The following is a 236,263-nucleotide window of genomic DNA, read 5'->3' as shown; positions in this document are numbered from 1 at the left end:
CTGCCTTTAAATCCCTCTAGTGAATTTTTCATTTCAGTTACTGTACTGTACAGCTCCAGAATTTCTATTTGGTTTCTTTTTAGATTTTCTCTCTCTTTATTGGTCTTTGCATTTTGTTCACACATAATTTTCTTGACATTCTTTACATCTTCTATTAGTTCTCTGAGATCTCTAAGACAATTTTTTAAAAGATTTGTCTTGCATATCACTATTGGATCCTTTTCAGGGACAGTTTCTGTTGATTTCTTTTTTTGCTTTGAATGGTCTCTATTTTTTTGTTTCTTTGTATGACTTGCAATTTTTTTCTTTTTTGGAACACTGATCAATGGAATCTAATAATGTTGTAACAATGTAAAGTACATCCTCCCCATGGTTTTTACTTCCCCAAGGTTTTGCTAATTTTTTTAATTGTTATTGTTTACTGTTTTTTTTGCTGTTGTTTTATGTTATCTCTGTGATGAGGATCAGCCTGACATATAAACTTAAGATCTTCTTAGGTCTTTTCAGCCTTTCTTAGCCTTTCCCTGGACTTGCTAAATCACTTTCTAATTTTCCCCATGTTTACCGCTGTTTTTATTGTCCTAGGCATTAATGTTTGGATCCTAAAAGAGGAAAAAACAAAAAAGGATGCGAGTATGTGGGTAAAATTCTAACATTTCCAGAGTATCTCGCCTGGCTTTAGTGCATTTGCATATCCTAAGGGGTGGAGAGAAGTTCATCTCCATGTCAGTGGGTAATTACCTGGGCAACCCAGGGTGTGTCTGAACCTGAGAGGTTAAGGAGAGGGGTGGGGCTTGCTTACTTGCTTCTTCCAGAGCAGGGGAGAGAGAGAGATGGCGCTGAACTGCAGTTTGTAAACAATAAACGGGTTTGAAACTTTATTTCTTCCTTTGGCTGATTTCGGTTTTCAGAGGTGTTTTGCCCTGGGATTCCTCTCCCCGGACTTATAAAGTAAAAAAGGGCATCCGTGGATGGCACTTTATTTGGGAAAAATGGATTTCAACAGTGAGTGGAAGTGCAAGAACAATGGCTGCTCACCTCTTTGTCTGAACCTCTCTGATCATAAGCAGCAATCAGAGATCAGAACAAAGATATTTGGAGGACAGGTTCCTGGCTCCTGCAAGGTGTGTGTAAGCTGCTCCAGGAACATGTTCACAGCTGCTTGCCACATGGCTGGTCATGGGGGATGGTTAGCTGCCACTGTGCTAAGAGCTGAAATTAATGGCAACTTACTATCCAAGTCTTTCTCTGGAATTTGAAAGCTTTCAACAGTGGGGAGAATTCAAAAGTAGTTAGATCAGGCAGAATCCTGGTGCTTCATACTTCATCATCTTCCTAGAATCAGGGTTCTGATGTTCAAGGTTGACTGCCATTTGAGTCAACAGGAGTTCTCATCCTTTATCCTATGACCTGACAAGCCTGTTTAACTAAGTGAGGTTTTGTCTGTGTGCAGAGTGAAGGCCAGTCTTTGTATCTTGGCTTTAAATTTTTATCATTAGCCCATAACTGTCTCCTGAACTCCTTACTCCTCTATTCAACTGCCTCCTTACTATCTCCTCTTGGATATCTAAAATACATCTCAATCTTAACATGTCAATATCTGTGTCCCTGAAATTTTCCCAAAATTTACTCCTCCCATGTCATCACTATATCATTGCCAACTTCATAGTTGTTCAGGTCAAAATCTTTGGTGTTGTCCTTGACTCATCTTTCTTTTACATCCCACATCCATGGGTCAGGAAATTCTGTTGGCTGGACCTTCCAAGCATGTCAGAGTATGATTACTTCTTACCCCTACCTCTATCATCTCCTGCCTGAGACACTGAAGTTTTCTCCTCCCTGGTATTCCTGCACTTTATCCCCATGCAGCCACCAGAATGGTCTTGAAAAAAATGAAAGATCATGTCCCTTCTCTGCTCAAATCTTCCAAAGGTTTCCCATTTAATTCATAGGAAAAGCCAAAACACTTACAAGGCCCTGCAAGGCCTGACATGACTTGCTCCTTCATTACTGCTGCAACCTCATCTTCTATTATGTTCCCCTTGGCTTATTCTGATCTAATCACTCTGATCTTCATGCTATTACTTAAAAATAAATTCTCAGTATGAGCACAGAGTTGTTTTTTTTAATTGAAGTTCAGTTGATATACAATATCATATTGGTTTTAGGTGTACAATGTAATGATTCCACAGTTATCTACATTATTAATTGCCCACGGAAATAGGTGTAGTTACTATCTTTCAACACAGAAAGATATTACAAAAATATTAACTATATTTTCTATGCTGTACTTTCATCCCCATGACTAATTTCTACTATATTGAGATTTTGTGTCTGTGTATCCTCTTCACCTATTTCACCCTAACCCTTCCCCCATGGTAACCACCAGTCTCTTCTCAGTGGCTATGAGTCTATTTCTGTCTTATTTATTTGTTTTATTTCATTTTGGAAATTCCACATTCCAGTGAAATCATATGGTATTTGTCTTTCTCTGTCTGATTTAGGTCAGTTAGTGTGGTACCATCTGAGTCCATCCATATTGTTGCAAATGGCAAGACTTCTTTCTTTTTTAATGGCTGAATAATATTCCATCATGTGTGTGTGTGTGTGTGTGTGTGTGTGTGTGTGTGTGTGTGTACACATATATACCACATCATCTATATCCATTCATCTATTGATGGACACATGGGTTGCTTCTATATCTTGGATATTGTGAATAATGCTGGAATAAATATAGAAGAGCATATATCCTTTTGAATTAGTGATTTTGTTTTCTTTAGGTAAATTCCCAGAGTAGAATTGTAGGATTATATGGTATTTCTATTTTTAGTTTTTTGAAGAACCTCCATACTGCTTTCCATAGTGCTGCACCAATTTACATTCCCACCAATAGTGTAGGAGGGTTCCCTTTTCTCTACAACCTTCCCAACACTTGTTATTCCTTGTGTTTTGGATAGTAGCCATTCTAACTGGTGTCAGGTGATACCTTATTGTGGTTTGATTTGCATTTACCTAATGGTTAGTGGTTGAACATCTTTTCATGTGCCTGTTGGCCATTTGTATGTCTTCTCTGGAAAAATGCTTATTAAGGTACTATGCTGCCCATTTTTTAATTGGGTTATTTGTGGGGTTTTTGGTGTTGAGTTGTATGAGTTTATATATTTTGGATTTTAGCCCCTTATTGGATATATCATTGCAAATATATTCTCCCATACAATAGGTTGCCTTTTTGTTTTGCTGATGGTTTCCTTTGCTGTGCAGAAGTTTTTAGCTTGATGTAGTCCCATTTGCTTATTTTGCTTTTATTTTCTTGCCTGCGGAAATGTATCCAGAAAAAATTACTCGTGTTTATATTCAAGAGGTACCTGCCTATGTTTTCTTCTAAGAGTTTTATGGTTTTATACCTTACATTTAGGTCTTTAACCCATTTCAAGGTTATTTTTTTGTATGGTGTAAGGCAGTGATCCAGTTTCGTTGTCTTCATGCATGCAGCTGTCCAGTTTTTACATTACCATTTATTGAAGAGAGTCTTTTCCCTTTGTGTGCTCTTGCCTCCTTTGTCATACAGGCATAGGTTTACTTCTGGGCTCTCTATTCTGTTCTGTTGGTCAGTTCTTTGACCAGTGGGTTATTTAGAAGTATGTGTTTAATTAAAAAATATTTGCTTTATTTCCAAAGAGCTGTTACTAATTCCTAGTTTAATTATTAATGGCCAGATAACATACTGTGTATGATTGTAAACTTGAGATTTGTTTTATAAATCAGCATAAAAGTGAATATTCTGTACACTTAAAAAGCGTACATTTTGCTTTTTATGAAGAGGTGCAATAGGTCAAGTTAGTTAATGATGTGTATAAGTCTTCTATACACTTACTGATGTTTTGTCTAGTTGTTCTATTAATTGCTGAGAGATGAATGTTAAGATCACCCACTATTATGATTGCTTTTTCTAATTCTTTCAATTTTTGTTTCATATATATTGAATCTCTGCTATAAATTGCATATAAATTTAGAATTATTATATCTTCTTGAAGACCTAACTTTTTATAATTATAAAATATCCATATTTTCTACAACCAGCATATTTAAACAGGCACAACTTTCTATAACAAAACTGTAGTGGATCTATGCAATTTCTCATACATAACAAACATGTAGAGCAAGCATAGACTTTGAATTAGAGATGATATTTTGTAAGAGATAACAAAGAATTTTTCAGGGTTAAAAATCAGGATAGCACAGGGGAATTTCTTATAAAAACACCTCTCAGGACTCAATTTCATGATGATATTATGTAAGGTAATCAGGAAAGGACATTTGTACCAGATAATGTTAATGTTATTAGTGTTTTTGAGGTAAATATAACCTAGTTTACACTTGCTTTTATGACAAGATGTAACGACATGCTCAATGCTTTGTTTTCTCAAAGACTCTGTCAAAGTTTTCTCTATTCTCTCAATGGCTGGACACTTCCTTAACATGATAAGAGTTATCTACCTCAGTTCCCCAAACTAGCAGCATACTTGATGGGAAAATTGTGAAGATATGCCATTAGAGGAAAAATATGACATGGAAGCCCACTGTCTTCACTATTATTAAATATTTTTACTGGAAATACTAGCCAATGCAATGGGATATGATAAATTAAAGGTATAAAATTTGAATGGGATTAGGTAAAACACTCACCATTTCAATGATATGATTATAATCCTAGAAAACCTAAAAGAATCAATTCCAAACAATAAGGCTACTTAGTAAGGCAGTAGAGTAAAATATTAACATGCAGAAAATGATACTTTCATGTATATAAACTACTATCAGGTAGTGTAACTCCATTCAGATTTGACAGATCCAGGTTGCTGCTGAAAGACAGATGATAGGCTGGATTGAATTGTGCTGCTATTGCTTACATTTCTCAAACTGGCCAGTTCACCACTTCACAGTACCCCTCATAGACAGTGTTATAGTCAATCCCTATCCTCTCTCCACCTCCTAACTTTGTCTTGGCTCCTTAGAAGTTAAGAGGTAGCAAAACAGATCCTTTCCTTAAATATATAGGAGAAAGAGAGATAGAGTACCTATCAGATAGGATAATTTGGGCTATAAGAAATAGAATCTCTGTCTCAGACATACCTAACAATAATGATAACTAACATTTTTGAGCACTTACAATATTACTAACACTATTTAACTCATTTAATCTTTACTCTATCTCTATCAGGAAACAATAAGTAAACATATATCCCTACAAGAAGTTCAAAAAGAGGGTGGGCTCCAGGTTTGGAATGGTATTTCTATCACTTTGTTCAGCTGTCATCAGCATCAGTTATATTCCCTGTGGTTGGCAAGATGGCTGTCAATGGCAGTACGGGCTAGATGTTTCTATGTCTAGAGGAGAATATGTTAGAAACTTTGTCCTAAGCAAGAAATGGAAGTCCTTTTCCTTATTTCATTGAGCCAACTTGTATCATTGCTCATCTCTTGAACAATAACCATTCCTAGAGGAATTCTGTATAGTGATTGGTTTAGATTGAATCAGTATCATTTTCTAATAGTGGGAATAGGGTTGCTATTTGAATAAAATATAATTTATGCTACAAAGGAGTAAGGGGCATAAATAGCAGGTATATACACACCAACATTACTTACTGTAAAATATTTTTAAAACCATATCAAAATATATTCCAAAACTTCAGGAGATTTAAGTCCAGTAATGGAAGCATAAATTCTGAGGTTTCAAGCAAATGGTCAGAATGTCTATTTTATGCTTTCTTATTTGCAAAGTAAATATGTTTCTCTTTTTCATATGATAGATGAACTTGTTGATCCAGAGTTTATTTTCATGAATATTATATGAAATGCACATATACACAACTTCATAAGCTTTTATTAATTGATTTAGTCTGTTAAGTATCAAACTTAGTGTAAGGCATTGCAATCTTTTTATTTTCAATATTCAAGTAAAAATTTACTGACCTTCTGAGTAAGAATGCTAACATTTAGTACTTCTAATTTATCATAGGATTTACTTCCCAAAAATGTTAATCACAGCTGGATCGAAAGAGTATTTGGGAAATGTGGCAATGTTGTTTATGTAAGTATACCACATTATAAATCTACTGGATATGCCAGGGGATTTGCTTTTGTGGAATTTGAAACAGAAGAACAAGCAGTAAAGGCTATTGAGGTAGGTCCAGAACTTAAAAAGTAAAGGAAAATTAGTGTTTTTAAAGAATAACAAAACTTGTTTTGCTTATTTTATTTGTTTCTTAACAACCTACCAGAAAGCCTCGTATATTTCCTAAGACAGTGAAAATAAGCCCATTCCTGCCCTTAGAGTAGCAGGTGAGTTATTTGATATTTAAGTAGATAAAGCTGTAAAATTAGCAAACCAATTATAGCATTGTTACAGAAGAAAAGGGAAAGAAGAAGAAAGGCCAAATGAAAAAGGAAGACAATATCCAGATCAAAGAGTTAAATGTGGACACAAGCAAGGAGAGCATCTGTAAACAGAAAAGATACAGTACTGCTTCTGAGGGCTCCAAAGTAGAGATAACTGAACCCCAAAAGCCACCCTCCAAGAAAAAGGAAAAATGGGAAAGAGCTGAAGCATCCAACTTACCTTTAGTCAGACCAAGCAGGAAAAGAAGTAGCTCCGAAGATGCCCAATACCTAACTACCAGATCAAAAGTAAAGCAAATGGTTCAAAGACATTAGAAAAGAAGCTTCAGAAGTCTACAAAGAAAACAAAGGTATTTAATAAATTTCAGGTTAGAATTAAATAAATAAGGTTCTTATTTCTTATGTCTTTATTTTTTGATTTTTAACTTTTAAGATTTAGAAGTCTCTAATGAAGAGGAAAGGGATACTGGAGATATAAAAGATGGATCTCTCTTAAAAGCAAAAAGGAAACATAAGAAAACACATAAAGAGAGGCATAAAATGGGAGAAGAGGTTATAACATCAGAGTACAATTAAAGCAAGTCGATGGTACATATTTATATTGTTGGCAATCGATACACTCCAAGGGCATTTCAATCTTGATCTCGTTCTTCAGAAATTTAAGAAGTCAATAGTCAATGTCAGATCAATGATTACTCAATCAATGCCCATTTTATTTCATTTCCTCTGTTTAAGAAACCACTGAAATAGTCCTGTACTTCAAGTGCCTCAAAATCTGATTAGTTTCGATTAATTCTTCATAAAAGAACTATTCTGGGGATTCGTAATTTAACAAAAGGCTGCTTTGATAAAGTGAGATGCATTGCTTTTAGAGGAAAGCTTGGACTTCAAGCTTGACACTAAAAACGTAAGTGACGACGATAACGGTGGTAATAATGGCAATGAATGATCAAGATGAAAATAACTAACGTTTACTGAGCACTTACAAAGTGCCAGACACTATTCTAAGTGCTTTAATCCTCAGAACAAATCTATGAGGTAAATACCATTATTATCCATATTACTGCTACATTCCATGAGAACCATTACAGTTCTTTTTTATCCCTGCATTCTCCGGAGCACAGGAGGCATTATTAAGTGTTTGGTGAATAAAAGAAAATTGTGTTGCCAAATTTCGCAGCCGAATGGGGCAAAATGGACCTCAGTGCGAGTAGGGCTCAAATGGCCCGTGGTTTTGTGTCCTCAGAGGTCAGTTGAGGCGCCAGCTATGAAGCGCTACACATGAAGCGCTACCGGTGGTTTAAATTTTCTCGGCAGGCGCTGCTGGACTGGACGTATGTTGGAGACTAACGGGACACAGAAAACAAAAAAGCCGGGCTTTGAGTCGCCTAACCCCTTGGGAACACGACTCCGAGCGTTTAGAAGGCGGCGGTCCGGCGGCCCAGGTCGTCTCTGTCTGGGATCTGCCCCTGGGGGGCGCTGGGCCGCATTTCGCCAGCGGCTCGCGCGACTCGACACTCTAGCCCCGCGAGGAGGACACGCCGGAAGTCTCCACTGCTCCTGGGGGTGTCTCTTGCTCTTAGCGGAGCGCGCTGGTCACCCAGTTGCAGCCGCTGCTCACGGCTGAAAGGGCAGTTCACCCTGGCTCCGGCATGGTACTGTCGTTCCTAGCAGGTTAGATTTCCCCCGGGAGAAAGAATCCAGGTATCTCCTACTCTCACAAGCGTTTCTTCCCGCAGTCCGGCGGCCGCGCGGGGTGGGCTGCTGTAAGGGGAGTCCCCTTGGGGGTCACCTCCTGGCGGCTCGCGCCTTCGCCGTGTCGCGCGACCTTCCTCCATGGCGTGCTTGGCGCCAGGGGACCCTTGGTGGGCTCCGCGCCTTGAGATGAGCCAGACTGTCCCCTTCATCCCGGAGTGTGAGAACGTGGGTAGACGACGATGGCCTTGCCCTGCAGTCTCGCTGAGCTTTGTCAAGAAAACATTTGTGAAGAGTTGGGGGCACTTTGTTCATGTTCCTAAGTTGAAACACTCCGAGGAGGATCGTACCCAAATGATTGTAAAAAATAACTCTATGGCTCAGCGGTCATTGTAATTTTTGTCCCCATTACACTTGACCTTCATACAAAGGCTGACTATGAAAGTGATTTTCAGTGTGGGCGACGGCGCGTGTGCGCGTGTGTGTGTGTGGTGTGCTGTGTGTAATTTTGGAAATCCACCAAGATTTTTATATTTTGATACTTGCTTCCCCTCGTACCTTCCTTGACTCTTCCCCTTCTCACCTGAAGGGTAGTTCTATTTCTTAGGTGTTTATGACTCTACTTCACCTTTGGAAAGAATTAACTCTTTACTTCCACTTTGCAGACTTGAAACAGATCTGATTGTATTATTCCTCTGCTTAAAATCTTACTTTCCCATTGGATCAGGATAATATAAATGCCTTAGCCTGGCTTTAAGACCCTTCAGTGTCTTGCTTCTGAGTTTTACAGACTTTTCATGGAAAGCACACCTACGTATACACATGCTTCTGTTAGGCCAACCTGCAGTAATTTCATTACTTTGGATATGACAAATTTTATAATGGTTTACCGACATTTTCAAATTTATTTTTCCATTTTTTTCAGAATGTATTGAACTCCTAATATTGCCAGGTATTGTTTTAGAAGCTGGGAATATAATGAAAAAAAAGGAAAAAGATACGCATTCTACAGGTCTTTAAAAAAAATAACATTGAAATATAGTTAACACAACTAACTAACCCATTTAAAATGTGCATTGATATGTACTACATTCACAAAGTTGTACAGCCATGAGCACAATCAGTTTTAGAACACTTTCCTCACCCCAAAAAGAAGCCCTGTAACCATTAGCAGTCTTTGATGACTTCCCTCCTATCCCACCTTATTCCTTGCCTGTTGGTCAACTCATATAAATGAAACCACACAATATGTGGTCTTTTTTGATTTGTTGTCTTTCAGTTAACATTCATGTTCATCCATGTTGTGACATGTATCAGTACTTCATTCTTTTTTATTGCTGGACAGTATTTCGTTGTATGGATATACTACTGTTTATCCATTGTTGGTGGCCATTTGGATTGTTTTGGCTATTATGAATAATGCTGTATACGTTTCATATAGAAGTTTTTGTGTGAACAGTGTGTTTTCATTTCTCTTGGCTATATACCTAAGAGTAGAATTGCTGGGTCATGTGGTAACTCTACATCGAACATTTTGAAGAAATGCCAAAATGTTTTCCAAAGCAACTGCATCATACTGTATTCCCATCAGCAGTATATGAAGGTTCTGATTTCTTCACATCTTCACCAACACTGTCATTATCTGTTTCTTTTTTAAATTTTTTTATTCTAGCTATACTACTGGGTGTGAAGTGTGTCTCATTGTGGTTTTGATTTGAATTTCCCTGAAGGCTAAGGATGCTGAACATCTTTTCATGTGCTTTCGGCCATTTGTATGTCTTTGGAAAAACATCTATTCATATACTTCACCCATTTTTAGATAAGGTTCTTTTCATCACTGAGTTGTGAGAATTCTTTAAACATGCGAGATACAATTCTCTTATCAGATATGTGACTTTTCTTACAGATTAAGAAAATTCTTTTATGCAGCTCCCTTAAATGAAAGCACCTGAGGTTAATTTTTACTCTTTTTAGAGACCGTGTTAAAAATCTGTAGGCTAATTCAGAGAGTGAATTGCACAGCAACTTAGATGTGTGAAGTACTAGGGCCAGGAAAAAATGCTGTGAAGAACCTGTGAGCAGCAGCATTTTAAGATACGAAAAAGGAGGGAGGGGGAAATAGTTTATATAATTTATCCATTCTCTACTGAATTTTGTCTTTTCTCTGTTGGTTTGTAGTTCTTTGTGTAGAGATCCTTAAGCCTCTGACTGTTACGGTATGTGACTGATATTTTCAGTCTGTTTTTGTTAAGTTTGTTTTATATATCCTTTACTATCTATACTAATGTACTCCATTTTGGTGTAATCAGGATTTTAAATGTTTTCCTTTAAAAGGCTTTTGGGTGGGGTTTTGGATACTTAAGTTAAATGTTCTTAAATTGCAGAAGTTAGAGAAACTAATATACTATCCCTGGTTAGTGTGACATCTGGTCCCTGGTATTACTTTTAACCTTGTAGTTATTGTTTTAGACACCAGTACATCCCTATCTCTCTGCTTTGAAAAATATGCTATAATTTGCTTCAGCTTTCTTGGTTCATTTAATTTTCTATTTTCAACAGACTCCTTTAAGTTACTCCCTTATTCTTGTAGTCATGTTTAAAGGAATATTTTACTGCATTAGATTTGTGAGAGCTGTATTTGATAGTTGATTACCAAATAGATACTTATCTCATGCTAGCAGAAGTTTCTTTGAAGAATTTATGTGTGCAGAGCTTGAATGTGTCAAATCTGTTTTGTTTGGGGAATGCTGGAGATAATAGTTTTATAAAATCCTATTAACATTATTTTGGTATTTGTTCTTCTCATTTCATTGTTTTAAAGATAGTGGTAATTAAAATATTTTTAGGGTCTTTGAACATTTTGAGAAATTGAGGAAAGCTGTATACCATAGCTCCCTAGAAAAAGTTGCATGTTACGAACATTAGCATACAGATAAATCTGAATTCTTTTGGGTGTATACCCAGAAATGGAATCGCTGGATCATAGGGTAATCCTCTGTTAAATTTTTTGAGGAACTGCCCATATGCTTCAGTGTTTTTTTCATTCACATAAAATATGAGGTTTAAAACAACTGTAATTTAGGCACTTATCACATTTACTTTTCTAAAAATAGAAGTTCAAAGAGCCATCTCCTAAATGAAGGAATATAGTTTTTGTCTTGGACTTAGAGGTCTTCGAGTTTTAAAATTATTTGAATTCAGATTAAATAAAAGGCTTACTTGGGAGGTTACTTTCCCAAATACTAAACTTCTTTATGGTCCAAGCTCTTGGGTTTTTTTTTTTCTCTTAGTTCTGTGTTAGTCTTTTAGGGGCAAATTACCCATTATGGCAGACCCTAAAATGGAGATGGCTTTGCCTACAGTTCCTTTAAAAGTCTGGATTCCTCTGTTACCATTTTGCTGTGTGGTGGATGCTTTGACAAATACTTTGGTATGCTTTTGTTAATCTTAAAAATAAAACTGTTAGTTGTTTTTCCAGAAAAGTGGATTTATGAGGGACTAGCAGAGAATTGCAGTTTGGGACAAGAAGCTATGGCAAAACCATAGGCATGTCTGGAGAACCAAGGAGAGGAGTGCTGCTTTACAGAGGAAAGGGCAGAGTTGGGAGGGAATTGGAAGAAACTGGGTGTCCCATATATGATAGCCTCTCATTGGCTGGGCTATTGCTGCAGATTGTGGAGGGTGAGGGAAGGAGGCAGATAAATATTTTCTCTTGCTGGATAGTTAAGTAGCTAAAACTGTATGACTTGGAAAGAGTGTCTTCATTCTGGTGGGTCTGCAACTGACAAGGATTGGTGGGTGTTGAGAGCTCCTCCTGCTGGCCTCCTGATTCCACTTTAGTGAGGTTTCCTTCTCAATTTTCACATTGTGAATACTGCTGCTTCTAACAGGCAGATTTACCTCCCCCAGTGCAAAGATATCATGTCATTAATTAGCAAGGGATGGGAAATGACTAACATTATTCTTTATTACTGTACCATTTTTTCAGCCATTTCCCTGATATTGGAACTGTAAGCTGTGAATACTGGGATCCCTCTCAATAACTGTGGCTTCCCAAAGATCGATGGGGAAATGTAGAAAAACAGGACAACAGTATGCTCAGCCAAATCTTAGAAAAACTAAGATGTCATGCTGCCTGCCAGACCTTCCCTCCTCTGCACCCCCTCCAGTTGCAACATCTTTCATAAACTCATTTTTTAGTATTCCCTCATCGCTATTAACAGCTTGTACCACATAGTAAACAGCAAGCATATTATCAGGAGAGACAGGAGGGACAAGTGTGTTAATATGTCTTTTGCTCTCAGTTTGCATCCGTTTGTCATCTGGGCTCTCACCTGGTCATCTGTCTTCCTGGGGGCTCTTGGTACCTTATGGCACCTGGCATCTGCGGATGCACTGGGAAAGGTCCCCAGATGGAGTTAGATGCTCCAACCCCTTAGAACTTTAATATAACTTAGATTTATATGTGTCTTGCCCAGCACCCAGCAAATACCAAGATTACATAGATGCCGAGTACCCAGCTTGGCCTGTTTATGCCACAGCTTTTTGAGGCAGACAAAACACAGTCACATAAAAATGCTTTTATAGGACTTCTTTTGAGGTTACTAGAATTTCAAAAGTGAATATTGCTTCCTGGTTTTTAGTAGTAGGTTGTTACCTTTCATCAGACCTGTCTAGGCTGGGGATGAAGTGATTTACTTCTCTTGTACATTGATAGCCGTTGGAAACACTTCTAAGTCAATATTTAAATATTTCAACATGCTTGTGTCAGATGAGGACCTGTCTAATTTTATTTGGGCCTTGGGCCTTTGGGTTATAATGGCAGAACTATTGAATTTCCTTGGAATACTTTTGCCTTCTAACTTTTATGATTTTTCTTCCTTTCTGTAAATATAGAGCATTGTGTACTTTCATGTATTTATTCTGTATGTTTCTTTTAAGAATTATCATATAGTAAAATGGACTATTGCTGTTGCTTTATAGGTCTATGAATTTTAGCACATGCATAGATTTGTGTAAATACCATTATAATCGGGATACACACCTGATCTCAAAAACTTGTTATCTCTTCTTGGTCCCACCTTTCCCTCACTCAAGTAACCAAAACCAAAAAGTAAAATGTCAGTTTTGTGCTTTTTATTTTGGGAAGCAGTAAGGTTGCATCCCTGCCTTTTCTCTGTACTAATGTTTTTTTATTGAGGTATAATTGACGTAGAACATTACATTAGTTTCAACTATACAACATAATAAATTTGATGTTTTCATAAATGCAAATTATCACCGTAGTAAGTCTAGTTAACTTGTCACCATACATCATTACAGAATTTTTTCTTGAGAGCTTTTAAGATTTACTCCCCTAAACTTTCAAATACACAATACGGTATTATTAACTATAATCCCTGTGCCATATATTACATCCCCAGAACTTATTTTAAAACTGCATGTTTGTACGTTTTGATTCCCTTCACTCATTTTGCCCACCTCCATCCACTCCCTCTGGCAGCCACCAGTGTGTTATCTGTATTCTGTTTGGTGTTTTATTATTTTTTTTGAGATTCCACATATAAGTGAGATAATATGGTATTTGTTTTTCTCTTAATTTATCACATATACATGGGCTTTCTTTCTTGTTTTCTATTCTTCACGTCCTTGGTTAAATTTATTCCTAGGATTTTTATTCTTTTTGATGCAATTGTATCTGATTTATATCACTTAGCATAATGCCCTCAAGGTCCATCCATGTTGTTACAAATGGCAAAATTTCATTTTTTATTGTGGAATCACATTCCATTGTATATACATATAACACATTTTCTTTAATCATTCATCTGTTGATGGACACCTAGGTTGTTTCCATATCTTGGCTACTGTAAATAATGCTGCCTTGAACATGGGGGGGTGCATGTAACTTTTTGAGTCAGTGTTTTTGTTTTGTTTGGGTAAATATCCAGGAATGAATTGCTGGATCATGTAGTAGTTCTATTTTTAATTTTTTGAGGAACCATCAGATTGTTTTCCATAGTGGCTGCACCAGTTTACATTCCCAGCAGCACAAGGGCACCCTTTTCTGCACATCCTTGTCAAAGTTGTTATTTCTTGTCTTTTGATAATAGCCATTCTAACAAATGTGAGGTGATAGCTCTTTGTGGTTTTGATTTGCATTTCCCTAATGATCAGTGATGTTGAGCATCTTTTCATGTACTTCTTAGCCATCTCTATGTTGTCTTTGAATTTTTTCTCTTTTTTCTTGGTGTGTAAATAAAAGTTTGTCAATTTTCTTTATCTTTCTAAGGATCAGTTCTTGGTTTCATAGATGTTTTCTGTTGTCTCTTTTTGTCTCTGACTTATTTCTGTTCTGGTCTTTGTTATTTTCTTTCTTCTACTAACTTAGTTCTTTGTTCTTGTTTTTCTAGTGCCTTGAGGTATAAAGTTAGGTTCGTTATTTCACCATTTTCTTGTTTCTGTACATTTATATGTAAGAACTTCCCTCTTAGAGCTGCCTTTGCTATATCCCATCAGTTTGGGTATTTTCCATTTTCATTCATATTTTTTGATTTCACCATTGTCCCATCGGTTGTTCAGTAGCCTGTTGTTTAGTCTCCACATATTTGTGAATTTTCTAGTTTTCTTCTTATAATTGATTTCTGGTCTCTTAACATTGTGATTGGAAAAGGTGCTTGAGATGAAATCAATCTAAAATTTGTTAAGGCTTGCTTTGTGGCCTAACATGATCTATCCTGGAAAATGTTTAATGTGCACTTGAGAAGAGTGTGTATTCTTTTACTTTTGGATGGAATATTCTTTATATATCTGTTAAGCCTATCTGGTCTAACATGTCATTTAAAGTCAGTGTTTCCTTCATTATTTTTCTGTCTGGGTGATCTATCCATTGATGTAACTGGGCTATTCAATTCCTTACTGTTATTGTGTTCCTGTCTTTTTCTCATTTTAGGTTTGTTAATATTTGCTTTCTGTACTTAGGTGTTCCTCTTTTGGGTGCATAAATATTTACAAATGTGTCTTTTTGGATCTCAAGCCTAATTCTCGTCAGTCTCCAATCTTCTGAAGCATAACGAACAAGTTCTTACCTTTATAAATACACAATGCATATGAGGCACGAATTCTATTTAAGGGTTGTAATTAGGAAGGAAGAAGAAAAGCTATAGATGTAGCATACGAAGGAAACTTGGGAGGATTGATTATTTCTTTGACATATCTTCTTGTATAGTACCTTAAGTATGTATAGGTTTTAAACTACTAACTAATTTGCACACATGTATTAACATAATAGGAATACGGTGACATAAACAAAGCAAATCTATAATTACCATCCATCTCCAGTGAAGCCAAGAAAACCATTTAGGCACCCTAGGCATTTGTGAAAATTTATCTATGATATGATGGATATTGTCCAACTGTACTTGAACCATCAGACAAATTAAAGCAGCCCATTTCTGGGATCTGTTCACATCCCATATGTTCTTTTAACCATAGATAGTCTATAGTCATGAGATTTTGGGGTGCTACAACTTGCACCCCTCCCAACTCCTGGTTGAGTTCCAACAGTACAGATCCGGTCAAATTCGTTGTCTCACTGTATGCACATGCCAGCCTAGACATCTCCCTCCTCATTCTTATGGCAAGTCCAGGAGATGGTGGGCTGGATGCAGCCACAACCGCAGCATCGTCCGAATCCCTGTGGAGGCTTTTTGATGATCATCCCCGGCACAAGTCCTCCAGAGAGTGCTGATGCCGGAAGCTCCTCCTCATATCGTATCTTAGTTCATTTTCTGGGTATCCAAGCTAGGCCTTGATCTCCTGCATAGAAACAAACAGACCCTTTGCCCACACTTTGACATGCCCTCTATACCACTGTGCAGAACTCATTGGAGGTCAGCACACAGTAACTGCTTTTTTTTTTTTTTTTTTTCTAATAAAACCAGTTTTATTTTTTTATTTTTATTTTTTTTTAAATAAGTTCTTACATGGTGAACAGTGCAAGGGCAGTCATCACAGAAACTTTCGGTTTTGATCACGCATCATGAACTATAAATAACCAGGTCAATTATGATTATTCGTTTGATTTTTTTTTTTTTTTTTTTTGAGAGGGCATCTCTCATATTTATTGATCAAATGGTTGTTAACAACAATAAAATTCAGTATAGGGGGGTCAATGCTCAATGTACAATCATTAATCCATCTCAAGCCTAATTCTCGTCAGTCTCCAATCTTCTGAAGCATAACGAACAAGTTCTTACATGGTGAACGAATTCTTACAGAGTGAATAAATTCTTACATGGTGAACAGTACAAGGGCATTCATCACAGAAACTTTCGGTTTTGATCATGCAATATGACCTATAAACCATCAGGTCAAATATGAATATTCATTTGATTTTTGTACTTGATTTATATGTTGATTCCACATTTCTCCTATTATTATTATTATTTTTATTTTTAATAAAATGCTGAAGTGGTAGGTAGATGCAAGATAAAGGTAGAAAACATAGTTTAGTGCTCTAAGAAGGCAAATGTAGATGATCAGATGATCAGGTGTGTGCCTATGGACTAAGTATTAATCCAGGCTAGACAAGGGCAGCAAGACATCCACGGATGCAGAAGATTTCTCTCAAAGCAGGGGGGGTGAGGTTCTGAGCCTCACCTCTGTTGATCCCCAAATTCTCACCTGATGGCCCCCCTGTGACTGTGCCTGTCTTAGGTTGTTCCTCCCTTGAGGAATCTTACCCGTCTCTGGCTAACCAGTCATCTTCCGGGGCCATACAGGGAAATGTAAAGTTGGTAAGTGAGAGAGAAGCCATATTGTTTGCAAAGGTTAGCTTTTTACTTCTTTGCAGATTTATGCCCTGTGGCTTCTATGCCCAGCACTTGTCTCGAGGTATCTTTATCACCTGGAGGAATTATGATACTCGGTAAATTCGATATGAGGCACGAATTCTATTTAAGGTTTGTAATTAGGAAGGAAGAAGAAAAGCTATAGATGTAGCATATGAAGGAAACTTGGGAGGATTGATTATTTCTTTGACATATCTTCTTGTATAGTACCTTAAGTATGTATAGGTTTTAAACTACTAACTAATTTGCACACACATATTAACATAATAGGAATACGGTGACATAAACAAAGCAAATCTATAATTACCAGCCATCTCCAGTGAAGCCAAGAAAACCATTTAGGCACCCTAGGCATTTGTGAAAATTTATCTATGATATGATGGATATTTTCCAACTGTACTTGAACCATCAGACAAATTAAAGCAGCCCATTTCTGGGATCTGTTCACATCCCGTATGTTCTTTTAACCATAGATAGTCTATAGTCATGAGATTTTGGGGTGCTACAACTTGCACCCCTCCCAACTCCTGGTTGAGTTCCAACAGTACAGATCCAGTCAAATTCGTTGTCTCACTGTATGCACATGCCAGCCTAGACATCTCCCTCCTCCTTCTTATGGCAAGTCCAGGAGACGGTGGGCTGGATGCAGCCACAACCGCAGCATCGTCCGGATCCCTGTGGAGGCTTTTTGATGATCATCCCCCGGCACGAGTCCTCCAGAGAGTGCTGATGCCGGAAGCTCCTCCTCATATCGTATCTTAGTTCATTTTCTGGGTATCCAAGCTAGGCCTTGATCTTCTGCGTAGAAACAAACAGACCCTTTGCCCACACTTTGACATGCCCTCTATACCACTGTGCAGAACTCATTGGAGGTCAGCACACAGTAACTGCTTTTTTTTTTTTTTTTTTAATTAAGAGAAAGGAATATTATCAGAAAAGAGTACCTCCATAGCTGATCATCTGACACCCTTTAAGTGATCAACATTAAGGATATTTAAAGCATGCGTTGATCTTTGATTTACCAATAGTTTTATCCTGTTAAGGAGTAATCCCCCTTTTCTTTCTTTCTTTCTTTTTTTTTTTTAATTTTTAATCTACACTTACCTGAAGAATACTATGTTTACTATGCTCTCCCCTATATCAGGTCCCCCCTAACAACCACATTACGGTTACTGTCCATCAGCTTAGCAAAATGTTGTAGAGTCACTACTTGTCCTCTCTGTGTTGTGCAGCCCACCCTCCCTTTGCTCCCTCCCCTTCTTTGTCTTTTATTACAGTCTTTGTTTTGAATTCTATTTTGCCTGATGTAAGTATAGCTACCCTCTGCTTCATCTAGTCTGCTGTTGAACCCCTCTGTTGTATTTTTCAGTGCAGTTATTATATATTTACTTCTGTGACTTCTGTTTAGGGCTTTCTTATATTTTCTATCTCTGTTGAAGTTCTTACAATGCTCATCCATTCTTCTGAGTTTGGTGTGCATCTTTATGACCATTACTTTGAACTCTTTATCAGACAAATTATTTATTCTAATTCATTAAGGTTTTTCTTCCTAAAGTTTTGTCTTACTCTTTTGTTTGGAACATACTCTTTTGTTCTTTCATTTTGCTTCACTCTCTGTGTTGATTTCTATGCAATAGATGAAATAGCCTCTTCTCCCCATCTTGAAGGTTAGCCTTGTGCAGGATATGATCCTTATTCAACCCTGCCTTAGGTCTTGGTTGTTTTTCAAACCTCTGTGATTGTCCTGGCTGCTTATTTTTAATACCGTAGCGGAGGGTGTAGTGAAACCAGGGTCCCAGGGGAAGGATCTCAGCACTTAAATTCAGGCTGATTGGAAGCTAGATCTTCACCCAACAGCGTTTAAAGAATGCAAATATGTACAATCCTGTGGGACCCTGAGTCATGCGATCTGGAGATGTCACCTGGACAGTAGACCCAAGAATTGGGGTTCCAGTCAAGTGTACCAGCTCCTTTCTTTGAGACATTGGTGTGCTGTAGCGAGGCAGAGTGCAAAAATGGCATCCCACAGCCTGAGCTCTCTAAGAGAGCCTTTGTAGCCTCTAGATGTGTGTCAAACCTGATGCCTGCTCCAAGGCCAAAGCACCCAGGCAAGTAGGCTTCTTTCCCAGAGAGGCTGGGGATATGTTTCAGTCCACTGTCAGTTCTGTGTAGTGTCCTGGGGGCGGTAGCCTGCCAAGAAGTAGCTCTCCAATTGTTACATTCCCATGGGACCCCAGAAACACAAGGCCTCCCCACCCCCGCAGGCCCCAGCCACCAGAGCCAGGCAATCAAGGGGTAGCAGCAGCTCAAACACCAGGGCATCCGTGGTTTTTATCCAAGTAGATTGTCTAGAAAGAACAAATCAACACAATCCCTTTTCATTTTCTTTGGGAAACTCCCAGTCTTGACTCCGAATAAAGACATTGTGCGAGTGATGTCTTCCAAAGGGTGGCAGTGTTGTGCTATAATAGGACATAAAAATCAGCTGCTGCTTGTTAGCTGGAAAATAATTGTAAATTTCTACTTTAGAAAAACAGGACAATTAATTAAGAATTAACATTTAACTCTCAAATCGGTTTTCTTGGATCTAGTCCAAAATCTGTCTTACAGTTTTAGTATCCCTAGCAAAGCAATCTGTGGATAAAAGACTGTTCTTGAGTTTCTTGTTTCCCAAGGGAGCTCATTACTTCTTGGGGGTAGTTTTGTTTGTTAATACTTTCATATTTGTTTTCAAATGGTTTTAAATGTTTGCACAGTTATGAGTTAACTATTTCCTTAAGTTTAACATTTGTGGCAAGAATAACTCCAGTTTCATGGATGAATCTATGAGTCATAAAGTCTTGTAAGTGAGACTTAAGATGTTGTATAGTGAAGCTTTCTCTATCATGTAGGAGCACCATCTACAACACCCCTCACAAGTGGTGACATGGATTAATCAGAAGATTTTGATTTTGATTGTCAGCATCCTGAATTTCAGCTTTAATGGAGGTTTTTGGTGAGAAATGATGAACTGGTGCTTGTAAGACATTCACACTTAGATGAGTCATAGGTTTTCAAACCAACTCACCCAAAAAGGCATTCCCTTTGTCCCTACTCTTTCAGCAACTCAACATTGGGCACTATATATTCCCAGGGGACTGGGACCACCATTTATCCAGATGCTCATGCAAGATAACTGGGATCATCTTTAAGACCTCTTAACATTCTCGTGGTTCTACCTTTCAGGTAGTATTTCTCAAATGTGGTGACTTCATTTTTGCATCTGTTATCCTGGTTCAAATTACCATTGTCTTTCATGTCGATTCTGCTTCCTAATTGGTTTGCCCAAAAATAGTAATACTTCCCTTTTATATTTCACACAAAAGCCATTGAAGAATATATAAAATCTGATCACATCGATCTCCTGCCTGAAGAACTGTGTTATTTACCATTATACTCAGAGTAAATCTGAAATGCTTAACTTGACCCACAACATTCCTCCCTCCCAACCGCATCCTGTGATCTGGCCTCTTGGCTTACTGCTGTGGCCTCCTGTCATGCCACATTTCCCTTGTTCATTGTGTTTCACCCTTTCTGATGTCTTCTTTGTTCCTTGATTGAAGGAGATGAGGAGAGTAGATGCAGGGAGACCTATTTTTAAACCAATGTGCCTTTTAGGTAAAGAAAAGATGCTTCATAATATATGAAATTTTGTAGCTCATAGGGTCATTTTCACAGCAATCAGGAACTCATGGCTTTGCCACTTTTCAATTTCCCAGATTAAATCTAGGGATAAATGCACATCTGACTGCAGATTCTGTGTGGGGAAAAAAACATTCCAACTGAGAAAAAGAAATTTAAATTTAGGATCAGTTAGTCATTACCTATTATATTCCAAGTGTAGATAATCCTTAATATGTGGAAGCTTTCTCTTAGTATGCTTAAAATGGCTTTGTTTTTGTAATTTCATTTTTCTAACAAATTTATTAGGTATTAGATTTGTTTTTATGTATGTTAGCCTTGCAAAGGAGCCAATTGTACTGCACAACGATCTAGGGCTTAGTTCCTGTTAGTAGCATCCCAAATATGATAGCTTTGCAACCTGTTCTTGACTTTCTAGTTTCCCGAGGGAGTTCATTCCTCTTTGGGATAGTTTTGTCTGTTAAGAAGGACTTCTCTATCGTGTGCCAGTTTTTTTTGGCTTCATTTCCCCACACTGGTCCTAGTTTTCCTTGGAGTCATAGAGAAGAAGCCTAACTTCCCTTCCCCCATTAGCCCTTGAGCTATTAAAGTAGCTGTGGTGGCACCCATATTTATCCTTGATAAACATCCTTAGCTTCCTCAACTGTTTCTACTTCTATTCACTATTCTGGGTATTTCTTCTGATTATCCTGTAGTTCAATGTTTGGAAGTGTAATTTTGGGGCCACCTACATTAGGATCACTTAAGATACTTGTTAAAAATGTGATTCCTGTGGGACTAAGTAGATTGACTTGTCTAATCTTGCTTCCTGTTGAAAGCCCACTAAAACTGCAAAAAGGACCCAATGGACAAGAAGATTGAGAAAGGAGACAGTAACCATATAATTTGGAAAACTGAAAGCCCAAGAATGAGTGGAAATTAATGTAGAACCCAAGACTCATGAATTCTAAGTTGGCAGAGGGCAAAACTGAAACCAATCATATTTACCCTGTAAATCCTCAAAAAGCTCAAGCTGGCATTGCCAGGTTATCTGGAAATTTGAATACAAGGGAAATACAATAAGGAATATTTGGTGAATATTGTTGAGAAGTAACTTCTGATGGACACTGTTCACTTTATGACAAATTCTGAATGTTCAAAGCAGATGATCTCTTGATCAAGTAGCGTTTCCATATGAGAAGGCATTCCTAGTATTTCTTGGGAAATTTTTGTTTATTGAAATCCCAGATCCTGAGGAAAGTTATTAAAATGTTAGGAAAACAGAAAAAGGAATGAAAAATTTCTTGAGAATTAAAGCTCAACAGTAAATATTATTAGAAACCACTGATTCTGAGAGCTCCATTAACATAAGGTGGAAAGCAAGAAGAACAGGATATGTTGACACACTGAGTAGAAACTAGAGGTGCACATTTCTGGGATCTTAGAAGGAGCTTCTAGGAGAAAAACTTTATGATCTAATCAATCTTACTCATATTTGTTGCCATCTAATAAAAATGTTTTCATGGTCTATCTGCTGCTAACAGTGAACTATTCTTATGAATAAGTATTAAGTTCATATGCATAGTATATGTATAAATTCTATGAGTGGTGTTGAGGAAATAAGTTTGGGAGCAAAATAAATCTGTAAATTGGCAGTTACAATGTTGTTCTGTGTAACACTGTAACTTTGCTATGAAATCTCAATGTTCTGTATGTAAATACTACTGAATAATGTTTGCTGTGTTTTTGAGTTCAGAATATGCACAGTATTTTTAGTTTTTATTTTTACTTTATAGACTTTAAATAAATACAGAAGAATTCCAAAGTGGAAGTATGAATGTCTTTATGGAATACTCCCAACATGAAGTGAGAATTTAATATAAAATATGAATTAGTAAAAGCAATATTAATTTCAAAGGCAAAATCAAAATCAGAATAAGCAGGCAAGATGTAGTTATCATTTTAAAAAGTGAAAGAGCTTATATATAGCATCATATACCCTAACATTCAACTGGAAGATGCTTATTGATGCACAGTGAATTTGGCCACAATCAATAGAAAGATTAATGAAATTGTTTTACATCTAGACTATTTGTCATGAAAGACTACTGAACAGGACAAGTAATCATGATATGTTTTAAATTTTCACTTAAAGAATGACTATATGTAAATATAGTATTTCAATTTTTACAAGGATTTTTACTTGGCATTTAGATTGTTTCTTTTTTAAGGTTTTAAATTTTTTCCCCTAGGTTTATTAAGATATAATTGACATGTAGCATTGTGTAAATTTAAGATAATGTAATGTGATGATATACAACCTGTATATTTAAGATATATAAAGTTTAAGATATGCAACATATATAATTTGAAATGAATACTACAGTAGGGTCAGTTAATACCTCTGTCACCACACATAGTTACCAATAGTGTGTGGGTATATAGTGAGAACATTTATATTCTACTCTCTTAGCAACTTTCAAGTATAGAATACAGTATTGTTAACTGTAGTCACCATGCTGTATATTAGATCCTCAGAATTTATTCATCTTATAAGTGGAATTTTATACCCTTTGACAAACATTTCCCCATTTCTCCTACTCCCTAAACTGTAGCAAACACTATTCTATTGTTCCTATGAGTTTGGCCCTTTTAGGTTCCACATCATACATTAAATGTTTTTCCTGGTCTCATGTCATAATGCTCTCAAGGTCCATCAGTGTTGTCCCAAACATCAAGATTTCCATCTTGTTTTTATGACTGATTAATATTCCATTTTTATAGGTATGTGCATGTATACATAATACATATATATATATATATACACATACATACATACATTTTCTTAATACATCTTTCATCAGTTGACACATATGTTATTTCCATGTGTTGGCTATGTGAATAATGCTGTAGTGAAGATCGGAGTGTGTATAGCTCTTTGACAGTGATTTAATTTCCTTTGGCTATATACCCAAAGTGGGAATGTTAGATCATATGGTAGTTCTATTCTAATTTTTTGAGGAATCTCCATATTGTTTTCCAAAGTTCTATGCTAATTTACATTCCCAGCAACAGTGCACAAGAGTTCACTTTTCTCCACATCCTCACCAGCACTTATCTCTTGTAGTTTGTTTTGTTTTGTTTTTTTTGAGGACAGACACTAACAGATGTGAGGTTATATCTCACTGTGGTTTTGATTTCCATTTCCCTGATGATTAGTGATGGTGAGTATCTTTTCATGTACCTGTTGGCCATTTGTATGTCTTCTTTGGAAAAATGTCTATTCAGTACTCTGCCTGTTTTTAAATCAGATTTTTTTTTTGAGGTATATGACTTTTTTATGTATTTCAGGTATTAAATCTTATGATTTGCAAATAATTCTTTCTGTAGATTGCCTTTTCTTTTTTAGTTACTTTTTTTTTTTGCTGTTGCAGAACCTTTTTAATTTGATGTAGTACTGTTAGTTGATTTTTTCCTTTTGTGGCTTGTGTTTTTGGTGTTGTATCAAAAGTGATGGCCAAGAGTAATGTCAAGGAGCTTTTTCTCCTCTGTTTACTTCTAGGAGTTTTATAGTTTAAGGGCTTAAATTTAAGACTTTAATCCATTTCTAGGTTAATTTTTGTGAGTGATAGAAGATGCAGCTCTGATTACATTCTTTTGCATGTGAATATACAGTTTCCCAACATTTATTGAAGAAACTATTTTTTCCTCATTGAGTATTCTTGACTTCCCTGTCAAGTGTCAGTTGACTGTATATGTGTTGGTGTATTTCTGGGCTCTCTATTCTGTTCCATTGGTCTGTGTATCTGTTTTTATGCCAGTTTGATACTGTTCTGATTACTATATCTTTGTAATATAGTTAGAAACTAAGAAGTTGCTCTTCTTCCTCAGGATTGATTTGGCTATCTGGATCTTTTTTGGTTACATACAGATTTTAGAATTGTTATTTCTATTTTGGTAAAAAAATGCCATTGGAATTTTCATAAGGAGTTCACTGAATTTATAGATTGCTTTGGGTAGTATTGCTATTTTAACAATATTATGTCTTCAGTTCATGAACATGAGCTATATTTACATTTATTTGCATCTCCTTAAATTTCTTTTGTTACTGTCTTATAGTTTTTACAGTAGAGATCTTTCACTTCCTTGGGTAAATGTATTCCTAAGTCTTTTGTTGTTTTTTGGTGCTGTTATAAAGGGGGTTGCTTTCATTGTTTTTCAGGTATTTCATTGTGAGTGTATAGAAATGCAATTGATTTCTGTATGTTGATATTGTATTCTGTAAGTTTACTGAATTTATTGATTAGCTTTAAAAGTCTTTTGATGTGGTTGGTCTTTAGGGTTTCCTATAAAATATGTTACCTGCAAAAACAGACAATTTTCTTCTTCCTTTCCAATTTGGATATCTTTTATTCTTTTTTTTTTTTTTATCTACTTGCTCTGGCTAGGACTTCCAGTACAATTTGAATAGGAATGATGAGAGTGAACATCCTTTCTTGTTCTTGATCTTAGAGGAAAAACTTTCCTCCTTTCACTACTGAGTATGATAGCTACTGTCTGGTCATATGTGGCCTTTGTTATATTGGTGTGTGTTACTTACATACCTTATTGGGAGTTTTTATCATGAAAGAACATGGAATTTTTGTTATGGTTTTTGCATATCTATAGAGATGATCATGATTTTAAACTTATTCTGTTAAACCACACTTACTGATTTGCAGATGTCACGCTGTCCTTGCATCTCAGGAGTAAATCTCAGCTTGGTTGTGGTGTGTGACCTTTTAATGTGCTATTGAATTGGGTTTGCTAGTAATTTGTTGAGAAATTTTGCATCCTCATTCATCAGGTATATTGGCCTGTAGTTTTCTTTTCTTGAAGTGTCTTTATCTAACATTGTTATCAAGATAATGCTGGCCTTGTAAAATGAGTTCTGAGTGTTACCCCCTCTTCCATTGTTTTAAAGAGTGTAAGAAAGATTGGTGTTTTTCAAATGTTTTGTATAATTCACTAATGAAACTAGCTGGTCCTGGTTTTTATTTTATTTTTGTTTGGAATATTTTTAATTACTGATTCAGTCTTACTGGTTATTGGTCTGTTCATATTTTTCTATTCCTGATTTATTTTTGGTAGGTTGTATATTTTTAGGAATTTTTCCATTTCATCTGGGTTATCCAATTTGGTGACATATAATTGTTTATAGTAATCTCTTCTGACCTTTTGTTTTTGTATTTGGATGATATCAGATAATGCTTCCTCTTTAATTTCTGATTTTGAGTATTCCATTTTAGTCTTGCTAAAGGATTGTGAATTTTGTTTATTTTATTTTATTTAAAAATCCAGCTTTTAGCTTTTTTGGTCTAAATTTCATTTATTTCTATTCTCATTCTTTTTATTTCTTTCCTTCTGCTAACTTTGAGCTTAGCTTGATCTTTTTCTAGTTCCTTGAGGTGTAAGGTTATGTTGTTTATTTGAGATCTTTTTTCTTGAGGTAGGTGTTTATTGCTATAAACTTCCTTCTTGAAACTGCATTTGGTATAACCCCTGAATTTTAGTATGTTGTGTTTACTTTTTCATTTGTTTTTGAGATACTGATTTCCATTTTGTTTTCTTTTTTAACCTGTTTGTTGGTCAGGAATGTGTTGTTTAATTTCCACACATTTGTGAATTTTCCAGTTTTTCCTACTGTTGCTGCTTTCTAGTTCCATGCCATTTGGTCAGAAAAGATACTTCTTAAATCTGCTAAGACTTGTTTTGTGACTGATCAAATGATCTATCTTGCAGTATGTTTTCTGTGTGCTTGAGAAGAATGTGTCTTCTGCTTTTGGATAGAGTGCTCTACACGAGCCTGTTAGGTTTGTTTGGTCAAATATATTGTTCAAGACCAAGGCTTGCTTATTGATTTTCTGCCTGATGGGTCTATGCATTATTGAAAGTGGGGTATTGAAGTCCCCTACTCTTATTTTATTCTTGTCTGTTCTCTCTTCTTAATTAACTTAACATAGGTAGGTAGGTGCTCCATTGTTGGGTGCATATATGTTTTTATGACTGATATATCCTCTTGATGAGCCTGACTCTTTTATCATTAAATAATAACCTTTGACTCTTGTTTTGGCTTTTTAAAAAAAATGTTGAAATTGGCAATTTTTGAAGTATAGATAAATAATCATATTAGTTTCAAGTATGGAACACAATGGTTCATCAGTTACCCACGCCACGTTATTAAATCCCCACCCCAACTAGTGCAGTTACTATCTGTCAACATAGAAAGATGTTATAGAATCATTGGCTATATCTTCCATGCTTTACTATCATCCCTGTTATGGTACAGAATCATTGTTACAGAATCATTGGCTATATCCTCCATGCTTTACTACCACCCCAACCTTTATTATGATTGAAAAATTTTGTGTCCCTTTGTGCCCCTTCCTCTTTTCCTCCTCACCTACCCATCCTAACCTCTCCCCCATGATAATCAGTCACTTCTCAGTGTCTGTGATTCTACTGATACTTTGTTTTGTTTCATTTTGTTTTTACATTCCACACATAAGTGAAATAATATGGTATTTGTCTTTCTCTGCCTGGCTTATTTCATTTGACATAATACCTCTAGGTCAACCCATGTTGTTGTAAATGGCAGGATTTCTTTCTTTTTAATGGCTGAATAATATTCCATTGTGTATACACTCCACGTCTTCTTTATCCGTTCACCTATTGATGGACACTTTGGTTGCTTCCATATCTTGGCTTTTGTAAATAATGTGGTGATAAATAGGTGCATGTATCTTTTCAAATCAGGGACTTTATTTTCTTTAGGTAAATTCTTAGAAGTGGAATTACTGGGTCATAGGGTATTTATATTTTTAGTTTTTTGAGGAACCTCCATAACTTTTTTCTGCAGTGGCTGCACCAGTTTACATTTCCACCAGTAGTGTAGGAGGGTTTCCTTTTCTCCACATCATTGCCAGCACTTGTTACACTGTCTTTTGGATGGTGGCCATTTTAACTGGTGTGAGGTGATATCTCCTTGTGGTTTTGACTTGCTTTCCCTGATGATTAGCAATGTGGAACATTTTTTTCATGTGCCTGTTGGCCATCTCTCTTTCTTCTTTGGAAATTGTTCAGTTCCTCCACTCATATTTTAATTATTTATTATGTTACTTGGTTTTTTTGTTTGTGTTAAGTTTTGTGACTTCTTTATATATTTTGGATGTCAACCCCTTTTCAGATAAATCATTTATGAATATATTTCATACTGTAGGCTGCCTTTTTGTTCTGTTGATGGTGTCCTTTGCTGTACAGAAGCTTTTTAGTTTGATGTAGTCTCACTTGTTTATTTTTTATTTTGTTTCCCTTGCCCAAGGAGTGTGTCTAGGAAAAAATTGCTCATGCTTATATTCAAGAGATTTTTGCCTATATTGTCTTTGAAGAGTTTTATGGTTTCATGTCTTACATTTAGGTTTTTAATGCATTTTGAGTTTACTTTTGTGTGGGTTAGACAGTAATCCTCTTGCATGTAGTTGCCCAGTTTTTCCACCACCAGTTACTGAAGAGGCTGTCTTTTTCCCATTGTATATTCATATCTCCTTTATCATATATTAATTGACTGTGTATGTGTGAGTTTTATCTGGGCTCCATTGATCTATGGATCTGTTCTTGTGCCAGGATCATACTGTTTTGAGTATTGCAGCTTTGTAGTATAGCTTGAAGTCAGGGAGCCTAATGCCCTCAGCTTTGTTCTTCCTTCTAAGGATTGCTTTGGCTGTTTGGGGTCTTTTGTGGTTCCATAAAGTTTTAGAATTCTTTGCTCTAGTTTATTGAAATTCCATTGGTATTTTGTTAGGGATTGCATTTAATCTGTAAGTTGTTTTGGGCATAATGGTGATTTTGACAATATTAATTTTTCCTATCCATGAGCATGGGATAGATTTTTTCCATTTATTTGTGTCTTAAATTTAATTTCCTTCATCAGTGTTTCACAGTTTTCATAGTACAAGTCTTTCCCCTTCTTGATTAGGTTTATTCCTAGGTATTTTATTATTTTTGATGCAATTGTAAATGGAATTGTTTTCCTGATTTCTGCTAGCTTGTTAGTATATAGGAGTGCAATAGATTTCTATATATTGGTTTTGTATCCTGCAACTTTACTGAATCCAGTTATTAGCTCTAAAGGTGTTTTGGTGGAGTCTTTAGGGTTTTCTATTTATACTATCATGTCATCTGCAAACAGTGACAGTTTAACTTCTTCCTTACCAATTTGGGTGCCTTTTATTTTTTTTTATCTTGTCTGATTGCCATGACTATGACTTCCAGTACTATGCTGAATAAAAGTGGTCAGAGTGTATATCCTTGTTGTGTTCCTGATCTTAGAGAAAAAGCTTTCAGTTTTTTGCCATTGAGTATGGTGTTAGCTGTGGGTTGGTTGTGTTTGGCTTTTATTATGTTGAGGTATGTTCCCTCTATGTCCATTTTGTTGAATTTTTATCATGAATGGATGTTGAATTTTTAAGTGTTTTTTAAGCTTCTATTGAGATGATCATATGTTTTTTATCCTCCTTTTTGTTAATGTATGTGATATTGATGGATTTATGAATATTGTACCATCCTCACATCCCTATATTAAATCCCACTTGGTCATGGTGCATGATCTTTTTTATGTATTTTTAAATTTGATTTGCTAATATTTTGTTGAGGATTTTTATGTCTGTGTTCATCAGGGATATTGGTTTATGATTTTCTTTTTTTTAGTGTCTTTCTGTTTTTGGTATTATAATGATGCTGACCTCATAGAATGAGTGTGGGAGTATTTCTTCCATTTTTACTATTTGGAATACTTTAAGAAATATGGGTATTAGCTCTTTAAATGTTAGGTGGAATTCAGCTGTGAAGCTATCTTGTTCTGGAATTTTGTTTGTTGGGAGTTTTTTGATTACTAAGTCAGTGATGTTAATGGTAAATTTGTCTGGTTAGATTTTCTGTTTCTTCCTGGGTCAGTCTTGGAAGATCTTACTTTTCTAGGAATTTTTCCATTTCTTCTAGGTTGTCCAATTTTACTGACATACAATTTTTCATAGACTTCTCTAATAATTCTTTGTATTTCTGTGGTGTCAGTTGTAACTATTCCTTTTTTATTTCTGGATTTGTTTATTTGTGTCTTCTTTTTTCCTGAAAAGTCTGGCTAGAGATTTGTCTATTTTTTTTTTTATCTTCCTAAAGAACCAGCTCTTCATTCATTGAATTTTTTCTATTGTTTTATTCTTCTCTATTTTATTTATTTCTGCTCTTATTATATCCTCCTCTACTAACTTTGGGTTTAATTTGTTCTTCTTTTACTAGTTTCTTTAGTTGTGAGTTTAGACTATTTATTTGGGATTGTTTCTTGAGGTAGGTCTTTACTGCTGTGTAACTTCCCTCTTAGAATCACTTTTGTGGTATCCCCATATTTTGAATGTTGTATTTTTGTTTTCATTTGTCTCCATGTATTGCTTGATTTTTTCTTTAATTTGGTCATTGATCCATTATTAAGAAGCATGTTGTTTGTGGGGTTTTTTTGTATTCTTCGTGTAGTTTATTTCTAAGTTCATACCATTGTGATCTGAAAAGATGCTTGATGCAGTTTGAGTCTTTTTGAATTTATTGAGGCTTTTTTGTGTCATAATGTTATTTATTCTGGAGGACATTCCATGCGTATTGAGAAAAATGTGCATCCTGCTTCTTTTGTGTGGAATGTTCTGTAGGTATCTGTTAAGTTCATCTGATCTATTGAGTTGTTCAGTGCCTCTGTTTCCTTATTTATTTTCTGTCTGGTTGATCTGTCCATTGATGTAAGTGGGATTTAGACTCCTCTAATATAAATGAGTTGCAGGCTATTTCTCCCTTTAATTCTGTTCATATTTGTTTTACATATTTAGGTGCTCCTATGTTGGGTGCAAATATATTTATAAAGGTAATATTCTCTTACTGGACTGACTCCTTTATCATTATGTAATGTTCTTTGTCTCTTGTCACTTTCTTTGTTTTGAAGTCTGTTTTGTCTGATACTAGTACTGTAACTCCTGCATTTCTCTGCCTGTATTTTGCCAGAAATATCTTTTTCCATCCCTTCACTTTCAGTTTATGTGTTCTTTAGGTCTGAAATGAGTCTCTTGTAGGCAGCATATAGATAGGTCTTGCTTCTTTATCCATTCTGCCACTCTGTGTCTTTTTATTGGTGCATTCAGTCCATTTACATTTAAGGTAATTATTCATAGATATGTACTTATGGCCATTTTATTAGTTTGTTTTCTGGGTTTTCTCAGATTCTTCTCATTATTTGATGGTTTTCTTTAATATTGTGATTGGACTTCTCTTTTTAAATTTTTTGTAGGCTTTAGGCTTGTGGTTACCATAAGGATCATGGATAGTTTCATAAATATGTAATAGTCTATATTAAGTTGATGGTCTCTCTATTTTGAACACAGTCCAAAAGTATTTCTTTTTTCTTCTTCCTTTGCCACACTTTATGTATTAGATGTTATTATGTGCATTTTTTTGTATATCCTTTGACTGATTTTGTGTATAGTTGATTTTACTATTTCCATTTTTTTTTTTACTTCAGACTTGCTTAACAGTTGGTCTACTCTACTACCTTACTGTGGGTTAATTTTCCCTGATAAAAATATTTAGGCTTAAGAATATTTCCATCTACTGATGTCCCTTTAATGTATCCTGTAAGGCTGGTTTAGTGCTGGTGAATTTCTTTTACGTTTGTTTATCTTGGAAACTTTTAGCCTCTTCTTCAGTTTTGAATGATAACCTTGTTGGGTATAGGATTCTTGGTTGAAGGTTCTTTTGTTTCAATACATTAAATATTTCATGCCACTCTCTTCTGGCCTGTAGAGTCTGCTGAGAAGTCTGCTGATAGCCTGATGGGGTTTAGCCTCTGTAGCTGTTTTCAATACCATCTCCTTTCCTTAATCTCTGTTACTTTAATTATTATATGTCTTGGTGGTGTCTTCCTGGGGTTCCTTTTGTTAGGGACTTTCTGTACTTGCAGGACCTGGGTGTCTTATTTCCTTCGCCAGATAGGGGAAGTTTGCAGTAATTATTTATTCAAAGAGATTTTGTACTTCTTTGTCTCTCCTCCTTCTGTTACCCCTATTATGTGAATATTGTTTCATTGGAGTTGTCACATGGCTATCTTAGCCTCCTCTGGTTTCTAGAGATTCTTTTTTCTCTGTGTTCCTCAGCTTTGTTGTTTTCCTGTTCTCTAATTTCCATCTCATTATCTCCTTTGCTTGCAGCAATCTATTCATCCCTATCCATTGTATATTTCATTTCAGTTGCTGTATTCTTCAGCTTTGGGTGGCTCTTTTTCAACTCTTCTTTTTGTTGAAGTCCTCCCTGAGATCATCAGTACTTCTTCGCAGATCAGTGAGCATATTTATGACCAATACTTTGAAAAATTTATCAAGGAGATTGGTGATATCCATTTTATTTAGTTGTCTTTCTCATGCCTTATCCTGCAGTTGTGTTTGGAACATACCCCTCTGCCTTTTCATTTAGTCAGGGTTTGTGTGTTTTTTCCTTTGTATTATGTAGATCATGTATGCCTCCTGGTCTGGTAAATAATGGCTTTGTGAAGTGGGCATCCTTTGGTGCCCAGAAGCTCAAGACTTTTTACTCTCCAGTGCCTGGTTCTCCTTTGCAGTGGAGTCCCATTTGCTGTTGGTGGGTTATGGGCAATGTCACCTGTCTGCCAGTAGTGTCTGAGTTCTGTCAGCAGAGGCCCTTTGTGAGCTGAGCAGTGGTGCTTGTGCTGAAATTATTATCGGTAGGGGCTGCCTTTCTGCCTATCTACTCATGGTTTCTGATCTCAGTTGGCCATGGTGGTCTGTTCTCCTTTGCTGGCCCTTTGTGAGCAGAGCAGCTACACTTCTACTTGGATTGTTGTGGCCAGGGTGGGTACACAGGGAAGCATGGCACTGGTCTGGGCTGCCAGCAAGGAGGAATGAGCACCTTGAGCTGGCTTCCTCAGGCACCTCCCACGTTGGGCTGAGAAAGCTGCAAAAGCCTCCCTTTTCCTGGCAAGCAGTAAAGTCTCCCTCTACCTGCAAGACAGTGAATTCTGACTGTTGCTGAGCTGAGTGTGCCAGGTGGTTGGGTGGGTTGGTGGTCTGGCTGCAGGGAAGTGCTTTCAGGCTGAGCCACCAGTAAGGGGAATGGAATATTTGGGCTGGTGCCTGTGAGTGCCTGACCAATTGAGCTGAGGAAGGGCTGGGGAATTGTTGCCTACCTGCCCTTTCTCCTGCAGAGAGACCTCCATCCAACCCCCACACCTCTGGCACCCTTCCTGTTGCTGGTAAATCTTTCATACTGCCTCCTCTGTGTTGGGTCTCTGCAGGACTGATAGAGCATCCCTGTCCTCAGCAAGAGTCCCAGCCTCCCAGATTGCTCTAACTCTCCATGATGTCCAGCCCTGTTAATCACTGAAGCCCAGTGCAATGTGGACTGTGTTCCCAGAGAAGATCTCAAGGGCTAGGTATACAGAGTTCCTGAGCACTTATCCACTCTGCACTCCATTCCTCTCCCTCCTGCTTGTGGGCTGGGATCGATTGTGACTCTGACACTTTACCCTTCTCTGTGTTGTCTTCTCTTCTTCACCACATGTAGGTGGTCTGTTCTCAATCTTCAGGTTGTTTTCAGGGTTATTTGCTTTCGCTGTAGTTGCTTCCTTAGTGTGTGTGTGAGGAAGCTTCTGCCTTGCCTTCCTACGCCTCCATCTTTTTCACTACAAGTCCTTATTTCAGCTTATTTCAGTTAAAATCTGTCTTATCTGAAATAAAAATAGTCACTCATTGTCTCTTGGTTTCCATTTGCATGGGCTATCCTTTCTTTTACTTCATTTTGAGCCTTTGTGTCTGCATAAAAAGTTTGTCTTTTGTATGCATTACACAGTTAGGTCTTGTTTTTTATTTGTGCACCCCCACTCTATGCCTTGTAACTGGAGAACTTAATCCACTTATATTTGAAGTTATTCTTGATAGGTAAGCCTTATTTATGCCATCTTACTGTTTTCTGACTGTTTCCTCTATCATATTTAGTTCTGATGTCCTTTGCAAATTGATGATTTCATGTAGCTTTGATTCCTTTCTCTCCTGGAGGTTTTTGCTTCTTGGGTTACCATTAAGCTTACATAAAATAGTATATAACAGTCTGTTTTACAGTGTAACAATTTAACTTAAAAAAACAATTTAACCTTCTACTTTATAGGCTCTTTCTTCTAAGCAGATGTTCTTCTCTTGTTGATTTTTTTCTGTTATATATTTCGTTTAATTTGTTGTATTCTTCAGCTCTGGAGTTTCTGTTTGGTTACTTTTTATGATTTCTATCTCTCTGTTAAACCTCTCTCTCTTTTTTTCTTCTTTTCTTTTGGTCTGTTTACTAATTTCACTGAATTGTTTTTCTGTGTTTCCTTGTAGCTCACTGAACCTTTTTGGGTTCCTTTTTTGTTATGTTTCTTTGATTTTTCTTGTTCTTTGACCTCTTGGGTTGCTGTCTTTGCATTTGAGGAAGGAGTCACTTCCAATCTTCACAGACTGGTTTGGTAGAGAAATACCCTCTATCAGGCTCGTTAGAGATTCTGAGGCTTTCTCATGTGTCTTTGGGCATGTTGCTTCACACTCCTTCTCCCTCTTTTATCAGAATTCTTAAGCTTGTGTGCCTTCTCTTGATCCTGCAAAGTTAGACCAGGTGCACACAGCCTCCCTCTTGGTTTCCCTATTTAGTGCTCAGTGTTCAAGTTTGTGGTTTCTCATGGACTGGCATTTTAGGCATGCTCACTAGCTATCTGCAAATGCAAAAGCTTGCTCTTGTGGCCATGGGGAGCACACAGGGACCTGTACACGGGTGTGTGGTGGTGTGGGTGAGGTTTATGGAGCACTGGGTATGCCCATGGGCTAGTTATGGGGATCTGCAGGCCAGGTGTCCCAGGGGCTCATAGGCAGGCCTGTTGGTGGAATCCATAAAGCAGTTAGGAGGATTTACATACCTTCCATATGTTCTCTTCTGAGTCCTGGCCATCTGTGCCTTGGCTATGGCTATCTTTCTCTTGGCCACTGACTGTCCCCAGTTGTGCAGTTCACAATTCAGTACTCTCAATGGAGCCAGAGAAATAGCCTTCTTTGGCAGTGTTGTCTTGAACAGCTGGGGAAGCCAAGCACCCCGCATAGGCTCTCACTTACCCCTGCAGGAGAAATCACTGACCAAAAAGGACTTTCTTGGCACAGAGCTGTGGCCTGTTGTGGGAGGGGTGATGCATTAGTCAAACATTTCCTCTTACTCTGTTCAGTGAATACAGTCGTGGAATTTTTTGTTTCAGTGGTGTGCTGGAACTTCTCTGCTGGACTCCTGGACTTCCACAAAGACTGTCTTGTCTGTGGGTGGTTACTATAATTGGTGTTCTTTAGGGTATATAACTCTGGGGGTTTCCCCATCTGGGGCAGGTTCCCTATGAATTCGATAAGACATTAAGGCAAGGCAAGAAGTTGGGAATTAATGGACTTATTCTCACAGCTCAGCCTCTCCTCTCCTCACATCCGGTTGGGACCCCCTCTCACATGGCTCCCCAGCTCTCCCTCTCCATCTGCACTACTTGCTCCCCCAGTGCCCCACATCCTGCACCAGGAGGAACCCTGTGGGTGGGTCCCTGGTGACTGGCAGATGCTTAAGCATTTACAGAGGGGAGGAGAGAATGGGTGTTTCCTTTTCACCCCTACCCTGGACCAGCAATCCTGTGACTGATCAGCAGCTCTGTCACAGGTAAACATTCCGTAAGTGTGCAAGTAGAATTCAGTGGGTGCTATTAAGGTCTGGTGGGAATCCTGGACAGAAAGTTCCATTTTCCCCACGGGATAACAGTTGAAAACTCAGAAAACCCCCAATCTGCCATTTTGATGGTATCACTCTCCTAAAATCTTTTATTATCCCATGTGTAGTTCAGATAGAAATCATTTTATGTGGTTATGCAATATATAATCTTATCATAGTATATTGGTTCACAGTAAGAATGCATGGATTTATTACTAGATTTTTTCTTTTAATAGAAAATCTTTGATACTTTTATTACATTATTGCAGATAAATCACTATTTTTAATAGTCACTCATTATTACTTAAAAATGCATAAATGAAATAATATGAAAGGTACAGAATAACTTGAGATTTGGAAAATTCTAGGTATTTGTTCCTAAATCCCAAAAATAATGTCTGTTCACTATTTGGAAATAATATTGGAAATATCATAATTACCATAGTGGGAGAAGAATAAGTGATTGTATGCATACTGAATCTGAGAGCAGAGTCACCTCACTCCCCAGCTTTACCCCCATTTCTCCTCTAGGTTCACAGAATGCTGCTGGCAAAGTAGGGAGTTGAAATATTATTCTCAGAGATTTCTGAGTGGCCCTAGAGAAGAGATCTGACATGGGTTTCCTTGAGCTAAGTCACTAAGCCCCACACACAGTTCAGTTATAATCTTTTTAATCCATTACTCTAAATCGTAAGGAAACCCAAGGACAATCACTCTGGATTGGAGATACATGAATCAAGACATAGCAATGTTTAAGGCAATAATTAGCAAGATGCTTCCTGTCACTGTTCTTTTTAACCTGACGGTAGGCTACTCCATTGAGCTTAACTCACTGGTTTTAATCTGTTCCCAGGTTCATATGCTATAGAAATTTCTGCTTTCCCTTTGTGCTCTGCTGCCTGGTTCAACTGAGGATACTCGTTTCACTTCTGAAATGTATTCTGCTTTGACCTACTCCTAAGGCCTGGTGGGTCACCTGGTGAGCATAGAAACAAAAGGTGTACAGTAGTATGCTCTGTTACCTATATTTCTGCTGTAAGGATACTAGACTGTATTAGCCTGCTAGAAGCCCTGACTGTGGTCAACCTATGTGTTTTCTGTGATTTGTATCTTTGCTCACTTTTCCAGAGAGAAATCTGTTAACTTTCTAGAGAGTTGAAATTGGAGAGCGACACAGAGGGTGTTCAGTTTATCTTCCCCTATCTTTCTTTACTTTTGCCTTTATTTATAAGGGCATCATGCCCTTGTACCACTATATTGTTCAGAGATATGTATGTTACATATTAGAGGTAAGACTAATGAGAAAAGTAAGAGAATGATTAACACAGGAGTGACAATAATGGTTACCTCAAGGGGAGAGAAGGTAATGGGATTAAGGGGTTTCTAGGGTTCTGGTAAGTGTGTTTAAAACAGATGCAGTGAATACACGGTAGTTCATTCTATTAGTTTCTTTTCATGTGCACATATATATTTTAAATGTTCTTATGTATTTGATGCATATGAAATAAATAGGTTTTCTTTTTTTTCTTGAGATATTTGACATATAGCATTATATTACTATCAAGTATACAACATAATGATATTTACATATGTTTGTGACATTTATATATGTATATATATCATAATATATAATATACATATTATGACCAGCACAGTGAGTCTACTTAACATCTGTCACCACACAAAGTTATGAAATTTTTTTTCTCGTGGTGAGGACTTGTAAGATCTACTCTGTTAGCAACTCAAATATACAATACAGTATTATTAACTATAGTCACCATGCTATATATTATGTCCCCATGACTTATTTATTTTACAACTGGAAGTTAGTATCTTTTGGCCCCCTTTATGTATTTTGCCCATCCCACATACCCTGCCTCAGGCAACCACCTGTCTGTTCTGGATATCATATTGGTTTTGTTATAATTTTTTTAGATTTCATATGTAAATGAGATCATATGGTATTTGTCTTTCTTTGCCTGACTTATTTTACTTAGCATAATGCTCTCATGGTCCATCCAAGACTTCATAAATGGCAAGATTTCCTTTTTTATTACTGAATTATATTCCATTGTATGTATATATACCATATTTTCTTTATCTAGGCATCCGTTGAGGGACACATAGGTTGTTTCTATATCTTGAGTATTGTAAATAATGCTGCAGTGAACGTGGGGCTTCTTATATCTTTTCAAGTTCATGGTTTTTTTTCTTTGAATAAATACCAAAAAGTGGAGTTACTGGCTCATACATTACATTTGATCCTTGAACACAGCAGAGGTGATGGGCTCTGAAACTCTGTGCAGTCAAAAATATGGCAATTACTTTTGACTCCCCAAAAACTTAACTGCTAATAGCCTGCTGTTGACCCTTGAAAATCTAGGTTTGAGCTTCACAGGAATTTTTTTGTGGATTTTTTTTTCAATAAATACATTGGAACATTTTTTTGAGATTTGCAACAATTTGTTTACATTTCTCACAACTGTGAGTGGCTCCATGAATAGTCTGGAAGTGTTTGTGTGCATAAGTTTTGATAAATTTTAACTTTATAATAGATTTGTGTATATTTTATGGTAGTAAATGATAAAATAGAGTAGTATATACACATATTTTATGCATTCATGACAAACCTTTTTCTTAATTTTTTTGATATTTCTAGGCTATGTAGTTTGTCTGTTTTTTCAAATTGATGAAAGTCTCCAAAACATTTTCCAACATACTTACCAAAACAACCTGTGTTATGGACCTATGCAGTTCAAATCTGTGTTGTTCAAGGGTCAGTTGTAGTTCTATTTTTAGGTACCATACCAAACCATACTACATATTGTTTTCCTTAGTGGCTATACCAATTTACATTCCCATCAACAGTGCACAAGAGTTCCCTTTTCTCCACATCCTAGCCAACAGTTGTTATTTCTTCTCTCTTTTATAATAGTCACTCTAAGAGGTGTAAGGTAATATGTTATTGTGGTTTTGACTTGCATTTCTCTGGTGATTAGTGATGTTGAGCATCTTTTCATGTACCTGATAACTGTCTGTATGTCATCTTTGGGAAAAAGTCTCTTTAGATTTCCTACCCATTTTTATTAGATTGTTCAGGTTTTTTTTGCTATTGAGTTGCATGTGTTCATCTACTTTGGTTATTAACCCATTATCAGATATATGATTTGCATATATTCTTTCCCATTTGGTAGGTTGCCTTTTCATTTTGTTGATGGTTTCTTTTGCTCTGCAGAAGCTTTTTGGTTTGATGTGGTCCCACTTGTTTATTTTTGCTTTTAGTGTCAAATTTGCTTTTGGTGTTAAATCCAGGAAACCATCTTCAAGACTAATGTCAAGTAGCTTATCACCTGTGTTTTCCTCAAATAGTTTTATGGTTTCAGGTCTTATATCCAAATCTTTAATCCATTTTTTAGTTACTTTTTGTGAGTGGTGTAAGATGTGGTCCAGTTTCATTCTGTGTATGTGGCTGTGCAGTTTTCCAAGTACCATTTATTGAGGAGATTATCCTTCCCCATTGTATATTTTTGGCTCCTTTGTCATCTTTTAATTGACCATACATGGGTGGGTTTATTTCTTGCCTGTCTGTTCTGTTCCACTGATTTATATGTATGTCAGTTTTTACTCCAATACCATACTATTTTCATTACTGTAGCTTTTTAGTATGGTTTGAAATCAAGGTGTGTAATGCCTTCAGCTTTGTTCTTTCTCAAGATTGTTTTGGCTATTTTGGATCTTTTAAGTTTTAGAATTGTTTTTTGATACAAGATTTAGGATATATGTTTTAGGATTGTTCTCTTTCTGTGAAAATTGCCTTTGGGATTTTAATAGAGATTGCACTGAATTAAGTAGATTGCTTTGGGCATTATGGGTACTTTAACAATATTGATTCTTCCAAACCATGAGCACAGAATATCTTTCCACTTTTTTGTGTCTTCAGTTTCTTTCATCAGTGTCTTATAGTTTTCAGTGTACAGATCTTTCACCTCCTTGGTTAAATTTATTCTTAAATATTTTGGGACTTTTTTGATGCAATTGTAAATGGGATTGCTTTCTTAATTTCTCTTTCTGATAGTTTATTATTAGTATATAGAAAAGCAGCAAAGTTTTGTGTAGTGACTTTGTATCCTGCAGCTTCACTGAATTTTTTATTAGTTCTAACAGTTTTTTGGTGGAGTTTTTAGGGTTTTCTATATGTAATATGTGAATTGCAAGTAGTGACAGTTTGCTTCCTTCTTACTGATTTGGATGCCTTTTATTTATTTTTTTAGTCTAATTGCCATGGCTAGGACATCCAACACTATGTTGAAGGGAAGTGGTGATTGTGTATCCTTGTCTTGATCCTGATATTAGGGGCAAAGTTTTAGCTTTACAGTGTTAAATATGATGTTAGCTTGTCATGTATGGTCTTTATTATGTTGAGGTAAGTTCACTCCATGACCAGTTTGTTTAGAGTTTTTATCAAGAATGGATGTTGAATTTGTTAAAATCTTTTTCTGCATCTAATAAGATTCTAATCCTGTATATAATAAGGTCATATGATTTTTATCTTTCATTTGTTAATATGGTATTCACATTGATTATTTTGTGGATGTTGAACTATCCTTGCATCCTTGGAATGAATCCCATTTAATTATGGTGTATGATCCCTTTAATGTATTGTTGAATTTGGTTTGCTAATATTTTGTTAAGGTATTTGGATCAGTATTCATCAAGAATTTTGGCTTGTAATTATCTTTTCTTGTGGCATCCTGTCTGGCTTGGGTATTCAGGAAATATTGGCCTTGTAAAATGAGTTTAGAAGTGTGTCCTCTTGTTCTGTATTTAGAAAGAATTTGTTAAGGATTCATATTAATTCTTAGATGTTTTATAGAATTGATCAGTGAAATCATCTGATCCAGGATTTTGTTTGTTGGGAGTGTTTTGATTACTGATTTAATCTCCTTACTAAGTAATTAGTCTATTCAGTTTTCTTTTTTTTCTTGATTCAGTCTTGGTGGGTTGTATGTTTCTAGTAATTTACCCATTTCTTCTAGATTATTTCTTTTCTGATCTTTGTTATTTCCTCTCTTTGACTAACTTTGGGCTTCATTTTCTTTTTCTAGTTCCTTGAGGTGTATCGTTAGGTTGAGATTTTTCTTGTTTCTTTATGTAGGCAATTATTCCTTCTTAAAACTGATATTGCTTCATCCCATGAGTTTTGGTAAGTTGTATTTCCTTATTGATTTGTTGCAAGGTATTTTTTTGAATTTTCTTGATTTGTTTTTTTGACCCAGTTGTTCAATCTCTACATATATGTGAGTTTTCTAGTTTTCTTCTTGTAGTTGACTTTTAGTTTCGTGCTATTGTGGTTGGAGAATGTGCTTGATATGATTTCATTATTCTTAAATTTATGAAGACTTGGTTGTGGCCTAACATCTGATGTATCCTGGTGAATGTTCCATGTGTGCTAGAGAAGAATGTGTATTTTGTTTCTTTCAGATAGAATGATAGAATATTCTGTATGTGTCTGTTAAGTCCATCTGGTTAATGTGTCATTTAAAGCCAGTGTTTCTATATTGCTTTTCTGTCTGGATGATCTATTCTCTGGAGAAAATGGGGTATTCAAGTCCTGTATTATTATTGCATTGTTGTCTATTTCTCCTTTAAGACTGTAAATATTTGGTTCATATATTTAGTTGCTCTTATGTTGAGTCCATAAATGTTTTCAAATGATATATGCTCTTTTTAGATTGACTCGCTTTTCATTCTGTAATACCCTTCTTTGCCTTTTATTACAGTATTTGTTCTAATGCCTGTTTTGTCTGATGCATGTAGAGCTGTTCAGAATTCTTTTGGTTTCCATTGCAAAGAATATCTTTTCATCCTTTCATTTTCAGTCTGTGTGTCCTTACATTGGCTTGTTGATTTGTCATCCATATTAACTGTATTGCCAGGTATTACTGACGTGTTCTGAAGAACACCTAATGAAGTGGATCTGTTTCTTCCCTATGTATAGTTCCCATGTTTTTGTGTATATAAGGAGATTCTCTCCTGTGCAGTTACACCAGGATGTATCATAGTGATTCCTTATCTTTTTCTGATCCTGTAATATCTCATTTTAATTTGTATCAGATTATGTTAAAAGCTAAATCCTAAGATTTCTGCTATCACTGCAGTGGGGTTGTAAAAAGTGTGGTATGGGATATTACATGCTCTCTAATGTGTATTGCAGATTTCTTTTGTTTTTTTTTCCTCTTTAGTTTAAGGTGCCAAAATCAAGGAGGAAAAAAAACCCAAACTAACAAATATAGTATTGTTTTCAAAGGTGACTTTGCTGGGGGCAGTAATGTCAGAGGGCTCCCATGTGACTTAGTATGTTAACCACAGTGAAATGAAACCCTGACAGCCATCTGGCTGTTGTTTTAGTGTTACTTGAATATTCCCCAGTGGAAAATCTAGTCTTTCAGCCCAGTTGTGAAACAGTGCATGGATATTAGCAGTTTGCAATGGTGCAAATAGCTTAGCTTAGCAACTGAAGGTTTTACTTTAGATCTGATATCCAGTATTTTCTTTCTTGTTCCTATTTTTTTTAACTTTGTAATTTGAAGCAGCAATAATCGCTAGATTTGGAAGAATTAAATAAGATGATTTATATTAAGGACTTAGCACAATGCCTGGTTGCTAAAGAAACACTCAGACTATTCTATGCACATCCTTTACTCTAGCCAGATATCTGGGAATCATCTGTAAATCTTTTTACTCCTTTCCTACCAAAGAGCTATCCATTTCATCTCCTCAGGCCTAGAATGGGAGTGAGACATGACCCACATTTCATAACAATTTGGCTTTTAGTAGACAGTTGCTAAATCAATCCTTCAGGATACTAACTTCTCTTCTACTTTCTTTAGTAGTAATCACCATTAATTTTCTAGAACTCTGAAAGGATTGTAGTAATTTTCACTTCTGGTTTCAGCAGAATTAGTTGTCTTAACATTAATCAAATAAGTTGACAGTATTAAAATAACTTTATTGTTATTTTTACTCGTGTATATTTTAATTTTAGACTTAATATTTTCACATGTGTGAGTTTTATATATATGCAGGATATTGTAGTGCTAAGTGTGCACTTGGCACAGCACACTCATGGGTTCAAATATAGGCTCTGCAGTTTCACAACCTCAAGCAAGTACATAATTTTTCTAGGATTGCTTTACCACATTTTGAAAGTGAATTAATAAGATTTAGTTACATACAGTGTTGTTACAGTTATTAAAGGAGATAAATTTATATGAAAATGCAAAAGGCTAAGAACAGCCAAGACAATCTGTAATAATAAAGTGGTACTTGTTTGATCCAATGTCAAGATTTTTAGTGAAACTAGATAAAGACAATGTTGTATTAGTGCAAGGATACACAATTTTCTCTGTTCAATAGATCAATGGAACAGAAAAAGGAATACAAAAACAAGTACATTGCATGTATAGTAGATACTTGATTTATGGGGAAAATGGCATGCTGAAGAGTAGAATGTGATATTTCACTACATGGTGCTAGAGCAGTGTGCATGTTCATATGGAGCGACATGAATCAAGACCCCTCTCTCACACCACCCTCAGAATAAAGTCCCAGTGGATTATGAATCTGCCTGTGAAAGGCAGAATGATAAATATTTACATGACAATTAGGAAAATATCTATGTGACCTTACAGTATGAAAAGTTTTCTTAAATAGGATACAAAACTCTTCATCAGAAGTCACCTTTAAGAGAGTAAAAGGCAAATCATAGAGTGGTAGAAGATATTTACAGCACTCTGACAAAGAACTCACAGATGGGATATAGGTAGAACTACAGATCAGTGAGGAAAAGACAGCCCAATTGAAAAATTAGTGAGAGACTTGAACAGGCACTTCACCAAATGGCTATGCAATGTGCAGTAAAAATAAAAAAATGCTCAAGACCATAGGTCATTAGAGGAATGCAAATTAAAACCACAGCAATATACAGCTACCTACAAACCTGCCAGTACACTAGAAGGGACTAATAATAGAGTTTGTGGGAATATGAAGAAAAGAAATTCTCATATATTGTGGAATATATATTGGCACTATCACTTTGGTTAACTGGTTGACAGTGTAGAAGTGGAATATATGCATAATCTATGCCTGCAATTACACTCCCCACAGAAATAGTATGTGTGTATACCACCAAGTGGTATGTATATGCCAGTTTGTACTAGCAATATATGGTCTAGCTCCATTTGGGGGCAGAATGTGCATCAACATTATTAAAGGTAAATAAATTACCATGTTTTCCTACTTTGGAATGCTGCACCCTAATGAAAACAAAGCTCATACAACAAAATGGATGTACTGGACAAACATTATGTTGAGCAAAAACCCACGCATCAAAGAATATATACTATATGATCGATCCCAGTGTTTAGAAGTCATGCTGGCTATTCTTGGAGAAGGTGTTAGTGATTGGGGGGTGCTGGCAGGGACCACTGGGTTACTGCCAGTGCACTATTTCTAGCTCTCCATGGCGGTTACCTGGATGCCTGCTTCAGCCTAGTTTATTGAACTGAACATTTGTGCTTTGTGTGCTTTTCTTTGTGTTAAACTTCAGGAGAAAAATAAGAATGACCCAACTTTCTAATACTCAATAAATAGTATGAGGTTTTCCTTCTTACCTCTCCATCCAATTTGTGAGCATTTTGTGTATGTTCTTTGATTAATATAATTCTGGGTTTGATATTATAGATGTAAACTCTTTAAAGATTAGGTAGGGACAATTTTAGCCAGTACACATACAAAAAATAACTTTGCTTTTGAAAATTCAGATACTCCAACGTTTTGTGTGGCCCACAAACAGTATATGTACTTTTTAATATGACAGAACTGTAATGACACTCACATGACACATTTGTTGTTTCTCAAAATTTTTCATTGAAGAAAAGTCTCAGTTGTCAATAGTTGAAGGTATTACTTTTTTGGGTATTTTCTTCTGTTGATTCAAACTTTATTTTTAACCCAAGAAGTTTATGGTTTTATACAAGTTAGATATATCTCTTGTTAAATAAAAAATTTTTAAATAGATTTTCTAATTGCAAGTGAGATATTTTGAACTTTATATTTTCTATCTAATTGTTGAATACTTACAAGAACTCTGATTTTTATGATTACCGCTTCCATCACACTTGATTAAATTCATTGATTCTATGATAATAATTTTCAGTAATTTCTCTATTAGTCTTCTGATACAGTCATCATTTATATCAAATGGCATTAATCATGGCGGTTTTTAAAAAGTCATCCCCTCTTTCTAAAACATATTGCACACCACTATTCTTAGTACACTTTAATGGTGATTAAAGTCATCCTTATTTAGTCCATTCACCCTCATTTAGTGACATTCATAAATAAGTAATCCTTATTTAGTGACATTCTTTTCTATATTATGCATTAACCCCCAAATACCTTGGAAGCCTTCATAGAAAAACTAGGGGACTCCCCCATGACTGTATAACTAAGAGAAGACAAATAGGGACTCTATGGCACCTTACTACACTTATGGACAGTGACTGCAATGGGGTATGGGGGGCAGGGACTTGATAATAAGGGTGAATGTAATAACCACATTGTTTTTCTTGTGAAACCTTCATAAAAGTGTATATCAATCATACATTAATAAAAAAAAAAGAAAGGAGGAAAAAATAAGGGGCTCAAACCAAGTTTCAAACAGGTTCAAGGCATAAACAAGAAAGGATCATTGAACATTCTAGTATTAGTACATAACCTAATCTTTTCAGCTTTTGAATCAAAGTGCTAATAAGCATTTATGAGATTTTAATATAAATAGATGAAGTTTATATAATTCAAAATATGTAATATATATAAAAGATGAAATTTTTTTCCCTACTTGTATTTCTTAATAAAAGAGCTTTCATACTTCATTCTTTAAAAATAGTGGTAAAGAAGTGTTTTAATATTTTATGAACAGGATTCTTCAAAGTAATGTGTTCCTCTAAGTCTAGGTAAACTTTTTTGTTTCAAAAAAGTAGTTAAGATAGGCTATATTGGCATAAAATCATTATTGCTGTTGACAAAATGGTGTGTTACTGCATATTATCATTTCTGTGAGGCAAGGGACCTTTTTGAGCCTTGAATGGCTTGAGAGTATTTACTTCTTTACTGAACACCTAGCACAGAAGTGTGTGCTGGGTGCAGAGACTAGCGTTGCTATGGCTTCATTTTCATAACTCAGTACATTTGTAAACTGTAAAAGAACATTTGCTATTCAATTTTTTTCTTAATGGAACTATTGTGATAAAATGCAGCAAAGTCAGTGTGATCTTGAGTATTTAACTATAAATTTAAATTTTTTTCCCTCATGTGTGGGGTCTTCCCACATATTTAGAAAGCTCATCAAGGGAGAGAAAGGTGGCTGCATCAGAGGTGAGACAGAGGCCTCCTTCTAAAACCACATATAATACAGAAATGTAATTAATACAACTAATCCTGAAAGAGCAACAGGAAAGAAGACTATGTCAGACTACATACACCTGGAGAAAAGAACAGACCTCACAGAACAGGGTGACATACCAAAACTGTGATCTGGCAGGACCCAAGGCTTCCCCCACCCCAGCTCACTGACGGGAGGAAGAGAAGTGGAGCAGGGAGGGAGGGGAGGCCTAGGACTGCTGAACACCCAGCCCTGGAGATCTACTCTAGAAGCATGAACCTACATTACATGGTGCTCTGGAGATTAGTGGGGTTGCAAAGCTAAGACAGGCGGAATACCTGGAGAGATGGAGATTCCAGCCACTTGTGGAAAATGGATTCACATGTGGCTTCTCTGAGACAAAAGAAAGGTGGGCAGTCTGAGAGACTTCCTAACAGCGAGAGGGCTGCTATAGGGGCAAGGATTTCACAGAGCTTCCTGCTCAGGAGAAAGGACAGGTAGACAAAATTGTCCGGGTGCACTCTGCCCAGCCGGTTGGGAACTTCCACGATCTTCAGGTGCTCCAGCCCCCTGGCTGGCTACACAGCTCCAAGGACCCCTTCCGTAATACGCAGCCTGCTGTGCCTTCCTCCTGGCCAGCCCACAGCTGGCTCACAAACCAGCAAGCCCCCCCCTGGCATCAGGCCAGCTAGAAGGAAGCCCCACCTACAGCAGCTACAAACACAAAGCATAGAGGCTTACACCTGTGTGCTTGGCCCACTGGTTCTGGCAGAGGAGACAGGCATAGCACCTGGGAGTAGAAAACAGTTCTTTCCTCCCCTGAGGCAACAGCCCTGCTCCCTTGTGACCCCCGACATGACTTCAGGGGTTGAGCAGCTCCAGAGAGTAGAGCTTTTGGGCACTAGAGGGCACCACATACAAATAGGAAACGTAAAAGGAACCTGGTTCAACCCAAAATTCCACAACACCATAAAAAGGGCCAAATGAAACTGAACTCATCAATCTTCCTGAAAGAGATTTAAAAATAAAAATCAAACATGGTCATGGAGGTACAGAGAAATATCCAAGAACGGAGGAAAGAATTCCAGATGGAGATTCAAACATTATAGGATAGAGTATCAGAAATAAAACTTACAATGGAGGAATTTAAAAGCAGATTAGATACTGTGGTGGGAGATAGTAGATGGAATAGAAATTAGAGAAGAGGAATAAAAAGAAGCTGAGGCACAGAGAGAAAAAAAGGATCTCTAAGAATGAAAGAATATTGAGAGAAGTTTGTGACCAATCCAAACAGAACAATATTTGCATTATAGGGGTACCAGAAGACAGAGAGAAAAAGGGATAGAAAGTGTCTTTGAGGAGGTAATTGCTGGAAACTTCCTTAATCTGGAGAAGGAGATAGTCTCTCAGGCCATAGAGGTGCACAGATCTCCCAACACAAGGGACCCAAGGAAGACAACACCAAGACATATAATAATTAAAATTACAAAATAAGAACAGACTACTAAAAGCAGCCAGAGAGAGAAAAAAGATCACATACAAAGGAAAATACATCAGGCTATCATCAGACTTCTCAACAGAAACGTTACAGGCCAGAAGGGAGTGGCATGATATATTTAATGCAATGAAACAGAAGGGCCTTGACCATGAATACATTATATGTCAAGATTATCATTTCAGTTTGAAGGAGGGATTAAACAATTTCAAGATAAGCAAAAGCTGAGAAAATTTACCTTCCACAAACCACCTCTACAGTGTATTTTGGAGAGACTGCTATAGATGGAAGTGTTCCTAAGGTTAAATAGCTATCACCAGAGGAAATAAAACCACAGTAAAGAAAGTAGAACAATTAATTACTGAGCATATGCAAAATCAAATCAACTACCCCCAAAGTCAGTCAAGGGAAAGAAAAAGAGTACAGAATATGATAACTAATATATAAAGAATGTAGGAGGAAGAAAAAGGAGGAGGAAAATGAAAAAGGAATTTTAGATTGTGTTTGTAATAGCCTACAAAGTGAATTAAGTTAGACTCTTAGACAGTAAGGAAGTTACCCTTGGACCTTTGGTAACTACGAATCTAAAGTCTGCAATGGCAATAAGCACATATCTACCGATAATCACCCTAAATGTAAATGGTCTGAATGCACCGATCAAAAGACATAGACTCACTGAACGGATAAAAAAACAAGACCCATCTATATGCTGCATACAAGAGACTCACTTCAAACCCAAAGACATATACAGACTAAAAGTGAAGTGATGAAAAAAGATATTTCATGCAACTAATAGGGAGAAAAAAGCAGGAGTTACAGTACTTGTATCAGCCAAAATAGACTTCAAAACAAAGAAAGTAACAAGTGACAAAGAAGGACATTACATAATGATAAAAGCATCAGTCCAAGAAGAGGATATAACTATTATAAATATCTATGCACCTAACACAGGAGCACGAACATACGTGAAACAAATACTAACGGAATTGAAAGGGGGAACAGAATGCAGTGCATTTATTTTAGGAGACTTCAACACACCACTCACCCCAAACGACAGATCAGCCACAGAACATAAGTAAGGAGACAGAGGCACTGAACAACACATTAGAACAGATGGACCTAATGGACATCTACAGAACACTCCACTCAAAAGCAGCAGGATACCACATTCTTCTCAAGTGCACATGGAACATTTTCAAGAATAGATCATATACTAGGCCACATAAAAAGCCCCAGTAAATTCAAAAAGACTGAAATTGTACCAACCAGCTTCTCAGACCACAAAGGTATGAAACTAGAAATAAATTATGCAAAGACAACAAAAAATCCCATAAACACATGGAGGCTTCAAAACATACTCCTAAATAATCAGTGGATCAATGACCAAATAAAAACAGATCAAGCAATATATGGAGACAAATGCCAACAATAATTCAACACTGCAAAATCTGTGGGACACAGTGAAGGCTGTGCTAAGAGCGAAGTGTATTGCAATACAGGCCCAACTCAGGAAAGAATAATCCCATATGAACAGTCTAAACTTACAATTAATGAAACTAGAAAAAGAGAACAAATGAGGCCCAAAGTCAGTAGAAGGAGGGACATAATAAAGATTAGAGTAGAAATAAATAAAATCGAGAAGAGTAAAACAATAGAAAGAATCAATGAAAGCAGGAGCTGGTTCTTCGAGAAAATAAACAAAATAGATAAACCCCTCAGCAGACTTTTAAAAAAAAATAGTCTACACACATGAACAATCAGAAATGAGAAAGGAAAAATCACTATGAACACCACACAAATATAAAGAATTATGATAGAGTGCTATGAAAAATTATATGCTAACAAAGTGGATTACCTGGGAGAAATGGACTTTTTAGAAAATTACAACCTTTCAAGGCTGAGCCAGGAAGAAACAAAAAATCTGAACAGACCAATTATCAGTAGCAATGAAATTGAATTGGTAATCAAAAAACTACCTAATAACGAAACTCCTGGACCAGCTGGCTTCACCGCTGAATTTTATCAAACATTTAGTGAAGATTTAATATGCATCCTCCTTAAAGTTTTCCAAAAAATAGAAGAGGAGGAAATACTTCCAAACCATGCGAAGATACCACAAAAAAAGAAAATTACAGATCAATATCCCTGATGAACATAGATGCAAAAATACTCAACAAAATATTAGCAAACTGAATTCAAAAATACACCAAAAAGATAATCCATCATGATCAAGTAGGATTTATTCCAGGGATGTAAGGATGGTACAATATTAGAAAATCCATCAACATCATCCACTGTATCAATAAAAAGATGGACAAAAACCACTTGATCATCTCCACAGATGCTGAAAAAGCATTCAACAAAATTCAACATCCATTCATGATAAAAACTCTCAACAAAATGGATATAGAGGGCAAGTACCTCAACATAATAAAGGCCATATATGATAAACCCACAGCCAACATCATACTTAACAATGAGAAGCTGAAAGCTTTTCCTTTAAGATCAGGAACAAAACAAGGATGCCCACTCTCCCAACTTTTATTCAACATAGTTCTGGAAGTCCTAGCCACAACAATCAGACAATACAAATTGGTAAATAAGTAGTTAAATTATCACTATTTGCAGATGACATGATATTGTATAAAAAACTCTAAAGAATCCACTCCCAAACTTCTAGATCTAATATCTGAATTCAGCAAAGTTGCAGGATACAAAATTAATATACAGAACTCTGTTGCATTCCTATACACTAACGATGACCTAGTAGAAAAAGGAATCCGGAAAACAATTCCATTCACAACTGCATCAATAAGAATAAAATTCTTAGGAATAAATCTAACCAAGGAAGTGAACGACATATACTCTGAAAACTACAAGACACTCATGAGAGAAATTAAAGAAGATACCAATAAATGGAAATACATCCTGTGCTCATGGATAGGAAGAACTAATATTGTCAAAATGGCCATCCTGCCTAAAGCAACCTACAGATTCAATGCAATCCCTATCAAAATACTGACAGCATTCTTCAACGAAGTATAGCAAATAGTTCTAAAATTCATATAGAACCACAAAAGACCCTGAATAGCCAAAGCAATCCTGAAAAGGAAGAATAAAGCTGGGGGTATGTGTTCCCCAACTTCAAGCTCTACTACAAAGCTACAATAATCAACACAATTTTGAACTGGCAGAAGTACAGACCAATGGAACAGACTAGAGAGTCCAGGCAGAAAGCTCATCAAGACTTCTCTGCCAATATTTTGTGATGTTACCAGAATTATATTTGAAAATCAGACCTGAATTTGGATGTGGATCTAAATAATTTTTCCATAAGATAAATCAGGCTACTTTCAGAGACTTGCTTTTGTTGGTTTTTTATTATGGAAAATTTCATTCATACATAAAGTTACATAGAACAGGCATCTGTATTTATGACCCAAATTTAGGAATTACCAAGAACTTTAATTTGCACTGATATTGGAATATTATTACTGATTTGAGGTTTTATGGTCATTATTGTGATCCATACTTTTTTCTCCAGTTTACAGAAAAATTTAGAGCCTAATTTGTACAAGATCCATCGAAATCATAAAGCATCCTGGGCCTCCTGGCAGTCTTGATTTTGTTTAAAAGTTAAGTCACCCTGCCCTTAAAGTACTTACAAAGTGATATTAAATATAAAAATTTTAAAGTGTACTTCTTTACTTAACATAGACCTATCAGATGAAGAATCAAAAGGAGAGACCGAAAATGTACTTAAAAGAGTCCCAAGCCCTTGCACTTGTATGTTTGGAAAGTTTGGTTGAGTTGAATCATGCCCCAAGAATTCCTGTCTCCTACCTGTTTTTTCTTTCTCTTTTGGAAACATTTCCCAAATGCTTCTAGCCTTAACTTCTAAGATAGCTCTCATTGTGCAATGATAGTGTTTCTGATATGCAAATTAGGTATTGGGATGTTAATAGCATTCTAAATGTGTGTGGTATTACTTGTAAGACATCAGAAAAACTTAGGACATAATGGAATCAATTAACACATTTTCTAATGATTGTTTCACATTTCTTTTTTGTGGCTGTGTGATAAGCAGTGCTATCTGTGGTAAAGAGTTTTGAGAGTTCGAAGTCTACTGTAAATTGTATTGAGACAAGGACCATGGGCTTAGACAGAGTAGGGTGAGGGCCTCTGGAAAAAACGAAAAGCAAGATAATCCATTGTCACATTTGCTTTGGCCTACTGAGGGGGGCCCAGCTTATTTTTCTAAATTGACCCAAGTGCTGCTTTTCTTCTTCCAGCCCTAAACAAATGATTTGTTGCAACTTAGGCAATGTAACAAGGAAGCCCAAAACAACATAGTAAAAACAGGAAGGATTCCATCTTAAAACCCAGTTAGTTAAAGTTTCTTGCACTATAACTCAGCCTACCTTGGGAGCAAAGAAGGCAGTCTTGAGAGTGCTCCCAGACCAAGACTCCAGTATCCCAAGGAGAAATCAGAGCAGTAAATTCCTAATTTAAATTAATTCTAAATATTCAGGGACCACTTAACAAGTCCACACCCCTCAGTTTTTTTTCACATTCCCAGATATCCTCAACTGCCTATAAAACCCCCTAGACAACGCACCACTACAGGCTCTCTTGTCCCCTCCTGGCATGAGCCAGGAGCTCTATCTGTCCTCTCACTGTATCTCTCAGTAAGTCTCCGTGGCTCTCCTACCTTGGGTGTTTGCTAAGTTCATTCTTTGACTCCACTAACAAGAACCCTCGCATCAATATTAGGAGCAAATATAAAGCACACTGATGCTAATTAGTACTTAGACAAAAAGTCTTCATTTTTTTTTTAACAAATAATAAGTTGGCTCTGCAAATCCCACAGTTCCCTTTTAAAAGATATAATTAACTCTGTAATTAATAAAGTGAATAAGAACTTTTAATTAAATCATAACTACCTTGTTATCCTGGAAAAATGTAAGATTTTCTCTTCTCAGGGACATAGGTATTAGCACTCCTTGTTATTGTGCTTTCTGTAAATTCACCACATGAGGGTTGCATACATATTTTTTCTGCAGTTGATCCTAACATATCAGAGTGCAGGACTGACCTTTAAGGGTGTATTCTTTTATGAGTGTCTCAATAAATGTCTTTACTTCCCACTCCTACAATTTGATGAAGGCAGTCAAGATATAATTACAGCTTTCTTAACCTACCCTATTCTGTGTTTTCCCCAGCCTTAGATGTCTCTCTTCAGTGCTAAAATAAAGCTTTGGGGAATTTGAAACTTTCTGGTTGACAATTGTAAAAATGTTAATGCTGATGAGACAGGGACCATGGGCTTAGACAGAATAGGGTGAGGGCCTCTGAAAAAAGCAAGGCAGGATATTTATAGGCAGAGCAATGTAACTATATGCAAGGAAACCCTACCAAAATTCTGTTAAACATTAAGCTCTACAGTCATTCTTCAGTGAGATCAGTTAATATTCCCCAGATAAAGAAGAGTAGCACATGTTTTTATTATGCTAATTATTTGTAATCATGTGTAAGATTCACTTTAGCATGCTAGAAGGCCCAGGCCTATGTGCTGTCTTTCCTCCTTCAGATCTGAGGAGGTGATTTGGCAAACTGGGCAACTAATTTAGCGTGCAGATCCAGCTGTAAACAACATAGTAAAAGGCAGGAAGGATTCCACCTTAAAGATAAGAGTACATTTTAACACCCAGGAAGTTTAACAAGTAAGATTCTTAACTTACTCTTTAGCAAACAAACAGTACCTCAGCCCACCTTGGGAGTTGGGCAAACGGCCTTTTGATGTGCTCCCAGACCAAGACACCTGTATCCCAAAGAGAAATTAAGGCAGGAAATTCCTTAAGTTAATTTTTAATATTTAGGGACCACTTAACAAGTCCACACCCCTAAGCTTTTTTTCATGTTCCCAAATATCCTCAACTGCCTATAAAACCCCTAGACAGCGCACCACTACTGGCTCTCTTGTCCTCTCCTGGCATGAGCCAGGAGGTCTGTCTGTCCTCTCACTGTATCTCTCAATAAAAGTCTCCCTGGCTCTCTTACCTTGACTGTTTGCTACGTTAATTCTTCGACTCCGCAAACAAGAACCCCGGCATCACTGATATAAGGTGGTGGTACTTAGGGCTTGTCAATTTCAAATGTGCAGAGGCTTTTCAGAATGGATATGGATATATCAGCCCCTCATGTAGAGGGATTGTGTATGTGGTAGAAGTGTGTGCTTGGTGTGCCCTCCAAGCAATATCTAATTGTGAAGATTAGTTATTTAATCAGTAACAACCGATAATGGGCTTTTAAAGCACATTGTAGCTTCATTAGTGTCCTTGGAAATAAATACCCAAGATCATGAGCAAGTATGGCAAGCTATTGATTCACACCTTACAGTCACTGATAGAGTTTATACAAATAATTAGCATAATAGAGTTGTTCTGCTCCAGTTGTCATCATTTTTGGCTCATGGCTGCTTATTGCATCAACTCTTTAAGCCTTCATCATGATTATAAAGCAGATTTTACATTGCCTTTTATCTGTGATTTTCAACGGTTCTGTGTAAATATTAGTCAGTGGAAGTATTCACTATCTTTACAGTGTATTTCAGCAAGGAAACCACAGCATGGAGAGATTTGTCATGTATTCCAGTCAGCTGAGTCTATGCCTCTGTGTCTGTGAATTGTCGGTTTTCATGTTTGAGATATTTGAAAACAATATTTTGTATAAGAGCAAGTTAGTTGTTTTGCTGTCACTGATATTAATCTAACCTGTCTGATTGGTCTATGGGCTAAACATTTGTTTTTCACATTGTATGTCCATAACTATTGTTTTGACCCTGTAAAAGTCAGTTTTCCTAAAGATTATTCTCAAATGTTCCTGGATTTTTCCTCTTTTATTAATCTAATTAATAAGTGATCTTGAGGATTTTTCTGCTGAGTTCAAGTTACACAGGCATTTGCTGTTTTGGTAGCATGTCTAAGAAAACAAGAGATATCACTGGTCCTACTGTAATTCAAAAACCCAAAGCGCTAAACAAAAGAGCATGTATTTATTTTAACATTCCTAGTCTCTATGGGTTGGTGATTTTAGAAGCTCACATGAGTCTTGGTGCATATTGCTCTGTCTGCTTCAAATTGCATTTTCATTTCATAGCCCTCACCTAGAGCAGCATATTTATATGTTAATATTTATAGAAGATTAACATTTAAAGAGAAATGTGCCACTTGAATGAAGGTCTTTTTAAGGGAAGAAAGCTAAGGTGGAGTAGTGAATGTGTTGGCAGCCTGTCAACCAGGAAGTCCAGACAGTCTTACCATTCATTTCAGTTAGCAGAAGCTGGCCATTGTTATTTATGAGGTTTGGAAAATGTACAATTTTAATCATAGAAGTTTTCTTAGAATCTAATATGCTTGATTATAATTATGAATATTTTAAGCATATAGAAGAATTGAGAGAATAGCATAACAAATATGTGTGCCTATCGTCTCCTTCCATCAAATCCTGATGTTTCCGATGCTTGCAGTGCTTTTCTTTTTTAAGAAATAAATCAAAATGGATATAGTTAAAGTACCTATATAATCCTCCCCAAATTAATTTTTTTCTCTTCTTCCCTTCCTCTTCAGAGGTAACTACAGTCTTGATCTATATTGCATATGAATATATCAACACACAAGGTAACTTTGTTTTCCATGTTTTCAATAATAACCTAGACAGCACTATACCATAATACACAACATTCTGCAACTTGTTTTTCATTAGCTTGGCATTTAGGTTTTTAAGTACAGGCATGTTGATATTTATAGTTTGGTCATTCATTTTTAGCTGTTATATAATGTTCCATTGTATGTATCTATGTCATTCATGTATTTCCTGTTGGTAGATATTTAGGTTTTGGTTGCTTGGCTTTTACAAACAATGCAGCAGTGAGTACTCTTGGAGGGATCACCTTGGGTACCTGTGAGAAAGTTGCTCTAGGCCCTAAAGGATGTATATGCTGAAGTGCAATTGCTGAATTGAACCGTATATGCATTTCAGCTTTACTAAATATTGTCAAATTATTCTCTAAAGTATTTCCATTAATTTATACTCCTGCCAGTGATGTATAAGAGTTCTGTTTCATATTCTGATCACTCTTATTTTAATCAGGACTTACATTCTTGGCATATGATTGGTATGTAATGGCTTTTCATATTGCTCTGATTTTCATTTTCCTGATTATTAATGAGCTTAGCACCATTCATTCAATGTATGAATTAAATACTGCTAGATGTCAAGCAGAGAGTCCCATGTGCTCACATTCTGGTAAAGGGAGATGAAAAGTGGGTAGACAAAAAAAGTACGTGATATCTTAGATGGTAATAAGTGCCATGGAGAGTGAGAGAAGAGAGCAAGTACCATGTAGATAATTGGAGGATGAACATTCCAGGCAGAGGGAATAACAAATTAGAAGACCCTCATGTGAGACATGTTCCCCGTGACATGAACTACAAGGAAGCTAGGGCAGCTGGAATAGAGTCTGTAAGGGAGTAGGAGATGAGATGAGAGAATTGATCAGGTGCCTTATAAAGACTGTCTTTCTCTTTGAGGGTGATTACCATCTGAAATGTGAGGGTTCGAAAAGAGGCATTTAGAGTAGGCAGTTACTTAGATTTAAACAGGAGAAAAGGGCCAGCTAATCACCAAGAAAGAGTCAGCCCTGGCCAACCAATCCCTAAGCCTTCTTGAGTTCCCAGTTTTATAGTCAAGGACACCTAGATTGTCAAGGGGCCTGGGAACACAGGGGCTTCCCTGATGGCAGGGCATGTCCAAGGTCTGAAAACCTTGTCCGAAAGTAACCCCACGTCATTAAAATAACATCTCAATCTACTTAGCATTGTGATTTTGGCCCTCCGGTGGTCTTCACTAGGTACTTATGGCTAAGGTGCCTGCACACTGAGAATAAGGTTGATAGCTCTAGATCATGTAACTATCTAGAGCTATCTAGAGCTATCAATAAACCTGTCAATCAGATGACATAAGACACAGGGCAGGACTTCCTGCCATCTTAAGGAAAAGTAAAAGCCACCTTAACCCAAACAGAGGGCTACTTCTGGTTTCCAGATAGCCCTGCTTCCTGTCTTTAGAGTGTACTTTTCGCTTTGACCCAGTAAATTCCTTGCTGATTTTTCTTACTGTCTGGTCTCTCGACTGAATTCTTTCCATTGAGAAGACAAGAATTAGGGAAACAATGCCTTCAATTGGTAACACAGTGATGTGATTTTATTTAGGCTTTGAAAGGACCACTCTAATTACTCTGGTCAGAGTTCACTGTAAGTAAAAAGAGGCTAAAGGAGGAAGCAAGGAGACTAGTTATATTTAAGCTGTTATAATCCAAGGAAGAGATGATGGTGATTTAGTCCGGGGTGGAGATGAAGGTGAGAAGTGTTCACAGTCTGGATATCTTTTGAAAGTAAAGTCACCAAGATAGCTGATTTATTAAATGTGGGATGTGAGAGAAAAAGTACAGAGTTTTTGGCCTGGAAACTGGAAGACTAGAGTTACCATTCATTGAAAGGGATCTAAGGAAGAAGCAGTTTGGAGAAGAGAGAAAATAGGAGTTTGATTTTGAACAAGCAAGCTCTAGATGCCTCCTCAGCACTCAGGTTAAGGTGTTGATTCAGCAGGTAGATAAGAGTCTAGAATACAAAGATGTCTGAGCTAGAGGTGTGGGTGTCAGCATAGAAGACTGGCTAAAAGGCATTGAAACTAGATGAAGGCCTGAGTGAAGAGAGAGAAAAGAAGTTCAGGAAGAACCTTGAGCCAATCAAATGTTTTGAGTTTGGGAGGATGAGGCTTATAATAAGAAAGACTGAAGAGGAGTACTCAGTAAGGAGGAGGAGAACCAAGAGCAAACAGTACTCTGTAGAGACTGTTTCAAAGAAGGAATGGTTGTTGATCTCAAATATGGTCTGCTAGGTCCAGTAAGGTAAGTGCTGAGACTTGACCTTTGTTTTTAATAATATGGAGGTCATTAAAGGCTTTCACAGGAGCTGTTTCCTAGAGTAGTGAAGAGACAAAGGCTAGTAGGTTTGTGTGCCTTCAAGAGAATAGGGAGACAGGATCTGGCGTTAGCAAGAACAGACATTTCTTTTGAAGATTTCTCTCCGAAGAGGGTTGGGGGGGTGGGTAGGTAGAGAACTCAACCATTGCTGGAAAAAGATATGGGATTAAAGAGTTTTTCAAAGATAAGGACAATGGCAGTGTTTTTGATGCTGACATGAATAATGTAGTAAATGGGGGGAATTAAAGATCTATAAAAGAGAGAACTGCTGGAATGAGATTGAGTAGATGAAAGGAGACAGGGCTCAGCATCCGATGGAGGGTTTGGTTTTAGTAGGAGCACAGACTGTTATCCATAGTTGGAAAGGGAAAGCAAGAGTATTTTGGCACAAATGTAGGTAAGCTGATAGATTCTGATTGATTTTATTTTCTCAGTGAATTAGGAAGCAAGGTCTTCTGCTGAGTTTGCAGGGTGGGGGATAGATAGAAGTGGGAAGAGAGGAAAAGGTATGACCTAATCATCCAGAAACTATAAAAATAGTTTATAGTTACAAGGCCACATCATGGTCCATTTGGAGTCAGTGGTTGTAGGTGTGTAGTGAGGTCAGTCAGCAGAGCTATGTGGTTCTTTTTTCTCTAGTCAAGTTCACCGTGCAGTTTATGTACAAAGTAGTATTCATCTAGGATTAAGGTTTTCCTGATAATACTACAGGAATAATGCTATAGGAAGAGGAAGCAGTATATTTTGAGGGTGTGTTCAAAGCGGGGGATAATGATGGACAGTGGGCATCAAGTTGTGTGAAGGACAGTGAAAAGGTGGTAGAATCAATGGATTGTAAAGCTGTGGTTTAAAAATTTGGAGTAAAGATATTTGAGGAGGTGAGTTGAAAAGAAAGGGGATGGCTGGAGAATAGGATGCTAGAAATTGTGATTTGTGGAGCTGGCCAAGTTATTGGTAATGACAAATTTAGGGGCTGACTGTGGGAATGAGTGTGGTGTGGCCAAGTGAAAAACCAGATTCTAAAAGGAGAGGAGGATGTCATGCATCATCTACGCAGCTATTTAAATCATCATGAATTTTGTTTCGAAGAATTAATCCATTTTCCTAGGTTGCCCAATTTGTTGGCATATAATTGTGCATCATAGTCTCTTATGGTTCTATGTATTTCTGTGGTATCAGTTGTAACATCTTTTTCATTTGATTTTATTTGAGCCTTCTGTTTTTCTTGGTAAATTATGCTAAAGGTTTGTTGATTTCATTTATCTTTTAAAGAATCAGCTCTTAGTTTCATTGATCTTTTTCATTGTCTTTTTAGTCCCTATTTCATTAATTTCTGCTCTGATCTTTGTTCTTTTCTTCCTTCTACTAACTGTAGGTGTCATTTGTCTTTGGTATGAATGTCAGCTTCAGTTTTTCTTTGTTTCTTGATATAGGTATTTATCACAATGAATTTCCCTCTTAGAACTGTTTTGCTGCATCCTATAAGCTTTGGTATGTTGTTTTTCCATTTTCATTTGTCTCAAGGTGTTTTTTTTTTTGATTTATTAAATCATCCTTCATTTTGATGAGAACAGTGTTGGAGAGAATATCATGGCCACAAGCTGAAACCTTTAGGGAATGAGGTTGGGGGTGTCATGTTAATGACTGCAACAAGGAGAATTAGGGATGGTTGGGTCTGATAATGTGAGATTGAAAGTTGGAATTTAGGGAAGCAGGTAAAACAGTAGTTTGGAAGTGGCAATAAGAGATAAGAACACCTACTCCATCTCCAGGCCTAATGGGAAAAGGAGTGTGAGAATGAAGACAGCCATGTCTGAAGAGGGCTGTAGGGATTGCCAGGTTTCAGTTGGTGATGGCTTTCAGCCCTGGCTGCACATTAAAATCACCTGGGAGGATTTGTAAGCATACCATTTCCTGGTTCCCGGCCCCCAGAGATTCTGACTCAGATAGTCTGGCTGGAACTCAGGCTTAGGTAATTTTTTTTTTTTAACTCCTAGGTGATTGTATATGCAGCCAGGGTTGTGTCCCAAGCAGGAATGTTCTGATGGAAGGTTGAGTAATTGGGGATTATGTGTTGCTGAGGGCGTAGGGAAAGGGTTTGGGAGTTTGAGAGAGGTGGGGTGTCTTTAAAAGCTTATTGGTATATATGGCCCTTTGAATTTCTATGAGTTGCCTATTCATACTCATGAGTCTTTTCTTCTTTTTTTTTAATCTTCATGAATAATTTTTTTATTATGATATTATTAATATTATGGTATTATCAATCACATGAGCAACATTGGGGTTATGATTCCCCCCATTATCAAGTCCCCACCACATACCCGGTTACAGTCACTGTCCATCAGCGTAGAAGATGCTGTAGAGTCACTACTTGTCTTCTCTGTGCTATACTTCCTTCACCGTGCCCCCCTTACATTATGTGTGCTAACCATAATACCCCTTAATTCCTTGATCCCTCCCTTCCCCCCTACCCTCCCCAGTCCCTTTCTCTTTGGTAACTGTTAGTCCATTCTTGGGCTCTGTGAGTTTGCTGCTGTTTTGTTCCTTCAGTTTTTTTCTTTGTTCTTATACTCCACAGATGAGTAAAATCATTTGGTACTTGTCTTTCTCTTCCTGGCTTATTCACTGAGCATACTACCCTCTAGCTCCATCCATGTTGTTGCAAATGGTAGGATTTGTTTTCTTCTTATGGCTGAATAATATTCCATTGTGTATATGTACCAAATCTTCTTTATCCATTCATCTACTGATGGACATTTAGGTTGTTTCCATTTCTTGGCTATTGTAAATAGTGCTGCGATAAACATAGGGGTGCATATGAATTTTGAGTCTGGGATCCTGCGTTCTCAGGGTAAATTCCTAGGAGTGGAATTCCTGGATCAAATGGTATTTCTATATATTTTTTTTTTTTTTTGAGGAACCACCACACTGCTTTCCACAATGGTGGAACTAATTTACATTCCCATCAGCAGTGTAGGAGGGTTCTCCTTTCTCCACATCCTTGCCAACATTTGTTGTTGTTTGATGTTGGCCATCCTAACTGGTGTGAAGTGGTATCTCACTGTGGTTTTAATTTGTGTTTCTCTGATGATTAGGAATGTGGAGCACCTTTTCATGTGCCTGTTGGCCATCTGAATTTCCTCTTTGGAGAAGTGTCTGTTCAGATCCTCTGCTCATTTTTTAATCAAATATTTGCTTTTTGTTTGTTGAGGCACATGAGCTCTTCATAGATTTTGGATGTCAACCCCTTATTAGTTATGTCATTTATGAATATATTCTCCCATACTGTAGGATGCCTTTTTGTTCTACTGATGGTGGCCTTTGCTGTACAGAAGCTTTTCAGCTTGATATAGTCCCACTTGTTCATTTTTGCTTTTGTTTCCCTTGCCTGTGGAGATACGTTCATGAAGAAGTTGTTCATGTTTATATTCAAGAGAGTTTGCCTATGTTTTCTTCTAAGAGTTTTATGGTTTCATGACTTACATTCAGGTCTTTGATCCATTTTGGGTTTACTTTTGTGTGTGGAGTTAGATAGTAATCCAGTTTCATTCTCTTACATGTAGCTGTCCGGTTTTGCCAACACCAGCTGTTGAAGAGACTATCATTTCCCCATTGTGTATCCGTGACTCCTTTATCATATATTAATTGCCCATATATGCTTGGGTTTATATCTGGACTCTATTCTGTTCCACTGGTCTATGGGTTTGCTCTTGTGCCAGTACCAAATTGTCTTGATTACTGTGGTTTTGTAGTAGAGCTTGAAGTTGAGAAGCATAATCCCCCTGCTTTATTCTTCCTTCTCAGGATTGCTTGGCTTTTTGGGGTCTTTTGTGGTTCCATATGAATTTTAGAACTATTTGCTCCAGTTTGTTGAAGAATGCTGCTGGTATTTTGATAAGGGATTGCATTGAATCTGCAGATCGCTTTAGGCAGGATAGCCATTTTGACATTATTAATTCTTCCTACCCAAGAGCATGGGATGAATTTACATTATTAGTGTCCTCTCTACTTTCTCTTAAGAGTATCTTGTAGTTTTCAGGGTATAAGTCTTTCACTTCCTTGGTTAGGTTTATTCCTAGGTATTTTATTCTTTTTGATGCAATTGTGAATGGAATTGTTTTCCTGATTCCTCTTTCTGCCATTTAATTATTAGTGTATAGGAATGCAACAGATTTCTGTGTATTAATTTTGTATCCTGCAACTTTGCTGACTTCAGATATTCGTTCTAGTAGTTTTGGAGTGGATTCTTTAGGGTTTTTTATGTGCAATATCATGTCACCTGCAAACAGTGAAAGTTTGACTTCTTCATTACCAGTCTGGGTGCCTTTTATTTCTCTGTGATGTCTGATTGCCGTGGCTCGGACCTCCAGTACTATGTTGAGTAAAAGTGGTGAGAGTGGGCATCCTTGTCTTGTTCACTATCTTAAGTGAAAAACTTTCAGCTTTTCACTGTTAAGTATGATGTTGGCTGTGGTTTTGTTATATATGGCCTTTATTATGTTGAGGTACTTGCCCTCTATACCCATTTTGTTGAGAGTTTTTATCATGAATGGGTGTTGAATTTTGTCAAATGCTTTTTCAGCATCTATGGAGATGATCATGTGGTTTTGTCCATCTTTTTATTGATATAGTGGATGATGTTGATGGATTTTTGAATGTTGTACCATCCTTGCATCCCTGGAATGAATCCCACTTGATCATGATGTATGATCCTCTTGATGTATTTTTGAATTCAGTTTGCTAATATTTTGTTGAGTATTTTTGTGTCTATATTCACCAGGGATACTGGTCTGTAGTTTCTTTTTTTGTAGTGTCTTTGCCTGGTTTTGATATTAGAGTGGTGCTGGCTTCATAGAATGAGTTTGGAAGTATTCCCTCCTCTTCTATTTTTGGAAAACATTAAGGAGGATGGGTATTAGGTCTTCTCTAAATGTCTGATAAAATTCAGCAGTGAAGCCATCTGGGGTTTTTGTTCTTGGGTTGGTTTGATTACTGATTCAATTTCATTGCTGGTAATTGGTCTGTTCAGATTTTCTGTTTCTTCCTTTGTCAGTCCTGGAAGGTTGTATTTTTCTAGAAAGTTGTCCATTTCTTCTAGGTTATCTATTTATCATATAATTTTTCATAGTATTCTCTAATAATTCTTTGTTTTTCAGTGGTGTCTATAGTGATTTTTCCTTTCTCATTTCTGATTCTGTTTATGTGTTTAGATTCTTTTTTTTTCTTGGTAAGTTTGGTTAGGGATTTAATCTATTTTGTTTATTTTCTCAAAGAACCATCTCTTGGTTTAATTAATTTTTTATATTGTTTTATTCTTCTCAACTGTATTTCTTCTCTGATCTTTAATAATAAATTATGTCCCTCCTTCTTGAGTCTTTTCTTCCTATTGGGAGATGCTTGGTATTTGTCTTGGTTTGAGCTTTTTGTTGAAGTATAACTTGAATACTGAAAAGTACACACCTGAATACATCATGCAACGAGCAACAGAACAAATAAGGAAACAACATTATGAGCATCCTGAAGTCACTCTTGTTCCCCCTTCTATTCAGTAATCCCTGTACTATGGAAGACTAGATTTTTAAAAAGGATTTTACGTTGCCTACTTTGAACCAGATAGATTTCATATCAAAGTGTACTGGCCTTAGATTAGAGGGTAAAGCAACATAGTCTCAGCCATGATATGTTTCTGTTTTCCTCTTAAGGTACAGAGACATGTAGAAGAGGGCTTGAAAATCCAAGGTAATGTTTTGTCATCTGAAAACTGGCTTCTGGTGGTACATGGAAGTTGGAGATATATAAGAGACCAGCCACTATCTTTTCTGCCTGCTTGTTCACCAGCTCTTCCTTGCCTGACTGGAAATGAGCTGTTTTGGCAAGTGGAGACATGCCCTAAGTCACAGGGCCTCACCCATTTGTTCAGGACAGTTTGGGTCTTGCAACCTGCCTGATTGTGATGGTGCGTCTAAGGTTAGGGCTTACAAAACAGCTCTAAGTCAGGTTTGAGTCAGAGAACAGTTCTGAAGCATGATCAACCATGGTTTTTCTTAACAATAAATATATATTGAATAAGTGTGAATTGCCAGATTGTGCTTTTGTCATTGGTAGCTGTTAATTTCCAGCATTTTGACTACTGCTATAAAATAAATAAATAAATTCTGGATTTTTGATCTATAGAATGAGAAACATAATGAACTTAATTGTTTCATTTTTTGACAGAAAGCTAGGAAGCAAATCTAGTTAGGACATTACAATGAAGACTTGTTATTACTATTAGGAGCAGGAAATACCATTTAAAAAATTTTAGCTGTACCTTTAGCACCTTTTGAAGAATAAAGCTAATTGAAAATGACTCCTAAATATTAAAGAAGACCATTGGAAAAAACAGTAAGGGCAAAAATACTGCTTGCTTTTTAAAAAATAGTTATATTCTACCACATTCTCTAAAATTCTTTGAAGTTTAGATGAGTATAATATCAGAGTATTGTCATAAATAAATACAGCAGTAACTTACTGTTAAGTTTCTTGAATGAAATATTTTCATTCTTATGTCAGCTTCCCTGCCTGTTGTAATAGTGAAGTTGCTCCAGTGCTCTGTGGTGTATGACAGTGAGTAAAGACAGCTTAGGGTGTTGCAGGGTCATATAACAAATCTTCCTGGGCTGTATTGTCCCAGGTTTGGTTTCTAAACTTTTAATTCATTGCCACCTTATAAAAAAGTAAAGTAATTTGAGTAAAAAGATCAGGGGCTGGTGGGAGGGGGATGAATAGGCAAAGCCTAGAGGACTTTAAGTGAATGGAACTATTCTATATGATACTATAATGGTGATACATGTTATACATTTGTCAAAATCTGTAGAATGTTTAATACCAAGAGTGAACCCTAATATAAACTGTGGACTTTGGATGGTAATGATGTATCATTGTAAGTTTATTGATTGTAGTAAATGTCCCACTGTGGTGCAGGATGTTGACAGTAGGGGTGACTATGCACTGGGTGGGGACATATATTGAGGAGAAAGTATGTAGTCCTTACTTTCTGCTCAATTTTCCTGTGAACCTAAAACTGCTCTAAAATTAAAAGGAACAAAATTAAACAAATAAGTAATTTGCAGGTTTTTTGATGGCGTGTTGCAGCATTTAACAATAACTTCCTAATGTAAAATTATTCCCTCATCCATATGATTTTCATTTGATAGCATATGCCTGTTTGTTAATATTTGCCGTCAGTGATTACAAAAAATAACTAGCTCTTATCCTATCAAATACTAGCATCTTGGTATCTTACAGCCTTTATAGATTCTGGGGACTAGTGCTCAGGTTTGATTTCTAAACTTTTAATTCAGTCACCAGAACTCATTCCATGTCTGCTCTGTAAATACTCTATTCCTAAATCCAGCTTTGATGTCCTTAAAATGTTGACTTAGTATAGTTTTCTTTTACATATTACTGTTTATAACATGTAATCACTTATAAAAAAACTGTATCTCTCCTCTTACTGTGTAAATTACCTAGATAAATTTATTTCTGAATTCTCAAACCTAGCTTATTAATATTTATATAAGTGTTAATTGAAGCCCAAAAGTGAACATCTGGATTATTATAAGGGATTTCCCTTTACTTTTAGGTTGACTATAATTATTTTATATACTTTTAAGTGTTCATCTGGTAAATTAGTGTGGGATGTTAATAATTATAATCAGTTCTTTTTGGAAAAAAGAAGCCTAGATGCTGTTTCTAGGAATTTAATTATATTGAATGCCTGAGCATTGCTATAGTCAATAAGTATCATGTATCATGGATAATATTCTTGTGTAAAAAGGATTAACTACATAATGTATTTCAGTACTTTATCTTTTTAAAATTAGTTTTCTGAGATCATTTATAATTGTCATTTACTTGATGAACTTTTTTAAGGTGTTCTAAAGTGTTTATTAATCTCTTGGTTACCAGTTCCACAACTCATAAGTTATTCATCATGAATGACACTTTCTACTTCCTAGGAACTGGTTCCTCTACCTTTCCCAAACCTTCCTTCCCAACACCAAAGATTGGTTAGCCTTCTAAAATTTTCTTTCTTTTCCTCATGGTATAATATTTTCATTTTATATATTTCACTTATTGGAGTTATCAAAAATATGTCATCTGTTGGCTGTTTTTACTAAAATTGATTAAGCTGAAAATGCTATAAAGAGTCAGATTTTTCCACATGCTGTTCTAAGGTATCATTTGGCCTCAAAATTACAAAGCCTGCTTTTCTATTCTCCACTCCCATGGGAAGATGAAATGCTAAGCCTCTGTTTAAAATTTAAGGAGTGTAAACTTCTGGTCACTTTTTTCTCCTCTTCTCCCTTATTACATTACATCATAGCATTTTGACTTGAAAGAGACTTTAGAGGGTAATTTAGATCAACTTTTTCATTTTACAGATGAGGAAAGAAAGACACAAATGTTAAGTGACTTGCCTATTTAAGATCTTGCAGCTGGTATCAAACTCTGATCCTCACCCTTACCATCCTTTTTCTGTTTCTTCATGCTTCTCAGAGTTGGCACTAATGTTGCCCAGCCACTCTATTTTGAGCCAGTCCAGTCTGCAGCAGTGTTGGTGTGTCCCTGGCAGTCTTGTTCACACCTCTTTCTGAAGATCACAAAAGCATAGACTTGGCATCACAGTGGTTACCCTATTTCCCCCATCTGTACTGTTTCCCCTATTAAATAGTGTTGCTTTTTCCATGCAACCAGTGGAGAAATCCCTATGGAGAGCTGCCAGGTGCACTGTGGTAGGCAGAATAATGCCCCCTGGATTCCAAAAATGTTCATATTCTAATCCTTGTAAGCTCTGAATATGTTGGGTTCTATGGCAAAGGGGAATTAAGGTTGCTAGTCAGCTGACCTTAAAATATCGAGATTATATTCTGGATTAACTTGGTGATACCAAGGTCCCTAAATGTGGAAGAGGGAATTGGAAGGAAAAACCGGAAAAATTAGCAGTGTGAGGACTGGGCCTGCTGTTGCTAGCTTTGAAGTTGGAGGATGAGGCCATAAATGAGGGAAAGTAGCTGACCTTTGCAAACTGAAAAAGGCAAAGAAACGAATTCTCCCATAGAGCCCCTAGAAAAAAATGCATCCTACTGACACCTTGAACTTAGCTCAGTAAGATCTATGTTAGACACGATTAACAGAACTGTAAGATAGTAAATTTGTGTTGTTTTAAGCCACTGAGTTTGTGACAATTTGTTACAGTAGCCATAGAAAACTAACACAAGTACTTATACTGCTCCCCTCAAAAAGTCACCCCCTTTGACTCTGCCTCTTCCCTCATCATGTGACTATTTCATTGGCTACCTTATCCTGGCTCCCTGTTTCTTATCTAAATCCTGGGGTAAAACAACCCACTGTAAGACTGTCCAATCTCAAACAGCTATGACTGTCCCAAGGACACCCCTCCTCAGTATTTGCTCATTGGCTTTACAGAACACAACCAGCTGGTGTTAAGAGGCTACATAAAATTGAAACTGCTCTGTTGGCTGCTGCATTCCAGGAATACAGGGTCAGATACTGATCCACTACTCCCAACTGCCCTGTCCTAGCCCTTAAGAACTTATTTTTGTCACCTCATGAATGTTTATCAGGGAAACTACCTGTATGGCTACAAATGCATCTGCTCAGGGCTTTGCTATGTATGAACGGAGATGCCTATCTTGTTTCTTACTTGATGCAGAAGGAAAATGCTAGGCCATTGCCTGGTTACCTATTTTACTGAGCTGACTTGCTCAGCAGGCTGAAGTGCATGTTTTCTAGTCCAACTTGCTGAGCTGTGGCCAGCACATCTGTTAGTTCCTGCAAAGCTCTTCACTTGATGCAACACCAAGTTTTTTCTCATTGCTCAGTGGCTGGCGGTTGTAGAATTAACTGTGTTGCATGTTGGGAGCTCAGTTTTACAGAAGCCTCACTGGGTTGGTGTGATATGAATTAGTTTGGACAACTGACTCCCCCAGCTTTTTCAAATTGATGTAATTCTTGATATGGCTGGGAAGCTTGAATTCACTCAAAGTTTCTATGTCAGGAGATAGTTCAGTATGTACATATCTAATTCAGGAGATTCTATGTCAGGGCTACTAGAAAGGCTGAATCCATTATCCTGACTTGCTGCATTTGTTCACTTCCTGGCGGGGAAATTTTTATTGACTAGAGGGTTGACCCACTGTGAAGTGAGTTCCTTACTGAGTCTTCCTTCCTGCACTATACAGTAATTTCTCAGGTAGAGGGAAGAGTTTTTGTAGACCTCAAGGACATTAGTCAGTGTCATGGACCAAATAATTCTTACAGATAATGTGTCATTGAGTCTTCTTTTTCTTTTATCCATTATAATCTCTGCCTTTTAATCATAGTGTTTAGACAACTTACATTTAATTATTAATATGATTAAATTTAAATCTGCCATCTTGCTCTTTGTTTTTTATGTGTCTCATCTGTATTTGTTCACCTTTTTCCATGTTTTCTGCTTTCTTTTGGATTAATAGAGTATCATTTTGTGATTCCATTTTGTCTCCATTAGTGGCTCATTAGCTATATCTTTTGTCTTATCTTCTAGCAGTTACTCTAGGGTTTGTAATATATATCTGATTTTATCAATTTACCTTTAAGTAATATACTATTACCTTTAAATAATACTCCATTTCACACAAAAACCATACAATATACTTCTGTCTATGCCCCCCTTGTGCTATTTTTTTCACATATTTTACTTTTACATGATATAAGCCCATACTTTACTAAGTGTTCTTTAAATAGCTAAGTTACCTTTTTTGAGCTTCGTTAAGGTCTAATTGACAAACAAAAGTAGTATATATTTAAAGTGTATGTGATGATTCAATGTACATATACATGGTGAAAGATTTCTGTAACCTATCCATTTACTTCACATAGTTACCTTTGTGTATGTTTGTCACAACCCTTCAGATCTTCTCTCTTAGCAAATTTCAGTTACACAATATAGAATATAGTCACCATACTATACATTATGCTATATATGTTATAGTCATCAAGTGGTACATGCATCTCTAGAATTTATTCATCTTGTAACTCAAAGTTTGTATTCTTTGACCAACTTTTCCCCATTTCCATGCCCCAACCCCTGACATCTACTATTCTACTCTGTTTGAGTTTGAGTTTCCTTTTCTTTTATTTTTTTTTAAGATTCCATATATAAGTGAGATTTTTATAGTACTTGAATTTCTCTGTCTGGCTTATTTTACTTAGCCCTCTGGGTTTATCCATATTGTTGAAAATGGCAGAATTTCCTTGTTTTTTATGGCTCAGTAACATACTATTGTATATATACATGTATGAACATCTCTTTAAACACAGTTTTACTTACATAAAGAATGTTAAACACATCCATTCACTGAGAGCATGGACTGGGGGAATTACAGACTGGGAGCATGCCACAGGTGGGGTATATGTGAATGAGGCATGTGGAGTGGAGCATTGCGGGTGCCCGTGGGCCAATTGGAATCTTAGGCAAGTCACCTCAGCATCTCAGGTGTGGGCTTCCTGATAACGCTCCTCAAACTGGTTAGTAAAATCTATGAGCCTTTATTCCCAGCCTGGTTGCTGCTTTTGCAGCCCCTCTCTGCCCCTCAGTTGTTCAGCTCACCCTAGTGTTCTGGGTGGAGTGAGAAAGAAGTGGGTCTCTTTGGCAGCACAATTGGAGAAACAGGGCACTCACTCACATGCTCTTGTTTTCCCAGGTGGGAGAAATTGCTTGTGAGAGGGTACTATGGCACTGCGCTTTGTCACTTTGGGAGAGGGGTGATGTGGGTACAGTAAAACTTACCCTCTCTACTGCATCTAATCTTAGATTTTTTTGCTGTAAAGGCGTGCTGGAACTTCCCTGCAGCACTCCCAGACTTCCACAAAAATACTCTGCATGGGTGGTTGTCATAATTCATGTTCTTTACAGGGAACATGGTAGAAAACTCCTATTCTGCCATCTTGCTGACATCACTTCAGTTAACACTTAAAGAGATCAAAAATGAGAAAAATATGACTAACACTTAGCCACATATTTGCCATTGTAGACCTCCCTATTATGTTTTGTCATTCCAAATTTCCATTTGATATTTCTTCTGGAAGAACTTTTACATTTTTGGAGAGGTAAATCAGACAAAGAAAGACACATAGTGTATGATATCACCTATTTGTGGAATCTGAAAAAGCCAAACTCATAAAAACAGAGTAAAATGGTGGTTATCATGAAATGGAGTGGGGTGGGGAATAGGACAGATGTTGTTTAAGGGTACAAACTTGTAATAAATAGTAAATAAGACCTATAGATCTTATACATAGTACAGTGAATATAGACAACAATGTTGTATTATAATCACCAAACTTGCTGAGAGACTAGAACTTAATTATTGAAACCAATAAAAGGAAATGATAATTATGTAACATGATAGAGATGCTAATTATAACAGTGGCAATCATATTACAATTTATGAATATGTCAAATTAGTATAAAGTACACCTTAAATGCACACATTACATGTCATATATTTCAATTAAAAAACATTTCTCTAGTTCAAATCTGCATTCAGTGAATTCTCTCATCTTGTATAGAAAAGTATTTATGTTGTCTTCATTCTTGAAGACTATTTGTGCTGAGTATAGAATTCTAGGTTGAAGAATTTTTTGTTTTGGCACAATATTCTGCTCACTGGGAAGTATTTTCTGACACATAGACTGAATTCCTGTCTTGTGAAGACGCTTATCTCTTATCACTAAACCCAGCAAGATTCTCCACTATCACACAGACACCAGATTGCTGTCAATCTTTCTGCTTTTCCTATAGGGGTCTGAATATATTTTCATGGAAAAATGGAGAATTCCTGCTTTGCCAGGATGGCTTGTAAGAGCCTGAAGGGAAAGGCTTGGTGCCTCCCACTTATGATTCTTTTCATGCTTTAGCCAATTGGTGTTGTACTGGCTATTTCATGCATGTGATAGCAGGAGCTCAAGCAGCCATCTTGGACCTCGAAATGGAAGGCACGTGTTGAGAGTAGCACATCATAAAGAGGGAAAGAGCCCAAAACTATGAACTATTATACAATGGACTGACTACATCCAGCCTTCTTTATTGTGATCATGCAATCAATTTCTATCTTGTGTAAGCCTTTGGTTTTGTCTGTCTGTTTTTGTTCTTGTTGTATGTAGCTATATGCAGCTACACCTAATCCTGACTAATGAAATCAGGGTTGTAGAAGAGGCCTAGGTTTTTATCCTGGATGGTTGAACAAGTGGTGATACACTTGCTAAAGAATAAACAGGTTTGGGGCTTCCTGGAGGTAGATAGTCCTATAAAACAATTATACACTAACTTGCTAAGTCTCTCCAATTAATTTTAAGTCATGGAAAGATTCAAACTGTATTTGAATATTTTTTCTCTTGTTTTCTTGGGCATAAACATTGACTTCATACTTTTATTACTTTAGGAATCTGATGACTTAATATTACATCATAGTGGAGTTCTGAAATATCAAGTCTCTTACTGCCTCATTTTCCTCTTAATGGAGGTTACAGGTCTTTGAATTATAAAGATATTTTTAGGTTTTGGGATCCTCAAAAGATATATCTGGTATCCTCAAAAGAAATAAAGCATGGAGGAATGTGTGATATGTTGGAACTATTAATTAAATGCTATTTTCTCTTTGGAATATGTCTACCTTCAATCACTAACTGTTAAAGAACTTTTGTCATGTGTTTTGAACTTTTATGACAAAATTGTAGTTGATCTCACCTATGGAAAATTAATTTCAATTTACATTTTTGGCCTTATTTAATATAAAAATTTCAAGTGACAGTAATTTTAGAGTGTAGATTTTACTTTGCTTTTTTATTCTTCAAGCTAGTCAAAGACTTTTAGAATGCAGGCATATTTTTAATCTATTTTTCCTCTGATCTTTCTCCCTCAGTGCAAATAGGATGGATTTGTAGTGGTAGTATTAAGCTTGAAGCCATCAAGGAAGCATTTAATCTTTAGGCAAGCTTGTTTTCCCTATCTTGTCTGGTAATGAGGAAAGCTGAGGGTCTGTTTTTATTCCTTTTAAAAAATATGTCTTTTCTAGGTGCTGTGAAACAAGTTGGAATTTGAATGACCTGGGGAAATCTTTTCTTGCAGTGAGTATATGTGGGAAAACTGTAGGGCAGATTTCGATGTAGAGCTGATGTAATGCATCCGAGGGAAGCAGTGGTTGGAACTCAGGTAGCTTTGAGCATGCAAGTTCATAGCAGAGGATACTTGTCAGAAACAAGCACAGATAAAAGAAGAAAAGAAATGGAAACAGTAAGACCATTGATAACAAAATACAGGAGGGAGTATAACTTAAGGCCTCTATGGAAATCCTTAGTAACTAAAGGCTTTAAAAGAGGAGACTGCTTCATTTTTCTTTTGATGTAACAGTTAATAATAAGGCTGAGGTGGAAACTCACCTATATCAATGTTGTCTTTATATTTACACAATGTTTTTTTATACTTACAGCATAGGGCAATCTTGTATACACAAGGCCTTTTTTGCCAAAACTGCATTTCCTTGAAACAAAGGCAGGCATACTTGGAACTGAGCTGATAGCTTTGTGGCTGTAAAGATAATTATAGCACTTTTCTGATAGTGAATTCATGAATAATCAATGAACCAGCAAAGGACAAAAAGTGACATATGGCAGCCTGGTGTAGATTAAGTGTGATTGTCACATTCCCCTCCCCATCTTTTTCCTTTCTCTAATTTAATTGAAAGAAACAAAAGTCAGCCTACATAGCTGGAACACAGTACCTCTGGAAAAATCTACTTAGGCATAGCGTTAATCGGGGACTTTATTCATTACATGTCTCCTCTGTGGTTTGGTTGTTTTAATAGTCCATCTCAAGTTGTTTGTGTTAATTGAGATTTTATTCAAAATGAAAATTTCACTTGAACTCTTGAAATACAGTGAAAATGATGAAGTCATTTTTTTTAAAATTACTACTGCACCAATATTTCCAAATAAGGAACACTTAATCAGTTATGCTGATTTTGCCAGAATGTTTTTCTGAAAATAAACCACAAATGTGTTGTGGCTGACTGTTCTCATGCGTTCACCTAGTGAGTGCATAAACCAAAATAGAAAAGAAGGCGTTCTTGATTTTTCCCTTTGTATCAATCAACCAAGACTTCATTGAAGATACTGATTTTGTTATATTTAACAAAAATAACCAGGTTTAATGGAAACTCCTTGGTAATACTGAGCTTGTTAGAATAGTGTTCTAAGGAACTATTAATGGGGAGGTATTTGCTCACAACCCAAATAATAGCTCTACCGCTTTAAAACATCAACTCTTTGGCAGCTACTGAAGGATGAGTTTGTAGTCCAGTGAGTCAGTTTGCTCTTTGCATTTGCTTGGCTTTGTGTCAGGGATCTCATTCTGAACCGTGTAGCATTGGAGAGTCTCTAAACAGCCTGATTCTTCAATTCTCTCAGTTCTGCTCTAGCCTTTCCAAACCATTTGAAATTGCCAGAGGAATTAGCAGTAAGTTTTGATTAAGTACATATGATATAAAAAAATTACTGTTTGTTTTGAATGTCTCTTCTAACTCCCCAACTCCCCAAAAGAGGTTCTGGAAACTTGCTCTTAGAATTGCAGATTCCCTTATGAATATGAAATATTCATTGATTTCTTTGTAAATAATGTGGATCTTATCTTGTAGAAGTTGTGAGACCCCAGAAATCAAGGTCTAATTTGGGTTAGGTCTGTAATATTGGGCACCAAGTGATGGTGAGTGAACTAAAAGTCAAGTGTGTGCATTAGGATGGCCATGATGCAATCCTTTCTTTCTTTCAGAAAAATTTACCATGATTTTTGTGATGGAATTGGTCACCACTGGGAGTTGCCATAGTGGAGAGATTGTAAGAGGCACACTTTTTATGTTTCTTGGTGGTGTGGGGAATCCTTGGGTTGCTTTTCTGATGGCTTCCACAGGAGGATAAACATGAAGGGCTGTAGCCTAAAGAAGTTTTTTTCAGAGCTCTTTCTCCCCCTGGTCCCTTTCCCATTTCAGATTCTGACCGGTATTACAGGCTACACTAAAGCTTTTGGATTAGTTCAAGAGTATGGCTGTTAAGCACTATAAAGAGTGCCACTTTCTGAGCTGGCAGTCAAGTATTGTGGAAAACAGAGTGGTGGTTCCTTCAAAAATTACAAATAAAATTACTGTATGATCCAGCAATTTCACTACTGGGTAAATACCCAAAAGAAATGAAGGCAGGGACTGGAACAGATATTTGTACGTCCACGTTCATAACAACATTATAAACAGCAGCCAACAGATGGAAGCAACTCAAGTGCCCAAATAATGGATGAATAAACAAAATTTCTTCCCATGGCAGCTGTGCCATTTTACATTCCCACTAGCAATGTGCAGTTCTAATTTCTCCACAACCTCATCAACTTTTTTCTTTCTTTCTTTTTAAATAACCATTTTAACAGGTGTGAAGTGGTATCTCATGGTTTTAACTTGCATTATTACTGTAGTGATTAGTGATGTTTAACATCTTTTTATGTCTTCTTGACCATTTCTACATCCTTTGGAAAAATGTCCTTAGCCCATTTTTGAATTTTGTTGTTGAATATTAGGAGTTCTTTATATGTCCTGGATATTAATTCCTTATCAAGTATGTGATTTTTCAATATCTCCAATTCTGTGGGTTACTTTTTTACTGTGTTGTTACTGGCCTTTTATGCATGAAAAATTTTAATTATAATGTCCAGTTTGTGTTTTGTTTGCTGTGGTTTTGGTGTCATATCCAGGAAATTGCCAAATCCAATGTCAATGGAGCTTTCCCCCTGTGTTGTCTTTGAAGAGTTTTATACTTTTAGCTCTTACATTTTTAGGTCTTTGATCCATTTTGAGTTAATTTTTGTGTATAGTATAAGGTAAAGGTTCAACTATTCTTTTGCATGGAGTTGTTTAGTTTTCCCAGCACCATTTGTTGAAATCACCTTTTCCTTGTGACTTGATAATTTCTTATCTCTTGTTATTTTTCAGTGCTTTTGAGAAGATTTTTTGAAATAGTTTATACATAGTAAGTTGTTTTCAGTAAGAAAGTTCATGTGTAAGACCTAGCTCACTATTTTTGGTAATAGGAAACTTCATTAATGTTTTAAGTAAACTTGGATGAGAGCATTAAGTGATGCCCTAAATCCTACAAAACATGTAGAGGGGTATGGCCCTTATCCTTAGCTTTTAAATGCTGCTTGCTTGCAATTTTGCAGTTTTCGTGGGAAGAAGGTACAGCTCATCAGCATATACATGTGTATGTGTTTATTTTTTTCTGAAAAGCCAAATAATTCAGTAGTCTAAATCTCATCTTAGGTTATAAGTATTATTAAGAATTAGGTTACTAGTGAGAGAAACAAATACATAATTTTCTGCCAAGAGTACAAGAATCATGAGAATATCCCCTTCTCTTTTTAGTGGTTGTAAGTTTTTCCCCTAATAGTACATCAGTAAGGATTAGGTCCCCAATTTAAAATGTTGCCTATTTAATCATGTTTAATTAATTAGGTGGATGGAGGGGCAACCTCCTTAATTAAAAAATTTATTAATAAAGTATATATTAATCATGTGTCTTCAAATGATATGCTGCTAATATTTCATTTTTTTATTTTAGAAATGTCATCTTTGACTATTATTTACTACTTTGTTCATAAGTAGGCAAGGACAGGTTCCCAAAAGTAAGAGCTAGAAACAGTCAGTATTGATGGTAGTAATTTTTAGAAATCTGTTGAGGGGATCTTACTATTAAAGGAATCAACAGAGCAGTACCTTACTTATTTTATTCCGATGGTACAAGTGGGCCACTTATTAACATCTGGCTTGTTCAAATTCATTATAGGATTCCTTAGTAAGACTTTTCATGTAAATCTCTTGAACTGTATATGTACCATTAACACCCTTTCCCTCTCAAAGTATAATCTGACTTTTTCTGTGTGGCATTATCCTACTATAATTCAGAGTAGTGAATGGTTATGAGGTATTGAACAGGTAATTTGTTACATCTAAGAATTAAAATTTATAATTAACTTACTTCTACAATACAAACTAGGGTGAATTTACACTTAATTTTATAACAGTTTTTGGCTTGTTTCCTTGAGTAGGGGAGAAGATGGTGTTAGAGTAAATGCACTTATTTATTCTATAGTCTGGCAGGGTAGTTGAACATGTACATGTCATGTGTGTGGTGTGTTGTGGAAGAAAAAACGTGAAGGGATATTGTTGTAATGAGTGTATATAAGAAAAGCAAAGTGTAGTATCTGCTGAAAAATAAACTTGGCTAGTGACCTTTAACCTTTAAAATACTTTGAACCAAACAATTCTATCAGTTTACCAACAACTTTGAAAACACCTAATACTAATGCCATGATTCAGCTCTGCTGAGCACATTGGAAGGAGAGTACATTGGAAGGAGTGGTCTTGGGAGGTCTGCCTTTAAAAGGCCTGATTTAAGCCGTGATACTGAGTTGTGCATATTTTACTCTCTCTGTGACTAACTCAATAAAGCCTATTCATCAGGGAAATCTTGCCGTGACTCGGATCCATTCATCACAAATCACACTCTCCCACTTTAAGATTATGTCAGGCCGAAATTATGGACAAAGCATGTTGTTATGTTCATTCCTTTATAATGCAAGGAGTGGCTTATTACCAGATTGTCTACAGTTGTATCACCAGCAGTTTCACATTTAGGGTAATTTCTCCAACTGTTCCTCATAGCTCTTGAACTTTAATAAAGCCCTTTCACTTTTGGAACAAGAGAAAAAAATCCTTGTTATGTATTAAATGTTTACCATCTGCCAAACATACTGTATTGAACCCAAGACAAATAACACAACTTGCCAGTTGTGGGTAAACTTCAGAGTCTTGTTAGGAAGATAAAATACATGAAGCAGAAGAAAAGTTTACTCAGAGCTGAATTTTAAGAATAGTTTTTATTTTTATCAAAGACCATCTTAGTCATCAAAGTATAATCTATAAAATAGAAATGTTAGAGCTTTTAGGTGGGGGAGAATGAAGACATATTTAAACATATTTATTTAAGAAGCCTTTTTTTTTTTGAGAGGGCATCTCTCATATTTATTGATCAATGGTTGTTAACAACAATAAAATTCTGTATAGGGGACTCAATGCACAGTCATTAATCAACCCCAAGCTTATATCTCAACAGTCTCCAATCTTCTGAAGCATAACAAACAAGTTCTTACATGTTGAACAAATTCTTACATAGTGAATAAGTTCTTACATGGTGAACAGTGCAAGGGCAGTCATATCACAGAAACTTTCGGTTTTGATCACGCATCATGAACTATAAACAATCAAGTCAGATATGATTATTCGTTTGATTTTTATACTTGATTTATATGTGAATCCCACATTTCTCCCTTATTATTATTATTATTATTTTTTTAAATAAAATGCTGAAGTGGTAGGTAGATGCAAGATAAAGGTAGAAAACATAATTTAGTGCTGTAAGAGGGCAAATGTAGATGATCAGGTCTGTGCCTATAGACTAGGGAAACAAAACATCCACGGATGCAGAAGATTTCTCTCAAAACAGGGGGGGTGAGGTTCTAAGCCTCCCCTCTGTTGGTCCCCAATTTCTCTCCTGATGTTCCCCCTGCGACTATGCCTGTCTTAGGTTGTTCCTCCCTTGAGGAATCTTACCCGTCTCTGGCTAACCAGTCATCTTCCGGGTCCATACAGGGAAATGTAAAGTTGGTAAGTGAGAGAGAAGCCATATTCTTTGAAAAGGTTAGCTTTTTACTTCTTTGCAGATTTATGCCCTGTGGCTTCTATGCCCAGCATTTGTCTTGAGGTATCTTTACCGCTTGGAAGAATTACGATACTTGGTAATTTTCGATATGAGGCACTAATTCTACTAAAGGGTTGTAATTAGGAAGGAAGAAGAAAAGCTATAGAAGTAGCAGATGGAAGAAAAATGGGATGATTGATTATTTCTTTGACATATCTTCTTGTAGAGTAACATAAGCATGTATAGGTTTTAAACTACTAATTAAATTGCATACACACATTAACATAATAGGAATACAGCTACATAACAAAAGCAGACCTACAATTACCAGCCATATCCAGTGAAACCAAGAAAACCAGTTAGGTACCCTAGGCATTTGTGAAAAATTATCAATGATATGATGGATGTTGTCTAACTGAATTTGAATAGTTAAGAAGCCATTTTTTAACCCCCTTTTTTTTATTTCAGAAACTCTGATTGTTACTGGGATTACAAAGACCTGATTATGCCCTCAAGACCCTGAGAAATATAAAGGGTAAGAGCAACTCACAACTGTCTTGCCCTTTAAAGATAACAAATTGCTTTTATGGTATTTTCTCTATCATTCTTCATAACAATACTGTTTGGGCTTACAGCTCAAAGGCCAAGAGAGATTTAAAGAGGAATAGTGTTGGTATTTAGCCCTCTTCTGTATTTCTGCAGTGTCTTTGTGAAATGCTGACTGAGTGAGGAGTTAGATAAGCTGTAATGAGCTGTAGCACAAGGGACTGTATGGGACCTTTAGAACACATCCTGTATACCAGTACACTTCAAGTCACTTTGCTACAATTAAATGGTGAAGAAAAACCATTTAGTATTTCGATAATATTGAAGGAATGTGATATTTACATTTCTTTATTATTGTGACAGATATTTGTTAACTACATAATATGCATCAGATACTGTACTCATTGGCTTGTTCTTGGTTCTGTTATCACTTTTAGTAACTTAAGCATACTTAATGCAGAAGATGTGGAAATCCAAGTAAGTATGAATATACCAAAAAATTAATTTACTCTGCTTCTCAGCACCCAGAAGTAGTCATTGTGAACATTTTGATCTATTTCCTCATTTCTTTTTATCCTTAAAAAATGAGTCCAATTTTATTTAGACCATACAGCATATACATGATTGAATTCTACTGTACTTTTGTGTAAATACTTCCCCTCACAATAAATATAGTTAATATTTCTTGGGCCCTTACTATATGTTTGGCACAGAACTAATGTATTGTTATTTTATGTTTAAATTTTTTTAAGACTACATTGAAAAGAATCTATGTATTGCATGTATGTTATGGATTTCTGTGAACTGATCATGCAGTGCAGTAATAATGTGAGAACCAATACTGTTGAAGAGTGGTGGAATATGCTACTTCAAAATATGTCATTTTGGCGGAAGGATTATTTTGAACTAAAGGCACTTGCAAGACAGGTGCTAGAAGGGCATTCTGACTTCTCCTTTTCTTCCTGAAAGAAAGAGATAAAAGGCCCATATCGGAATGCCCTCCTTATGCTGAGAGGCAGCATTCATTCACCGGAGACAGGAGCTGAGACTGAGTATTCTGTACAAACAAACCTTGGAAAACAGGTCCTATTTTCCTTTGTCTCACCATGCAATTTAGCTACTTTTTCCACAACTGCCTCTCCTTGGTCACCTAATATATCAGCACTTAGTTTTTGCCGGTTCTTTGGATCTTTATTTTCTTGTGGAAACTTCCATGTATGTGTAAAATTTAAATTTGTGTGCTTTTCTAATGTTAATCTGCCTTAGGTCAATTTAATTCTGGGCCCAGCTGAAGACCCAAAGAGGGCAGAGGTTAAGTTTTACCTCCTCTACACTATTGTCTACCAAGTGTTCCTTCCACTTCTGTCTTATTATCTCCCCATCAGAAATACTGCTATCCTCAATTATGTTTATCATTTCCTTGCATTTTAATTTTATTATTTTATCTTATTTTTAAATTTAAAGTTTTAAATTACTTACTTTTTTTTAAAGAATAAGTGACATGTACTATTTTATTAGTTTCAGGTGTACAACATACTGATTTGAGTCATATACCTTTCAAAGTGGTGACCACAAATAGTTACCATCTGTCACTCCACAAAGTTAACAGTATTATTGACTATTTTCCCTATGTTGTACATTACATACCATGTTTTATTTATTTTAAAACCAGAACATTATTCCTCTTAATACCCTTTGCTTACTTTATCCAACATCTAATTCTTGTCACCTCTGGCAACCATCAGTTTGTTCTCTGTACCTATGAGTATGTTTATGTTTTGTTTGTTTTATAGGTTCCATATATAAGTGAAATTATATGGTATTTGTCTGACTTATTGCACTTTGCATAATACCCTCTTGGTCCACCCATGTTGTCATGATTGGCAAGATTTTATTCTTTTTTTATGGCTGAATAATAATCTATTGTATCTGTGTACCACATCATCTTTATCATTCATCCATTGGTGGACATTTAGGTTGCTTCCATATCTTAGCTATTGTAAATTATGCTGCAGCACATACAAGGATGCCTTTGTCTTTTCAAATTATTTTCATTTTCTTTGGATAAATACTGTGAAGTAGAATTAGAATTACTGGATTATACAGTAGTTTTATTTTTAATATTTTGCAGAATCTCCATGCTGTTTTTTTATAGTGGCTGCACAGTTCACGTTCCCAGCAGTGTAGGAGGGCTCCTTGTCCTCCACATCCTCTCCAGTGCTTATTTTTTGTCCCTTTGATAGTAGCTGCCTGACAAGTGTGAGGTGGTATATTGTGCTTTTGATTTGCATTTCCCTGATGATTAGTGATGCTGAGCATCTTTTGATGTTGGCCATCTGTATGTCTTTGGAACAATATCTGTTCAGGTCCACAGCCATTTTTTAATAGGATTGTTAGTTTTTAAAAAATTGAGTTGTGTGGGTTTTTTGTATATTTTGGAACTTAATCTCTTATTGACTATGTCAGATTACTAGGCCTGGGTGCAGAAGAATGGCTCAGCAGTTTGGAAGACAGAATAATGATCAGTCAAGCTGAACAGAAGAAATAAAAATGAATAAAAAGTAGATAACTTAATAAAGGTTAAGACACTGTCAGTCATCTAACCATTTGCATTATAGGAGTCCCAGAGGAGGAGAGAGAGAGAAAGGAGTAGAAAACTTATTTGAAGAAATAATAGCTGAAAACATCTGTAACCTAAAGAAGGAAACAGACATCCAGATCCAGGGAGCAGAGAGAGCTCCAAAGAAGGTAAACTGAAGGGGGTCCACACTAAGCCACATCGTAATTACAGTGTCAATTACAATGAAGACAGACTGTTAGAAGCAGTGAGAGGAAAGAAATGAGTTACCTACAAGTGAAGCCCCATAAGGCTATCAGCTCATTTTTTCATCAGAAACTCTACAAACCAGAAGGGAGGCACATGATAAAGTCAAAGTGCAGACAAGAAAAACCGCCAACCAAAAATACTCTACCCAGAAAGGTTATCATTCAGAATGGAAGGGGAGATAAAAAGCTCCACAGATAAACATTAAATAGTTTACCACCACCAAACTGCCCTTAAAAGAAATGCTAAAAGATCTTCTTTAAGAGGAAAAGAAAAGACCCTAACTAGAAGGAAGAATAATATAAAAAAGAAAATTTTACTGGTTAAAGCAAACATAGAAAGAGGTAGTAGATCAATCACTTTAAAGCTAGTGGGAAGGTCAAAAAGATAAAAGTAGTAAACTCAGTTTCATCTAAAAATTTTTAAGGGACTCACTAAATAAAAGATTGTAAAATAAAAGATTGTAAAAAGATAAAAGTAGTAAACTCAGTTTCATCTAAAAATTTTTAAGGGACTCACTAAATAAAAGATTGTAAAAGAAAAAAAATAAAAGATTGTATATACATAAAACATGGAGGACGGGGAGTAAAAAACGTAGTGGTGTTGGAATGCATTTGAACTTAGTGACCATCATCTTACTGTAGATTGCTGTATATGTAGGCTGTCATTCATATAAGAACCCCATGGTAACTACAAGCCAAAAACCTAGAATGAATACACAAAAACAAAGAGAAGAAAATCCAAACTTAGCACTAAAGAAAGTTATATTGCATGAGGGAAGAACAAGAGAGGAAAAAACGATGAGAGAACAACAAAAACAGTCAGGAAACATTTAGCAAAATGGCAATAACTACATACCTATCAGTAATTACATTCAATGTAAATGAACTAAATGCTCAATCTAAAGACATAGGGCAACTGAATGGATAAAAAATCAAGACACCATCTATTTGCTGCCTACAAGAGACTCATTTTAGACGTAAAGACACCACAGACCAAAAATGAAGGGATAGGAAAAGGTACTTCATTCAAAAAGAATAATAAAAGGTGGGGTAATAACACTTAAATGAGACAAAATAGGCTTTAGAATAAACACTATAATAAGAGATGAAAAAGGATATGTATATTGAGGCACAATCCAACAAGAAGATATAACAATTGTAATATCTGTGCACCCAAAAGAGGAACATTAAATATAAAAAGCAAGTATTAACAGACATAAAGGGAGAGATTGATAGTAATACAGTAATGCTAGATACTTTTCCACGCCACTTACATCAATGGATAGGTCATCCAGACAGAAAATAAATAAGGAAACAGTGGATTTGAATAACACATTAGACGAAATGAAATTAACAGATACACACACATTACATCCAAAACTTTAAAATGCACATTCTTTTCAAGTGCACATAAAACGGTCTCTGGAATAGATCACATGGTAGTCCACAAAGCAAGTCTCAATAAATTTAAGAAGACTGAAATCACATCTAGCATCTTATCTGGCTACAATGGTCTAAAACTAGAAATCAGTTACAAGAAATAGGAGGGAAAATGCATAAACACATGGAGGCTAAACAGCATGCTACTAAACAACCAATAGGTCATTAAAAAAATCAAAGAAGATATCAAAAAAATACTTGGAGAATAATGAAAATACAGGTGCAAAGTTTAAAATCTTTCGGATGCAGGAAACGCAATAGTAAGAGGGAAATTTATCTCACTGCAGGCCTCCTTCAAAGCAAGAAATACTCAAACACTCTAACTTGACACCTACAGGAACTAAGAACACAACAACACAAAAACCTAAAGTTAGTAGAAGGAAGGAAAAACAAAGACTGCAAGTAAATAAAATAGAGACTAAGAAAACAATACAAAAGATCACTGAAACTAAGAGCTGGTTCTTTGTAAATATAAAAATTGATAAACCTTTAGCTAGTCTCACCAAGAAAAAATACAGAGAGGACTGAAATAGGTAAAATCAGAAATGAAAGAGAAGTTACAACCAACACCAGAAATACAAATGATTATAAGAGAGTGTTATGAAAACCTTTATGCCAACAAATTAGACAACCCAGAAGAAATTGGTAAGTTTCTAGAAAAATACAGTCTTCCAAGACTGAACCAGGGATGAATAGAAAATTAGAACAACCAGTTACTAGAAATTATACTGATTCAATAGTCAAAAAAACTCCCAACAAACAAAATTCCAGGATCAGATGGCTTCAAGGTTAATTATTTCAAACATTTACAGAAGAGTTGATACCTCTTCTACTCAAACTATTCCAAAAAGTTATATTGTAAGGAAAGCTTCCACATTCATTCTATGGGACCCGGATCACTGGTATCAAAACCAGAGAAGGACACTATAAAAAGGAAAATTAGAGACTGATATCTTTGATGAATATAGATGCAAAAACCCTGAACAAAATACTAGGAAACAAAATTCAAAAATACATTAAAAAGATAATTCACCACAATCAAGTAGGATTTATTCCAGGGATGCAAGGTGGTTTGGTGTCTGCAAATGAACGTGATACATCACATTAACAAAGGGAAGGATAAAAACCATATGATCTTTTCAGCAGATGCTGCAAAAGCATTTGACAAAGATTAGTATCCATATATGATAAAAACTCTTAAGAAATTGGGTACAGAGGGCACATATTTCAACATAAAAAACCCATATATGGCAAACCCAGATCTAACATCAATGGCAAAAAGCTGAAAGTTACTCTTCTATGATCAGCAACATAATAAGGATGCCAACTGTCACCACTTTCATATAATACAGTCCTAGAAGACCTAGCCAGAACAGCCAGACAGGAAAAAGAAATAAAAGGCATCTAAATTGATAAGGAAGAACTCACTATTTGCAGATGGGATGGTGATACATATAGAAGACCTTAAAGGCTCCACAAAAAACTATTAGAATTAATATATTAATTCAGTAAAGTCACAGGATACAACATCAATGTACAGAAAGAAATCTTTTTCTATATGCAACAAACTAGCAGAGAACAAAATTAAGAAAACAATCCCATTTATAATTGTGTCAAAAAGAATACAATACCTAGGAATAAATCTATCCAAGGAGGTGAAAGACCTGCACTCTGAAAATTATAAGACATTGATGAAAGAAATTGAAGATGACACAAATAAATGGAAAGCTCTTCCATGTCATGGAAAGGAGGAATTAATATTAAAATGGCCATACTGCCCAGAGCAATCTACAGATTCAGTGTAATCTCTGTCAAACACCAATGACATTTTTCATTGAACTAGAGGAAGGAAACAATCCTAAAATTTATGTGGAACCCAAAAGATCCTGAATAGCCAGAGCAATATTGAGAAAGAAGAACAAAGTTGGGGTTATTATGATTTCTGTTTTCCAACTGTACTACAAAGCTACAGCAGTAAAAAATGTATGGTACTAGAACAAGAACAGATACATAGACCAATAGAACAGAATAGCCCAGATGTAAATCTATGCCTGTATCTTCAATTAATCTGATGGAGTCAAGGATATATATAAAATGGGGAAAAGAGAGTCTCTTCAATAAATGATGTTGGGAAAAACTGGACAGGTACATGCAAACAGTGGACTGGACTATTGTCTTTCACTATGCACAAAACTAAACTAAAAATGTATTAAAGGCCTAAATATAAGACCTGAAACCATAAAACTCTTAGAAGAAAGCAGGTAGTAAACTCTTGAACATCAACGTTGGATTTTTTTTCTGGGTATGTCTCCTTAGGCAGTGGAAATAATAGCAAAAATAAACAATTAGTATTACACCAAAATAAAACTTTCTGTACAGCAAAGGAAGCCATCCACAAAGCGAAAGGCTTTATGGAATAATGTATAATGATACATCTGATACAGATAATATTCAAAATATGTAAAGAACTCATGTAACTGAACACCAAAGAACCAAATAATCTTGTTAAAAAAATGGGCAGAGGACCTAAATAGACATTATTCCAAAGAAGAAATACAGATGGCCAACAGGCACATGAAAAGATGCTCCACACTGCTAATCATCAGGGGAATACAAATCAAAACCACAATGAGATATCCCCTCACACCTGTTAGAATGGTCACAATCCAAAAGACAAGAAATAGCAAATGATGGTGAGGATGTGGAGGAAAGGGAAACCTCCTACACTGTTGGTGGGAATGCAAATTGATGCAGCTACTGTGGAAAGCAGTATGGAAGTTTCTCAAAACCTAAAAGAAATACCATATGACCTAGCAATTTCACTTCTGGGAATCTACCTGAAGAAAAAGAAGTCCTTAATTCAACAAAATGTGAACCCCTATGTCTTTTGTTGGATTATTTACAATAGCCAAGATATGGAAGCAACCAACGTGCCCAACAATAGATGAATGGATAAAGAAGTGATATATACATACAATGAAATACTAGTCAGCCATAAAAAAAGAAAGAAGTATTGCCATTTGCAACAACATAGATGGACCTAGATAGTATTATTCTAAGTGAAGAAGGTCTGTCTAAGAAGAATATCATTTGGTTTCACTTATTTGTGGAATCTGAAAACAACATAAAACATAAATAGATTCATAAACATGGAGAAAGGAAAGTTGTTTACCATGGGGTGAGAGGACAAATAGGTGAAGGGGATAAGAAGTACAAACTTCAAACTGTAAAATAATGTAGCCACAGGGGTGGCAGTATAGTCTATGAAATATAGCTCATAATATTGTAACATCCTTGTAAAGTGACAGATCATAACTACACTTATGGCGAGCATTTAGTAATGTATATAATTGATGAATCACTGAGTTGTTTATCTGAAACCAGTATAATAATATATATGAACTATATTCCAATAAAAACAATGAGATACTTGATGAGAAATCATTAAAGAAGAGACTTACTACCTGTGTTTTCTTCTAAAAGTTTTGATGGTTTCAGGTCTTATGTTTGTCGCGCGCCCCGTCCTCACCGGCAAGAACAGCACGCAACAACAGCAGGATTCTTCTGCAGAAAGCTTTATTCTTCAGCTCTTTGTGAAACAAATGCGTTGGGCAGGACCCAGAGGGGAAGGAGAGGCTTGCTTATATAGTTCTCATGCTCTGACCTGGTTGGTGCGGCTCCATACGCTTCATTAGCATAACAGTTTGGTGGGTCTCATTGGTCCTTATGCTAAGGCGCAATTAGCATGTGGTTTAGTGGCGTGGGATGTTTTGTCACTAGGAAGTTCGGGGCTTTCCGGCTGCCCTGCATTGGGCGCTATTTTCTGAGCGCGGCTGCCAACATCTCCCCCTTTTTTGTCTAATAGAAGCTCAAGGCGGAACTTGCCAGCAGAGGCGGAGACAGAGGCCTGACCTCCATCACACTTCCTGATGCCCCCTTTTTGGAGAGGGGTTCTGGGCATCTACCCCTATGCAGTCAGGCATGCCTCTCTGAGGGGTCCAAGACCTCTTGCAGTGCTTTGCCTCGCATCCTCTGGCTGGCGTTGGGACCGCTTGGTGCAAAGGGTTTGGACCTTTTTTCTCAACCCTCTTGCACCATGAGCTTCTTAGAGAAAGCTGTGATTAAGCAATGAGGTACCCGGGCCTGGTGCAGTGCCACATGGGCTCAGGGTGCAAGAGCTACCTCAAGCTAAAGCCGAGCTTCCTTCTTAAGCATGTTGAGCCACACTTGGGGAGAGGCGCCAACGTCTATCGCCATTAGGGCTTGAGCAAGGATCACCTTGTCCTGCTTATGTTGGTTGCGGAGTCTGCATAACAACCAGAGTAGGAGCATGAGACCTCCAAGCATGAACACGCCCATCCCAGCCATGCCCGCCCACTCCTTGACGTGGGAGAGAGCTCTGAGGAACCAGGAAGAGAGTCCTTCTGCTATGGAGATATCTAGACGGGTGGAGTTGATGTGGATTATTTCTCGCCGCAGTTCTTCTAGTGCCCCATCGAAGTCTTGGGACCAGTTTCCTGAAAGATACTGGGACAGGTCTCGTGACAGATTAGTGAAAGCATTTAATACTTCTGTTAGTGATCTTGGCTTGTTTGTGGCTCTGTAATATGGCTGCGGCTAGGCCCGCGTTGGTGAGTGGTCCTCCTATTTCTCTACAGGCTTTCAACCAAGCGTGTATCCCTTTCTGTTTCCAGGGTGTTATCGCCTGTCTGCATTCCTTGGTACATTGTTCAAACACTAATTGCTCCACTAGGGGCATCGCTTGTTCCTGATCTCCAAATATTCTGCCTGCGGCCTCCATCATACGAGCGACAAAGTCAGAAAATGGCTCGCTCGGCCCTTGAATAATTTTTGTCAAATTGCCTGACACTTCTCCTTTGTTGGTGAGGGCCTTCCATGCCTTGGCGGCGCACGTGTTTATTTGTGCGTATACCTGTAAGGGGAAGGCGGTCTGGTTGGCTGCCCACTGTCCTTGGCCCGTCAGCATATCATATGACCACGCAGGCTGTCCCTCGGCTGCGTTTGCGCGTGCCTGGGCCATACTGATATCATGCCACAGTGCCTTCCATTCTATGTACTGCCCCATACTAGAAAGGCATGCCTTAGTTACATACTGCCAGTCTGCGGGTGTCATTGCTGTCTCTGTTAGTCTTTCAATCTGTGCTATGGTGTAGTTAGCTGACTCCATAAGCCCGAACGGACTCCGCTAACTCCTTAACTTGTTTATGGCTCAGGGGCTGGTGAGAGCGTACGCCATTATCCTCAAATACAGGAAACATTTGTCTAATTGCCTGAAGAGTATCTGGGTGGCAAAAAGAGAGTGCGCCGCTCACGTAAGGTGGCGGGGCAAAGGGCGTCGGGGGACACCCTGCTCTCATTTTTTCCTTGGTCCGCTTTTCAACTTTGCTGGTTCCCTTACTTCTGCACTCTGCGGTTCTATTTTCTTCCCCTTCCTCTGCAGACGTTAATTCCTCCTCAGATTCCCTACTGGAGAGTTGGAGGTCCCTCAACTCTTTCCAGGGGTATTTACTATTTTCTCCAAGGCGATCGTCACTCGCTTCTCGGGGCTCTTTCGCTTTTGCCCTAGGCGGGCTTTCTCCCTCACTCTGGGGTTTCTTTACTTTCATTTTTGTGGCCTTTTTTCGGCCGCGAGCTCGCTCTGTCTCCCGTTCCGTTTCTGACATGCTCCTAAAAAGCGCGTCTCTCGGAACTTACCCCTCCGGGTTTTCTTCTGTCCTGCAGTTCTGAATCCTCTCCAGATGTCTGAAGGGTCCTCCCTGTGCCGGTGATGTTCTGGTTCCCGGGTTTCGGCACCACTTGTCGCGCGCCCCGTCCTCGCTGGCAAGAACAGCACGCAACAACAGCAGGATTCTTCTGCAGAAAGCTTTATTCTTCAGCTCTTTGTGAAACAAATGCGTTGGGCAGGACCCAGAGGGGAAGGAGAGGCTTGCTTATATAGTTCTCATGCTCTGACCTGGTTGGTGCGGCTCCATATGCTTCATTAGCATAACAGTTTGGTGGGTCTCATTGGTCCTTATGCTAAGGCGCAATTAGCATGTGGTTTAGTGGCGTGGGATGTTTTGTCACTAGGAAGTTCGGGGCTTTCCGGCTGCCCTGCATTGGGCGCTATTTTCTGAGCACGGCTGCCAACATATGTTTAAATTTTTAACTAATTTTTGGTTAATTTGTATATGGTGTAAGATGGTGGTCCAGTTTTATTCTTTTCCACATAGCTATCTAGTTTTCCCAACACCATTTATTGAAGAGACTGTCTTTTCCCATTGTATATTCTTGCATTATTTGTCATAGATTAATTGACCATATAAATATGGTTTATTTCCTGGCTCCCTTTTCTGTTCCATTGATATGTGTGTCTGTCTTTCTGCCATGCCATATTGTTTTGATTTCTACAGCTTTGTAGTTTAGTTTGAAATCAGGGAGTGTGATATCTCCCACTCTGTTCTTCTTTCCAGATTGTTGTGGCTATTCAGGGTCTTTTGTGGTACCATAGAAATTTTAGGATTTTGTGTCACAGTTCTGTGAAAAATGCCATTGATATTTTGTTAGGAATTGCTTTGAATCTATAGATTGGGATAATATGGATATTTTAACAACATTAATTATTCTAATCCATGAGCTACAGTATCATTCCATTTGTGTCATCTTCAATTTTTTCCATTGATATCTTACAGTTTTCAGAATACAGCCCTTTTCCCCTTGGATAAATTTATTCTGAGGTATTTTTTTTAATGAAATTGTAAGTAGGATTGTTTTTTTAATTTCTCTTTTTGGTCATTTATTAGTGTATAGAAGTGCAATAGATTTCTGTATGTTGATTTCTGTATGTTGATCTGCAACTATACTGAATTCATGTATTAGTTCTAGGTGTTTGTTGGTGGAGCCTTTAGGGTTTTCTCTGTATTATTATCATATCTTCTGCAACTAGTGACAGTTTAATTCTTTATTACCAATTTGGATGCCTTTTACTTTTTTTGTGTGTATGATTTCTGGAGCTGGAACTGCCAGTACTGTGTTGAGTAAACATGGAAGAGTGGGCATCCTTGTCTTGTTCTTGATGTTAGAAGAAACGTTTTCAGCTTTACACCTTTGAATATGATGTTAGATATTGGTTTGTCATACATGGCCTTCATTATTTAGAGGTACATACCCTCTATACCCACTTTGTTTAAAGTTTTTTTTATCATAAATAGGTGTTAAATTTTCCCTACTGTTGCTTCTACATCTACTAAGATATCTTATGGCTTTTATCCTTCATTTTTTAATGAAGTATATCACATTGATTATTGCAGATACTGTCCCATCCTTGCATCCCTAGAATGATCCCACTTGGTCGTGATGACTGATCCCTTTTGATTTTGAATCTGGTTTGCTAATATTTGTTGAGGATTTTTGAATCTGTGTTCATCAGGGGTATTGGTCTGTAGCTTTTTTTTTTTTTTTTTTACTGTCTTCGGTTTTGGTTTTAAGAGTAATGCTGGCCTTGTAGAATCAGTTTGGAAGTATTCCCCCCTCTTACATTTCTTGGAATACTTAAAGGAGGATGGATATTAGCTCATCTTTGAATGTTTGGTAGAATTCACCTGTGAAGTTATCTGGTCCTGAACTTTTGTTTGTTGAGAGTATTGTGATTACCAGTGCACGTTTGTTACTAGTATATGGTCTGTTTGTATTTTCTGTTTCTTCGTAGGTCAGTTTTGGAAGATTGTATGTTTCTAGGAATTTCTCTATTTTTTTTCTAGATTTTCCAATTTATTAGCATATTTTTCACTTAATTCTCTTATAATTCCTTGAATTTCTCTTATGTTGGTTGTAGTTTCTCCTTTTTCATTCAGATTTTGTTTGTGTCCCCTCTTTTTTTTTTCCTTAATGAGTCTGGTTGAGGGTGTGTCTGTTTTATCTTCTTGAAAAACCAGCTCTTGGTTTCATTGTTTCTTGTTTTTCCTATTTTCTTATTCTGTATTTTATTTATTTCTGCTATGATTTTTATTGTGTCTCTCCTACTAAATTTGGGCTTGTTTTCTATTTCCTTTAGTTGTAGGGTTAGAGTGTTTGAGATTGTTCTTGTTTCTTGAGGTAGGCCTGTATTGCTGTAAACTTCCTTCTTAGAACTGCTTTTGTGGCACCCCACATATTTTGAACTGTTGTACTGCTGCTTTCATTCATCTCCATCTGTTGATTTCCTCTTTGATCTATTCCTTGATCTGTTGATTATTTAGAAGCATGTTCTTTAGCTTCCACATGTTTGTGTTTTTTCCAGTTTTTTTCTTATAATTGATTTCTAGTTTCATAGCATTGTGGTATGAGAAGATGCTTGATAAAACTTCAGTCTTCTTAAATTTTTTGAGTCTTGTGTCCTGTTTGTGATCTGTTTTGGAGAATGTTCTGTGTGTACTTGAGAAAAATGTGTATATTGTTCCTTTTGGATAGAATGTTTTGTATATATCTGTCAAGTTCATCTGGTGTAATGCATCACTCAGTGTCTGTTTTCTTATTTGTTTTCTGTGTGGATGATCTATTCATTGATAGAAATGGGTGTTAAAGTCTCCTACTATTATTGTGTTGCTGCCATTTCTCCCTTTAGGTCTGTTAATATTTAGTCTATATACTTAGTTGTTCCTATCTTTGGTACATAGATGTTTACAATGGTTATGTCTTCTTGTGCTGATGCTTATGTAATGTCCTTCTGTCTCTTGTTACTTTCTTTGTGTTGAATTCTATTTTGTCTGATATAAGTATTACAAGTTTAGGGTTTTTCCATCCCTATTTGCATGGTATACCTTTTTCTGTCCCTTCAGTTTCAATCTGTGTTATCTTTAGGTCTGACATGAATCTCTCACTGGCAGCAAATAGATGGGTCTTGTTTTTTTATTCATTCAGTCACCCTGTGTCTTTTCATTGGAACAGTCCACTTACTTTTAAAGTAATAATTGACATGTATGTACTTATTGCTACTTTCTTAAATGTTTCCTGGTTGTTTTTATTCTTCTCTGATCCTTTCTTCCATTCTTGCTCTCTTTTCTGTTTTAAGACTTCTTTAGTGTTATGGTAGGTTTCCATTCTCTTACTTTTTTGTATATCTGTAGTAAGTTTGTAGCTTGTGGTTATTATGGGGTTCTTATATGATATCCTATGAACATAATAATCTATAGCAAGCAATAGTCACTTAAGTTTGAGTGCATTGTAACAGCACCACATTATTACTCTTCCTATCCACTTTTATGTCTATAATACCTTCTTTTGACCTTTCTATTTAGTGATTAACTTAGCTAAGTTTTAGAGTTTTAGATGTAATTTCTTTTGCTGCTTTTGTCTTTTGACCTTCATACTAGCTTTTAATTAATAGATCTGGTACCTCTGCTGTATGTTTGCTTTAGCAGTAGAAACTTTTTCCCTTCTTAAATTTCTTGTTTCTATTTAGGGTCTTTTCTTTTCCTCTTTAAGAAGTCCCTTTAGTATTTGTAAGGATAATTTAGTAGTGATGAACTCTTTTAAAGTAGGTTTATTTGTGAAGCTCTATCTCTCCTTCAATTCTGAATGATAACTTTGCGGGGTAGAGTATTCTTAGTAGAGGTTTATCCCATTCAGCACTTTGAATATATCACACTACTCCCTTCTGGCCTGTAGAGTTTCTGCAGAAAGATCAGCTGATAGCCTTATGCAGTTTACCGTATACATAATTCATTGCTTTTCCTCTTGTTGCTTCTAAGATTCTCTTTGTCTTTGCTCTTTGACATTTTAATTGTGATGTGTTACGGTGTGGATCTCCTTGGGTTCATCTTGTTTGGTCTCTTTGTTCTTCCTGGACCTGTCAGAGTATTTCCCTCCCCAGGTTAGGATAATTTTCATATTATTACTTCAGATAAGTTTTCTGCTTTCTCTCTCTCTCTCTCTCTCTCTCTCTCTCTCTCTCTCTCTCTCTCTCTCTCTCTCTCTCTCCTCCTTTTAAGATTTCTATAATGCTTTTTTTCTATTTCTTTTAGTTGTAGGGTTAGAGTGTTTGATGCTGTCCCAGAGCCCTCTTACCCCATCCTTATTTCTCTTAATTCTTTCGTCCTTCTTCTGTTCAGCTGATGTGCTTTCCATTACTCTATCTTCCAAGTCACTCATCTGTTCTTATGCATCTTACAGTCTGCTCTTCATTCCCTCCAGTTTATTTTTTATTTCATTTATTGAATTCTTCATCTCTGGTTCTTTTTGAGACTTTCTATCTCTTCATTGAGGTCCACATTGCAGTTCTGCTATTGTTTTCTCAAGTCCAGTGTGTATCTTTATAAGCATGAGTTTAAATACTTAGTAATCAGGTGGTTGGTTCACTGTGTTTCATTTCATTTATTTATTTTTTCTTGTTCTGTCACTTGGAGTATATTCCTGTGTCTCATCATTTTGTATGATTTCTGTACTTTGTTCCATGAATTAGTTGAGAGGTCTTGCTTTCCTAGTCTTTAAGGATTGGCCTTGTGTAGGAGAGTCCCCTGTGTAGACTGTGTATTCCTTGGTAGTTTTGGCAATCTGGAGGCTAAGTAAGTTTGAGCCCTGCTTTTCATGGTGCTGTGGCTCCCAGGGTGTATTTCCAGGGGTGTGGCTTTGGGGGTTATTAGAGGAGCTCCTGGTTGGACACCTGTTGGTTCTGCACTGGCAGCGAGAGGGTTGTGGCCCAGCAGCAGGTTGGATGCACTCTCAAGGTGACTCCTGGGTGGGTGCCAGCTGAGTTCCCTGTTCCTCCTCACCTGTGTGCTGGTACATGCTGTGGGCCAATGGGAACCACTCCGGGGAGTTCCTGCGTCCGGAGCCCTCAGTCCAGCCGGTGGTTGGGTCAGGCACCATGCACACACAAGTTCTCTTGCAGCTCCTGCACCCTCTGGGCTGCTCTGGACAGTTCCTTCATCTGTGCCCACCAGTCCTGCCTATGGTTAGGGTCAGACGTTGTGTGCATGCATATTCCCTGTGGTCCCTGCATGCTCTCGTCTGCTCTGGAGAAATCCCATGTGGCATCCACTGTCCAATTGACAGCTGGGATCAGACACTCTGTGCGTACTTATTGCTCCACTGGCCATGCGCCTTCTAGCCTCTCCAGAGAATTCCCACATTGTCACCTGCCAGGTCCCTCTGGTATGCAGGGGTCAGACCCCATGTGCCTTCTTCCCCCATGGCACTCTGGGGAGCTGTCCCTGTGGCACCAGACCGTAAAACCTGCCTCTTCCCTGTGATCCAGGGAACTTTCTGGTTCTGATGGGGGCTTGGTTGGTGGATAACAGCAGGCAGCAAGATGGGACCTCTGGGTCACCTACAGGCATATCTAGGTATGAGTGGCATCAGGAGGCTTCCTAGACCAAGTATGAGATTGCTGTGTACACTCAGATTCTGCTGTCAGCTGCAGTAAGATGTGCAGAAGGAGCCCAAACAATGGCACCTGCCAGCTCTTACGATTCTGGGTTTCCTCCAGAGGTTTCTTTCCCAAGCAGCGGATGTTAAGTTCTGAAACCTTATGGTCTAGGTGCAGTTTTAACCACAAGGTTTTTTTCTGTGCTTCAGGGCAGGGGTTCCATGCCTGCCTCTCTCAGTGATATCCCTGCCTCTCCCTTCTGCTGGTCTCTGTGCTGGGGATGGGTTCCTGTGGTTAACCTCTCTCTGTCTCTTCTGTAGTTTTTGTTTTTTTTCAATGTGACCTTTCTGTCCCACGTAAGGTGTTCACTTTAGGTCTCTCTACTTCATCAGGGTAAAATGTTCTGTGTTTAGGTGTAGATTTGGTGTGTAAGTGGTAAAAGTGGATTCAGTCTCTCTCTACTCTGCCATTTTCCCAGAATCCTCTGGGATTGTTTTTTCTATTTCTGTGAAGAATGCCATTGGGATTTTGGAAGGATTGTGTTCAGTCTATAGATGGCTTTGGGTAGTATGGATGTTTAACAGTGTTAATTATTCTGAATCATGAACCCAGGATGCCTATTTGTTTCTTTCATCTTTGATTTCTTTCAACAAAGTCTTGTAGTTGTTATACAGATCTATTACTTTCTTTGTTGATTTTATTTCTAGGTATTTTTTAATGTGTGAAATGATATTGAGAACAGGATAGTTTTATTTCTTTTTCAAATGTTTCATTATTAGTGCATAGAAGTGCATCTGGTTCTGTATGTTGATTTTATACCCTGTAACTTTACTGCATTTGTTGATTAGTTCCAGAAGTTTTTGAGTTCAGTGTTTAGGATTTCCTGTGCAAAAAAAATATTATCTGCAAATAAAAATAATAATTCTTATTTCTTTTTTATTTGATTACCTTTTATTTCTTTTTCTTGCTTAATTGCTCTGGGTAGGTCTCCTCGTACTGTGTAGAATAGATGGTTATAGTGGGCATCCTAGTCTTGTTTCTGATCCTAAAGGAAAAGCATTCAAGTTTTCACTGTTGAGTATGATGTTAGCTTTGGGTTTGTTGTATAAGGATTTTATTATGTTAGGGTGTGTGCCTCCAGTACCCAGTGTTGAGAGTTTTTATTATGAGAGGATGTTGCAAATTGTTAAATGCCTTTCAGCATCAATTAAGATGATAGTGTGATTTTTATCTTTCATGTGTTTATGTGATGAATTATACTTAACTGATTTGCATGTGGTGAACCATTCTTGCATACCAGATTTAAGTCCCACTTGGTCATTGTTAATAATTTTAAACTAAATTCATTTTGCTAATATCATGTTGAGGATTTTGTATCCTTTTTATCATGGATATGGGTTTATAGTTTTATTTTTTTGTAGAGTCCTTATCTGGCTTTGAAACCAGGGTAATGCTTGGCTTTGTAAAATGATTTTGACATGTTGACTTATATTATTTGGAAGAATTTGAGAAGGATTGGCATTAATTTTTCTTTCAAGATTTGGTAGAATTTGCTAGTGAAACTATTGGTCCTAGGATATTCTATGTTGAGAGGTTTTTGATTATTGATTCTGTATCTTACTCATGCATCTTCAAATTTTTTGTTTCTTTCTGGTTCATTCTTAATAGGTTGTGTTTTTGTAGGAAATCTGATATTTTTCAATATTTGAAAATATGATTGTAGCAGGTTTTATGATCATATGTATTTCTGTAGTATCAGTTGTAATGTGATATCTTTCATTTCTAATTTTGTGTAAGTCTTCTCTCCTTTTTTCTTAGTTTAGCTAAAAGTTTGTTAATTTTGTGTATCTTTTCAATATAGACACCAGCTCTCTTCATTTCACTGAGACTTCCTATTGTTTTTCTGATCTCAATTTTATTTATTTCTGCTCTGCTGTTTGTTATTTCCTTCCATAAGCTTACATTGGGCTTAGTTTGTTCTTTTTCCTTGAGGTGTAAAGTTAGGTTGTTTATTTGAGATCTTTTTTTATTAATTAGGTATTTATTGATGTAAAACCTTCTGCTTACAATTCCCTTTGCTGCATCCCATAAATATAACGTGTTGTGTTTCCTTTTTGTTTTATGTTTATTTTGTTTTTCTTTGACCCATTGGTTGTGCAGGAGTATGTTGTTTAATTTTCACATAGTTGTGAATTTTCCAGGTTTCCTCCTTTTATTGACCTCTGCTTTCATGCATTGTGGTTGTATCAGAATGATTTAAATCTTTTTAAATTTGACATGACTTGTTTTATAGACCTAACATAATATCTGTCTTTGAGAATGTTCTGTGCACCTGTGAGAAGAAGGTGTATTCTACTGCTATTGGGTGGAATGTTTTGTATGTCTGTTAGGTCCTTTTGGTCTACGTTATAGTTCGAGTTCCATGTTTCCATATTAATTTACTGTCAGATCCTGTCTGTGTAAGGTGAGAAAATAAAGTTCCCTACTATTATTGTATTATTTGCTTCTTTCAAATCTGTTAATATGTCTCATATATTACATGCTGCAATTGTAAGTACAATTGTTATGTCATCTTGATTAAATGAAATCTTTATCATTATATTATGATCTTTGTTTCTTTTGACAGATTTGACTTAGTCTATTTTGCATAACAGAAATATAGCTATCTCTGTTCCCTTTTTGTTTCTATTTGTGTGAAATATCTTTTTCAATCCCTTCTTATTGAGCCTATGCATGTCCCTAAAGTTTAAGTGGCTTTCTTATAGGCAGCATATAGTTGGGTCTTACTTTTTTTGTTCTGTTTTGTTTCTAATACACAGTGTCACTCTGTTCCTTTGATTGGAGAATTTAATCCATTTACATTTAAAGTAATTATTAGTATGCAGTTACTTACTAATGCCATCTTATTAATATTTTCCCGGGTCTTTTGTAGTTTTTTTGTTCCTTTCTCCCTCTCTTGGTGTCTTCGTTTGTGAATTGATAATTTTCCATAGTGGTATGCTTTGGCTCCCTTTTTCTAATCTTTTGTGTATCTGTGTACGCTTTTGTTTTGTGATTTCCATGAGCCTTTCATAATACATTTTATAACTGACTTTTTATAATAAACTTATTGCAACTGAACTTCAGTCACATACAAAAACTCTACCCTTTAACTCCCTCTTTTATGTTTTTGTTGGCATGGTTTATTTTACATCTTTCATATTGTGTATCCATTAACAAATTATTGTAGCTATAGTTATTTTTAATACTTCTGTCCTTTAACCATTATACTATAGGTGATTACCACACCCACTATATTACAGTATTGGAGTTTTCTGAATTTATATTCTAAACTTTATCAGTAAATTGCATATTCATATGTTTTCATGTTACTACTTAGTGTCCTTACTTTTTAGCTTGAATTCTTCAACATTATTGAGCAGGTGAGTCTAGTGATAAATGCGCTCAGCCTTTTTTTCTTTTTTGGGAAGGGTAGTGGGGGATTCTGAGAACAACTTTATTACTCCTTCATTTCTAAAAGACAGCCTTTCTGGATTAAGTATTCTTGGCCGGCAGTTATTTTCTTTCATCACTTTGAGTATATCATCCTGCGCTGTCCTAGCCTGTAAGGTTGTACTTAGAAATCCATTAATAGCTCATTGGTGAGGGTGTAGGGGGAGGGTTCCCTTGTAATTAACAAGCTTCTTTTCTCTTGCTCTCTTCTTTTTCTTGCTTATTTATTTATCTCTTAATTTGAAAATATTTTTATAATGTGCTGGGAGAAGATATCTTTGGACTGAATTGTTTAGAGGTCTATGAGCTTCAGGAATTTACATGTCCAAATCTCTTCCCATTTTGAAAGTTCTCAGCCATTATATCATTTTAAAAAGCCTTCTGCCTTTTCTCCTCTTCTTCCTGTTTCCCATAATGTATCTTTTGTTTCTTTTAATGATATCCTGTAAGTTCCATAGACTTTTTCATTCCTTTTCATTCTTTTTTCTTCTATTCCTCTGGCCAATTTTAAATTAGCTGTCTTTGAATTCACTGATTCTTCTGTTTGATTGAGTCTGCTGTTTAAGCTCTATATTGAATTCTTTGGTTCAGCCATTGTATTCTTCAGTTCCAAAATTTGTTTGGTTCATTTAATGATTTCTATCTCTTCTTTACTGTACTTCTCATTTTGTTCTTTTTATTTCCTGTTTCCATTATTTTCCTGATTTTGTTAAACTGTTTATCTGTGTTATCTTTATAACAATTTTTAAAATTCTTTCTCAGGCAATTTTTATATCTTCATTTTTGGGAGGTTAGTTACTGGAAGTGTGTTGTGATTCTTTTGTGTTGTCAGTTTCCTTTTTTTCTTTGTGATTACTGTTGCCTTGTGTAAGTGTCTGTATATTGGAAGAATCAGTCACTTCTTCCAGACTTTATATATGAAGTTCAGTTAGGAAAAGCCTTTTGTTGTTGGGGTGCACTCTTGTATGCTGTGAACTTGGGTCTAGTGGTGCAGGCGTGCCAAGGGCAGGTGTGTGTCGCAGCTCCAGGCTGGGGGTCATGTGTTTTCTTGTCAGCTCAAATAGCAGGGTCTAGTACCCTGACAACTGTGTGATCCTTGCTGAGAGCTGGAGGGCATTTCAAGTGACTGCAAGGGCTGGTGAGGTCCTCAGCGGTGCCTCTAGGTGCAGTGGCTCAATACCAGGGCAGGCAGTAGTTATGGCAGGAGCTGGCAGTGTGCATACATTTGGCTGCAGGGCTGCTACAGGTGCCTGTGTGGGCAGGGTCAGCTGCAGATATATGCACAGTGGCAAAGTCAGAGATTCAGCAGTGGGCTGTGGGGCCAACTCTCGGGGGCTGTTGGTGTTTACTTGGAATTTGCAGGGGCTAGCCCCAGGGGTGTGTGTGGTTTTGAGAGGCAGCAGGTATAGAGGTGTGCATGGTGGTGCAAGCCAGTGACAGCAGGGGTTGAGACCTGCTCTGGGTGCAGAGTAGCTGTGGGGATCTGGGCTGTCACCATACACTTGTGTGGGTTCAGGGGCATGCTGAGGCATTGGAGGCCTGTGTTAGGAGTCAGGGCCCAGGGCTATGCAGGTTCAGGCCAGTGACAGGATTCAGCCTTATCTGGTCCCATAAGCAGCCATGAAGGCCTTGACTGTCAGCATGCACATAAGTGGCAGCAAGGGCTAGCCACAGGTGCATACACTGGGGGACAGCAGAGGGACCTAGACTGGTGGTGGTTAGTGCACAGCCATAGCAGTCAGCAGCCAGACCTGACTGCTGAGTGGACCCCAGGCTTCAGCAGGAAGGAGGGGAGGGAGTAGGGAGACACTCAAGCAGCTGCTATCTGGGAATATGAAAACCTGTGGCTGAAAATCTCAGCAGTGAATCTGCAGGGAGACCAAATTGGGTTTGTTGGCTCTTGGTTTCCCCAGAGGTAAAAGGTGCTGGTGTCCTCAGTGATGAAAGCTGGTGGGGGCTGTGCTGTCTACAAAGCCTGTAGGTGTCCTCAGGTGGAGACTGCCAGGGTCCTCTGCCAGAGCAAGCCACTGGGAACCGGGCCGTTCTTGCTGCATGGCTGATACTGATAGTCCATGCCCCTCGCCCTTGTTCTTAGCACTCTCAGTGCATGTCAGCTTTGCTGGTCTCTGGTTGGTGTGAAATCAGAGCAGGTCCTCTGTGCAGTGCCCTGAAAGAGTAAGGAAGCTAATTGCTCACCCCACTCCTTTTCTTGGTGAGGAGAACTCTATCCCGAGGGAGAGTCCCCTCCTGGCACTGAGGAGTGTTGGCCGGCGGGTGGGATGGTGCCGGCAAAATGAAACTTTCTACCCTTTTTGTTCAGGTATTCTTAGCCTCTTCCATCCACTTGTTGCTGAAGCTTTCCAGGTGGCCTCCTGTGACCTCCCAGAGCTGTTTTCATTCATGGATTAGCTGTCCATTGGACTTGGATGGAAGATGGAGACTGAGGTCTCTCACTCTGCCACTTTGGTGACATCTCTCTTTATTATGTGATTTTTACAACAAATTAAAAAAAACCTTTGTACAGAGAATTACCTAGCATTTAATATTTGGGATCCAGACTCATCTTGCTCAATATTGTGTTTCTAAGGTTTTTCCTCACTTGTTAGTTTTCACAGCTGTACTGTGTGTCCTTGTGTGAATACAATGGTTATTTTTTTTGTCCATTCCACCATGTATGGACATTTTCATTTTGGGACTATAATAAATAACATGACTATGAACATTCTTGTGTGTGCTCCACGATGAGTTTATGTTTTTCTGTTATATGTATATCGTGCAGTGGGAATGGAGGGTTATTGGGTATGAACACATACACTTTAGTAGATAGCGACCAGTTTCCCATGGTGTTTTTACTAATGTACACTCCACCAGCAGTAGATGGAAGTTCTAGTTGCTGTGAGAAGATGCATGTAGAGCTCTTACATGTTTTGTGAATATATGGTAGTTACTTTTGTTTCCATGAAATGACTCCCAGGTTTATTTAGGCCCCTGGATTTGGTTCCATGCACCACAGTTGGTGATGAAGGAAGGGGAGAAGCTGGCGCAGGGTAGAGGAGGGTGGGGGAAGGAGGTCACTGGGGGATGTGTGCAAGTAAGAGATGTAGTTTAAGGTACAAAGGGGATGTCTGGCCTCGGAATAGAGCTTGGAGATTCATCTGAGTAGACCCAAACTCAAGCCTTTGAGGAAGATCTCAGGGGAAGAATGGGGTGGGGGCAGAAGAGGCTATGTCACAACAAATCCAACAGACTGGGTGACTTCAACAACAGAAATTGATTTCTTCAGAATTCTGGGGGTTAGATGGTGTTGTCATGTCTGGCTTCTGAGGCCTCTCTCCTTTGCTGGCAGACGGCCACCTTCCCTTTTTGTGGTCTTTCCTTCACCCTGCATGTCTGTCCAAATTTCCTCTTATAAGTGGATAATGGCCTACCTGAAGACCTCATTTTTAACTTAACTACCTCTTAAAAGACCTTATCTTCAAAGTTATATTCTGAAGTACTGGATATATAGGGCTTCAACATATGAATTCTGTGGCAGGGGTGGGAGGACACAGTTCAGGCCATAGCGTAGAATGAGGGAGAATGTAGAACAGACAGAGGAGTACAGATTGCGATAAGGAACTTAGAGGGCTGGCCAGAGAGGTAAAAGGAGAGCAGGTGGAAAGTTAAATCTGTGAAAGTAAAACAAGGGTTTCAGGGAGGGTACAGCCAACCACAAACCTCCCAGGTTCCAAATCTAACCACTGATAGCAAATTTTGTTTTATTTTTCTAAATAGTTTTTTTTTCTAAAAATGGAGGCTTTTAAAAGAAATGCTGAAGTAAAAGTTTAATAGAGGTTGCTTACCTATGTTCACGTGCAAAATGGTTATGTATCAGAGTCCATTATATGAAGTTTTTGATGTCAGAAAAAATGAGTATCTTCTTGCTGTGTTTTCAAATCTGCAAGAGACTGGCCTTGAAATGTTTTTTGTTCAAACATGAGACGATTTAGAAGTCATAGTCAATTGTTTAAAGCTTTTTACTAAGATTCTATAATTTCTAAATTATAATTGCATGGTACTTTTGAATGCTTTAAATATTTGTAAGGAGGTAACTGTACTTCATGCTTCTGTCCTTGCCCCATCTAGGAAAATCTTTAAAAAAAAGCAAGCCAGACTGTGTCATCCCCTGATGGAAACCTTCAGCAAATTCTCTTAGTATGCAGTAGAATCCAAACTCTCTGTGTGATACCCTGAAAAGATCTGCGTGATGAAGACACTGGCCACCACCCACCCCCACCCTCACTCACCACACTGGCCTGCTTTCTGCTTCTTGAACATTCCAAGGTGGTGGCTTCCTCAGGGCCTTAGACTGCTTTCCTTGCCTTTCCCCTGGTTTTCAAATTATCCCTTCAGTCCCAGCTCAGGTCTTGGGAGGAAGCCCTTCCCTTCCCCAACAGTTAAAATTGCTTTGTCCCTTTCATATTTTAGCATGTAGGAGGGTAGGTAGGTAGTTTTCTAAGCAGCTGCCAAACTGCTTTCTCACAGTGGATGTGCTGTTTTGCTTCCCCAGTGGCAGTGGTTACTCCACATTCAATATTTGGTGTTGTCAGCGTTGTAGATTTTAGTGCTTCTAGAAGTAGGTGCATAATGGTGTCTTGTTTTAATTTTCAGCCCCCTAGTGATAGATGATATTGGTTATCTTTTCATATGCTTATATGCCATCTGTATATCTTCATTGGTGAGATGTTTGTTCAGTTTTTCCCCCATTTTTAATTAGGTTGTTTATTGTTGAGTTTTATGAGTTCCTTTTATATTTTGGATAACAGTCTTTTATCAGATGTGTCTTTGCAAATATTTTCTCCCAATCTGGGTTTGTCTTCTCATTCTCTTAACATTCCATTTTTTCCAAAGTATTTATCACTAAGATAATCTTATTTTTTATTATTTGTTTCCTCCCACTGTGGTGTAAGGTCACAAACAACCTGTTTTGTTTTCTGCTGTATTTCCAGGGCATCATAGCATTTGGATGCAGTTAAGAAATATTTGTTGATTGAATGAATGGATAATAACTGTTGGCATTTTTAGTTAATTTTATTGAAAATGGCATTAAGCTGGTTTAAATTCTTCCATCTCCCTATTTGAAGCTCAATTTCAAAATTTTGCCATTTTAATTTTAAAATTAGGGGTAATATTTAACCACTTGCATGAGATAAATTACCACTGTGGTTCATATGAATGGTTTAAGATCATAATTGCTGATCTATACTTGCTTTGTTCTCTCAAGAGCTGTACAGATTTATTCTCCAGGAAGTAGTCACAGAGCTGGATAGTGTGAACAGAACGACTTTGTCAGGCCACAAAGCCTTATGTTTAAAGTGCTGCCTGCTAGACACTGGATGTCTTGAGTGTTCAGATATTTATCCACAGATACATGTACACACAGACACACAAAGACATGCTGAATCTTGCCAACGTAAAAAGAAGTTTCAAATTCGGTTCTTGATGGTGTTTATTTGTTAAAGATGGGAAAACGACATTTTGGTCTCCTAGGATGGTTGTGTTTAATTTTTTTCTTATATTTCTAGTGGTTTTGGGGTTGTATATTTTAATGTTATATTCTTTGCTACTAATGTTCATAACTATTATTTTTTTGTCTGTGTCTCAATGGAATACTTTTTGCCTCGAATTCTACTCTGAATATTTCTACTCTTTTTGTTTGAATATGTCAAGTATTTTTAAGCCTTTGATTACTTTTTACATTGTTGATCTTACACGTAACATATATTTTAAAGAGGGTTTTTAAAAATACTTTCAGAAAAGATTCTAAAAGGTGTTTGGTTTTCTATTGTTGCATAACAAACCATCTCAAAAGTTTGTGGCTTCAAGCTAATATCATTTTAACTCTCATGGTTGAACAAGTGGATGGTTTTTCTGCTCTGTGGATATACAGTCACCTGGTGGCTCACCTAGACTAGAATATCCATGCAGGTGCATTCCCATGGCTAATGCCTTTGGAGGGATAGCTGGGCTCAACTGGGATTTGGGGACAGTGGGGCATGTCTGTTTGTCTCTCTGTCTAGTCGCAGGCCTCTTCCTCACCAAGTAGCCTTCTCCTGATCTCTTTAGGTGGTCCCTCCAGCAGAGTAACTGTATTGCTTATATGGCAGCTTAGGACTCCCAAGAGTGATAAAGTGGAAGCTGCCAACCCTCCTTGAAGTTGAGGCACAGAACTGTCATGGAATTCGTTCAGGCTCATTCTGTTCATTGATGTGAGTCATGGAGCCAGCCCAGTTTCATGCAAGAGGGTGTAAATGCCACGAGGTGTGATTCACCAACGGCTGCCTTTGGAGCCTACCTGCTATACTGAGAGAGTCAAGCCCTTCACATTTATCATTTTAATTGATATGGTACTATACATATAGCTAGGCATCTTTGCTTTTATTTCCTTTCATGAATTTGCATCATGTTTTTAATTCTTTTAATTTCTCTATCAAAATTAAGACTAAAGTAGTATTTTTACCTCAGGATGAATGAAGCCTTTGGCATGATTATACTTGTATTTAGTTATTATCTGGAATTTTATGCCATATTATAAATTTAAATATTGCATACATTCTTTTTTAAAAGTACTAGGTGTTTTCATTCATTTTTAACTACATAAACAATAACTATTTATACCTGACTAATTTACTTGGCCTCAGGATATGCTGTCAGTCTTAATATACCACTGCTTCTAGAGAATTGGGTTTATATTTTGATAAAATGTAGTAATATATCCTCAACTAATGTTTCAGGAACGTTTTATAGATTATATATGTGTCCAAATCATTGCTTTTTCCACATTATTTTATTTCTTGGAGTGAAATTCACACTGCAGTTAGTAGAAATTTCTCCCAGACTCTAACAAATTATTAGTGTTGAAAACAGGATCTACTTTATGTCTTTTCTTATTTGCGTTTTTATAGGTGTTTCACTGGGGTTTGTTTTAAATGTCTTAAATGAAAGTTGTAAGTTCATGGCAGGAGCTGGTAGCTTAACTAGACATTGTCTTTTGTTATCTTACATTTTATTAATCTTAAAAAAAAATACAAAGCCTTTTTATTGGCAGCAGGACCTTCTATCCAGGTGGTCGTGGTCGCCCTGAGATACTTTAGATGGAAAGAATGTTGGATAGGCTTTTGGATAGGCTTTTATTAGTGTGCTTAACTCAGCTAACCAAGTGGGAAAGTCACTTGTGCCAGAGGCCAGGGTGCTTTCCTGGTGACTAGCCTGTTATGGATGAAAGGTCACGCAAAGCTTTTCCTTCAGAAGATACAGTTATTGTAAGACTGCAGAGCCAGAAATGGGTTAAAATGCTGGCAATAATGTTTTATGCTTAATTTTTGAAATGCTGAGCTTACTCTTTGAAATTTGTGGGGAGGGCTTACTCAAAGATACATATTTTCTGGCAGTCCTGGAGGTTGGAAGCTCAAGGTCAAAATGTTGGCAAGTGTAGATTCTTCTGAGGCCTCTTGCCTCTTCACATGGCTTTGTGTGTGTGCATCCTCAACGTCTCTACGCCCTCTTACAAGGGCACTGGTCCTACTGGAGTAGAGCTCTACCCTAATGGCCTCATTTTAATATAATCACTTTCCCCCCCCATTTTTTTAGATATAATTAACAAATAAAACTGTAAGATATTTAAAGTGTACACTATGATGATTTGATGTGTGTACACACTGTGAAAGGATTCTCCCCATCTAGTTAACTAACAAACCCATAAATCCATCATCTCACATATTTATTTATTTATTTTTTGGTGAAAACATCTTTAAAATTTTTTCTCAATATTTTATAAATGCTTGAATGTTTCTATCTTTTTGTCTTCTGGTGTTAACCTTTTAGTCTCCCTTATCTCCTGTATAGTGCATTTCATTATTTTACAGTTTGGTTTCTTTTATTTGGCTGCTCATACTTTTTCTTAAATTCTCATTATTTTCTCTGTTTTTTGCTCTTTTGGGTTTTATTTGTTCCTTATCATTCTTTCACTCAGATTATAATTCTGTTGCCTTAATTTGTCCATCTATTTCTTACACATTGTTCTCCATCCCCACCCCCCAGGGTGTGATCTTTTTATAGGCTCGAAGGCTGTGTAACCCTCCGGCTGGGAAGAGCAGTGGGCACTGTGTCCTTCAGTGATGCCTCCTCCTCTAAGGAGATTTTATATTTCTTTGTTTTGTCTTGACCCCTAAAATGATAACTTGGGGATACACTGATTAAAACTACTTCCCAGAGGAGTGGTGGTTTGCTTCTGAAGATGGCACATGTGAACTTCCGGGGGGCTTTTGGACAGCATGCACCACCCATATGAGAAGCCCACTGTTCAGAAACCCACTGTCTGTATCACGGATTTTGTCACCCCCTGGAAAGACCACAACCTCCAGGGTCCCACAGTTGCAGATAGCTCTGCTGTGGAATAGCTGTGTGGACATGAGCAAGTTTCAGAACCAAGTTTTTTGAGGCTTTCTTCAAGCCTCAAGTTTCTTGAGGCTAGTTTGAAAAAGCAAAAAATCCAGACCTACTTTTCATAGTCATTACAAGAAATAGTGGTGGTGCCTATAAAATACCTGCATTGCGTCTGTCCCGTGGTAGTCACTCAGATGTGGGGCAAGGGAGGCAAGCCATGTGCCTCCAGAGGAGATGAAGGAGGTGGGCAGATTTGCCTGGAGCGGGTCTGCTCTAGTAGAGCCCAGAGTCAGAGAGGAGCCATGGGGTGTGAGTGTGGTTGAGCTCACGGAGAGGCCTGGCTCCTGCTTCAGCTGCCTGGAATGCGCTGCTGCTTGTGTATTAAGATGAACCATGGAACCATGGCTGTCACAATTTGGGGGTGGTAATGTAGAGAAAGAATTGCTTTAATAAATAGACCCAGCTTATAAGACATAGCCCGATTTCAGAAATGATACAGGGTGGGAAACGTGCCTCTGAAAAATGAAGGCTTTTTATCTGTAATTTGGTTCATCCTTCGCAGCTGCGTTTTGGGATAATTGTTGCTCTGAGGGTCTCCTGAGGTGACCTCTTAATAAACTTGGATTTTATCACAGAGACTGGCAAATCTCTACTTGAGGCTTCCCCAGTCTGACGTGGCTCCCAGGGTGGTCTGCCTCTTGTCCAGTGCCAGGACCCTGGGAAGAAGTGATTGCTCCATTTATTGCCATAGACTCTGAATCTCTCAAGGTATGGTGGGGGTGGGTGGTGTGTGTAGCATGGAGGGAGGAGTAGCTGTTTCTGTTCTCTAACTTCCTAGGAGCCCCAAAAGGATCAGCTGATCAGCCTTTGAAAATTAGGTCCTATGCTGACTCTCTCTGCTTTGTTCCTGTAGACCATGGGCTCCTAATCTTGGCTGAATATTAGGATCATCTAGGGGGTTAAAAAAACACCAGTGCCTGGTTCCTACTCCATAGATTCTACTTTAATCAGGTTGAGTTATAGTGTGGACATCTGGAGTTTTTTTTGTTTTTGTTTTTGTTTTAAGCTCTTCAGGTGACTCTGATGTGCAGCTGAGATTGAGATTGTACCACCAGACTGCTTCCACCTTTCCCTGGCCCAAACCCTTTGGCAGCTTATTTTCATCCCCCGAGTGATATGCCCTCCAGACCTCTTTCATCTGGTTGGGGGCCTTCAACCCCGTGCCAGCTTGAGCTGGTTTGCTTGTGTCTGACAGATTGCTCTTGGGCACTAGAAAGGGATTGAGTACTTTGAAAAATGTTTGTAATTCATGAGCCATTGGGGGCCTGTATGATACTGGCACAAAGGTATTAGGACTGCTTTGAGGAGAGACCTTATCTGTACTTTGTCCCACCTTTCTGCAGGTAACAAGCACCTTTATTTTCAAAATGGGTTGCAGCCCTTTCTTCTTGGTTAACTGTAAAGCAAAACAGCAAAAAAAAAAAACTTCCCTTAATTTGCAAAGTACTACACTACTAATAGAAGTTTCTTGCAGATTTTCACATCAAATTTTTAAAATTCCAAATTCTTATCAAATGCATACTTCTAAAATGTAGCGTTCCTGGAGATAGCCTAAAATTTGCCTATCTCTAGTTCTCTACAGCGCCTATTTTGAGTGTGTGTGTGTGTGTGTGTGTGTGTGTGTGTGTGTGTGTGTGTGAAGTTGGGGGAGCTACTGAACATTCTCTTCAACAGACAGCTGATGGGGCAGGTAAACTGAAGCTGGTTAAAAAGGGGCAGGGGCTGCATCCCTTGCTTACCCCCTCTTGCCAAGCCCCTCAGCCCACTTTGACACATGGAGGACCTCCCTGTGGACCACCTTATCTCTGCATTGAATCAAGGTAGCCCATCAGACTTCCTACTGAGTCCTCACTGGTTTGGCTGCTTCTAAAACTGTTTATGGTCTTTCTTGGACTGTGATTGTCACTTTCATTCTGGGATGTTATGAAAAAATAGTCATCTGAAAGTTGTGAACTTTAAGAAAAGTTCTAGGGATACTATTTGCAGTACCAGCACTTCAGAGAATCCTTTTCTGATGATGCACTGGAGCGAGCTTTCTCAGGCTTCCTGTATTATTAGATGTGGTATACCTCCTCAGTTGCTGATGTGTATTACTGCATAGATACTCTGGTTCTTGAAGCTGCTCAGGTTTCCCTTTACACTGAATAGATGGGAAACTCAGTGTCAAATCTGTGGCCACCTCCAGAAAATGCCTATGTGTGAGGGTGTGTGATTTTGTACACTAACTTTATCCCAGCTGTATTTCTTTCCTTAAAATTATTTACCACTTATCTTCATTTCTTCATCTATTTATTTTCTTATCTTCTAAAGTTCTCTTCTCTTTTTAAAATGAGCTGGTATACAAATTAGCACATAAATAAGAGCTATCTTAAATATTTAAGAAGCCATCCTTTTGATCCACTCTTATTATGTGGATCTCAGCTCTTGGCTTTGCTGTCTGTTGGGGAAGCCTCCTGGCAGGTCTTGCTGCATCCTCTCCACCCGTCTGCAGTTCCCCACCTGCAGAGTAGAGCCTGGCAGCTCAGGTATAGATGGCCTTTCTTAGCAGTATCTCCATCCATTTGCAGACTGATTTCCTGGGGCTCTCCTCCTGGTGCTTCCTGTCTTCCCACAGCTCTCATTTCTGCTTCTCTGCCTTTGCTGTCATTTCCGTTGATCTGAATCCTTTCTCCTGTTCCTCCTTCGTGTTTCTCTGCTCAGAGTAATTTCCGCTGTGAAACCTCTGCTGATCTCCTCCAGGCAGGGCGGACCACTTCCTGGGTGTTGCTTCCTCTCCTGGCGCACGTGTCTGGGTGCACTAACCAGGCTGCTGCTTGCCCCCAGGTGCCTTTGTGCAGATTAAAAAAGCAACTACCCCTTCTTCAAGACACTGAATAAACTTCCAACTGTTGGAAAACTATCTTCATAAATACAATTTCAGGATGTTTACCCTGTGAGTATCGCCCTGCCCAGGTGCACAGTTGTACATCTGTCTGTGTTGCAATTACTGTGAACTGTCTCTGTTCTCCTCAGAACTGTTTGATGAGAGCAGACCGTCGACAACCATTTGGTAAATGAAAGAATGAAAGGTACAAATAAGTGTCACACTCTTGTCAGGAAAAACATTAGTGAAGGTATACCTGACCAGGCCTTGTGCACTGAACGTTATGAATACATTTTAGTGCAGAGACACATTCCTGTCTTTCTGAAATCAGTGGGTATTTTTAAGTCAGTGTATCATGATGGCTAAATGTACAGACTCTAGAGCTAGACTGCCTGGGTCTGACTCCCAGTTCTACCATTTACACACTTATCTGTATGACTTCACACATGTCATTTAATCTCTATGTGCCTCAGTTTACTCTGTAAAGTGGGGTTGATAACAATAGTTTCTACTTCATGTAATTATTAGAGAATTAAGTGAATTATTATATGTAATATATAATAGTGTCAGGCACATTATGTGTGCCTGATAGAGATGTAATAGCTATTACCAATATTACTATAGGCTGGGTATACATTTAATACACTATTGTTTCCTTTCAACTTTGAAGAGCTGTTTTTTAGTCCTTGTACAGCTTTATGATAGCATATTGTCTCAGTGGGTGCCTGACTGGGCCCAGGATTATGTGTGCTGCAGTGTGTCCCCACCTGCTGCTGTGTGTCCCCAACCCCCATACCAGTTTTCTGGTCGCTGCAACAAGAGGTTCATAGCACACAGACAGGAAACCAGCAGGCTTTGTTTTTTCTTCTTAATATGGTAAAAGAAAAAGTGGGGAAAAACCATGGCCCTTTGCAGACTAGCTTGTTTTAGAGGTTAAACTTAACCCCTTGCTTATGTTCTAAAGCTTGGGTTGGTAATAAATCTTGGCTGTATAAAACTGGGAAACAAAGAATTGATTTGAAAAATAATTTTAATGTAAAATCTTTGTCTAATTTCAGGGCAACTTTCCTTTGATGATTTTCAAGAAAGCTGTGCTATGAGGTGGCAAAAGGTAATGAATGAACCGGGACCAGCCCCCTGTTAAACCCGCCGGGTTTATGCTCAAGTTGGAATGTAGAGGAATTTGCTTACTAAACAGTTGGAGGTTTCTCCTGGTCTTCAGTGCTCACTGCGGCTGTAAATTCACCTGCGAGAGGGGTGGCTGTGCATTGTTACCCCCTCTGACCCCTCCTGTGGTCTGGCTTCTGAGACTCCAGCCGTGTGGGAAGCTCTGCAAAACTCATGCTCACTGCCCCACCCTGATGAGCTTGCCTGCAAATTTAGTAAGATCTGACTAATGCATTCTTTGGAGATGCTCTGACCATTTTCATTATGAGACTGCATAGCTTTTCCCAGATCACATTACTGTAATTGACTTTGCACTCCCCTTTGAAGTGTTCTTACATGCTGCCCAGCACTAGCCAAAACTCTCACAGCAGCTGCAGTACATCTGTTTGGGGCTTTAGCCATCTTTTCTTAGTTGAACAAAAGAATATATAAAAATATAAGGATTATCTAAAACTTCACTCTAATTCGCTGAAATGATCAAAACCCTTTATGTACATAAACCTGGAGTCACTGTAATTTCAGTAGATCTGGTCAACTTCAGCCCTGGCCAAGAGTGTTTAATTATCAGTGCATGAGAAACTTTCTCCAGCAGGCCTTTAGGGATTCATTTACATTCAGGTTTCAGAAATGGTAGGCAGACAGTTGTTACTACCCTTCGTATTCTAGATGGTGGAGAAGCAGACAGTGGAAATCTATTTACCTTGACTCATAGTCCAGCCACTGGAGGAACTAGCATCATCTTTATTCTTCTGCACAGCAGTGCCTTGGACCCCTTTAGGTCATATCAAAGACTTGGTTTTCTGAAAAAGCACATAAAATCTAGCAAATGGGGACATACACACTTATGGTCATCTCTCCTTTATCTAAACTGGAATTTCTCTCTCTGCCCAAAATCTCATTTCTGTTTGGAGAAATGCAAAGATGGAAGAATTTACCTAATTCTCACCTAGGATGAGGTTGCCCCTGATGTAGTTTGGGTGGTCAGAGCAAACTGGGACCCACAGGAAGAATCTGACTCATGTATTTTGTTGGGTTTTGTTTTTGTTTTTGAGTTGTTAACATTTAAAGTTTGGGCAATTTAACAAAATAAAAGACCTCTGGAAAACTTAAAAGATCTGACCAGACTTGCTGGGGCCACAGTTAGCTGGGGCCCCACTGGAGCTGCCCTTGGCCATGTTTTCCTCTTTTCAGTGTCTGCTCTCAGTTATGTGACCCGTCTGGCCCTGTGGGCATTTGAATTGGTACCCTGATCTACGCCACTGTCCTAATCTATGTTACGGCCAAGTATCTTTCAGGGCTCCAGAAAGACCCAGGCTGGGTATGAGCAGTAGTGAAACAGACACCAGGAAGCTGGATAATTGGTGCCGTCAAGGCCCACCTGCTGCTCTTAGCCTCATGCAGGCCTTTGGGGACAGGAGTAAGGCCAGGGTGGGTACGGTGCTCTGGATTTGCAGAGCTGGCTCTTCTCCATCTGTTCATTCAGCTTGAAAGTCATGACCACACTTGCCTTGTCCAGGGGGTGGGACATTTTCTTTATAAGAAAGAAAGCAGCCAGTGACCACTCCAGCCCATTCGTAGGCTCGTAAGACCAGCTACTGCCACAAAAGGAAAATCTTCCTGTTTACCAGCCGGCATGGGACAAAGTGGTTGTGCTTCCTGGCCATGCGGGACTTGGCAGGCAGGCCGGGTTCTGTCCGAAGGGACAGCAGGGCTGAAAGCCTGCTCTGTACTCCGCCATCGCCCCCACAGCCTGGGGCCTGGATGCAGGCCACCCTTGGGAGGCCCTTTTTCTTTGGCTCCAGAACCAGCACTGGCATTCTGAAAGGAAGAAAATGGGGAAGGTGGCCTTGCCTCCTGGCATGCTTCGTCCTTAGCTTTCCTCTCCCCATGGGGCCCAGTCCAGGCAGGCAGAGGCCCTTGGCACAAACCTGAATCTAACAGTAAATATGCATCTTTTGTTTTTAAGTCTCCAGGAAGCAGGATGCCAATGCCTCTGAGCAGACTGATCCTTTTCAGCGGTGTGATGGCTGGCGGGTCCTGGGCCCTCATATATTACCTTATACAGAGTAAGTTTCCAGCCAACCCCCACATCTCCACCCCCTCCTCATACTCTTGTCCCTGTTCCTCTGTCAGAGGAGATAGTTCAGATGCTTTTAGCAGGTTAGAGAAAGGAGGAGAGGGCTGTTTTTAGAAGCCAGTACATCATTCCACTGGTCATAGCTTCCTCATCCTGTAATCCCAGTTTTTCCTGGAGCCACAAGTGCAAATAAAAGGACCAGGATTTGTTTGCATAAGAAGCCTTGTAAAAAGCAAGATGGGCTTATGTGTCAAGATTTCTGAGACCATATAAAAGAGGGGAGATACCAGATGGTTCACAGGTGGGGGAAACTGGCCGTTTCTCAAGTGTGGTCAGCCTGTTTGCCTGCCATTCTGTGCTGTTGATTTAGTGGAGGAAGGGACCTTGAGCAAGAGATTGGTGAGAGTAGAAAAGAAAAGCAGAGTCCAGAATGGCAGAGTCCTGACAGATGCTGCTTCTAGCCCCACTGCACCTAAATTTGAATTTGTAAAGATAAGTCACAGTTACTGTGAGCAGCCAGGATATTTAAGGTCAAGGTCACTTCAGTGCTACTAGTTGTGAAGTAGCAGCAGTTTTTTGTAGACTGACTTTCTTTGAAGATCCTTTCTGCTGCCCAGTGTGGCTCCTCACCCTGACTCCGCAGCATTCTCACTCCCTTCCAGGATGCTAGTGTCACCAACAGACAGGAAAAAAGAGCCCACTGTCCTTGCCACCCATTCTTCCCCACCTTCACAGTCAGCCCAGAGGGCCCTGTGTCTAGAGGTGACCTTGGATGAGCATTACCAGGGATAATACAGAATATCAGAAATAAATCAGAATAATTCAGATAATTGGAGTAGCTCAAGCTTCTCTCCTCTCCTCGCTGCTGAAGGGACAGGGGCAGGGCACAGTGGGGATGACCACGCTTCCCCAGTGGAGGTGGGGGCCTTCCGATAGCCCAGCCGGGCTCTGCAGCTAACCACCCTGGGCTGAATCCAGGCTCCGGCTCCTGACTGGCTGCATGGCATTGTGGGGGGAGTTTCTCACTTTCCTGGGCCTCAGTTATCTATCTTATATGATGAAGGATAATAGTGCCTGTCCATGAGGTTTTTTTTAAAATTAAACAACTCTCATAACCTGTGGTAATGAGACCTGTGATACAGGAAATACTGCGAACGGTGTCTTGCTATGGAAGTCTGGCCCCAGCCCTGTGGTGGCCGGCTCCTGTTCCTCCTGCAGTGGCCCCTGCAGCCCCCCTGGGGGGTGTCCTTGGCCTTTCTAGGCACAAGCTGCCTTTCCCTTCCATTGCTGTGGCCAGGCCTGTAGGAGGGAAGCTCTTCCTTGTTGCCAAACGAAAACCCTGGAAAGCCCAGCTGTTCTCTTTCCTTAGGCCAGCTTTTCATATCTTACTCCTTCAAGGAGGTGGTTCTCGGTGATCCTGGTAGCCTTTGGGCCAAGAAGGGCTCCTGAGACTGAGAGCCTTTTATAGCTTTATCTCCGTGAAATGTTGGCTTAAATCTGTAAACTGGACCGGTTAGCATTTTCATGTCCTTTTTCTTGGCCTGAGGGTTTTATTATTATTGTTGTTGTGGTCTGTTTTATGCTGGTTTACCAGGACCCTCATCTGAGTAGGAGGAGCAGTGTGTGTAAGTCAGGAGACTAGGTTCCGGCCCCAGCTCTGCCTCGGACCTGCCGAGTCACTGAGCAAGTCGTGGGATTGTAAGACTTTAGAACTGAAAGGGAAGTTACAGAAGATCTGATCAGACCACGTAAATGAAGAAATGAGGCAGGGAATGAGAGATGCAAAAAATGAGGCCCATCAAGGCCAGGCTCCGCGCCGAGGGCGTCTGCCGCACCCCCACAGCTGCTGGCTTTCCACACTCTGGTTCTGGAGTCTCTGAAGTGGACAGGTTAGAGTAAATGGTCCCTAATTAGTCTTCCAGTCTTAAATTGCACTTCTGCTTCTGTTTCCATGTATATGAATTGTATCACTTAGCTTTCTAGAGAGAGTTTACCTGACCAAGTTCAATAAAGAAAAGTGAATGTAACCACCGTCTTTTCCTCTTAGAAACTTTCTCCAGGGCTTCCTACTACCAGCTGGGATTGGAGCAGCTACATAGCCACCCCGAGGCACTGGAGGCTCTGGGCTGTCCTCTCAGCGTTCACTTTCTCCAGCTCACTGACAAGCACAACTTCGTTGACATTGCTGATGCTCAGGTAACATGCTCCCCCTGCCAGCTGCAGGGTGGGTGCCCACTGAAGTCAAGGAGGGGGCTGCTGAAATTGGAGAGAGCTTTGGAGTGAGGATTGGGATGGAAGAATACCACTAGCTTTTACTGATCATCTTCTGGAAAGCATTATTGATTAAGTTATTTTCATATATATTTCTTAGTGTGGCAGGGAATGCAGTGTTTGGACCCAGGGTACCATCCTGAATTGACGGTGTAGAGAAAAGACCAGTGGTAGTTTGCCAGCACTCCAGCTTTGAACTTGAAATAACATCTACAGCCAGTCAACACTCACACAAATGTGAACAACTTTTTAAGCTTTAGTTTTAAAGCTTATTTCCATTGCTTCCATGGAGTGCAGCCCATTTCTCAGCAATGTCTTATGTTACACTGCCCCAAATATAAATTGCATTTGTCCTTCTGTTTAGCAAATACAACTGAGCACACACTGAGTTAGGAGCATGAGTCTAAGCTGTGTGGGAAGTACAGAGGCAGAAGGTTTTTGGGGGTTCATAGTTAAAAACTCCAGAAGCAGACATGGTGAGGCACATGCTGTGGTAGAGGCCCTGGGGGGCTGGTTGGCAGCCAGCTGCCGAGGGAGGGGCAGCCAGGCAGGTGGGCTGGGGCGGCTGGCGGCTGAGGCCTCTCCTCTGAAGGGTGCCCGCTTGGTCCTGCAGCCTGCAGATGCCCTGGCGTGTCTTGAGTATAAGAATGAGGTGAGCTGACCTAGTTTATTTTTGGTTATTATTGTTTTTATTTTTAACTGAAATAGTTTGGGATTTTTTTCTAACTACAAAACAGTGAATGCTCTAGTAGTCTGATTAAAGTATTTGATCTGCTCTTGAAAGAAAGTCAATTCATGCAGCTTGGTCCCACCTGGGTCCTGGGTCCAGGAGCCGCCTTGAGGAGAGCAGTGCGGCCATGCAGGTGTGCAGCAGTGTGAGCTGTGGCCTGGAGAAGTGAGAAGTGGGTACAGAGGCTGTTGTGGCAGCCAGGAGACAGATACTGTGGCCAGGTGATAGGACTTGCTACCAGTTTGAGCAGGAGCATGGTGGGTCAGAGGTGAAGCTCCAAGGTCTCGGGTGAGTGGATGATGGCAGTGCCATTAAGTGAGAGAGAGAATCCAGGAGGAGCACAGGGAAGGGGTGGACATGTGTGGAGGGCCCACTCTGTCAGACGGCCCCACATGCACTGTCACCAAATACCTCACAGCCCATTGTGTGGCTCCACATGCCTCCCCATCTCTGGTCACTTGGCTGGCTCCCCGCAAGCTTGAGAACTGGGAAAGGCCAGGATCGTGTGTGGCTGTCCCCCGTGTCTGCCGGCTTAGAGCACAGGGCCTGTGGTGACACACGGGAATCCTGCAGGCACCTTTACGGAAGGCGGTCTGGCGCAGCAGCAGTTCCAGGATGTGGTGCCCCGTGAGTGGTTGACTCCGTGGTGGTTTTGGTGGGGCGTCTCCCTTGGTCAGGTCAGCTGTCACTTTCGCCCGTCTTCTCCCATCCATGCCTGCTGGCGCTGGAGGGCAGCTTGGGGCCCAGAGTTGCCCCAGGATGCTGCTGGCTGTGCTTCTGGGGCCAGCCGCTGATGCTGCTAGATGCCGTGACTCCAGTGACAGGAGTTCAGGTCTGCTGCTCCAGAGCCATCAGTTGCCCCAGTCCTTGCTCTTCAGTTTATGGGGTGCTTAACCTTCTGTTAGGCTTCCTCACTTCCCCCTTTGCGGTCAGGAGGAATGCCTGCATGCACACATGTCCTCTCTTGGTAGTTCCATTATTTTGTCCAGAGGTGAGGTATTCGTGTGTTGTTCATGATATAGTTGTCTTACTGAAAATTTTTTCCCCATGTATGTGTGAAGTACTAACCACCAACACTGGTTTACCAGGCATTCCTGCTTTCCTCTTTGGTAAGGCCTAGCTGGTGAAACCAGCCCATAAAGTGGCTCACCCACCCATGGAGGCCCAGCTGCCCAGAATTCAGACACTGGCCCCTGAATGTGTGCTATTCTCCAGAATCCTACTTACTTCTGCCTTTTCTCTGCCCTCTTTTTCTGTTTCTTTTGACATGCAGAGATGCTCAATGTGTGCTTTGTTGCTTAATTTTATAATCCCCTGAGAAGAGCTGTAGCTTGATTCCAAAAGTGGAACCCTGAAGAATCATTTTAGTGTGACCAGGTGACTGCTTATCCACTCAGGGTATGGAGCCACCACCCCAAAGCTTGTGTCATTTTAAAGTGTGTTTCAATAAATGCAAGACAGAATTTTGGAAAACAGATGTGTGTGTATATATATGAAAACCGTTCTTTCTCTTGGTAGCAGTTTGGAGTGGGTGACATAGGCCATCTCTTAGCCCATGAAAGTACTTTTGGCCATCCCCCCGGGAGGTGCCTGATGATGGGCTTCCTTGTTACCACATTGCATCCCGTTCACAAGGCTCAAACTGTTTTAGTTTTTACTGAGAAACCAAAAATATTGCATTCGTTATTTTTCTAAGGAGGAGGATTAACAGACATCCACCAGCTTGCTTTGAGGTCCTCATGCTTGGGGCGTGGCAGCTTCTGGGCAGCCCCCACTGTGGCGTGAGCCTGGCCCATGGTGCCCGGTGACTAAGAACTGACCAAAAGCTCCTGGTTGTCCTTCTCAAACCAGCCCTCACATCATTTCTTAAAGCCTATTCTTTAAGGTCCAGGTCAAAGTGTGTACTGGTTTGCTGGCAACAGCTTCCCCTTTTAAACAGTAGACCTTATTTCTTCCCTTTTACTTTTCTATTTTATTATGAAAAGTTTCAAACACATAGAAAGATAAAAAAATTTATGCTGTCACTTGAACTCTACAATTGATACTTGGCTTGGATGGCTTCACTCCACACCTATTCGTCTAGCCACATCTGTTTGTCCATGAACACATCTTGCTGTTTTCAGACATCTCTATAATTTAAGCACATAAGCAGTGTACACTAACCAGAGTGTAATGTTTATTTATGGTTCTTTTTGTTTTTTTGAGGTAATTTTTGTATTCTGCGAAAGGTACAAATTTAAGTGTCCTATCTGATTAATTTTAACAAATGCTCACACCTGTGTAGCTCAGGCCCTGCTCTAGCTGCAGCTTGTTCCCATCGCAGTCCCCTCCTGCTCTGCCCGGCCGGTCCCCCTCACATCCCCCAGCCCTACCAGACGCCATCACTTTTTTGGTATTTTTTCCTAGCAGAGGTCAGCCTGTTGTAGACCATGGAATTATGCATTATATACTCTTGCGTAGGGCTCTTTTGCTTAGCATGTTTTTTATACTCACCCATGTTGTTGTATATTTCTTTTAACAGTGGATTTTGAATAATCATTTTAAGTACTCAGTGCACTGTGGTCTCCTTGCTAAATAGGAGGACTGCCATTGACCTCACCTGACCACCCAAAGAGGGCAGGACATTTGGAGGGAGCCAGATGGGAAATCAGGTGAATTCTCCAGCTAGGCTCCAATTAGAAGCCAACCAGATGCTGTGGGCAGTCACCGTGTTTCATAGGGTTAGCTACAGAAAGCACTGTTTCGTCATCTCTTGAGGAGACACTACATCCAATTATCTCTCTCATTTTATACCCCCAGTTGAAGATTCCTGTCTCTGGCTCCAAATCAGAGGGCCATCTCTATGTCAGCTCATACAGAAGTGGTCCCTTTAAGAGGTATATGGAAGGTGGGTGGGAATGGGGGGAACAGGAGGAGAACTTTCTGATGGAAACAATCCTGAGTCCTGTTTTCAGCTCTGATTACATGATTGTGGTATGAGAACCCGTTTGTCAAAGCTTGAACAGTTTCGTAGCAGCAAGTCCGCATCTTGGCTCTTAGTCTCAGTCCAGACCTTTCAATCCAACATGTTCTGAGTTGTCCTGTCCTTATGCTACTGAAGATTGAAGAACTTCACAGTTGTAGTGGTCAGGGTCTCCCTGACCTAGATAATTTGATGCTGTGTTACAGCTTATAACACTGCTGCCTCAGTCATTACAAATGAATAAAGGCGTGGGTTCCTGTTCCAGAATTATTCATCACATTCTTTTAATGGGGTAGCTCTCCACCTCATTAATTGGCTTTCTTGTCTGGGTGCCAATACTTACATTCACTCACTTTCCCCATGGGCAGCCTCTCTCAGACATGTTTGCTGTTTGGCCAGGAGGTGCTTTAATTCCCCAGGACCAAAGGAGCAGGCACCCTTAGGCTGCCACCTGGCTCCCCCTGGACTTCCTGGCCCCTGAGAGTTAGAGGAGGGGCTGGCCAGTTCCATCCAGGATCTGAGGGTGGTGTGAAGACAAAATGGGGAACAAGCTGCTCCTTCTTGTTCCTGATGCCCCTTCCATTCACCTGCCAGTCATTCATATTTAACTTGCCTTGACAGTGATGCTGGTTAAAGTATGAGGCCAGAGTAAAATGTTAAAACTATATTAACATAGCTCAAACATAATAAATTAGTGTTTAAAAAATTTGAGATGCCATTCCCAAAGCTTGTTTTTTCCCCTTTTTGACCAGGTCTTTTCACTCATTGTTCCTTTGATTAAAGAGACTGTACTTTTGGTTTCTATCAGGTGGTATCTTCAGGAGGTCTTCCTAGAGCTCAGGGACGGTCAGCAGATTCCTGTGTTCAAGCTGAGTGGGGAGAATGGTGATGAAGTAAAAAAGGAGTAGAGGTGATGGAGTAGACCCAGCTTTCTCTAAGCATGGCCTTCCCTCATCACCACGGACCCTCCAGGGCTGCAGCCAGTTTTCCAGCCCCCAGGGGGGGTGTATGTGCTGGCGTATGGTCATTTTGGTATAATCCCAATTTGACCACAACTATTGTGAGTTTTTTAAGATTAAAAAGAAATGAAACTTTTACTATAAGAATTTATTTGAAAGTTCTCTGAAAGCAAAGCACAAGATAGAAGGAATCAATATTAATAAAGTGTTTGTTGATTTTTTGCTGGTTCTCATCTCTCTTTTCTGCTCTCCACAACCTCCCCATAATTCCTGTTAGCTCTGCGAGGGTTTCAGCTGTTAACCTGAGAATGCCAAGAAGGGGCTGCGCTTTGGTTTGGTCACTGTACCCTGAGGTTGTGTAGCTACGGACGCTGTCACTTGGCCGTATTTTTTTTGCTCCACTTTTGTTTTATTTCTTACTTCTGTTTTAGACACAGCTGTCTGCCTGATTGAAGATTTGCAAAATAACTACTTTAATCCAAACATTTTGAAAGCTTAAGAATATCTCTGTGTATAGATAAGCACATGTAAAACTAACACCAGAAAGCTGGGCTAAAGCTAACAGGTCCTTCCCCCCTCTGCTTTCCAAACAACTAAACCACATGTTAGCGCCTCATACATTTAGGTGTTACTAGTCTTAGAAAGGCTTCTCTCTGAGCACCAGAGCCCACAGGAGCCAGAAATCTGGTGCCTCAGCTTTGAAGAGCCCATTCACTCTCTTAGTGTTATCAGGGTTAAATGCAGTGATGACTGCCTACAGTGCAGGACACTCATGAGCTCTTTTCCTAGCTTCTTGACGTTGCTTAAAGAGAAGCCTCTCAGAAAATAATAAGCTTTAAACTTGCTGGAGGAGTATGAGACCTTCAGTTACTGGAAGTTCGTTCTGTTCTAGAGTTTGATTCTTTAAAAATGTACGTCCTTTGAATAGATTACACAGCAAAGAGTCTCTCCCCGAGGGCACTTTTGCCAGTGTTTATTGGTCAGTATTATGGTCGGTACAGGCCTCGAACATGACTGCTCCGGCGCTGTGCACGGTCTGCGCTGGCCTGTGCTCTGCCAGCTACGACTCTCTTTTTGCCTGCGTGTCAGCTGATGCAGTGCTTCCTATCTGATGTTCTCCAACAGCTTTTACTTCCTTTCAGTGTCTCCTTTTTCTGTTGTTCAGGCCAAATCAGAAAACCAGGGCCTTATGTGAGCTCTCTGTTCTGATGTAAAAGCAAGTGCCAATTTTTGTTGGTATAGAATTTGTATTAATTCAGAGGCTTTTCTGAAGAACTAGTATTATGTAGTGAAAAGATCCTTGATTTCTGTTTGAAAGTCACCATTGGGGCATTTCTTCAGGTTAAGTTTGCTTCCATCTATGTACTTGTTAATGCCTCCTTGGGTAATTGTGAACAGGCCAGAACCTGGTCCTTACAGCAGACATTGGTTTTCCTTTTCCTGAAGCATAGTAGTGATGTGTATTTGCAGCCTCCCACTTCCTGTGTATCCAGGAACCAGTGAGACTTGGCACTGACTCCCGTTAACTGCCTGGAAGACATCTGGGATAATGCACACCGTCATCTGAGGAAAAGGCATCTTGTGATGTGACCCTGAGCCGAGTCTGAACAAGTACCCCCAGCACACCCCGTAATAGCAAAGACAGCCCAGGCACTAGAGAAAGGACTTAATAGAATTGTTAAGAATTATAAAGACTGCAGAAGAGAGATCACAGCCAACAAATCAGATACCACAGCCAACCAGTGGTAGTAGGACTCCCAGGTGCTGTTAGCTATAGCGGCAGTGTGGTCTCCACGCACCCCAGGTGGCTTGCCTGCCGGTGTGCTGAGTGGGCTGGGGTGGTGAGAGTTGCAGTGTTACAATACTGTGCCAAGGGTTTGAAGCAGCAGTGCTAACATGACGTAGAAGAGGTACACCAGTCAGGAGGAATCCAAGAGGCTGTAAGGTGGGAGTGGTGACCCAATGGGCCTTGAAATCTGAGATTTCTAGGGTGAGCCTTGCAAGTAGAGAGAACAACATAAAAAAAGGCCTTGGCTGGAGGAAATGTGAGCTATGCCTCAGAAATAAGATCTTCAATTGGCCAATGTAGAGGTTAGCTGAAGATGAGTACGAGAAAGCCCTAGAAAGGTAGGTTGGCCATAATGGGAATGGCAGCATTCGGATTTTGCATGCAGCTTGTGGTCATCATAGATTTTGGAGTAAATTTTACTGTTAATGAAGGTTTAAGAGACTGTTGTATGTGTACTGACAAGCCCTGTATGACTTCAAAATAAACCACAAATTTTACTGTCATTTAGTCCATTTTTCCCCTCTTCCCTCCAACTGTCCTCCATTCACCAATCCAGAGATTTGATAATACCTGAGAAGTCAAGGTTTTATTACTCCCAGTTTTGGTCAAGTTGCATAGAGCAAAGATGAAGTGGAAATAAATTACATATCATGAGACAGCCAGAACTTGACAAATTGTGGCCTGTGTTGTCTGGCACAGAGGGAAGGTCAGGGAGGAGCTCTGGAGGGCCTTCTGAGGCAGCCTCAGGCCTCTTGAACATTGCATGTTTTCAGTTTGTCAGTATGCAAAATATAAATACATACCAGTTGTCTTACAGGTGAGGCAATGTTTATGCTGCTCTTTGAGATGCTTGGGCAAAAGGTGCTGTGTACACAGGAGGCCTTTTGCTTGCGGGGGTCAGGGAGGTGGGAGGGGGTAGGAAAACTTTCCACCTATAAGACTCTCACCTCCTTAGGAACCTGCTCATAGTCCAGGCTTGGCCGTCAGCTGACTGCAGAGTTGCTTAATTCAAAGTACTGTCAGGAATGTGTACAGGAAAACTGGCACTTTATGAGCTGGCATAGAAAAGTGGGAGATGAAAATATTAACATGCCTCTCAGACACAGGTGTGTATCACAGATTACATGTGAAATATTAAGCACCTTTTATTATACTAAATAGTAAAGCTTCAAGGCAGAAATTTTCTCCCACCACAAATTATAATACTTCTAAAATTCAGCTACCATGTTATTGTCACCTTGCAGTCTTAATATAAGAAAGTAATTTTTTACTTCCAAATTTTTATTGAGAAACTATAGACCAAGCCTCTCATAAACATTGTTACAAAAATACTAGATATTAGCAAACCGAATCCCATGATATGGTAAGTAGTGTATTATTTTTCACAAAGTCTTTTGGTGCCTCTCCCTTGCAGTGCCCTTCTCTGTGGGAAGATTATACCTCCCTGCCTTGTTGAACTTGGGTGTGACCATGATTTGTTTTGGCCAGTGAACTGTGAGCGGAAGTGACATGCAAAACTTAGAGGGGAGGTTTCAGTGTCAGCCTTTGGCTCACCATGTCCTCTCTTCTCTATTCCCTGAGATCAGTAATGTCCCAAATGGCAGCAGCTCCAGGGACTAGGGTCGTGGAGGGAAGATGATGTATAGCAGAGCTACAGCTCACCCATAGTGGGACAGGTAGCATGAGCGAGAAAGAAACCCTTATGCCTGTAAGGTTAGGGGCCACTTTTACTTCAGCGTAACCTAGCCTCCCTGTTCACAGTGACTGAGAGAGCTTTATTCTAGGAATGCAGGGTGATTCAGTATTAGGAAATCCACTAAACAGTTTATCATATTAATGGAGCTGAGGAGGAAAATTACATGATTTTTAAGGTACAGAAAAGTATTTGACATAAATTCACTAAATATTCACATTAAAAGCAGTCAATTAAATGAGAATTAGGTATTTCTGCTTGTAAGAAATCAGCATCTCTGTTGGAATATGAGGGATTTTTCCACTGAAGTCAGAAGCAAATGCACAATATGCACTATTATTTAATACTGAATTGTGTCCAACACAATTAGGCAAAAATAAAAAAGCAAGAGGCCTAAACATTAGAAGGGAAGAGTGAAGCAATTCTACAGAGATACGATTACTAATCTGGAAAACTGCGAAGTATTTGGTAGAGGCTATAAGGTTAATATGTAGAAGCAATACTCTTCACATAGACAAATAACCAGTTAGAAGAAATAATGGTGAGCAGACCCTGTCTGTAGCAGCCAAACCCAAACCCCAACGACTCGGGAGAAACTCCGGCATACCGAAGTGCCAAAACACGAGTGGAGGATATAGAGGTAGAATGGACAGATGGACGGCCTGTTCTCGGTGGTGAGATTCCTCAGCATAAAGGTGTCAGGTCTCCCTGAATTCAATTTAATCAATAAACATACTAGGGATTTTTAAAAGTTAAACCCTCTATAAATTCATTTGGAAGAATAAACGAGCAAAGGAAGAGGAAGGAGGCAGGGCCAGTCTGAACCAGACATAAAGTGAGGAAGTATGGGCACATCAAGAGCTGACATGGTGGTACAGGTGTTACAGAAAACAAAAGCATAGCCAAGTGCATTAGGAACTCTGGTTATGCTAAAGGCAGCATCTAAACTGGGGGAGGAGGGGAAGACACTGGGAAATTGATATTGGAACAGCCTAATAGCTACATGCAAAAAGATAAAATTGGGCCCATTACTCACCAAAGTCCAACTGCGTCAAATACCTAAATGTAAAATGAAACCATCTAAAGTACTAGCAGAAAAATATAATCTGGGAGTGGAGAAACTTTCCTAACCATGATTCATTATCTACAAATAGGGGAAATTGATAATTTTGACTAAAAAAAATCCTGCATGTCTAAAAATACTGAAAGCAAAGCAAAAAGCAAATATTAAACTGGAAAAAATATTTACAATTTAGATCACAGAACTTAACATCCCTAAAGTGTAAGAGCAAAAGTTGAGCAGACAGTAGTAAGTCAATAGAAAAATGGGCAAAACATATGAATCAGTTCACAGAAAAGACATACTCGTAAACATAGTTTTTTAAGTGCTCAACCTCACTCTTAAAAAGAATGTAAAATTAAAGCTACAGGAAGATACCACTTTTCCAACAAACGGGCAATAATCCCTGAATATGAGAACCTGTTTTCTTGATAGGCTATGGGGAATTAGGCACTCTTAAGTTGCTGGTGGGGACATGAAATGATGTAATTCCTGTGAATTTCACAATATCTGGAGAAATGCCAAGTACAGTTTGCCATTTGACCCCCAGATCATCCTATATCTGAGACTATTCCAAAGATACAGAGGCAAAAATACAAAATGTCATTTATGTAAGATTATTTAATGCAATACTATTGGTAAGAGCAAAAAACTGGAACAACCCAAATATAACCTAAATATCCATCAACAGAAAACTGGTTAAATAAACTTTGATACTTCTACACAACTGAGGTGTCTCCTTGTGGAAAGGATTATATGTATATATTCTATTTTCAAAAAGAAACAGTGGAAGCATGACTAAAATCAGTAAAAGTAGTTGCCTTAAGCCAACAGATAATGAGGGGATATAGGTAGGGAACAGAGATGGAAAGCTGTACCTCCCTGAAGGTACTTTGTTTTATAGTTGACTTTGGAAACATGCTGTTTTGTTTTTACAAAAGGAGACAGCTTTAAGCATTTAAAAATATACCATTAATAATAAATTCCAACTACATGTCAAAAAAGTCTACACTTGCTTACTCAATAACCCCTTATCAAGCGGGGTAAGCAGATTTCATTACTTATATAGATATAACAGGTTTATTTCTTCCCAATTTTAGCTGGATGATTTAAGGGTAAGAAAGATACGTCATAATCAGGAAGGATAATGTTAAAAGAAAACATCTAAAGGCCACTTGCATCTCAAAGGGAAAGACACAGTGTTGTTTTCTGCATCTATTAAACACGGGATAAAGGAAGACAGCTAAGTCCATTGCAAAATTAAAACCGTGAGTTAAAACTCGTAATCTCAGATCCCCAAGAAGGAACTTGGAAGCAGAGCATAGTGAATTTGAGAGTTATTTGCTGAAATCTTAATATTAAACATGATTGTATTCTGTATTGGGTGTATCTGGAAAACACAATTCACTGTCCATGGGGAAAACGAGCAGAAGCTGAAGCTGTGAGAACACATTAGTGTTCTGTATTTGTATGATGTTCCGGGGCAGTCCACGGGCCTTGATCTGAGGCCCATTTGGAGAGCCGTCATTATTTATGACCTCCCCTATGGTTGGCTTCAGACTGCACTAAAGGTAGAAGTCTTGTGGGATGTTTGTTAGAATATTGTGGGGTTTTTTTTTTAACCAGTAAAAAAGCATTCAAAAAGGCTTGAATAAATCATTTATTTCTTTCACTGCTGTTAGTGGTTGTCATAAAGGTTATCTCTTAACCTACACGATTATCATCTACACCATTTACCACATGAACCTAGGTGTCTTCCCTAAAGATAGTACGTAGATTCCACTATTTAATATTAAGGAGCACAAAGAAGGAAAGTACCAGATTATTTGGTCACTGTCATCCAATTGGGGAAAAATAATGTGACCTTTTACATATGTTTAGTGCATTATTTTTGTGCTAATTTATATCCTAGTTTGTGTGGTCCCCATTGACTCAGTTTTTATGTAGCCCAGTAGCCTCTTTGCCACTGTAATACTACACCAGCAAGCCATGTCTCAAGTCTCCCATCTTGCAAATATAGATGTTGGCTATGAGAGCATGGTGGCATCAAGAGATCAGCCCAAGGTAACCACAAACCACTGTGAAACCTGCGTTACCATGTGCTTCATCAGCGTCACCTTCCAGACACCAGAAGTGACGCTTTATGGGGAAGCTGCCCTTGTTGAGTGCAAGGGTCAGTGAATGAAGAAATGAGTTCCTAGTCCTAGTCCTGATGCTGAGTTTTGAATCTGATGGGCTCCAGATTTGCCCAAGATCACTACTGACAATTTAGCAGAAAGAATTACAGTACTCAGTCTCTGCAGAATTTCAGCCAATAGGTCTTTTTGTGTAACTTAAAAAATACAGAGACTTTAAAGACTTTGATTTTACTTTTGTCTTAAGATACCTGTCATTAAAACTTCTAGCAGTTTGATGACTCCCTTATGGACATCGCCACTGCGTAGTGTAGCAGCTGGGTAAGTGATGACGGGATGTGTCTCTTTGCCTGAACGCAGTAGGAGTGTTATGAAGGCTCACTTGTGTTAACATTGCTTCCATTTTACAAACTCATTGCAAATGTAGCCACTTTCTGGGACCAGATTGTCAGAAAACACTGTTTAATGCAATGTAAGGGACAAAATGGAGAAGACGCACTTCTGCCTATTTTCCCACGAAGTACAGCTGAAAACCCTGGACATACATAAACAAAGTCAGTAAGATGAAGAGAAGGCAGATTGGGTAAGGGCCAAAGACCCAAGTAATAACACAGCAGTGAGGTCCCTGTATTTTCTCTGGCCTCATGTATCCCAGACTGGTGTTGGCGACACCTGCAGCCTGGAAACACCCGTGGGAGCAGATGACACAGCCATGAGAAGCCTGCTTTCCAGCCCAAGGATCACAAAGGGGAGGCCTGGAAAGGCAAAGGTCTTTCACATGGCAATTGCCCCACATTAGCCAAACACCAGAGAAAACACATGGCCTGAACCCCACCCTATCAGCAAAGGCTGAATGGAGAGCCTAGACTTCCTCCCTTGCTTGGCTGCAGTGAGGCCTCGCCCAGTGCCCTGCTGGGGAGGTGGCAGAGAAGACTGCGGGGGGCCGGGACCTTCATCCACAGAAGATATTCCCCCCACCTATGGTGTCATTAGAAGCCATGTGGGGAGCCTACACTTCCACTCCCATCCAGGATAAGCTCCCCAGCCAACTGGTATCAATGCAGAGCCCACATTCCCCAGTGGGAAGCTATAGTGGGTACCCCTCCCCAGCCTGGGTGCCAAAGGGAGCCGAGTGGTGTGCCTGGCCCTTTACCCCACACCTGGCAGTAGGGATATGGTACTGTTCATACCCCCACTTCGCCCACCAACATGGTTATATAAGATAATGTAAGGAAACCAATGATCAGTGTACAATAGAAGTCACACCTTCATATTAAGAACCAGGAAGTTTTCTCTTGAATGAGAAAAGATAACAGATACCAACACAGAGATTACACACGAACTAGAATTATCTGACCAGGATTTTAGAGCAGCCATCATAAAAAGTTTTTTAAACTTTCAATTATGAAGATGCTTAAATGAAAATATAGTCTCAGCAAAGAACTAGAAGGCAGAAAAATCAAATAGAAATTTTAGAACTAAAAGCTATTAAAAAAGCAATAAAAATCTCCCTGGATGGCCTGAACAGCAGAATGGAGAGGACAAAGGAGAGTCAGGACCTTGAAGATGAAATAGAAGGAAGCGACCCAGTCTGAACAGAGAGAAAACAGACCGAAAACAGTGCCTGTGAGTCTGTAACAAAAAGTTCTAACATTCCTGTCCTCAGAGCCCCTGAAGGAGACACTGAGCGGGTGGGGCTGAAGGAAAGGAAAAGCGTCCGTCTTTGGCAGAAGGTGCAAACCTGGGTGTTCAAGAAGCTGAGTGAAGCTCAAAGAGCATAAACCCAAAGGCGGCTCCAAGACAAAATTCTAAAAACTAAAGACAGAAAAGCTTGAGAGCAGCCAGTCAGAGACAATGCCCTACGCTCACAGGGAAGGTGAATCAGACGATAACCTCCTCAGAAACCTAGAGACCAGAGAAGCGGCACGGAATTTTTCAAGTGCTAAAAAAACCGTCACTCCATTCTGTCTGGTGAAATCCTTTGGGAGCGAAGGGGAAATAGAGACATCCTCAGAAAACGGAGAACTAAAAGAATTTTGTTTCTAGTCAAGATTTGTTGTTTGACTAGACCTACCCTAAAAGAATGACGAAAGGAAGTTCTTGAAACAAAGGAAATGTTTTTTAAAAAAAGGGAGTCTTGAAACATCAGGAGGGAAAACGCAGGAAAGAACAACAGTAAGAGTAAATATAATAGACTTTCCTCCTGAGTTCTGAGAATTATTGTCATACTCTACTCTGCATACTCTGAATGTCATACATACTCTGAATATAATGTCATACTTTACTCAAACTGGTAAAATGTTGACATCAACTGGTCCCTGGGCTGTTCTGCATCTTAACTGTGGTGGTGACAGGGACTACAGGGGATGAAATAATGGCACAGAATGTCGTACTAACACCACCTCACAGCACTAACATCAGGTTCTGGGCTTGGTGTTGTACTGCAGGTCCCGAACATGCATCTGTACTACCTTTCCAACTCCCTGTATGTCTATAATCATTTCAAAATAGAAAGGTTTTACATGTGTGGGACAAGGACACTGGGTTTGCTGCTCTAAAATGGGGGATGGGCAGGAATCAGGGGATAATCACACCCTCTTGAATAATTTCCAGCTCTCTGGGGATTAAACATACTTCTTCCCAAGTACGTTTAATATCTTGATTTATTTGAGGTAAAAATCTTGATTCTAGGTACGTTTCTCTCATTTGGGAGAAAGTTTTCATTTTAATAATAGAGAAAAACTAGAGACAAATTTACATGAATACCCATCAAGTGTATTGAACCTAAGAGAACATTTTTTGGTAAAATGTTGTTCTGCTGTTGATAACATATCTAGTAAAAAGTTAATTTTAGAAAATAAAACCTTCACTTATTTTAATAAGTGTAAGGAGGGGTGTGATCTAAGTTGTCAGGTCACTGCCATGTAAGACTAGCTGCCTCCCAAGGGAGTGTGTCGGACACTCTGCTTTCAAAAGTCTCTGCTGCTCCAGTATGTTTAGATGACAGTAGCCTAGGATTGGCAAATATTTTCTGTAAAGGAGCTGCTTCCTAAAAACTTCTTAAATAGTTGTTACTAAAGGTAGTAACCACTTTAGGCTGTAGAGGATCCTTTTAGTATGAAAGCCACCAAAGGCAAAAGTAAGATGTGCCAATGAAACTGCATTTGCCAAACAGGCAACAAAGGCCTTGTACAGTGTTCCTCTGCACTAGCTGAAGCTTGGGTTTCCTATCCTCCAGGTATTAAAACAGAAAAAATCCACCCAGAACGAAGATAGACCAAAATAGTTTCTAAAAGCTCCAGTGTTACGGACAGGAACTAAAATGTGGCCAAAACTAGACGGCCCGGAGGTGAAAGCCCTTGCTGAGCAGCCAGGGAAGCAGTCATCCTGCCTTGTCCTGCCGGCACCATGAGGTCTTGGGCGCATCACACACTCCCTCTGAGTTTCCCTGACCTCTTCTCTACTTTGAGAGCATCAGAGGACCGTTTGTATGGTTCCTTCCCAAATTTGTTACAATGAATTTCAGTTCAGCAGACTTATTCCCACTGTTACCAACAAAATTTTAAGACTTCAAATGAATAGTTTTAAGAGAAAGGTAGATTCAACTTAATTTAAATTATTTATAACATAGGCCTGATTAAGCACAATGAGCTAAAAATGACCACTAGGAGATGTGGAATATCAAAAAACAAAACTGAAAAACAAGTAATACCCAAAAACAATAGCATCAAGTAACATACAAGTAACAGAATGTTAGGGATAAAGTTACCGAAGGGTATGAAGGTCTGTCTACATCAAAAAATATAAAACAATATGAGAAAAATTAAAATGAAACAAATAAAGGGAAACATATACCATGTTAATGGACTGGAAGACTCATTGTTAAAATGTCAAACTGGTCTACAGATGTGGTGAGTCTCAATCAAAATCCCACAGCCGTTTTTAGGGGGCAATTTTGGTAGAAATTGATAAGGCGACTCTAAAATGTATTTGGAAGCGCAAAGGACCTAGAGTAAATATCACCTTGGAATAGAAGGGATCATAAGTACTATTTACTTGAGAGCAAGACTTGACAGAAGGCTATACAAATAGATTAATGGAACTGTCTGTCTGTCTATCCTGAGGTAGATCCACAGATACATGGTCCGATGATTTTAGACCAAGGACCAAAATAATTCAATGCAGAAAAGTGCTGGATTCAACTGAGTATTACTCAATTCAATAAATGGTGCTGGAGTAACTGCGTATTAACAGATGGATCCCTACCTAACACCAAATAATAAAGTAAAGACTGAATTAATTCAAAGTGGATCACAGACCTAAACATTAAAGCTGTAACTATAAAGCTATAAAAAAAAATAACAAAAGAAGATAACATCTTCATGACTTTGGAGTAGGTAAGGACTTCTTAAAGAGGAAACGTGTTAACCATGAAACAAAAGTTCATAAATTTGGCTTCATCAAAATTAAAACTTCCTTCTCATCAGAAAACAATGTTGAGAGAACAGAGAAGCCACAGGATAGGAAAAAATATTTGTAACCTGTAATCTGACAAAGGACTTGAATCCAGAATATATAAAGGACTATCATTACCCACACTATCCAATTAAAAAGGAAAAAAAGTACAAAAGAATAGCTCAACAGGCACATGAAATAGGGCTCCTCATCAGTCACAAGGGAAATGTGAATTAAATTGCAGTAAGATGCCACCACATTCCCATGAGCATGGCCAAGATGGAAGACGGCCAACACTAAATCTTGGCAAGAATGAAGCCACTGGCATTCTCAGATATTGCTGGCTTGAATGGAAAATGGTACAGTCACTTTGGAAAACTGTTGGGTAGTTTCTTTTAAAGTTAAATATGCATCTACCCTATGACCTAGCAATTCTACTCTTATCTAAGAGAAATGAAAATGTGGCCACTAAAAATTCCTTGATAAAAAGTATCGTTAAGAGCTTGATTCACAATAGCCAAAACCTACAACAGTCCAGGGGTCCATGAACAGACATGGATACATGTTATTCCCCAGCAATAGAACAGACTATTGTTACAAGCACCAACACAGATGAGTTCTCCAAAACATCGCGCTGAAGAAAACCAGACACCAGATAGCACATGCCGTATGATTCCACCCACAGGAACCCTAAAGTAAGGAAGACTCCACAGTGGAATAGGAGCAGGGGGTAAAGGCGTGTGCGTGCTGGTAGAGCCTGACATAGACTAGCATGGATTTAGATCTGTATATTTCATTATTCGTAAATTATATCCCCCTCCCACAACAAACAGTAGTTGGAGATTAAGGCTCTGGAGGTTAAGATTAAGATTTTCAGTCTAGCTCTTTTAATCCTGTAACAAATTGAAGGTATTAAGTGGTAAATGATCTTCAACAATTTTGATTATTTTATTTTTAATTTTATCAGATCAGTCTAATTCAAATTTCTACAAATGTGAGCTTACAATGTGTTTGGGATTAGTTTATTGATACTTGACTAATCACCTTTCCCCTATACAGAATGATCTGTGTTGGTGTCTATGGACTGATATTGCTGAGGCCTCCGTAGCCCGGACCGCATACCACCCCATTACATCACTCGGCCTGCGATTTACCTACTGTCCAGTATTCTCTAAGGGGCTTTATAACCTTTTCTCTAGTACATTTTCTTCCAAACAGAGGTCAGCTGAAAAAGTTTAAAAGATACAATAGTATCTGACCTTCATCTTTTAACTACTAGAGAAAGGCAGGCACTTTTCATGTGAAAACAGCATTAAAATATGATTTCCCAATTGACTAAAACTACATACACATTTTGTGTATTTCATAAACTACTTCTCATCAAGCTAAAATATGTTGAATTTTATTGTAATTAAAACTGGATTTATAAATTGTATGAATAAGCTCAATACTACCGTTTGTCCTTTGTAAGCTTCTTAAAAGAAAAATTTAACAGTTTTAGATAAACATAAAGCTACTTGCATGTCATTAAGGGAAACATTTTACTTGGTCCAATATTGTGAGGACTCTGCATGGTCCATTTATATCACATAAGCCAAAAAGTGTCAAATACCTTTACAAGCATTAGTGCTTCTGGTCCACAACTGTAGGCACAGAAGCAGCGTGGAGTACGCAGCCCACTGCAAACGGCAAGGCCGCCAGCTGGAGAAGACACAGCTTTTACAGACCAACCCAGCAAATACATTCAGTGCACGCACAGTGCATGTAGTATATAGAATGGTTTGGAAAAAGCCTAGATGTTGCTCAAATGATTCTGATTTTAAACTGGACAAATCCATCACATGTAAAAATGTGCCATTCAACAGTGTTTTTTTTCCCTCACTTCCCTCCTATTTTTGTCACAGAGATAGTTATAAAAACCTGCCTATAACTGTGTGTTACCTCTTTCAAGACTTACCTGAGGTTCAACATTATGGCCACGGGATTTCACTGAAAGCTCTGCCAGTACAGCAGAATATCCTCTTCCTCTTTTTCTAAAGCTTGTTTAGAAATGCTTCTAAGAAACTATGAATAAAGTAATTTAGTGAGAAAACAGTACGACCTGCCTGATCAACGTCACGTGCTGGTGGGTGGTACCCAGGGCCTCCAGCAATCGCACACCAGGGCTGGGTGTGAACACAGTCCGCGGATGCAGGCACCTAGACGGGACACTAACACTGAGAGCAGGTGGCGGCTACGTGCTGTCATTGTCACGATTGGACGTCTGAGAACTCGGGTAGGAAGAGAGCATTGCGTGGCAGCCTGAGCACACCACAAAGGGGCAAGTCTGTGTTGTTCACAGTAGAGAGCCCACGCACGGGCATGGCATGTGTCCACTCCACCCCGGTGACAGACCACTTGTGTTCATGACTGTCTAACACCGTGAGCCTAACAATGATAAATAAGGATGCTGGGACTTTTTTTTGTGAGAAGGATATTTAGTCGCTTTAAGTTAAACAGCATATACTTTCACATTTACATTTTTTAACATAGGAATTAACTGTTCACTGTGGGGACTACATATAATTGAAGTGTTCAATCTTGATCAAATTCAATTCTATTAAGTGTATTTTTATAAGTGTTTTTGGGACAAAGGTACCTACCTAATGACAAAGTGTCCAAACACCAAATTTTTATGAAAAAAGTTTCATAAATATTTTGGCATCTTATAACTTTTCCTGATACAGCTTGACGACTAATCAGAAATTCAACAAAAATGGCAGCATAAATTAAGCTTTGTATCTCTTCCTCCGCTCTGGAGGATTTTATTAACACAACAACATAATGGCGTCTTCACTGACCAAAGTGACCACGCGTTGGTCAGATCACACTGACGCTTGCAAGTAGCCAACATTAAGTGGCAGGCATGTGAGGAGGGGCAAGGGTGTAGCCTATGAAAGCATAAACAAGTAGATGTGATGAGGGATGGGCTGAGAAGTCGACACTGGTTTACTACGTACGACAGGATTACTCGACTTTGACCTTGAAACCAGAGTAAGTTCATAGGTGAAAAATCACCTACTCTTACTAGTGATGTTGAAAAGAAGAAAAATAGCCAGGGCTTTTGTTTGACAGGTTACATGCATTAGGCAAAAACAGACAACAGAAGCCAAATCAAGTCTGTCATAAAATATAAAAATAAGACATTATTCAACTACAGTGGATGTTATTCTAGGTCTCAAAAAATCTGGAAGGTATCTATTTAAATTAAAATCTTATTCCCTTCAAAATATCCAAAGTGAAAAAGTATCAATTTTAGTATAAAGATAGCAACATACATACATGCAGATATAGGTGCACAAATGAATAATGCAAAATACATTTATAAATATGTTAATTTTGGCACTTTTACTTGGATTTTTAAAGAAAGTGAATACAGATATCTTTGCAACAAATTCTCATTCTGGAGAGAAAGAAGATAGAACTAAAAAGTTCAAACATCTCCCTTCTTATAAACAACACTGAGACAGATACATCCCCTGTTAAACCTCCTGGCTGGCAACCATACGTCTGGGCTGGATTTCTCTAACCCAATGCATTTGACAGTTACTATAGATCTTACCAGTGATACCTGGTCATCCACTTTCAGTACACATACCATTTGGCCAGAAGTCAATAAATAATATTGTTTTCAATGTAGAAATCTTAAAGTTCTAAATGGAAATACTGCTCAGTAGATAAATTCTCCTGGAATTTCTTGTAGCAAAGGTTCTTCAAATTTAAATCGTTTGGAAATGGCCTTTTGCTCCATTTTCTCTTTTTCAGATTGTCTGCATTGTCCTAAAGTATATGAAGTAACTACAATTAACTCCTCTGTTACACCTGATTCCTTGGTTTCTAGTTTCTGAGAATCCGAGTTAATTTCAGGCGCAGAATCACCTTCTTGGAGGGCATTTCCTTCTTCTAAGGCCCCTTTCCCCTTGAAAGGATCCTGAATACTGCTCTGTGACAGCCATGGATGTTTCAGACATTCTTCCGCAGTGGCCCGATCTCTGTATAAAGATACACATTCTAAACTTAGGATAGTTTAAAACTTCAATTATAAATTAGAGCGAAGGTTATGTTTACTGTATTATATTTTGGGACATATGAAGAGTTGGCAAAAATCTTAGTGTGGTTCCTCAATAAAACCAGAAGTCTTAGCATTTGTTGTGCATGTGGCAATCCATGATACTGAAAAAAAAAAAATTTAAGTAGACTACCTCTGAAAAGCCTTTTTGAGAGGCCAAGAATAGATAGAAAATATCTGTTATGCTGAGGTGAAGTTCAGTTTTTCTAGAAATATTTTCATTTTTGCCACTTTTGCTTTCAACAGATATATAATAAGCCAAAGGTTTTTAGCTAATTTTACGTCTACATTTTCATGTCTTCATTTTGGTGTTTCAGTAGTTAAAACTGCTTTTGCTCAGAACAGATCACTCAAAAATTGACAAAAATCAATAGTAACTAATACTTACGCAGGTTTCTTAACTAGAAGTGTCTTGATGAAGTCAATAGCTGACTCAGACACACCATCAAATTCTTCCTCAGAATAGCTCAAGTTCATCTGAGAGATGTTTAGGAATGTTTCTTGCTTGCTATCACCTAAGAAAGGTGATATGCCTGCAAGCATGACATATGTTAACACTCCAATGCTCCTAAATCAAAATGAAAATGTGAGGAAAATTAGAATCATATCTAGTTCTTGAAACTAATTTGATCAATTTTTCATAAATAGTAGTTACCACATATCTGTTGCCATGCTGATAGGATCATAACTCAGAATTTCAGGAGCTAGTATCAGAAAGCAAAGAAACAGTTTTGTGAAAAAACTTCCAAATTCACTCTTAGAGAAAAATACTTTAGGTACTCATCAGAAACTGTAAGACATTAGTCAAGGTTTGAGCTAAATGAAGTAAGTTAACTTTGTAAATCAACATGAATTACTATAAAGTCGAGCCAGATGTTTATAATTAACATTTCCTTTTCACACTTCCACCCTCCACTGTTGGGTCCTAATATTTTTTAAATATCTGAATGTATAAATACTGCAAAATAAAATGACACCTCTTGACACCTTCCTCTTTCTCAGCACCATCCATGACTCTTCTCCCCGCCACCCTCTTCCCAATCCATGGTACTCTCCCCTCTGTCCCACCCCTCTGACCTATTCTGTGTTAAAACGAGTGAGCTGTTCAAATGTCCACCCACGAACAAAAAGTCAGTCATCACAAACTTCCAATTATAAATCAGTCATGGGGATTAAAAGTACAACATGGGGAATAATAATGTAATGTCTTTATATAGTGACAGATGGTAACTACACTGAAATCATGGTGAGCATTTCATAATGCACATAATTGTTGAAGCACTATATTGTATACCTGAAACCAATTTAATATTGTATTAACTATATATTTTTAAAAAGTCAACAAGGTTAAAAAAAATGGCATCTTCAGATAATACTGCATCACATACACACGGCTGCAGTTATTGAGTTGAGAAAAACAGTATGCTTTGATAATATTTAAACTGCTGTCACACAAAAAGCAACAGAAAGACACTGTCAATGTATAAGGGCTTAGGAGAAACTTATAGAAATGCTTCTTGAAAAGAAAAAGCCTATTCATTGATACAATCTAGTCAATCAAAAGATGATTTTCTTCAAAAGTATACAACAGGAAGGCTAGGCTATGAAAAGACAGACAGTAAGTGCTGAATCCATTCAAAAACAGATCAAAGACATTAAACTGTGGTAATTACAATTAAAAAAGAATGATCAAATAAAAAAAAAAACACCCCAAGTTATATATCCATTACTGTTGGGGGACAACTCTGCCCCACCCCAGAGCATGAGGAAGAAGAGGTGGGAGGGCATGTTAGGTGTGCTCCTTCCCTCAACTTTGATTTCTGGAACTGCTGAGTTGAGAAACAGAGATTATGAATATTATTTATAAGTTTTAAAAGAAACTACTAGGCAATTTAAGATGAAATGCATAGCATCCAAATTATTGGAGGGGAAAAAAATTAAAAAGACCAAAGAGCAAAAGATAGTGTGAGGAGGGAGGTAGGAAAGAAAAACAGTTACTTTTTTTAGTGTGTATGATGTGCCGAGTACCGATGTAAGGGCGGATACAGCAATCCAACGAGGTCATATGACTACAGATCTATTTCACAGACAGAGGAATGTGCAGTAGAAAGAGATTTCTGGGCCAGAGGGAAAAAAGCTATTGGGAGAAAATTTTAAATTTACCAAAGAACAGAAAGCATGAAAAAAAACCCAACCTTATTCAGGATAACAACTACTATCAGTACCTCAGCTCATAGCCCTTCATTCTGTATCTCTTCTAGTTTGCCATGCTGTCCATTCAAAACTGGTTAAAATATTTGGGCTGCTGCCTTCCCCAGACAAGTACTGTTAAGCCACATTCCAAAAACTTATTTAGTTTTTGGAACTTAGCAGTTATGACGCTTATCAGTCAGCACACAGAAAACTAATTATTCTAGTCCACAAAAACACAAACATTTTGAAGGTTATTTTTCTGCCTGTGACATATTTTATTACCTAATTAATTAAAGATCTATTTCAAATTGCAGGACTTTCAAAAATTATTTTAAAACTTCAAGTATTTTTTATATTCAAATAATGTAGTCTGAACAGTAATTTATTATTTTTGGAGTTATCACTGCCAGGCAGCTGGTTTCTTCAGCCCTATCTGTCCTCCTAGCTGTGTCCTCTGGGCTCCTCTCTCCCTTGTGGGTACATTCCCACCACCCTCACTGTGGCCAGAACACCGCGGGCCCACTCGGAGGCTCGGAGGGAGGCTGCCTGTCTGCCCTTCACCCCGTCACCCGCAGGCAAATCTTCCCCTCGGGCCCAGGCTTTTCCACTTCTGGTCATGTCACTGCCATCGACTGACACAGAAGCCACTCTCCACACTCACAGCCACGACCCGTGCAGCCTGGCATGCGGGCTCCTTGCCCTAAAGAGCTGCCCTTCCAGAGTTATGTCAGAGCCTGCTCATTACAAAGTGCTATTTCATCTCTGAAATTTTACATGTGAAGTATTTACCACTTAAAATGCTTAAATATTGTAATCTCTGTCACAGCCTTTAAATTATTTTACTGTCTTGCTCTACTACAGATATTAGCTTTGTAAACCATGTGACATTTAAACCACTTATACTTCTATGCCCCATTTCTTTCTCTAGTCTATTGAAAAAGTCATAGTTTGCTGCTTTTTCTACTAAACCCAGAAGCTATGGTGTATCTCTTGCTAGTACCGTCAAGGTCTAAGCTCCTTTTGCTTTCTGCTAGGTGCCCTCACCTTCGCGTCCACGCAGTGGAACGGCCTGTGTCTCTCTCACACCCAGGGAATCCCAGGCTTGCAATCATTTTAACAATGCCTATTACCAACCTGAAGTTCTTTAAAGGCCCTTACTTCTTAAATATCCTCTCACCCACAGACGACCTGATATCCTACACTGTGTTAAGAAAATCCTCTCCTATTCCTTTTAGGAGCAATCCTTTCAAATTCTCCTAGCTTTCCAGCAAAGGGATTACCAACTTGGTATATCACTCTGTATTCATTTTTAAATTTAGTACAAAGGATGGACTCTCCAATGGTAGAATTTCCACATAGCATATGGCTGGTGTCACTATTAATCACACCACAGGCGAGCTCCCTAATGAAGTGATGCCTGCCGCCGAACGCAAAACACACCCCACGCTTATGAATACTTACCCACATATTCAGGAGTGCCCATGATTTCTCGAAGCTCCTCACTGTTCTTCAATATTCTTGAAAGGCCAAAATCAACTATCTTAATGTCACCTAGTGGAGATTCACTTGTCAGCAGAATATTCTGAGGCTAAAAAACACAGACACATTCCCAGTCAATAAAACTGTGAGTATGAAGAGCATGTAGCCCATAAAACACAGATTTCACCTGTGACACTGAGGCTGTAAGGCAGCAGGCCTTGTATAATCTCTTATACTGGCTCCTCCTCAGGACATAAATATGCATCTATATCTTAAAAACAAAGCCAAACCTCTTATAAAAAATATCCCCCATGACTCTGAATCCTTTTCTAGCCAACACTCTCCCCTCCCTGCTGTTCCCTCCAGCTTCTTGAAAGCATGGTCTCGCACACGTCTCGGTCCAGCTGCACCTGGACTTTGCCCCCTCTACTCAATCTACTCTAAGTTTGCAAAATCTTTAATAATCAAAGACCTACCAAATCCAGTGGATGTCTTTCAGGCACTGTTTTTCATTCCCTGGTTGCTGTGTAATCTGGCATCCTTACATTCCTCTTGGATCTATCCTCCCTCTACAGACCCCTCACCATTTTCTCAGGGTGTTTTTCTTTTGCTCTCCTTTTAGATTTTGGTGTGGCCCAAGATCTCTTGCTGGCTGGCCCTCTTCTCCCAACACTCTGCCTTCTATCTCTGATCAGTATCATCTACTGTCAAAGCTTCAGCTGCCCCTTATATGCTGATGACTTACATCCTAAGCCCTCTGTAGACTCAGAAGATATGATTAAAATCAGATCTTATCTGGCTGAAAGGTACCACACCTTCAACTCCCCACTACAGAGCAAGGCCTTCAATTCATAAATACCTACCCCACCAAACCCATTCCTCTCTCTGTGCTCCCAGTCTCAGTGCCCAAGACAAATACCAGTGATTCATTCTCAAGTACTCTTGTCTCCTTCATTTTCAACCTTTTTTACATCTAGTGAAGTCAGCAGTCATGCCAAATCTATTTCCTAAATCTCAGTATCCCCAGTGCTTAAAGTTTAGGCTTTCATTATTTCTTAACCAGACCACTACTCCATTATCTCTAGTTTTCCCCACCTCCAGCCCACCCTCCACTGTACAATCATCTTCCCATAATATAAGTCTGACCATGACACTGTGACTGTATGGTTCACCAACAGCCACGCTCTCAAATAGGGGTGGGGTGGATGCAAATGGTGACAGACAATAGCTGCCCAAAGCCACAGAATCTATCACATTCCTGGAGTCATTTTTACCTAATTTAAAATTCCCTAAGGTTTTCACATTAAAAAGTCAAGCAGACACGTTATAGATTAGAATATAAAATTGATTAGAACTTAAAATAAAATACAAGATTTGAAAGAAAAGCTTATGTTGCTCAAAGAGGATCTGCATGTACTGTCTTATGCCATTAAGAATATTTCCAAAGATAAATTGAGAAGCATTGGTACCAATAAAGTATAAATACCTCACTACAGCAGCCAGAGCCTCTGCCTCCTTTTCAAGATTAATTTGTCACCATTCTTCAGACAATCTGTGTTGAATCTAACAGGCTGTAATCCCCAAATAAGACACACGCACACATGCATACATATTGCCTTTGCTCAGGAAGACCTCTCCCCTTCTCTGCCTGACAAATTTATTTTCATTATTCACCATGAATGACGGGTTTCACAAAGCACTAGTTATTCCCTCCATAAAGCTTTCTCTAACCCCGCTTTCCACCTTCCAGGGAAGGTTTGATGCCTGTCCCTCTCTTATAAATGGCAAACATCCTGTTGTTTTGTTAAGTGTATTTTTCTGTTTCCTCCATCACACTGTGGTTCTCAGAGGTTTATAATGAGTAAGGAAGGTTCACATTTCCCTTCCTTCCGCTCATCTTCACCCACTCCATCCACCTTGTCCTCTCACTGCCCTACAGCAGGTCACTCAAATCCCATGACCCTTTTCCGTGCTTTTCCTTGGACTCTATCTTAGCAGCGCTTGACCTTACTGCCACTCCTTCCTTGTTTGCAAACTCTTTTCCTCTTGGCTTCCAGAAGAAAACAGTGCTGGTTTTCCTCCTGACCCTCTGGCTGCTGCCACGGCCTGTGAGTCGGTCTTCCTTCACCTGGCCCCTGCCGTGCTGCGTTTACGGCGCCCCATCCTGAGGCTCTGCCCTCTGCTCGCTCTGTGCTGTGCTCTCACCTTGTTCCGTCTGTCTGCACCCAAGGCTGAATTATCACTCAGTCCTTATGAGTCACCTTTTTATCTCTGGCTCAGTCCTCTTCTCAGGGCTCCAGACCTCTTCGACCAACTGCCACCTACCTCTCCCCCTTGATGTCTCAAAAGCACCGGACATTGAGCACACTCAAGCCAGGCTCACACTGCCCCTGCCAGATCAGATTCTCCCTATGCCAGTGACAGGCGTCTCAGGGAATGCCACTCTTGTCCAGCAGGATGACAGGACACGAAGGAGCACGTCCTTCCTCTCTCCCCTCTTCCTCCTCAGTTAGCTAGCATGTTACCATAGCCCACTGATTTTAAATCCTGAATTTAAGCATTTCTAGCCTTTGGCCCACTTCTCTCCAACTAGAGAACACTCATTCAAGCTGCCATCAATTTCTGTTCAGCTGCAGCAGTCTCTAGATCATTTGCCAGGATCTGTTCTGCACACACGAAAGCCAGAGGGTCTTTTGTGCTATATAAACCTGGTCTGTTATCCCCCTGCCCAAACCCTTCAGTAGCTTCTCAATGCCCTTACAATAACCTTCAAACTACTTAACATGGTATACAGAACCCTGCCTGTGAGCTCCTGCCTCACGCCCCAGACCTGTCATGCGCCTGGGCCCCCTGGCTTGGGGAGACTGGGTCTCCCTGGCCGTGGTTCAGTCTCCCTTACTTGCCACGCTCTCTCACAATGGTTCCTCTGTCTGTGGTATTCTCTCCACCTAGCACACCTCCCTTCTTTCTTCTTTGCCTACTTTGCCAACTTGTGAAAAGAACTAGGATGGCAGTGAAGCAGATTTTAACAAAGTTCAACAATGTGAAGAGCTGCAATATGAAAATGGAAATTGAGCCTCAGACGCTCCCTCTTCTGAAAAAGGGCCTTACAGTCAACCCAACCATCCATCATACCCTTTTTGTTATGAAAATGTTTATAGATTTACAAAAGTCTGGATTCAGAAACAGTAAGGGAGGGTCTACAGTTCCATGAAAACTGCAGCCACAGCCCTGGTCACTGTGACACCACCAGGCGTGTGCCCGGCACACAACAGGGACCTGCTTTCCTGTGAGTGAAGGGAGGAAACATGAATGACTACGCTAAAAATTGCCAAAGATGCCTCCTCTGTGTCAGGAATGGTGGTGCTAGACAGGAGGAACGACGAGGTGTAAGGAAGAAGAGTTCACAATCAGAACACAGAAGGACCTACCAGGCGCAGTCACCGAGGCACTCCAGTGCGTGGGCGGTGGCAGACACAGTGCTCCGGTAATGAATAAATAAAAGGGAGTAACTCTGCCCTGGGGAATTACAGAGGAGGGAAGTGGGCAGACGCTGAAGGGAAAAAGAGGATTTCATCATTTATTCATTTATTCAACCAGTTTTTACTGACTGCCTACTGGGAAAATAACAGAAAACAAGGCGTGTGTCTCCTGTTCTTCTGGAGCCTTACATTCTAATGGGGACAAATACACAGAAATAATATAACCGCAGCTAGTTGTAGGCTCTCCGGAGAACGACGAGTAGGGTCCTGAGAAGGCGGGGCCTGCCGGGAAGTCCGTGCACCCCGGGAGGCCGTCTTCGGGGCCACGGTCTCTGAGAGGCTGTGTAGAGAGAGAGGGAGGAGAGAGGGCTGCCAAGGAGCCAGTCGGGGCAGAGTACCTTGGGCGGGGCAGGCAGGGAGCATTCCAGGCAGGGGAAGGGCGTATAAAAGCCCGAGGCAGAGACAGCACAAAGGTGAGAGGGACAGGTGTGGGGTAGCGATGAGACTAGGGAGCAAATGGGGTGGAGGGGGAGGAATTACAGGGCTCTGTGGGCCCTTGAGGAACCGGAAGAAGGCAAACCAGGGGGAGGGAAGGAAGACGTTCCAGGGAAACCAACAGGGGAGCCGATGTGTAGTGGGATGTGTGCAAGGTCTTATCAAATACAAGAATGTGGCTCGAAATATGCTTCTGGGAATGTGCCTTCATCCTGTTTTTAAAAGTCTCAAAAGGGAGAGAGAGCCAGAATGGGAGAGAGATGATGAAGCATGGAATAAAAAATAGAGAAGTTTTACACATTACATAGCAAAATCCACAGCCCACTGTGGGAGAGTGCAATGCCCGTGTCACTCACAGACAGACACAGGTCAGCAAGATGGGGCAGGTGCTTAAATTTTGACTCTCAGACCCAGAATCTGAGGTGCCTGCAAGACCACTTGGGTAAAGATGTCCAAAATCAGTTGGAAATTCAGTCTGGAGAGAAGAGGAGGCTGAAGATACAGCTTTGGAAGTCAACAGCACACAGGCGGGACTAAAACCATGGAAGCAAAGAGAGGAAGAGAATACCGCCAGAAGGGCAGCGGCCAAGGTGAAGGCTGGCGGACAGCTGCCTGACCAGTGGCGACAGGGCTGTGAAGGAGACGGCAGGTAGTGCTCTGGCTCTGAGGCTAGGAGTCCAGCTTCAGTCCTGTAGTAAGAGTCAGCAGGAGAGGGTTGTCAAATGGGACAAGAGGACAAATGAGGACCCAGAAGAGACCGCTACATAGAGCAAATAAATTACAAAAGACCTTTGAGAAAGTAGTTTTTAGTAAAATGGTGGGAGAAAAAGCTTGATTACAGTAGGTTGAAAAATAAGTTGAAAGGCTAAGAAGGGATATTTATATTACAGCTTACTTTGGCTTAAGTATCTTTTGATGCTCCCTAAACCAGTGCTATGCTACAGAAAGTTAATGTGAGTCACATAATGTAGTTTAAAATTTTCTAGCCACATTACCAAAAGTAAAATGCAGCAGGTGAAGTTAATTTTAGCATATTAACTCAACAAATCTAAAATATTATCCCTTCAAAATGTAAAATCATTGAGATATTTTACTTTTTTTCATACTATGCCTTTGAAATCTGGAGTGGATTTCACTCTCTACATCTCAGTTCAGATGAGCCAGATTTCAAGTGCTCCATAGCCACACGTGGCTAGTGGTACTGGATTGAACCGTGCAGCTATCAACTCTTCAGGGAAAAAAAACATCCAAAGGATATCCCCAGAAAGGATCAGGGAACTCTTAGCATCTCTTGCATAATGTTCTAACTTACTCCCACTATGCAATTATGCAATGATAGTTCACTTTGAAAACATAGTCATAAAAATAACTAAGACTTTCCTGTCTATAGAGAAAATAACCTACTGTGACTCAGCGTAATCTGTAATTTTGTACAAAAACCTGTTTTTTTAATCATAGAAAGTTTTGGCCACAGTAAAAACTTAAAGCTGAACAAAAAACAAACACAATAATTGCTGTCACTACAGAAGTTTGGACTACAGAGACATACTAACTTGTTACAAACACCCAAACCTGATAAAGCACACCCTTCCCCTCCCCACCTTCTACCCTCCCCCACCCCCACCACCTCCATCTCTCTCTCTCAAACACACACACAGGAATGAAAATGCTCAACTGATCATTGTTAAAATCAATTTCTCTTTTCAATGATAATATTTATAGGTTTTGGGACTACGTATAAACTTCATTATACAGCATCCACAGCTTAGCTAGACCTCCTTTATAGGGAATCCAGTTCATGCTAAAGAAACTGTGGCTCACAATACCTAATTCCACTGAAGATGCATGTAGCCCAGGTGGTAAGAGGAAGAACAACAAGGTCAGTGGAGAGGCAATGACAGTGAGATACAAAGGAAACATACAAACGGCCCTCTAATAGACAAGGGCAGGAGGGAGGTCTTTCTAAAACCTCATTTCTCTGCTTCAGGGGGACTCCTTTTACTTATCATGGTATCTTCATCTTTATACATAGTCCACTTAACATTTACCAAATTATATCATTGGCTAAGATCATTGAGAAGTTGAGGCTAAACTGCTTCGTCAGGCTTGAGGTATCACGTACAAGGCTTTAGGAACATTTTGTCAGGCAATAAAAATTCAAGTAAATTGACTATTTATTAAAACCCAGGTCAGAGTATAGAAATAGGCTGATAATCCTATCTAAATTTGGGGGACTGTTTAAGAATGTTACATGTTACCCTATTTCAAGTAATACATTGATGCTTAAACTGTCAGAGATAATTTAAGTCTCAAATGAGAGAGTTCCAGCTTCTGGCTCCTCGTCTGCCCCCCCACTTCCCATACATGTTTAGGGTGGGCAAGTCAACAGCTGGAAACCCAGCACAGACCTCCTGAAGTCCTGGTCATAAACCCGGGTTTCTCTGTGCGCTTCTGGCCAAGTCCTTCCCGACTGAAGCAAACGCAGGCTCCATGTCAGTGACGGGGCTTTAAGCTTTGACCTGACTTTGGTAGAGCTGTTTCTCATGATTTATATATGAATGAATGGACTTGCCCTTAACCATAATTCATTTTGTCTTTTCTATTTTTGTAGACTTACAAACATTCCAAAACCTGCACCTGCTACCCTTCAAAGAGTTTTCCATGTTTAACATAAGATACTTGTCTAAGAATCTTCAGTGAATCAGTTGTTTGGCAAACTGACTGTCCTGAAGCCCAGGAGTGTATTTTCTACTGTGTGAATTTATCTTTTATAGGGGCAACTATAATGCTTTTCTACCTCCTAAATATTTTCTGTCTCTGAGTCAAGAACTTCCCATTTTAGCCATAATGGGGGATAAACAGTGTACTAACTCAAAGTTACCATATACATTGGGATTATCAATTTTCAAAAAATTAAAATATAAGGAAATGTATTTGGCTTTATAGCTTAGTTTTTCAATATGTTACAGAGCCTGAGAGTCAACACTATAAGCATGAACTGTCACATGGCAGATGGCTGTGCAGCACAGCAGACTCTCTGCCCAGACGCAACAGAGCTCACAGAAGTCACCTGGAGATGACCTTTTGTTAGAAATCATTCCCGTCTGCACCGCTGCCACTCCAACCCCATCCCTGACCTTCCCCCTGGCTCAGTTCTCTTAGGAGACATGTCCAACGGCACAGTGGAGAGAGGAAGGGCAGAAGAGAGGCTGAGAACCCTGTAGGCCACCTTGTCTGCTCGTTCCTCTGGGCATAGGAAACATGCAAAGTCCGGTTCCCAACATCAAAGGGCCATCATCAAAGCCTCTAATAAATCTGCAAAGAATTCTATATTAAGTGTACTGGGGAGAAAGGAATATGACTTATACTAAGTGTATTGGGGAAAAAGGAATGTAATTTCCTTGTGTAAATACACAGTGGAACCTGGCATTCAAGAACTTAATATTCACCTCTGACTGCTTTGAAGTAACATCAAAGAGCCATGACACACAGTGCGGGCAACCTGTCTGACTCACTGCCTAATCAGGTCCTCGATAATGGTCCTAGCTTGAGCTGTCGTAAGTTAAAAGCTCATTTCCTATAGACACACATGTGTCTGTATTGGGGTTTTGTTCTTGAAAGTCATTTTTACATCATAAAATTAGGAAACATCATAAAAAATAAATATTATTTTACAAAGTTAAGTGTGTGAAAGCAAACATGAAAAAAGACATAGCACAAACATCACTTTGGGGAGTTCTTCTGCATGGCTCGCTGGTACTGACTGAGGCTTCATGAAGTATGAGCCTGAACTGCAGAGACCACCTCTTCCTGAGAAATGCTCCTGAGGGAAGCCCTGGTAGACACTTCTTATGGAGAGGATCTTTGAATTTCTAAGGCACATGACAGACTAAAGGGGAAGGCCCAGTGCCCTCACCATGATGAGAGGGCTTTCCCTCGGGGCTCTCTAAGGCCACGTCAGCATGAACATTCTGGGGCTGCGTATGCGTGCACACTTACCTTCAAAGTGTCCCTATAGCTACCACAGTCTACTGTGTTGTAACCATCCATTTTAGCCACTGTACTAAAAAATTATCATTTGAGAAAAAAAAGTGTTTACAAAATGAATTTAACTTTCTAGCTTTCAGAAAACAACATGAAAGTTTCCAAGTTGTTTCCTTTCCCCTATATTTTTCTGTAGGAAACTAGTATTTGAAGGAATATCTTCAACTTATTTCAATGGTATTTTATCAAGGTTACTTTAGAAGTCAGCCTCCAGATTACACACTGTGTACTGCTCTTCCTTGAGCATTTCTTCATGCAATAAAAATTACTGTTATTTATTCAGTTCGTTTTTATCAGGTGTCACAGAGGGTACGCCGAAGCAGTAGTTCTCAAAATGGACCTGCAGTATCAGCATTCCCTGAGTCTTCTCTGAATCAGAAATTCTGGAGTTGGGGCCTGGCTATTTGTTTTAACATCATGTCAAAGTGGTAGAACTGCTGCCTTAAGCACCTACTTTCTGCTAGAGGGCCTCCTACAGCAGAGCTCAAGACTGGTGGGCAGTGACGAGCGAGAGGAGGCTGCCGAAGTCCAGGAGGGGAGCACTCTTCTCGGTTCTAGGGTTTCAGCACACTCAGGTCCCCTTATTCCCCAGCCTGGTCTCCCTTGGCTGATAAGTCATGTGTTCTATGTTTGAGGACCGTTTCATCTCCCCAGTCTCACCTGGACTTGATAAGGAAGCAGTCATCAGAAAATCAAAGGGATCTTAAACTTTCTACCCACAGATGCCTGAAGAAACACGCTAATACCCATAGTGGGCATTTACTGCGCATCTCCTGAGCACCCAATCTCCTTCAGAAATAGAACTAGTCTGAGAATCCCAGCCTTCCCCAATCTCAGTCCACATATGAGTTGGGATGGGAGGAGGCCTAAAGCATGTGACACTGGTGACACTGGCCTGGTGAGTCAAAGCCCCTACTTCCCTCCCCTAGCGCACTTATTAATTCCAGATTGGCTTTCGCTGGTGTGATGAGTGACTCTCAGGACTTCTAAAAGAGCTAGTAAACAGTGACAGGCTCATTGCTGCTGAGTGTGTGGACAGTGAGGCTAAAACGGCAGCAAATAACATACTAGCACCTTACTGCCATTTTGAGAAGGCAGAGCTGAGGGCTGAAGAGAAACCAACCACTGGCAATATGTGAATGAATGAAGAGTGCCATAACTGGAGTTAGAATTATCCCTGGACTTCTTGCCAATAAAATTATCTGTACCCTACTTTTAAGCTGGCCTTTTGATCACTTGAAAGCATCCTTTGTGTATTTTTCCTCCCTCCTTCCCTTCCTTCTTTAACAATTTTAAATTAGAAATTTACCTGTCTCTTATCTCTATTCTCTTTTATTTACTACTGATTAATTTTCCACAACAGTGCTATTCAGATCTTACTGCCCCCAAATCATCTGCCTCTTCATGACATTTGAAACCCTTGGAATCTGGCCTTTTCTCAACTTCACTGTCTTCTATTTCATCTCTCAATTCCAGTGACACTATTCCATTTATTTTTGCCCATACATATTATAAGTGTTCCTAACTCTTTTGAATTAACTTTCTCCTATTTTTCTCTACCTATCTGAATCCTAAACTTTTTTAAAGTTGTAGCTTAAGCCCTGTCTCCACCAGGGAGTCTTTACCTTCCCCAGCAATATCCTCTAAGCTCCAGTGTTTGGGAAATATATTACTATTTATCTTTCTATGTATACACATGTGCATAATCTCCTTGGTAAAACTACCTAGCCAGAGGAGAAAAGTAAAGACCCAACCCTTATACCCTTGTTGCCTAATAAAATAAATCTGATAAATGTTTGAATACATCACTGTTAAATATTCTACATGTGGCATGTCATTTCAGAGGAATCTCAAAATTCTAAAGTAATTCTGATCTTACCTTCAAATCAAGATGAACTACATCATGAGCATGTAAAAAGCGAACACCTTCTAAAATCTGCCTCATGAGTCTTTGAACATCATCTTCTTTAAAGGCTTCTTCTCTGTCTGCAACACACTGATTAAAGATTTCACCTCCTGCGGCACTAGAGAAGGCAGAGCACAACCGAATTATAAAGGAAAAGGACTCATTAAAAACCCCTGAAGACCCTTTCCCCAGGCCTATAGCCAAGTTTTGTTTTTAATGTATGTAAATGCATACAAAAATAACAGTTGTGTGGATTTTTAAAAAACTATAAATGGTAACTTAGGATATATTCTATGGATATTGTTCTACAACTTTTACTTAAACAAGTTTAAAGAGTCTTTCTGTGATGATTCTGTGTTTATTTACCTCATAATTTTTAACTCTTGTATCCCTGAAGAGATGAACCATAGTGTACTTAACCATTCCCCTTTGAAAGACACTGAGATTTTTTCTAGCTATTTACTGTGATGACAGTGCTCCAATGAGAAGGCACAGGAAGGTTCCTGTTTGCTCATGTGACAGCAGCTCTCAAGGGCAGATACCTGGAATTAAACTGTTGGAATGGGGGTATGTGCATTTAAAACTGTGTTAGATATAACCTATGCCCACCAAAAGAGCAGTACTGATTTAAACTTTCTTCTACCCTCTGGCCAAAGCATCTCAGTTTGTCTCTTTTTTTTCCCTCCGAAAAATTTTGCCAATGAGAAAAATCAACATTATAAAATTTCTATTTCCCTCCAGCATAAATTTCGTATTTAAACAATTCATTCTTAATATAAATGACAGCTCATATATCTCAGTTTCTTCACATATTAAAAAAAGGCTGGATTGCTTTTATAAAGTTACTATAAAATTAACATGAAACATATAACCCCAAATAGCCATGCTGCTGTCATGTAAAAGCTACTTATTAATTTCCTCATCACAATTTTAATTCTTTCATTTCTTCCTTTTGATTTTCACTTTATCCTTCCTTCTTTTTTGTTAAGGCAACCTGTTTTCCAAATTCTGTCCATATAAGGGAACACAATTTTTCACCCAAATTAGATAAGAACATATCCTAAGTTTAGCTGAAAAACTGCAGGTGATGAAAGTTAAAGAAAATAATTTGCCAATGATATTTTCATTTTGGTTAAACATATACAACTGAATTTTTATTTTATTTTGATTATAATATGAAAAAACTATATTGTGAAAGCATCAAAACAATTTTTATATAATTAACTATAAAATAGCCTTCACACATTTAAGTTGAATATATAACTGTAAGAAACAGTTACAACAAAAATAAACAGTAAATCAATTATAACCTGACAATATTATATACTATTAATATGGATTTGATGACCTGAAGCAAACTTCAGCACGAGCTGAGTCAGCTCAGCCCCAAGCAGCTGGAGATGCACTACACTGCAACACTGCAACGCCCGTCCAGAGCCCTCTGCACACACAGGCCACAGTCTGCCAGTCACACTCAGAACTGTCTATGTTCCTCAAGTGACACACAAAGAACTGCATTTTGGTTGAAAAAGTTTCTCAGTCACAGCTTATGTCTCTGGGTCTCTCAGCTCATTACTACCATTCACAAAAAAATTCAACGAAGGTCAGTTTACATAAATACAAACATTTATCTCTAAAATTTAAGAGCAATTCATTATTAGTCCTTTCTACTATAATGCTACCCATTCTTGCTTTAGCAAAAAAGGTTTCCTCTGTTTTCTCAACAGTTTAAATAGGTCACATAAGCACCTAACGTGAAGTACAAAGCTACAGTTTCTGAACATTTTCAAGGATGTACTTCAAATACAGACTATTAAAAAAAGCTGCAAACACCGGCCTTGAGTGATCAGTAAGACTTACACATCCTCTTGGTAGAGTGTGCAATCGTATTTTACCCTGCCTAAACGTACGTTTGACCCATTAATGGTAATACTAACCAATGGAACTAAGTGAAATTTACTAAAGAACAACGTGCAATGTTAAAAGCATCTGTTAAGTATGGTAACAGATAAAATAAGAATATTAACAACTACTTCACACAAAGTACCTTCCTTCACACAGAAGCTAGAGAAACACCAAGAGTTTTGCTCTGCCTTCTTTTAACTACTGCAACATTTCCACAGTTATATTATAGGATACTTATTCTACTGGGGCTTATTTTACACTACCTTAAAATCACCCAGAAATGAAGCTAATCTATATAACTTTTTACCAAAAATGTTTACAAAAAAGTTAATTCAAGAACTTTTCACAAGAAATTTGACACAAAAACTATTTTTACAAACATATTAAGAACATTTAATTTCAACTTTCTAGTGGCTCTTAAAAAGTCATTGGATGAGTACCTCTTGATCAGCATTATGCAGAGCCACATAAATAATAATCACAGGCTAAGAGTAACTGAGCTCCCCCGGCTGCCTGAACTTGGCTAGATCATAGCCCCCAACGTCAGGTGCCAAATGCCCTATTTCTATCTAAGTAGCATTTCCATTTCTACCCTGCTTGGAGGACCAATTTCAATCTTTACTCCATCACTATTCAGATTCAACAAACATTAACCAAGTATTTTAGGCCCTGTGATATGTGCTAGGGATAGAAAGATAAACTATAAATAAGTATAATCTGAGATTTCAAGTCCTAGTGGGGGAAAGAAAAATTAAAGATATTTTTAAGAATATATATGCATTGATATATATGGGTATGAAATTATATATCAAGTGATTTGACAACTTAGCAAGTGAGCAAATAATTGGAAAGGAGAAAAAAAAGTCTCAGAAAGATGACATTTATTTTGAATCTGAAGAACAGGAATCCATTAAATGAAATGGTAAGAGCATATCCCAGCAGAGTGAACACATGTATAAGGACATGTTAGTATGAAAAATACATGGTTCGGTCACAAGAGGGTGTAGCTACTTCCCCTGTCGGCCACTGACATGGCATGAAACATGCCCTCCTAGCCACAGACAATTAGAAAATGAGCAAAGTATATGAGCCAACTATTTTTAGATACTCGAACAGGCAGTTAGGGCCACGGTCCTTGAGAGGAGGGACACAAACAAGTTGAGTTTACTATCTTTTTGTCTTTCTACTTGGAGGTAATTTATGGACTACGGTCCAGAATAGGGGAGGAACCCAAGCAGAATACGGCAGCCTTGCTAAGCTGGGGAGACAGACCAGGAGTTTGGCAAGGTTAAGGCAGCTGGATTTCATAGGCAGAGTTCCAGAGAGTGGGGAGCTACAGAGATCCCCAGACATCTGCTTAGCTGTACCTTGGAGTCTTAGATAAAAATACTATATGTACATACATAGGGTGAAGCTCTGTAAGGTTGGGCAAAGAACTGCAGGGAAATTACAAACTGAACAATTTCCAGCATTCCCAGAGGACAGAATGACATATCTGAATTTTGTCCAGTTGGAGTAGAAAATCCACAACAATCATTTGGGGCAAACAGTAGACCCCACCTCCACCCCAAAAGGGTAATACCTTAGTAATAAGGCTAAAGTTACCCCTGAGTCACCCCAGTAGAACTGATCCACAATTAATTTAACTACCTGCCAAAACAAATGTCACTCTTTTTTAACAGATGATCATAAAATCCACTCAACACTGTGATACTCTACATGTATGCATCCTTACAAAAATTACTCGACATCTGAAAATGCCACAAGTTACGAACCACAACTAACAGGAAAAGAATAAAAACAGACCCAGAAAGACGGAGATGATGGAACTGGCACATGATGTATTATAAATATGCTCAAGGATTTAAAGTAAAACATGAACACAACAAGGAGAGAGATGAAGGGTATAAAAGAACTAAGTAGAACTTCTAGAAATGAAAAATAAAGTATCTAAAATGAAAACTTCACTGGGTGGGCTTTAGAGCACATTAGACACTGAAGAAGAATCAGTGAATTTTAAGATACAGTAATAGAGACCATCCGATCTGAAGCACAGAGAGAAGGGAGAAAAGACTGAATAAATCAACAGGCCTCCAGGGACCAGAGCAATAATATCAAGCAGTTTAACACACTGTAATCAAAGGAAGGAGAGGAGAGATGAGGAAACAAATGTTTTTTTCAAGTAATGGCTGACAAATTCCCAAATCTAATAAAAACTATAACCCCCAAAATCTAAGCAGCTCAATGAACTCTAAACAGGACTAACACAAAGACAACCAAGGCACATTATGCTCAAACTGCTGAAAGAGAAAAATTATAAAGACACATTTATAGGGAAGCCAGGAATTAACACAGAGGTCTTGTCATAAACAGTGCAAGACAAACGACAATACAATGCTGAAAAAACTTCATGCCTACAATGCAGGTTAAGGTTGAAGAATGACTAGCTGGAGATAAGGTGAAATAGAAGTCAGACAGTCAAGCATGGGATGAGGTCAAAACAATGTGAAAAATCCTGAGTAAGGCACAGAAGGGCTAGCATATAATGTAAAATGTCTGCTCCCAAAGTGCTCCTTCTCCACTAGAGCAAAGCAGCACAACACAGGGCTGACAGCTTTGGAATCACACACCCCTGGACTGCACCTTGGCTCTGCTACTTGCACTGTGACCTTAGGTTGTTTTGACTTTAGGCTGATTGCATCTCTGAGATTTCTTTTCTCATGCATATCTTGTTCTAAATTTATAAACAGATGACTTCAGTAAAGTTGCAGGATATACAATCAACATACCAAAATAAGTGTGTTTCCATACACCAACAATGAACTATCAGAAAAAGAAATTAAGAAAATAATCTCATTTTCAATAGTATCAAAAACAATAAAACACTTACGAATAAATTTAACCAAGAAAGTAAAAGATCTGTACACTGACAACTATAAAGACACTGATGAAAGAAATTGAAGAAGACATAAATAAATGGAAAGATATTCTGTGCTCATGGATTGGAAGAATTAATGTTGTTACAATGTCCAAAGTGATCTACAGATTCAATGCAATTCCTTTCAAAATTCCAATGTTATTTTTCACAAAGAAAAAGCAATCCTTAAGTTTGTATAGAACTATAAAAGACCCTGAAAAGTCAAAGCAATCTTGAGAAAGAACTAATCTAGGGGCATTACACTTCCTAATTTTGTAATATACAAAGCTATATAACCAAAACAGTATATGGTATTGACATTGAAAAAAGACATAGATCAATGAAGCAAAATAGGCTGGAAATAAAACCACATATATATCATCAATTAACTTACTGCAAAAAGAATTAAAATATACAATGGGGATTGGATTTTCTCTTCAATATGTTGTCTGAAAAACTGAATAGCCACAGGCCAAAGAATGAAACTGGATCCCCTACCATACGTCACACACAAAAGTCAACTCAAAATAGATTAAACACTTGAATGTAAGACCTGAAACCATTAAACTCCTAGAAGAAAACACAGACAGTCCCCTCCTTGGTATCAGTCCTGGTAATTTTTTTGGATTTGATAACAAATGTAAAAATAAGCAAGTGGGATTATATCAAATTGAAAAGCTTCTATGCAACAAAGGAAATCATTAACAAAATGAAAAGGGGGAAAATATTTGCAAATCATATTCAAAACAGATAAAGAACTTACGTAACTCAATAGCAAAAAAGAAAAAATATTACAACAATCCAATTAAAAAATGGGCAGAGGAACTGAATTTTTCCAAAGAAGACATACAGATGGCCAAAAGGGACATGAAAAGGTGCTCAACATCACTAATCATAAGGGAAATGCAAACTAAAACACAATGAAATATCATCTTACATCTGCTAGGGTGGCTACCAGCAAAAAGACAATAGACAATTGTTGACAAGGATGTGGAGAAAAGGGAACCCTCATGTACTACTGATGGGAATGTAAATTGGTACAGCCACCATGGAAAACAGAAGACAGTTTCTCAAAAAATTAAAAATAGAAATGCCGTGTGATCCAGCAATCCTACTTCTGTGTGTGTGTGTCAGAGGTATATGTACCGCCATGTTCACTGAAGCTTTATTCGTAATAGCCAAGATAAAGAAACAACCTAAGTGTCTGTCAGTAGATGAACGGACAAAAAAGATGTGGCACATATATAATGGAATATTAATAAGCCACAAGAAAGAATGTTCTGCTGTTTTCAACAACATGGTGGACCTTGAAGGCATTATGCTAACTGAATTAAGTCAGATAGAGAAAGATAAATTCTGTATGCTATCACTTATACATGGACTCTAAAAACACCAAACTCATACAGACCCGCATGGTGGTTACCAGTGGCTGACAGGAGTGTGGGGTGGAAATGGGGAGATGTTGGGCAGAGTACAAACTTCTAGTTATAAGATGAGTAAGTTCTCAGGATCTAATATAATCACAGCATATGGATTGACTGTAGTTAGTAATACTATATTATCAACTTGAAAGTTGCTAAGAGAGTAAATCTTAAATGTTCTCATCACAAAAAGAAATGGTAATTATGTGACCTGATATAGGGTAGTTAAAGCTATGGTAATCATTTTGCAGTCTATAAGTGTATCAAATCAGCATGTTGTATACCTTAAATTTACAAAATGTTTTATGTCAATTATATCTCAATAAAGTTAGAAAAAATTTTAATAAAATTTATAAATAATGCATATAAAGCATATAAATAATGTACATAATGCTCCCTGAAACACTTAGCACAGTGCCTGGAACATAGTAATACTTAGCACAGTGCCTGGAACATAGTAAATTCTTAACATTATGACTACCTCATCTATGTTACCACTGCACCTTACAAGAATTTCCAGTAAAACACCAAAATTGCTGCAATCATTTATATCTCCTCCACTATACTTCTAGCACTTGAAAGTTAGGAGCTCTGCTCTTTTCGCTTTTATATTACCAGCACCTATTAGCATCTAGTGTATGTGGCAGGTGCTTAATTGTATGAGTAACTAATCCAGTGATCATAAACCTGCCTGTTTTCAACATAACAATTTACTGATGTGGCCAAGAACTTTGGTACCTCAATGTCCAAAGTATATTTCTAAGACTTCTCCTTCAAACAAAAAGTAGAACACAAAAGTTTTTGGCCAAGTCATACTGACTTGTGATCACTGAAACAACAGAAACCTCCAAATGTTTCTAATCAAGAGAATAGGATCACCACACTTAGTTTTAGTTTTAGTTACCTAACAACAGCCTGAGAGATGCCCTAGAATGAAAGCCAAGGTCATCAGCTAAGAGGCTATTGTGAGAGTCCATGGGATAGACAATGAGAACCCAACACAGACAGGAAACAGCAAGCAGGAAGGAAAAAGGACCAACAGGGGAGACCCTCAAGTGGAAGACTTGGTAATTCATTACACAGGAGCGTTAAAGGAGATAAAGAAATGAAGGATAGATTCAGTTTCCAGCTTAGGCAATGAACTAAATGGGGATACGACTGGAAATGGGGAACAAAAGGAAAACAGGCATTAGAAAGGCAATGCAGGCATCCACACATACTGATCCTGAATTGATAACGATGTGCAGAGAAATGCAGTAGGCAGCTGGAGCCTAGGAGAAGATCTGAGGTTGGGGACAAAGACTGGGAAACAATCAGCAGGTAAACAACAGAGGAGGCCACAAAAACAGACTGTTACCACCCAGGGTATATGTGCAGAACGTAAGTGTGTGACAAGAGTAACATGAACTCTGGAGAGTGCTGATATTTATATATAAGAAAGGTAGAGTATCTGAGAGAAATTTAAAAAAAATAGGGCCATAAAAATCAAGGAAGAACATAATTTCAAAAAAGGTGTAATATCACGTGTTTAAAGACAGTAGGACCCAGAATGAATACTAACATGAGGAGATTGATTTTGGCAAACAGGCTGATGATCTCATGAAAGTTTTAGAAGAGCAGATGGCATTAGATTGAAAAGTAATTGGCGTACTGGCACATGAACAGATGAACACATCAATGAAGTAGAACAAAACTGATTCAGAGGTGGGGAAAGCTGTAAATTTAGACTATTCCTTTAAGGCCTATAGGAGGAAAGGGAAGAGAAAGGCAGGACAATAGTTTAAAAAGAGTCAAAGCTGAAAAGGAATTTTAGGATAGAAAAGACTGAAATACTGTAAGACAGAGGGAAAAGAACTATCGTAGGAACCGGGACTGAAGCTCTACAAGAGGTTAGAGAACTGACAGGAAAACAAATGTAGGCCCTAGAAAAGGGGGAAACAAAGTTGAAGAGCAGAAGCCAGCCTGTAAGCCTTCGAGTTCAGCAGTGGACTCCCTTCCTTCCGACAGACGGGAAGTGGGTGAGAAAGTAAAGATGGAGGGGTGCTGGCGGATGATGGCCTTTATTTTCTCCAGAAAGGGGAGAAAACACTAGGGATCTGGTAAGAGGTGGAAAACAGGTGACAGAGTAAGTGTACTAAATGTTTCAGTTGGTTCCTGGTGGCAGTGTTAAAAGAAGAAGATGAGAGAGCAGGTGAAGATGTACCAACCAACCCAGAGTACAGCTGAAGATGAATTCTCACACGAGTAACACCCAGCTCAGAGGCTACGCTCACAGGTCAGGGGGCAGGGGGATGTGTGAAACAGGTGAAAGCCATGAAGAGCTACAGATTTCAAACTATAAAATAAATTAGTCATAGGGATGGAAGTACAGCACAGAGAACATAAGCAATAATTTGTAATATCTTGGTATGGTATCAGGGGTGATAGCTACACTTACTGTGGTGAGCATTTAGTAATGTATGTACTTATCGAATTACATGTTGTACACCGGAAACCAACATAACATTGTGTATCAACTATATTCCAATTAAAATAAAAAGGCGATGCATGTCCTCCCATGAAGGAGCAGCAGGCTGGGCACACAGCATGCGCCCAGGGTTTCAAACCGGCAAAACAAGTTGCAGAGGAAGAAGGAAATGTGAGGTGATGGTAAGAGATAGGTTGAAATAACTACTAAATATGAGAAGGTAATGAAAAGAAGGAAAAGAGTCAGGAGTTGGCAGAAAGACTGGAAGAACCGAGAGGAGTTAAGGATTAAAGGCTGAAGGGCAGATTTCGTGAGAATGGGGGGATGAGGTCTTGGTCAGAATATTTCAGAGGGTCTTTTCTAGATGAATTTCCAATTCTGCCCTCATTCTCTCCAAAACAAACTGGAAACCCAAAACCTAGGTAAGCAAGGGGCTTATTTATGAGATTCCTAAAACAACCTTTTTTTTTTCCAATTAAAAAACAACTTTACTGAGATGATAATTCACATATACTACATTCCTTAACCATTCTATCATTTTTGGCTAATTCTACTATTATAATTAAAAATATATTGTGGAAAAGAGTTTTATGCTTCTTACTGTCCACATTTCACTGTTTCTTTAGAAGGCATTCCTGCAAATGAAATTACGGAATCAGTATATGAATCCAGTGCTCTTGAATAAGACACTTACTATTTTAGCCATCCAGACCTTTCCCTCTATAAACTTTTAAATAAAAACAAGACACACATTATTTTGTAATATGTTTTTTCTTTTTAACAATATTTTAAAGTATCCTTCTACGGCAATATATTTATGTCTAGCTTATCTTTTTAAAAGACTGCATAGTAATCCATTTTATGGACATTATCACTTCTTTAAACAACCCTTTACATATTAAACATTTATATTGTTTTTTTGTTATATAAGTAATGTTACACTGGACATTTCTGTAATATATCTTTGCGCAACTACCTGATTATTTCCTTGTGAAAAAAATACATAAGTAAAAGTGCTGGGTTAAAGAGTATATATATTTTTCCAGCCTTTAATCCATGCTCCAGACCTGCCTCCAACACACTGCCCCCCAATCAACAGTCTCACCTGTACTGTAGATCAAGCATATGGTTCAACCCATGAATTTCACTTTTCTTAATAAAATTTGCCAATCTTAAAAGGAGAAACTGACAACTTACATTTTAATATATAATTATAAGAATCAATATTTTTCATGTATGTATAGGCCATTTACATATGTTTGTGTGGAATTTCTCTTCATAGGCTCTGCCCATTTTTTTTTAAACTGGGAAGTTCATATTTTTGAGTATATGTGTAAGATCCAGTTATAAAGAAGTTCCTAATCATTTTGGGTGAATACATAGAACTATTTTTCCTTGAGTTTGTCTTTTCATTTTTTGTTTATTGATGTATTAAAAGTTTTAATGTGTTCAAATCTATCAATCTTTTTCTTTGATAGGAGAGGCAGAGAGGAAAACAGGATTTCTTAAGAAGAAAACACTGCCCATCTTTTTCTGAAGCTGTTTGCTATGCTGTCCCTACTTAATTAATTACTCCAATTGAAAACTGCATGAATCAAACAATTGTTTCTGAAAGAAAGGAGATTATTAACTCATACTATATGAACATGTAAGGGATTATACAATGCCTTTTATTTTAATATTACCTTGGTATTACTTACCAAGTTCTTAAGAATGTCTCTAATAAGAATAAGAGTGCTTTACCCTATTATCAGAAGAATTTCATCAAAAAATGAAAATGAAAAACCTACAGTACCCTTGCACATTTGGAAAATATCAAATTAATAAGAGGAACACATTAAAACGTTCTGAAAAATGTTCAGACTTCCAGAGAACCAGGCTCTGCCGCATTAGCACTCATGAGTGGCATCCTGTAAAGAAAGTGTGGATTATCAGAGAAACTCAGTCTAAGGAAGACAATACTCACTATTCCAAAACTAAGATCATTTCTGATGGAGTCTCATAGACTTCATGTAAATTAATGACCCAGGGACTGTCCTGTGCTAGTTCAAGTACAGCAATCTCATGGATTATTTCCATCCGACAATCTTGGCCTTTTCTTCTTTTTCTCATGAACTTTGCTGCAAATTCTTTCCCAGAATCTTTCTTTATACATTTTCTCACCACTGCGAATTTCCCCCTAGAATTAAACAAAAACATTCACTGTTAAAGTTTAACAACTTCCAGAGATGACAAACTCTTAATTCTCATCAGTAGATATGCAAAACTTAGGTCGTATTCAATCACAGAAATAGCAATATTACTTAGGAATTTAATAGGATATGTCTACAACCAAGTAAAATGTAATTTGTAAACCTGCAAAATTCATTCTTCTTAATAGATAATAACCAAATACTAAAGTCAGTATTTTTTAATTATGTATACAAGTAACTTAATTTTTTGCACATTTATAAAAACGACTGAAATTTTTAAAAAAGGCATTTGACCTTTTAAAAGAAACTGGCTATCAGAATTCAGAAAGCCTAAAATGATGTCACTGTCACTAACTTACTCTAAAAAAACACTATTGTTTCCCAAAATTATAAAAGTTAGGGATCTCATTTATAGGCTATTAACTACAAATTATAAAAGTTAGGGATCTCATTTATATGCTATTAACTACAATGTCAACTGGGAATGTCTAGTTTTCCTATAAAGATAGCTATAACAAGCCTTGTTTTGATACACTACACTACCATTTGTTATTAAACTATAAGTAGTCACAAAGGGGAATCGGTATAGCATATTAAGGGCATGAGCTCTGGAATTAGACAGACAAGGGCTTGAATCCCACAAATGGCTCTGTCACTCACTTGATACATAACTTTGGGTGATTTATTTAACTTTCTGAAGTCTCATTTTCCTTAACTGTAGAAGAGGACACAAAGGGAATCTACTTCACAGGGTTTAGTGTGAATTAAATTATATAATACCTATCAGTTGCTTAGCATGTATTTGCCACACTCCTGGTGTTCAATAAAATAATATTAATCACACAAATCATTAAGTTGTGACTGTCATCACCCATAAATACCCAACCCCTAAGTTGAAAGGCAACTTAGTTTTTTGACCTAATGCCCAATATCAGTGTCTTCTTTCAGACTGTGAAGTAGTTTCTTCTACCCTGAACACCTTATTACTTTAATAAAGTTTTCATTACAAGCCTAAACCTAACTTCAAGTGAAGGGCTATAGTTGGGGTCTTTTGCCAAGCAGTACAGAAAGACCCACTCTCTCTTCCTCATGAAGTTCTTCAGGTATGGAAACAGCTAACACGATCTGTTAACGGCCACTACCTTCTTCAATTTTCGATCATTCCTCACCCCCGTAAGGCTTTTAGGCCTCCTCACTGTTACGGCTCATCAGAACTATTGGTCAAATGTGCCAACCAAATCTGAGGCAACTACTCCAAGTATAATCTGCTCCAAGGGTTACATGGTTACTATTTTGTTTATCTTGGCACAATACAACCTTATATTGCCTTTTAAAAAACTTGACAGGTTTTTCATATTTCACATTGCACTGGTAAATAAACTACCTGGATCTTTCCCTCTTGAATTTTTTCAAGCCAGTGTCCTTACATAATATTTTTAAAATATTTTTTAAAAAATTAAATGCAAGTCTTTAATTTGCTCTATTAAATTCCAATGTTTTGATCCAGCATTGCAGACTACTGATGTAATTTTGAGTACTAATCCTTCCTTCCTAGCTACTGTTGACCACAAGTACAATTTTCATGCCCTCTATATTTATTACCATCAGTATTAAAAATGTTAAATGACAAATCCCTAATCATAGCCCAACAGCTGTTCAATTAGGTAACATCCATCTAACAGCACCCTTATTCAAAGTCCTTTTTGTTCACAGAAATGTGAAAAGACTTCTGCAGACACTGGGGACATTAAACCATAAACATATTCATCACAGACTAATACCTCCTTTTATTTTACCCCACAAAATCACTAGGCTAACGTCAGCAAATTTTAAGAGGTTCTTAATGACCTTTGGATTCTTTTGAGAAATAAAAATTATAATATTTTTAATCTATATGTTAGAAGTTTCAAAAGAGAAATAGAGAAAGTTTAATTGGTAAAAAACTAAACAACATCCAACATATAATTGACAGCATGTCACCTGTAAATTAGAAATGACTCAGTTGAATTGCTCTCAAAGTACTCCCACATCAAAGACGCAAATGTTTATTGTTACCACACCTCAAATTCCAGGCCATAAAGTACCTTGCACTAAGTAATATACTACTTATCTGGCCTGAATGTATATTTCTGAAGACTAGATAGAAGGACAAGTGAGAAATGGATTCATACACATCACTAACCTACAAATTCTGGAAACCCTTGTTAGGGAAGAGCCATCACTACATTCAGAGACCAGAGGGAAGAACCTGCAGTTAATGCAACAGCTGCAGGCATGATCCATTTTTCTGGGTCACCAGGAAGTTTCCCATGGCTCTCCTCTCACACCACTGACCGCCCTTGAGGTCTCCTTTGTTTTTATGGAAGCATTCCCCACAGTTTTAGGCTTACTTTTTCCTTGCACATATCATGCTGCATACTGGGAATCGGCAAACATCTGCAATGTGCCAGAAAGTATTTTCAACTTTGCTGGCCAGATGGTCTCTGTCACTACTAAAGTCGGACGCTGTAGTGTGAAAGCAGCTATAGACAACAGATAAATGAATGGGTTTCAGAAAGCCTTTATGGACACTGGAGGTTGAATTTCATGTAATTTCCAGATCATTAAATAGTACTCTTTTGATTTTTTCAACCATTTAAAAACATAAAAATCATTCTATATAGCTTATGAGCCTTACAAAAATAGGTGGCCAGCAGCTGTTTGTCAAGCCCTACACTACCGCATGCTGAAGCCAATTCTGCCATCATTCTGATTCTGCATATCTCTGAAGCTGAGAGAAAGATAGCGGATCATAATGGCTTGAGGAAACATGTACCGCTTGCCTGTCAAATGACTGGTGCAACAGAAGGGGAACCCTTAGAGTCCTCAAGGAGTAGGAAGGACATCGAGATTTCTGGGAACTGTTCTTTCTGTAAAGCCACACAGTACACAGAAAGGTGAGATTCAGCATTCAAAGTGTGGAGTACTAGTGAACACTGAATTACACTGTCACAGTGTCTCTAAATTTCACACCCCAAAGGGCTCTAATATGCATGATTTCCTACAGCTTCATGGTAAAACTGATTAGCATCTCAACCCTTAACTTGAGATTACTGAGGCCTTTACAAAGCATAAAATAAATGTTTCTCTGACTTTTGGGGCCACAGTTATATATAGACAGGAGGCCAATGAGATTCAAAAGTCCTAAGATGTTTGCGGCATCTTAATTCTTTGTTGACTTACCAAAATTCTTCCTAAACCATATAGTTGTTACAATTTTCTAGGCTCTTCATTCACTTCACAAACAGGTACAGCTCACTACTATACATTAGACTCAGAACTCAAGTTTTCATTATACATTTTTTTGGGGGAACATCAATAATTAATATATTTCAGAACTACTTAATGATAACATATTCCGGCCTGGTAGGGAGGGAATGATACTTAAACAATTATAACAAGAGGAAGTGACACTTGAGTTAGACCCACTAGTCTAAGCTTCTTAAGAATAGGGGTGGGTTTCAGAGAAGACAAGTAGTGACTCTATAGCATCTTACTATGCTGATGGACAGTGACTGTAATGGGGTATGTGGTGGAGACGTGGTAATAGGGCAGAATGTAGTAACCACAATGTTGCTCATGTGAAACCTTCATAAGATTGTATATCAATGACAGCTTAATAAAAAACTTACAAAAAAGAATAGGGGTGGGTTTTATTTATCTTTGCATTACCAGTGCCTACCTGGAAGGCAGGGTGAGCATCTTTAGGTAGGTGTGACATGCTAAGGAGTTTGGGCTCTCTCAGGGTAAAAATGGGCACCTATTAGAATTTTTTAAATAAGACAGTTATTTAAAAAAGAAATTTCTGATAGTGTGGTAAAGAGCATACCATCAAGTATTAACTAGACACTAAGGAAGCCAATAAAATAATTCAAGGTATGTGTGTGAACTAAAGTAGCAGAAGTGGAGGCTGGGAAGAGAGAATGCATTTAAAAGATTTTCAAGGTCAAGATTCATTAGCACTCTCTGACCAGCTGAGCTGCAGGGAGGGAAGAAGAGGAAGGTGGAAGGGAGGATGACTTGTAGATTTTTAACATGAGTACTGGGTAAATGTGGTACCATCAACTGAGAGAAGGATGACTCAACAGCTTTGGCAGGGGAATGCGGAGTGGGTAATGTGTTAGGTTTGGTAGGACAAGTTTGAGATTCCTTTCTCTGTAAAAAGAATTTCATTTTACTGGATTCCAAATGTAAGTTCTAGTGTTGTGTTACAGACAAAGGTGGAAAGACAATAGCTTATCAGGTTCAGACAAAGATAAAAAAGTGTAGCTGCTCCTGTGAGTGGTATAGAGAGAAAGCAAAATGAAAGTGATCTCCAAGGTTCTAGGTCTAGTGCCATGCTAGATTACAATAAAGTGCTTTGTTCATACCTGTACTATGTTATTTAAATTGGTCTGACATATTATAATTTGCTGCACTATGACTGTCTCCCTACCTAGGCTATGAGGTCCAAGGACTTACCATTCATCTTTGTATCTCCATGATATCCTGCACATGTCAGGTACATAAACAGGGCGTCAGTACCCTGAATATATGTATTATTTTTGTTATTTTGTAAAATAAAAATTCTATGGCAACTTAACCTCATAGAGGTTAGTATTTCAGCCACATTGGACTACCTGCCATTCTCTCTTTGACTGACTTTCTCTGCCACTGTACTTATTTACTGCCAATGGTGGAGTATCTTTCATAGCTGCTACTGAAATTCCATCCATTCTTTAAGGCTCAGCACAAATGTTATTTTCCCCATAAGGTTTTCCCATGTGCCATGTTATCTTGCCACTAAAGGGAATAGTGACTGATTTCTTACATTTAGGAGTAATTTCCAGAGTGTAGCAAAGTGCTTTATGTGTTTAATATGTAAGTACAATATTTGCTTACTAGCATTGGGGTACTTTATTTACATAGCATGTATGTAAAGAAGTTTCACTCAAGCAAGACCTAGAGTAGATTCTGTCTTCCTTGCCTCTGAAAGCAAAACAAAAACAAAATATCTGTTGACTCTAAGTATAAAAAACCAATGAGGCCATCAGATGAGTTATCAGCATGAGTGACAAGTACAGGCAAGGTTTTAAGTATCAGACTCAGTTTAAAATTCTGGCTAGGAACTACAATCTTGGGCAATTTACTCAACCTTTCTGAGCGTTAGATTCTTCATCTGTCAAATGAGGTTGATGGCATTTACCTTGCAGGGCAGGTAGTAAAGACTAAACAAAATTACATTTCAAAAGTGTGTAGCATTTGCTAAATGATCAGTCATCAGTAGCTACTGGTTACTGTTTGAGGCATAATTTAAGATCTATGATAATAACAATAATTTGTAAAAAATAATCATAGAATGGAAGATCTGTGGAGATGGTGTAATCTGAACCCTCTACCTGATGCATAAATTCCTTCAATAAATCCAGTTCCTTCTTCCTTACTTGAATAGGTAAACCAAAGACAATAAGCTACTAAGTAGTTTCTAATACACTTGGTACAATAATCAGATTTTATACAATCTTGTAACTTATACTTTTGTAAGGAGGCTGAAATTCATTAAATTCTTAAGTTTTATTTTAAATTAAGATTTTAATTTTAACATTATAAGGTCCAATTTTTCAAAATTAAAACAGTTGACTTAATGAGGTATCTGCCTTAGAGCAGAGCCACTTCCTAAGCAACACCTGCTGCTGAAACACAAACATAGGCAAATTTTTTTATTCATCCAAATATCAGATTACCCAAAATTGTTTGTAAACATCATTCAGACTAATAGCCAGCTACCAAGAAATATTAAATAATATTTGTCCTAAAATATGGCAATTTCTACATGGGTATTATTTTAAAAGGGTCTCTATTTCTTAAGAAACTATTCCTTACAATTTATGACAAATGTTTAAGTAGTTAAAAGGTACAAAACCTGAAGCCATTATTTATGGCTATGAATCTAAGCAAAGAACACACAGTTCCTGAAGATGCCCACCCTTCCATCCCCTTCAGCTTACACACTCTTATTCTCTAATAAAAACCCTTCCTTGTTCCTGTTCCTTCTAACTGCTCTGAGGAGAATGAGACAGGACATCCCTATCTACCATAAGGCCCAGCTGGGGGAGCAACTGTATGGCACTGAAGCTTGGTAGAGTTTGTTACAATCTGCAATTTATTAACATGCCCTCACATAAAAACTATGGGAATTTGCTTTAGCTATAAGACAGATTACAAATAATTCTTTGAGAAAAAAATCGGTGGCATAATGGAAGTGATTTCAAAGGTGACGTTCCAGCTCAGTCTTCTCCCACAAGACTGTCTCTGTCTTGTTTTTCTCATCCGAGAAATGAGCTCATCCAAACATACTGGGACAGGAATTCAGGGAGACAACACAGGTGACACACAGGTAAAACTGTACAGCCCTACACATTTAGCAAGTACCTGTTCCATACAGAATTCATACTGACATCTTTTTTCCCCACAGGAAAATTCAACTATGAGTATGTGATAAAAAAAAAAGTCCTCTTGCCTTTACAAATCTTCTCTTCTTAATATAAAATGTACAAGTACATCAAAAATATTAAAGCTGAGGCCTAGATAATGAAAACACAAGTAAGGCACATGATCTGATGTGAAATTAGCATAATTTTAAATTCCTAGAAACATCTGTTTCTACCCTATCAATAAACTCCAGGGAAATTAACATTATGAAAAAATTCTCAGGACTCAACATCTTATCTCCTGAGCCTCACAGTCATTAACATGGTTTACACTGGCACATACCCTGACTCAAAGAAAGGTAGCAGGCCTTAGGGATAACAAGTCACTCTTCAAGCAATAAAAGAAAATTTTACATGATGTATTTATCCACATTTGGGTTGCATGGACTCTGCTGGGGTCGTAAAGAATGGAACATTTCTTAAAATAACATCAATCACACCCTGTCATCACCGTGGAACCAAAACTGACCATTTAAAAAATTCTCTTCAAACAACTGTTTCACTGAAAGCTTTATATTTCTGTAAGATAAAATAATGGTGACTCCTGAAAAAACTGAATTTCTGTGTTTGAACAGTTAGCTCTTCACACCTCTTCAACATTTGCAACTTGGTCAAAGGCAACAGAATAAAATGAATAGGTCATGTTTTTCCCATTATATTATTAAAATATAACATGGGTAATTATATAAGTTCTGTATCAGCATGAGGTCAATTACCTCCATTAGAAATGCAAAAAGAGTTAACAGCTGGAAAAAGACAATTTTTCTATCTTACTACAGTAAAGATTATGTATAAACATATTCAATTATGGCAAAACCATAACATACAGACAAAATTTATGAACCTCAAACAAAGACTGCTAACAACACAAAAAAGTGAGACATCTAAACAGTTCTTGTGTCTTTTGCAATGAGATTTCATCATTTTTGCCAGAGAGAAGTGTGTTTTGAGGTTGTGCAGGTTTTGGTATTTTTGCTTTTTGGTTACATTTACTGTGACACAATGAATCACATTTATTGAGTGCTCTCCCTAAGTTAAGCACAGCCTTAATTCTATGGATGTGTTTTGATTCTCTCAGCAATTCTAGAGGCAATCAAAGGTTAGGTAAATTACCCAAATACACATGCCCAATAAGCAGAGAGCCAAGGTTCGGTCACAGACTGTCTCCAAAGCCCCTGTGCCTAACCACTGCATTAAACTCTGCCATGAAAAAGGGAACCACAAAAAAACAAATACATTAATTTCATCTTTCAGTTTTAAGCTCTTGTATCAAGTACCTACCTAATTGCAAGGTTTCAGTGCTTCAGGAATCATTACTTTTGTAAAGAAATTTACATAAGAAAAGATATGTAAATGTCATAACCTTAAAACAGAAACCTTATAGGCAAGTGAATTTTATAAAACAGGTTAAAAACAAAAGCTGAAAGGAACATTCCTGAAGGAATCAGCATCACGACACCTGGTGGGTGGTACAAGTCATTTTTTTCAGATTAAATCACTTGTTATAAAGTCTACAAGACAGTGCTTGCCACCGGAAGGCATTTCGGTGTTATAATACCAGTTTTCCTCTTGTGGAATGAAGCCAGACAACTCAAATAATAGAAAGTCTCAGCTTCCATTCTTCAAGAAATCAGGGTTACTTCAGAATGTCTGGAATTTCAACGAATTCGAATACCCAGCTGAGTCAGTAGCTCTCTCCATCTTTTGTCATACTTCACAGCGTGTGTAAATCCACGTAATTAGGGCCTATCACAGTGAAGTAAACCCTGCTCCTGAAAGATGTTTTTCCTTTTGTAAACATTTGAAATAAGAAATTTTTAACATGGGTCCCCTTCAAAAAAGAGCTATTTCTAAAAGTTACCTTATTATCTGTAAAGCAGTGCATTTTAAACGTTTTTTGTAACCAATGTTACAAGACCCTCCTTTTCCAAGAGCCTGTCATAATGGTGAGGGCCTTTCCTAATTACAACATGGTGCAATTTTGCAACCATGACAAATGTTTGCAACGCTGACACTTACTGAAGTCTAGGTGCCAGGCCCAGTGGCATGAGCTTTACAGGCACTGACTCTTCCCGACACCCTTATGAGGGAGACAATGTCTTTCCACTGATTTAATGGGTGAGACGCGTGAGGCTGGGGAGCCTAAGGCGTCCACCCAAAGGCACGCATAGCACACATGGCCAGGACAGGAACTCAGATCTGACCCAAAGCCAGCGCTTCTCACGACTTCTCCAATCTGTTCTCAAGGTAAAGGGGAGTCAGTCCGTCCCCAAACCCCCATCACTACCTCACCTTTCTTCAACATTCAAAAACGTAAAGTGTCCAAACAGCCTTAGCCTCTTACTATTTAAAATAAAACAACAAAAAACCAAGTAGTAAGGCACCCTATCTCTACAAGAGTTGGCGAGAGGAGAAGACAAGGGCCGGCCCAGAGCGGGTAGAAAGGGAAAGAGGGCCAAGGGCACAGAGCTCGGAAATGAAACCAACTGAACCGAAGGTACCAGGACTTAACACACTTCAGTGCTAAAATAGCACAAAACCAAGAACCCGAAATGAAATCAGCAGAAGGCTGACAGTTCACACCGCGCGGGTGCAGAGAAAGCTGTCACGCTGATGTTATCTTTTATTACCGCCACAGGAGACCGAAGAATCCACAGTTTAAGGTAAAAACAAGCTGACTCTTAACCTCGGGTTTTCCTGCAGACTCGCTGTCGCGGGCTCCCACGAGCAGGGCGGCTCGCACGCCCCTGCCCCTACGGGACCGCGAGAACCGCGGGCCGCTGCAACGGAGGGGGTCTCGCTTTGGGTAACTGCCCTCGGGGGCTTCGCCCCACACGCTCGCGGAGCACCGCGCCGACTCCGGCGCGGATCAGCTGCCGCCCGCCCCCAACTTTGTGCCAAGTCACAGCGCGCGCTATCGGCCCCGCGCCGCCGCCAGCGCGCCCGCCCGCCTCACCTGCCCAGCTCCCGGCCCGGGCTCAGGCTGTAGCCGTCCTGGAAGGGCTCGGGGCGCACGGCGGCGCGGATCTCCGTCAGCAGCCCGCGGGCCGGGGGCGGGAGCGGCGGCCGGCGCGGCGCGCTCAGACCCCGGCCTGAGCCTGAGGCCGCGGCCGAGGAGGAGCCGCCGCCTCCTGGCTTCTCCGGGGGCACCATGGTGCTCGGGCGCGCCTCCTTTCCGGTCCCCCGGCTCGCTCCGAGCTGCAGGCGGGTAACGGTCCCGCCTCCTGGAGCTCCGTGCGGGAGCTCTAAACCTCCAGCCTCTGGCTCTTCCCCTCGCCGCGCTCAGACTGCGGCATCCGGTCGCGCAACTGCGGACCCGCCCCGCGGCCCGCCCCCGGTCCCGGCCCCGCCTCTTCGCTGAACGCCCGCGGGGCCCCGACAGCCGGTGCCCCGTGCGCACCCTCTGCAGTCGAAGGAAGGAAGGTGCAGCCTAGGGGCCCGCCCAGGCGTCCTGGAGGCCAGGAGGCTCCCTCCACACTTCCCGCCTAGGCCAGCTGTGTCATCAGCTGTGCACCTGTTGAGCATCTGAGTTCCAAAATCTGAGCTTCTGTTAGTGAAAGGCATACGAAAAGTCAGAGGTTTATGATCCACTTTCCCTTGGGCCGGTGGGGAGGCATGGTGATATTCTGGTGCCCGCTCCGTACAGCACGTGGGAGGTGCCTCCAGCAGTTGGTTCCTTTTTGCACCGGGGGGGCAGCTCTGGAGGCAGGAGTTAGGTAAATATTATTAAGCTCTCACACCAGCCCTATGAAATTCTTCCTGTCTCCATTCTTCCTATATTTAACTTTCAAGGTGCTCTCATCTAGTATTTTTTTAATTATTGATTTATGATTGACTACAATATTATATTAGCTTCAAGTGTACAAATAATAATCCCATATTTTATACATTATGAAATGATCACCATGATAAGCCTAGTTACCATCTGTCACTAACAAAATTATTATAATATTATTGACCATATTCCCTATGCTGTACATCACCTCCTCATGACTTATTTCATTTATAACTGGAAGTTTTTACCTCTTAATCCCCTTCACCTACTTCACCTGTCCCCCCAGATCCCTCCTTGCAGGCGGTTGGTTCTCTGTATCAGTAAGTTTGCTTCTGATTTTTGCTTCTTCATTTGTTCTTTAGAGTCCACATATAAGAAAAATGGCTTTGTTTCAAAGAAACTAAGAAACCAATGGTGTAAGGACGTTAGGGATGACTTCATGATCACAGCATTTACTAAGTCATGAAGGAATGAGATTTAATGAGACAAATGAGAATACAAGAAAATGCCCATCAGTTTCCATTTTTTTGTATTTGTCCTTCTCTGTCTTACTTATTTCACTTAGCAGCATAATACCCTCTTGGCCCATCTATTTTGTCACAGATGGCAATATATATATGATTCACCTGTCCATGAACACTTAGGTTGTGTCCATATCGTGGCTATTGTAAATAATGCTGCAGTAAACGTGGGGGTGCATGTATCTTTTCAAGTTAGTGTTTTCATTTCCTTTGAGTAAACACCCAGAAGCAAATTGTTGGATCCACAGTAACTGTACCGCTTTATATTCCCACTGACAGTGCACAGGGTTCCTTTTTCTTTACTCTTTGTCAACACTTGTTATTTCTTGTCTTTTTTAATAGTATGAGGTGATATCTTGTTGTAGTTTTGATTTGCATTTCCCTGATGATTAGTGATGTTGAGCATCTTTTCATGTGTCTGTTGGTCATCTGTATGTCTATTCAGGTCCTCCACTCATTTTTAAATAGGGTTATTTGTTTTTTGATATTGAGTTGTACAAGTTATACACATTTTATGCACATTCTTTATATATTTTGGGTATCAACTCCTTATCAGATATAGCATTTGAAAGCATCTTTTCTCACTCAGTACGCTGCCTTTTCATTTTGCTGAGGGTTTCTTTTTCTGTGCAAAAACTTTTTAGTTTGATGTACTTCCATTTGTTTATTTTTGCTTTTGTTGCCCTGCCTGAGGAGACATATCCAAAAAAAATATTAAGATGGATGTCAAATTGCTTACTACCTATGTTTTCTTCAAGCAGTTTTATGGCTTCAGGTCTTTTTGAGTTACATAATGGTTTTTAGTCCTTAATCCATTTTTAATTTATTTTTTGTATATGGTATAAGTGGTCCAGTTTCATTCTTTTGCATGTAGTTGACCAGTTTTCCCAGCACCTTTTATTAAAGAGACTGTCTTTCCCCATTGTATGTTTTTGCTCCCTTTGTGATAAATTCACTGAGAATATAAGCATAGGTTTTATTTCTGGGCTGTCTATTATGATGCATTCTTCTGTGTTTGTTTTTGTGCCAGTACCACACTGTTTTGATTACTTTAGCTTTGTAGGATTGTTTAAAATCTGGGCACTTGATACCTCCTGCTTTGCTCTTCTTTCTTGAGATTACCTTCAGTATTCAGGGTTTGTTGTGGCTTCATACAAAGACTAGGGTTCTTTGTTCTACTTCTATTAAAAATGCCATTGGTATTTTGAAAAGGATTCCATAATCTGAAGATTGCTTTGGATAGTATGAAAATTTTAATAACATTAAATCTTCCAATCATGAGCACAGAATGTCTTTCTGTTTATTTGTGTTGTCTTCAATTTCTTTAATCAAATCTTACAGTTTTCAGAGTACAGGTCATTCACCTCTTTGGTTATCTTTATTCCTAAGTATTTTATTTCATTTGGTGCAATTGTAAGTGGGGTTGTTTTCTTAATTTCTCTTTAAGATAGTTTGTTATTGGTGTATAGAAATGCAACAGATTTCTGTATATTGATTTTGTATCCTTCAACTTTACTAAATTTATTTCCAATAAATTCATTTATTCTATTAGTTTTTTTTGCGGAGGCTTTAAGGTTTTCTGTATATAGTATCTTGTCATCTTCAAATAGTGGCAGTTTTACTTCTTCCTTACCAATTTGAAATATTTAATTTATTTTTCTTACTTAGTTGCTGTGACTAGGACTTCCAATAATATGTTGAATAAAAGTGGTGAGAATGGGCATCCTTGTCTTGTTCCTGGCCTTAGAGAAAAAGCTTTCAGCTTCTTACCATTAAGTATGATGTCAGCTATGGGTTTGCCATACATGTCCTTATTAGGTTGAGGTACATTCCCTTTATACCCAATTTCTTGAGAGTTTTTATTAAAATGGATTTTGAAATTTGTTAAATGCTTTTACTGCCTCCATTGAGGTGATCATATGATTTTTCTTCTTCATTTTGTTAACATGGCATATCACACTGATTGTGGATGCTAAAACATCCTCAAGTATCCCTAGATGAATCTCACTTGATCATGGTATGATCCTTTTAATATGTTGTTAAGTTTGGTTTGGTTATATTTTGTTGAGGATTTTTGCATGTATGTTCATTGGAGATACGGCATATAATTTTCTTTTTTTGTAGTGTCTTTGTCTGGTTTTGGTATCAGGGTAATGCTGGCTTCATAAAATGAATTTAGAAATGTTCCTTCCACTAATTTTTGGAACAGTTTTTAAATGTATGGTAGAATTTACTTGTGAAGCCATTTGTACCTGGACTTTTGTTTGTTGGGAAGGTTTTGGGTTTTGATTATATTTCACTACTAGTAATAAGTCTATTCAGATTTTCTACTTCTTCATGATTCTGTCTTGGAAAGTCATATGTTTCTAGGGATTTATCCATTTCTTCTAGATCGTTTAATTTGTTGGCATTTCATTGTTCATAGCATTCTCTTTTGATCCTTTATATTTCTGTGGTATTGATGTAATTTCTCCTCTTTCATTTCTGATTCTGTTTATTTGGGGTCTCTCTTTTTCTTGATGAGTCTAGTAAAAGGTTTATCAATTTTGTTTATCTTTTCAAAGAACCAGCTCTGAGTTTCATTGATCTTTTCTATTTGTTTTAGTCTCTGTCATTTATTTCCATCCTGACCGTTATTATTACCTTCCTTCTGCTAACTTTGGGCTTTGTTTTTCTTCTCTTTCTAATTCCTTTGAATGTAATGTTAGATCATTTCTTTGACACTTTTTTTTTTTCTTGAGATAGGCCCATATTGCTGTGAACTTCCCTTTTAGAACTGCTTTTTGCTTTCCATAGGTTTTGGAATGTTGTGTTTTCATTTCAATTTTCCTCAAGAAATTTTTGATTTCCTCTGGTTTCTTTGTTGACCCATTGGTTGCCTGGTAGCATGTTATTTAGTTTCCACGTTTGTGTGTTTTCCAATTTTCCTATTGTAAATGATTTCTAGTTTCATACTGTTATAATGTGAAAAAATGCTTGGTATGTTTTTGATCTTCTTAATTTTATTAAGAATTGTTTTGTGACTTTATATGTGATCTATCCTGGAGAATGATCCATGTGCACTTGAAAATAATGTGTATTCTGCTGTTTTTTGTTGGAATGTATATATCTATTAAGTCCATCTGGTCTAATGTGTCATTTAAGGCCAATGTGCCCCTACTGATTTTCTGTCTAGATGACATATTCATTGATGTAAGTGGGCTATTAAAGTCCCCTACTATTATTATATTACTATTTCTCCAGTTGCAGGATGGGGTGGGCAAAGCACACCTGAGATGCTGGCAAGCTGGAGGGAGGGCACCAAACCAGTGCTTTGTCAGCTCCACCACCAGCAAGTTAGGGTGAGACTGCAAAAATGGTTCCAGCCAGAACTTCTGTCCCTAGATAAAGTTCTTGCAGTTTCCTGCCTCTTTGGCAGCTGCTTTAAAATTAGTAAGTGTATCTCCCTTACTTGTGGTCTCGGCCCTTTTCAGTCTATTGCTTTTTTTTTTATAGGATCTAAGAGTGAGTGGGTTTGCATGTGAGCACTTTAAAAGTGGGATCTCCATTCCCTATAGTTCTATGATTCTATTGGTTTTTTCCCCACTGATTTTCAAAACCAGACATTTAGGGGGGTCATCTTTCTAATACGGGCCCCCAGGGTCAGAATGCCTGGTATGGGGAACAATCCCTTCATTCCTTGAGGGAGCTTTCCATGTTTTTGGAATCCCTCTAGCTTGTGGCATCTCCACATCTGGGGTGGGGTCCCAAACAAATTATTATTCCTTTATAGCCATAAATTTTTTGTTTTCATTGGAAGAGGTGATTTAGGGTCTTTTTACACTGTCATTTTGAATCCCCTCCTCTCATCCAGTCTTATGGCTTTAATTATATTCATATGCTCATAACTACAGAATTTATATCTCTAGCTTCCAACTTTTCTCTGAATTTCAGACTCATATATTTAAGTGTACCTGGAATCTTCAGTTAGTTGTCAAATTAGCATCTCAAATTTAACATATACAAAAGTAAGTTCCTGATTACCCTTCATAAATGCAGTCATGCCCATCTTCCCCATCTCAGTAAACAGTAGCTCCATTCCTCCAGTTTCAGGCCAAAGAATGGGTTCAGCATTGACTCCCCTTTCTTCTCATACCATTCATCCAATTTTAAGTACATCCTCTAAGCTTTACTCATAAAATATATCCAGAATATGATCACTTCTCTCCATTTTCAATTACCAAGTTAGCTTAAGTCACTATTATCTCTTTTCTGGATTATTATAATAGCTTACTAACTGAACTATTTCCATTATTTTTCCTCCTCAATCCCACATAGTTTATTTTCAAAGCAATCAAAATGGTCTTTTAAAAATCTAAATCATTTCATGTCATGGTTCTGCCCAAAGTATTCTGATAGAATTTTTTTTTTGGAAATGAGGGACTAGTTTTTTGGGGATCAATACTCTGACTGAGGAAATGTGGAAAATATTTAAAAACAAACAAACCTTTGCTTGAAATATCAAAGAGCTTAAAATGCAGCAAGGGCTTGGATGACTAACATGCTGGAAAGAAGGGATGCACAGAATGGTACCACTTTCTCCATGAGGCAATTGCTGATTCTGTTAAAGTAGGCAGTTAGATAAGACATGAGCAGGAACAAAAAGAGGAGGGCAGACCACCCAGTCTCCACCCTGAGACCTCCCTGCTTCCCTTAGACCAACCCCTTTTGTGGTTCAGCACAAACTGATGAGCAAAAGGTATGAGTCCCTGGGACTTTCCCAGTTTTGGAATAATGCACTTAAGGAAAACCTTGTTACTAATGACCCTGAGACCATTATATCATTTATGTCACAGTTTGGGCCCCAACAATGGTTTTCACATAGGTGCTCATGAGAAAATGAAGACATAAGCTTGTGCAAAGGAGCTGAAGGGGAGCAAGCAAGGCAGATCCAAAGGATGATGTAAGAATGAGAAAATGGTTGGAAGGAAACCAAATAAACCCCTATAAAAAGACATCCTGTATAACCCACCCTCAGGGACAGCCTGCTCTTCTGTCTTTGGACCATGCTTTTCTTTTGCTTTCTTAAATAAAAAGTCCCTTGCAGCTCTAACTTTCTATCAGGTCTCTTGGCTGGATATTTTCCTTGGAGAAGACAAGAACTGAGGAATTCCATAGTCTAACAGCCTGGTGACAATGCTAAAGCAGTGACTGAAAGGAGAGAAAATAAGCAGAGCTTCCACCCTGTCATGCGGCTGGAGAGACAAAAAATTGGAGTGAAAGATCTATTAAGGAGGAGCAGCTGGTAAGCACTCCAGAATTAAAGTTAAAACCCTGATAGTCTATATCCTAAGAGCACTGATAAAAGGGAATTAGATCAGTCCTCACAAGGACTTCAATGCTTCAAAGTGCAAAAATAAATCCCTTCTGGAGGAAAACATCATCCAGAGCCACACATTATCTGGACAATATTTCACACACATTGTCTGGCACTTAGTTTTAAAAGAGGTACATGAAAAGAACTGTTTTAAAAACTAAAGAAAAAGACAGAAATAGCCAAGCAGGAGGTCCTGAAATTGGATTTTAAAGACAGATGGTTAAATAATTCTGTTTAATATCTTCAAGAAATTAAATGAGGAGATAGAGAATTTCAGGACAGAACTAGGAACTTCAAAGGAGAATGAAGTGGAATTTTTGAAATTGGAAAAGAAAACCCCACAAACTAAGACTATGATAGAAGAGATGGGTTTAATAGATGGAATACAACATAATAATTAGTTATCCTGATAGTTGAATTTAAAATGTCAAAAATCATGCAAAATATAACACAGAAGATAAAAGGACAAAATGTTCAGAAAAGAGAATAAAATACATATGGTATGTGGTAAAATGTTCTAATGCACATGTAATGGATGTACCATAGGGAGAGAAGGAAGAAAGCAATATTTGAAAAGATAATGGCTAGGAATTTTTCAAAACTAGTGAAAGACAACAACTCACAGAATCAAGAAGCATTATGAATATCAAGCACAACTTCAAGCAAAGAAAACTTTAACAAGGCAAATCTTAAACTACTGAAAATTAAAGACAAAGAGAAAAATCTTTAAGAATGGGCAGAGAGAGGATTAAAGATGGCAGCATGAGAGGTGAGACAGAGGCTTCCTCCTAAACTGCATATAATATGAAAGTATAATTAATACAACTAATGCTGAAAGAGCAACAGGAAAGAGGGCTGTACCAGACTGCATACACCTGGAGAAAAGAGCAAACCTCATGGAACAGGATAACGTACCAAAGCTGTGGCTCGGTGGGACCCAAGCCTTTCCCCCACCCCAGCTCACCAGTGGAGGAAGAGAAATGATGCCGGGAGGGAGTTGAGGACCTAGGACTGCTGAACATCTAGCTCTGGAGATCTGCTCTCAGAGCACAAACCCACATTGCATGGTGCTCTGGTGATTAGGGTGATTGGAAAGCCCAGACAGACAGACTACCTGGAGAGACTGAGATTCCAGCTGCTTGTGGAAAACAGGGATCCATATACAGCTGCTCTTGGACAAAAGAAAGGCAAGTACTCTGAGAAGCTTCCTAACAGCACGAGGGCTGCTAAAAGGAGCAAGGATTGCACAGAGCTTACTTCTCAGGAGAAAGGACAGGTAGACAAAATTTTCCAGGTGCACTCTGCCCAGCAGGTTGGGAATATTCACAGTCTTCAGATGCTCCAGCCCCCTGTCTGGCTACACAGCTCCAAGGACCCCCTCCATGATATGCATCCTGCTGTACCTTCCTTCTGACCAGCCTGCACCAGGATTGCAAATTGGCAAACACTGCCCTGGCATCAGGCCAATCAGAGGGAAGCCCCACCTATGGCAGCTACAAACACAAAGCATAGAGGCTTATATCTGTGTGCTCAGCCCACTGGTTCAGGCAGTGGAGACAGGCATAGCAACCAAGAAACAGGAAACAGCTCTTTCCTCCCCCCAGGCACTAACACTACTCCCCTGCAAACCCCAACATTGCTCCAGGGTCTGAGCAGCTCCAGAGAGTAGAACTTCTGGCCACATACAAATATGAAACATCAAAGGTACTTGGTTCAAAGCAAAACCATATACACCGGAGAGTGAGTCAAATGAAACCAATCTCATGAATCTGCCTGAAAGATATTTCAAAATAAAAATCATAAACATGATCATGGAGGTACAGAAAAATATTTAAGAACTCAGGAGTGAATTCCAGTTGGAGATTTAGTCATTATGGAACACAGTATCAGAAATGAAACATACAATGGAAGGTTTTAAGAGGAGAATAGATACAGTGGAGGAGATGATAAATGAAATAGGAACTAGAGAAGAGAAACACAAAGAAGCTGAGGCATACAGAGAAAAAAGGATCTTTTAAGAATGAAAGAATATTGAGAGAACTGTGTGACAAATCCAAACAGAACAATATTCATGCTATAGGGGTTCCAGAAGAAGAAGAGAAAGAAAAAGGTATAGAAAGTGTCTTTGAGGAGTTAATTGCTGAAAACTTCCCCAGTCTGGGGAAGGAGATAGTCTCTCAGGCCATGGAGGTACACAGATCTCCCAACACAAGGGACCCAAGGAGGACAACACCAAGACATAATATAATTAAAATGGCAAAGATCAAGGATAAGGACAGAGTATTAAAAGCAGCCAGAGAGACAAATAATATCACATACAGAGGAAAGCCCATCAGACTTCTCAGAAGAAACCTTACAGGCCAGAAGGAAGAGGCATGATCTATTTAATGCAATGAAGCAGAAGGGCCTCAAACCAAGAATACCAAGGGAAGATTATCATTTAAATTTGAAGGAGGGATTAAACAATTTCCAAATAAGCAAAAACTGAGAGAATTTACCTCCCCAAAACTGCCTCTACAGTGTATTTTGGAGGGACTGCTATAGATGGAAGTGTTTCTAAGGTTTAATAGCTGTCACCAGAGATAATAAAACCACAGTAAAGAAAGCAGGACAGTTAATTACTTAGCAAATGCATAATTAAATCAACTGTCCACAAAGTCAACCATGGGATAGACAAAGAGTACAGAATATGATACTAATATATAAAGAATGGAGAAGGAAGAAAAAGGAGGAGAAAAAAAAAGGAACCTTCACATTGTGTTGTAATAGCATGCTAACAGTTAGATTAGACTGTTAGAAAGTAAGGAAGTTAGCCTTGAACCCTTGGTAACTACAAATCTAAAGCCTGCAGTAGTTATAAGTACATACCTATTGATAAACACCCTAAATATAAGTGGTCTGAATGCACCAATCAAAAGACATAGAGTCACTGAATGGATAAAAAACAAGATCCATCTATATGCTGCCTACAAGAGACTCACTTTAAACCCAAAGACATACACAGACTAAAAGTGAAGGGATGGAAAAGATATTTCATGCAACTAATAGGGAGAAAAAAGCAGGAGTTGCATTACTTGTATCAGCCAAAATAGTCTTCAAAACAAAGAAAGTCACAAGAGACAAAGAAGGACATTTCATGATGATAAAGGGGTCAATCCAATAAGAAGATATAACCATTAAAAATATCTATTCACCCAACACAGGAGCACCTACATATGCGAAACAAAAACTAACAGAATTAAAAGGGGAAATAGAATACAATGCATTCATTCTAGGAGACTTCAGCACTCCACTCACTCCAAAGGACAGATCAACCAGAAAGAAAATAAGTAAGGAGACAGAAGAACTGAGCAACACATTAGAACAGATGGACCTCACAGACATCTACAGAACTCTAAACCCAAAAGAGGCAGAGTACACATTCTTCTCAAGTGCACAAGAAACATTTTCAAGAATAGATCATAGACTAGGTCACAAAAGGAGTCTCAGTAAATTAAGAAAGATTGAAATTGTACCTGCCAGTTTCTCATACCACAAAGGTACGAAACTAAAAGAAATCATGCAAAGAAAATGAAAAATCCCACAAACACATAGAAGCTTCACAGCAGGCTCCTAAATAACCAATGGATCAATGACCAAATAAAAACAGAGATCAAGCAATATATGGAGACAAATGACAGCAAGAATTCAATGCCGCAAAATCTCTGGGACACAGTGAAGGCCATGCTAAGGGGAAAGTATATTGTAATACAGGCCCACCTCAGGAAAGAACAACAATCCCATATGAACAGTCTAAACTCACAATTAGCGAAACCAGAAAAAGAAGAAAAAATGAGGCCCAAAGTCAGTAGAAGGAGGGACATAATAAAGATTAGAGTGGAAATAAATAAAATCAAGAAGAATAAAACAATAGAAAGAATCAATGAAAGCAGGAGCTGGTTCTTCAAGAAAATAAACAAAATAGATAAAAACCTAACTAGCCTTTCCAAGAAAAATAGAGAGTCTACACACATAAACAGAATAAGAAATGAGAAAGGAGAAATCACTACAGACACCACAGAAATACAAACAATTATTAGAGAATACTATGAAAAATTATATGCTAACAAAATCTGTAACCTAGAAGAAATAGACAACTTTCTAGGAAAAAAAATCCTTCCAAGGCTGAACCAGAAAGAAACAGAAAATCTGAGCACACCAATAACCAGCAATGAAATTGAATTGGTAATCAAAAACTACCTAAGAACAAATACCCTGAACCAGATGGCTTCACCACTGAATTTTATCAAACACTTAGTGAAGACCTAATAACCATGATCCTTAAAGTTTTACAAAAAGAAGAAGAGGGAATACTTCCAAACTCATTCTATGAGGCCAGAATCACTCCAATACCAAAACCAGGCAAAAACACCACAAAAAAAGAAAATTACAGACCAGTATCCCTGATGAACATAGATGAAAAAATACTCAACAAAATATTAGCAAACCAAATTCAAAAATATGTCAAAAATATCATCCACCATGATCAAGTAGGATTTATTCCAGGGATGCAAGGATGGTACAATATTAGAAAATTCATCAACATCATCCATTACATCAACAAAAAGAATGACAAAAACCACATGAAAAAGCATTTGACAAAATTCAACATCCATTCACGATAAAAACTCTCAACAAAATGGGTAATAGAGGGCAAGTACCTCAACATAATAAAGGCCATATATGATAAACCCACAGCCAACATTATACTTAACAGTGAGAAGCTGAAAGCTTTTCCTTTAATATCAGGAACAAGACAAGGATGCCCACTTGCTCCACTTTTATTCAACATAGTTCTTGAGGTCCTCACCACAGCAATTATACACCACAAAGAAATAAAGGGAATCCAGATTGGTAAGGAAGAAATTAAACTGTCACTGTTTGCAGATGACATAATGTTGTACATAAAAAAACCCTAAAGACTCCACTCCAAAACTACTAGGTCTAATATCTGAATTCAGCAAAGTTGCAGGATACAAAATTAATACACAGAAGTCTGTTGCATTCCTAAACACTAATGATGAACTAGCAGAAAGAGAAATAAGGAAAACAATGCCATTCACAATTGCACCAAAAAGAATACCTAGGAATGAACCTAACCAAGGAAGTGAAAGACCTATACTCTGAAAACTACAAGACACTCATGAGAGAAATTAAAGACGATACCAATAAATGGAAACACATCCCATGCTCATGGATAGGAAGAACTAATATTGTCAAAATGGCCATCCTGCCTAAAGCAATCTGCAGATTCAATGCAATCCCTATCAAAATACCAACAGCATTCTTCAATGAATTAGAACAAATCATTCTAAAATTCATATGGAATCACAAAAGACCCTGAATAGCCAAAGCAATCCTGAGAAGGAAAAATAAAGCTGGGGGCATTACGTTCCCCAACTACAAGCTCTACTACAAAGCCATGGTAATCAAGAAAATTTGTTACTGGCAAAAGAACAGAACAATAGACCAATAGAACAAACTAGAGAGCCCAGATATAAACCCAACCATATATGGTCAATTAATATATGATAAAGGAGCTATGGACATACAATGGGGAAATGACAGCCTCTTCAATACCTGGTGTTGGCAAAACTGGACAGCTACATACAAGAGAATGAAATTGGATTATTGTTTAAGCCCATACACAAAAGTTAACTGAAAATGGATCAAAGACCTGAATGTAAGTCATGAAACCATAAAACTCTTAGAAGACAACATAGGCAAAAATGTCCTGAATATAAACATGAGCATCTTCTTCCTGAATGCATCACCTCAAGCAAGGGAAACAAAAGCAAAAATGAACACATGGGACTACATCAAACAAAAAAGCTTCTGTACAGCAAAGGACACCATCAACAGAACAAAAAGGCATCCTACAGTATAGGAGAATATATTTGTAAATGACATATCTGACAAGAGATTAACATTGAAAATATATAAAGAACTCACACACCTCAACACCCAAAAAGCAAATAGCCCAATTAAAAAATGGGCGGAGGATATGAAGAGACAATTCTCCAAAGAAGAAATTCAAATGACCAAGAGGCACATGAAAAGATGCTGCACATCACCAATTATCAGAGAAATACAAATTAAAACCACACTGAGATATCACTTCACACCAGTGAGGATGGCCAGCATCGAAAATACTAAGAACAACAAATGCTGGTGAGGATGAGGAGAAAATGGAACCCTCATACACTGCTGGTGGGAATGTAAGCTAATTCAACCATTGTGGAGAGCATTATGGAGGTTCCTCAAAAAACTAAAAATAGAAATACCATTTGACCCAGGAATCCCACTCCTGGAATTTACCCAAAGAATACAAGTTCTCAGATTCAAAAAGACATATGCACCCCTGTTTATCATAGCACTGTTTACAATAGCCAAGATAATGGAAGCAACTTAAGTGTCCATCAGTAGATGAATGGATAAAGAAGAGGTGGTACATATACACAATGGAATAATATTCAGCCATAAGAAAGAAACAAATCCTACCATTTGCAACAACATGGATAGAGCTGGAGGCTATATGCTCAGTGAAATAAGCCAGGTGGAGAAAGACAAGTGCCAAATGATTTTCCTCAGTTGTGGAGTATAACAACGAAGCAAAACTAAAGGAACAAAACAGCAGCAGACTCACAGACTCTAAAAGGAACTAGTGGTTACCAAAGGGGAGGGGTGTGGGAGGGCAGGTGGGGAGGGAGGGAGATGGGGATTGAGGGTTATTATGTTTAGTACACATGGTGTGGGGGATCACAGGAAGGACAGTGTAGCACCGAGAAGGCAAATAGTGGATCTGTGGCATCTTACTGCACTGATGGACAGTGACTGCATTGGGGTATGGGGGGGACTTGGTAATATGGGTGAATGTAGTAACCACATTGTTTTTTCATGTGAAACCTTCATAAGACTGTATATCAATAATACCTTAATAAAAAAAAAAGAATGAGCAGAGAAAGGAGATATATTACCTGCAAAAGAGCAACAATAAGGTCAAGAGCTTATCCTCAAAGAAACCACGGAAGCCTAAAGAACTTCAGGTCTTCAAAGTGTTATAAGAAATTAGCTCCCAATCTAGATTATATATCTGATAAAAGTATTCTTCAAAACTAAAAGTAAAATACAGACATTTTTATAAGAAACGCTAATTTCATCATCTGACCTACATTAAAGAAAACTCCAAAGGGAGTTCTTTATGCATAGAAAGTAATCCCAAATAGAGTCATGGAGATTTGAAGAAATGAAGAATAAAGGGATTAATATAGATATAAATAGGTGCAAACAAATATGAACTGGATAGAACAAGAAAATAATGTCTTATGGGAGTTTAAATATACATAGAATAAAAATGTACACAATAATAGCACAAAAGGAGGGAAGGAGTTGATGAAATTAAAGTGTGTCCTAGCATTACATGGGAATTGATAAAATTACTTGGCTTTAATTCTTAACAAATTAAGAATGAATATTATAATGTCTAGAGTAACAACTGAAATAATAGGAAAGGAACTAATACATTAATAGAGGGGGTAATGGAATAATAAAAATACATTTAATTTGAAAAAAATAAGAAATGAAAGGAAGTGGAACATAAAACAAGAATGGACACGTCGAAAACAAATAGTAAGATGATATATTTAAACAAGACTTGTTTTTTTCAGCAGTGATTACATTAAACATGAATGAGATTTAATAAACCCTCAATTAAAATACAAATATTTTAGATAGGATTAAAAATAATCTCAGCTGTATGTTGCTTCAGTTAGACAATTTAACAGAAAGTTACAGAAAGATTAAAAGTAAAAGATGGAAAGATTGTGTTATTTAAGTAATGCCTAGTAGGAAAATGGTGTAGCTATACAAATATTAGAAAAAGTAAAATTTAAAGCAAAATGCATTAATAGAGATAAAGGGCAACATTTTCTTAAAAGAATCAATCCATGAAAGTAAGTTATAACAATTCTAAATTTGTATGGTCTTTAAAGTATAGCATTGAAATATACAAAGCAAAATGAGAGAACTGAAAGGAGAAATAGAGAAATCCACAGTCATAACCATGGATTTTTAACAAACTCCTCTATGTAACTGATTTGTATGCAAACATACAAAACATTACATAGAAATGTTGTTAGCAGTTTTGAAACACACAATGAACAAACTTGTCATAATTGACTTATGTACATTATAGAATATATGTCTTTTTGGTGCAAAGAGAACATTTTTTGTTTGCATACTGCATCATAAATCATATTTCAACAATTCAAAAGACTGCAGTTCTACAGATTATGTTTTATGATCATAGTGGAATCAAGCAAGAAACCAAACATTACCTATTATACTGATGCAACTGCTACAGCAAAATACAACTACAAACAAAACCAAAAGCTCTCTAAAATCACCAATGCTTAGAAATTAATCAATTAACTTCCCATTTATGGTGATTAAAAATCAGAAGAGGGATTGATTTGAGGGTTGGAGGAGATTGACCAAAAATGAGTAAGAGGGGAAAAAACATTTTATAATATTCAATACCCATTTGATTAATTTTAAAAATTAATTTGCAGCCTAGAAATAAATCTTAATAAGATATACCTCTGAAAAACTTACAGAAGTATTATCACTGAAATCAGAGGAACAACAATGTTACCTGTTATCACTACTCCGATTCCATGTTGCAGCAGAGAACCTAAACAGGGCAGTAGACTACAATGGCACTAATATAGGAAAGGAAGATTTAAAATGGTCAGGAAGGAAAAGACAAAATTATTAAATGTAGGCAATTCAAGTACACTTCCAGATTACCCAAAAGAATCACCTGAAAAATTAAAGTTAAAAAAATTAAATGAAGGTGATTAGATATATTTAAAAACAAAAATAATAAATCCATAGCAAAATTTCAAATTTACTAGGAATAAAAGAAATATAAATTAACCAATGGTTCTCCACTTTTGCCAGCAAAATTAGCAAAGATTTTAAAGATAATTCAATGCCCTTTGTTAGTGATAATGGAGGGTAAGACAGAAAGGATAAAAACATAAGTACTTTTTATTTCCTTCTTTTGTTATAATCTGTGTTTTTCTGTACTTTTCCAAACTCAGAGATCACTTTCTATAGGGCGACTTAAGTGATTCCATCAGAGTAAGATAGAACCTGGCCTACTTACTTCCATATAAGCCTGAGCCTATCTTTATCAAATTGTATTCTAAGTGTATACTTTTATCTTCTCCTAGCTAGGTAAGACAGAGGCCATTCATTTCTGTATCTTCAGATGTATAACTGACATTCCATAAATATTGATGATTATTGATGAATTCAGTATTCAGCACTTTAAATGTCTCTCAGTAAGAGAATGATTAAATGAATTATGATATATTTACCTGTTAAGTTATTGTGCAACACTTGTGCAGGGATTTAATAACACTGCATTATACTTGTTTTGCAATAAGTATAAAAAAGAATGATTCAAAGTTGTCTCTATTTTATATTATGTTTTAAAATTACATTGAAAAGAGATGACACAGAATTACCTCTGTAATGGTGATTCACTTTGGTTGATGTGACTATTTCTGAGTAACTTCCTTTTTATGTTTTGTACTTTCCAAATGTCTTTAAATGATATATATTGCCTTTATAACTGAACTAAGTAAAAACAAAATAAAGCTTTTTTTTTTAGTATAAAGATACCATGTAAGGCATGGACTACAGTTATTTACAACACAGCTCAACCCTACATAACTTCTCTCACCATTTACTGATGGGAATGTACGTAACATTCTTTTTCTTCTAATTCAGTTCAAGTTGAAGCTTGCCACATGTCCAAACTTCTGCTATTTTTTAAATATCAGAGCACTGTTCTGGAAATTATGTGCAAGTTACAGACCTCAGCTCATTGAGGATAAGCATGGCTTTGAGATCAGCAGTTCAGCTAAACAACACAATTTCCTTTGACATTTGCTGTCAAAGGCAGATGACTGATTTGTACTTCTCATTTGGGTGCCAAAATTAGCATTTAGGTCAAACGTACAACAGGACTCCAATATTTCAGTGAATATTTTTCAGAATTTAGTTTAGAAAAGAGTAGCTCAGTATGGTCATCTCTTCTCTCCTTTCCTTTGCCGTTTAGCCTTTCCAAACAATGATGATATTTGAGAGAATGGCAGTTGCTCTGTCAGAGTTATATGTGTTAACTTAATAAAAATTCACCCACACTTGAGGGTTCAGATTTGAAAGCACAGGAATCTCAGAGAACACAAGGAAAGCAGCAACACTGTGTTATACAATAGCAGTCTGGTGAATGTTATAGAATCCGATGAAATGACCAACTGATACACTTTGAAATATTGGTAAACATCAACTCAACTCCAAGGTTAAAACTTTCTGTATGACTCCTGAGGTGTTTATTGGCTAAGAAAATTAAGTATCTAAATACATATAGAAGAGCTAATGAAAAGCATATGAAATATTTTCATAAATTAAATGAAATTCTCTGAAATTCTGAGATTTATAATGCAAACACTAAAATGAGAGCATGTGAGCTAACAAGAGAAGATATGGATCCCCTTCAGATTGGTTAGAAATGTAATATAACAGGTATTTTATTGGCTGTAATGTTTGTAGTTTTGATTGATTATGAAAAATACTTAACAGATTTATGGAAATCTTTGATCAAGAGGTAACAGCATCATCCAAACAGCCTCAACATCAGTAACATAGGAGCCCAGAATCCCTTCTCCTAACTTCTCATTTAAATACTTATGAAGAAAAGGCTCTGGAAAATAAAAGGGAAAAAAAATTAACTATATAATAGGTTCTATGATTAGTTTCTACTATTTACAGTTCTAAGGTCTGAAGACACAAGATTAGAAAACAAGATTAATGAGTATGCCTTTAAATTCATTTCTGATGATCTTTCCCTAGGAAAAAGAGGAGAGTAAAGGTCAGCCTTTTTATATTTTGCAAAGGTTCTGGAGAAATAGAATTAATTGTCTTGTACTGGATTTTACTAGCCTGACCCAGGAATGTTTTAATTTCTAAACTCTGCTTCCCATGCAATATAAGGCTGTTTGGCTAGAAATAACATTTGTTAAATCCCTAGTGTATTCTAGGCATGTTTTAAAAATTCTACATGTACTTTCTTGAGGCCTCAAAATAACATAATCTTGATCTATAGATTAAATATAATCCCAATCAAAACTCCACTGAATTATTTTGTGGATATTAAACTGATTATAAGTTCATATGGAAATGCAAAAGACCCAGAATATCCAACACAATGTTGAAAGAAAAGAAAAAGTCAGGGGACTGACACTACCCAACATCAAGGCTACAGTAGCACCCAACATAAAGCTACAGGTAATCAACAGTGTGGTACTGGTGACATCAGCAAAATGGTAGAATGGGAAGTTCTTAGCCCACATCCTCCCACAGAAACAAATATTTGGTAGCTACTTATGGACAAAAGTGACTCTGTGGCACTCTTGGGATCCAGGAAGGATGTTGTGAAACCTCAGTGGAACCCAAGATTGAGGAGCCCCACTTTCAGAAGACAGACTTGTGCACCACTGGGAGGCCTGTTGCCTGTGGTCCCATCTGTGGGACAGAGGCAACCCCATCCCTCTGTGGACTTGGCGCCGTCTCTGCTTGTCCACAGTCCTGCTACCAGCTCTTCCTGCCAAGGGACCCATTATGAGCTATGGCCATCCAGACCCCCAGTAACGGGACCTGTTGACATCAGACCCAACTAAAGCAGTCACATGACCCAGCTCCACACTTTCCAGCTCCATTCCAGAGAGTCCTTTGGCAGTTATACCTGAGCAGGCACCTGGGCCAACAGGCTCACTGACCTCAGATCTAACTGTGGTCCTTGAGGAAGTCCTATGACATGGCTCCTGCCTATGCAGGGACCTGATGCAAGTGATATCTATTTGTGCCCCTAACCAGGCCTGCTAACCACAGACCTGACTGTGGGCCTGGCCAGCACCCACAGGACTTAGCTCCAGCTTTACTTGAATGTGGTCCTAGGGGCAGCACCTCAACCAGGAGAAGGTCTTTACCTGCTGAAACCAGTCTGCAAAGACTGGAAGAGTCTTCTCCTTCAGATGAACAGACATCAGTGTAAGGCCACACAGATAATAAAGAATTAGGCAAACATGCAACCACCAAGGGAAATGAATAAATTTCTAATAATGGAGATCCATGAACTGCTTGACAAAGAATTCAAGACAATCATTTTAAAAGAAACTCAATGAGCTACAAAATAACATGGATAAACAACCAAATGAAATGAGGAAAATGAAGTATGAATGAAATAAGAATTTTAATGAAGAAATAGGAATCTTAGGAAAGAACCAAACAAGAATCCTGGGGCTGAAGAATACAATGACTGAAACAAAATATTCAGTATAGATTCTCAACAGAAAATTTGCTCACTCAGAAGAATCAGCAAACTTGAAAACAGGTCATTTGAAAATATCCAGTTAGAGTAACAAAAACAAGAAAGCATGAGAAAGAGTTAAGAGAGCCTATGGGACTTATGAGGCATCATCAAATGACTCAAAATACATATTGCAGAAGACCTAGAAGTAGCAGAGAAAGAGGAAGGAGCAGAAATTTTGATTAAACAGATCATGACAAGAAACTCAAATCTAGGAATATCCAGATCAATCATGCCCAAGAATTCCAAATAGATTGAGAATAATGAAATCTTTATGAAGACACATTATAATCAAATTGTCAAAAATCAAAGACAAAGAGAATTTTGAAAGCAGCAAGAGAAAAAATGATTTGTCACATACAAAGGAACCCTCGTAAGATGTTAAGAAGATACATCAGCAGATACTTTGGAAGCCTGGAGGTAGAAGGAAAATATATTCTAAGTGCTGACAAAATAAAAAAACTTCCAACTCAGATTACTGTCTCCTGGACAGATTTATTTCAGAAGTGAAAGAGATAAATTTTCCCAGACAAATAAAAGCTGAGGGAATTCATCACCACTAGACCTGCCTCCTAAGAAGTGCTAAAGGGAGTTATCCAAGCTGACATGAAAGGACACTAAAGAGGAAGATGAAAACATATGAAAATACAAAACTCACTGGTCAAGATAATTATATAGTCAAATTCAGAATTCTATAATACTGGAATGGTGGTGAATAAGTCACTTTCTATTCTAGTATGAAAGTTAAGACAAAAGCATTAAAAATAGCTATAGCCACAATAACTTCTTAATGGCTACAATATAAAAAGATGTAAATTGTGAAATCAGTAACATAATATTAGGAAGATGGAAGAGAAGTAAAAGTAGAATTCTTGTATGTGATTGAAGTTAATTTATCAGCTCAAAATAGAGTGTTATATTTTCTGTAAGCTTCAAGGTAATCACAAATATAAAATCACTAGTAGATACACAAAAGAGAAGAAGTAATCAAAGAACATAACTACAAAAAAATCTTCAAATCACAAAGTCAGCAAGAAAAGAATGGAAATAAAAGGAACTACAAAAGAGTAAGAAAACAATGAACAAAACAGCAAAGTAAGTCTATACCTACCAATACTTTAAATATAAATGAATTAAATTTACCAACAAAAAGCCATGATATGGCTGAATAGATTTAAAGAAAAAGACCCTATTATATAGTTCCTACAAGAGACTCTAGCTTTAAGGACATATATACGTAGAAAGTGGAGGGATAAAAAAAGATATTGCATGGAAATGATAATAAAAAGAGCAAAGCTGGCTATACTTATATCAGACAAAATAGACTTTATCAAGAACTGTCTCAAAAAATGAAGACATTTGCATAATGATAATGAGGTCAATTCATCAAGATGTAAAAATCATAAATATGTGTGCACCTAACTTCAGAACACCTAAATATATAAAGCAAATATTAACAAAACTGAAGGTAAAAATAGAGTATTACACTAAACAGCAGCACAACTAAGAGTACTAATAGTAGGGGACTTTAGTACCTCATTTTCAACAATGGGTTGGTCATCCAGACAGACAATCAATAGGGAAACAGTGTACTTGAACTACATGTTAGACCAAATGGACCTAACAGGTGTACACAGAACATTTGATCCAACAGTGACAGAATACACATTCTTCTCAAAACCGCAATGGTATAAAACTAGAAATCAATGGCAAAAGGAAACTTGGAAAATCTAAAAATGTGTGGAAATTAAACAATCCTGAACAATCAATGGTTCAAAGAAGAAATTATTTATTTAAAAAAAATTTAAAAACAAAAATGGACACACGACATAAAAAATGTACAGGATGCAGAAAAGGCAGTTATAAAAGGGATGTTTATGGTGATGAACACCAACATTAAGAAAAAAGAAAGATCTCAAACATACAATCTACTCCACCTCAAGGAACTTGAAAAAGACCAAACTAAGTTCTATGGTAGCAGAAGAAAGGTGATAATAAAGATTAGAGCAGAAATGAATGAATTAGAGACTAGGAAAACAATGCCAATGATCAATGAAATTAAATAATGGCTTTTTGCAAAGATAAACAGAATTGCCAGTCTTTTACTAGACTAGGAAAAAGAGAGAGAAGACTCAAATTAAAATATCAGAACCCCTTTATCACTGTGTGATGCTCTTCTTTATCCCTGATAATCTCCCTTATTTTGAAGTGTGCTTTGTCTGAAATTAACATAGTTACTCCAGCTTTTACTTGCTTAGTGTTAGCATGATATATTTGTCACCACCCATTTATTTTTAACATGTGTGTCTTTATGTTTAATATGTAGACACCATATAGTTGGGTCATGGTTTTTTATTTAATCTGACAATCTTTGTCTTTTAGTTGGTGCATTTAGACCATTGGCATTCAGTGTGATTATTCATATAGTTGGATTAATATTTATGATTTTTTTTACTGTTTTCTATTTGCTCCCTTTTTTCTTTGTTCCTATTTTTGTCTTCCACTATTTTTTGCATTGTAAGATAATTGAGAATTTTTCACACATTTCCATTTTCTCTCCTGTATTAGCATATATTAGTTAGTGTTCTTTTTAAACTGGTTGCTCTAGAGTTTGCATTATGCATTTATAACTAATTCAAATCTACTTTAAAATAAGACTATTCCACTTCCTGGTTAGTATGAGTACTTTCTTTACAAGAACAAAATAATCCTAATTCATTCCTTTTGTCCCTTGTGTCATTGCTATCATTCTTTTGAGTTGTATATAAACATACATAAGCATATATCTATATACATAAAACATATATACATAAGTATACATAATTGAATACATTGTTGCTACTATTATTTTTAACAAACTTATCCATTACTAAGAGCTTAGATCTTAAAAGTTCTCAGCACAAGAAAAAATTTTTTGTAATTATAAACGGTGACAGATGTTAACTAGACTTATTGTGGTGACCATTTCCCGATATATACAAATCTTAAATCACTATGTTGAACACCTGAAACCAATATGTCAATTAATCTCAATGAAAAAAATAAGAATAGTAAGTTTTGAAAAAAATTCAATCGTTCCTTCTTCCATCATCTTTCTCTCTTTATGTAGACCTGAATTTCTGACCTATATTCTTTTCCTTCTCTCTTAAGAGCTTCTTTTAACAGGCAGTTTACTAGCCACAAATTACCTCGATTTTTATCTGAGAATTTTTTTTTAATCTTTCACTTTTGAAGGATAATTTCACAGGGTGCAGAATTTTAGGTTGGTGGGTTTTCTTCTCTCAACACTTTAGACATTTCATTCCACTCTTTTCTTGCTTGTAGGGTATCTCAGGAGAAGATGCATGCAATTCTGATCTTTGTTGCCTTATAAGAAAGGTATTTTCTCTCTGGCTACTTTCAGGATTTTTTTATCTTTGATTTTCTGCAATTTCGAAGTGGTAAGTCTGTGTCTTTTTGTTTTGTTTTGTTTGCATTTATCCTGCTTTTGTTCTTCTTAAATCTGTGGTTTGGTGCCTGATACTACATTGGTGGAAATGCTCAGTCATTCTTGTTTCAAATATGTCTTCATTCCTTTTTCTTTTTTTACTCTTTCTGGTATTCCCATTTCACATGTTACACATTTTGTAGTTGTCCCACAGTTCTTGGATATTCTTTTCTATTTCTTTTTTTCTTTCAGTCTTTATTCTCTTTGCTTTCTAGTTGTGGGGGTTACTATTGAGATATCTTCAATTTCAGAGACTCGTTTGCTGTGTACAGTTTACTAAAAAACTCATAAAAGTCCTTCATTTCTGTTACAGTATGTTTAATTTATAGCATATCTTTTTGGCTCTGTCTTAGGATTCTATCTCTCTGCATAAATTGTCCTGTTTTTTTTAACTGAAGTATCATTGATATACAATCTCATATTGGTTTCAAGTATACAACACAGTGGTTCAACAGTTACCCAATTTATTAAATCCCCACTCCCACTAGTGCAGTTACTATCTGTCAACATAGGAAGATGTTACAGAATCTTTGGCTATATTCCTCATGCTGTACTACCATCCCTGTGATGAGTTTATATTATGATTGAGAGTTTTGTGCCATTTTATCCCCCTCACCCTCCCTCTGCAATGGTAACCACCAGTCACCTCTCAGGGTCTATGAATCTACTGCTATTTTGTTCATTTTGTTTTGTTTTGTTTTTATATTCCAGAAATAAGTGAAATCACATGGTATTTGTCTTTTTCCACCTGGCTTATTTCTCTTAGCATACTTTTCTGTAGGTCCATCCATGTTGTTGCAAATGGCAGGATTTCTTTCCTTATTATGGCTGAATAATATTACATATATATGTCTTCTTTATCCATTAATCTATTGATGGACATTTAGGTAGCTTCCATAACTTGACTATCGTACATAATGCAGCAATAAACATAGGGGTGCATATATTTTTTTTGAGTAGGGGTTTTGCTTTCTTTTGGCAAGTTCCTAGAAGTGGAATTACTGGGTTGTATGGTATTCCTATTTTTAATTTTTTGAGGAACCTCCATACTGCTTTCCACAGTGGTTACATCAATTTTAAAATCCCACCAACAGTGTAGGAGGGTTCCCTTTTCTCTACATCCTCACCAAAACTTGTTATTTCTTATTTTTTGGATAGTGGCCATCCTAACTGGAGTGAGGTGATATCACATTGTGGTTTTAATTTGCATTTCCCTGATGATTAGTGATGTGGTGTGACTTTTCATGTGCCTGTTGGCCATCTCTAGTTCTTGTTTGGAAAAATGTCTGTTCAGGTCCTCCACCCTTTTTAAAATCAAAGTGGATTTGAGGTGGAGCCAAGATGGTGGCATAAATAGAACAGTGGGAATTTCCTCTCAAAAATATATATATTTTTGAAAATACAACAAATACAACTAATCCTAAAAGAGAGACCAGAAGACACAAGACAACAGGCAGACTACATCCACACCTGTGAGAGCCCAGCACCTGGTGAAAGGGGTAAGATACAAGCCCCGGCCCGGTGGGACCCGAGCGCCCTTCACCCCAGCTCCTGGAGGGAGGAGAGGAGTCGGAGTCGGGCGGGAGAGGGAGCCCAGGACTGCTAAACACCCAGCCCTAGCCATCCGCACCAGAGCACAGACACAGTGCATGCATGGAGGGCTGGAAACTAGGGAAACAGGACAGCAAGACCTCTGAGCGGGTCCTGAAGCCGATGCCCCTGTGACAAAGAAAAGCGAGTGCTTTTTGAAAGTCTTAAAGGGACAGGGATGCCACAGCTAGATGGAAACATCCCAGGTCACAGTCGAGCAGCTGGAAATTCCAGGGAACTCTGGGCGCACTAACCCCCTGGGCAACAGCTCTGAGACCCCTCACGGAGGTAAACAGCCAAACAGCCACCGGTCCATTACCCCTCCGGGGCCCTGCCAAAGCAGAGAAGCAGCCTGAGGCTGGCCACGCCCTCAGCAAGGGAGCTTCCTTCATATCAGCTGGACAAGATACAAAGACCCAGTCTAAACGCAATTGCCCAACACAAGCCACTAGGGGTCGCAGTTGTCCCAGTAAAGAAAGGCTAGGAGTGAAGTGGAAGGCTGAAAGACGCGTCAATAGCACTCCACTGCACCTATCAACATGAAAAGGCAAAAAAATTTGATCCAGACAAGGCTAGCCCAGACAGCTTTGGCATCTGCTACATCTTCCCCTGAGAAGGAACCTGGGGAGATAGATTTAACCAGTCTTTCTGAAAAAGAATTCAAAACAAAAGTCATAACCGTGCTGATGGACTTGCAGAGAAATATGCAAGAACTAAGGAAGGAGAATACCGAAATAAAACAAGCTCTGGAAGGACTTCAAAACAGAATGGACGAGATGCAAGAGACCATTAATGGACTAGAAAACAGAGAACAGGAACGCAGAGAAGCTGATGCAGGGAGAGATAAAAGGATCTCCAGGAATGTAAGAATTCTAAGAGAGCTGAGTGACCAATTGAAACAGAACAATATCCACATTATAGAGGTACCAGAAGAAGAAGAGAGAGAAAAAGGGATAGAAAGTATCTTTGAAGAAATAATTGCTGAAAACTTCCCCAAACTAGGGGAAGAAATGGCCTCTCAGACCACAGAGGTACACAGAACTCCCATGACAAGGGATCCAAGGAGGGCAACACCAAGACACATAATAATTAAAATGCCAAAGACCAAAGACAAGGACAAAGTATTAAAGGCAGCCAGAGAGAAAAAAAAGGTCACCTACAAAGGAAAACCCATCTGGCTATCATCAGACTTCTCAACAGAAACCCTACAGGCCAGAAGAGAAAGGCATGATATACTTAATGCAATGAAACAGAAGGGCCTCGAACCAAGAATACTGTATCCAGCATGATTATCATTTAAATATGAAGGAGGGATTAAACAATTCCCAGACAAGCAAAAGTTGAGGGTATTTGCCTCCCACAAACCACCTCTACAGGGCATCCTACAGGGACTGCTCTAGATGGGAGCACTCCTAAAAAGAGCACAGAACAAAACACCCAACATATGAAGAAGGAAGGAGGAGGAATAAGAAGGGAGAGAAATAAAGAATCATCAGACCATGTTTATAATAGCTCAATAAGTGAGTTAAGTTAGACAGTAAGATAGTAAAGAAGCTAACCCTGAACCTTTGGTAACCACAAACTTAAAGCCTGCAATGGCAATAACTACATACCTTTCAATAATCACCCTAAATGTAAATGGACTGAATGCACCAATCAAAAGACACAGAGTAATAGAATGGATAAAAAAGCAAGATCCATCCATATGCTGCTTACAACAGACTCACCTCAAACCCAAAGACATGCACAGACTTAAAGTCAAGGGATGGAATAAAGATATTTCATGCAAAGAACAGAGAGAAAAAAGCAGGTGTTGCAATACTAGTATCAGACAAAAAAGACTTCAAAATAAAGAATGTAACAAAAGATAAAGAAGGACATTACATAATGATAAAGGGCTCAGTCCAACAAGAGGATATAACCATTATAAATATATATGCACCAAATACAGGAGCACCAGCATATGTGAAACAAATACCTACAGAACTAAAGGAGGAACTAGAATGCAATGCATTCATTCTAAGAGACTTCAACACACCACTCACTCTAAAGGACAGATCCACCAGACAGAAAATAAGTAAGGACACAGAGGAACTGAACAACACACTAGAACAGATGGACCTAATAGACATCTACAGAACTTCCAAAAGGAACAGAATACACATTCTTCTCAAGTGCACATGGAACATTCTCCAGAATAGACCACATACTAGGCCACAAAAAGAGCCTGAGTAAAATCCAAAAGATTGATATCCTACCAACCAACTTTTCAGACCACAAAGGCATAAAACTAGAAATAAACTGTACAAAGACAGCAAAAAGGCTCACAAACACATGGAGGCTTAACAACACGTTCCTAAATAATCAGTGGATCAATGACCAAATCAAAATGGAGATCCAGCAATATATGGAAACAAACGACAACAACAACACTAAGCCCCAACTACTGTGGGATACAGCAAAAGCAGTCTTAAGAGGAAATTATATAGCAATCCAGGCATATTTAAAGAAGGAAGAACAAGCCCAAATGAATGCTCTAATGTCACAATTATCGAAATTGGAAAAAGAACAAATGAGGCCAAAGGTCAGTAGAAGGAGGAACATAATAGAGATCAGAGAAGAAATAAATAAAATTGAGAAGAATAAAACAATAGCAAAAATCAATGAAACCAAGAGCTGGTTCTTTGAGAAAATAAACAAAATAGATAAGCCTCTAGCCAGACTTATTAACAGGAAAAGAGAGTCAATGCAAATCAACAGAATCAGAAACGAGAAAGGAAACATCACGACAGACCCCACAGAAATACAAAGAGTTATTAGAGAGTACTATGAAAACCTATATGCTAACAAGCTGGGAAACCTAGGAGAAATGGACAACTTCCTAGAAAAATACAACCTTCCAAGACTGACCCAGAAAGAAACAGAAAATCTGAACAGACCAATTGCCAGCAAAGAAATCGAAGCGGTAATAAAAAAACTACCCAAGAAAAAAAATATCCAGGCCAGATGGATTTACCTCGGAATTTTATCAGACACAGAGGATATAATACCCATTCTCCATAAAGTTTTCCAAAAAATAGAAGAGGAGGGAATACTCCCAACCTCATTCTATGAAGCCAACATCACCCTAATACCAATACCAGACAAAGACCCCACCAAAAAAGAAAACTACAGATCAATATCCCTGATGAATGTAGATGCAAAAATACTCAACAAAATATTAGCAAACCGAATTCAAAAATACATCAAAAGGATCATACACCATGACCAAGTGGGATTCATCCCAGGGATGCAAGAACGGTACAACATTCGAAAATCCATCAACATCATCCACCACATCAACAAAAAGAAAGACAAAAACCACATGATCGTCTCCATAGATGCTGAAAAAGCATTCGATAAAATTCAACATCCATTCATGATAAAAACTCTCAACAAAATGGGTATAGAGGACAAGTACCTCAACATAATAAAGGCCATATACAATAAACCCACAGCCAACATCCTACTGAACAGCAAAAAGCTGAAAGCTTTTCCTCTGTGATTGGGAACAAGACAGGGATGCTCACTATCCCCACTGTTATTCAACATAGTATTGGAGGTCCCAGCCATGGCAATTAGACAAAACAAAGAAATACAAGGAATCCAGATTGGTAAAGAAGAAGTTAAACTGTCACTATTTGCAGATGACATGATTTTGTACATAAAAAACCCTAAAGACTCCACTCCAAAACTACTAGAGCTAATATCGGAATTCAGCAAAGTTGCAGGATACAAAATTAACACACAGAAATCTGTGGCTTTCCTATACACTAACAATAAACTAATAGAAACAGAAATCAGGAAGACAATTCCATTCACAACAGCACCAAAAAGAATAAAATACCTAGTTATAAACCTAACCAAGGAAGTGAAAGACCTATACCCTGAAAACTATAAGATACTCTTAAGAGAAATTAAAGAGGTCACTAACAAATGAAAACTCATCCCATGCTCTTGGCTAGGAAGAATTAATATCGTCAAAATGGCCATCCTGCCCAAAGCAATATACACATTTGATGCAATCCCTATCAAATTACCAACAGGTTTCTTCAATGAACTGGAACAAATAGTTCAAAAATTCATATGGAAACACCAAAGCCCCCGAATAGCTAAAGCAATCCTGAGAAGGAAGAATAAAGTGGGGGGATCTCACTCCCCAACTTCAAGCTCTACTACAAAGCCACAGTAATCAAGACAATTTGGTACTGGCACAAGAACAGAGCCACAGACCAATGAAATAGAATAGAGAATCCAAACATTAACCCAAACATATATGGTCAACTAATATTCGATAAAGGGGCCATGGACATACAATGGGGAAATGACAGTCTCTTCAACAGATGGTGCTGGCAAAACTGGACAGCTACGTGTAAGAGAATGAAACTGGATCACTGTCTAACCCCATACACAAAAGTAAATTCGAAATGGATCAAAGACTTGAATGTAAGTCATGAAACCATAAAACTCTTAGAAAAAAACATAGGCAAAAATCTCTTAGACATAAACATGAGTGACCTCTTCTTGAACATATCTCCCTGGGCAAGGAAACAAATGCAAAAATGAACAAATGGGATTATATCAAGCTGAAAAGCTTCTGTACAGCAAAGGACACCATCAATAGAACAAAAAGGTATCCTATAGTATGGGAGAATATATTCGAAAATGACAGATCCGATAAAGGCTTGACATCCAAAATATATAAAGAGCTCACACACCTCAACAAACAAAAAACAAATAATCCAATTAAAAATTGGGCAGAGGAACTGAATAGGCAGTTCTCTAAAGAAGAAATTCAGATGGCCAACAGACACATGAAAAGATGCTCCACATCGCTTGTCATCAGAGAAATGCAAATTAAAACCACAATGAGATATCATCTCACACCAGTAAGGATGGCTACCATCCAAAAGACAAACAACAACAAATGCTGGCGAGGTTGTGGAGAAAGGGGAACCCTCCTATACTGCTGGTGGGAGTGTAAATTAGTTCAACCATTATGGAAAGCAGTATGGAGGTTCCTCAAAATGCTCAAAATAGAAATACCATTTGACCCAGGAATTCCACTTGTAGGAATTTACCCTAAGAATGCAGCACTCCAGTTTGAAAAAGACAGATGCACCCCTATGTTTATCGCTGCACTGTTTACAATAGCCAAGATATGGAAGCAACCTAAATGTCCATCAGTAGATGAAAGGATAAAGAAGAGTGGTACATATACACAATGGAATATTACACAGCCCTAAGAAAAAAACAAATCCTACCACTCGCAACAACATGGATGGAGCTACAGGGTATTATGCTCAGTGAAATAAGCCAGGCAGAGAAAGACAAGTACCAAATGATCTCACTCATATGTGGAGTATAAGAACAAAAGAAAACTGAAGGAACAAAATAGCAGCAGAAGCACAGAACCCAAGAATGGACTAATAGTTACCAAAGGGAAAGGGACTGGGGAGGACGGGTGGCAAGGGAGGGATAAGGGTGGAAAGAAAAGAAAGGGGCATTACCATTAGCATGTATAGTGTTGGGGGGGCACAGGGAGGGCTGTGCAACACAGAGAAGACAAGTAGTGATTCTACAGCATCTTACTATGTTGAAGGACAGTGACTATGAACTTGGTGACAAGTCGTGATTTTACAGCATCTTACTATGTTGATGGACAGTGACTGTGAACAGGGATGTGGGGGGGACTTGGTGAAGGGGGGAGCCTAGTAAACATAATGTCCTTCATGTAATTGTAGATTAATGATACCAAATTTAAAAAAATCAAAGTGTTTTTTTTTTTTGGTGTTGAGGCATAGGAGTTCTTTATATATTTTGGATATTAATCTCTTATCAGATAAATTATCTACAAAGCTATTCCCCCATATTGTAGGTTGCCTTTCTGTTCTGCTGATGGTGTTCTTTGCTGTACAGAAGCTTTTTATTTTGATGTAGTCCCACTTATTCATTATTGATTTCGTTTCCTTTGCCTGAGAAGGTGAGTTCAGGAAAAAAACTGCTCATGCTTATTATGTTCAAGAGATTTTTACCTATGTTTTCTCCTAGGAGTTTTATGGTTTCATGTCTTACATTTAGGTCTATAATCTATTTTGAATTTACTTTTGTGTATAGAGTTAGCCAGTAATCCAGTTTCATTCTCTTGCATCCAGCTGTATGATTTTTCCCAGCACTAGTTATTGAAAAGACTGTTTTTTCCTCATTGCATATCCATGGCTCCTTTATTGTATATTAAGAGTTCATATCTGGCTCTTTAGTCTGTTCTATTGATTTATGGATCTATTCTTGTGCCAGTACCATACTGTTTTGATTACTGTAGAGCTTGAAGTCAGGGAGAGTAGTGCCTCCAGCTTTGTTCTTCTTTCTCAGGATTGCTTTGGCTATTCAGGATTTTTTGTGGTTCCATACAAATTTGAGCATTATTTACTCTCACTCATTGAAAAATGTAATTGGTATTTTGATAGGGATTGCACTGAATCTGTAAATTGCTTTGGGCAGGACGGCCATTTTGATATCAATTTTTCCTATGCATGAGCACAGGATAGATTTCCATTTATTTTGTATTCTTTAATTTCTCTCATGAGTGTCTTATAGTTTTCAGAGTACAGGTCTTTCACCTCCTTGGTTAGGTTTATTCCTAGGAATTTTATTATTTTTTATGTAATTGTAAATGGAATTATCTTCCTGATTTCTCTTTCTGCTAGTTTGTTTTTAGTATATAGGAAAGCAACTGACTTCTGTGTCTTAATTTTGTATCCTGCAACTTTGCTGAATCCCTTTTGTAGTTCTAATAATTTTTTGGTGGAGTCTTTAGAGTTTTCTATTATAGTATCGTATCATCTACAAATAGTGACTGTTTAGCTTCTTCCTTACCAATTTGGATGCATTTCATCTCTGTGTTTTCTGATTGCCATGGCTAGGATTTCTAGTACTCTGTTGAATAAAAGTGATGAGAGTGGGAATTCCTGTCTTGTTCCTGATCTTAGAGGAAATCTTTCAGCTTTTCACCATTGAGTATGATGTTAGCTATGGGTTTGTGTATATGGCTGAGGTATGTTCCCTTTATACCCGTTTTGTTAAGAGTTTTTATTTGGAGTTTGAATTTTGTCAGATGCTTTTTCAACATCTATTGAGATGACATGGTTTCTTATTTAAAAATTAAATTTTTTAAGAAAAATTTGGTATCATTAATCTACAAATATATGAGCAGCGTAATGGTTACTAGACTCCACCCATCATCAAGTCCCCACCACATACCCCATTACAGTCACTGTCCATCAGCGTAGTAAGATGCTATAGAATCACTACTTGTCTTCTCTGTGTTGTAGAGCCTTCCCCATGCCCTCCTACATTATGTGTGCTAATCGTAATGCTCCTTTTTCCCCGCCCTTATCCCTTCCTTCCTACCCACCCTCCCCAGTCCCTTTCCCTTTGGTAACTGATAGTCCATTCTTGAGTTTTGTGAGTCTGCTGCTGTTTTATTCCTTCAGTTTATTTCTTTGTTCTTATACTCCACAGATGAGTGAAATCATTTGGCACTTGTCTTTCTCTGCCTGGCTTATTTCACTGAGCATAATACCCTCTAGCTCCAACCATGTTGTTGCAAATGGTAGGATTTGTTTTCTTCTTAGGGCTGCATAATATTCCATTGTGTATATGTACCACATCTTCTTTATCCATTCATCTACTGATGGACACTTAGGTTGCTTCCATTTCTTGGTTATTATAAATAGTGCTGTTATAAACATAGGGGTGCATCTGTCTTTTTCAAACTGGGCTGCTGCGTTCTTAAGGTAAATTCCTAGGAGTGGAATTCCTGGGTCAAATGGTATTTCTATTTTTAGTTTTTTGAGTCCCATTTATTCATCTTTGCTTTTGTTTCCCTTGCCTGGGGGGATATGTTCATGAAGAAGTTGCTCATGTTTATGTCCAAGATATTTTTGCCTATGTTTTTTCCTAAGATTTTATGGTTTCATGATTTACATTCAGGTCTTTGATCCATTTTGAATTTACTTTTATGTATGGGGTTAGACAATGATTCAGTTTCATTCTCTTACATGTAGCTGTCCAGTTTTGCCAACACCAGCTGTTGAAGAGGCTGTCATTTCCCCAGTGAATATCCATGGCTCCTTTATCCTATATTAATTGACCATATATGTTTGGGTTAATGTCTGGACTCTCTGTTCTGTTCCACTGCTCTTTGGGTCTGTCCTTGTGCCAGTACCAAATTGTCTTGATTACTCTGGCTTTGTAGTAGAGCTTGAAGTTGGGAAGCGAGATCCCTCCTGCTTTATTCTTCCTTCTCAGGATTGCTTTGGCTATTTGGGGTCTTTTGTGATTCCATATGAATTTTTGAACTATTTGTTCCAATTCGTTGAAGAATGCTGCTGGTATTTTGATAGGGATTGCATTGAGTCTGTAGACTGCTTTAGGCAGGATGGCCATGTTGATAATATTAATTCTTCCTAGCCAAGAGCATGGGATGTGTTTCCATTTGTTAGTGTCCTCTTTAATTTCCCTTAATAGTGTCTTTTAGTTTTCAGGGTATAGGTCTTTCACTTTCTTGGTTAGGTTTATTCCTAGGTATTTTATTTTTTTTGATGCAATTGTGAATTGAATTGTTTTCCTGATTTCTCTTTCTGCTAGTTCATCATTAGTGTATGGGGATGCAACAGATTTCTGTGTATTAATTTTTTATCCTCAAACTTTGCTGAATTAAGATATTACTTCTAGTAGTTTTGGAGTGGATTCTTCAGGGTTTTCTATGTACAATATCATGTCATCTGTAAATAGTGACAGTTTGACTTCTTCTTTACCTATCTGGATGCCTTGTATTTCTTTGTTTTGTCTCATTGCTGTGGCTAGGACCACCAGTACTATGTTGAATAACATTGGGGAGAGTGGGCATCCCTGTCTTGTTCCTGATCTTAGGTGAAAAGCTTTCAGCTTCTTGCTGTTAAGTATGATGTTGACAGTGGGTTTGTCATATATGGTTTTTATTATGTTGAGGTACTTGCCCTGTATACCCATTTTGCTGAGAGTTTTTATTATGAATGTGTTAAATTTTGTTGAATGCTTTTCAGCATCTATGGAGATGATCATGTCCTTCTTTTTGTCCTTCTTTTTGTTGATGTGGTGGATGATGTTGATGGATTTTCAAATGTTGTACCATCCATGCATCCCTGTGATGAATCCCACTTGATCGTGGTGTATTATCCTCTTGATGTATTTTTGAATTCGGTTTGCTAATATTTTGTTGATGTTTTGCATCTATGTTCATCATGGATGTTGGTCTGTAATATTCTTATTTTGTGGTGTTTTTGCCTGGTTTTGGTATTAAGAGTGTTGCTGGCTTCATAGAATGGTCTGGGAGATGACGTGGTTTTTAATCCTTGTTTTTTTTAATGTGGTTTATGATATTGATCAATTTATGAATATTATACCATCCTTGCATTCCTGGAGTAAACCTTTGTTGTGATGGTTCATCTTTTTGATATATTTTAGAATTTTGGTTGCTAATATTTTGTTGAGGATTTTTTTTTTGGTATAGTTAATCTACAATTACATGAAGAATATTATGTTTATTAGGCTCCTCCCTTCACCAAGTCCCCCCCACATACCCCTTCACAGTCACTGTCCATCAGTGTAGTAAGATGCTATAAAATCACTAGTTGTCTTCTCTGTGTTGCACAGCCCTCCTCCTGCCCCCCCCCACACTATACATGCTAATCGTAATGCTCCCATTCTTTTTCCCCACCCTTGTCCCCCCCTTCCCACCCATCCTCCCCAGTCCCTTTCCCTTTGGTAACTATTAGTCTATTCTTGGGTTCTGTGATTCTGCTGCTGTTGAGGATTTTTGAATCTATGTTCATCCGGGTTATTGGTCTGTAGTTTTCTTTTGTTTATAGTTTCTTTGCTTTTTGGTATTAGAATAATACTAGCCTTGTAGAATCAGTTTGGAAGTATTCTTTCCTCCTCCATTTCTTGGAATACTTTAAGAGGATGGATATTAGCTCATCTTTAAATGTTTGGTAGAATTCACCTGTGAAGATATCTGGTTCTGTATTTGCTTGTTGGGAGTTTTGTGATTACCAGTTCTCTTCTGTTATTAGTGTTTGGTCTGTTCAGATTTTCTGTTTCTTTCCTTTTACTATTAGAATGATGCTGACCTCACAGAATGCATTTAGAAGTAGTGTGTAGTACTCTACTTTTTGGAATACTTTAAGGAGGATGGATACTAGCTCTTCTCCAAATGTTTGGTAGAATTTAGCTATGAAGCCCTCTGGTCCCCCTGGACTTTTGTTTGTTGGGAGTTTTTTGATTACCAGTTGAATTTCATTACTGGTTTAATTGGTCTGTTCACAGTTTCTGCTTCTTACGGGGTCAGTCATGGAAGGTTATATTTTTCTAGGAACTTTTCCATTTCTTCTAGGTTATCCATTATATTGGCATATAATTTTTCATAGAATTCTATAATAATTGTTTGTATTTCTTTGTTATCCTTTGTGGTTATTCCTTTTTAATTTCTGGTTTTATTTGTATACTCTCTCCTTCTTACTTGATGAGTCTGGCTAGAGGTTTGAGGCTCTTTTTGTGGCCTGGTATGCGATCTATTCTGGAGAATGTTCCATGTGCACTTGAGAAAAATGTGTATCCTGCTGCTTTGAGTGTAATGCTTTGTAGATCTCTGTTAAATCCATCTGATCTAATGTGTTGTTCAGTGCCTTATGTATTTTCCATATGGTTTATCTATTAATGTAAGTGGTGTGTTAAAGTCTCCTTTATTCATATGAATGAATTACAACCTGTTTCCTGCATTAATTCTGCTAGTATTTGTTTTACATATTTGGTTACTCCTTTGTTTGGTGCATAGATATTTACAATGGTTATATTCTCTTGTTGGACTGATCCCTTTATCATTATGTAATGTCCTTCTTTGTCTCTTGTTACTTTCTTTGTTTTGAAGTCTATTTTGTCTGATATAAGTACTGCCGCTCCTGACTTTTTTCTCCCTATTATTTGCATGAAATATCTTTTTCCATCCCTTGACTTTCAGTCTGTGTATGTCTTTGTGTCTGAAATGAGTCTACTGTAGGCAGCATATAGATGGGACTTTTTTCTTTATCCACTCTGTCACTCTGTCTTTTTATTGATGTATTCAGTTCATTTACATTTAAGGTAATAATTGATAGGTATGTAATTATAGCCATTTTATTAATTGTTTTCTGGTTGTTTTGTAGTTCTTCTCTGTTCCTTTCTTACTCTCTTATACTCTTATTCTCTTATTACTTGATGGTTTTCTTTAATGTTGTGATTGGATTTCTTTTCTTTAATTTTTTTGTGTATCTGTTATAGGCTTTAGGTTTCTCATTATCATAAGGTTCATCAATAGCTTCCTAACTATATAATAGTCAATATTAAGTTGATGATTGCTCTATTTAAAACACAATGTAAAAGTACATTTTTAATATATCTTTTTTATTAAGATATCATTGATATACAGTCTTATGCTCAGGTTTCAGATGACATTTCTGGTTACTACATTCAACCATATTATCAAGTCCCCCCACCACACAGCATTGAAGTCACTGTCCATCAGTGTAGTGTAGTAAGATGCTATAGAGTCACTACTTGTCTTCTCTGTGCTATACTGCCTTCACCATGCTCCCCTATATTATGTGTGCTAATCATAATACCGCTTAATCCCCTTATCCCTCCCTTCCCACTCACCTTCTGAACCCCTTTCCCTTTGGTAACTGCTAGTCCATTCTTGGGTTAGTCTGCTGCTGTTTTGTTCCTTCAGTTGTGCTTTGTTCTTATACTCTATAGATGATTGAAATCATTTGATACTTGTCTTTCTCTGCCTGGCTTTTTCACTGAGCATAATACCCTTTAACTCCATCCATGTTGTTGCAAATGGTAGGATTTGTTTTCTTCTTATGGCAGAATAATATTCTATGGTGTGTATGTACCACCTCTTCTTTATCCATTCATCAACTAATGGACACTTAGGTTGCTTCCATTTCTTGGCTATTGTAAATAGTGCTGCGATAAACATAGGGGTGCATATGTCTTTTTCAAACTTGGCTGCTGCACTCTTAGGGCAAATTCCTAAGAGAGGAATTCCTGGGTCAACTGGTATTTCTATATTTAGTTTTTTGAGGAACCTCCACATTGCTTTCCACAATGGTTGAACTAATTTACATTCCCACCAGCAGTGTAGGAGGGTTTCCCTTTCTCCACATCCTCATCAGTATTTGTTGTTGCTTGTCTTTTGGATGTTGGCCATCCTAACTGGTGGGAGGTGATATCTCATTGTGGTTTCAATTTGCATTTCCCTGATGATTAGCAATGTGGAGCATCTTTTCATGTGCCTGTTGGCCATCTGAATTTCTGCTTTGCAGAAATGTCTTTTCTGATCCTCTGCCCATATATTTTCATTGGGTTATTTGCTTTTTGGGTGTTGAGGTGTGTGAGCTCTTTTTATACTTTGGATATCAAATTCTTATTGAATATGTCATTTGTGAATATATTCTCGCATACTATAGGCTGCCTTTTTGTTATACTGATGGTGTCCTTTGCTATACAGAAGCTTTTTAGTTTAATGTAGTTCCCCTTGTTCATTTCCACTTTTGTCTCCCTTGCCTGGGAAGATATGTTCATGAAGTTGTTCATGTTTATATTCAAGAGAGTTTTGCCTATGTTTTCTTCTAAGAGTTTTATGGTTTCATGACTTACATTCAGGTCTTTGATCCATTTTGAGTTTACTTTTATGTATGGAGTTAGACAGTAATCCAGTTTCATTCTCTTATGTATAGCCATCCAGTTTTGCCAACACCAGTTATTGAAGAGGTTATCCTTTCTCTATTGTATGTTCATGGCTCCCTTATCATATATTAATTGGCCATATATGTGTGGGTTTATATTTGGGCTCACTATTCTATTCCATTGATCTGTAGCTCTGTTCTTGTGCCAGTACCAAATAGTCTTGATTGCTGTGGCTTTGTAGTAGAGCTTCAAGTTGGCAGCATTATCCCCCCAGCTTTATTCTTTCTTCTAAGGATTGTTTTGCCTATTCAGTGTCTTTTGTGGTTCCATATGAATTTTAGAACTATTTTTTCTAGTTCATTGTAGAATGCTCTCAGTATTTTGATAGGATTGCATTAAATCTATAGATTGCTTTAGTCAGATGGCCATTTTGACAATATTAATTCTTCCTGCCCATGAGCATGGGGTGTATTTCCATTTATTGGTGTCTTCTTTGATTTCTCTCAAGGGTGTCTTGTAGTTTTCAGAGTATAGATCTTTCACTTCCTTGGTTAGGTTTATTCCTATGTATCTCATTCTTTTTGTTGCAATTGTGAATGGAATTGTTTTCCTTATTTCTCTTTCTGCTAGTTCATCATTAGTATATAGGAATGCAATAGACTTCTATGTGTTCATTTTGTATCCTGCAACTTTGGTGATTTCAGTTATTAATTTTAGTAGTTTTGGGTTGGATTCTTTAGGGTTTGTTACGTACAATATCATGTCATCTGCAGTGACAGTTTAATTTGTTTCTCCTTGTGTATGCCTTTTATTTCTTTGTGCTGTGTAATTGCCATGGCTAGGACCTCCAGTACTACATTGAATAAAAGTGAGGAGAGTGGGCATCCTTGTCTTGTTCCCAATCTTAGAGGAAAAGCTTTCAGCTTTTCACTGTTAAGTATGATATTGACAGAAGTACTTTTTAAATTCTTCTTCCTCCTCAACACTTTATGTATTAGATATCATAATCTGCATTTTTTTGTGTATCCCTTGACAGATTTTTGTGTATAGTTGGTTTAACTACTTTTGTATTCTTTTAATTTCATACTTACTTACTATGTAATTGATCTACTACCTTTACTGTGGGTTTATTTTCACTGGTAAAACTATTTAGGCTTAGAAACATTTCCATCTCCAGAAGTCTCTTTAACATATCCTATAATGCTGTTTTCATGGTTATAAATTCCTTTGCCTTTGTTTATATGGGAAATGATTAATCTCTCCTTCAGTTTTGAATGGTAATCTTGCTGGGTAGAGAATTCTTTGTTGAAGGTCCTTCTGTTTCAATCCATTAAATATTTCATGCCATTCCCTTCTGACCCATAAAGTTTCTACTGAAAAGTGTTCTGATGGCCTGATGGGGTTTCCCTTATGAGTAATTTTTTTTTCTCTCTGGCTGCTTTCAGTACTCTCTCCTTATCCTTAATATTTGTCAATTTAATTATTATATGGCTTGCTGTTGTCTTCTGGGGTTCCTTTTTTAAGGGACTCGCTGCACTTCCAGGACTTGAGTATCTATTTCCTTCCCCAGATTGGGGAAGTTTTTAGCAATTATTTCTTCAAAGAGACTTTCTACTCTTTTGCTGGTCTTTTCCTTCTGGTACTCTTATTATGTGAATATTGTTTTATTTGGAGTATCACACAACTCTCTCAGTATTCTTTCATTTCTAGAGACTTTTTTTCTGTCTGTTCTCAGCTTTGCTTTTTTCTATTCTCTAATTTCCATCTCATTGATTATCTCCTCTACTTGCCGCAATCTATTCTTCATTCCCATCCATTGTATATTTTATTTCAGTTACTGTATTCTTCAGTTCTGAGTGGTTCTTTTTCAACTCTTCTATCTCTTTGTTGAAGTCCTTCCTGAGATCGTCAGCACTTTTCCATAGATCATGAGCATATGACTGCTACTCTGAAATCTTTATCAAGAAGATTGGTGATTTCTGTTTCATTTAGCCCTCTTTCTGGTATCTTATCTTATAGTTATGTTTCAAATGTATTCCTCTACCTCTTCATTTTGTCTGGGTTTGTGTGTTTCTTCCTTTGTATTAGATAGATCTGCTATGCTTCCTGGTCTAGAGAGTAATGGCTTCCTGAAGAAGGCATCCTGTGGTACCCAGAAGCTCAAGACTCTTTCCTCTCCAGTGCCTGGTTCTCCTTTGTGGTGGGCTGTGGGTGGGGCTGCCTTTCTGTCTGTCTTATGGCAGTGGTCTTTCTCAGTCTTCCAGGGATGGCAGTTCACCTCAGCTGGCCCTTTGAGCTGAGCAGAAGCATTCCTGCTTTAATTGTTGTAGGCAAGGCTGTCCTCTGCTTGTTCTGCAGCGATGGTGGCACTGCTGGGCTAATGGGGGTAGGCAGGGTGGTTATGGGGCCCTGGGGTGGGTGTGTGGTGCTGGCAGGGTACATGTTTATGCAGTGGTAGCAGGCTGCATAGTGACTAGATATGCAGGCACATGGTTGTAAGGCATGGCACTTGTACTGCACACAGCACTGGGCTGGGCTGCCCAGAGGAGGAAGGATCACTCAAAGCTGGTTCCAGTAGGTGCCTCCCACATTGGGCTGAGACAGGGGACAGAAAGCTGCGAAAACCTCCCTCTGCCTGCCTGGAAGCAAAGTCTCCCTCAGCCTGCCATGCAACATGTCTGATGCTACTGGGCAGAGCAGGCCGGTGTTCAGGGAAGTACCTCGGGACTGAGCCACCAGTGAGGGCAAGGGAGTATTTGGAGCTCCCAAGAGGGCTGAATTGCTGGGCCAAGGGAGGGCTGGGGAGGTATAGTCCACCTGTCCTTTCTCCTGCAGAGAGAGCTCCATCCAACTCTTGTCCCTCTGGCACCCTTCCTACTACTGCCTCTGTGTTGGGTCTCAGCAGGACTGACGGAATGTGCCTAACCTCCACAAGAGGCAGGAGTCTTAGTCTTCCAGAGTCCTCCAACCTTCCCTGATGTTCAGCCCTGATAATCATCATAAGCCAATGCCATGTAGACTTGTGTTCCCAGAGCAGATCTCCAGGGCCAGGTGTGCAGAGTTCCTGAGCACCTATCCCTTCCCTGCTCCATTCCATCTGCTTGTTGGCTGGGTTGGGGGAAGGGTTGGGGTCCTGACTGATTATGGCTCTACCACTTTATCTTTCCCTTTGTTGTCTTCTCTTCTTCACCAGCTTTAGGTGTTCTGTTCTGCAGTCTTCAGGTTATTCTCAGGGTTAGTTGTATTTTCTGAAGTTGCTTCCTTGGTGTGTCTGAGGGAGGTTTTCGTCTTGCCTTCCTGTTCTGCCATCTTTTTTCACTTCCATGCATCTGTTTTTGTATGCTGTCTAATTTATCCATTATACCCTAAGCATATTAATCATAGTTGTTTTAAATTCCCAGTTGAGCAATTCCAATACCCCTGCTGTTTCTGGTTCTGATGCTTGCTCTATCTCTTCTAATTGTGGGGGTATGTTTTGCCTTTTGATATGCTTTGTAATTTTTTTCTTGGTAGCTGTACATGAGGTAATGCATAAAAGAAACTTCTGTAAATAGGCCTTTTGTAATGTAGTGTAAGGTATGGGGGTGTGGAAGTGTTCTATAGTCTTATAATTGGATCTCAGTCTTAGCAGTTCTGCTGTGAGCTGCACAAGTGCTTCTCAATCAGGTTTTTTCCCCTCTTCTCCTAGACCCCACAATGTCTTCTGGACTTGGAAAGCCTAGGGGGAGGAGGGACGGGCCCCAGGACCACTGCCAGGTCTTGGAGCACATTAGGGTGGCCACACTGAGCCCCCAGTCTGACCGCTTCTCATGGAGGTCCAGCTCCTCAGCTAGCCTATTGGGGAGAGTTGAACAATAGGCATTGATGGTGTGAAAAAACATTAAGAGTGAAGAGAAGAAGAGAACCTTGCAGACATGTATGAGAAGAGTATTTCAAGCAGAGCAAATCATGGTGGCAAAGGCTTTCAGGTGAAAACCTATTTGGAGTGAGTGGCTGGGAGAGCAAAGTAAGAAATAAGAGGTGTAGCTAGGGGCAGGTCATGTGGGGTTACATGCTGATGGGAAACCATTGGTGGGCTTGAATGGATAGTGACATGATTTAATGCATGCTTTATAAGGATTATTCTGGCTACAGTGTAAAGAATAGAATGTAGGGTGTCAACTTGGGTGCTGGAAGGCCAGAAAGGAGGCTATAAAAATAATACAGGTGAGAAGTGGCTTGTATGAGGGAGGTGGCAATGGAGTTGGTGAAAAGCAACTGAAATTCTTTCAGGTAGATCTGACAGGACTTTCTGATAGATTAGATGAGGGTTTTGAGGGAAGGATCTCTTTCTATAGTTTCCCCTGAGTCTTGGGTCAGGTATATGTGCAGCTCCATGCTGCAAGGAGACATCACTTTTGGCCACCCACATTCTTACGGTGGCTTCTAGTTTGTTCTCATGGGTTTCAGTTTATCCCTGTAAGATTCATTTGTCCTGGTTCTCGCCTGCTTCATATCTGACTTTTGTTCCTGATTCAGGCTAATTACCAGCTGCGAAAGCTTCCATGTACTCACCAGCAACCCTAGCGGTGTAAGGTCTGTCTCTGTAATAAATTCCTTATTTCCTGTCACTCAGAGTGACCCTACTTTCCTGAACCGAACTTAATTGATACAAGTTTGGCATGTTTATCAGCCCACTGAATAGAGATGTTGATTGGCCAGTTGAATATGTAAGTCTAAGGAATGACTTAGCTGTATTCATGAGTTATTTTTAAGTGTTTTGTTATCCTGTGGTAAATAATTCTTTAAGCTGTTGGCTTCTATTACACTATGGTCAGAGAATGTGGAACTGTAAGTTCTTTGGCATTTATTGAGACACGGTATTTTTTTTTTTTTTTGCAAATGTTTCTTGTGATTGGGAAGAATGCATATTTTCTGCTTGTTGAGTAAAGGGATGTTTTGGGTATCTACACAATAGATGGGAAATAGATACCATAAAACCCTTAGTTAATCTTAATAACCAAGATAAAAGAATTTTAGGTGAAATTGCTGGGGATTAAGAAGGTCATTGTATATTTATAAAAGAAATAAGTCGTTGGGAGACCTAACCATCTTTGATTTATACACACATAATTCACAGACTCAAATATATGAAGCTTACTGAATTACAAATTCAAATAATTTTGAGTTATAAATTATTTATAAAATTGACAAAACAAATTAATTACGAAAATTAACAAACCAAGTCATATTATGTATATATGTGTGTGTGTTGCTATACCAATTAAATAAATTATATTTCCTGTAACAAAAACAAATTTGAATGGCATTATTAAGCACCTATACATCAATTTTTTGAAAGCCAAAGTTCAGCATTCTTAGGGTAGAAGCTCAACATTCTTATATCAACCTGATAGGTTAATCTATATAACATAAAAATCAACTAAGCAATATTTTTTCTTACTGTAAAATTATGATAAAACTACATTTTATAAACACATATATGAAAAATATACATTCAAAATTATTTTAGAAGATATGTCTTATAAGTGCTATGAGCTGCTACACATTTTCATACAAGTTTAATACTTAAAGAATTCAAAGGACTTGTTCCAGTTAAAAAAAAGAAAAAAGGCACAGTATTGTTTTTTCAAACCTGCATTTTCATGGTTTATAATCTTCTGTCCCTGATTTATGTAATCTATCCCTTCCTTGTCTGTTAAAATATTTCAAAGTACTTATTTTATGCCTCTTTTAGAATGCAGTATTTTTTCAGATTCTTTTAATTCTCTCTGTGGATTTTCTTTCCTGGCAGTTAAGTTTCTTGTGTATTTTATAATTTTTGTGCATGAGCTCATATAAATATGCCAGTTTTTATTCTCTCTCCAGTGCTATTATTCATTTAAACTAAACCACAGCTACCATGCATAATAAGGTTAAATTAAACTTTCAGTGCTTGGTTTCAAAAGTTATCCCAGAAAGTAAAGCATGCCTAATAGTCTTTGAATCAGTTGTCTATTAAGCAGATACCACAATATTAATGATTGATTTACTATATTAAGCTGTTTAACTAGCAGTAACTTATAGGCAATGTTTTAATTCCTTCCATGATTATTATTATAGCAATTAAAAAGCCTTTATAAGTTCATGGTGAATAGTGTGGTTCTAGATGTCAGTTTTTGTTGTTATTACTATTACTCTTGGGGTTGATGACAGCTATTAATGTGGCATGAAGGAGGATGCTATGGATTGAATTGTGTCCCCCAAAGAAGATATGTTGGAGTCCTAATTCCCAGTACCTCAAAATATGGCCTTATTTGGAGTTGAGGTCTTTATAGAGTTAATCAAATTAAAATGAGGCCATAGGGTAGAGCCTAATCCAATATGACCTCTACCTTTATCAAAATGGGAAACTTGGACACATGCACACATACACACATGTACACACACTCGCAGAGAACACCACATGAAGATGAGGACAGAGGCCTCCAAGCCAGGGAATGCCAGATTGCCAGCAGATCACTGCAAAGTAGGAGAGACGGATGTAACACATTCTCTTTCAGAGGGAACCAACCTCGCCATCACCTTGATCTTGGGCTTCTGGGCTTCTTTAAGTCACCCAGTTTGTGATCCTTTGGTACAGCACCCCCAGCATACTCAGACTAAGGGACTGTGGTAAAAAGCAGCCCAAATCCTTCTGTGGGGAGTACCACTGACTGTGATTCCTAGTGTCCTCTATGATAGGCCAGGTTGATCTCAGCTTTCATCTTTTCTACCTTCCTGGCAAATTTCCTCATACTTATGCAAGGTCCAGAGGCTCAGGACCTCAAGGGTTATTTTGTGACAGGTTACCTTAGCCCCCAAGTTAAAGCATCGTGGCCTTCAGCAAATTACGTCTCCTGGTCTCAGACTCCTCATCTCCAAGGTAAACTAGTGAGACAAGAGTATGTAAGCTCTCTTCCCAGCTGTGTGATGATTCCCACAGCACTGATAAAGGTTAGCCTGACCTTCCGTAACTCCATTTATTCTGCTGGAGACCATCCTCTATAAACATATTTAAACCACATCTTGACTATAAGCTATGTGTATCTTTTTTTTAATTTACAGTATATAACTAATGAGTTGTCAGCACAGTGTATTGGAAAGTATGGTCATAAAAATCAGGAGATCTGAAATCTTATCCTGATTTCAGGATAACAATCTGATTAAAACTCAAAATAAGATAGTTTATTCCTCTTTGTAAATTATGCTCTAGGCTAATTATTTTCTTATACCATAAAAGATTATTTTTATTTAGAATGAGTCTAAAGTTCAACCCAGCATGTGCATAAAAATGCAATTATCAAGACCTCTCAGGTTTTTCCTTCTCTCAATCCTACCCGCATTCTAATAATAAAATACTTTTTTTTCTCAAAGAATAAATGAGCTTTTGACCACCCAATGGGAGCTATGTGGTTGGTTTGTCTTTTAGAGGCATGGAAGGAGGTAATGCTGTCATGCTATTGGGCATTATGATATTGCCATCGGACACAGTTTTGCCCAGGGCTAACCCTTGTCCTAGAGTCACACTGGGTGTCAGGTTGTGGCCTGAAGCTTTTGTAGAAGCACATTAAGAGGTAGGAATTCAATAAGCCAGTGTAAGCCTGGTTCAACATAAAGGACATTCACAAAATGAAGCCCATGTGATTTGTGTGCAGTTTAGTAGGCATACAACAAAGGAACTCATTACAAAAGCTGTTCCTTTATCCCTGGATTTTTGAGCATATACTATGCTTTTTGATAAATCATTTTTCTGGGATAGTTTATAATAGCAGCTGGTCGCCTTCTGTGTTGTTTTATTGCTTACACCCAGCGAGAGCGTAGGCATGATACAAACTGTCATGCATTCCCAGACTTCTGTTCACAATAAGGAGTAGACACAATGCCAAACCAAAGTGAGTTTATTGACATTCCTAGAAGGTGGTATGATGGAAAGGAGAAAGCTCGGCCTGAGTATCACATGACATTTCTCTCGTCGAAGTTAGCAAAATCAGCCCAATAATGTGGACTTCTCCTGCTGTTGACTAGAACAAAGACTTTTAACAAAATTGTTATAGACATTTCCTTAGATAAACTGGAAGCTGCAGGAAGTAGGCTGATGGAACAATATATACTGTATAAACTACCTCTAGGCACCTTTTTTTTCTACTAGAACAGGGACTACAAGTCACTAACAGGAAAATAACACTTTTGCTTTGGGACCTTGTGATGGCTGGAACATTCATCCCAGATTTTTGTGATACAGTATTGCAGAGTTTTAATAATGAACACTGAAGTACATAATAATAATAATAATAATAATAATAATAATAATAATAATAAAGCACCACATTTGTTATTTAAAGTTCTAACTACTTTCATTTGAAAGTGTTTTATCTTGACTGGGAAAACATTTGTGGGAACTGAGAAATTTCCCAAACCCAAATTTTGGACAAATAGTTTGACATATATTCTGACGATGCCACAAATGTAGCACTGGAACTGTCCAGAAAGTCTGGCTCATTAGCCTGCCTCACAAATACACTTACTGCTAAAGGACATATGATCATATTAAATGGGGAAAATATTTGTATTTTGCATATGTAAGCCTGCCAAAGAATCATATACCACTTTTTCTTAACTTCCTCATTGCCCTCCAAACACTTACTAGTGATGGTAGTAAAAAATATTCACAACCACAACTTACATACTTAGGAAGCCACAAAGCTCAGTAGCTCTAGAATACTTTTCCTGACCCTGTGAGTCACTTCTATTTTTCTGGGATTATCATTTTCATATGATAGAGTAAAATGTGTGACAGCCATGAAATTATGATAATACATAATAATATTTTGAGGCATTTTTCAAATCAAAACAGGTTTTCTCTTATTTATTGTTCTTGTTTGTCCCCCAATGAAGAGTAGTACTCTTTTACTAAAACTAGCTCTAAAAGATTTTGTTTTAGGGGAACTGTGGTTCATATGTGATTAAGTTTATTATATACCTCCCTGGACAAAGCTCATACTTAAATTTAAAAAATTATAAGTGATAACAAACAGATTTACCTTGCCTGTTGAGTTAAATGATTTGAGGTGGTTTATACTTCTACCTGGTAAAATTAATAGCAATAAAACAATTTTGGTCCTACAGCTCTTTTATTACATATATAATAAAATATATATAATTTAAAAATCAGCATCATATATAAGGGAATATTAACTAAAGAAACTCAACTGAGAATTTAAGGATCTTTCCATAGCAACCATCTTTACTCCTCTTCTATTTTCCCTGCGTAAGGATTCTGTACGAGGCTGTAATGGAATCTTGGGACCCTGTTAAGCAAGCTTTGCATTTTTTCAGCAAATGCTGACACCAGTATTTTTCTTTTTTTTGTACTCTGAAACAGTGTTCCTGTAATGGTTTATGAGGTTCATCTAGAGCCATGGTATTGAGTGGAGGGGAGATGGGGGTAGGAATAAGGAAAAGTTCGCTGATAAATCATTTGTGCCTGTTATCTATCTATAATTTCTAGGATACCTAGTTCTTTCTGTATTTGGGTAGAATAGACCTTAATCTGATTAGTAGATTTAATTAGATATTCTTGTAAATTGTGACGCTCCCCAGGAGCAGGTTCCATCTTTTGAACAGTTTTCCCCCTTGCCAATGCCAACAAATAATATAAGTACTAAGAGAAGAAGGGAATGCTTGAATTAGTATTTACGTGCATACAACATCAAGTCCTAAAAGTGGAAGATCCTCCTACACTAGAGATGCTGTTCAAAGAGTCAGACTGGTGAAGTGATTTGCATATTCCTTATGTTCTGATTTTTTAAATGATGGCTCAACTGGAATCCAATCAGATCCTGAAATGTATACTGAATTTTACAGGTCCTTCAAAGTCTATACTATGTATCTTACCCATACGACCCTATCTTGGTAAATATTCTTTTTAGATAACAATAGAAGGCTAAATTTCTATAACATATGTACCACTTGACTGACAACAGATACACAGCAGCAAGGGTTCTGGGAATTATAAATAATTCCTACTAAAAGAGTATGTCACTTTGGAATGCAGAAAGCACAGTAATGTACTGTCCAGACACAAACCCACCCATTGAGCACAAGGCATTGCTTCCTATGAAATTAACTTCCTCTTACATCCCTTACACCTCCTTTGTTTAATGTCTTGAAAACAACAATGTGACATTTCAACAATGGGCCCCTTTTGCACTTGTTTTCCCAGTGAAGAAAAACACTTTCCTTTAAGTCTGACTTCAGACAACATGGATAACAAGGTTAGAAAAACAGCAAATGACCATTATGTTTGGGTTTATTCCAAATGTAATTGAGAGGTTAGGCTGTGTTTGGAGCCTGCAACTGTTATTTTGAACACAGTTTTCTGAGAGCTCTCTTTTTACTGAATGCTAAAAGGAACTAAATAGCTGTTTTGACAAAAACCAATATGCCCTTGGGGTGTCAGGGCTCCAGTCGTGGAGGACTGCACTGAAGGAGAAGTATTATATTGCCCTTGGTCCCCAACAAAGCACCATCACTCTCTGCAGCTTCTTGTTTAATGTCCCTGTGGACAATCAGATGTAAAGGACTCTGAAAGCCAGATTAACAAGAAAAAAGAAAAAGAGAACAACATGAAAAAAATATATATCAAAGTTAAAATAAAAATATGTTTGCCAAGTGAGTTTACCGGGTTTTAACAAGTCATGAGATGATGTACACATTGTTAGGGGTTGGATGAAGGCAAGTGGTAGCTAGATTAAACAAAGCAAAATGGTACAGAACTCCGTGACTCGAACCAACCTAATATGGCCCTCTTCCCTCTTGCCTGTTTGTATCATCACACTCTGGACAAGACAATGGAGACAGAAGCCTCCAAATTTCTGCCACATAAGGAGATCGTCTCCTTGGACATGCTCACAAGTTTGTGCTTCTTATGTGGTGAGTGCCCACGAGGGGTGCACCCCCTCCTAGACTTGTCTGAACTCAAGTTGAGCCACAGTCCTCACACCTGGAGGTGCCACACTGCAGCAGTAGGAGATGTTCTCTTGCTGTTATTATTTGTTGGAAAGTGTAATATTTGCACCATATTCTAGGCTAGTTCCAGCTGATGGGACTGATGCCACATATGAATCATGAGTTGAATGTATAAAAATTTTGGCTTTGCCACTGCTATTTTTGGATGGATAGTATGCATGGGGAAAAGTAGAGTGGGAAGAAAAGAGTTGACTGGTTCCTAGTTCTGAAGTGGGTTGTTAGCAATTATAAAAAATGGTGGCTCTGCTCAGAAGACATGGGCATATAAAAGCTTGGAATGCTTAATGCTCAAATTTTCTCTTAAATTATATAAATGGAAGTAAACATTTATTACCATTTGGTCAAGTGTAGCATAACTTGCATTCATATTTCATTGTTAGTAATGGAGGTATGTGGAGATATACACAGACCTTGAGACAGCTGTTTTTCAATATTGCATACAGGCTAGCAGTTCATTGAAAGTAGAGGAGATAAGCCTGAAGGTTAGATCTTAGAAGAAGGCAGTTCTTCATGCACAGCTTTTGTCAATCCTGATTTGGTTTGAAAATAAAAATCATGGAATACCAAAATCAAAGACTCAGGGAAAGGGAAGGGGGATCATCCCAGAAAGGTTGATGTGACTGATCAGGAAAATGCCAGGTGAGTTCCATTTCTTCATTCAAGTCCAAAGGTGCTGGTTTCTTCAACTGCTGTTAACAGCTTTTCATACAGCATGGAGTATGAGGGATAAGGTGGAAGATCCAATCGATTAAAGCATGTGTGTGCCCTGAATGGGGGAGAAGAGACTGGTTAAAGTGTTTGTTTCAGGGATACCACAGGCTTGTGTGCATCTGTAACTAGTCTGGAGCTGTGAATCGAAAGGGAGCAGAACTGTGGCTTAGGACCATCACAGAACATTGTAACTCGGAAGCACTGCCTGTTACACATGTATAAACCAGTTGTAAGCAAGCCACACTCCATGAGAACTTTACTAGCAAATCACTGATACACTCCATGGTGTCAGCTCTATTTTGCAATTGAGGTATGAATATGGATATGGTCAATGAAGGAGGCAGAAATATAATTAGTATTAGAGATCATACTCCTATCTCTCCTTCCCCAGCTCTGATTTCTGGCCTCAGGAAACTATATGCATCAACTCAGAGGTGCCAACAGATACCCTGGGATTCTGAGCTCCAGTGCTCTCCCAGGTTAGTCGTGCCCCGGAGGTGGTCTGACTCCTCTACCACTCCCAGTGGGAGACACATACCCCGAAGCATTTCCAAGACAGCTGCACTTGTGGGACAGTCTTGCCTGGGTGCCTGGAGCATCCCTATGCCATCTGCCCTGGGTTCTTGTCCTGTGCCTGATCCTGCAGGCTGAAGGCATGCCAGTGTCTGGCTTAGATAAGGAATGGCCTCCTCTGCCACGTGCTGACATACGTAGCAGGACCAGACCCTTTGTCACCAATGTTGGGCTCAGCAGTGTCTTGGAGGCCCAGATTCTAATCCTGTGGAACTTCAAATCACCTGACTAGCTTCTCCCCATCAGAGGCTCTTTGTTTTTATGGAATTGTTGGTTGATGTACCAAAGTATGGAGAAAGGTGGATGCTTGCAGCTGAAGGTTAATTTAACACCTTTTCCTCCTTAAAAGAGGTGGTGTGTTGCAATGGTGTTTTGAGAAGCCAACCAGCACAAAAAAAAGGGTATTATACAATAAAAGAAAATGTCACAGAACACACACATACAAACAAAGCTAAACAAAGCCCTAATCAAAGAAACCATTCTCTCTTCATCTGCATTTTGAGATATTAAACTCTTATTACAAGATCTCCAGGAGAGTCATATATAATTCAAACCTGTATTTTCAGAGTTCCCCATCAGCTCAGGGTATCAGGGAGACAGGGCAGTGGGGCAATGGAAGAAGGCAAAGGCAAGGTGGGTTTTCCCACACAGGGAGAAGCTGGAGAGGATGCCATTGTTTTGTTTGCCAGCATCCATCCCTCCTTCTCCTGGAAACAGCTCCCTCATTGTCCTTGGGAACCTAACACCCTCACCTTGACTCCTTGACCCCTTGACCCCCTCTCCTTACAACCTTCAAGGGTGGGCATGGGGTAGTAGAGTATCTGGCCTTAGGCCTTAAGGAGTTAACTAAGAGATATAAAAATAGATATTATTAGAGGTCTCAGATTATTTTCTAAGATTCAAATGGGTTGTTGACTTGAAAAGAAAATTGAATATTTTGTCTAAACTTATTTCAACTCAAAGTGAAAGTGAACCCAGTGAATTGAGTAGCATAACAATTACAAAGGTCCTTCTCTATATTTAGAATGATTGAAACTAGGACGTACTCTGGGCTTTGGCGAACCTAAGTTAATTGGGACAGAAAAATCCCAAGTACATTTTTGGAACCAGCTGAATTAGCCAGAAGCCAGATTGGAGCAGAAATCATCTTCTTGATTTTCTTCCTATGGTCATTTTAACAGGCACTCATGAGTGGAAATACTACAGCACAAAATCCTCTATTTATCAAATAGTTGGAACCAAATTAATTCTGTGAAAGATAACTTCTGGGCATAAACCAAAAGCATTAGCAAACGGCACTTCTAGTATGAACACAGAGAGTTTCTTCAAGAGTTGCTTTTATTGCATTTATTTACAGCCTTGTTTAACTCTCTTAAATAAATTCTAGTTTGTAATTTAGAATGAATGAACACAGCCAAACTACAGTGTGATTCAGTGTGCCTAAAGGCTTGCCACCCTCCAGGTGTGGTTCTGACACTTCAGAGAGCCTGCTGACCTCATTCTGTGAGCACTGGACCTAGGTGGGGGGTTGGGGGTGGGAAAGCAGGGAACCAGGGCTTGGCAGACCTCTACTTTGATCACAGTCTAGCCACTTGATAACCTTGGGAGAGTCAATGAATCTTCCTGAGCCAGTTGAGTCACTTGTAAAATGGTAATAATACATGCTCCGTGTACTTCAGAGGGTCGCTGTAAGGACCTATCATAGAATGTGCATAAACACCTCCCATAAACTGTGAATCACCATTTCAACATAAGATGATCTTAATAATGCAACCACAGTTGCATTAACAGTTCCTAGAAGAACTGTATCGTCTTTGTGGGGACTTAAGACCCTCAGCTTTTTTCACACAAACTCCTGGCGAGTGAATCACCCTCATCTCCTATTTGAGTGATTGATATTTTGGAACCCCACCAAATATGTTCCATTTTCAATCATGCCAGGTCAGATTTCACTCTGTGGGTGTTAATCTGCGGTTCCAGCATTTTGACATGAATTTGGATTGTGCCAACCACTGTATTATTCTCCCTTTGAATTGTGTCATCTGCACAGTTGATCTCCTGGCCACCTCCATTTTTTTTCCAAGTTACTGATTAAAATATTAGCTAACACAGTGCCAAAGGCAGTCTTGCTCTCTCCAGTAGGGATGACTTTAAAGCAGGTTAAAAGTAAACAACAAAAAGAGGGAACCGCCATGCTGTCAGCCGCTGGCTGTTGTGAGGCCAGTTATGTCCGACGTGTCTCCCTTCACGTCACACTCTGCTGCCCGTCCCGCAACAGCCTCATTCTCCAGCCTCTCGTCACTCCGGACTCCACTCTTTTTCAGGTTTGGCAATAACCTCTCGGTCCCCAAATACAGAGGCCCATCCTCTACCCTTGCCTCCTCATGCTCTTTAAGAGCACTTGGCAGATCTTCCTCTTGAATGTCTCTGGCCCCTTGGCTTCTCCACAGCTTCTCAATGGCTGTCAGTTTCTCTTCCGAATTCCCAGTGGCTCCCCAAGCCTCCTTTGTGCCCTTACAGCCTGCAGAGCAGGGTTTCTCACCTCAGCACTGCCGACATTTGAACTTGGCCATTCTCCATCGTGGGGTGCTGTCCTATGCACCATGGGTGTTTGGCAGCGTTCATGGGCTCCACCTGTGAGATGCCAGTAGCATGCCTCCCCCACAACCAAATACGTCTCCAGACATTGCCAAATGTCCCTCAGGGTGTGGTGGGCATCTCTCCCCAACTCCCCTTGAGAACAATCCCTATAGAGTAGGCCTAGATTTACTTTAACAAGGCCTCTACTTCACCCTGAGCTTGGGCTCAGTTCCCATTTGTGGTGAAGCATGTTTATGCTTCTGTTTGCAATTTTTAGGCCCATTAACATGCCCATGACTCATAGTTCTGTAATCCGTGGTCCTGACTCCAAATGTAATCCCTCAGGTTCTCTCCTCTCCTTTATTCTATCTCCACACTGCCTTGTGCTACATCTGCTTTGACTAGCTTCTGGGCTTCTCTTTCCTTCCAACTCCCTTGTCTGTCCTCTCACCAGTCCTTGCTCCTTGTGAGGAAACTCTCCCACTTTCTGAAGGTCTTTCTGACATGACCTTGCAGGCCTGGTGTCCCTCCCTAGTTCTCACGAGTGGAGACACTACTGTTCACCCGGCCACATTTTGAGCTGCAAGTGAGCACTCTGCTCATGCCCACTGCCAATTCTAGATAAAAAATTTCTGTTCCTTTGAATCTACTGCCATTTAGGTAGTTTTTCCCCAAAAGTACAAGTTTTGTCTAGCATTTTTTTAATGAAACTGGATAGAGTAGAAAATAGAGTGTATTACCTGCAGATAATAAGGGTAAAATGTTGTTTTGAAGAACTCGTATTTCAGATACACACACAAATACATATGTACATACTGGGTTGTGATATAAAGGGCATTTCTTTCTGTGGGTTAAGATTTAAAAAGTTTGGAAACCAGGGATATACCTTCTGTATTCTGAACTTCTGGCTAATTACATTTATTAAAATCTCTTGTGTTTTGCTTAAGCCTTTCCATTTCAGGTGTCCCCTCCAGACTGTGTGGCGTCTGGGCCCACAGGGGTGACCTGCTCAATGCCCTAGCCTGCCAGCTCGTTGACTGCCCCCGAGTGCTCACCCCCCGTCCCTCTGGTATTTTACCTGCGGTGGCATACAAAGTTTCTTCAGCAAGCACTGTACAATTCTATCCTAGAACCCCCTACTCTTAAAGTCCTTTTTCCTAACCCTCACACAGTTTTTAGCAGGCCAGGACTTGAACTGACATGAAGGTTTTATTTATCTGGGCTATGACCAGGTTGTGTTGTGACACTATTTGGCACACTGGTCTGGGAGGCCAGGTGCCTTTCTGTCGTGGGAAGCGCTCAGGAGAAAGCTCCCCAGACTGCCTCTTCTCTGAGTGTGGGCAGTATGCACTGTGGTCCACAGTCTCTGGGCAGCCCTGGGTGACTCTGTGTCTGCTTGATGCCCCTGTCGGCCACGGGGCCCTTCCCACCCCACCTCACTGTAGATGTTGCTCCCGCCACCTCAGGGCTTCCTGCCACCTGTCATGTGGGCTGGCCAGGTCTTCCCAGGCTACCGTTCTTGGAAGTTCGAGGTTATTTCTTTATCTCTACACACAGGTGGCACTTTTTAAATTCTTGGATCTTCAGAGAGTGTGCAATGGAGACTAGACATGGGTCACCATTCTGAGGACAATTTCCACTGTCCTCTGAAAGGTATTCCAGCACTTGCTCCTGGGGCCCTCTTGGCCCAAGCAGAGTCCCTTCATCCTCAAGGAATCCTCCCTGAGGTTTGCAGAGCAGTGTCCTTTTTAGGGGTGCTTGGCCCCAGACGTGGAGAACCTGATCACCAGCCTATTGTCCACCTTCTACTCTTCTGTGTGAGTTAATATTATCCATGTGTAATTCAAAGCTTCTCAAAGCAATTATGTAATGAGACTGAATCTGTGATTCCAAAGGACAGGAGCAACAACTTCTGTTTCCTAAGGAATAGAACAGAGACTCTTCAGTGGGGTCTTTGCTCCATGGCCCACCAAACTATCTTCCTCAACTGGATCGCCAGTGAGTATCGCTTCAGACGTCTTGTCCTGTGTGCTGGCTTGGCACATTTTCCTAAGCACACACTGGCCGTTTCTCACCCCACAGAGCCTTGCTCAGGAAACTGCTTTAGCCTGGAATTCCTCTCTGCCCATTCCTTGCCCCCCAGTGCTCACCTGAATGTCAGCCTCTTTACTGTGTCTTCTCTTGCCAACTCGACCAAGATTTGGCTTCTGTTCTCCGTGTTCAGCACCTTGCCTTTACTTGCCGTGCTTAGTGCCCCCCTGACTTCACCTTCTGTGTCATTCATTCCTGTCAGGCTGTGTTGCTTCCTAGACTGTAAACTCCTCTGGGTAGGTATGTTGTGGGGGTCTCAGCCCTTCCTCAAGGAGCCCACTATGGGAGTGGCTCAGATGATGACTCATTTCTCTAAAATAAACTCATTTCTCTAAAATAAAAACAGAATGTATCCAAATACCCTCAATTCTCCAAATCTATCATTAAAGTAGACAAATGGAAATCTTGCCTTTTGAGCCTTATTTTCTTGTCTGGCTTAGTTCAGGAGGTTCAACTGTTGGCAGAACCATGCAAGTGAAGGTCTGCTGAGCCCAGCAGGTGAAGCCAGGGCTGCAAATTGCACCAAGGCTTCAGGGCGTTATGACCAGCTGGGCATGCACTGCTTCTGGGGCCTTCTAATGCTCACTGACATCAGGTGAATTGTCTTCAGGGCATTAGAAAATCTGGGAAAGGTAGGTGAAAATCATAGTTGAGTTAATCCTCCCACATTAGGGATATAGCAACGGTTTCTAGGAGGCCATGTAGAAACAGAGCTGAATTAAATGTGAATCTTTTCCTATAATTGGAAAATATCATAGTAGAAGAAAATAATATGGGTCAATCTTTTCTTCTGTTTCTTGAGCAATATTTATTACTATATACCCATATAGAAGTATCTCTTTAGTGTGCTTTATTTCAGGATCAGTAATATGCTGCCCAAAGTGGCCTAGAAAGGACCCAGGAAGTTGTTGGGATTAAAATTCACGGCATAGAGAATTCATTCTTTTTAACTGCCTGGGTCCCTAATATCATTTATCTGCATTTATCTCAATAATGTCCTCAATAGCTGACTATATAGGAGTCACTATGGAGACCTGAGATACATGTAGTATTGTCCTAACATGTTTTAAAACACAGTAGAAGAAACATGACATGCACACGCATGAATATCCTACAGACTGTGCACTGATATGCATAGGAGCACAGGCACAGCACTGGAAGGTTACTGTGGGTGTCCAGCCTCCCCACCACCCCCAAGTGACACATTCCTCTTTAAATTAAATTGGGCCATGTATACATTGGAAAGCTTCCCACAACCAACACGTGGACCATGATGCTATAGCCCAGATACATCAGTCATCAAAGAATCACTAAAAATATGGTCTAAATTCACTTCCCAGAGACTTCTTACCTCTGCCTTTCACGTATAACTCACCTAACAATACTTTGGGGGGGTGCTAAATAATTCTATCCCAAAGGATGATGACCCAAGCTCAGATAATAAACTGTACTTCAGAGGGTTTCCTTAAGGGGGGCGGGAACTCCATACCTGGGGAGAGATGTGATTTTCCCCCATTTCTCTATGCAGAAACGCCGAAGCCCATTGCTCCCTCGAAGGGCTGCGAAGCCTTCATAGGGCACACTGGATGTTCCTGTGACAAACTGCAGTAACCTTAGTCTCTGCTCATTATTGAAGCGTTCCACCGCCGCCCAGAACCAGCGGATCACAAGGTGCCCATCATGGTAACCTGAACAGAGTGACAGGAGGGAGAAAGACGGGAAGGAGGAGGGAGAGAGAGAGGTGAAACGCACATGGGGCAGGACAGGGGCTGCGCAGCTGCTCCCAGCCTGCTGATCTCTCTAATAACAGCCTTCACAGGGGTCTGGAACAATTTATGTAATTACGTCCAGTTTTAAGACAAAAGCCAAATTAGAAAACAGCCATTCTATAGGAAGATTTTGAGGGATGTCCTCAGAGATGCTTGCTTTTTGTTGAAACAACTGGGATTCCACCAGTCATATTCCTGTCTCTTGTAAATGTAGGCAAGGAGCATCTGCGATCTCTGAGATTATTAAGAGATAAAACCCTCTGTGAGCACAATATTTCATCACATTTTCTTTGTTCTGATGTCTTGGTACCCACATACCATGGGAGAGTCTAGGACTTAATGAAGCCTGGAGGGAAATGGCAAACTTTGTGGAGGGAAGATGCCAGAATCTCCAGCCACCACTGGTACCCACGGAGCAGCCGCGCTCAGGCCAGCCTGGGTGAAGATGAGTTGAGCCCATGGAGGAAGTATGGCCCCTGTCACAGTACAGCTGGGAGCCCTTGCTTGGATCCAATAATCAACATCAATGATTTACACTGACTGCGAATGCAGGTGGCATTACAGACGGGAGCAATCTACTTGGGCTGGGCAGAAGGGGGGACAGCTTCGTGAAAGGGAAGTGAGCTGTGGCCTGAGTGTGTGAAGGGTTTGTGTGAGTGCAGGAGGGCAGGAGGACACTGGCAGGGGAAATAAAGATGAACAGGAATGAGGCAGAACATGTGGGGAATGGCAAGCCGACTAGCGTGAAGGTGTGGTGGGGACTGAAGGGGGACTTGCTGGGGGGCTTCGAGGACCTCGTCAGCCAGGCAGAGACAGTTTGACTTGACAACTTAGGTCAGTGCTTTTCTTACCTTTCCAAGAGGAGCCTAGAATCCCTCAGAGGCTTCTCACGGCCGAGTGTACTGGGAACACGGGGAGGCCGAGATGGCGGGCCCTAGCTTTCTCTCTACTGTACTGATCAGGGTTTCTCTGTAATATTGTACTTGAAGAAAGGGTTTTGAGCATAAAACAAAGCTTTCGAAAACCTCTTCTATAAGTAATAAGGTGCTTATTTTAAGGGTAGGAAAATGGCCTGATGAAAAATAATGCTTTAGGAAGTCTAGTTTGGTAGTGTGAAGGTGAATGGTTAGGAGGGGTTAGAAATTCAGTTTGGAGAGACAGTAGCTACAGTCATGTTCTGGCAAACTGGGACTGAGGAGAAGAGGGCTCCTGCTCCACAGGACACGCTTCCCTGCCGGCTGGCCTGTGGATGGCGGTTCTCTGGAACGCATCTGCATGGAGTTGGGCCAGAGACCACCAACAGGGATTACTGTCACCTGAAGGAAAGTTCAGGTTGGAAGGTAAAGGAACGTGTGTCTTAGAGCCTACTTTGCACATGGGTCAAAGTAAGGCCAATTTTTTGTAGTCTTCAAAGAGTGATGACATATATATATATAAATGTATATGTAATATATATAAACATTTCATAAATGCATATGAAATATGTATAAACAACAACACTGAGGTTCAGGTGCTGATGCCCCTGTGCAGTTGAAAATCTCCATATAACTTTTGACTCCCCCAAAATGTAATGACTAGTAACCTACTGTGGACTGGAAGCCTTACTGATAACATATACAGTCAATTAACACATATTTTGTACATTATATATACTATATGCTCTATTCTTATACTAAAGTAAGCTAAGGAAAATAAAATGTTTTTAAATTGTTGCAAATCTTTAAAAAGTTTTCCAATATGTTTATTGAAAAAAATTCATGAATAAGTAGACCCACATAATTCAAACTCATGTTGTTGAAGGGTCAACTATCTAAGTTATATAGAGTACATACACTATTTATATTATAAATATATATTTATTCATATTTATACTATAGATTATATATATACTGTATAATATATATGTGATGCTATATATTATATGCATTATATAAAATATGTGTGTTATATATATTTCATATATATATGTAGACTATATATAGAATGTATATACAGGAATATTATTCAACCATGAAAAAGAAACGAAATACTGAAACACGGACAAGCCTTGAAACAGTATGCTAAGTGAAAGAAACAGACTCAAAAGACCATGTGCTGTATGACTGTGTATTCATGAATTATCCAGAACAGGTAAATGCATAGAGAAAATGCAGACTGATGGTTGCCAGTGCTGGGGAGCCAGAGGAATGGAGAGCTACTGCTTACAGACTGGGGAGTTTCCACTGCACTGTTTACTTTAAAATGGTTAATTTAAGGTTATGTCAATTTTGCCTCCATAGAAAAGCTCTGCAAAGTGATGAACCATGTCTGTGGGGCTCACCTCCCCGGTACTCGGTGTTGTTTCTCCAGTCATTCAGATCAATTTCCGCCGTGCCAGCTATCACCAGCTCCAGCTCCCGGGCGTCAAACACGGACACAAGCCTCGAGTCCACGACCTGAAACACAGATTGGGCTTCTGCACACAGATCCAACCACATCAAAAAGTTATAGTCATTATTATTATTTCTGTGGGTTAGGCTGTGGGACTGACCATCCTTTACAACTCTTTTGTCAATATGTTATCATGTTTAAGTTCAAAATTGCAACTTAAAACACCTCAAAACACAACTCATTCATGAGCTGTGAGTTCAAAAAAGGTCCTCAGCTTTTCACTACCTCTGACAGCTCTTCTCAGAATGATGTTATGAACAAAACTGACTCAACTTGTTCTAGTCACATTTGAGTTTCCAAGTGTCATTGCAATTTAAAGGCAAAAATTCCAAGTCACTCTGTAAGTATTATCATTTCACTTAAAGGCATCCTCTTTTTCACATAAAACTAGGACTGGGCATTCTGTATTAAAAGGACTGTATCTCCCCTCCTCCTCCCTCCCTTCCTTCCTGCCTCTTTCAAAGCTCTGTTAGGGCATGAGCTCTGGCTTTACATCCCGTTCCCTCGTGTATCACATACAACTGAGCACCTGCACTGGGTACCTCCTTTAATCAAACCAGTGGTGGGTGATCCAGTTAGCCATGCCAGGAAAAAAAATCCTTCCAAGACCCAAGCCCCGAGAAAACATTTACAGCCTCTTGTTTTGAAACTGGAAGAGTTAAAGGATGTCAGTTTGGGTGCATAGAAGGCTAGCAGCTGTCACTGGCCTCACGATTTACATCTGTGCATGGATTGTGCAGCACAAAGTGACACTATCTTGAAATAAATGTCTAGCAAGAGTGAACAATGTCTTCCAACGCCTTCACTTCATTTACTTTTATTTCATAGAAAGAAAGGAAATGTAACATGCGCGTATCTGGATGAAAGATGCTGATGTTTTCACATCTGGCAATCAGGGCTATGGGACACCAGTTCTGTGGGAGCATTTTTCACTTACGGCAGGAGCTAGGTTGCCTGGAAAACTCTGATCCCCCTCCATCCAGCCTATCTAGGTCCTCTCTGCACTCTGGGGAGTGGAGTCGAGCCCTTCACCTGCCTTGCATCTCCCCCTCCCTTCTCCTCCGAGCTGCGTCCGATGTCGAGGGCCCCAGCCCTGGCCTGCCTTGCTCAGCCGGGCCTGCGTCTCACCTCGTAGAAGCCCCGCACCAGCGCCTCCGTCTGCTGCACCACGCCGCGTTCCACCCGCCACTTCACCATCCTCTCGATGTACTCCTTCTTGTTCTTTTCAGTCACCTGGGTGTTGGCTCCCCCGGATTTTAACTCCCTTTCTGTTACCTTGAGGCAAAGCAGAATGATTGTGATGCTTGTCAATCCAGTTTACCTTGCAGCGAGTGTGAACTATTTGCCGAAAGTCTTCTCACACAGGTTTAGCCTTATTGCCTCTTCCGTCCTTTTTCCTTTCCTGAAGTTACTAAAAATGCTCTGGTTGTATTACACAGATACTAGAGCACCTTAGAAAAAGGCTGCAGTTCCTTGCTTTATAAAGAGGAAAAGTGTTTCCTTAACTCAAGAGGAATAAAGGAAATAAAAGAAAAATGCCCTGTTTTCCCTAAATGGACTGGAATGTCCCCATACCAGTCACCCACTTGATTCCCCCAAATCCAAATTAGATCAAATTTGTGACAGCCACCAGCTTCCCCACCCACAGCAGATCATTGGCAGCAAAACAGCAGAGTGGGGGAAGGTGGTTTTTACAGCAGGTAGGACAGTGGCTGGAGAATGACAGACTGGCCTTGAGAAAGGAACCAGGAATGACATTCCACTTAGGATGGGGATGCATGTTTGTTAGCACAGCCTGAGTCATCAAGAAATGTTATGATTTGTGCCCTACCTTTTGAAAGGCAAGAGGGTGAATAACAGTTTAAACTTTAGTCTAAAAGTATTGTGTTTGAAGGAATTAAGTGTCAGTCACCTTAAATTCCCTTAAGGAACTCACTGAACCACTCAATGTTATAAGACAAACGAGGCACAGCTGTACTTAGCTGGTTTTAAAATATATGTGTGTGTATGCGTGTGAGTGTGTGTGTGTGTGTGTGTGTGTGTGTGTGTGTGTGTATACAGACACAGGTACCTAAACAAAAGCATCCACAGAAGTCTAATAGTTACTTTTTCTTCTTTCACTTAGGTGGCTAGTGCTATTTGTAAAACACTGGCCAGATAACATATTAGTTGCCACCCAATATCCACATTCCTTGGAACTTCTGGTTCCTAGCTGTCTAGTTAAAGATTTTATTTCCTAACCTCTGTTGCAGCTAAATTCTGGCCAATAAGGTGTGAGCAGGAGAGTGCGTGGCACTTCCAGGGGGCCTCCTCAAAGGGAGGGCTGCTGCTCCTTTGTCCTGCTGCTTCAGATGCGTACAGGATGGTGGGGCACCCTGTGCTCCTGGGCCATGAGTGCAGGTGCCCATCGCAGGGGCTGCAGTCCTGCCTCCAGCGCTCACGTGAGAGGAAAACACACTTCCGTTAACGTCAGCAGGGTCTGTCTGGTGTCTTCACTAGCAGCTGAACCCTGACTAACTCACCCAGGAAGAGCCTATGGGGTCTCACCTGCGTCTGTCTGTCGGTCTGCTCTTCCCCATTTCCTAACTGGCCAAAAGAAGGGCGATGACTAAATTTTCTAAAATGAAAATCATCATTCTCCATGACTTCATTGGAAGAGAAACAGGTCGTGTTTAAGCTTTAAACAATATGCATTACTTTAGATCTGCAACCCATCTGGATCTTTATCACAGAACATTTTAAACATTTTTGGAGTCATTTAATTCCTACACTCTCTGCACATGAAGGATTGCTCTTTTGTATTTTCAACATTAATTTTTATTTTAACTTCATATATTTAGTTATTTGTAGTTAACTTCATTTTTTTGAGTAGATATTATGTGTTAATGGAATAAAATTCAAGTGGTATAAAAGGCCATAAAATGAAAAGCAACTCTCTCCTCCACCTCATCTCCCAGCCACTCAATCTCCTTATCTGGAGGAAATCATCCTTCCTTCCCTTCCAGGGAGATTCTATGTAAGAACCAGGAATTTGTATATATCACCTCTTTTTCCCACAAACCGTAGCATATTACACACCGCGTTCCTCTCCATACTTGTTTCACTTAAAAATACATCTTTGCAATTGTTTGGACCTGTTTTATTCTTTGCTGTTGTTCTAACATGTTTATCGTTTATAATTTATATGTAACTTGATGGGCTGGGGCATCTTACACTTTTTAACAGCTTCGCATCTCACTGTCCACTATTCCATTGTGTGAACATATCATAATTTATTTAACCAATGCTCCACTGCTGGACATTTAGATTATTCCAGATCTTTTGCCATTTGCAACAATGCTACAATAAAGATCTTGATGCATTAGTGATTTCAATTAGGTGTGAATATATCTGTAAGACAAATTCCTAGGTGTGGAAGCTGAGTCAAAGGCAGGTGCATTTAGAATGAGGACAGATGTCACAAAGGTGCCTTTCATAGAGTGTGAACCAATCTTCTGCTTCCTTTCACCTACACTCCTGTATGGAGCGCCTGTTTCTCTGTACCATCTCTAAAGTAGAATACTGCTAGATCTTTTGATTTTTGACATTCTCTTAAAGGAAAATGGTATTTGTGCTTTAATTTATGTTTCATACAATTGTGAGTGAGGTTGGGTATATTTCCTCTTATTTCCTTTTCTGGGAACAATCTATATTCTTTGCCAGTTTTCTATTGTGTTGATAATTTCTTATTGATCTGTGGGATTTTTTTCCTATATTGATAGAGTCTTTTGTCTGTGTTATGCATTACAATGTGTTAAATATTACACCATTTTATCTTTGCTTATGGTGTATTTTTGCCATGCAAAATCAAAAAAATTGTTTAGTGGACTAATCAATCTTTTATGACTTTGAAAGTTTGTGTCACATCTACAGCAGCATTCCTTATTGCAAGATTGAAAATAAAAATGCTCTCATTTTCTTCTTTTCATTTTTTAATTTTTAATTTTTTTTATATTCAGCTTTCTTATTCAGGTGGAATTTATTTTAGTGTAATTAATTAGGTTAGGGATCTAACTTAAAATTTTTAAGATGGTTACCCAGTTGTTTTAATACAATTTGCTAAATCATTGATTTATTTTACAAATTTACCCTCTATGATAGGGAAAGTGTAAAGGATGAGCTAAAATAGTCATGCACAGGGAATAATGTATTTTACACGGTCATCTATGGCAGATCAGTTAAGGAAACTGTATACTCTTGAACATATTTAAATGTGCTCTAGCTATGAGAAGAAATAAATTTTTTCTCAAATATGGAAGAACGTATTCTTCAGAAATATGTTTATGCAAAGAAAATACAACAGAATTTGACATTTTCCAGGACCTGTCCAAGATTCTTGATTGAGATGTGGGCAGTAGGTGACCTGCAGATTCAGTGGGGTAACCCTCATCGCAGACTCAGCACACTGTCCCCATTCATGCAAGGTACTTACAAAGTCTCCCAACTTAATTCTCACAACAAAGCATTGCAAATTACCACAGGTCGGCTCTTGGGATCTCTAGTAAATGATGTTCCTAAAACCTTAATTGTTAAATCTTCTCAGGCTACTGTTAGCCTGATAAAACTGTAACCTAGATGATTCAATGTCATATACATGCTGATAGAAAACTAATGGGAACCTTTTTCTTGTTAACTAATAGTGAGATGTATACATTTTGGAGGAGTAACTATCTAAATGGTACTGATAAACGTATTTTTTCAGTTGCACAGATAACAAAAACTTTACATAGCACACTTTACAAATAGGCTTTCTGATCCATTATCACAACCACTTTGATTTTCAAAAAACTCTATAAAGTAGATCAATGTCAAAACAAGAAAAAGAATGAAGAAGGCATACCTTTATTAAAGGGAGTAGCTCTCAAATAATTATATTTGGAATTGAATGCAACTGCTTATTTTCTAGTTAAAAAACAAAATCCCATTATATAAGATCTAGCAATCCCAATTCTGGGCATATAGCCAAAGAATTGAAAGCAAGGACTCAAACAGATATTTGTGCACCTGTGTTCATAGTAGCACTATTCACAACAGCCAAAAAGTGAAAGAAACTCAAGTGTCCATCAACAGATGAATGGGCAAACAAAATATGGTATATACATACAGTGGAGTTTTTCTCAGCCCTAAAAAATAAGGGAGTCTTGTAATATGGTGGTTTCAAGGAAGAGGGAGAAATGAGAAGTTGTTGCTTAATGGGTACAATTTCAGTTTTGCAAGATGGAGAAGTTCTGGAGATTGGTTGTGCAACAATGTGAATATACTTAATACCAAACTGTACATTTAAAAATGGTTAAGATGGTAGACTGTGTCATGTGAATTTTCCATAACAGCAAACAAAATATCTCTTCCTAGCCCCACATCTCACAAACCTGTCCGAAAACCTCTTCGTTAACGGTGAAAGTGAGGTCCAAGATATCCGTGATGATGTTGTCCTTCATCCATTGCAAGCTCTGGTGAAACTCCTCATCCAGGTATTCCAGGTCACTCAGATCACAGGGCCTGGGTGCATTCGAAGGCAGAAAGGTGCACAGATTGTTAAACAAATGGCTGTGCACACCTTGCTGGTGTTTCTGCCCCTCCTGGCTAAAATAACATAGACCTATTTTAAAATGTGATACTTTTTCGTATGTTGATGAATCCTTTTTATTCACTCAATATTTTTTTCAAAAGGAAATATTAACATATTTACAATAACAAACATGAAACAATTATTGGCTCATGGACTCTCCATGGCAATTGATGAAAAGTATCATTTAAAAACAACAAAGCTATAAACACATTAATTGTGTTTAGTAGTTAATGCACTTCGTGATGTTACTATAATTATTCACATAAACTGATTCATATCCATTACATGATGTAATAATAGTCTTTTCCCATGCTTACCTAAAATCTTCAAATGCCTTTTTTATTGAAGGCGTATGTGGTATCTAAGCATTCAGAAAGTAAAGCACCATAAACCTAACAGGACTATTAGGGCAAAACTGGGTCCGGAGGGTCAGAGGTGCAGGGTCAGCCCCTGTCATCCTGCAGGCAGGGCTGGGTGGATGCACGGTGGTTTGCAATACACTTACAGTCTCAGGAGTGCCTTATAGAAGGGCCTCGTGAAGAAAGCATCGAGAAGGTACTGATGAATCAGAGCCAGGCCTAGGATACGACCACTAAACCTGAACCTGGAACACAGACAAGGCAGAGAAATTAAAGGGCAGGTGGGAATTTATATCGTTAAATATTTCATTGTATTTTTAATCATTTTTAAATTGAAATATAGTTTATATATAATGTTATATTGGCTTCAGATGAACAACATAGTGATTCATCAATTATATACTTATTAAATGCTCACCGTAAGTACAGTTACCATCTGTCACCATACAAAGATCATACAATATTATGAGCTATATTCCCTGTTCTATACTTCCATCCCTGTGACTAAATTATAATTTGAAGTTTGTGCTTTTTTTTCTTTTCACCTGTTTTACCTCCCACCCCATAGTAAACAACTGTCCAATCTCTGTGTTTAAGAGTCTATTTCTGCTTTGTTTTGTTACTCAGATTTCACATACAAGTGAAATCATATGTTCCTCTTTCCTGACTGACTTATTTCACTTAGTGTAATACCCTCTAGGTCCATCTACATTTTTGCAAATGGCAAGATTTGTTTCTTTTTTATGGCTGAATAATATTCCATTATATATATGTACCAAATCTCATTTATCCATTTATCTACTGATAGACACTTTGGTTGATTCCATATCTTTGCTATTGTAAACAATGCTGCAATAAACATAGAAGTGTTTACATTTTTTTAAAAAACTAATTATTTTGTTTTCTTTAGGGAGATTCCCAGAAGTGGAATTGCTAGGTCATATGGTATTTCTAATTTTAGTATTTTGAGAAACCCCCATACTGGGTTCCATAGTGGCTGCACCAGTCTGCAATCCTACCAACAGTGTAGGAGGGTTTCCTTTTGTCCATATCCTTGCTAACACTTGTTATTTCTCATCTGATTGATATTAGCTGCTCTGACAAATGTGAGGTGATACCTGATTGTGGTCTTGATTTGCATTTCCCTGATGATTAGTGATGTTGAGCATCTTTTGATGTGCCAATTAGCTACCTATATGTCTTCTTTGGAAGAATGTCTATTCAGGTCCTCTGCCCATTTTTAATTCAGATTTTTTGTCTTTTAGACTTGTGTGAGTTCTTTATATATTTTGGAAGTTAGCCCCTTATCAGATATATCATTTGCAAATATATTCTCCCATACAGTAGGTTGCCTTTTTCATTTTGTTGATGGTTTCCTTTGCTGTGCAGAAGCTTTTTACTTTGATGTAGTTCCACTTGTTTATTTTTGCTTTTGATGCCTTGTCTGGAGAGACATATCTAGGAAAAAATTTCTAATGTTGATGTTCAAGTGTTTACTGCTTATGTTTTTCTTCTTGTAGTTTTATGGTTTCAGGTCTTATGTTTAGGTCTTTAATCCATTTTCTATTTATTTTTGTATATGGTGTAAAGTAATGATCCAGTTTCATTGTTTTACATGTAGTTCTCCAGTTTTCCCAGGACCACTTACTGAAAAGACTGTCTTTTCCCCATTCTTTATTGTTGCGTCCTTTGTTGTAGATTAAATGACCATATAGTATTATTTCTCGGCTCTCTATTCTCTTCCATTAGTCTATATATTTGTCCTTGTATCATTATCATACTGTTTTGATTACTGTAGCCATACAAACTTTATGATTATTTGCTCTATTTTAGTGAAAAGTGTCATTGGTAGTTTGGTGGGGATTACAAAGCCATCTATAGATAGCAGTATGCCCATTTTAACAATATTAATTCTTTCCCTCCATGAGCATGGAATAGCTTCCATTTACTTGTGTCATCTTCAATTTCTTTGATTAATGTTTTACAGTTTTCAAAAGTATAGGTCTTTCATCTTGCTTAGATTTATTCCTAGGTATTTTATTCTTTTTGATGCAACTGTAAATGGAATTGTTTTCTTAATTTCCCTTTTTGCTAGTTTTTTTTTGTATATAGAGATATAACAGATTTCTGTCTGTACATTGATTTTGTATCCTATGACTTTACTAAATTCATTTTTTAATTATAATAGTTTCTTGGTGGAGTCTTCAGGGTCTTCCACATATATTACCATATTACCATCTCATCTGCAAAGAGTGAGTTTTACTTCTTCCTAACCAATTTGAATGCCTTTTATTTATTTTTCTTGTCTGAGTGCTGTGGCTAGGACTTCTAGGAATATGTTGAATAAAAGTGGTGAGAGTGGGCATCCTTGTCTTGTTCCTGATCTTAGAGATAAAAACACTCAGCTTTTTTGCCATTGAATATGAAGTTAGCTGTAGGTTTGTCATCTATGGGTTTTACTCTGTTGAGATATGTGCCCTCTATAACCACTTTGTTGAGAGTTTTTATCATGACTGGATGTTGAATTTTGTCAAATGCTTTTTCAGTATCTATTGAGGTGGTCATATCGTTTTTATCCTTCCTTTTGATAACTTAATTTATATTTTTATTAACATGTTTCTTTACATAAAGTACTCATGTTACGCCACTTAAAGAATTTGTCAATTGATGACACAAGCGAGGTCTCATATTCCCTCTTCTTATTCTTTGTCATAAGCAGTGCCTAGATGCTCGGTATGCACTGAAGGAGCCCTCCTCCCCTCCAAGTACAAGAATAGAGTCATTTTGCTAGATTCTCTTTTCAGACCTGGGAATATAAGAATCCAAGAAAAGAAAAGCACTGGAGAATGGGGATTCTGGAAGCCTAGATAAACAGTGCATATTGGACCTGAGCAGGACATGAACCCAAGGATATAGAACGTTTGCTAGACTGTGCCTCCTTACCCATTCAAGCATTTCAGACATACCACCTGAAGGTCTGTCTGTGCCTGATATACACTGGGGCATGGAGGATTTGAGTATGAATCACATGTGGTGGTTGTGCTCATAGCTAGTAGGAAGATTACATGGAATCACACTGTCGTAAGTAATAAGCTGGGCCTACATTACTATTTAATACTGCCAGCCACATACAAACAATATCTCTGCAGTGGAGAAATGCTCATGTAGACCTGGCCACATCCAGATGTAAGGGCCTTTATCGATTTAAATCCTTGTTGGGGCAAATTGCCTCTTGATCCCATTGTTGCCCTGCTCCTAAACCAGCTTCCTGTCTGCCTGGTCTAGCACACTGGTTTCCTTATCATGTAAGCCTTGCCCACCTCCAGTACCTGCCTCCATAACTGGGGTCTCCCTGGTCTCCTTTTAACTAGATTTTCACCTAAATGTGGACTTTGTTGTGACTTTTCTCAGATCCTCCTAATTGGAATTTCCAACTAACCCATCTCCACTACCTTTCACAAGATTCTTTTTAGACTCAAAAGATTTCCTAATTTGTTACTGCTATAAAAATTATTAAAGTGAATAAATTATCTGACCCCATAGAATAAGTGTAATTATAAACAACAACTTCAAATTGGTGTGCTAGCAGTTGATTTTTTTTGCATGACATAACATGCAATATTATTGACTCTGAAGAGACTAGAGGTGAAGAGATCCTCAGTAAAGCTGCTCTGGGGACACTGTGGACAGGGATGGCCATAGGATGAGCAAACATCTGAGAGTCCTCGGGGCTGCAGTGCCCCACCAGGGCTTCATTCCTCAGTGCTCTTTCCCGACCACCCTAGTAACTGACTGTTCCCAGCATGGGAACCATGATCCGGTGTATAAAAACAGTTTACTTTTACTCCAATACAGGTCAACCCACTCCAACTGGACTCTAAAGCATAGGACTGGTGCCCCCAACATGAAGGCGGGGTTGCGGCCATGCTGGTAGAGGAGACTGAGACCCCCTAAAGCCAGGAGAAAGCAAAGGTCAGCACAGAGCTGCCTGGCCAAGCACCCTCCTCACTTAGAGGTGGTCCCAGTGGGCCTAAGAAAGAGAAAAGGTAATCTTGGCAGGCAGTGAGTGCCCACAGACATGGAGTAGATGAAAAAATTACATGAGAATATTGTTTTTCAGTTCAATTTTAAAAAGTTGAATATCTCAATGAATTGTAAATATTCTAGCAAAAAATAAATTATTCAAATCTTTTAAAAAAGAAGTAGAGAACTTAAATAGACAATCATAGCGTAAACTAGAAAACTTTGAAGAAAAAGAATTATATCCAAAATTGATGCTGGGGACTGGATATATGTATATATATATATATATATATACACATATTCCCTTTCAAACCCTGAATGGACAGAAAACCCCTCTGGCATTTCAATAGTTCCAGAAATCAG

At 38.5% G+C, this 236,263-nt stretch overlaps 3 protein-coding genes and 1 long non-coding RNA gene across 35 annotated transcripts in view; 2 read left to right on the top strand and 2 right to left on the bottom strand.

Moving 5' to 3' along the window:
• Positions 1-7,951: 7,951 nt before the first annotated feature.
• On the top strand, positions 7,952-124,112 carry COA1 (cytochrome c oxidase assembly factor 1). 27 transcript variants are annotated; one of them, XM_073239093.1, is made up of 13 exons: positions 7,961-8,106; positions 55,021-55,071; positions 77,748-77,814; positions 78,263-78,302; positions 80,444-80,573; positions 101,053-101,250; positions 108,235-108,343; positions 108,424-108,479; positions 109,333-109,385; positions 111,408-111,507; positions 113,566-113,714; positions 117,319-117,395; positions 118,290-118,661. In XM_073239093.1, the coding sequence occupies exons 8-13, from the start codon at positions 108,473-108,475 to the stop codon at positions 118,387-118,389; spliced, it is 486 nt and encodes a 161-aa protein (XP_073095194.1). In that variant the 5' UTR covers positions 7,961-8,106; positions 55,021-55,071; positions 77,748-77,814; positions 78,263-78,302; positions 80,444-80,573; positions 101,053-101,250; positions 108,235-108,343; positions 108,424-108,472; the 3' UTR covers positions 118,390-118,661. The 27 variants fall into 27 exon arrangements, with proteins under 27 accessions (XP_073095187.1, XP_073095209.1, XP_073095185.1 ...); XM_073239096.1 differs by having other exon boundaries at positions 7,990-8,076; XM_073239086.1 differs by lacking the exon at positions 55,021-55,071 and having other exon boundaries at positions 7,952-8,106.
• Positions 124,113-132,940: 8,828 nt separating this feature from the next.
• On the bottom strand, positions 132,941-167,991 carry STK17A (serine/threonine kinase 17a). Of its 2 annotated transcripts, XM_037003124.2 has the most exons (8): positions 167,647-167,991; positions 157,956-158,168; positions 147,253-147,397; positions 137,335-137,461; positions 134,336-134,384; positions 134,069-134,248; positions 133,491-133,603; positions 132,941-133,391 (listed from the first exon to the last, which is right to left on the bottom strand). In XM_037003124.2, the coding sequence occupies exons 1-8, from the start codon at positions 167,841-167,843 to the stop codon at positions 133,282-133,284; spliced, it is 1,134 nt and encodes a 377-aa protein (XP_036859019.1). In that variant the 5' UTR covers positions 167,844-167,991; the 3' UTR covers positions 132,941-133,281. The 2 variants fall into 2 exon arrangements, with proteins under 2 accessions (XP_036859019.1, XP_036859018.1); XM_037003123.2 differs by having other exon boundaries at positions 132,941-133,603; positions 167,647-167,990.
• A 42,637-nt stretch (positions 167,992-210,628) lies between these two features.
• Positions 210,629-236,263, bottom strand: part of HECW1 (HECT, C2 and WW domain containing E3 ubiquitin protein ligase 1) — a 394,788-nt gene continuing 369,153 nt past the window's right edge. For 3 of the 5 annotated variants that reach the window (XM_073239081.1, XM_073239082.1, XM_073239083.1), the window contains 6 exons: positions 232,024-232,122; positions 231,319-231,448; positions 227,039-227,185; positions 225,801-225,915; positions 223,201-223,399; positions 210,630-216,522 (listed from right to left, as the gene is read on the bottom strand). In XM_073239081.1, coding sequence (XP_073095182.1) covers positions 216,411-216,522; positions 223,201-223,399; positions 225,801-225,915; positions 227,039-227,185; positions 231,319-231,448; positions 232,024-232,122 — 802 coding nt within the window. In that variant the 3' untranslated portion in view covers positions 210,630-216,410. Of the gene's footprint in view, positions 216,523-223,200; positions 223,400-225,800; positions 225,916-227,038; positions 227,186-231,318; positions 231,449-232,023; positions 232,123-236,263 lie in introns of all 5 variants that reach the window. The other 2 variants (XM_073239079.1, XM_073239080.1) reach the window with 1 other exon arrangement.
• Positions 223,262-225,889, top strand: LOC140849952 (uncharacterized). The gene is made up of 3 exons (XR_012132410.1): positions 223,262-223,382; positions 223,814-224,032; positions 225,760-225,889. It is a non-coding gene; the product is annotated as an uncharacterized lncRNA (long non-coding RNA).

This window comes from Manis javanica, chromosome 6 (genome assembly GCF_040802235.1).
Source record: "Manis javanica isolate MJ-LG chromosome 6, MJ_LKY, whole genome shotgun sequence".
Taxonomy (NCBI): Eukaryota; Metazoa; Chordata; class Mammalia; order Pholidota; family Manidae; genus Manis; species Manis javanica.
Note: the sequence above shows the minus strand (reverse complement) of the source record. Positions and strands in the feature narration are given on the sequence as shown.

Bases quoted from the DNA above. Each gene is read 5' to 3' on its own strand.
- STK17A (XM_037003123.2), bottom strand. From the start codon at position 167,843: ATGGTGCCCCCGGAGAAGCCAGGAGGCGGCGGCTCCTCCTCGGCCGCG. The intron at 158,169-167,646 runs GTGAGGCGGGCG...GTTTAATTCTAG, and splicing joins CCGGGCCGGGAGCTGGGCAG to GGGGAAATTCGCAGTGGTGA. The intron at 137,462-147,252 runs GTAAGATCAGAA...TGTGTTTTTTAG, and splicing joins TAGTTCATCTTGATTTGAAG to CCTCAGAATATTCTGCTGAC.
- COA1 (XM_073239088.1), top strand. The intron at 113,715-117,318 runs GTAACATGCTCC...TTATACCCCCAG, and splicing joins TTGACATTGCTGATGCTCAG to TTGAAGATTCCTGTCTCTGG. The intron at 117,396-118,289 runs GTATATGGAAGG...GGTTTCTATCAG, and splicing joins AGAAGTGGTCCCTTTAAGAG to GTGGTATCTTCAGGAGGTCT.